We start from the raw sequence: 243,020 nt of genomic DNA, 5'->3' as shown, positions 1-243,020 counted from the left end.
TATTCCAACAGAATTTTACAAACTGACAAAAACATCAGCCACACGCTGTTGAACTTGTCCCTATTGTGGGTCCCATAGTACAATGGAGGCGAGGCAGTGGGGGCACTAGTGCCCTTTTGGTATGTTTTTGTTATTTGGATAGTTCTAAAAACAAAACTGAAAATGTGAGAAAAGCCTGCGGAAATTTTTTTTTTTTCTGGATATTTTCTGTATATTATTTATAAAATGTCTTGCTATTTTTCCTACCCTGTGTAAAATTAGAGAGTGGATAGCTGGAATTCTGTAAATAAAATTCTTTACTCTGGGAGTGTGACCTCATGTAAAAGTGTATGTGTATTTCACCTGGTAAATGTGGATTTGTTTCATTAGTGACTGCTTAGTGTTCTGCAAGATGCTTATGGGACCCTCTCGTGTAGATGATCTTGAACCGGTTAGGGTATGTTCACACGCAGTGAGCAAAAATGTCTGAAAATACGCAGCTGTTTTCAGGCGAAAACAACTCCTGATTTTAAGACGTTTTTTTTTAACAACTCGTGTCTTTCGCTGCGTTTTTTACGGCCGTTTTTGGAGCTGTTTTTCAATAGTCAATGAAAAACGCCTCCAAAGACGTCCCAAGAAGTGTCCTGCACTTATTTTGACGAGCCGTCATTTTACGCGCCGTATTTTGACAGCGGCGCATAAAATAAAGGCTCGTGGGAACAGAACATCGTAATTCCCATTGAAAGCAATGGGCAGATGTTTGTAGGCGTATTAGGGGCGTTTTTTCAGGTGTAATTCGAGGCGTAAAATGCCCGAATTACGTCTGAAAACACTGCGTGTGAACATACCCTTAGGACCAGGCTGTTTTACAGCTGAAGGACCAGGGAAAATGTCACAATTCTGCTCTGCGCTACTTCAGATGAATATAACTTTGCAGGTGAATGAAGTATGTCTTTGAATTTTACATTCTTTTTAAAAGGATAGATAGGGCTTTGTTTTTATGGTTTATGTCCATATACATCATTTTAATATATGCTCTTTTTTTTTTTTCTAAGGTGGGCAAATTGGATAAAATGCAAAAAAATAAAATAATTTTATGCAAACCGTGATCGCACACAGTATGGACCACGGTTAAAATAATCTTATTTCACATTGAGCTACTTCTCCCATGTATGAGGATACCCAATATGTGTTCTTTATTTACTGTACAGCACGTGCCAGAGCCTGGCATAAAAGGAGGTTATTTTGGCCTTTTGGGTCCACCATTTCTGCAGCTGATTTTATAGCAAGCATACTATTTTCTGGGGTTCCTGAAACATTACAAACACCCCATTACATTTACAAAAGTAGACCCCCTCAAGGTCTTTGTCAAAGGGTTTAGCATCTTTTTTTTTTTAGAAAAGTACAGTTTTCTTCTGAAATTTTCTTGAACATGGGAAAAAATATTTTACATGTTTTTTTTTCTTTTGGCAAATGCATCATATTACCAAACCTCTTTTTTTACACGGTATGGGCCACAAGTAAAATTCATCTAATTTCACATTCTGCTACTTCTGTGTATGAGGATACCCAATACGTGTGCTTTATTTTCCTTACAGGCATGTGCCAGGGCCTGGTGGACAGGGAGGCTATTTTGCCTTTTGCGGCGCATCAATTCCACAGTTGATTTTCTAGCAGCATACTGTATTTCAGAGGCTCTGGGGCACCAGAATATTGCAAACACCCCACAAATCATGTCACCTACAAATGTAGACACCCTAAAGTAATCATCAAAGGTTTTAGTGTCTCTTAGACAGTCCTGTACCTTTCTACCTCAAGAAAACATAAAAATCTTAAGTATCGGGAATCTTTGCATTGCTTATGTTTGCTGTAGATGCGGCACCTTTTCTGGGGGTTACTCCTTGTTGATGTTCGGGGAATGGACCTGATAAGCTGTCTTACAGTTAATTGTGTGACATTCCCACACTGGGAAATTCTTTGGTGTCCTTATCTTCAAATAAGAGGCTTTCAATGATTTCCTCTTAAAAATTTAAATGTGTCTCTACCTCCTTTTTTTAAGTAAACGGATTATATATTGATTTGCATTTATATATAAATACATACACACTAACTGATAAATAGAATTGAGATGCATATATTTTTTTTAACAAATATGGAAATACTTCTTAGGGGTTCTTGGCTTCAAATTGTGCCCTGATGTACACCACCAAACGATTTAGATATAAAGAAAAAAAAGGGGAAAAGGGAATTGTGGGGAAAAGAAGGGCAAGAAGCATTAGGATCAAAGGATCTCTAGATAAAAAAGATATTGGACCAGCTTTGAACGGTATGTTGTACCTAACAGGGATAGGGTGAACGGTCCTTCATTAAGTGCACCCTATTATATTTTCAAATCCCACTTGGCGTGTGTCACCAAATTGGTAGTAAAGTGGGAATAGAGAGGGAAGGTGCATGGATCAAGTTGCTGCAGTACGGTGCTTACAGTGGCAATACCAGATTGTGAGGTTTATCTCCCTGGAGTGCAACGCCACATTAGTTAATGGATTGCTCCAGAATTAAGCTATTATTCGATTATGTTCCTCAGACCTGCACTTGTTATCTGATAAATTCATACCATACGTTAAGTCCTTGGGCAATTGACTGCATAGCCCAGTATTGCTCTTATGATTGAGCAATGAGTCTATTGTTTTAAGTTACTAGTAATGAATACATTTGAGTGCCTCTTTACTTTACGTATTTATTTTATACTTTATTTGTAACAATAGCAGTATTTATTATAGAGATCTGGCGAAATAGACCACTATAAGATGGAAACAGCCTGGGGAACACCACTCTTCCTCCAATTTTTGCCATTACCTGTGAGTGAAAGAAGCTGGGCACCAGAATGCTCATAGCCCATGTGACCGCTAAGTGAGAGAGCAGTAGCGGTGATTCATTACTGCTTTTACTCACCGTCTGATTCGCGGTGTGTGTATCAGATGTTAGAGATCACAGCTGGACTTTGGAATGAGGACGGAGCTTTGTACTCTCGGCACGCAATGCACAGTGAGCCGAGAGCTCGGAGCGCTCGCGCTACTGAGTGTGTGGATGGAGCAATGTGTTGTGCTCTAGGGAGATAAATGTCACAATCTGGTTCTGCCACTGTAAGCGCCGTACTGCAGCAACTTGATCCATGCACCTTCCCTCTCTATTCCCACTTTACTATCAATTTGGTGACATGCCAAGTGTGATTTGAAAATATAATAGGGTGCTCTTAATGAAGGACCGTTCACCCTATCCCTGTTGGGTACAACATACCGTTCTAAGCTGGTCCAATATCTTTTTTTTTATCTAGAGATCCTTTGATCCTAATGCTTCTTGCCCATTTCCTCCCAATTCCCTTTTCCCCTTTTTTTTTTTTTTTTTCTTTTATATATATTTTTTTTATATACACACATACAAGAGTTAAAAAAAATTAGCAGTGAGTTTAAAAAAAGCAAAGCGCAAAATCATTATAATAACTTTTAATTGACTAAGCACAAACGCACTGGAAATACTACACATTCAATTCCAATACAATAACAACATTTATCCAGTTTGTGTTAATCCTTTACAGAAAGTAAAGGGAATATTAGGCTGTTCAAAAAAAAAAGAAGAGCACTGCCAGCAATTTTCTTTAAAAACTCTAATGTATAAATTGAAAAAATATTTCAGATTTCACTTTACTGAAGTAATATTTAGTGGCATAACCATTATTTCTGAGAACTGTTTGATTCCGGTGTTGCATGGAGTCCAACTTCTGGCACCTCTGAACCGGTATTCCAGTCCAGGAAGATTGGACGACATTCCACAGTTCTGTATTTTTGGGTTTTGCCTCATGAACCGAATTTTTTATGTCACAAATTCTCTGGGATTGAGATCAGGGGATTGGGCTGGCCACTCCATTACCTCAATCCTGTTTGTCTGCAACCAAGATTTTCCCCAGTATTTCAGAAGGAAATGCACTATAACCAACATGTGCAACATTTGTCACCCTCCTACCTTAAAGGGTAACTAAATGTTCAAAACACTTCTGACATGTCATAGTTACATGTCAGAAGTTTTGATTGGTGGGGGTCTGAGCAATAAGAACCCCACCAATGGCTAAAACGAAGCAGCAGAATCATTCGTGTGAGTGCTCAGCCGCTTAGTTCCTGTTCGGCTTTTTCCGGAAATCAATCTATCGGAGTATGGGCTCAATAGAAAGTCTATGAGCCCGTACTCCGCTATATCGGCTTTCCGGAAAAAGCCGAACAGGAACTAAGCGGCTGAGCACTCACACGAATGATTCTGCTGCTTCGTTTTAGCCATTGGTGGGGTTCTTATTGCTCAGACCCCCACCATTCAAAACTTTTGACATATCAGAAGTTTGTTGAACGTTTAGTTACCCTTTAAAGTAGGGCCAAAATTGAGACCTGTTATTCCACAGAATGAATGACTTCACCAATTTAACTCCTCACTGCTATTATTTGGAACAAGCCCCTTTCAATTAATGATTGAATTACTCAGAATGAGCGGCATGCATGTCCTAATTGTTGGCTGTTTTTTTTTTCTACTACTCTACTACACTTAGGGCACGTTCAGACGTGGCAGAATTGCTGTGGAATTCTCCAGCGCCCGTTTTTTACATTTGTTTCAATACATTTTTAGGCAAGTTACTTTAGACGTTGCTGAAAACTCAGCTGCGGACCATAGGCTGTGGTGCGGAATTTTCCCTCTGCAGCATGCACTGTCTGTTGCGGAGAAGAACCGGAATTTCACTGCGGATTTCAGCCTTTGCAATACGAAAACTAAAATCTGTAGCAAGTCCGCTGTGTTTTCTGCAATGTCTGAATTACCTGTCAAATATGCAAATGTTGGTGCAGATTCGTTGCGCAATTGCCCCAAATCTACACCAACATTTGCAGCGGAAAAACTCAGATACATATTTGCTATGTAGAAATATCACTTCTACCAGAAACATTGGTTTATCAGGTTGATGATGTTGGACTGTTATTTTGTTTAAGAATAAATACGCTTAAAGTAAAAGACACTACTGTATAATTGACATATATGCTGCCTGCCTATTCTAGGTGCTCTAGTAGATTGAAAACCTCTGCAGTGCTGCGATTTCTTAATTTTTTATCAAAGTATAAAAAGTTACTTATTCATCTATGTCTGTGCTGCAATATTTCAGCCTCATCACATTTTCTAAAGCCATGTGATGGGGTTGAAACGTTGCAGCATAAACATTGATGAATAAATTACTTTTTATACTTTGAAGACCTCAGCACTGCGATTTCTTTGTTTTTTTACTTAGATGGTGGACCCTGGAATGAGGTAAAGTTTTCATAGCACCCTATTTTTTTAACTTGAAGTGCTACTGTTTCTACCTATTCTAGTAGATGGATAAATCTATAGAAGGGTAGATAAATTATCTATACTGTAAGTGTAGTGGAGTGAAACACTGTATTTTGTGAATCTTTTTCTTGCAGCAAATCTTTCTCCCCACAAAAAAACTAAGTGTGAGGAGAAGAGAGGCATGAGATTAACTGCTGACGATTCATAAACAAATTCTGATGTGATCGCTGTGATAAGTTCTCACAGCGATCACATGATCAGGGACCACACAGATTTGTAACAGATTTCTGCCCAGTGCCCAATGAGGAACATAGGAAATATTACCAATTCTAGGCCTTTAAATATGTACAAGTTATGCCCCGTTTAAACTTTCTGCATTCTCTACAGAAGTCAGTTTAGCTCTAAAAACATTAAAAAGGTTGGCCACTTTCTAATGCAATTTCTGAAATGCCCTAACTTGCTGTGTCCTGACACCAGGAACTGTAAATACCCCCATCACTCACCCCTGCACTTCATTTCTGGGTCCCCTTCTCCCTTAGGAAGAACTGCAGTAATCAGGTAAATTTGCCAAAAGGGGGCTCCCGGCTGCCTTTTCTTCTGCGTCAGTGCTATATGTTTTGCCCAGATACACAAGAGTCTGCTCCTGTATCTGCGCATATGCTGAACGTGTTAAGCCATGGTTAAGCACCGACGCAAAGAGCAGGGAGGTGAACATGTGGCCAAGACACCTGACTGCCGCCATCTTTGATATCTATGGATGGGATAATCATACTGTCCTCTGACTAAGCCCTTCCAGGGGGTGAAGGGGACTCTGAAATGAAGCACAGAGGTAAGATTTTGGGGGTATTTACAGTTGCTTGTGTTAGAACACAGAAACTTATATTATAGTTTTATATATTATAAACTTATATAGTTTTATAAATTGAATCAAAAAGTGGCCGAACTCTTTAAGGGGGAGATTTACTTACACTGATATTTCATACACCAGTCTAAAACCAAAATACTTTGGAGTATGATGTGCTCAATTTATTAAGGCACATTTTTTGTTATTTATTTTTTTAATTCCGGCGCACTCTTGGCTGTCCGTCCACCAGCAATTAAAGACCAGGTTTCTTGATAGAAAAATATCTGATCTTGATAAGAGGAAAATGCAGCCTTTATGATCTTTCTGCAGAGAGACTGCGCATGTTTACTTAAAGGGCTTAGAATAACGTGGTTGCTTTTTCCCATAAGGGTATGTTCACACGCTAGCTGGCTTTTACGGCTGAAATGACAGCCTGTTTTCAGAAGAAAACAGCTGCGTCGTTTCAGCTGTAAATGCTCCTCCTCGTAATATACGAGGCGTCTGTGACGCTCGTAAATCTTGAGCTGCTCTTCATTGAGTTCAATGAAGAACGGCTCAAATTACGTTGCAAAGAAGTGCCCTGCACTTCTTTGCCGAGGCAGTCAATTTACGCGTCGTCGTTTGACAGCTGTCAGACGACGCGTAAATTACAGGTCGTCTGCACAATACGTCGGCAAACCCATTCAAATGAATGGGCAGATGTTTGCCAACGTATTGTACCCCTATTTTCAGACGTAAAACGAGGCATAATACGCCTCGTTTACGTCTGAAAATAGGTTGTGTGAACCCAGCCTAACAGTGCCAAACTTGTCCGCTGGTTGTGTGTGGCATTGCAGCTCAGCCCCATTCACTTCAATACCAGGCACAACAAATAGAAAGGTGTAGCACTGTTTTTGAAAGTAAGGAACTGTTTTTCTAATTCTGTTACAACCCCCTATATTTTTTAAACAACTGAGGCCCCATGCACACGTCCGTGCCCGGGATTATGGCTGGGGACAGTCATCTAGATTTTCGTAAAATAAAAAAAAGACGTCCTATTTTTTACGGAAGGTTTCTAAGGCACGGACACCTTCCCATAAATATACAGGTGGTCTAAGGCTGAGTTCCCACAATGCAGATTTTGCATGCATTATTTATTTTTTTTTGCCAAAACCAGGAATCAAACCTAAACAGAAAAAATATATAAAGAAAAGCCTTATAGGTCTCCTCTCCTGGATCCAATTCTGTTTTTGGCTAAAAAAAACACATGCAAAATCAAACAAATCCGCACCGTGGGAACCTAGCCTTAGGCTCAGTTCCAGGGCCGGTGTCAGCACCCGGCGAACACGGGCAAGTGCCGGGGCCCACTACCCTTGGGGAGGGCCCACTTGGCTGCCGGGTTCCGTCCCTGTCGGCGTCACGCCATCACTGTCCATATATGGACAGTGATGTTAGAGGGAGAGGAGGAGTCCCAGGCAGTGCTACAAGCGGCTCTACTTCGGGACTCCGTCTCTAGGGAAGCCCCTGACATCACTGTCCATATATGGACAGTGTTGTCAGCGGCAGAGCAGTGTCCCAAGCTGAGTGCTCGTAGCGGGACTTTGGCTCTGGGGTTGCCCTGACATCAGTAGCTGTATATGGCTGTGTGGCGCTACCTGGGAGGGGGGGGGGGTCTGTCTGTGGAGCGCTACCTGGGAGGGGGGGGTGTCTGTGTGGCACTACCTGGGAGGGGTCTGTGTGGACCACCTGGGATGTGGGGTCTAGTGTGGCACCACCTGGGAGAGGGGTGCTGTGTGGCACTATCTATAGAGGGCACTAAATTTATGGGGGTACAAACTGTGGGCCTAACTTCTATATTGGGGCATAAATAGGGCCTGACGTCTATATGGGGGCACAAAGTGACATTTTCTGCCATTTTACTGCCGCCGTGAGTTCCCCCGCAAAGGGGCCTAGTTAGTCTGTGTCGACCAAGGGCCCACATAAACCAGGAGCCGGCACTGGTCAGTTCACATGTTGCGTAAATATTGCAGATTTTCCGCAACGGAATTAGTTGCGTAAAATCCGCAGCATAATACAGTAATGTGGATGAGCTAGAACAAATGTCATCCGCACGCTGCGTAAATACTGAGCGGAAAAAACGCTCAGAAATTGACGTGGTGCAGAGTTTTATTCCGCAGTATGTCAATTCTATTTGCGTAAACGCTGCTTATTTGTTGCAGGTTTTCCCCATTGAATTAAATGGAGAGGTGAAACCCGGAACAAATAGCAGTTGTTGCGATTATTGCGGCGGAATCGCGATTCCGCCGCAAAGAACACAACTCAGAAAAAAAATCTTATACTTACCCAGAAGTCTGTGTTTCTTTCTCCAGGCCGGCCTCCTGGGATGTTGTTTCAACCCATGTGACCGCTGCAGCCAATCACTGGCTGTGGCCACATGGGATGAAACGTCATCCCAGGAGGCTGGCTTGGATGACGTCAGAGGGCCGGCCTCCTTGGATGACAATTCATCCCATGTGACCACCGCTGCAGCGGTCTCCTGGGATGAAATGTCATCCCAGGAGGCGGGCCTGCTAGCAGAACGAATAAGTGCTGCAGTTTTTCGCAGCGGACATTCCGGGCGAAAAAGTGCACCAGATTGGCGAGGATTTACACCCGGAATTCCCTGTGGCCACTGTGGCGGATACGCTGTGTAACTTTACATAGCATAACTTTATAGTCGCCTGCACTATTGATTCCGTCCAAAAAACTGAAACCTTACAGAACAGAGACAAACGAAAACCATTTGCAACGGAAACATTACCATTGAAATCAATGGTAATGCAAACAGAAACTATGGTTCCATCAGTAACCGTTCCCCCTTTACGTTCACACAGCAGTAATGCCCCCTGTAGATAGCGCCAGACAGCCCCCCTGTAGATAGCCCCACAGTCCTCCCCTCGTATATAGTGCCACACAGCCCCCCATTGTATATACTGCCACACAGCCCCCCCTTGTATATAGTGCCACAAAGCCCCCCTTGTATATAGTGCCACACAGCCCCCTCCCTTGTATAGTGCCACACATTTTTCTCCCTTGTATAGTGCCACACATTCCCCTCCCTTGTATAGTGCCACACAGCCCCCTTCCTTGTATATAGTGGCACAAGCCTCCCTCTCGTATATAGTGCCACACAGCCCCTCGTATATAGTGCCACAAGCCCCCCTCTCGTATATAGTGCCACACAGCCCCCTCCCTTGTATATAGTGCCACACAATCCCCCTGTATATTGTCACAGCCCCCCTTGTATATAGTGCCACAAAGAACTCCCCCCTTGTATATGGTGCCACAATGCCCTCCCCTTGTATGTAGTGCTACACAGCAATCCCCCTCTTCCACACAGCCCTCTCTTGTAGATAGTGCCACACAAAACCCCCCTTGTATATAGTACTACACAGCGCCCCCCTTTGTATATAGTGCTACACAGCAATCCCCCCCTGTATATTGCCAGAGAGCCACCCAAAAAAATAAAATCTAAAAATGTTGTACTTACCTTGCTCCGCCATGTTCCTGTTCAAGGCCTGACTGCAGAAGGGTCAGAAACCTAGGTGTGGAGCATTTCATAGGATGGAATTTGTGTCCACACCAACAGATATAAGCCTTCCACGTATGATGGTACACCTTGGCTGACTGAGGTTTTCTGGCCTTCAACATGGTCTGGATAACAGGCTCGGGGAGACCCTGGGCCCTCAGAACTTCAACAGCCACGCAGTTAAACACATCTGAGGTAAAGTGGGGTGGAATAGCGGACCTTGGGAAAGGAGGTGTGGTAGAAGTGGAAGACGCCAAGGTTCATTAGGTCTGCGTATCAGGCCCAGTCTGGTGCCACAAGAATCGCTGGGGTACCTTCCCTCTTACGTCTCATAAGTACACTGGGCAAGAGTGGAAATGGAGGGAAGAAATACAAGAGAGAGAACTCTCTCCATGGAGTGACCAGTTTGTTGACCATGGGATACTGTGCCCTGGCCATGTAGGTTAGAACCTTGTGGTTGAGATGGGACACAAAGAGATTCACATCTGGGTATCCCTCCTCTGGCACAATTGACTAAACACCTTTGAGGGAAGCGACACCCCGGATCTAATCTGTGGCCCATTTCTCATTTGTGGACCACTTACAACGCTGGAATATGCCTCTCCATCCACAGCAGGATCCAAGAGTATTCCAACAGGGTCATCAGACTTCTGGTGCTACCCTGGTGGTTTAGATGAGAAACCGACGTGGAGTAGTCGGTCTGGAGCCTAACCGACCAACCCTGAAGAAGAGTCCAGTGAGCTATGAAGATTGCCCTCAATTTCAGCAGGTTGAGCTGTAAAAACATCTCCCCCTGTGACCAAGTATCCTGAATTGTGGGGAGACCAAAACCTACATCCCACCCAGACAGACTAATTACAGTGGAGATAACTAACCACTGGAGGGCCAGAAAAAGACCGACCCATCATGATGTCCGGTGAGGTCTCCCACCATTAAAACTACTGCCAGACTCGAGTGGAACAGTGAGTCATGAGACTTGTCTCAGCATGAGAGGATTGCCCAATAGAGGGACCTGGAGTAGAATAGCGCATATAGAACTGTCTCGATTGTCAACACCATCCTGCCCAACACTCGCATGCAAAAACTAATAAAGGAGTGTCCCTGCAAAGAAGCACCACCTTGGTTCGAATGGAGGCTACCTTGTCCACCGGGAGAAGTACTCTTGCTGTCCTGGTGTTGAGTATCATTCCCAAAATCTCCATGCTATGAGTTGGGACCAATGATAATTGATCTCCTCGCTGATGATCCACCCAAATCTTTTCAAAGTGTCCAGAGTGATGTCAAGACTGTGAAAATTCGGATTTGAGTGCAGTACAAACATCCAAAATGGTTTCCAGGGCGGACAGCCTGCTATAAGGTTTTATATTTCCCACACAAAATGCCTGGACCCATTCCTTGAGGATCTACTGGCCAAGTAGACTGCTTCACCCACAGTGGACCTTTCAGTCTACTGCCTGGCCAAGGCTACCACCGTTCCCGTGGCCGACACTACTTTTTTCCGTGATCCCTTGAATTGTTGTTTAGAAGCCTTTGCCAAGTCCTACTTTAAGGCAGCAGGAACGGAGCTTAGACCCGTCTTCATCCGCCTGAGTCAGCAAGGTCATCACGGAATAGGCTCGTCCCTCTTCACCAGGGTGTCTAGGGCTCCCCAGTATGAATTGGTGGACCTGGTTTACTTGCTTCCCTATGCAGTAAAGTACCTCTGTGAAGCTTCTCTAGATGCATCTAAACTGATGGCACATTCTACACCGCTCTCTTTGGCTTAAAACTTGGGCAGCCGATCCACTAGTACCTGAAAGTAGTTTTTGCACTGGGGTGAGGAGTGGCATCTTCCTCCACTTCTTTTTTTACATCTAGGGTCTTGTCTTTTCTCTTAAAAAGGCTTGGACCTCAACTTGGCCTTAGCTCTCTCAAGGGGCAGTTTTCTGCCCTCTCCATTATTTTTTAAAGACCTTTGGCTTCTAAACCAGATCAGCAGACTTTTCTCCAGGGGATTGCTTATGCATTTGCTCCTTATCGACATCCTTTAACTCCTTGGGACCTGAACTTTGTCATCGAGGCCATGCAATTGTCTCCTTTTGAACCGCCACTTGAAGTTTCCCTTAGTCTTCTTTTTCGGAAGGTAGTCTTTTTGGTCAGCATTGTGGGAAACTAGACATGGACTGCACATCCACAATATATATGTTGATCTTAGCCGCTAGGCATAATTTATAAACATGAACATAAGGATGTTAACATTTTGATCAAACTGTATAAGCCCGCTTTCCACTTCACGGCGACCTCTTTCAAAGTGGGGCCCTACTCTATCGGTTGCAGAACCACATGGTGGCCACTGCTACCGCAGCACCACTCCTGCAGAGGGATCAACCCAGGGGCCTAAAGCACACATGAGATCAGGCTGTGCCAAGCCCCCCTCAAGTGAAGCACTACAGCAACAGACGCTGTTAACATTGATCAAAAACATAACAAAGAACCTCATGTTCATAAATTATGCGTAGCAGCTCAGATCAACGTATATATTGTGGATGTGCAGTCCATGTCTAGTTTCTCACAATGCTGATAAGTCTTTTTGTTGGCGGTTGAAGGGTTCTTGAACTGGCAGCTCTTTTCTATAGCTCTCTTTTACTCCTGATGCACCAGGATAAGGCTATACTCCATCCAGTCCCTTCTTTCCATCTGAACAAAGTTATTGTGCTTCCCTCCCTCTCTCATCTCAGGGAACGCTCATTCCACAACGTGGACGTGGTAAGAGCTCTTTGGACCTACCTGTCTCGGACGGCTACTTTCCCTCGTTCAGACGCTCTTTTTATCATCTCATAAGGGGCTGATGGTATCTTAGGCTACTATAGCTTATTTGATTAGGTTGGCCGTTGGCGAGGCATATCATGCAAAGGGCAAGGTTCCGCCTTTCCAAGTCACAGTACATTTCACCAGAGCTGGGGGCACCACTTGGGCGGTGCGCTATAGTGCGCCTGCTCTACAGGTGTGTAAGGCCGGTTCTTGGTATTCTCTTCACACCTTTACTAAGTTTTATAATGTGCACAGTTTTGCATCCTCGGTCAGCATGCAGCAGTGGAGTAGACAACTGTCCATCCTTGCCTTATTTTTTTCTGCCTTTTGTTCCTTCCCCTGGGGACTGATTTTGTATGTCCCACGGTCTTCTATGTCCAGCACTGACAAGTGAGAAAAGGTTTTTTGTTTTTTTTTGTTTCTCACCCTAAAATACCTTTCTTGCCGAGTTCATTGGAGGACAGAGCTACCACCCAATTGCCTTTTTTAATCTTCATGGGCCTTTACTGGACAGCTTGTTACCTTTTGGTATTGACCAAATCATTGAGTTTTTACTAGATATACAGATTCCTTGTTCATCTACTGCTTGTGTACAAGCTGGTTAGGTCAGTATCTGCAGTGGGGGTTTAGGTGTGTAGTAGACGCTAACACTATTAGCTTAGCGTCCACTTCCTAGTGGCAGCAGGATAGAACCAGTCTTCCCCAAATGAACTCGGCGAGAAAGGGATTTTATGGTCCGTAACAAAAAAAGTCCCCTTATTTTTGCGGTTATCATCCTGGAAAATAACCATAGTCTTACTTTCCCCTGCAGCGATGGGAACCATTCCTGTAGTCTAGGGCAGTGAATAGGTTAATGACAACATACCAGTCAGAAGTGTCCCCTGTCCCCTCATTGAAATAAGCAAGCATGGTCGGCTGATCCCATCAGGTTTATAGTTATCAGTCAAAAGTGCGTTTAATGTACGGTTATACGTGTGGCCAGCTGTACAACCAACATCCCTATGCTAGAAAGACAAGACTCAACTATTGCATTTTTTTTCCCCACTGGGACAGTTATAGAATAAGTTTCTTGGAAACTGAATTGTGGTATCACATGTAAAAACTGATTTTTGCAGCATGAATGAATCCTATAAAGAGTAGGAGAATACTATGAAAAAAGCAGTAATAACAGCAAAGTCTGAGCTTCAAAGTCTGATAAATCAAAGATAGTTTGTAGGACACTTTACTACTATTTTATAGAAACAATACACTGATACATCCACCTGGTTTATCGCATTATAGTAGATATAAATAAAAAGAAACTAATAGCAGTTTAATTAGTATTTACATTAGACATATGTAGAGCCTACATATACATTCATGTAGATGACCTTACACAAAAGTCAGTAGGGTATGGTGAATCAGGACCATGTTCAAAGGTGTGAGAATATTCCTGACCCCAAAAGAAGATAGGTTAAGGGGATGTTCACATCTCTGTTGGAGGCTCCATTAGAGGCCTCCGTCGCAGATCCGTCAAATTACCAGAAACAATAGCGCCATTGTTTCCAGTAAAACGTACACCCGGACGAAACCCATTAAAGTCAATGGGTTCTGTCGGCCACCGGCAGTGTTTGTATTAAACGGAACCGTTGCATCCGGCATTCCCTTGTTCTGCTCCTCTAACGGAGCAGAACAACGTAACACCCTGACACATGTGACTAGGGCCTTAGCTGTAAGTAACATGCAATTGGACTTGATCCTTTGAGGACACCGAGTCTGAATGGAAGTAAAGCCCAAAAGGTCTGGATAGAGTCTGCTTCACAAGTGCTCTCTGACAATAAGCCTGCTTTTTACTGTCAATATACAGCTCTCTTAGTGCATAGTATAGAGATGCTATCAAACGCAATAGCTGAAAGTGATGATTGTCAATGCCCAGCTCAGTCTGTGGTATGTGTTCCTTAAGGTCAAAAATATCTGTTGGACCCAGTGTTGACAGTACATGGTGCTCCAGCATCAGAGCAGATATACTGCGTTTACATCTTCTGTATTTCAGCAGATGACACAATTTCTTCTGTGCAGTTTGCACAGTTCGGAGTATTCCATTTGATGGCACAAAATGAGCAATACCGCCATTAACTTGCAATAAGTGATAGGCGCTTGTAAAATCTTGTGGGGGATTGTTGCTCACTAGAGCCCATCTGCACTTATTACAGGAGAGCTGTTTAAAGGCCTCTCTTACAACCCAGCCTGCAATGTACATTTCAGAATTCTGAAGAGTCACATCCAACAAACAGGACTGGTAGACATGACAGGAACGTTTAATACTTGTTTCTTCGAATGGATAAGGAATGTGCTGAAGGGAACCAGTCAAACTCTGTCCTATACTTGTACATACAAAGCTGAGGTCATTCTCCATATTCGTATCAACAAATCCACATTGAGAAAACCGCTTTTCTATTGTATGCATTACATCAAGTGCTGTAGGCCTGACATCTGAACCACCTAAAATGAGAATGGGGATAAAAAAAGAAAGTGATAGAACAGTTGATTCCAAAGTTAAATATTTCTTAGGCCTCTGGCTGTCAATTTATGCTCTAAGTGACCTCTAACTGTACACCCACGTAATAAAGTGTAAAGCATCCCACAGAGGTCATGTGTGGGGTGTTTTTTTCTTAACCCCATCCCGCCCGGCCATTTTTCAGATTTTCACTTTTGTTTTTTCCTCCCAGCCTTCTAAAAGCCATAACTTTTTTATTTATACAATCGATATAGCTATATAAGGGCTTGTTTTTTTGCAGGATGATGTGTAGTTTTTTACGGCACCATTTATTGTACTGTATAATGTAGTGGAAACAATTTATTTTCTTTTGTGGGGTGGAATAGGGAAAAGAAAAACAATGATTCCTACATTTTTTTTTTTGGGGGGGCTACTTAGTTTTCACAGCGTTCACGTGCGGTAAAAATGGCATGCTAACTTTATTATGCGCGCCAATACAATTATGGCAATACCAAATTTAAATAGTTTTTTTGTTTCACTATGGAATGGTAAAAATAAAATGTGTGTTTTGTCGCCATATCTTTTTTTTATCCATTGATTGAGCGGTAAGAGGGCTTATTTTTTCCGAGGCATGCTGTAGTTTCTATTGGTACCATTTTGGGGTACTTGAGACTTTTTGATAAATGTTTATTCCATATTTTTGTGGGGGGATGTCGTGACCAAAAAAACAGCGACACTGGCGGGTTTTTTGTTTTTTTTTACGGCGTTCACCATGCTGGTTAAACAATGTTATATTCTAATAGTTAATTTTTTTAAATTTAACTGTATTTAACATTTTTTTTTTACTATTCCCCCTGGTGGACTTGAACCAGTGATCGTTGGATCGCTTACATGATATACTGCAATACTAATGTATTGCAGTATATCGCTCCGTACTCCCCCACCCAACTTGCACGCTCTATCTATATACATATACACGCACGCACGCGGTAGATATCAGGAAGGGGTTAATAGTCAAAGCTAGGAGTGGATCCTAAACAGAGAAATATAACGAAAAAAGACTACTTTTTTTTTTAATGAATTAGCTTTGACTGAAAGAAAATGCACGATAAAACGGTACTATGTGAATAAAGCCTTAACCCCTTAATGACCAGCCTATTTTAAACCTTAAAGTGTAGCTAAACGTTCGGCAAACTTCTGCCATGTCATAGTGACCTTTCAGAAGTTTGGATGGGTGGGGGTCCGAGCACGGAGACCCCCACCAATTGCTAGAACGAAGCAGCTGAAGCGTTCGTGTGAGCACTCAGCTGCTTAGTTTCTGTTCGGCTTTTTCCGGAAAGCCGATGTATCGGAGTACGGGCTCATAGACTTTCTATTGAGTCCGTACACCGATACATTTATTTCCGGAAAAAGCTGAACAGACACGAAACAGCTGAGCGCTCACACGAGAGCTTCAACTGCTTCATTCTAGCGATTGGTGGGGGTCTCAGTGCTCGGACTCCCACCAAATCAAAACTTCTGACATGTCACTATGACATGTCAGAAGTTTGCCGAAAGGTCTTGTTTTTTGCGGGACAAGTTGTAATTTTTAATAGCACCATTTTGGGGTACATAGAATTTGTTGATTAACTTTTATTAACTTTTTTTTTTAGGGGGAATAGAAAAAAAACTGAAATTTTGCCACTCTTTTTTGAGTCCTAAATCTACGCCATTTACCGTGTGGTATAAATAACACAATAACTTTATTCAGTGGGTTGTTGTAATTGCAACGATACCAAATTTTTATAGATTTTGTATGTTTTACTACTTTTACATAGTAAAAACGATTTTTTTTTTCAAAATGATTTGTTTTTGTGTCTCCATATTTGGAGAGCCATAACTTTTTTATTGTTCCGCCGATGCAGTTGTAGGAGGGCTTTTTTTCTTGCGGGACGACTTGCAGTTTTTATTGGTATCATTTTGTAGTAGATGCGACTTTTTGATCACTTTTTATCACATTTTTTTTAAGGCAGGATTCACAGAAAACAGCAATTTTTCCATTGTTTTTTTTATTTTATTTTTTACTGGGTTTAAAGGTGCGGGTTAAATAATGTAATAGCATTTTGTAAGGGGGAAAAGTGGGTTTTTCATTTTTTTTTTTTACCTTATTAAAAACTTTTTTTAACAGTCCCTCTGGGGGACTTTAATATGCGATCATCCGATCGCTTTTAGAATACACTGCAATAGTTTTGTATTGCAGTGTATTACTGCCTGTCCATTTAAAACGGACAGGCATCTGCCAGGCCATGCCTCTGGCATGACCTAGCAGGCATACAGTACAGGCAGACCTGGGGGCCTTTATTAGACCCCCTGCTGCTATCGGAGACACAGACACTCCGGGATCTTATCGCCGGGTGTCGGTGGGAGAGAGAGGGAGCTCCCTCCCTCTCTCCAAAACCACTCAGATGCGGCGCTCGCTATTGTGCACCGCATCTGAAGGGTTAAACAGGTGAGATCGACACGAATATCGATCTCACACGGCAGAGCAGGGATGCCCCCAGCTCTCAGCTACATCTGGCAGCTGAGAGCAGGGAGATTTGACGGCTCCCTGCTCTGTTTATTCTGATGCAGCGCCGTGAAAAGGCGTATGCATCAGAATAAAGCCCATTAGTGTCCTCCGTGAAAAGGCGTATTGGCGGTCACTAACAGGTTAAAGAATAGAGTAGTACATATACACATGCATAAACAACATGTGAAAAACGTACTTCAAGACAATATTAACCCCTTGACGTGCCATGACGACATGGTACACTGCAGGTGTCAGCTTTATATTACAGCTACCTCGAGGTGACTCTGATTCTGGCCATTTAACCACCTAGAGGCCCCCTCCGACAGCCCATCACCCCCCCCCCACACACACACGCAACACAATTGCAGGGTGCCGATGGTTGTCATGGAAGCCTAATTAAGGCCCAAAAATTCTGCCATCTTTATGCTCCTGTTAAGCCCTGTCTCCTGCAGGGCTTAAAAGGAGCCAGTGAAAATTACAATACACAGCAACACATTAGTATTGTCCTTAGGGGGACTAATAATGTTTTTTTAAAAATAGTTAAATAATGTTTTATGTAGTGTACAAAAACATTTTTTTTTTTTAAAAGTTTAAAAAAAAAACCTTTTCCTATAATTTCCTCTAAAGCAACGTAAAAAATAAAACAAAATTCGTATTGCTGCATCCGTAAAAGTCCGAACTATTACAATATAAGATTATTTGACTCCCATGCTAAACTGTAAAAAAACAAAATGCCTGAATCTCTTTTTTAGGTCACCTTAGCTCTCACACAAATTATAATAAAAAGTGATCAAAAGTTGGATGTACCGAAAAAATTATACCAATAAAAGTACAGCTTTTCCTGCAAAAAATAATCCTTCACACTGCTCAAACGACAGAGAAAAAAAAAAAGTTATGGCTCTCAGAATATTGCGACACAAAATATATATATTTCTTTAACAAATCGTTTATTTATAATAGAAGTAAAATATTTAAAAAATTGTATCACTGTAATCTTATTGTCCAGCAGAATAAAAGTTAAGCTGTAGTTTTTTTCCGCATGGTCAAATCCATAAAAACAAAACCCAAAAAACATTGGAGGAATCAGTTTTTTCCGATTCCACCCAACAAATAATTTTGTTTTCAGTTTCCCATTAAATTCTATGGTACTTTAACTCCTTAATGACCGGGCATGTTTGTACCTTAATGACCAAGCCAGATTTGTCAAATCTGGTATGTCTGACTTTATCAGAGAATAACTCTGTGAAAGTTTTGAATATCCAAGTAATTCTGACATTGTTTTTTCGTCACATGTACTTTATTTTAGTGGTAAAAGTAGACTGATACGATTTGCGGAAATTAATTAAAAAATAGAAAAATGGAAGAAATTTTGTAAAAATTACCATTTTCCCCTATTTTTAACGGCAATATGTCACATATGTACACACATACTGTACAATTTTTTTAATTAAATATATATTTCCATCTCTTTACTCTATTTTGGCAGCACTTTTGAAAAAAAAATATTTTTTTTTTAGCAATTTGGAAGACTTACAAATTTACTAATCATTTTATACATTTTGAAGTACATTTTGTTTTCCTGCACCAAGCCAGGTTTTCAGAGGCTCAGAGGCTCATAGGTGTCAGAATGGTGGAAACCCCCACAAGTGACCCCATTTTGAAAACTACACCCCTTAAGGTATTTATTAAGGGGTGTTGTAAGTATTTTGACCCTACAGTTTTTTTGTAAGAATTCATGCAAAGCAGGCGTAAAAAAATATAATTTCACTTTTTTCATAAAAGTATCACTTTGAAGACCGATTTCTGTGTAAAGTGACCATGAGAATGAAGAAACACACCCCAAAATATATCACCCTGTTTCTCCTGTTTTCAAAAATGCCCCCATTGTGACCCTAATGCATTTCTTGGACACACGACAGGGCCCAAAAGGGAGGGAGCACCCGGAGGCTTTCAGGACTCATATTTTGCTTGAAAATGTTTTAGGCCCCACTGTAAGGTGTTATGCCAAAGAAAAATAATTCTATGAAATAAAAAACCTCAAGATATTCATCTTGGGGTATAATGAGTATTTTCATTTTAGCGTGTCCAATATGATAATGGGAAATGGGGTGAAAAGGATCAGAAAATCAAATAATGGAAATGTTTGAAGGGACAAAACAGGAGTGCAAATAAAATCTGCAAAAAAAATTAGTAATCTAGTGAGGAATGATATGTTCGGAAACACTCGTGTATGCACAGCCCTGGTTTGTCTGGGCAGGACTCACATTGGTAGCCCGTGTCTTTCCTAATACCATTTTTAAAACACACACGGCACTTTTTTTGTGGACGTGTCTTTTTAGCGGTTGGGGGCACTTGGGAAGGGAAATGCTGTCCCGGAATCACCCTGCTGGCCTCCCTTGAAGTTGTAGCCCTGCCATCCCCACCCTGGTTTCCGAAAATTAGGTTTTTTATTACTTTTTCCTGGTAGTTCAGGTAAGGTCCGTTGTTGCCTGCCTTCCGAAAAATAATAAAAGAATTATAAAGTGCCATTTGCACCAGATGTATTGCCAATTTCTTGTACCAGACCCTTGACTTCCTTACTGCACTATAGGGCTGCAGCATTTGGTCGGCAAGGTCCACCCCTCCCATGTGCTTATTATATTGCTGTATGCAGAGGGGTTTAGAAATGGTGGCATCTCTCCCACATACAGGCACTGCTTTCATCTGCATGAATTGATGTCAAGATAAAGACATCTTTTTTGTCTCAGTATTTAACCACCATTACATTTTCCTTACAAAGGGTTTTCTTTTCACCACGTTTTAATTTTAAATTTACCACGGTCTTTGGAAGGCCTTTTTGGGTTCGTCTAATTGTGCCACAAGCTACGGTTTTTCTGGCCAATAGACATTGGAACAAGGGCACACTTGTATAAAAATTATCTACATACAAGTGATGACCCTTGTCCAACAGCGGGTGAATTAGGTCCCAAACAATTCTGCCACTTACATTGAGCATGGCTGGGCATTCTGGGGGGTTGATCTGGGTGTCCTTTCCCTCGAATACTCTAAAACGATGGGTAAAACCAGTGCTGCTCTCACAAATTTTATATACCTTCATGCCATATTTGGCCCTCTTGGTGGGTATATACTGCCGAAATTTTAGCCTCCCTTTAAATGAAACCAGGGATTCATCCACAGCAAAATTTTAAATTGAAATGCTCTATAAGAGGCCTAATTTTAAATAGCCGATCATGGCTGGGGTCACTTGCTGGGGGGCATTGTGCATTGTCGTTGTAATGGATAAATCTCATTACGGCCTCAAAACGATTGTGCGTCATCACTGCACGCTATAGGGGCGTATCGTACAGGACATCCGTCGACCAGTACGATCTTACGGTTGTTTTTTTACAAGGCCCATGTTCAATAGTAGTCCCCAATATTTAAGCATTTCTGCTTTGTCAACTGGTTTCCAGCTGTTTTCCCTGGCATAAAATGAATCGGGGTGAGTTAAAATAAAATTGTTGGCATATAAATTTGTTTGAGTAATTATTAGATTAATAAAATCTTCTGAAAAGAAGATTTTAAAAAAAATCTCCCTCGCTAAATCCTGTGGTGTTGAAGTTAATTCCTGCGGCAGGTATGAAATCAGGAATTTGGGGAATAAATGTGGCGGCGGACTGCCAATCAGGGTCACTAACACTCGGCTGACTTTCACTAGGCCTGCTCCGCTGTGCTTGGGGCTCATCACTGTCGCTACTAGATGATGAGGATGATAATAAAAACTGCTCCTCATTTTCGCTTGCAGTGTCTGTATCAGAGCACATCATTGCATACGCCTCCCCTGCTGTAAACATCCGCTGAGCCATTATTTTAGATCAAAATCTTATATATATATATATTTAACACGCACTAGATAATGTGTAACGACTAACTATGTACCTTACTAACCCTACACCTATCTAACGCTAATTAACGCCCAATCCCTAACACTAAACAATTCTTTTTTATACAAGACCCTAAAACGCACCTAATTAGCCCTACACCTAATGCAAATTAACGGCAAAACCTATAACACTAAACAAATCCCCCCCAAAAATGATTGATTTTTTTTTTTTAGTTTTTTCTTTATAACAAAAGTACGCTAACTAACGTCCTACACCTGCCGCTACCTGAACGATAAATTATATATTTTTTTACAATTTTTTTTTATGAAAGCAAAAAGAAGCAAAAATGTAACAAGGATAAGGGGAATGGTCACAGGGACATTGGGGAGGCAGTGTAAGGGTTAATTTTCTGTTTTTTAAATTTTTGACGCTGACAGGAGGATCAAGCAGCACAGCTCTGATCTCCTCAACACAACTGACTGGACTGAGGAGATCAGAGCCGAACACCGGCTTTTCCACCTACCCCGATACGTCACGTACTATGATTGGTCAGTAACTGACCAATGATAGCGATCGTGGTGCCAGGACGTCGTGATTGGTCTCTCGACCACTCACAGAACTGATCAGCTGTCTAGGACAGCTGTCAGAACGGGCTTGTCACTGTGTTTACACAGAGTGACAGTTTGAAATTCAGACGAAAATGAACGTCCTGGTGCGGGAACTAGCAGCCGACCAGGACGTTCATTTTCGTCCTTGGTCGTGAAAGGGTTAAATAGTGCCAATAGAAACTATAATTCCCTTTGCAAAAAATAAGCCTTCACACCACTTTATTGAGGAGGCAGGGAGGGAAAAACAAAAAACTAAAAATGGCTTGGACTTCAAGGGGTTAAAGAAATTAAAATATAATTCAATACTGTGCCCACATAAAGTGCTCACACTGCAATATTTATGACATTAAAATATTGCCAAATTAGCGTACTTGTACATGGCCCTCAGGATAAATCCAATTACATTTTCTACAGCACTGCAGAACAGACGCTCAAATCCAAGTGTGCCCCAGTTCTTCAAAACGAAGGGGACATCACAGAATTTCCGCATTATTAGAAGTGATGGTATATCGCTAGGATATCCCTTCACTTCCTGATCGGTGGGGGTCCAACTGTTGGGACCCTCACAAAACAAAGTTAAGTAGCCACAGCAATAGTTAAGCTTTAGTTTTAAAAAGCCACAGGGACATCTGCCCATTCATTCTCAGAATTGACGGGGTCCCAGAGGTCAAGGGCTGTTAAGAATCATGCTTTTTGTTGTTTTTTTTGAACATTTGTTCATACTGCTTATGTAAAGCATTTTTTTTTTATAAAAACAGTTTTCTTCCAGATAAACCAAATATGAATTTCTACCTGTGCTTCTAACACAATTAATGAACTCTTTGAGGTGATGTGTCCTGAACCTATAAGTAGTGATGCAGTCATGGTCCATCAGTAGACGTGGTAACAATTCAGTGAGAGAAGCAATATTCACTAGGAGACCGACAGTACACCAGGCCCTAAAAAGAGAACAGATAAATTCATCACGTGTAAGGGCACATTTACACAACCACACTTGCTGTGTGTTCCCGCTGAATATTTATTTGACAAAATGGGACTAAATCTTATCAGGGGGAAGAAAACCTTTTCTTACGGGAAAAAAACCTCAAAAACCTTCTTTTCCTTGCTGGGAACTTCTCAAATTTGTATAAAAATGCACCAAAAGAACATGAACAGCAAACAATTAACTTCACACAGAATTTGCATGGATGAAACAACTACTTTTAACAGTAAGTAAATTACAAAGTTGTTCTACATCAGCCATTCAATTAGAGCAGCAGAAAGTGTTTGAAAAGTTAGTGTTCATTTGAAGGCTATGAATACCTTTTGCACGGAATTTTATTTTATTGTTTATTTGCTTTTGAAATGCAAAGTGAAGTAAATGTCTAAATAGTCCTTCTATTTTGCTGCAGCTCCTGTTGATAACTGGCTGTGCTGCAGCTTCTAATTCAAAATCTTTCAGTCCACTTCTCCTGATCTGAGTGACTAGACATCGCTTCCAGCCAGGAAGCGAAGTCTATTCACACTCCCGACACTTCGGTAACATTTGTGTGGGACTTAATGACAGCAAGTGTGATCTTGCGAGATCACCCTGTAAATGACAGCACAGCGTGATCTCGATGTAAGTCCCACACAAACGTTACCGCAGTGTCGGGATTGTGAATAAGACATAGTGTCCTGGCTTGTAGTGATATCTATTCACTCTCAAGAAACTTCAGTAACGTTAATGTGTGAGTAAGTGACAGCGTGATCTCGCGAGATCACACTGTGTGTGAGTATATGAATGGAGAGAAGTGTATGACGCCGATTGGTCAGCGTCATACACTTCTTTACAGCACCCACTTGGTCAAAAAGTTAAAAAAACACGTCCAGTTGTCTATTAAGAAAGTCATTAGGATAAATCTCAAATAAGTGTTCGAGATAGGAGAAGGGAAGGGGAAGAGATTGTACACAGCAGATCAGAGAATGGAGAGGGGGAAAGCATCCAAGTGTTCAAGAAGAGCAGCTCACACAGGATATCAGTGTAGAATGAAAACGGTGCTGATACATGAGAGCTAGTGAAGACAGCTAATTTTTACCTCGAGGTTTGGAAGAGGAAGTCATTGTCACAGGTTGTTAGAGTCAATAAGTATTCACGAGTCTCCTGCAGGACTTGGAGTTTTTGATCTAGGTTAGCCTGATTTATGGGGCCTTTGTCACCTTGTAGTCGCACACTGCTGCTATTGCAGATATCAAATAGTCTACCAATAATCTACAAATAAGAACACAAAAGAAGTTTAGGTAACATACATTATAGTAGAATTTCATTTAAAGCAGGTTTCCAACCCTAAATTAGAATGACAGAAAAAAAAAAAAAAAAAATGAAGCTGCTTCAGGCCATATTACCTCAGATGGAAATAATAACCGTCAGATGGCCAAGGATGAAGCCTGCAAGACGGTTTGTATATAATCACACCTGGCCTTTCTTCTCATTCCCTTTTCAGATTACTGGCAACCAATCAATGTGAGACATCTTACACTCCCATTATCTCCCTTCTTAGGGCTTTGTGTTGTCTGAATTTCTGCAAGAATTGAATGTGTTTGGGAGCAGCAGACTGGATTTCAACATGTCCAATCCTTCACTGGGAGATGAACACTGCCGGAGGCACCTGGCAGAAGCTTATCCCACTCTCCCTATGGTGGTAAACATGCCTGATTCAAGCATGCATGTTTATGGGGGTGTTTGAGGAGCCGGTGTACAGTCCTGGCAAAAAGTTTTGAGATGGACACAAATTTTGGTTTTCACAAAGTTTGCTGTTTCAGTGTTTTTAGATCTTTTAGGGCGGATTTACACGAACGTGATTTACGTCCGTGCAACCCGCGTGATTTTCACGCGGGTCACACGGACCTATGCAAGTCTATGGGGCAGTGCAGACTGTCCGTGATTTTTGCGCAGCATGAGTCCGCTGCATAAAACTCATGACAGGTTCTATATTTCGCCGTTTTTCGCGCATCACACACCCACTGAAGTCAATGGGTGCGTGAAAATCACGCGCGCCACACGGAAGCACTTCCGTGGGACGCTCGTTATTCGCGCAACAGCAGTAAAAAAAATTAATGTAAACAGAAAAGCACCACGTGCTTTTCGGTTTACAAACATCCAAATGGAGTGTCATAAATGATGGCGGCTGCACGAAAAGCACGCAGCCGCGCACCATATGAACATGACACATGGAGCTGTCAAGTGCCTTTTGCGCACGCAAAACGCACACGTTCATGTAAATCCGCCCTTAGTCAGATGTTTGTACGGTATTCTGAAGTCAATTATAAGCATTTCATACGTTTTTAAAACTTTCGACAAATACATCAAGTATATGCAAAAACTCCATATTTACAGTGTTGACCCTTCTTTTTCAAGACTTCTGCAATTCGCCTTGGCATGCTGGATATCAGCTTCTGGGCCAAACCCTGACTGATGGTAGACCATTCTTGTCAAATCAGTGCTTGGAGTATCACAATTTCTGTGTTTTTGTTTGTCCACCCGCTTTTTGAGTATTGACCATAGGTTCTCAAATGGCATTGAGATCTGGGGAGTTTCCTGGCCATGGACCCAAAATTTCACGGTTTTGTTCACTGGGCCACTTAGTTATCACTTTTTCCTTGTGATATAGTGCTCCATCATGCTGGAAAAAGCATTGTTCATCACCAAATAGTTGGGAGAAGTTGCTCTTGGAGGATATTTAAGAACCATTGTTTATTACTAGAAGTGTTCTTAGGTAAAATTGGGGTCGAGCCCACTCCCTCGGATGAAAAGCAACCCCACACGTGAATGGTCTCAGGATGCTTTACTGTTGACATGACACAGGACTCATGGTAGCGCTCATCTTTTCCAATCGTTCTTCCAGATGTCTCCATCAGCCTGAAGGGGGCTTCATCTGAGAAAATTACATTACCCCAATCCCTGTACTTCCTGCAGAATGTCAGTCTGTCCTTGATGTTTTTCCTGGACAGAAGTGGCTTCTTTGTTACCCTCCTTGACACCAGGCCAGTCTCCAAAAGCATATATATATGTTCAAATAGCACCAGATACGGGGGGTGGAGAGGGCTTTGCACGGATAGGGGCCCAACCCAATGAGAACTATGAAAAGAGTATCGGGCACAGCAATTAGAGTTAAAGGAATTGTTATTTTGTTTTTAGTGCAACGTTTCGGTCAGGGCGACATTCTTCAGGCACTGAGCCGCACTGGTTAGACTGCATGGACGAGCGAGTGTCAAAATAATGGCGGCTGGTCGCTGTGTGATGGTCTCCAAAAGCATTCACCTCACTGTGCGTGTAGATGCACGGACGCATGCCTGCTGCCATTCCTAAGCAAGCTCTGCACTGGTGTTGAACCGATCCCATAGCATAGGACCAAATCTTCTTCAGGAGACTGTCCTGGCACTTGCTGGGCTTTCTTGGGCGCACTGAAGCAATTTTCAGAGTAATTGAACCTCTCTCCTTAAAGTTCTTGATGATCCAATAGATGGTTGACTTAGGGGCAATCTTACAAGTAGCAATGTCCTTGCCTATAAAGCCCTATTGATGCAAAGCAATGATGACTGCACGTGTTTCCTTGAAGGTAACAGAAGAAGATAATGAGTTCACCAGTCTTCTCTTATAATTCAATCAGCATGACAAAGTGATATCAGCTTCCTTGTCCTCGTTAACACTTTCCCCTGAGCTAACGAGAAGATCACTGAAATTATGTCAGCAAGTCATATTGTGGCAGGGCTGAAATGAAGTGGAAATTGGGTTTTTGTGATTAAAGTAATTTTTATGGCAAGGAATGATTTTTGCAATTAACATCAATTCATCTGATCACTCTTCATAACAATCTAGAGTTAATGCAAATTGCCATAATAAAAAAAAATGAAGCAGAAAACTTTGTGAAAAACAAAATTTGTGTGTCTCAAAACTTTTGGCCAGGACTGCATTTTATGTGTATGGCCACCTCACGCCTTTTTATTTCATCAACAACTGAGAGCCACAGGTTGCAGGCCAAATACATAAATGTATAACGTCAATCCATAAACAGTTAATTACGAAAAAAGCGTGGATAGAGTAAAACTGTTGTGAATTCTGGTTGCACAAAGCCATCCCTATAGTGCCTACATATAGTAAAACTATAGCCATAAAGCAGAAAGCTGATCAGCAAATATGAATTTAAAAAAAAAAGGGGACACGTTAGAGAATACATTAGGTGACACTTCGAAATGTGTGTGTGTGAACTTCTAAGATCTCCTTATTGCACAGCCATTAAGATTTAGTTTTTTTTAAATTACATACTATTGCGAATGAAAATATGTAAGACTCTGATGAGTACTTTGTATTCTATTTTTGTTGCTTGTTTGAAATATGTCTATTTTTATTAAATAAATACCTTTAAAACTAAAAGCCTTGACATTGGGTAAGCAGTGTCTTAAAGGGGTTTTCCACGTTGACAACTGATGACCTATCCATCGGATAGGTCATCAGTATATGATCGGTGCGGGTCCGACACCCGGACCCCGCACCAATCAGCTGATCCGGCTGCCTCCGGGCACCGGATGTTTTGAACAGTATGCAGCAGTTGGAGCCGGAAGCAGATGGCTCAGACCACTGCATAGCGGCCATTCGGCAAAACTGCAGCTCTGTTCCTATTCTTTGAATGGAGCCATCTGCTTCCGGCAATATCGTTCGATGCTCAGAGGCAGCCGCTGATCGGTGCGACGTCCGGGTGTCAGAACGGCACCGATCATATACTGATGATCTATCCAGTGGATAGGTCATCAGAATGTGGAAAACCCCTTTAAGTTGGTATTGTTAATATTCTTTGAATAAAATCAAATGAATGAACTATAAATTAACAGACCTACCTGAATAAAGATGATAATGGCCCGGAAACCATGAGAATTTTCAGAATTTAATTCCTGAATAAACTGCAGTGCATTTGCAACAGTATCACTTATCTTGTTACACAACAATGTCATCTTCACAAGCTTCATCTCCCCCACAAGAGGAAACATTCTGGGCAGGTTCATCAAGTCAGTGATATAATGCCATGTAATTACGCCTTCTGTACTCAGAATGGAACCAAGCTCTTTCATCATGTTGGTGATGGTTTGCAGTTCATTGCCCACATCAAACACAACATAGTATCTGTAATCTCTGTTAGGCAAAGAGAAGTGTGTCTGAAGTTCCCAGGGATCTGTAAATGCACAGCCAAGCATAGTGCACATTTCTTCATTACGTGGATGTCTATCCATTGACACAGCTACTACCTCAAAACTTTTCTCACACAGCTCGTGCAAAACATGAATAAGAAGTTGCTTTTGTGCTTGTGGGGTCAATGTTTTAACATAAAAATAAGCAATAGGGACATTCCAGTGACCAACTGTGCCAACAAGCATGAACATCAGTACTTCATTAGCCACATCTTGGCTTCCACTTCCCTCGCCTAAGTTCACAAAACCAACAAGTCCATTTCTATGCGAGTCAAAAGCAACACTTTGCTGAATAGAAAATGTACCCATAGCAAGTGACACCTGGGTATACAACTGTGGGTGAGTTTGCTTCTTCTGGATCAATGCTTTCAGGACTAAAGAATTAATTCCAGGGCCTCCTCGATCTGACTTCAGCCACCTAAAATTATATTTAAACACATTGTGTTAACGGTCAATCAGGCTAGTAATGGCATAGCAATGTAACAAGTAAAAGTAATCATCATGTTGGATGAACATACAGTACATCATTCTGCACCCCACCTATCCAAGTTGGCTCATGCAGTTATCAATTTTATGTGAAAAGTTACAAAACAGTTAGGATCAGGTCCATCATGTCTCCTGCAATAACAGAAGCCGTGATGCTAGTGTGAAGAATTTCTAATACCGTTTGCCCATCATAAAGGATGTAGAAAGTGCCCTTTTTTCTCTTGTACTTAACTGTCTAAGTCTTCTTGGACCTGGCAGTGGCAGCTTGGTCTCCTTCCTCAGGTACTTGTATGACAACGGGTCATTCAGCTGTAAGGTCAGGGAAAACATTCGTTGCTGGGCAGAGTACTCCGATTCAGGCTTTTTGAAAAGTTCCAGTGGAATATCTGGTGAAGCAAAAAGGGGATTTATTTTTTTTTTTCTTTAGTACTGTAGAATCCTTTTCTCGTCTAGTTCATTGGGGGACACAGACCGTGGTACATGCTGTTGCCACTAGGAGGCTTGACATCAAGAATTAAGTGTTGGCCCCACCCACTGGATATACCCCTCCCACAGACAGTGAGCTAATTCAGTCTGTACATAAGCAGTAGGAGAAGCAGAAAACCCCCAACGGACAACCAAACTATAATGGGAGAGAGCTGTGTCCCCCAAATGAACTGGACGAGAAAAAAAGTTTTTACTGGGAGTACACAAAGAAATCCCCTTTTCTCGTTCATCTCATTGGGGGACACAGACCGTGGGATGTCCAAAAGCAGTCCATATGGGTGGGGTCCAAAGAAGAAAGTACAAAAGTATCTACTCCACAGATGCCTTCAAGACCTTGCGACCGACCAAGCAAAGCATCCACTGAAGCAAAAGTATGCACCGTGTAAAACTTGGTAAACAGGTGCAGAGACCAGGTAGCTGCCCTACACACTTTAAGAGCAGAAGCATAATGGTGCACAGCCCCGGAGGCCCAAACCACCCTAGTGGAATAGGCTGTAATCCAGAATGGGGGTACCCTCCCCTTAACACGGTAGGCCTCGCAAACAGTTAACCGGCAGTAGCCTTAGAGGCTACCAAACTCTCTCAGACCTTCCAAAACAATAATCAGACCTGTGGAAGGAGGAAGTGAGGGAAATGTCCATATAGGAGATCATCCCCACGAGGAACAGCACCTAGGTGAGGAGACGTAAGGAGATCTCCCGTAGAGGTTCAATCAGAGCATCCAGAACCCATTCCAACGTAGGAGTGGGGGATTGGTAAGGAGAAACCACGTGAGCAACACTTTACAAGAAAGTCCTAAACATCAGAACTTGACGCCAGTGGTTTCTTGAAGAGCACAGATAAAACAGACACCTACCCCTAAGGCCTCATGCACACTTCCATCACCGTTTTCACAGCCGTTTTTCACGGATCCGTGTGTCCGTGATTGGAACAGTGTGCTTCCCGTGTGTACTCCGTGTACACCTCCGTGTTTCCGTTTCCGAGAGGAAACTGAAACCCGTTCACACTATGTACACGATATTGTGAGTGCCGCACATGCTATTCCCTGTCCAGCGGTACTCACTGTCCAGGGTGTTAAAAGAAAGAGTTACTGCCGATCAGTACAGCCCTTTAACTCTTTCAGCACCATGGACAGAGACTACCGCTGGACAGTGAGTACCATGTGCGGCGCTCACAATATAGATTAATGGTTCATTAAAAAAAACCTGCAAAAAAAAAAAAGTTACTACTTACCCAGAACTCCCTGCTTCTTCCTCAAGTCCGGCCTCCTGAGATGACGTTTCAGACCATGTGAATGGTGCAGCCAATCCCTGGCTGCAGTGGTCACATGGACTGCCGCGTTATCCAGGGAGGTCGGACTGGATGTCAGAAGGACGCATCACCAAGACAACGGCCGGGGTACGTATGAACTTAATATCGCTGCGTTTCAGCACTGATCAGCAGCCCCTTCTCTGTATCAGTGATGACAGAGAGAAGGGGCTGCCGATTAGTGCAGTATCTGTCTGTATGTGTGTGTACCTCTACCCGCCCGGCCGTTGCTAGGCAACGGCTCCGTCACACACGGACGGCACATGGATGCCTTCGGTGTGCCTTCAGATTTTTTGACGGCCCCATTGACTTGCATGGGCCTCACGGTCACGGAATCTCGGACCAAAGTAGGATATGCTCTACTTTTGTCGGAACGGAGCAACGGGACCGTCCAAAAAACTGAAGTGTGCATGGCCCCATTGAAATTAATGGGTCAGGGTGCTAGCCGTCTGAAAAACGGCTAGCACCCTGAAGAAAAAGACTGAAGTGGGCATGAAGCCTTAGAGGCATTGATAAAATCACATTGGGAAACAGAGGGGGTAATGTTCAGAAAATCCTTGCTCAACGTAAATGCAAATGGATCATGAATTTACAGACTGTTTTCCCTAAGGGGTTAAATCAGTGGTTCTTAACCTTATTGGAGGTACTGAACCCCACCAGTTTCATATGCGCATTCACCGAACCCTTCTTAATTGGAAAAATAAAATGATTTTTTTCAAATTCAAAACACCGGTATATATTTTACTGGTGCACAAAATGAAGCGTGCATCAACATCACTGTGTTCAAAAAACAAAACCATCAAAACATGATTTTCACACAAAAACATAATAATGAATATTTACTGCAAATCAGTGTGACTTCTGCTGTTGCCTTTCAGAGATCAGTTCAGAAATGCGTGGCTTCACCTTGGCAAGTGCCACTCTCATGTCATTTTCGCAACAAAGTCTGTTCCTTTTCTTCGTTTTTATGTCCAGCATCCTCGAAAAGGATTACTCGCAAAGATATGTTGTAACAAACGGTATGAAAATCTCCAGAGCTTTCTTAGCAATAACAGGGTACGTTACCATTTGTTGACACCAAAACATTGAGAGCGTTGTTGTTCTGAAGAGTTGCTGTTGAACCTGGCTCTGCTGAATTTCAATGATTTCATCGAGGTATTCATCATTGACACCTGTTGTCTCACCCATGCTGGATATGACTCTTGTAGGGAAGTATCCGTCGAGTGACTTTGCAAGCTCATGTGCGTGGCAATTGCTTGCTTCAGTTCCGCGGGTACAGAAATGTCTTCGATTCAAGATACATCATCGATCTTACTTACACAGTCATCCAGCAGGGGAAAGTTTGCGAAGTTATCGTTCTCTGTTCGTCATTTCCATAACGGTAGCTTTTTTTTAAAAGCCTTCAGGTTTTCTTCCGCTTCGATGATGTTGACTCCACCGCCCTGCATCTGTTGATTGAGGTGATTAAGAGCTGCGAAGATATCAGCCACGTACGCTAAAATGAGAATGAACTCAGAATTTTTGTAGCAATCTGCATGACAATGTTGGTGCTCTTGCAAAAACAGGGCTAATTCCACACGCACGGCAAAAACACGATTCAGCACCTGTCCCTGGGATAACCACCGAATGTTAGAATGGTACAGAAATACCTCGAATTCAGAGCCCATTTCTTTACACAGCTCACTGAAGATGCGGTGCCTCAGAGCACTATTTCGCACATAGTTCATGCATTCCACTACAATTTTTAATACTTCAGCCAGTTTTGGAGGCAATGTTTTTGTTGCCAACGCATGCCTGTGCAGAACACAATGCGTAACAATGATGTGTGGTGCATTGGCTTCCACTAGCGCACCAAAACCAGACTTTCTTCCCAGCAAGACTGGAGCTCCGTCCGAACAAACTGCAGAAACCATATCCCACGAAAGATTGTTGTCTTTGAAAAAAAGTCATCCACAAGTTTCTTCACATCGGCTGCCTTAGTTGTTATTGTAAGAGGCTTACAAAATAAAAAAATCTTCCTTCATCACGTCGTCGTTCACATAGCGCACGAATACAGCAAGATGGCTTAGATTGGAAACGTCTGTGGTCTCGTCGAGTTGAAGGCTGAATTTTGCCGGGCTTGAAATCAGATATGCAACTACTTGAGTCAAGATATCTTTGCTCATGTCCTCTATTCTGTCGCTGATGGTGTCATTTGAAAGAGGAATTTGGGATAACTTAACTTCAGCCTCTTTTCCCAGCAGGATATTCGCCATCTTCAACACAGCTGGTTTTATGAGTGTTTCACCAATGGTGTGTGGTTTGCCCTGCTTTGCGATCAGGTAAGCAACTTCGTACGATGCTGTGAGGATCGGTTTGTTGATGGGTACAAAGCCAAGAACAGGCAGAGTAGCCTTTTCATCGACTCTGGCTCTCTTCACATTGAAGTCAGCGAGCGTTGTATTCTTGTATTTTCCATCTCCATGCAGCTTAAAGAGGCTCTGTCACCAGATTTTGCAACCCCTATCTGCTATTGCAGCAGATAGGCGCTGCAATGTAGATTACAGTAACGTTTTTATTTTTAAAAAACGAGCATTTTTGGCCAAGTTATGACCATTTTTGTAGTTATGCAAATGAGGCTTGCACAAGTCCAAGTGGGTGTGTTTAAAAGTAAAAGTCCAAGTGGGCGTGTATTATGTGCGTACATCGGGGCGTTTTTAATACTTTTACTAGCTGGGCGCTCTGATGAGAAGTAACATCCTCTTCTCTTCAGAACGCCCAGCTTGTGACAGTGCAGATCTGTGACGTCACTCACAGGTCCTGCATCGTGACGGCCACATCGGCACCAGAGGCTACAGTTGATTCTGCAGCAGCATCAGCGTTTGCAGGTAAGTCGATCTTACCTGCAAACGCTGATGCTGCTGCAGAATCAACTGTAGCCTCTGGTGCCGATGTGGCCGTCACGATGCAGGACCTGTGAGTGACGTCACAGATCTGCACTGTCACAAGCTGGGCGTTCTGAAGAGAAGAGGATGTTACTTCTCTTCAAAGCGCCCAGCTAGTAAAAGTATTAAAAACGCCCCGATGTACGCACCTAATACACGCCCACTTGGACTTTTACTTTTAAACACACCCACTTGGACTTTTGCAAGCCTCATTTGCATAACTACAAAAATGGTCATAACTTGGCCAAAAATGCTCGTTTTTTAAAAATAAAAACGTTACTGTAATCTACATTGCAGCGCCTATCTGCTGCAATAGCAGATAGGGGTTGCAAAATCTGGTGACAGAGCCTCTTTAAGGAAGTGTTCTATTAGTTTTGCCGGTGCTAGACTAGAATTGCTCAACTTGGCATTGCAAATCATGCAGTTAGGACGCTGACTCCCATCACGTTCCGTTATACATGTGAATCCATATTGTACATATTCGTCAGACCGCTATTTTTTTGCATGACATGGTTAGTATGAAGGGATTAAAATATTAAGAAAGAAATCACACGACGTACCATCACGACAGTCGCAAGTCGACTACTGAGCGCACCAAATTCCCCGCAGCACAGATAGGCCAAGCGATGTAGCGTTATCACCTGCAGCCAATGATGGCCAAGCGGGGTGTGTCATCACAAATCATATGAGTCGGATGTGTGTCTTGACCTCCACCGAACCCCTGAAGCGGACTCACCGAACCCTTGGGGTTCGATCGAACCCAGGTTAAGAACCACTGGGTTAAATGAAATGGTCAGTTTTTTGAAGAAAAGACAGAATACTGGACTTAGAAAGTCCAATCCTCACACAAGATTATGTAGGTCTAACAAGTACGGTGAGAAATGCAGGCCAAAGAAGACTTCCTGGCTGTCAACATTGTGTGAATCACCCGCTCCAACAAGCCCCATGCTCCCAAAACTGCGGCTTCAACAGCCAAGGGTTAAACAGAACTGTAAACTTGGGTGGAAAAAGAGATCCCTGAGAGAGCAGATCGGCCAGGAGGGGCAATGGGCAGGGAACATTAGTCAACAGAGCCACCGTGTCAGCGTACCAACGAGAGGATGAGAGCCACAAGTTGAGGGACCAGGGGAAAGAGGATTTGTTGGTCCAAGGATTCTGGAGAGCGGTTCCCCCAGGAAAGCGACTTGGAGTGGTTGACTATCCAGCCAAATCAAGTCAGGGTATCCTGAATGATCTGGATACTGGTTATCCTCCCTGGAAGGAGATTTTATCAGAATGTCCTCCAAGCAGGGGATGATAAACACTCCTGGAGCGAAGAAGCGCCATCGCCACAGAGAGGATTTTGGTGAAGACCTGTGTGTCTGGTGCCAGGCCGAACGAGAGCGCCACGAATTGGGTGTGGGGGGACGGGGACGACTGCAAAACAAAGGAGCGCTGATGGGACGGGCAAATGAGTGGGTGGAGGTACATGTCCTTTATGATCTTCACAGACTCAATCAGCCCAATCGGAGTGACTCCATGTGGAAGTAAAGATCCAAACGTTAGAGGTTCAAAATGGGGCAAATGGACCAATGCTTTTTTTGGAATGACAAATAAATTGGGAGTAAAAACCTCAATAGCTGTAATGGATCTGCCAGACACAGCTTCTGTGTCGACGCCCGTGGTTAGTCAGTCTGCACCTGCTCCTAAGTCTGATAGAGTGACTCCTTCTACCAGTCAGGCTGGGAGGCTGAGGAGTGGGAGAGCCTATCACAGCCTGGCCAGACGGAGCTAGCTCCCGCCCTCTGTCTATTTATACCTTCATTTCCTGCTCCTCCTTTGCCTGTGATTCTGCTGGTTTCCTGGCTCTGCTGCTGCTGCTTGTACTATTTGTCCTCTGCTTCATATTGACCCTGGCTTTACTGACTACTCTCCTGCTCTGCGTTTGGTACCTCGTACACTCCTGGTTTGACTCGGCTTGTTCACTACTCTTGTAGCTCACGGTGTTGCCGTGGGCTTCTGCCCCATTTCCCTTAGCTTCTTTGTACCCTTGACTGTTTGTTTGTCATGCACATAGTGCGAGTAGGGACCATCGCCCAGTTGTACGCCGTCGCCTAGGACGGGCCGTTGCAAGTAGGCAGGGACTGAGTGGCGGGTAGATTAGGGCTCACCTGTCTGTCTCCCTACCCAGTCTTTACAATAGCTCTGATCAGGAAGAACGGAGGCGATTAGCCCTTGACTAAAGGGAGATTCCATTGCCTGAATATAGGTAGCTGCACCAAAAGGTGACGAAATCGGCGTGGACTGAAAGATTCGGTCGAGTGGCAGATTGACAAATTATTTTGAACCTGGAGGATATGACTGCCCGCACCCAGACATCCGAGATCTGAGAAAGCCAGACATCCTTGAAGCCTGACCCCACCCGAGATTCGAGTGAGGGCCTAGCTGGTTTTAGCAGATCCGGCTTTTGCGGCCTGCAGTCAGGGGCGCCAGGAGGGACGGGGCTTAAAGGAGGGCTTGTTCTTGGAGTTCTAATAGGACGGTTGAAAGAACTGGACTGCTGAGAGCCCTGCCCACGATACGCAGGAGGAAAAGAGACTAAGAAAAAGACAGCCGGAAAAAGGATGCTGTCGTGGGGTGAGAGCGGTTCACGGCCGAGTTTACGGTCTGCAATGTCCAGTGGGAAATGACCAGTAATGTGACTGGCGCGTGCAAGAGATGGAGGGTCCGTTGCATAGTGGAATGGGGAGAAGGGCCAATATATAAGGGACCAGAAAGGACACTCCTTCGTGTGCCATCTTCTGACAATGTGGGAAACCGATGTGGAGAAGTAAGGGTGGGTGACAGAAGACAGCCTGCTGTTGAGCATCTGCCTCCTACGGATAGTTAGCTAGGACTGAATTAGCTAGCGGTCTGTAGGACAGGTATATCCTGTGGGAGGGGACAACACTTTTACATTTTTAGTGTCAAGCCTCCTAGTGGCAACAACATACATCACAGTCTGTGTTCCCGAATGAGAGTGACAACAAATTAGAATTTTACAGGTGACTAATTTTATGATAATTTAGTATAATGTGGTTTATCTAAGTCACTAATCATTCATTCATAAGAACACACAACTGGAGTAAGAAATCTAAGCTTCTAGCAGTTTTTGCAATTTTTAAAATTCCTGTGCTGTTCTGCATTAAGAGCAGTTCTTTGTTCTAAAAAGTATGCTAAATCTTTTAAACAAGACTTGTACTTACAAACGGATGACGACAAGAATGAAGTTCAATTGAAAATAGCTGTTGACTGTCAAATACGAAGTAAAAATAGTTGTGATATTCAAAGCGATTCCAAAGATATTATCGTTTAAAGAAGTGCATATCGGTGGGCGTGGCCTGGACCTTGATGTGAGCAGTCGCACGGAGTAGGAGTTCCTGCTCGGCGATTTGTTTGGTCACATTTATCCTGCACATAACAGCCAGTTGATGCACGCAGATTTCACCCGCAGTGCCAGCAAGGTATAGCGACTGCAGGGGTAACTCTGGAAAGTTGGCTTGATGACTCGCACCAAGAAATCCCTTACTGAAGGGGGAGACCGCATGGCTCAAAATGGCGCTGGCGCAGGCTCTAACACTCCCAGGCAGCGGAGGCAAAATGAAAGAGCTGCGGATGTGGCGGCGAGGCTGGAGCGGTATGCTAGAACCTCTGCAGCATGCAGGGATAGAGATGTGCTGGCAGTGGCTGACATGTTGGTGGATGAAGCAGACGACACTGGTGAGGAGGAGAAGGAGGCAGGTTGTGACAAGGATATACTGGGGTCCGGGACGGCCATGTTGGAGCATGAGGGCGCGGCTATCAAAAGGCCTGCAGCACAGACCCTATTGACTTCTGCCCCAGAACCGACTCTAAGGGACATTATGCTGGCGGTCACAACTTGCAACACTAATGTCTCTATGCTGGTCTTACAGATGGGGAAAGTGAATGCTGATATTACATTTCTAAGACATGATGTTAAAAAAATCTCTGACCGGACGGCAGAGGTGGAAGGCATGGTGAGTGATATGGAGGATGCCCTATCGCCTGCATTACAGGACATACGCCGCCATGACCATACTATTGCAGGATTGGTAGCGAAGGCCGATGACCTTGAAAATAGAATAACCTTGAAAAGCAGGAATAATGTGCGCATAGTGGGAATGCCAGAGAAGTTGGAGGGACCGAATCCCACTACTTATTTTGAAGCCTGGCTTTTGACTACCTTTGGCAAGGAGACTTTGTCACTATTATATGCAGTGGAACGTGCACACAGGGTGCAGACAAGGCCGTTGCCTGAAGGAGCTCCGCCCAGGACAGTACTAGCCAAGCTGTTGCATTACAGAGAATGTGATGTTATTCTGAGAAAGGCAAGAGAAATGCCTAATATATCTGTTAATGGCTGCAAGATTGCATTCTATCCTGATTATAGATGGGAGCAAAGGTTACGGCGAGAAGGCCGTGGAGTCAACGGGAATGATGGATGAAGCTGATCACTCATCGCTGGCTTTTGCAGACTGTTTATGTGCATTGAAACGGTTGTGCTGAAAGTTCACTACTAGTTGATACGTTTTGCCAAGTGGGGATGGATTTCCATCTTCTGTTACGTGGACACCTTGCCGACGTTGCTCTATTGGAGGTTGTAAGGTGGACTCGTGCTCCAGCCTGAGATTTTATCTCAGGTGGTTTCATATTATTATATATATTTTTCTTGATGGTATTGCTGATACTATTTGTTGGGGAAGGGAAGGGAAGGGAAGGGAGGGGAGGGGAGGGTACACCTGGGATGGATTCATGCTTTATTGTGTTCTTATGTTTGCATATCTTGAGCGTATGTTTCTCCTAGGATGTATAGATATGTGCATTATTTTTCATTATGTTTCCTATATTGTTGATGGCTGATCAAATAACGATTATATCGTGGAATATCAGGGGTATGGGTGATCCGGTTAAGAGACGGGCCATTTTTGAATATGTCAAGAATCATAAACCATCTATTGTCAGTTTTCAGGAAACGTATTTAACCAAATACGATACAAGTGGTAAAAAGAGCGCGGATGGGGCATGCCTATCATACTACTCACACTGGGTCGTCCCGAGGGGTTTGTATTCTTATACATAAACGGATTCCTTTTAGCTGTATGGAGGATGACAGATACTGAAGGTAGATACATATGTCTACATTGTATTATGTACGGTGTTGAGTGTATTATAGCTGCGGTGTATGTGCCACCTCCATATTCCAGAGTGGTTCTCAGTGAAGTTCTGGCCTTTACTAGTAGGTTTACAGGAATCCCGATAATTCTGATGGGAGATTTTAACAACTTGATTAATGAATGTTGGGACAAATTGCAGATGTGCGGTTGCTGAGGGATGAACTAACGCGGTTCGGGCATAGGATAATGGAATCCTCGTTAATAGATATTTGTCATAATAAACATCCACAGATTAGGGCATTTTCCTGTCATTCTGCTACATTTAACTCTATGTCTAGGATTGATTATATGTTCATTAATGACATATTTTTGTCTAGGATCCGGTCTGTAGAATATTTAACTAGAACGTTGTCGGATCATTCACCTATCCTTAGGAGAGCGGATTTCTCGCGTTCAGCTAGACAGGGTATTCAGATGTGGAAAGTAAATGCATTTTGGCTCCCGTTGTTGAATAAAGAAGATATCAATAAACATATTACGGAGTATTTCCAATTTAATAGTGGTACGGGATGCCATGAAAGCCTCAGTTAGGGGGATCCGTATTAAACTTATTAGTCTGAGGAAACTAAAAACTAGTCAGCTGGGGGTAGTTCTGCGACGCAGGGTGGATGAAACTGAAACAGCTTTTATTCAATGCCCGAGCGTAGGGACAGAAACACCGTGGAGGAAACTAGGGAGGCTCTGCAGTCACATCTTTTGACAGAGGCAGAAAATAAAAGATACTTTCTAGACCGTTTCATTTTGAGGAAGGGCTGGCCATATGCTGGCTAATATTATTATAACACAGGAAGTGGGCTTCATATGTGGCATCTATCTCTACCTCTCAGGGAGCTTTGGTGTCCAAGACGTCACAGATACTTGAGGTATTTCACCTGTTTTATCAGAATTTTTATAAATCTAGACTTACTGTCACGAATGAAGAGATTCAGCACTTTCTATCTGGCACGTGTCTCTGTGTACTGTCAGATGTGCATAGGGATTTCTTAGAGACCCCGTTCACTCTGGAGGAGTTACAAAATGCTGCTGCATCTTTGGCCAATAACAAGGCGCCGGGATTAGACGGATTGCCAGTGGAATTGTATAAACAATTTGTGGATGTATTGCTTCCGGAACTCTTGACGGTGTTTGGAGAGGCCTTGACATCAGGATTCTTACCGGACATATTGCAAGAAGCTATAATAGTCGTACTGCTGACACCTGGAAAAGATCTGCTTATGCCGGATTCGTATAGGCCAATCTCCCTACTACCGGTGGATGTTAAAATTATTGCAAAGGCCTTGACTGTGCGTCTTTTTAGGGTTATCACTAGTCTGATACATCCGGATCAGACTGGCTTTACGCCTGCGAAGTCTACGGCCATTAAACTTAGACGCTTGTATTTAAACATGCAGATTCCAGTGGATAATCCAGGGAAACTACGGTAGCTGTCTGCTCCTTAGATGCGGCCAAGGCCTTTGATTGTATAGAGTGGGAGTTTCTTTGGAGAGTTCTGGAGAAGATGGGGTTTGGGGAGAAGTTCATTGCTTCTGTTCGTCTCTTATATAAGGCTCCTATGGCTCGAGTACGGGTGAATGGTGCTTTAACTGAACCGTTTGGGCTGGGTAGGGGTACTCGACAGGGATGTCCTTTATCACTGTTACTATATGCGATTGCCATAGAGCCCCTGGCGGCCAATATCCGTCAACATCCGGGGATTGTGGGTTTTCGTCGTGGTAGGATACGCTGACGACATGCTTCTCTTTTTGGGAGACACGGGTCATACTTTGGATAATGCAATTGGTGTCATCAGATGATTTGGCTCATATTCTGGGTTAACCATCAATTGGACCAAATCGGATTTGCTCCCGATCGATAAACCTCTGGTGGAGTTGGATAGGGAATGTGCTAGTTATCAAATATTTGGGAATAAGGATATCAACAGTGCTGACTGATTTTGAACGCCTCAATTTGGACCCCGATTACTAAATTTAGGCATAAACTGGTGGCCTGGTGTGGGTTACCTATCTCATTGATAGGGCGTACTAATCTCATTAAGATGGTGTGGATGCCTCAGCTGTAATACTTTCTGCATAATTCACCTGTTTGGATATCCCAAAGATTCTTTTTGATGGTTAATCGGCTGTTTAGGGATCTTATATGGAAGAAAGGGCATGTACGTATAAAATTAGACAGATTGCAGAGAGGAAAGTTGGATGGTGGTTTGGTGGCCCCTAATCCGGGGATATATTATGTGGCGGCACAGGTACAACGCCTTAGTGGGTGGGGGTTGGAAGAGTCAGACTCTGTGCAGGGTATAGTAAGACATTTCACGCAGTGTGAGAGGTTGTTTGAATCTTTAGAGGTTGGTAAAGTTAAAACACATACTAAGAGGCTGCCCACGTTATATCAAATAAATAGAGAATTCGGGAAGGTAAAATATATTTTGGGAATTCAAGGATATACAGATCACTCCTCTATGGAATAACCCTTGTTTACCTGAGGTTGCGAGCCTGGAAGGCTTTGGGAGATGGAAATATAAGGGAATATTATGGTTGGCGCAGGTTTATAAGGAGGGAGCTTTGAAACTGTTCTCTGATTTGAAATCTGAATTTGCTTTGTCTAATGATTCCTTTTTTGAATACTTACAACTAAGACATGCATTGGGCACAGAAGCCAATATAGGAGATACAATCACGTTCACTACGAATCCAGGTTACTCTTGTTGGTGATACCGTAAAATCTAAGGGACTTCTCTCACTGGTATATAAATATCTCATGGATAAAGAGTACTCTAAAAGACCTCTTGGGGTTTAAGAAAAATGGTAAAGAGATATTGGTCCTATAGAGCAGGGGCAATGGCAGGAGATAGTGGAGTACATCCCTAGATCCCTAGATTGTCTCTGAGTGAGGCACATAGGTTGTCGCATCTGTATCTTATACACCGGGTATATAAAACGCCTCAGTTCTTATTGGACATTGGACTGAGGGATAATCCTTTGTGTAATCGGTGCAAGGTTCATAATGCGGATCTCTTACATATGATGTGGTCATGCCCACATCTGGAAACATTCTGGAGGGAGGTGGTGGAGATAGTTAATGGGAGTGTATTCTGCTAATCTTACAATGACGCCATGTGTGTATGTTGGGTTATGTGAACGATCTAATGGGTTCTGAGGTATTTAAAACTGCTGTAGCTCGTTTGCTATATATGGCAAGGAAATTAATTGCTCAGAAATGGTTGCAGGAGCTTCCTCCTACAAGGGTAGAATATGTTGCCAAAGTGAGTTGGCTTGTATCCATGGAAAAACCTATATATTCGAAAAGGGGTACCTTAAGTTTTTTTTAGGAGATGTGGGCGTTATGGCTGGATGGCTCGGGCCTAGCGTCTGTGGAGCTAATAAGAGATAGGGGGATATTCAGAAACGTTGTTGGAGACATATAGGGATATAATGAGAAGGTATGAATACGTTATGGTTTATCACAAGGATGATGGACGTCACTACGCATATGACTGCAGGGTGGTGTATATTGCTGGATGATATGACATGCCATTCTTGTGGATTGGGTGGATTCTTTCCCAGGTGTACTAGGCTGGAGGGGACGAGGTGGGAGGGTGTTATCTGTTAATATGTATTTCTTTTGTACTGCTTGTGCTTTTTTGTACTTGTGTGTGCATGTAGTGTGAAAAAAACATGTGAAAACTTTTGTGTTCTAATAAAAAGTTACTTGATTTAAAAAAAAAAAAAAGAAAAGAAGTGTATATCAAAAATGGAAAATTTTACCTGGACACAGGGGCATCAATGACCCTTGGTCATGAAAGAGTTAATCAGAACAGGAGTTTCAGAAAGAGTGGTCTCCAAGTCCTACCTTGGAGCAACTAGAAATGGTTTTTCCCATAATTCATATTGATCACCTCTCCATAGGATACATATCTGAAAGGTGGGGCTCCAACCGCTGGGACCCCCACCAATCCTGAGAACGGGCTTACCTGGCGTGCCCCATATGAATGGCGAAGTACTCCGAATGCTCGGCCACCGCTTCATTCATTTTCTTTGGTGCTGATGGAGATAGCAGAGCGCCATTTCCGGCAGCCCCATAATGTGTAAAACAAAAAGATTATGATTTTTTCCCTCCAGGCCAGTATAGACGGCAACATATTGACAAGTGACAACACTATAAATCAGGGTGTCTGTAACTACTTTATGTTTCCCCCCCAGATACGGCAACATAAACCTGGTGACAGATTCCCCTTAAGTGTCAGCTGTTACCTTCATAGGGCTGGAGTATATTTAGAAGATGAGAGCTCAGCAAGTTTCTCTTGATAAGCTCACGATAAATACTAAGGCAAGTCTGTCGTAATCGCTTCTCTCTGTCTTTTGCATTCCGAAGTTCCTTCTCTTTTTGTGCTCTTGAATCTTCAGATGCTTGGAGCTTCTTTTTTAGGGTGTCAATATCTGGAATGAAATATGGGTGATCCTAGAAAACAGAATAATTATTTAAAGATGGAAAGAAAAAAAAATGTCTATGAAAATAATTCTTATGGGCAGGCAATACAACACAAGAAATATATTACTATAAAGCATGCTAGGGAAATTATTAAAGCGTACCTCCATTAGGGTTGTACGATGCATCGAAATTTAGATACGGTTTCAATACCGTGCACCCTCAAATGGTTCATGTCCGTTTATTCATGTAATTCGATACCAAGTAGTGTGGCCGCACAGCTAAGTATAGTAACACATGAATGTTGTGTGATGCAGCCATTGCCCCGCTCCTGAGTATGCGCTCGCGGTCAGCATGATGTGATACGACCATCGCTGCACTAATGATTGCCGGCACTGAAGAGAGAACATGACGGGCGCACTACAAAACACCCTCATGTTCTGTCTTCAGTGACGGGGCCGCCGCTCATTAGTGCAGCGCTGGCCGCATCACCTCATGCTGATCGCGCGTGTGCTTATTGTCAGGAGCAGGGCAATGACTGTATTACGCAGCCCCGCTCTAATGGCGGAGATCAGAGAAACCTCTCATCTCCGCCGCTATTTTATTGAATGCAGTGATCAAAGCGGACTGCGGCATTCAAGGGGTAAATGAGAAGGGGGAATCCCTGTGACTCAATCGAGGGACATACCATATATGGGCAGATAGCCCAGGGTCCAGAGGGACCCCAGGGCTGTCTCACCATATTTCCTGTTAGGGCATATTTAGGTATGTCCTAACAACTGCCTGTGTACTATAAGTACACAGGCTAATGTACTGGCATATAGATAGATATATGCCAGTACATTCATGTTTAAAAATAAAAAAGTAAAAAAAAAATAACAGCAATGTTAAATAAAAAACAATATACACATTTTTTACAATAAACATTAAAACAAGTCTCAATACATAAAATATACACATTCGGTATCGTCTCGACCGTAATGAAACATTTATAGCGTCATTTATGATGCTTACGCTGTTATAAAATAAAAACAGCTTTCTTTCACTTATTAATGTGAGTAATTAACCCCATTATGTATTTCAGACATTAACCCAATGTTGTCCATTATGACTGAGGAACATGATGGGGTTAATTACTATTTATGTGAGACACATGGAGGTTCAAAATTCATCACACCACGTGCCTCACATCAGAAAATGGAAGAACTTTTTTTAAAATTATTATTATTGTTGTTGGCAAAGTATCGTTTTTGTATCGAGTATCACAATACTACACAAAGTATTGGTATCAAAGTCCAAATTCTGGTATCGTGACAAGCCAAACCTCCACTTGAAAAACAATTATAGTGCAGGAGTGTGCAATATAAACGTTTTTCTAAATCACTTGTATTAGCAGCAGCACGGACTGTGTAAAGTCTGTGCAGTAGGCTGCTCATAACTATGCAGTAGGCTACTGAGCGTCCTCGTCTCCATGGCTCCAGTATCCAGAATGGCCGTTAGCGCTATAGGATTTTATACATGTAATGAGGTATAAAGTAAATGCTGCAACGGTGTCCTTGGCCCTTAACATACAGCACATGGTCTCTTATAGCACTCCAATTGGGATTCATGGGACCGTTCAGTGGGTGTAATCGTACCAATCCTTTTACTGTTATTATGGCATCCAACAGTTGCCCTAATTAAAAGATCTCTCTCGTGACACATTCTGTTTAACCCCAAAAAGCTAATTTATTGACTCCCCAAATAAAAAAAATATGAAGGTCTACCAGTTAACACACCTGTAATTGTACTTGATAGTACACACTAGCATCTGCGTTAGTAAGTACATTGACCACTTCTGGTACTCCATTTTCTATTTCAGTTACCACAAGAATGTCATTGCTAGGTGGCGTAGATATCTCTAAAACTCTGCATTCAGATTCTTCACTCTTCTGCTGAAACAGTAATTCAATTTAAAATGTAAATATTATGTCCGTTTAAAGTAAAGCATTTGTAGAAATCTGATACATTAGGGGATTGCATTGTTATAGCAAGTTTCAAATATACTTTTGTTGCACAAATTGCTCCTTTTATGGTAGGGAGCATTTAAATAATACAGAAGAACTGTATGGAACTCAAATGCACTATGAATTTGGACTTGGCAAAAGCGCCATCTATTCCCCCTATATTAAAGAGGTTGTCCGGTTTTAGCAAATTAATGTTATTTTTTTGTATAATTAATATAATTTTTGCATTAATTGCTCATAGTTTTCAAGATCTCTGCTTCCTGTTTTTCAGTAGGGAAATTAATGGTTTACTTCCAGTGGATAAAATTCTGCCCTGGTCATGTGTGGACACACAGATGCTGCGATCATTAGAAGACACGGCTGATACATACACTGAAACAAGCCATGCACCTGTGTGTCCATCACATGACCATGGACACAATTGTATCCACTGCAATGAAATAATTTTCCTACTGAAAACAAGCAGATTTTGAAAACCTTTAGGAACACAGATACATTAATTAACAACTAATTTAAAGAGGCTCTGTCACCAGATTATAAGTGCCCTATCTCCTACATAATCTGACCGGCGCTGTAATGTAGATAACAACAGTGGTTTTTATTTTGAAAAACGATCATTTTTTAGCAACTTATGAGCAATTTTAGATTTAGTTTCTTTTACTTTTGACCAAGTGGGTGTTGTAAAGAAGTGTATGAGGCTGACCAATCAGTGACTAGTCAGTGTCCTACACTTCTCATTGTTCCAGCCCAGCTTCTTTCACTGCACAATCTCACTGTGCTGTGGATCATGCTGGGCTGGAACAATGAGAAGTGTATGACGCTGATTGGTCACTGATTGGTCAGCCTCATACACTTCTTTACAACACCCACTTGGTCAAAAGTAAAAACACGCCCAGTTGGGCATTAAGAAACTAAATCTAAAATTGCTCATAAGTTGCTAAAAAATGATCGTTTTTCAAAATAAAAACCACTGCTGTTATCTACATTCCAGCGCCGATCAGATTATGTAGGAGATAGGGCACTTATAATCTGGTGACAGAGCCTCTTGAAGGGTTCTTGAACTGGCAGCTCTTTTCTATAGCTCTGTTTTACTCCTGATGCACCAGGATAAGGCTATACTCCATCCAGTCCCTTCTTTCCATCCTCTTTAAAGGAACAGTGTCATCACAAATTATTTTTTTATATGTTAAAGATGTTAGTGCTTTATTAAAAACGTTTATATTTATTTGTGTGTTTGTGTTTTACTTTTTCTTATTTTTACACTTTTTCTTCCCTATGGGGGCTGCCATTTTTTGTTCCATTTCTGTCTGTGTCGATTAACGACACATACAGACATGGAATACGGCAGCCACAGTCCCATAGGGACTGCGAACGGCTCCCGTCCCATTGACTTCAGTGTACGGCGTCTGTGTGGGAACTGCACATGCGCCGCTCCCACACAGTCCAATTCGAAATTGGCGCCGTCCGGCGCCATTTTCCTGTGGACCGGAAGTCGCGGCCGGACAGTAATATTACTACTTCCGGTCGCGGCTTCCGGATTTGTGCACTTGGACCAGCGGCAGCAAACGGAGCGGACGGGCCGGAGGGAGCCGCGGCGGCAGGAGCAGGTAAGAGATTTCAATGTATGTTCGTGTTTGTGTGTGTTTACTACTGTATGTAAACCTACTACACTGTGTGTTAGCGCAAAAAATGGCGACACACAGTGTAGGAGGTTACACCGTTCAAACCCCTCGTTTATCCCGGCACTAGCCAGGATAAAGGAGGGGGGGATGCTGAGAGCTCACTAGAGCGAGGGCTTTTAACCCAATGTTGCAATGCTGCAATTTTGGGAATAGCTCCATCTAGTGACCAAAAATGGGTAGTATTATAAATTAGAATTAATTTATAATATTTCCTGACTCGTGAAAAAAATAAAAAAAATTTGAACAATGTTTAATCACCCACACACTAAATGTTTAATTTTTTTTAAAAAAAACATGTTTTTCTGGCAACACATTCCCTTTAAGTGAATGGTGAGAGGGTAGAGGCTGATTGAATGCCCTAGCTCTGTTTCCTGTCTAACGGAAATTGCTGCTGCTCATAAAGGGAATGGTTTTGTTAATAGAAGAATATCAGGATGGTGTTGATAATGTGTAAAAAGAAAGAATGGGGAATTTACCTGTGTATTTTGTGGAAAATTGAAAATGCTGGGTATGACATCATCTCGTAACCGCTTTGTCTGCCCAGTTGTGTCAAAGCAACTTTGCTGAAAGTGGAGGCTGCACAGTCGCTGGTATCTGGAAGGCATCCATAACTCACCCGTGCTTGTTGCTCTTTTCATAGCACGACACCATTTATCCAACAGGGCAGGATTTGACCTTGGAAACCTTCAATAAAACACCAAAAATAATTGGCCATAACAAAGAAAATGTTTTTTAGTCAAAATGTTGGTGTTGATAATACCCTTAAAAAATAATTTTAAATATTAGAAAAATATAGAAGTGTAGCCTCTTCAGGCATTTATTAGCCTCTTCGGGCTTTCCCCTCTTCACCACCTCAGGCTTTACCCCCTCCCGCTCTTGTCCACCACTCGATCCCCCCTACTCGAATATCCACCACTCGACCAATCCGACCCGAAAATCCTACGCTCCAACTCGATTGTCCAGCACTCCCGCTCGAAAATCCTACGCTCCAACTCGATTGTCCAGCACTCCCGCTCGAAAATCCTACGCTCCAACTCGATTCTCTATCACTCCCGCTCGAAAATCCTACGCTTCAACTCGATTGTCCACCGTGTCAAGTAACCCTTACCTGTTGTTGCTTCTATCGGCGAAATGAAATAATAAGGAATTGGAAAGTAGGAGAGAAATTAGGTTTGGCGCGTGTCATAGAGTTTGGTTGTATTTGGTAAGAGAGAAAAAGGAAGCGGAGTAAAAAAAAAATCCCAAAAACTCAACCGTGCCTCGCACACCACGTCCTCACCCAATATATATTATATATTTTTTTTTAGGCAGCTGCAGGTGTGCGTGTCGGATGTAATGCAGCCATAAATGTAGTCTCTAACCTGCAGGTTTTATACTATTTTTCTCCAATCTGAGTAATTTCTGTAAATATTCATTTTCTCTGTGTGGAGCTGAAGAGCGGTGTTCTGTGCTTTGACAACCAATCAGATGCCTTTCCCAGAGGCTGAGTGACTTCAACGTATGGAGCTGGTGCCTTACATTGACATACAGTAGAAGCTGCTATAATGTGTTGCTATATGATATAATGTGTAGGGCACATGTTGTAGACGTTATCACAGCACACTACACTACATAGGACACTCATGGGACCTAAATTGGTTCAAGTCATATAGACATAGTCATATACATATAGATGGACTGCCTATTTGAAAAATATACCTTGAACTAAAACAAACATTAAAAGGGGTTTTCCACCTTTTGACAACTGATGAGCTATCCACTGGATAGGTCATCAGTACATGATCTGTGTGGGTCCGACACACAGACCCCTGCACAGACCAGCTTGTCCGGTGCCTCCGTGCACCAGACGTACATGCCAGAAGCAGATGGCTCCGACCACGGAATAGCGGCAGAGCTGCAGTACTGCTCCTATTTAAGTGAATAGGAACGGACCTGCAGTTCTGCACCATGGCCGCTATGCTATGTATGGAGCCAACTGCTTCCGGGCTCCGTACATAGCATTATGTGCCATAACATCAGGTGCCCGCATGCCACCGGAGCGGCTTAACAGTGCTGGGGGGGGGGGGGATAGGCCATTAGTTGGCAGATGGATAGGCCATTAGTTGTCAGAAGGTGGAAAACTATTTTAATAATTAAAAGTAATAAAACTTACGATAATAACAAAGGATGCACCTTTACTCCCCGCATAGCCAAATGTGAACGAACAAAGGACATAACGATCAGGCATAGCAGACGTGACATTTGCTATGGGGTCCAGCTGACAAGGGGTTTAACCTCCACTTAGAGGTGATATGCAGTTACTGGTCATTGTAGAAGATAGAAGGGATGGGGAAAAATGAATGCAGATCACGGACCACAGAAAGAAGGACACAGTGAACGGTCACATTCACATTACAGTATATTGGCGAGTGTTGTGTAAGCTAAACTAATAGTGGCTCCGTAACACAGAAGAGATATAAATCTTTCCATCATACTTTTTCTGTGTGTAGGTTCCACTCCTGGTTTTGGCCTTGAAATACTAATACAAAGTACTGAATAAAACGTGTGTGAAAGTGGTCAAAGAAGACACACCAGAATAATCCTATACATTTTGTGACTGAAGATCACTTTCTGCTGGAAGCGGTCATGGTGGGATGGGGCCCCCACTCAAAATGTTACACGAGGGCCCCATGATTACTATGGTGCGTCATTGCCACATTGCAGAGAAATCGGTTACCTGTGAAATGTGATCCCTTTCTCCCGCGCCTCCAGAGTGTACCTGGATTTGCACCCCGAGGCAGCACATGACACCGGCATCTTAGCGGGGTCCCCTGAAATAAATTGTCAGATGGGAAAAGATGAACAGCGAAAACGACAGTAATTATTATACATGAACAATGACCTTGACCATAGAAAGAAGCCAGCGACAAAGACACATTGATGTTACATTGAGTAAAATGTGCCCTCACCTCATTTCTTGTGTGATCTTTTATGCTTCCTATAGCAGCAAAGATGTTGGGAAGAGTGCAGTGCACTACATATGTAATATGAGGTGTTCACAGACAGACCACACTACGGACTGGTAATGCCAGCAGCCGGGATAACAGCAATAATACGCCCGGGAAACGCATTCTAAAACACAGTAATCTCAGGTACATAACGGATACAAACTTCACCACAAACCTTGCCGGAGAGGCTCCACCGTTTACCAACCAAAAGATGGCCGCCATACAACACATACAAGGAGGGCAATTTGCCCTAAACGTAGATGCCGCTGCCACTCCTTCCAGTATTAAATATGGCGTCCGTGACGTTTCCTTCTTTAACCAATAGGAAGCGGAGGAATGATGACACTTTACCATAGAGCGCATTCAGAGCGCTGGTCTCTAGTCCCCTCGTACAGTGGTCTGGTATGTATGCGGCTTTCGAGAACTGGCGCCAAACGCAATGACGTTCTGTACAGGGGGTGGGATTTTGGTTGAACACTTGGCGCGGTTTCTCTGTACGCACCGTCAGTGTGTTGTCCGCCCGGAGACTGCTCTGAGTACAGGGAGTCGCACACGCTCAGCCGCCGCCTGATATCCGACCCCAGATCTCCTCTATACAGGTATATTCCTTCACATGTAAGAATATTAGAACTTGTATGGACAGAGCTCGTATATCTGAAGGGGGTTTTATTTTTCCGTCTCGTATTGTATCTGTTGCTTTTTTTTTTTTTTTTAGCAATAGGTGTAGATTGTGTTAGTGTAGATATATAATTATTAGGCTGTGTTCACATTCACGTCTGGGTTTCTGATACATGCGTTCTGTACTCCTCTCTCGTACAACTGATGCCACCAGCGCCTGATGATACCCATTGAACACTAATTTCTCCCATAAAATAACTAATAAGCTCAAACCTAAGGATCACACTGGCGCACGTAGTGGATTTTCCAGGTGGAAAATCTGCAGCGGAAGACATTTTCTGCATGGAATTTAGCGCATGCTACAAATCCTCAGTTCTGGATGTTCGCTACAGAATTCACCCTCCACGTAATGTGAGGATTTTGTTGCAGAAAATCCGCTGTGGGTGCCAAGTGTCAATGGGACCTGTGGAGCGCCAGGGATTTGGCAGTCATGGTTTGCGTTATAAATGGTAACCATGACGCAAGTGTGAACAGAAGCTTAATACTGCTCAGCTGATCACGGCCTCCTATGAGTTCAGCTTTCAGAGGATATGCCCTGTCTGATGGCAGCATCAAGTAGTGACAGATGTTGAGATATCAGCGCTCTGTTTATTGGTTAATGTGCAGTGGTTTCTGGGTACTTATACCTATGTTTGTGGAGCGCGGCCAGCGCTGCCGACCTGATCAGTTATATTCATATATAGTCCCTCTCCTCTAGCTGCTGATTGACATTTTTGTCCCTATTCACAGTATACGAGAGAAATGTGTCAATCAGCAGCTGGGGAGGGTGAATATCATTGGACTCCAGGCCTGCAGCGATGACCGCACTGCGAGTATGAGATACAAGTTCTCCGAAACGACTTCACGTTGACATATAAGTGATAGACCACTGCAATGATCGGCAGGGTTCTGGTAGTTGGACCACGACTGATCAGCTATTGATGGCCTCTCCTGAGGATTTTTAGGGACTGGAAAACACCTTTAAAGGGTTATTCCCAACATAAAGTAAAATGTAAAAATAAACCTCTTTCTAAATACCTTCTGTTTCCTGTAGTGCAGCGTCTGTAAGATCTGCCCTCTGAGTCGCATATGATTTATTTTGTTGTGCTGGTCATTTCTATGGAAACGACCACGGCTGGCGTTTCCTTCATTTTGGTGCGCCTGTGCGGCTTCATACGGCTCCTATTTAAACTGTCTCGGCTCTAGTATTTTTTACATTGCTCATAATTAGCTTTGTTAACATCTGCGTTGTGGCTTCCGTCATACGATATATCCGAAAGGCACCCAACAGACTTCAATGACTTTTAATCAATCGTTGTCCAATCTGACAGAGCTGCTGATGGAACCCCAACAGTGCAGATGTGAACAGATCTTTAGGGTATGTTCACACAGAGTTTTTGCAGGCAGAAAATTCTGCCTCGAAATTCCAGACGGAATTTTGAGGCAGATTTTGATCTGTCTGCCGCGATATTCGCAGCGTTTTCCGCCCCGCGGGCAAAAACGCAGCGACACAGACTTTCTCTGCCTCCCATTGATGTCAATGGGAGGTCAACGCCCGAAGATAGGGCATGTTGCTTCTTTTTCCCACGAGACGGTTTTTCCGCTTGGCGTGGTTTGTGTAAAAAAAAAAACATGTCAAGACTCTATGTGAACATGGCCTTAGACTTTCTGCTTATACAGTTTTATTTTTGATGTTTTCTTTCCTGGTTATTGCAGATACAAGTGGGTTACCCTTAAAAACACTGCCATTCGATATGGAGGGTAAGTCCGCTTCAAAATAGTGTGTGTATGTTTAAAGCGCACCTGTCACTAGGATAGACCTCTTTAACATAAGGACATCATGACGTTTGATACCTTAATAATGTAGCTCCCCGCTGCAAAGTGCCAAACATGGGGATGCAATGGAAGCACTTGCCAGTTTTGGTGTCGCATAATCTTTCAGCCAATCAGAAACTCTGAAAAGGATCATGTGGCTCAATCTGTTTCTTTCGTTGATTTTGAAAATCTCATGATCCTTATTATAGCTTCTATTGATCTGAAACGGATGTCCGCTAATTTTTGGTAGGCTGTGATCACTCTTGAAAATGACAGGTGGTGTTGAGCCACGCTAAATATGACGTGCTTACACAAGAGTTCCATCGTGCTTGATGTTGCTGGCAGCAGCTTTTTCCAGGTATTTGGACGCAGGCAGAAGAACAGAGGCACTTGGTCACTGCCACAGCGAAACTTGTGACATCTGTAGGCTAAGCAACCTGGACTCCAGACTGATACGCAAACCCACGTGACAGATGAGAGATTAGTGCTGATGTGTATAGCTCACAGAAATTGTCTTTAAAAGTACATTAAAGGGGTATTCCCAGAATTGACCATTCTCACCTATCCACAGTATAGGTGATAATTGTCTAATCGTTTTGGGCCCCACCAGTAGGACCCCCATCGATCACGCGAACAGGGATCTGAGCCCTCAGATCCTCCTCACTGCAGCCCCCACAGTGAGGAGTTTGAATGAAGTTGCAGTGGAGCAGGCACCCACCACTTCATTCAGGCACCCACCGCTTCATTCAATGTCTATGGGACTGATGGGACCAGCTTTGCGCTGTACTCCTGTTTCCCTAATTCCCAAAGACTTTGAATGGAGCGGCAGCGTTCATTCTGGACCACCACTCTATTAAGTGTCCACCTCCCTGTGGCCCAGCAGTGAGGAGGGATAAGGGCTTTTCGGCACCCCCTTTCTCACGATTGATGGGGCCCCCAGCGATCAAACAATTGTCTATCCTGGAAATATGTGATAATTGTCGATTCTGAAAGTACCCCTTTGAGATTCTAAATGTAAGCAAAAGTGTTCTACTTAATTGACTGTGAACAGATCTTAACAAATGGTGAAAGACTGTTTTATAAAACAATGATAAAGCTTTATGTAAATCTGGAAAAGCTTGTGTGTGTGTGTATATATATATATATATATATATATATATATATATATATATAATGTTTTTTCTAATGTGACTGTCCATATAATAGTTGTCTGCTTCACCAGGTGATGCTGATTTGGAGCTTCTGACTTCCCTGCTTGAAGAAAATGAAGGCGCTGAGAGGAACTGTAAAGGTTACCCTGACACAAGTGAGGCTGACACATATGATGAGCTTTTTGATGGCGATGAAGCAGGGTCTTACCATGAAAGTGACAGTGCAGCTGAAGGCCTGGATGCTGAAGGGCTGCAAGAAGACCTCACAACTTTGTTTGGAGATGTTGATGATCTTGAAGATAATACACCTGTACTTGAGTCCGAAAAGCAGTTACCATCCTCTAGCCAGGATAAATCCAAAAGAGATTTGGAAGGTAATGTGTGGTACACCTGTATAAATTACGTGTGGCTTTTTCGCTATTGTACATATGCCAGGTTCTCAGACTCGAAGCACAAACGGGTTTGTATAAAAGAATACAATATAAAACTGCAAAATAACAATTTTAATTAGGAAAAATTGTGTCTTGTATTAAAACAATTAGGCCTTTGTGCGGTCTGAGCTCACATACTTGTGTACTCTGAGATGTATCTATGATGCGCCCGATTATTTTGACATGGTTTCCATTTCAAAGATTGAGGCTATTACTTATATGGCATAGTAGGAGGTTACATTTTCATTGGTTTCCTTATTAAAATGACCGCTATAAAATAGCTGATAAGAGACTAGAAGAGCAGTAAAAGCAATATCTAATGTCTATACAAATGAAGAAAGTCTGCAAAAATAACACATGATCAAGCGGTGGCGCAGTGGCTTGGGTTAACATCCTTTTTATTTCTTAGTTGCGAATGGTGCATTAGAATAGAGATTCCTCCCAAGAATTGTTCTGGGTGCTTGTCCTATTCTTATAATGTAGCTCATGTAATTTTTGCCAAATGTCATGGGTACTAAGCCAGATTTCTCATATGGTTCATATAAAGCTATAAGTGGAAAAGGTGTTTTAGTAGAAATATATGGTGCTTTCCTGATGTGGTAGAATCTTCTGTGACTGGTCAAGGTTCCACTATATTTTTTCTTTTGGTTTTTCTTTTGGCTCTGGTTTGGATGCATGCTATTTTTTTTTTTCTTAGAGGGGTTTGCTAAGTCAACACAGTGTCTTGGATCTGAACCTTCCTTGTGTGGACCATTTAAAGGAAGGATAAATGTGTCTATTTAGATGCACAGTGTTTGTTTGACAGATCCCTTACTCTCTATGATTAATTACTAGATGAACTGAGAAAAATGCAGGAGCAAATGAAGAAGCTGCAAGAAAAGCTACAGCAAACTGATATTGCCCAGTCCCCAAAAAATGTATCAAAGCGGAAATCGCCAAACCTAATTAAGACATCAGGTAAGTTGTTTTGCATGCATTTACTAGGGGAAGGTTCTCCACACTTTCTGGAATTCCCTCTACAATTTTATTGTACATCTCCAAAAGTTGATTTTAAAGTAGAAGAAAAAAAATCTTTGTAACACAGAGACTAAGTCTTTGTTCACATCTGCGTCGGGGTCCTGTTCATGGGTTCCGTCAGACGTTTCCGTCGGGAACCCATGAACGGAAGCCAAATGGAAATCATAGCTTTCCGTTTACATTACAATTGATTTCAATGGTAACACTTCCGTTGCTAGTGGTTTCCGTTTGTCTCTGTTTTGTAAGGTTTCAGTTTTTTTGGTGGAATCAATAGCGCAGTCGACTACACTATTGATTCCACCAAAAAAACGGAAGCCTTACGTACCAGAAACAATTAAAGACGGAAGCGTTACAACTGAAATCAACGGTAATGCAAATGGAAAGCTATGGTTTCCATTCATGGGTTCCCCTGATGGAAAGCTCTGACAGAACCCATGGACGAAATACTGACGCAGATGTGAACGAAGCCTTAAACACTATTTGTAACTGCTTTTTCTATCTTTCTACTGTACAGTTCCCTCCCAATTTACTATTAAAGTGTTTGTCATCAGACTACCTGTGGACACTTGGTTCCCAGCAGTGGGATAACCTGTGATCAGCTTATTTTTGGGGAACCCTTTTAATAAAAATAAAATGTAAAAAAAGCAGACAACCCCTTTTTTAAATAGTTTTCTGCATCTTCTCTTTGCCTTTAGCAATAAAGTCACAATACAGTCCTTTAAAGGAGAGGAACGTCCCACTATTGCATGAATCCAGTGCTTTTGCAGCTCAGCTGGAGAGCCCACAGACGTCAAATGGAAAACTCCAGGAAGCTGCTAAGAGAAAGCTGCACATGTCGGGTAAAGCAAAAAACATCTGATAAAGGCTGGTTTATTAACAAAACTCGGTACATAATTGTTTAAAGGGTTGCTAAACATCCGACAAACTTCTGACATGTCAGAAGTTTGAGCCCGTACTCCGATGCATTGATTTCCAGGAAAAACCGAACAGAAACTAAGTGGCTGAGTGCTCACCCGTGTTCTTTTGCCGCTTCATTTTAGCGATTGGTTGGGGTCCGAGCACGAAGACCCCCACCCATCAAAACTTCTGACATGTCACCATGACATGTCAGAAGTTTGTCAAACATTTAGTTACATTTTAAAAGCTGATTTGCCTACAAACCTGTAAATGTTAAACCTGGTCAGTAACTTTATCTAATAGTCTAATAGCAAAAGTCTCCTTTCGAATGCAGTCTCGGTCCAGAGCAGCAGTGTGTTGTCTGATGAGCACACGCTTTAATTTTGTGTGAATGTACTTTCTATAAAAATAGGATAAAAAGATTCTGCTAGTTCTCACTAACTTTTTTTTTTATTTTTTTTTATTTTTTTTGTTCTTTTTCAGAAAATAAAAGTCCACCTCTAAAACAAATTCCCAGTATTTCATCCCAGGCAGTAAAACGGTCAAAGCCAAGCCCAGTCTCTACATCACTGGTGAATTCCGGTGCATTCCCGCCTGATCAGCAAGGTTCTGTTGAGAGGTTCTCTGGTCTACGGCTCAGGTATCGTTTGTTTGGATATTGACGCAAGGTTTCTTTCTTGGGGATTACATGTTACTTTATGTTACATATTGTCATATGGGCCAAAAAAGAAACTTTTGCTTTAGAGTGGATGAATTAATATTTATTTTATTTCTTTGCTTTGATTTAAAGAAAACCGAGGGTTTCATCCTCTGAAATGGAAAGGAAAATGGGCGGGAGGAAGCTGATTCGACTGTTTCAGCTGAAGAACAAAATTGCTACAGAAAAGCTTGAGGATCAAGATTGGGTGACCTTTGGTGTAATTGTAAAGAAGATGACTCCACAAAGCTCCAATAATGTAAGTGTGGTTGGTTTACTTAGATTTGAAATGGAATGTCTGCTTCCTCTTTACTTGATAGTGTTAATGTTTTAGATAAAATTGTATATAACTTATTCCACTGTGGTGGTGGTACATATTTGGTGCCCTATATTAATATTTTGTTTCCCCTAGGGCAAAACGTTTAGTATTTGGAGACTGAATGACTTAAAGAATCTGGATGCATGTGTGTCTTTGTTTTTGTTTGGTGATGTACACACAGAACACTGGAAAACAGACCAAGGAACTGTTATTGGTATCCTAAATGCCAACCCAATGAAGCCAAAAGAGGGTTCTGATGATGTGAGTTACAATTTCTGCAACTATTTCCCATTGAATGCTCATAATTTCCTATGACTTTAATAATCTTAAAGGGGTTGGACATTTTATGACTATTTTCCCAAATTTACAGGAAATAGAATAAAAGCCACTTACTAATATACTGTTAGCAGATCAGCACCAATATTTCCATTTGTAAAGTGCTGCCCCCTCGTTTATTACAGTCTACTCAATAGACTGAGCGATTCTCCTGTCTTAAACGTGGCCGCTGATGGATGTGTCGGGTCAAATACCTCTCCATTAGCAGCCTCCATTAAAAAACACTGTACAACACGGCGTATTCGCTAGTTTACCATGCACAGTGATTTTCTTTTAGACCGCTTAAACTTGTTGGGACACATGCGCCCCCATCTTTGGCCATGTTTCTTTAGTCACGCAGTCTATGGGAGAAGGCTGTACTAAATGTCTATGTGGCACTTTACAAGTAAAAACAGTGACGCTGATCCATTGACCGTATAAAAGTGGCTAATTGTAAGGTGGGGGCCTAGATGGTGTAAACGTCAACAACATCTAGAGAGATCAGAAAATCCAAGCAGCAGCCCCATATAATAACGTGGTCCTCGTGACCATATTTTATAAATCAACACAGAAAAGATCACGACCAAGTATTGAAAAAATACTTTTATTAATGTACCATAAAAACACACACAGACATGAATAAAAGAAGGAATGCAAAAACCCTCGCAGGTTTGAAATGGAGTCAGAAGCAGTGGAAGATCAGATGTTTACAGAGTCGGTGCTACATCAAATAGAATAATGAGTAGACTGAACAGGATGTATACAGTTTACATGCACAGGTTAATGGTGAGCAGTAATTAATACATGCACAATGCAATTGCTATAGTATAAACATGGAACGTATACATACACCTATAGATAGAGGTAACGAATGCGAGACAAAGACCGGACCACCACTGCTGACCTGACGCGCGTTTTACCGAGGCTTTGTGACGGGGGCTTCATCACTGCTTCCGCGTTCTCACTCCATTTCAAACCTGCGAGGGTTTTTGCATTCCTTGTTTTATTCATGTCCATGTGGGTTTTTATGGTACATTATTAAAGTATTTTTTTTCAATACAAATGTGCGCTGCTTAATAAATGCATTTAAATGTACGCAAAACAATAAGGATATGTGCTAGAGCCACAGAGGAAGGGACAGCGTGTCTAATCCGTCATGTTGTTTTTATACCCACTATCGGTTGTATATGATCCACCTATATCTAGTTACAACATTTCCATTCATAACGTTATTTATTTGTCAAACCATAAATTTATATTTACCCTCAAATGATGCAAAAAAAAAACTACAAGCTCACAGAAAAACTAGTATCTTTTTCTAGAAGACTTCCTTTTTTCAGCAATAAAACTAAAACCTAAAACAAAAAATAGAAATTTGGTGTTCATGTCATCTTACCAACCCAACAATGAAGTTAACATATTTAGAGCGCACGCCAAAAACCGTTGGCAGAATTGCAGGGTTCGGTAGAACTGTTTGTGGAACGTTGGTTGGCTAGGTGGCCCAGAAGGCCCAATGTGGACTGGGAGACCTAGGTCGATCAGTCACAGCCAGACAATGAGTGTGCCTATTCCTGCTCAGAAAGTTCAGGCGTTGGAAGGTAGGGCTTTGAATGACTGCTTCAGAGCCAGGCATCATGGCAGAGGGGGTCAGAATAACTGCTCAATATCAGTGTTGCACCTAGTGCAAGCAAAAAATGTGGCTACTTAGACTCGCCTCTAGGTTCTGACATATCTAGTAGTTACATGTCTAGGATGAAAAGTGTAATCTGCAATGGCACATGTGCCCTACCTATAGAAGGGGGTAAAGTGGCTCCCTGGAATTCTTAGCAGCCTGTAAAGACACAAGAACATGTCTGTAAAAGAGGCTACTGTGGCTCCCTGGTCATGTTACTCTGCGATGACACAAGTACTCCCCCTATAGAAGGGGGTAGTATGTCTCCTTTGTGTCCATAGTACTCAGTGATCGCACAGGAACTTCTGCTGCAGACTTCTACTGGACTAAGTAAAAGAGTAAGGAGAGTAGGGACAGTGGAGTGCCTGGCGAGGAGGGAGGGTGCCACGGGAGGCAAGATGAAGGGGCAGAGGACCCAGCGATATATAGAATAGTGGAGGACAAACCACAGAAGAAAGAGAGTGCTAAAGGCAAGCTGACCAGAAAATAGTGGTGGAGACTGAACCTGGAGCTTTTGAGTTACTAGGCTGTAGAAGTGAACACTAAGCCACGTGTGAGAGGTCGATGAAGAGGGGGGCCTGCCTTATAAGAAGACTCTGGAAAAATTCTGAGGGCAGGGAAAGGGATATGTTTGCCTCCTTCCATTATACTCACACATTCATCCTTTTTAGTTTTGGCTCCACTTGGAATCAGGAGAACATTCTGGATAGATTGGAGCAGGCCGGAACTCTGGGTGACCCCGTGGCTGGCGCTGGGCTGCTCTTTCCTTTTGTCTTATTGGTACAATAAAAAAAGAGTTCAAAGGTGTCAATAGCCTTTTAGGACCCCAGTCGTGTCTCTACCTAAATTTCACATCCTAGTGTAATATGTACACGTCTTGGTCCTTTACATAGACATAAATATCTCTCTTACTGCATTATTAGAAGGGTTTTCCAGTTTAATCGCTATATAATGAAGTTCTGAAATGTTTTTTTATATATACTGTTTCAGTTGCCAAGAGTTTCCACCTCCTATATAGAAGCAAGAATATTTTTATTCAACGATACTAAGCAGAGATCTAGAAAGTTATAAATGTTAAAAATAAAATCCCTTGTGTTTTATCTACAATTTCTGTTAATCTTCATCCACTCATTGAATAGGTGTGCCTGTCAGTCGACAATGCACAAAAGATTTTACTAATGGGAGAAGCAATGGATTTGGGAACATGTAAAGCTCGCAAGAAAAATGGAGATCCATGCACTCAAATGGTTAACTTGGTCAGTGAACTATTTTCACGTATTGAACACCTCTCTTGAATAAAATGTTAAACTGCGTATTTGTATCTGCCATGGGGTAGATTTTACTTCTGTATGTTTTAAGACGGTTATTAAAGGAACAGTGTCACCAATTTTTTTTTTTTTATATATCAGTTTTATGTTAGGGTTTTATTAAAAACGTTTATATTTATTTGTGTGTTACTTTTTTCTATTTTTACACTTTTTCTTCCCTATGAGGGCTGCCATTTATTTTTTTCCATTTCTGTGTGTGTCGATTAACGACACATACAGACATGGAATACGGCAGCTCCAGTCCCATAGGGAATGCGAACGGGGCCCATTCCATCCACTATGGTGTACGCCGTGTGTGTGGGAACGGCGCATGCGCCGCTCCCACACAGTCCAATTTGAAATGCGCGCCGTCCGGCGCCATTTTCCTGTGGACCGGAAGTCGCGGCCGGACAGTAAGATTACTACTTCCGGTCGCGGCTTCCGGACTTGTGCACATGGAGCAGCGGACGGACCGGAGGGAGCGGCGGCGACTGGAGCAGGTAAGTGATTTCTATGTATGTTCGTGTTTCAGTGTGTGTTTACTAGTGTATGTAAACCTACTACACTGTGTGTTAGCTCAAAAAATGGCGACACACAGTGTAGGAGGTTAGACCGTTCAAACCCCTCGTTTCTCCCGGCAATAGCCAGGATAAAGGAGGGGGGATTCTGAGAGCTCACTAGAGCGAGGGATTTTTTCCCCAATTTTGCAGCATAAAGCAATGTGGTTGCTTTACCACATGCAATGCTGCAATTTTGGGAATTGCTCCATCTAGTGACCAGTGCTGGGAAATATTATAAATTGAATCCAATTTATAATATTTCCTGACAAGTGAAAAAAATAAAAAAATTAGAACAATGTTTAATCCCCTACACACTAAATGTTTAACAAAAAAAAACAAAACATGTTTTGCTAGAACACATTCCCTTTAAAGGTTTGACTTTTTTTTTTTTTTGTAAAAGAGTGATTGTGAATACTGTCAGTATCACGTACAAGCCCAGTACAAGAAGGTGAGCGCCAAACGAGCAGATCTGCAGTCCAGCTATTCTGGTCATGTTCCTAAGAAGATGGCAAGGGGGGGAAGCGGCTTGAAAGAGAGACTGTGCCAGGATGGTTTCCACTATGGAGGTGTATCCTCTATGGCATATGCCGCGACCATGTAAGTACAGCGTTTCTTATCTGAACACCCATGACTTCTATATGCTAAAAGGTCAACTATTTTTGCTTGTAAAGCATGTCATGAGAAGGAGGATAGTTCTTTACCTAAGGATTATGTTTTGTCGCTGCGGTATTTGGTATTTCTGTCACTTCTGAAGATTTGTCAAACATGTTGTTTTGTTTAACCCTTTCCTGCCACAGCCATTTTTCAGATTTTCAGTTTTTCGTTTTTTTTCCTCCCCACTTTCCAAAAGCCATAATTAAAATTTTTTTATTTTTCCATCAATCTTGCCGTATGAGGGCTTGTTCTTTGCAGGAAGAGTTGTAGATTTTCACGACACCATTTATTATACCATATAATGTAGTGGGAAACTGAAAAAAAATATATTTTGTGGAATGGGGAAAAAAGACATTGATTCCTCAATCTTTTGGGGGGTTTTGTTTTTATGGCGTTCACTGTGCAGTAAAAACTGCATGTTAACTTTTATTCTGCGGGTCAATACGATTACAGTAATACCAAACTTGTGTAGTGTTATGGTTTGTTTTTTTTTTTTTTTTGCAAAAACTGATTGTTAATGTTCCGTTTTTGTCGCCATATTCTAAGAACCATAACTTTTTTTATGGTATGAGGGCTTATTTTTTGCAGGACGAGCTGTAGTTTCTATTGATACCAGTTTGGGATACATGAGACCTTCTTTTTTTTTTTTTTTTTTTTTTTTTTTTTAATGGGAGGCGAAGTGACCAAAACAGCAATTCTGGCGTTTTATTTTTCACGTTGTTCCTCGTCCGGACTAAATAGTTATATATTTTAATATCTCAGAGTATTACGGACGCGTCGATACCAGTTATGTCACTCTTTTTTTTTTTTTTTTTTTTTTTTTTTTTTTCTTTTTTTTTTTTTCCAATTTGTTTTTCTATAGTCTCATTCAAAGAGCTATAACTTTTTATTTTTTTATTTTTCCGTCGACATAGCTGTATGAGGATTTGTTTTTTGCGGGATTCGTTGTACTTTTTAATAGCACCATTTTAGGGTACATATTTTTTTTTTATTAACTTTTTTGGGGGGGATTATAAAAAAAAAACCTGAAATTCCACCATTGTTCTATGCGTTTTAAATTGACGCCGTTCACTGTGTCGCATAAATAACATGTTACCTTTGTTCTATGGGTCGGTACGATTACGACGATACCAAATATGTATTTTGTAGGTTTTTTATGTTTTACGACTTTTGCACAATAAAAACACTTTTGAACTAAAATTATTTGTTTTTGCATCGTTGCTTTCCAAGAGCAGTAATTTTTATTATTTTTCCATCAATGTAGTGATTTTTTTGGGCTTTTTTTTTGCGGGACGAGATGTAGTTTTGATTGGTTCTGTTTTGGGGTGCATGAGACTTATTGATTTTTATTATGACTTTTTTGGGGGGCAATGGGAAAAAATTGCAATTTCGCCATGTTTTTTTTGCAGGTTTTTTTTTACGGTGTTCACCTTGCAGTTTAAATTGCATATTAACTTTTAACCCCTTAATGACCAGCCTATTTTAGACGTTAATGACCAAGCTATTAAGTTTTTCCATCGTCGCATTCCAAGAGCTATAACTTTTTTTATTTTTGCGTCGACATAGCTGTATAAGGTCTTGTTTTTTGCGGGACAAGTTGTATTTTTTTTAATAGCACCATTTTGAGGTACATATTATCGATTAACTTTTTTTGGGGGGGAATAGAAAAAAATCTGACATTTCGCCACTCTTTTTTTTTGCGTCCTAAATCTACGCCGTTTACCGTGTACTATAAATAACACTAACTTTATTCAGCGGGTTATGATTGCAACGATACCAAATTTGTATAGTTTTTGTATGTTTTACTACTTTTACACAGTAAACACTTTTTTTTTCAAAATTAGTTGTTTTTGTGTCTCCATATTTGAAGAGCCGTAACGTTTTTATTTTTTCGCCGATACGGTTGTGTTAGGGCTTTTTTTTTGCGGGAAGACTTGTCGTTTTTATTGGTACCATTTTTGAATAGATGCGACATTTTTTTTTTTTTTTTATTAACTTTATTAAACTTTTTTTTTTTTTTTACTAGTCCCACTAGGGGACTTTAATATGCGATTCTGCGATCGCTATTATAATACACTGCAATACTTCTGTATTGCAGTGTATTAGTGCCTGTCTGTGTAAAATGGACCGGCATCTGCTAGGCCATGCCTCTGGCATTAACTAGGGCAGACCTGGGGGCCTTTATTAGGCCCCACGGCTGCCATAGGCACAGACACCCTGCGATCACACACACGGTGCTGGTGGGATGAGAGGGAGCTCCCTCCCTCTCTCCAAAGCCACTTTGATGCAGCGCTTGCTATTGAGCGCCGCATCTGAAGGGTTAAGCGAGACTGATCGATCCGGATATTGATCTCGCCCGTTAGAGCAGGGCCCTCACTAGGGGACTTTAATATGCGATTCTGCGATCGCTATTATAATACACTGCAATACTTCTGTATTGCAGTGTATTATGCCTGTCCGTTTTAAACGGACAGGCATCTGCTAGGTCATGCCTCTGGCATGACCTAGCAGGCATTTGCTACAAGCAGACCTGGGGGCCTTTATTAGGCCCCCGGCTGCCATCGGAGAAACAGACACTCGGCGATCTTATCAAACATTTTTTTTTTTAAATCAAACCAGTTTTTATTGATAGTACAACATACATTATAAATCTCATGTATATCTAGTCAATTCCAACAATCAATACATTTTCAGTTTTGTACAGAATATTCAGTTACATTTAACATAACTCCCCCTTCCCTGCAACCAAACTCCCCCCCCCCCCCCCGCAGTATCTCCTTTCCCTGGCTCGTACATTTTCTCTCCCGCATCATACTAATATATTCATAAGCGATCTCCTGATCATGTCCCCTCAATCTGCCTCCTACCTCCCTGCCGTACCATAGTTATGTATCCACTTTCCCCATTGTTTATCATATTTGTGCATTGCCCCACGTTTCAGATATATCCGATGTTCTAACGACACCGTGTGATTAACATATCCTACCAGTTCAGACACCTCCGGGGGATCCGTGTTCAGCCAATATTTTGCTATCAGCTTCCTAGCATGGTATAAAACTTTTTTAATAGCCAGTAATTCAGCCCCATTTCCTCCCTCCTCCCCCATGCAACCCAACATAAAGATCTTAGGTTCCAACGGGAAATCCCTCCCATATACTCTCGCTACCATGCCTCCAACCTCCTTCCAGTAGTCATTCAGCATCGGACAGTCCCAGAACATATGCTTTATGTCTGCCCCATCAAACGAACACCTGGGACACTCCTTCGTTGGCCTAAGCCGCATTTGCCATAACACCTTAGGTGTCCTATACACCCTATGCAGGAGAAAAAGTTGTGACCGCCTATGTGCTACATTAATGGACAGCATTTTGGGCGATTCGAGTATCTCCTCCCACTCTTCATCTGTTATAGTCCCCACATCTTCTTCCCATTTGCGTCTGATCTCCCCCATCGGATCTCCAAGGAATTTGGAAAGTAATGTACTATATATCACAGAGATAATCCCCTTAGTGTCCTTTGCCCCCAATACCTGTTCCATCGCTCCCATAGTGGAGCAGCTCAAGTCCACCGACCTACCCTGGGCCTGTGCTGCATGACGCAACTGGAGATACTGATAGAACATCCGATGTGGGAGCCCAAACTCCTCCTGCAATTGTGAGAACAATTTGAGACTTCCTCCCTCATACAACTGGTATACATATCTGACCCCTGCTTGTTCCCATTCCTGGAAGCCAGCCAAGATACTAAATTCCCATAGGTATGGATTGTCCCATAGAGGCATATAGTTGGAGCACCCTGTAACGCCCAATATTTTCTTGCATTCCCACCAGATCCTATGTATCAATAGCAAGGTTGGTTTCCCTTTCGCCTCCCTCCGCAATTTATGAGACTCCATGGCCTCTAGTATATCCGTGCATTGACTCAAATAATACACCAGTTTCCCACTAGAGTCCCACTCTTCCCTATTCTTCCAACCTTTAAAGTGTTGCACTTGGGCTGCTAGATAATATATCCACGCATTTGGAATAGCCAATCCTCCCTGGTCTGTTGGTAATTGTAGTTTTTCCAATTTAATCCTGGGGATCCCCCTTTTCCACACCAAGTCCCTAAACAGATTATGTATTCTCCTGAACCAGTACTTAGGCAACCACACTGGGGCATTATGCACAACATAAAGAACCTGAGGCATCAGAATCATTTTAATCAGGTTTGCTCTTCCTAGCGCTGAAAGTGGTAGTCCTAGCCATATTCTAGTCTTTTCTTTTAGTTTGTCCAGTAATGGTTTTACATTCAGTGCGACAAAATCCTGCACCCTCGCCGAGACCTTAATCCCCAGATATTTAAATTCCTTAACACAAGGTATATCAATTCCCCCCCCCCTGCAGTGGCCCCTCTAATGACTTGAGTGGCAATAATGCCGACTTACTCCAATTAATTTGCAACCCTGAAAATTTACCAAACCGTTCCAATACGGTCATTATCATAGGCAGTGATCGATCTATCTCTCCCAGGAATAGCAAAATATCATCCGCATATAGTGCAATGCGTTCCTCCAGGTCCCCACATCGAAACCCTTCTATACCCGGATGTTGCCTTACTATGTTTGCCAGAGGTTCGATCGCTATAGCGAATAGTAACGGGGAAAGTGGACATCCCTGACGTGTCCCCCTCCCTAATCTAAAAGAGTCTGACATCCTTCCATTGGCTCTGATTCTAGCCACCGGTTCCTTATACAACAATTTTACCCATGTTATAAAATTTCTCCCAAAACCAAACCGCTCCAAAACAGCCCACAGATACCCCCATTCCACGCTGTCAAATGCCTTGGCAGCGTCTAAGGACAGCACTGCTCTACACTGCGTATCTGCAGCATCTGTCTGCAAATTCAAGAATAATCTCCGTATATTAATCGCTGTAGATCTTGATGGCATGAATCCCGACTGATCCGGGCCCACTACTTTAGTTACCACTCTTGTCACCCTGTTAGCCAGAGCCTTTGCCAGAATTTTAACATCAGCGGGCAGCAGGGATATTGGTCTATAGGAATCTGGCTTTGTTCGATCTTTCCCCTCCTTGGGAATGACCACTATTGCTGCTTCGTACATAGTCTGCGGTAATCGCCCCCTGGTAAAACTATCTTGGAACACCTCCAACAACTCTGGCAGAAGCTCCCCCCCATATGTTTTGTACAGCTCAGTGGGTATTCCATCCATCCCTGGAGCCTTTTCATTTGCCATAGAACTCACCGCTTCCTGCAGTTCCTCCAAAGTAATTGGCTCCTCAAGCCACTCTCTCTCCTCCTCCCCCAGAGTAACCCACGTCATTTCCGCCAAATAGTCTGTCAGAAGATCTTCTGGATAATCTACCCTCGTGCGATACAGCTCAGTATAAAAGGACTTCAACACTCCCAGTATATCCCCTGTTTCTCCCACCAGTGTCCCGTCTTTATCCTGCAATTGGTGGATGAACGCACCCTCCCTCTGAGGCCTAGCCATATTTGCCAACAATCTACCCGTCATTTCTCCCTCCTCATAGTATTTTTGTTGCAAAAACAACCTTTTATTAGCTGCTTGTTCCAGCTGATGTTCCTTTAGTAGTTTTTGGGCGACCTTCCACTGGGCCAAAGTTTCTACTGTACTATTAGCAATATGATTCTCCTCAGTTAACGTCACCCTTTCCCTCAGATGTTCTCCCACCTGTCTTGATTTATTCTTTATGATCGTGATCTCCCGAATATACACCCCCCTTATATTTGCTTTCATAGCGTCCCATAGGATATCTATAGGAACCGTACCTTTATTAAACTCAAAGTACTCCTGCAGGCTCGTATTTATTATCTCCTCCCCCACTAGGTGTATCCAGAACGGATTTAGCCTCCAGTGCAGTCTTAGCCCCCCCATCTGTGGGCTGGTTCGAACCTTCAGTATCATCGGGGAGTGATCAGACAATGACCTTGGTAGATATTCCACCCCTTCCACCCCCTCAATCCCTAACCCGTTACTAAACATCAGATCTATTCTGGATAATGACCCATAAGTAGATGACACACGAATATTGCGTAGTAGAGGGCCATTTTGCCCGCCAAATATCTGTATATCCAACCTCCGTCATGTATTTCCCAAACCGCGTCAGAGCAGCCTCTCCTACCCCCCCCCCCCTTTTGGAAATTTATCACACCTTTTATCCATTACGTTGTTGAAATCTCCCATTAGTATAGTCGGAACCATAGGCCAACTAGCCAACCTCTCCAACACTTCTCTTATTGGAACCACAGAATATGGGGGAGGTACATACAGTACCACAATTATACATTCCCAATTAAACAGTTTACAATGTACCCCTACATATCTGCCCTCTCCATCTCTAAAGGAAGCCAAACAGCAAAAAGGTACATCCCTATGAACCAGGAGACTAACCCCCCTCGAGTATGTGGAGTGAAAGGAGAGGAAGCTGTGCCTAATCCAAGCCCTATGTGCCTGTTGCACAGTATCAGCGGTAAGATGCGTTTCCTGTAGTCCCATCACTCCAGCAGACTGTCCTTTCAGGAAATCGAATATAGCTCGCCGTTTTGTTGCCTCCCCCATACCTCTCACATTCCATGACAAAAGATTTACCCTACCCCCCATCTAGCCATTTCTTTTAACTGACAGTGGCAATTACCGTTGAATCCAGTGTTAATCAGAGCATACTGCATTTCAAACTCCCTTTCCCTCCAAAACATTTTCCCCCCTCCACCCACTTCCCTAACCCACCCAACTTTACATAAACTTACCCTCCAAAGAGGGCCCGGGCTGGCGAAGAAACCTCCACCAATGTGACTATTCAGCTTCCCATTCACATTGCAGAAATACATCTCTTCCCGCAATATAAACTTAAGAACCTCAAAACTCCCGCCACCTTACCACAATAGACATATAGCATTTCTGTGACTCAAATACCTGATGCTTCAATTAAACTGACATCTCTGTCTCCTCCTCTCACCATTATAGACATATAAACTGCAGACCCACATTAGAACAACAAATAAATGCAGAAAACAGTGCCTTATTCCTCTGCGCAGCTCATCCTTCTGTTTTTTTTCATAAAAATCAGAGTCCCCCTTTCAGCCCTCCACCTGATGATCACGCCGCATCTTCCCCTCGATCTTGACGAAGGCGATCTTCGTGACTATCCAGCCATCTCAGCGCATCTTTTGAGTTCTCAAAAAATTGTACGGATCCCAGCGCCGCAACCCGAAGCTTCGCCGGGTACAGCATTGAATATTGAACACGCAGATTCCTCAGTCGTCGTTTAATATCCATAAATTGCATCCTTCTTTTCTGAACCTCTGCAGAAAAATCTTGGTAAAATGACACTTTCACACCATTCACCCGTATATCTTGCTTTTCCCGGGCTTGCCGAAGAATTAAATCTCTGTCTTTATAATGAAGCAACTTTACCAACACAGGCCTTGGCGGCCGTCCAGGTGGGCCAGGGCGAGTTGGTACTCTATGGGCTCTTTCCACCGCAAACAGTGGGGTCAGCGACTCCTTACCAAACACCTCCAATAGCCATTTTTCAAAAAATGAATCCGGGTTGGACCCTTCTACTTTTTCAGGAATCCCCACCATCCTCACATTGTTTCGACGTAGGCGATTTTCCAGATCATCAGCTTTAGATAACAGGTAATTAACATCCACAGCTACCGCATTTACATCCCTCCTCATGGGCAGCATTCTGTCTTCCAATTCGCTGACCCTGCCTTCCACCGCTGTTGTTCGTTCCGAAACTTTCTGTAAATCGTGACGTATGATGGAGATATCCTCCTTAATTCCGCCCACCTGGCAGGTAAGTTTAGCTAGCGTGGAATTACACAGGCTCACCGCCGAAAAAACATCCGCCAGCGTGGGTCCCGGCTTATTCAAGCTATGCGAGCCTCGATCCAGCCCTCCTCCTGAGCTGCCTGCAGCATCTTCTCCATTCTCTTCCTCCTCTGACTCCATCTGTGCCCTCAGCGGTTCATACCTAGACCCTGAGTGGCCTGTCTGCTTTTTCCCTCCGTCTGACATCTCTCCATCAGCAGCTGCCTTCATGGGCATCTTTCTGGCAAAACGCTCCAGCCGGGATGCCGCCGCCCCTCTCAAGTCCCTGCTCTCTGCCATCATGCACGTGTCGGCGCCATCTTGTAAGCGCAGCTCACCTTCCTCTGCCGCCTTAGACTTTCTGGAACGGGTCATTACAGCCTCCAACAGCTCCAAAGTCGTGTCCACAGATTCTCCTCCTTCTCCCCTCTCCGCACAGGTATGTCTCCGTTAGGATAATTCAGCCACAGGATATGTACCAGGATATCGGCAGCGGGAGCTCCGGTTCCTGCGTCCGCTCACATATGCCGCTAAGCCACGCCCCTCTTATCAAACATTTTAGTGGAAACATTTTTTGATATTCATTTTTACGGCCTAATTCTAATAAACTCTACAAAAGACCTGTGGAATCTAAATTCTCACTATACACCTAGATAGATTCCCCAAGGGGTGTACTTTTGGGGAGTTTACATTGTTTTCATCCCTCTGGGGCTGTGCAAATACGACATGACACACAAAAGCCATTGCAGCTAAATTTGAGCTCTAAAAGCTAAATAGCGATCCTTCCCCTTTAAGCCCTAACTATTCCCCCTGGAACAATTCTTTGAGAGCTGTAGTTTCCAAAATAGGGTAACTTTCGGAGGACTTCCACTGTTTTGGTCCCTACAGGGCATTGCAAACACGACATGGCACCAAAAATCATTCCAGTAAAATCTGCGTTTCAAAATCCAAATGGCGCTCCTACCCCTTCTGAGCCCTGCCTTTGGTCTAAACAGCAGTTTACCACATATGGGGGTATTGACATAATCGGGAGAATTTGCTTTACACACTTTAGGGTGCTTTTTTATTCTTCCTTGTAAAATTTTAAAATACGTTTTTTCAGAAAAGAGGTATATTTTTATTTTCAGACATTCCAATAAATTTGGTAAAAAAACCTGCGGGGTCAAGATGCTAACTATACCACTAGATACTTTCCTTGGGGGTTTAGTTTCCAAAATGGGGTCACTTTTGGACGGTTTCCACTGTTTTAGCACCACAAACCTCTTCAAACTTGACATGGTGCCTAAAATATATTCTAAAAAAAGGAGGCCCCAAAATCCACTAGGTGCTCCTTTGCGTCTGAGGCCGGTGTTTCAGTCCATTACCGCACTAGGGCCACATATTTCTATTTAAATATTGAGTTGCGTTTCTCTGGTAAAACCTTCTATGCTACCGAAAAATTGTATTACAAATTAATTTCGGCAAAATTTTTTTGTCAATTTCACCTCCTACTTTGCTTTAATTCCTGTGGAATGCTTAAAGGGTTAAGAAACTTTCTGAATGCTGTTTTGAATACTTGGAGGGGTGATTTATGGGGTCTTTCTAATATTAAGGCCCTCAGTCACTCTCGAACTGAACTGGTCCCTAAAAAAATAAAAAAAATAGCCTTTTGACATTTTTTTGAACATGTGAGAAATTGCTGCTAAGTTGTAAGGTCCTAGAAAAATAAAAGGACATTAAAAAAATGATGGAAACATAAAGTAGACGTATGGGAAATGTTAACTAGTAAGTATTTTGTGTGGTATTACTATATGTTTTACAAGCAGATGCAGTTAAATGTAGAAAACCGCAAATGTTCTCAATCTTGGTGTTTTTCACAAATAAATACTGAATTTATCGACCACATTCCCAAGTTACTACCACATAAAGTAACACATCTGATTTACAAAAAATCCTTAAGGTCAAAACCGGCTCAGTCCTCAAGAGATTAATATAATTCATTGCAGTGATGCAATGTAAACGGTTCTCAACGGTTGTGTATTTATACAGTGCAGCAGCTTCAGTACCAAAGAAAACTGTCCAGACAACACTTTCCAATATGGTGGTAAGAGGAGCAGACGCCATTGCACTGGAAGCAAGAAAGAAAATAGGTATTTACCGCCTTAAGGAAGCAGCAGTTCTTTGATTCATCAATGCGTTTCGAAACACATTATTTTTGGGGGTTTTTTTCGTAGCATTTTGAGGACTTGTTGGTTTGCAGGGTGAATTGTATTTTTTAATGGCAACCATTTTGTTGGGGTACATATGATGTATAAAATAACCCTTCTAAAAAAAATGTTTGTGGGTAGGGGAAAAAAACAGACTTATTTTGCACAATAAAAACACTTACATTTTTATTTATATAGATAGTTTGGTACCGTTTGGGAATACATAGGAGTTACTGATTTAACTTTTTATTTTATAGAGAGATATAGATATTTATATATTTGTAATATTTTTTTTGTTTTTACAACGTTCACCGTGTGGGATAAATATAGTATGGGTCCTTATGGTTGCTGCCACAACTGCTTTTTTATTTTATTTATTCCATCACTAAACCTCTTCTATGGAGACTATCTGCTTGTGTCATTGGGGTACACAGAAGCATGTACCCACAATCTTCTGTCACTAGGAGGTGGACACAGACAAATCTTCTCCTACACAGCCTATGCCGACACTGACAGTAACTGATTATCTCAGTGTTGTCCGCTAGTGAGGAATGCAACCACTGTTGATTTATCACACGATTTTCCCTTTCTGCTTTGTTTTCTTGGAGGAACAGCACACCCTAGCTCCTTTGTTGCCATCCAGCCATGGGGTAACTTGACTTTCCGGTCTGCTCCCCCTTCTCCCAGGTTTTCCCATGAACAACCTGAATGGATGACCTTGCTGCTTCTCCATGGGAGCTGAGTTGAAAAGGAGCAAGTCGGGTATTTCCTCTTACTCGTCCTCCACTCCCCTCCATCTTGTTTCTGTGTTCTCTAAGGTTTCTCTCCCCTATTCCTCCTATTAGTGCAGGCTTTCTCTGGCTCTCATCAGTAGCACTATAGTCACTGGGAGAGGGGCTTTATTCTCCACATTGGGAGCCATCTTCTTACTCTTCCAGTTCCTCCATAATGGGACGCACCACTTCAGCCTCCTGGTCACCAGTTTCTGCATGTTGCTAAAGGACTTTGCAGCTTGGGCCTAGATTCTTCTTTTTCTCCTATATTCCTCTATATATTGCGAGCTCAGTTGTACTACTTCTGCCATTTATTTTTTCTAAAGGCGTTTAGGAACCTCATATTCACCCCTTTTATTTTTTTTTTATTTTTTTTTAATAGGTGATATATTTTGGTTGCTTGCAGTTTACCCTTTTTTCTTCCAACAGATCATCTTGATATGTCAGTCCACTCCGTCTCAGTAGCCATTGTTTATACTTGCTCTAAGTGCAGCACTAAATTTCAATTCGGCCGATCTAATCCCCTCTGTCCTGCTTTTCTGGCCCCATGACGACTATCCGTGGCCCCACCTCCTACTGAACCGGCAACTGCGATTTGACCACGCTGTGTCAGACTAGGCACGCGGTCTCTAGCTGTACCTGATCTTTAGTAAAGGGAACCTGTCACCAGCATTTCACCTATTGAACTTTACTTATATCTCACTGGCCGCTGCTGTCAAAAGTTCATTGCCGTTATCCCCTTTCCTAAACTCCTCCGACTAAATAACTGTCTACAAACATTTTGCGCTTTTTATAGTAATAATCCGGTGTCCCTTTGTGCGCACACACCAGAAGAGGACATCAATACACAACCGCAGGATTTTGTGTGCGGAGTTAAGGCGAGGAGCTGTCAATCAAAAGTAAGGAGGCGGGGTAAACTGAAAGACTTGAGGAATGAAGATATGACTCTTTTTTTCAAACGAAGATATGACTCTCTTATGCTCATTAGCATACGGTGTGGGAACACTAAACTGAATACTAAAGCTACTGAGCCGACGAAGACTATTATAGGTTTTATTGAAATGATTTTTCACCCACTACCACCAGGTATTGCTGATTTAATAGGTGAAATGCTGGTGACCGGTTCCCTTTAAGTGCTTTCAATCCATGATGGGCATCCTGGGCCGCCTAGCTAACCAATATTTCCCTGCAATTTGGGAACCTCGCTGCAGGCCGTCCAAAAAGTGTAGAACAGATACTCCCTATGTCCACTGTGTCGTCTGCATCTTCACTTTGCCTCCTCCAGAGTTCTGCTTGGATGCCTTTCCCCCACAGGGCGAGGACCTTTCTGATGGGGAAGTCTCTGATTTAGACCTTTTATCCAGAACCTATCTGCAAAATGACTTCCATTGTGGGCCAACTCATTATAGCGTTCCAGGAATCACTCCACATCGAGGATCCAGGAACCTCCACTAGATAGGAAGGTTTCTCCTTTAGGACTAAACGATCCCCCAAAGTCTTCCCTAAGCATTCTGATTTTGGTGACGTGACCTATGGAGAATGGAAGCACCCTGACAGGCATTTCTTCTACTCCAAATGTATCTCCTGTCCAAATGGTATGCTTCTCCCAAGGTAGAACGCCTGGTCTCTCGTCTGGCCAAAGCTACCACTACCCCTATGGCAGACGCCAATTTTTCGTGACCCTATGGATCGTCGCCTAGTATCTGCCAAGTCTGCCTTTGGGGCAAGGGGTTCAGCCATCAGGCCTGTCTTCGCAACTGCCTGGGTCAGCGAGGTTGTCACGGAATGGGCATGCTGCCTCTGTCAGGGTAAATCTGGAGCTTCTCAGGAGGACTTGGGAAAGCTGGCTCATTAACGTTCTTATGCAGTAAAAGGATCAGAGGCCTACTTTCTCTGGCTCCCACCTCTGATCCACGCTTGGACTAAATTGTTGGTAAAAGCACTCATTTGCCTCCACGTCCTCAGCCCTTCAAAGCCAGTTCAGACAGGTACAGCTTTTCCCGACAGGCTTCCTCTGCTCAGGTGGGGGGCAGGCTTCTTCTCTTCCAGGACACTTCCACGACTCGGATGCATGTGTTTCTGAAGTTGTTTCTTCCGGCTGCAAAATAATTTATTTTCATACCCCCTGTTTTTTTGTTTTGTTTTTATATTTAGGTATGGAGTAATCATCCCCATTCCTCAGGAGTACAGGTTTCAAGGCTTTTACTCCAATATCTGCTTCTCAAAAAGGACACGTCTTTCCGTTCCATCCTGGGCAGGACAGTGATGGCTTCTATGTAACAAGGCACATTTTTTTTTTTTCTCGGTGGACATCAGATGCCTACCTCCATATCTGTATCCCTGGCCCATTGGTGCTTCTCCAGTTTCGTGTTCCATTCCCGCCACTACCCGTTTCTGGCTGTCCCTTCTGCCTGGCGACTGCTCCTCGGTGGTCCCATCCTCTGTCATTCCCTTCCTGGACGACATAGGGAAGGCCGCCTCCTACTCAGGCAATCAACGTACTGGAATTATTATTAGTGGTTTACCTGTCTCTTATGCACTGGACTCCCTTGATAGTGGGGCGACAGATTCGGATCCAGTCGGACAATTCCATGGTAGTTTCCTACTTGAATCATCAGGGCGCGACACACAGTACAGCAGTGATGGTGGAGTCAGTCTGGATCCCACCTGCCCTTTCAGCGGTCCACCTATTGAGTAGAAAACTGGATGGCGGATTTCCTACAGAATACTTTTATATCCAGAGGAGTGGTCTCTTCATCTGAACAATTTCGACCAGCAGTGTGTACAGTGGGGAACTCCAGATGTAGATCTAATGGCTCCCAGATTCAACAGCAAGTTTCCTCCGTTAGTGGCTTGGACGCATGACCCTCAGTGTGCTCAGGCAAATCAAAGCATAAGGCGTACCGACCATCCTGGTGCCACCTGCCTAGTCTGCTGCGGTACGCCAGTGTAATTTCCTTTCTGGCCAACATCCTGTGGCTTTTGCCTCTCAATTGTGTTCTCTATCAGGGTCCAGTTTTCCACCGGTATTTAGAGTCGCTAAGTTTGATGGCGTGGCTGTTGCAACCGCGATCTTTAAAGTCTTGTGGTTTCTCTGACTGGATTATCAGGACTGTGCTGATAGCCAGGAAACAATCCTTAGCTAGGATTTATCACAGCACCTGGAAGTCCTTTTTCCGTTGGTGCGAGGATTGGCACCTCCCCCCTCTTCGGGTTTCTCTATCCAGGCTCTGAAGTTTGGTCTTGGCTCCCCAAAAGAGCAGTTGTCCGCCCTCTCCATACCCTTTCGGCTCCCTTTTTAGCCTAAAAGCCTGATTTTCGCACCTCCCCTCTGGAAGTTGTCCATGCGGTGACTCTTTACCTTCTCCCTACTACCCTGTGGGTTTTCTTCTTGGTTCTTGATGCCATGCAATCACCTCCTTTTTAGCCTCTACATGAAGTGTCGTCGTCACCACCCCCCTCTATCTTCTTTCTGAAAAGGTGGCTTCTGTGGTGGCTATCACCTCCATCAGAAAGAGTTTGAATTGGCAGCTGTATTTTTCCGTTCTTCTTTTGTGGTGCCTCACTAGGATATGACTGTCCTTCGTCCCGTTCCCTACTTCCTGCCGAAGGTTCTATCCTCTTTCTACGGGAATGGGGATATTGTTCTCCCTTCTATTTGCCTTCTTAACCTAGAGAATGCTCTTATCTGACTCGGTCATCCTGGACGGTCCCGATAAGGGATTGACGACATCAAAGACTACAATCACCCGTTCGCCATTGGTGAGGCATATTGAAGTCTTCTTCTTTCCGAGTTACTTCTCACTCCAACAGAGCAGTGGTGGCTCCGTGGGTGGTTTGCCATCAGGTCTCTGTTACACAGGTGTGGAAAGCTGTTACCTGGTGTTCTCGTCACACCTTTACCAGGTTCTATAGGGAGTACATTTTTGCATCCTCGGATGCTGCGCTCAGTCGCAAGGTTCTGCACTGGTTGTGTTCTGTGTTTTGCCCTCCCTTGTAGACTGCTTTTGGATTTCCCATGGTTTTCTGTGTCCCCAATGACATAAGCGAGAAAAGAGGACGTGTGCCTCCTAGTGGCAGCAGATTATGCCCATGGTCCTCAGTGTCCCCAAACTCAATGAGAGACGTTTGACAGGTTAGTGGCAATGTTTTTTTGTTTTCTTGTTTGTTTTTTATAATCTATATGGTAAACTGCACTACTTCTGTATTAGGCACTACCTCGGGTCCTTGTTAGCAATCGCATTGCAGGGGCACCGATTTTACAGCAGAAGCCCATTCGCACCGTAAAGCCACTTAGGTGCTCTGGTCGCTATTGACTTCTCCTGAGCCTGCACCATACATCTAGGGCGCTGTGTGGGAAGTACATTCTGCCAGTGCCGTATAGGGTTGTCCCGATACCAGAATGTAGACTTCGATACCGATACTTTGTGTAGTATTGCGATTTTTCGATACCAAAACGATACTTTGCCAACCGTACTAAAAAAAACTTAAGTTCTTCCATTTTCTGTTGAGGCACGTGGTGTGATGGATTTTGAATGTGCCTCACATCAATAGTAATTAACCCCATCGTGTTTCCCAGTCATTGACAACATTGGGTTAATGTGTAAGGTGCATTTAATTACTACTAATGTGAGGCACATGGAGGTTAAATGCATCACACCTCGTGCCTTGCGTTAATAAAAGAAAAGCCCTTTTTTTTTTTTCTTTTTTTTTTAGCGTACATATTATAAATGATGCAAAAAAAAATGTGTTCAGATTATTACGGGTGCGCAGATACCGAATGTGTATATTTTATGTATTGAGACTTATTTGAATGTTTATTGTAAAAAAATTGTAATATTACTTTTTTGTTTTTACTTTTTTTATTTTTAAACTTCAATGTACTTGCTTATATCTATATGCCAGTACATTAGCCTGTGTACTGATAGTACACAGGCAGTTGTTAGGACATCCCGAAGTATGCCGTAACAGGAAATCTGGTAAGACCCCCCTGGGCTGTCTGTCCATATATGATATGTCCCTCAATCGCGTCACAGGGATTCACTGTGACTCGATCTAAGGGGCATCCCCCTTCTCATTTTCCCCTTGAATGCTGCTGTCAGTTTTGATCGCAGCATTCAGGGGTATAGCGGTGGAGATGAGGGGGTTTCACTCATCTCCGCCGTTAGAGCAGGGCTGCAGCTGTGTAATACAGCCATTGCCCCGCTGCTGACAACAATTGCGCACGTGGTCAGCTTGAGGTGATGCGGCAGACACTGCACTAATGAGCGCAGGCACTGAAGACAGGACATGGGGGTTTTTTTGCAGTGCGCCCGCCATGTTCTGTCTTCAGTGCCGCCGCTCATTAGTGCAGCGCTGGACGCGTCAACTCATGCAGACGGCGCGCACTGGTCAGGACTCAGGAGCGGGGCAATGGATGTGTCACACAGCCGCAGCCCCCCCTCTTATATATTCATGTGTTACAATGCTAATCTGTGCGGCGCCACAGCTTAGTATCGAAACACAAGAAAACACGGTATCGACACGTTTGAGGGTGCACGGCATTGCAACAGTATCGAAGTTTCGATGCATCGTGCATCCCTAGTGCCATAAATGTGTGGTATGGGAAGGGGTTAAGCATTTAGTGATTGCGATGAAATATGGTTTAGGCGGTTGACCATGCAACCTTCTAAATTCACCCCCTTCCCATCTGCAGTCAGTAGTGAATGGTCAATTTCTTATTTTGCAGCTGCTGCTAGGAAAGCCACTGTACAGTGTTCAGACGAGTTTAAAGAGCTGTTAACTGTGCCAACTCCAGGGGCACTTAATTTAAAGAAACATTTGTCTGGTGCAAGTGCACAAGGTACGTTTTCATGTAAACCATTTTTGTTTATCCTTCTATAGTTCTTTTCCTTTTCAATTGGAAATTAAATTGTCCAGCCTTAAAGGGAACCTGTCATCTACATTTATGCTGCCCTTACTGAGGGCAGTATTAATGCAGTGACAGACACACTTTCAGCTTTCACTTATGTGCTAATGTTAACCTTTTTATGAGAACATTCAAAGCCTAGGCAGCGCCGTCAGAAAGGAGTCCAGCATATTAATGAGCTGCCAATAGCTCTGCCCACTGTCCATTAACTCTGTCCAAATTCTGATAATTGACAAGTCTCTATTACTGTGCATAGGGAGCCCAGACACTGAATATAAGTTCTCATAAAAGGGTTCACATAAGTGACAGACCGTTGAAATCGTCGTGTATGAAACGACATTTTGCTGCTCTCAGTGGAGGCAGCATAAGGCAGATGACCGATTCCCTTTAATATATCTTGTTATATTTCAGCTAAGGCTGGTTCGCCTTTTCAATCTATATCTGCGTCCGAACTCTTGAAACAGCAGAAACAACAGATGTTAGATGCAAGAAAGAAAAGGACAGAGGCAAACCAAAAAAGGTATTCCTTTCCACAACCACGCTTGTTATTGCTTTACTTAACATACGCACACACCGACATTGGAACACATGCATTAAAAAAGTGAATCGGATTACAAACCAGATTAGAATATTAAATTGTTATGAAATGATGTACAGATCTTTGCAGTATGGTCTTACCTGAAATGATCACCTCAAGCCACTTTCCTGCAATATCTTCAAAAATCTCCTTTAGTTGTATAGGTTTAATATTTGGTCAGCTTTTTGAAGATATGTAAGCACAAGTTCTTAATGCTTTAATTTTGCATAGTGGGTGTAGCATTGGTAGCAGGACATTTAATTTATCAGGACTCTGCAATAATATTACTGTATTTGAGTTGTTCTACTGGATGAAAATTATGAATTGGCAGCGTACATGCGCACTGTAATGTATTGCTGATAGAGTTCTGTACATTATCATTTTATGATGTTTAAAGGGTATTCAGGATATGCCATAAATGTGCTGGTCACAGAGGTGGGATTCATTCATCAGTCTCTAGAATGGGGCCCGCTGATCCACTTCCTAGCTTCTGCAATTATTAATGGGTTTACGGCCACAGTGTGACTAGGAGGCCGGGTTTTCCGCAAACAGCCGAGCATGTTTTGCTCGGAGCTTCCAAAAATGTGAATCGGAGTTACAGAAACAATGTAGCACAGCAAGCTGCGCTGTCTCTGGTACTCGAGAGCTATGGAATTGGCATAGCTCGCTGTGTTACGCGGTTTCCAGAACTCCCATTCACTTTTATGGGAGTTCCGGAAACAGCTTGGCAAAACGCGCTCAGCTATTTCTGGAAAACCCAGCCACCTTTTATAAGGCCTTATTCACACGAATGTGTATTACATCCGTGCTACGCGCGTGGAAATCGGCATGTCGCATGGACTTGTGTAAGTCAATGGGGCCATTCTGACAGGTCGTGATTTTCACGCAGCGTATGTCTGCTGCGTAAAACTCACGACATGTCCTATACTTGCCCGTGTTTCGCGCAGCACACACCCATTGAAGTCAATGGGTGCATGCAAATCGCGCGCGGCACACGGAAGCACTTCAGGGTGACGCGTTTGATTTGCGCTACAGTTAAAGAAGGGAAACCTAAAAGCCCTTCCTTCATTACTGTTTCGTATCATAAAAACAGAGTGTCATAATGATGCAGACTGCGCGAAAATCACGCAGCCGCGCACCATATACAGATGCCACACTGAACTTTTGCAAAACGCTGCATTTTGCGTGCGCAAAACGGACACGTTCGTGTGAATAAGGCCTAACTCAGAGTTCGGAGCCCAACTGCAGAAGGAATGTATTCAAGAGATAGGTGTAGAGATATCTTGTGTATATGCCATAAAAGTCCAAGATGGGAATACACTTTAATGGGGTATCTGTCACCTCCTGACATGTCTGTTTTAGTAAAATAGTTATTCCATGGGGAAAAACAATTTGGAGCATCTTTTCTTAGAAATCTGCTTTGTGCCATTCCTCTGTGATTCCTCCTAGGAATTTATGAATAAATTGACTGCGTGTTACCATATAAGGCTGAGTAGCTACACAGACGGGCCATGTCCAATCAGTGCAAACAAGGGGAATGGTAACTCCCAGTTGTCAATTTATTCATAAATTTCTAGGAGGAATCACAGAACAATGGCACAAACTAGAGGCCGATGCCAGGTCTACATGACTGACTTAGGTTTTTCCTGTTTCTCCTGCTTCACCTCTCTCTCCCCTGCCCAGAGGCACAGTCTGATGCTTCATCTCCTCCCAGGGAGGCTTTGTCAGAAGGAGAGCTCTCTGACTCAATCGGATCTGGATGACAAAAACTCCTCAGTTATCAAAGGATGGATCTGTTTAAGGAATTTGTCACTCCATTAGATCAGGTGGCAAAAGTCGAAGGCCGGGTCGAAGATCTGGAGCTCCAGAGTTGTCTAATACGTGTTGTAGAAGATGACGCCGGCCGTGGTGATTTCCTCGGCAGAGGCATATGCCATCTTTTGAAAGAAGACCCAGACGTTCCATAATGGTCTCACCTTCCTGGAGAGAAGCAAAACTGTATGGCCGATTGCGATACGAAAATGTGAGCTGAAAGGGGAAGGTCAATCTGTATCTAATCTCTTGGCGAATCAAAATTTTAAGGACCGACGCCGCTGGATGGTGCGAAGATCTGTATGTCGCAGCTGCGGAATCGCAGCTGATCTGCAGATCTAGAAGCTTTCATGACCTTTTCTTTCACAGAGTAAGGCCGGGTTTACACGAGCGTGTGCGTTTTGCGCACGCAAAAAACACGGCATTTTGCGTGTGCAAAAGGCACTTAACATCTCCGTGTCATCAGCGTATGATGCGTGGCTGCGTGATTTTCGCACAGCCGCCATCATTGACACTCCGTTTGGATATTTGTAAACAAAAGCACGTGTTGCTTTTCTGTTTTCATTCATCCTTTACAGTGCTGTTGCACGAGTCACGCTTGTCCCACGGAAGTGCTTCAATGGGTGCGTGATGCGCGAACAGCGCACAAGTATAGGACGTCGTGCGTTTCACGCAGCGTACATACGCTGCGTGAAAATCACGCACCTGTCTGCACGGCCCCATAGACTAATATAGGTCCCTATATTACACTCGTGTAAATGAGCCCTAATAATGCGGTTTCACAAACACCTCTCTGAGCTAACCATCGGAGCGGGGAGCAGTAAGCGCCCTATGTACTTTGTCAACATCAAAATAGCGGTCAGGTAGATCAGGAAGGAGCTGTTTAAAAAATTCATGTACTGCAGTTTCCAAGTCCAGGATATTTTCTGACTGCCCTCTGATACGGAAATTTTCCCGCCTGGATCTATTTTTCATATCTTCCAGTTTAGGTTGGGCTACCTCAAGCTGCTGGTAAATGTCGTCAATACAGTCAGAGTGCTGATTAACGGTCGTCACTGTTATCAATTTTGGTCTCCATTGCTTCCATTCTAAACCCTAAAGCATGAAAATCAGCTTTATGTTCAGATGTGATCTTTACACACGTTTTTCTCAAGTTCTTGCTGTAAAAGTTGTGAAAAGTGTGCAATGAGAACCTTGTCCCCCGAGTATGTACCAGTGTCGGCTTGTAGCTGCGGGGAGGAAGATTGAGAGTCGCCATCTTGCCCAGCCTGGCTAAATGAGAACACCTGTACCGCAGGCTCTGCGGAGGAGGCATTGGACCCTTCATCCCCCAATAAATCTGAGGCAGGGCTCAGGCTTCGAAAAGGACGGGGTACCTCCATCCATATTGAGCATCCGGTCCGGCGAGGATGCCTGCAGCTGAGGAGAGTGAGGCGGGTCCGGCGCCATCACAGCTTGCTCCGCATGTGTACTCTGTAATGGAGGCTCCGACACAACAGACGAAGATTTGGTCACGATCCCGGACTTTTTGGCGTTCCCTTTCGCCATCAAAAGATCCCTGAATAGGAGCAGGAGGAATTAGTGTAGAATGAGCAGCTAAAAATACACTGGATACTCCTGCTGTGGTGCGGAGCTCTAGGGAAACAAGTCCACTATTAGCCCCGCGTACATGTGCCTCTCGTTGCCTGCCTTTGAACCCTCTTCAGTTAAGTCTCCTATGTCCTTTTTACAATGTGGAGCCCAAAACGAAATTCCATATTCTAGATGTGGCCTTCCAAGGGATTTATAGAGCGATTTTATATTACATTTGAATCCTGGGTTTTCATCTTCAATATACACCCTATTTGCTTTTGCAGCTGCTGCCTGACATTGAGTGCTGCTGCTTAGATTATTTGTTACCAGAATATCTTTGAAGCTGCCTTTGACGCTTCCCGCCTAGTGGCATGGGCTTCTGCTTCCTCTGTCACTATTCGCAGGACCATCTGGCTCAACGCTTGGTTTTCTGATTCACCCTCCAAGCACTCTGACTGCTCTACCCTTTTCAGGGTCTAGTCTCTGGGCCTAGATTGGATGAGATTCTCAGAAGCCACGGGTGGCAAAAGCACCCATCTTCCTGAGAATAGACCTAAGTTCACTACCTTCCAAAACGGCGGGTCCACGTTTTTGTTCCTTTTTGTGTTTTCTCCAACACCACTTCTTCCAGGCTGCAGACTCAACAGGATCAGAAGGCCAAACCTTCCTTCACATCCCAACTCTCCTGGTGTCCACTACCTCCACCTGCAAAGGTTGGAACCGGCAAGGCCACTTCTACCTGAAGGTGCACCCTTACTCGACTGGCCTCTGGTGGGGGGCAGGCTTCTGCGCTTAAAAAGACGTCTGGCTCTCTCCCATTTCAGCCACCTGGATTCAAGGGGTAGTATGTTTAGGATACAAAATCGAATTTGTCAGCCTCCCTCCAGAGCGTTTTTCAGTCCGCTGTTCCACACTTTTTTTGGGCAATAGAGACTCTGCTTCTTCAGGGGGTCATCATTCCAGTACCCCTGAATTCAAGGTTTCGGAGATTATACTTCAACCTTTTTGTCCCCAAAAAAAGGACTGTTTTTGGCCCATCCTAGATCTCAAGCGCCTCAACACGCATGTTTGGATCCGTCGTTTTCGGATGGAATCTCTCAGCTGTCACATCCATGCAAGGTTTTCCTTCATCCAGCGCGTGTCTCCATTATTCAAGAGGGGATTCTTTCCTTACAGACAGCTGTGCAGACCTTAATCCGCCACTACATGCGGGTTCTTGGGACCATGGTGGCCTCAATCATGGAGGCAGTTCCACACGCGCCCTCTGCAGCGTGCGATCCTCTCCCAGTTTACCCTTGCAGTTGCTGGATCTGAAGTTCATTCATTCCCCGCTCAGTCAGTTGCTCACTTTAGTGGTGAATCACTTCTATTCTCCGGCTGTACCCTGGAGCGCTCTGTCCCCCCCCCCCCCCCCCCCCCCCTCTGAACTGGCTGATCCCCTCCGGATGCCAGCCTCAAGGGCTGGGGGCACTTTTCAGAACCTCATGGTTTAGGGACTATGGTCTCCCAAGTGTCTTCCTTTTCAATTTTCTGGAGTTGAGAGCCATTTTCCTGTGTCTCCTGCACTGGAATCCGTCTCTGTCCAGACACCTGTTGGGAGTTCAGACCGACAATGCCATGGCCTTGGTTTATCTGAATCGCCACGGCAGCTCTGCAGTGATGGCTGAGGCTTCCAGGATCCTGGTCTAGGCGGAAGGTCATGTTCCGGCTCTCAGTGGTTAAAGTTCCCAGGGTTGACAATTGGATCTCCTACTTTCTCTGTCACAAAACGGTGGATCCCTGGGAGTGGTCTCTTCATCAAGGTGCAGGTTCAAACTCCCGTGTTTGGGATACGGAGGACTGTGTCATGGACACTCTTGTGGCGTCATGGTCCGACTTCAGTCTCCTGTACGACTTCCCTCTCCTGCCGCGGCTCCTCCGATGGCTCAACGAGGAAGGGATTCGTTCCATTCTGGTAGCCCTGAATCGGCCACGCTGCTGTTGGTATGTGGACCTAGAGTCTTTGTTGGCCAACCTCCCGTGGCCTTTACCTCTCCGTCCCAACCTTCTCTCACAGGGACCTCTCACCCCAGAATTTAAGGTCACTATTTTTAACAGCGTGGCTATTGAAGCTGCTGTTCTGAGGGCTCGTTGCTTTTCGGAGAGTGTTTTCCTCACTATGCTTAAGGCCAGAATGTCCTCTTTAGCCCACGTTTATTACATGGAAGGCTTACCTTGGTTAGTGTGAGGATCGCAAGCTTCCCCCCCTTGCGTTTTTCCTTTTCCAGGTTTTTATCCTTTTTAGGACTTTGGATCAGCGTTTAGCTCTCCGCTCCCTGAAGGGGCACTGGTCTGCCCTTTCCATCTTGTTTTGGTTGCCCGTTGACATCTAAAGCTGACATTAAGCCTTTTTTGCAGTTCTCCCTTATCGCCCTTCGATTCCCTCTTGTGACCTCAATGTCTTACAGTCGGCTCCCCTTTAACTCTTGCGAAACAGCTCCCTTAATCTTCTGTACTGGAAAGTTGGGTTTTCTGGTCGCAGTGACCTTCACCCTCCTTTTGATTCTTCATTAGGGCAAGGCGGTGCTCTGCATGGTTCCTTTTTCTTCCTAAGGTTATTTCGGCTTTTCACATTGTTCCGCCTTTCCAGGTCACCGCTCTCTACCAGAGCGGTTGGGGCTTCCTGGGCTATGCGCCATCGGGTCTCTGCCCTTTTACTTGTGTAAGGCGGCCACGTGGTCTTCTATGCACACGTTTGTCAAATTCTACTAGGTGCGTACCTTCACCTGCCTCTGCAGATGTTCCTCTTGGTCGCAAAGTATTGCAGGCATCTGTGAAAGAACGATGTTCTGTTCCTGGCACTGCGGACTGCTCTAGGACGTGCCACGGTCTGTGTGCCCCAATGTAACGAACAAGAAAGCAGGATTTTTTTTGAGTACTCTACGTAAAAAATAAAAATAAATATTGTCCGGTTCATTGGGGACACAGCCCACAGACAACAAAGCCTTATAACAGCCGCGTGTGTAAAAAAAAAAAAAAAATGACAAACCGGGAAGGTAAAAATAAAGGAATTGTTTAAAAAAATATATATCTGGTTAACAGGGCAGTCTTTCCTGGATTGCTGCGGAACAGTGGAAGATGTTCAAGATTGAACGTGTATTTTCGTTTTTTAACCATACTTGAACATGGTATATAAAGTGGTATTGCATACATTATTGCTTTGTTGTGCAAAAGTTTAATCTCCTGTTTACTTTTTTTAGATTTCTTGAGAGTACTGGTAACTCAGAAGTATCAAGCACGACGGCTTGTGTAAGACAAGCGACATTTCAATCTCCAAAGCAAGCTTCCGAGTTCCCAGCGACTCAGAAGTTAACTCCTAAGTTGGCTCGTGGTTTTTCTGAAGGAGAAGATGTTCTGTTTTTTGATTCTTCTGTACCTCTTGTCAGCAAGTTAAGCCCCCCTTCTGAAGCAAAAAAGGTAGAGGGAACCTCACTTAATCATTATAAAAAAAAAATGTATTTAGCTTTTCTCTACTGTGTAATTGCAGAAGTAGCATATTTTTGTCTAATTGTGTATCATACTAGATCATAGCTCTTTTTCGTTAACAGATGGCTGCTATTCGGAAGCTGCAAGCCAAAGGGCAGATTCTCACAAAAGCAGATCCTAACAGTATTAAGAGGAAACGCTCGAGCTCCACAGATATTGATCAGGTGGTTCAGAGAGCAGAGAGAGAGGTGTTGTCTCCTGAAGGTACTACTCTGCATTGATTTGAACCTAAACTCAGATCTGTTTGTCCAGTGCAAGTCCATATGCAGTCTAGTAAATTAATTAAGGCTCACAAATCTTTCTGTTAAGGGCAATCATATGCGAGCAGATATCTTGCTAGTGCTTGGACCTTGTTTGCTCCACCTCATTCCTACCATAAAATGGAAGAACCAGGTAGTCACAACATTTTGGATATTCTCTTGGCAAGTGATCAAACTCTAGTCCACCCCCTATGTGGCAGCTGTTTTTTTGTTTTTTTTCCTCTGTTCAGTAGGATGATGGTATTGTTTCCAGCTTAGGCCTGGTTAACATCAAGTTATTTTCCTTCCGTCGGAGGTATACGTCGGGAGGAGCATCGGAAGCGCTCTGGCTGGGGATTACGCTCCTGGAGGGAGCCTCTGACATCCCTGTGCATATCTGACATCTGCATAGTCTACTACGCTATTCCATCTTCAAAACTGACATTCCACTGTAACGGCCAATATCAGACTTAATTCTGATCACTGTTTAACCCCTTAGATGCCAGGGTCAATAGCAGCCACAGCACCTAAGGCGTTAGGCTCATTTTCCTCTGTCAAACAAAAGCCCCGTAGTTCTTGTGTGCCTATTAAACCATGCCTAAGGAAGGGCCTCCGTAGGTTGCCTGTCAGGGTGTCAAGTCCCATAGTGGGAATGTATAAAAACAAAGCTTTTCAATTACAAATACTTATTGTGCAAAAGTTGTAAATCGGAAAAAATAATAAATCTGGTATCGACCTGCATAATAAACATACAATGTTATGTATACTTCAGTGAACGACACAAACAAAATCCCGGAAAACAATGGCAGAATTTTTTAAACACCTTAAAAAAACAAAAACAAGCTAATCCATGAGTTCTACATACCCCAAAATGGCACAATTGAAAAACATGCCTATTCCTGCAACAACAAAAAACCTCATAGGGCTACATAAAAATTATGGCATTTGGAATGTGGCGACAAAACTATTTTTTTCTATGAAAGTGCTTTTATTGGGATAAAGTGTAAAAATAAAATGGAATAACGGCCAGTGAAATAAATGTAAGTGTTTATACCACATGAGAAGAGCATGAATTGCTGTTTTTTCTTTGCCCTTTTAAAAAAAAAATAATAATTATGTACCCCAAAATGGTACCATTAAGAAAAAAAATAATATACAGCTCTTCCCTGAAGAAAAAACGCCATATAATTCATAGTGATTCTGATAGCCCTTTTTTTTTTTCCCCCGTTTTGTTAGCGTTTACTTGCTTATGGCTAAAAAATCTACTGTGTTTTCAGATCGTAGTTTATTGTAATCTGAAGTTCACTCTGAATGGTCAGACTGTTAAAGGGGTTTTCCGGAGAGAGAAAATTGGTGGCTCAAGATAGGCCATCAATATCTGATCGGTGGGGGTCCGAAAGTTTGCACCCCTGCCGATGAGCTGTTTTGAAGGGGCTGCGGCGCTCGTGCAAAATATGCTTCCCCTTCATTCCCTTTACTGCTGAATACCGTGAAAAGCCTCGCTCACACTAGCGCCGCAGCCCCTTCAAAACAGCTGATCCGGCAGGTATGCCGGGAGTCTGACCACCCCCCCCCCCCCCCCCCCACACCGGTCAGATAATGATGGCGTGTCCAGAGGTGCCATCAATTTTTTTTTCTCCGGAAAACCCCTTTAATATTAATCTGTGTAGGGATGCTACTATTTGTAATACTGGTCTGCCAAATTTACTGTAGATCGGGTGTCTTCTTTACAGCCATGTTTCCTTTTCATGTCTGGTGCTATATTAACCCTAGACATGAGTTATTGTTCAAGGAAATAAGAATTAAAGCACAAGCGAATGTGAACTGTCTGGCAATATTGCATTGGATTAGACATTTTGTAACATGACAAGTGGGGAGAAAAACAAGCGGAGGACTTTATTAACCCCTTCCCGACATTTGACGTACATGTACGTCATGGAAAGCATTGACTTCCCGCAAAATGCCGTACATGTACGTCAAACGTTTGGCACCGGCTCAGAAGCTGAGTCGGTGCCATCATCGTCGGATCTCAGCTGTATCTTACAGCTGACATCCGACTGTAACGGCGGGGACCGAAATTAGCTTCGATCCCCGCCATTAACCCCTTAAGTGCAGCGCTCAAACGCGATCGCTGCACTTAAGGTGTTTGCAGCTCATCGGAGCCCCAGCAATGAAATTGCCGGGGTTCCGGTGGCTGCAATGGCAACCGGAGGCCTAATACTGGCCTCCCGGTCTGCCTAGCACCGAAGCCGGTCAAGATCCGCCCGGCGGCGGAGCCTGATCGGCTTCCGTAGCTGCCGGCGAGATGGCGCCGGGTCAGGAGCTGATCCGGCGTCATCAGCGGTGGAGGTCAGCTGTACTGTACAGCTGACATCCACCTGTAACGGCAGGAACCGGAGCTAGCTCCGATCCCTGCCATTAACCCCTTCGATGCAGCAATCGAAAGCGATTGCTGCATCGTAGCGGTTACTAGCAGATCGCCAGCCCTGATAGGCAATCGGGACTGGCGACTGCTGTTATGGCAACAGGAGACACAATGGTCTCCTGCTCTGCCATTACGGAAGCCGATCTAGGCCCCGCCGGGAGGCGAAGCCTAAACGGCTTGCTGTCGGTGAATGACTGACAGATCTAATACATTGCACTACATAGGTAGTGCAATGTATTAGAAAAAAAAAAATCTGACCGTTGGACCTTCAAGTCCCCTAGTGGGACTTGAGAAAAAGTGTAAAAAAAAGTATAAAAAAGTGTAAAAAAAAGTGCAAAAAATAAAAGTTTGAAAACAATAAAAGTTTCAAGTAATCAAATAACACACAATCCCCCTTTTACTCTTATCAAGTCCTTTATTATTGAAAAATAATAATAAACCATATGTATTTGGTATCGCCACGACCGTAACGACCTGAGGTATCAAAATATTATATTATTTATTGCACGCGGTGAACAGCGTAAAAAAAACCCGTAAAAAACTTTACCAGAGTTTCTGTTTTTTGGTCACTTTGCCCTACAAATATTACAATAAAAAGTGATCAAAAAGTCGCGCGTATCCAAAAATAGTACCTATAAAAACTATAGCTCGTCCCGCAAAAAACAAGCCCTCATACAACTCCGTCGACAAAAAAATTAAAAAGTTATGGTTCTCACAACTTGGCGACAGAAAAAATACATTCTTTTTACAAAAGTAATTTTATTGTGCAAAAAGTTGTAAAACATAAAGTGCTATAAATTAGGTATCGCTGGAATCGTACTGACCCGCAGAGTAAAGGTAACATGTAGTTTATAATACATGGTGAACGCTGTATAAAAAAAACTAAAGAAGCTGTGCCAGAATTGCGTTTTTTTTTGTTTACCTAGCATCCCAAAAAATAGGATAAAAGGTGATCAAAAAGTTGCATGTACCCCAAAATGGTACCAATAATAACTACAGCTCGTCCCGCAACAAACCAGCCCTCATACCGCTACGTCTATGAAAAATAAAATTAGTTATGGCTCCAATAAGTCAGGAAATAAAAAAATATGCAGTTGTGCCCGAGGGGAACATTTCTTCTGTTTCAAGAGGCGATTTTATCAAGGACCTAAAATTAGGGAACCAGGAAGGGAGGGCCCAAACATATCCGCTGGAAGCGACGGTGCCCGTATTATACCAGGACAACACTTCCCAGCAAAATTCCCCAAACTACAAAGGCGCGGAGTGTGGACCAAAAGGGGGATAAGAAATGACACCATTTATCAGTGCGACACCGGCCTGTGCAGAAAGGATTGCTTCACAGCGTAACACACATCTATGGATCATTTTATTGTTTTATACCACCTGACTATGCCCCTTATATACTCCGCCCCGCTTACATGTACCCCCACATTATAAAACACCAGCAATACTCAAACAAATATAGTACCAAGCAAAATCCGCTCTCCAAAAGCCAAATGGTGCTCCCTCGGCCCTGAACCCTACAGCGTCCCCAAACAGCAATTTCCTTCAACATATATGGCATCGTCATACCCGGGAGAACCCTTTTAACAATTTTTGGGGTGTGTGTCTCCAGCGTCATAAGCTGGGCATGACATATTTGCCACTGAATGGCATATCTAGGGAACAATATAAATTTTTAACTTGCACCATCCGCAGCGCATTCATTTATGGAAAAGACCTGTGGGGTGAAAATGCTCACTACACCCCTTAATTAATGCCTTGAGGGGTGCAGTTCCATAGTGGGGGTCACTTATCAGGGGTTTCTTTTTATTATTTCACATCTGAGCCTCTGCAGTTGTGAACCAATACTTTGTAAATCGCCAAATTAGGCCTCCACTCCGCATGGTACTCTTCACTTCTGAGCCCTGTCATATGTCCAGACAAAAGATTAGGGCCACATGTAGGGTGTTTCTAAAACCGGGAAACACCGCATAATAATTAGAGAGCTGTCTTGTTATGGTGGCACAAGCCGGGCACCACATATTGGCATATCTATGGAAAAAATCCCATTTTCACTCTGCAACATTGAGCGCACACTAATTTCTACAAAACACCTGCAGGGTTAAAAGGCTTACTACACCCCTTGGTAAATGCATTGAGGGGTGTAGTTTCCAAAATGGGGTCACTTCTGGGGGGTTTCCACTGTTTTGGGCCCACAGGTGCCCAGAAACCAATCCAGCAACAACTGCACTCCAAATGGCGGTCCTTCCCATCTGAGCCCTGCGGTTTGCCCAAACAGCAGTTTATGACCACATATGGGGTATTGCCGTACTCGGGAGAAATGGCTTTACAAATGTTGGGTTCTTTTTTTCCTTTATTTGTTGAGAAAATGAAAAAATTTGCGCTAAAGCTACGTCTTATTGAAGAAAAAGGACTGTTTTTATTTTCACTGCCTAATTCTAATAAATTCTATGAAACATCTGTGGGGTCAAAATGCTTACTACACCCCTAGATGAATTCCTCAAGAGGTGTAGTTTCCTAAATGGAGTCCCTTTTTGGGCGTTTTCATTGTTTTGTCCCCTCAGGGGCTTTGCAAATGTGACCTGGCCTCCGCAAATCATTCCTGCTTAATGTGATCTCAAAAAGCCAAATAGCGCTCTTTCCCTTCTAAGCCCTGCCGTGTGTGCAAACAGCCGTTTATTACCACACGTGGGGTATTGTTTTACTCGGGAGAAATTTCTTTACAAATTTTATGGTGCTTTTTCTCCTTTAGTCCTTGTGGAAATGAAAAAAAATTAGCTAAACCTACATTTTATTTGAAAAAATGTAGATTTTCATTTTCACAGCCTACTTGCAAAAATTTCTGCAAAAAACCTGTGGGGTCAAAATGCTCACTATACCCCTAGATAATTTCCTCAAGGGGTATAGTTTCCAAAATGGGGTCACTTGTTTGGGGTTTCCACTGTTTTATCCCCTCAGGGGCTTTGTAAATGTGACATGGCCTCCGCAAACCATTCCTGCTAAATGTGAACTCCAAAAGCCAAATAGCGCTCTTTCCCTTCTCAGCCACGCCGTGTCTCCAAACAACCGTTTATTACCACATGTGAGGTATTGTTTTACTCGGGAGAAATTGCTTTACAAATTTTGCGGTGCTTTTTCTCCTTTAGTCCTTGTGGAAATGAGAAAAAAAATCGCTAAACCTACATTTTCTTTGAAGAAATGTTGATTTTCATTTTCACGGCCTACTTCCAATAATTTCTGTAAAAAACCTGTGCGGTCAAAATGCTCACTACACCCCTAGATAATTTCCTTGAGGTGTCTAGTTTCCCAGATGGGGTCACTTTTGGGGGATTTTGACTGTTTTGGCACCGCAAGAGCCCTTCAAACCTGACATGGTGCCTAAAATATATTCTAACAAAAATAAGGCCCCAAAATCCACTAGGTGCTCCTTTGCTTCTGAGGCCGGTGCTTCAGTCCAGTAGCTCGCTACGGCCACATGTGGGATATTTCCTAAAACTGCAGAAACTGGGCAACAAATATTGAGTTGCATTTCTCTGGTAAAACCTTCTGTGTTATAAAAAAAATTGTATTAAAAATGTATTTCTGCAGAAAAATATGAAATTTGTAAATTTCACCTCTACTTTGCTTTAATTCCTGTGAAATGTGTAAAGGGTTAAGACATTTTCTAAATGCTGTTTTGAATACTTTGAGGGGTGAAGTTTTTAAAATGGGGTGACTTTTTTTGGGGTTTCTAATATATAAGGCCCTCAAAGCCACTTCACAACTGAACTGGCCCCTGTAAAAATAGCCTTTTGAAATTTTCTTGAAAATGTGAGAAATTGCTGCTAAAGTTCTAAGACTTGTGAGGTCATAGAAAAATAAAAGGATGTTCAAAAAACGATGCCAATCTAAAGTAGACATATGGGAGATGTTAATTAGCAACAATTTTGTGTGGTATAACTGCCTGTCTTACAAGCAGATACATTTAAATTGAGAAAAATGCTAATTTTTGCAATTTTTCGCTAATTTTTGGTGTTTTTCACAATTAAATACTGAACATATCGAGCAAATTTTGCCAGTAACATAAAGTCCAATGTGTCACGAGAAAACAATCTCAATCGCTTGGATAGGTGAAAGCATTCCGGAGTTATTACCACATAAAGTGACACATGTCAGATTTGCAAAATGAGGCTCTGTCAGGAAGGTCAAAAGTGGCTAAAGAGGGAAGGGGTTAAGACTGGCATTTCATACACCAGGCTTAAACTAAATTATGTTGACGTGAAATGCGCCAAATTTATTTAGAAGTGCATGCCTCTTAATGAATTTGGCGCATCTAGGACTCTCCTAACGCCAGAAATTGTAATCTACGCTTGCAGTGAGAAGGTGTAGATTTAGGCTATAATTTGTGCCAATTTCCGGCATCCTTAATAATATGCCAATCCCCTGCCGAAAATGTAAGTGCAAATACAGCGTGTTCCAAAATTTGCAACTGTTGACGACGTAGATTTACAAAAGTAATGACGACAATGTACAGCTTACAACCTTGTCGGTTTCTATAGCTGCAGATGAGGGTGAACCATCACTGAAACGACATAAAGAACAACTTGCTTACATGCAGTCTGAAGAGTTCCAGAAGATTCTGAAAGCGAAGTCTAAGCACACTGGTGTTCTCAAGGAGGTATAGCACTTATTGATGTATGTCATGTCTTTACATGCGTTTTGAAGCATTGGGAATAATTATGTATGGTGATGACTAAAACAATTGTGGTGTGCCTCATAAATTACATTTGAACTACTGTTTTATCCAGTATAGGGTGTTAATTCTTTACAATCATGGAAATGTCGTGGGGAAAAAATGTGGACAAAGTTCTCCTACATTTACTAAGCACAACATGCTGCAGCGCAAAAGTGCTAATCACTGAGCTACCACGCTGCCGTTTCATGTTATAAGACTTCCATTCCATGTATTTTTAGGTTCCCTTCTAAGAATTCTATTTTGTTTGCAATTTTATAGTATGTCCGCTATGTCCCTTCAAGACCGCACGCATGTAGGTTGACTTTTTTTGTATGGACCGGAACACAGAAGTTAAATTTCCCCCCCCTTGCCTTAATGAGTGCGGTGTATAGAATAAAGGCAGCAGCGCTTGGTCTTGGTGATCATATGACTGTTCACATGATCGCCGGGATGCAGACAGTGGGAGGCTGCTGGGTCTAACACCCAGTACAGCCCTATCCTTGACAATAATGACTATAAGGGCTAGTTCACACTGAGTTTTTTTTTTGGGCTCTGTTTTTGACGCAGAAACGGTGCCAAAAAAACGGCTGGAATAGCTTCCCATTGATTTCAATGGGAGGCGGAAGTGTATTTTTGCTCACAGGGGGGGGGGGGGAGACATTCCTGTCTCTGACCTCCCATTGAAATTAATGGGAGGCAGAGAAAGCGTTTTTCCCCGCGACTCTCAATGGCTATGGCCGAAAAACGCGGCACAAAGTGCAGGCAGGTAAAAATCTGCCTCAAAATGTTTCTGCCTGCAAAGAACTCTGTGTGGACATATCCTAACAGGGCTGATCTCCCTGTAACTTGGACTTCTGTGCAGCCCCTGTTACAGTGGGGTAAAAAAAAAAAAAAATCCTCTACAGGTCCTTTCTGACTTTTTGAGAGACCAGCCATAATAAAAAATAAAATAAAGTGCAAATAAACGAAATAGTAAATACACCTTAAAATAGCCACCTAAAAAAAAAAAGTAGTCGTTGATTCCCCCCCCAAATCATTGTTGTAACAATCTAAAGGGGTACTATCTACATGGGAACTGAGGGTTTTTGTCCCATCCCCCTGAAAACACCAAACGAATAAAAAAATATATATATAAAAAATTAACAGCCATGAAAAATGGATGGCAAATGGCGGTTAAAAATGTTCAGATGGCTGGGGTTCAAATATTGAGATACGCTGATGCAAAACGGCTATGAAAAACTGACAATTGATACGTTTTTAACTGCCTTTTTTACGCTCCCCTCACAGCGATCCAGGCTGGCAGAAGGAGAGCAGACTACGGACCTGTTCACCTCACCGTTCTGGGGTTCCGTCGGAGGTTTCCGTCGGGTGAACCCCGCAACGGAAAGTGAAACCACAGCTTCCGTTTCAGTCACCATTGATCTCAATGGTGACGGAAACATCGCTAATGGTTTCCGATCGTCACCATCGCGGCATGTTTCCTTTTTAACGACGGAATCAATAGCGGAGTCGACTGTGCTATTGATTCTGTCGGAAAACCGGAAACCTGCCGGAATGGTCACGAACAGAAACCATTAGCAATGTTTCCGTCACCATTGATATCAATGGTGACTGAAACAGAAGCTGTGGTTTCAGTTTCACTTTCCGTTGTGGTGTTCACCCGACGGAAATCTCAGACGGAGCACCGGAACTAAGCAAAATTTTTGGTAGCTATCCCTGCTGCTCAGAGGTGGGGAGATCCAGGCTTTTTATTAAGACTTTTTAATTACTTGGCACATGAAGGGTGTACACCGAAACGCATTGTCCCTGAGACTGAAATTTACATGTTTTTGTTCACCCCACGAGTGACCTGGATTACTAGTAAGGTTTGCACCAGACAAGTGCCGCCTTTCTATCTTGGATCAGAAGTCCCGTTTGGATCACTGTTGTACGAGTTTAAAATACTTGAAGATCAGATAGTATTAAATTATTAGATTCCTTTTTTTTCTTCAAAGCTGTTTACTAGTTACCACAATAATCAGGACATCATCATTCTCCCTTTTTGCAAAAAATTTGTGCAATCTAAAATGTTTCATTTCATCAATGTGAGAACTTTAATCCAATATTTGGAATTGACTATACCCTGACGAAGAGAGAATAATCTATTCATCCAATTTCAAGGCAAAAAACAGAGGCGAGAAGCATCAAAGAGCACCGTAGCCCAATGGTGAAAATCCGCAACCATGAAATCCTATAAATCACAAGGGAACTTGCTTCCTCAAGGAATTCCATAAGGGCCATCGTCTCCTGGGGTGAAAAAGCAAACCTGTTGAGCAAATTTACAGAGCAGCACATTAGTGTAAAATAGGAATGTGTCTACCGGTAATTCGGTTTCCGCAAGTCCTTCATGACCGCACCATATATTCCCTTGTTTCTTGTAATATTATTGTGATTCTAAATACCCCATGTTGCAGCAAGTCATGAAGTAACTATTTGGAAAGCATTGGCGATTCATGTCTCTACAGAGGTCAAGGGGCAAATTCTATGTGCGTTGTCAGGAAGGACTTGTGGAATTACTAGTAGGGACTAATTCCTATTTTTACATTTAGACTGGCAGCCCTACTTTTGGATGCATGCCAAAACTGCACTATGGTTACAAAATAATCTGGCTGAGTTTGTATTTTTATTTCCTCTTATAGAGTTCACTATTATAAACCTGTATGTAATCCTTGGTTGTCATTGGTAATTTAGGCTGAAGCAGAGATTCAAGAACAATATTTTGATCCCCTTGTGAAAAAAGAACAAATGGAGGAGAAGATGAAAAGTATACGGGAACAAAAATGCCGTGTGGTGACCTGTAAAACGGTGAGTGACTATTTAATAGGCGCTGCCAAATAGTGTCCCCAAACGTTTAGTAAAAAAACTCATAACTTTTAAAATAATAAATATGTAAATGATGCTATACTTCACAAATGGGCATCAACAGCAGCGATTCTTCTGAGCTGGAGCTACCGCACAGCCTCTGAGGGTCCAATCGGCATGAAGCTGCTCCACACAGTGTGAGAGACTGAAGGGATCCCCCTTCCCTCCAGCCTCAAACAGCCATATCTCGGGCTGTGGACCACCTAGAACAGCGGTTCATATAAAAGAGGAGATCCTAAACTTTCATATGACACCAGGTTCGTAGTTCTTTTTCAAATGGCGATATCTCCAGTTGTGTTAGTTAGCAGTCAGGAATGAAAGCTGTATGCTATATGATCACACTGTGTTGCTGGGCAGGGAAGGGGGAGAAGCTGTCCAATCGGCATACAGCGTCATACAGAAAACATTACACGCCCAGAGTGAAAATAAATATTTGGCTTTTAGGCCTTGTTCACACGGCTCTCTAAAAAAATAGCTAGCTAGCGTTTTTTGCAACGCGTTTTCGCCACGTTTTTTGGGCACTTAATTAGAACTTCCATTGACTATGGGAATTGGGCGGTTTTTTCGGCACGTTTTATGTGCCAGGAATTGACTTTTTTTTTTTCCACTAATGTTTTTTGTTTTTTTTTAACACTCGCGTATAAAAAACAAAAAAAAAGTAAAAGCATCTTATGCACTACAATGCGATTTCCCATTGATCTGAATAGGCCGCTTAACCCCTTCCCGCCACAGCCATTTTTCTGATTATTCACTTCAGTTTTTTCCTCCCTACCTTCCAAAAGCCATAACTTTTTTCGTTTTCCATCAGTATTGCCGTAATGAGGGCTTTTTTTTTTTTTGCGAGACGAGTTGTAGATTTTCACGGCACCATTTATTGAACTTTATAATGTAGTGGGAAACGCAAAAAAAAATATTTGTGGAATAGGAAAAAAACATCGATTTTCCCCAAACTTTTGGGTGGTTTTGTTATTACGGCGTTCAGTGTGCTAAAAACTGCATGTTAACTTTATTCTGTGGGTCAATACGATTACAGCAATACCAAATGTATATTTTTATTTTTTTTATTTTTTACTACTTTTACAAGGAAAAAAATTGATAGTTAAAAATAAAATGTGACTTGTTGCCATATTCCGAGAGCCATAACTTTTTTTTTTTTTCTCTTGATGTAGCGGTATAAGAGCTTATTTTTTGCGGGGCGAGCTGTAGTTTATATTGGTACCATGTGACTTTTTGATCACTTTCTATTTCATTATTTGTGGGAGATGAAGTGACCACAAAATAGCAATTCTGACGGTTTTCATTTATTTAAATTTTTTATTTATTAAAAAAAAACCTGTAAAATAGTGTTTTGTTTTTTAAATTATTATTTTTTTTACTTGTCGCCTTAGGGGACTTGAACCAGCGATTGTTGGATCGCTTGCACGATGTACTGCAATACTAATGTATTGCAGTATATCGTGGTTCTGACAGTCTACTATGAAGCCCTGCCGGATGCTTCATAGGAGTATAAATATGGCGGACCTGGGGGCCTTCATCAGGCTGCCATGCCAACCAACGGCACCCCCCAATCTCACCGCGGGGAGGGGGGCGTTGGGACGTTACAAGGGGTCGCTCTCCTGTTTTTAGTCATTTAAATGCCACGGTATTTAACGGTTATACAAGCGGGATCTTGCTCGTTACCCGGAAGTGTCGGTTGTAACATACATACATACATACATACATACATGTGTGTGTGTGTGTATATGTATGTATGTGTGTGTGTATATATGTGTATATATATATATATATATATATATATATATATATATATATATATATATATATATATAATGTGTGTGTCACTTAGAAATGTCCTTATTTTTGAAAGAAAAGCACAGTTTCTTTCAATGAAGATAACATTAAATTAATCAGAAATACACTCTATACATAATGTGCTAAATGACGATTCTAGCTGCAAACGTCTGGTTTTTAATGCAATATCTACATAGGTGTATAGAGGCCCATTTCCAGCAACCATCACTCCAATGTTCTATTGGTACATTGTGTTTGCTAACTGTGTTAGAAGGCTAATGGATGGCTAGAAAACACTTGAAAACCCTTGTGCAATTATGTTAGCACCGCTGTAAACCGTTTTGCTGTTTAGAGGAGCTATAAAACGGACCTTCCTTTGAGCTAGTTGAGAATCTGGAGCATTACATTTGTGGGTTCGATTAAACTCTCAAAATGGCTAGAAAAAGAGAGCTTTCATGTGAAACTCGACAGTCTATTCTTGTTCTTAGAAATGAAGGGTATTCCATGCGAGAAATTGCCAAGAAACTGAAGATTTCCTACAACTGTGTGTACTACTCCCTTCAGAGGACAGCACAAACCGGCTCTAACCAGAGTAGAAAGAGAAGTGGGAGGCCCCGCTGCACAACTGAGCAACAAGAAAAGTACATTAGAGTCTCTAGTTTGAGAAATAGACGCCTCACAGGTCCTCAACTGGCAGCTTCATTAAATAGTACCCGCAAAACGCCAGTGTCAACGTCTACAGAGAAGAGGCGACTCCGGGATGCTGGCCTTCAGGGCAGAGTGGCAAAGAAAAAGCCATATCTGAGACTGGCTAATAAAAGGAAAAGATTAATATGGGCAAAAGCACACAGACATTGGACAGAGGAAGATTGGAAAAAAGTGATATGGACAAACGAATCGAAGTTTGAGAAGAACATTTGTGAGACACAGAACAACTGAAAAGATGCTGGAAGAGTGCCTGACGCCATCTGTCAAGCATGGTGGAGGTAATGTGATGGTCTGGGGTTGCTTTGGTGCTGGTAAAGTGGGAGATTTGTACAAGGTAAAAGGGATTTTGAATAAGGAAGGCTATCACTCCATTTTGCAACGCCATGCCATACCCTGTGGACAGCGCTTGATTGGAGCCAATTTCATCCTACAACAGGACAATGACCCAAAGCACACCTCCAAATTATGCAAGAACTATTTAGGGAAGAAGCAGGCAGCTGGTATTCTATCTGTAATGGAGTGGAGAGCGAAGTCACCAGATCTCAACCCCATAGAGCTGTTGTGGGAGCAGCTTGACCGTATGGTACGCAAGAAGTGCCCATCAAGCCAATCCAACTTGTGGGAGGGCCTTCTGGAAGCATGGGGTGAAATTTCTCCCGATTACCTCAGCAAATTAACAGCTAGAATGTCAAAGGTCTGCAATGCTGTAATTGCTGCAAATGGAGCATTCTTTGACCAAAGCAAAGTTTGAAGGAGAAAATTATTATTTCAAATAAAAATCATTATTTCTAACCTTGTCAATGTCTTGACTATATTTTCTAGTCCTTTTGCAACTCATTTGAGATATATATATATATATATATATATATATATATATATATATATATATATATATATACATATATACATACATGTACGGCGGATGCCGGGAAGGGTTTAACGCATGCATTTTTTCAGTGCGCAAAACGCATCGAATATACTGTGAACAAGGCCTTATAGCCACATTAGCCTATTTAGAAAAACGCACAACTTTGCAAATAAAAAGTTTTAGAAAACAAATCACACTGTAGTTATCAGCATCATAGCGTCTATTAGATTAGTTAGGAGATAGGGAATTAATAAACTAGTGACGGATCCTCTTTAAATCCATCATATTGAAGGCCAAGAGCTATAAAGAAAACCAAATGTGGTACTCCGGCATCAGCTTTCCTCTGTTTCAAGGATCTGTGCTTACTGCCAGTGAATGAAAAGATGCTTGCTTATGTCTAGAGGCTGAAAACCTATATCCTGTTCATGTCTTTTTTTTTTTTGTTTTTTTTATGTCTGACCTGTTGTATTTTTTTTGTCTTGTCTTAACAGTGTAAGTACACACATTACAAGCCACTGGACACGTGTGTTGGTGAAAACCATGACTTCCATTGGCATGATGGTGTGAAACGCTTTTTCAAGTGTCCATGTGGTAATCGGACGATTGCACTAGACCGACTCCCTAAGAAGACCTGCAGGTAGAACATCCGATTAATGTGGTATTATAAGATACATAGTTAGTCTGCGCCTCCTAATGAAACGAATGTGCTAGTGCATTGAATATTTTAAACCGTTTTACATAATTTTTGGCCCTGCTGATCACTAGAATAAAGTGGCAATGGTGCTAGTAAAGCTCTTGTTGTCTCCACTCTGCTTTCTCCAGAAGCCACAGGGTCGGCGACTATAAAGGACCAACTAAGCAGTCTCTGGAGAACGTCGATTGCTTATCCTGAGACCATCTTGCACAATATGAACATATTATAAATTGGATTGACTAAGAAGCAAAACTATTAGAAGAAAAAATTAACTTTTCGTCTAGGGCTTCATGAAGACTTTTTGCAGCATGACTTTTCAATTTTAACTGTTGAGCTGCAGTCCACAGGAGTTGTCACTCCAAGTATTTTACTGTACTGCAGCTCGAAAGTTAAAATGCAAGTCTTCTTACGTAGAGATGCCGTAGAGCTCTAGCCTTAGAATACAATAGTCCATTCATCTTTGGACATTAAAACCCAGAATATAGGAGATGGCTTTTAATTTCCTGTTTTTATTTTTTCTATTTAGTACATGTGGACTGTTCAAATGGGAACGCGATGGCATGCTTAAGGTACGCTTAGAACAGTAGTATTGAAGATTTTGATTTCTGTGGAGGGGTTTCTTGACTATGTTAGGATTAAACAGGGTCAAACAACATATCTACGTACCCTCTAGACTTTGTGGTACCTGGTTAACATTTTTATGACTAGATTAGTTAGAATTGTGTACACAACTAGCCCACTTCATCAATCCTTACATTGTCCGCCTCTATTAGTAACAGCATTGCCTTGATTTATGGGCGGTGAGGGGTGGGAGCCTTCACTCGACTAGCCACATCAATAGAGGGGGGGGGGTGCATGTCTCCAAATATTGAAGACATTTTTTGGTTGCCGTAGTGCCCCATAATTTACTGTTGCAGGCCAGCTCGGATGAAGCAGCATGACCTAGTTACAAGTACTAACTGTATGTGTGACAAAAAAACAGGGTGTACGTGGCAATCTGTATCCAACTTGGAATGGCAACCAAAATCTATTCTGAAAATTACCATGTTAACATATTCTCTACTACTTGCTGCACACACGGATGTTAACTGGTATTAATTGTAATGAGGGGCTGTGAATGATATTTGCTTGGACAGCACTTTGTTAAACTAGAGATTTGTTAAATGGTTATTCCCATCTTTATAAAGTGATGGCACATTGCCAGAATATACCTACTGATATGCCAAATGCCGTGGGGTTCCGACATCTGGGACCCCCACCGATCCTGATAATGAAGGTGCTGATTCCATGCTGCATTCCTTTCACATTTTTTTTTTTTCCTGGCACAGCTGTGCACCTGGAACCCACTGTGCAGGGAACAGCCAGGGGCGCTGCTGGGCATTGAAAACTTAGAAGGGAACACGGTGCTAAATCAGTGCATAGGTTGGACCTCCACCGATCTTACTCTGATGGCATATCCTAGTGATATGCCATCACTTTATAAAATAGGAATAACACTTTATTGTTATTTGTGCACTTTTTCTGTGGTCAAATTTTTAATTTTTTTTTGTTAACTATACAGGAAAAAAGTGGACCGAAAATTGGAGGTGAAACATTGCTGCCAAGAGGAGAGGAGCATGGCAAATTTCTTAAGTCTTAGATAATAAAGTACTCTACAACATTACACAGAGTTAAACCAAAGTCCACTTTATTGCCCAAATGCAACTGGATGACTGGAACACTAGTACTCAATGTCTCTTTACACTCACTGGCAAATATTTTGTGAGTGTTTCCTGAGTGTCTTTGAGTAGTATTTTCCATCTTGTTTCTTTCCAATCTTCCTATGGATGGGCAGTATTTTACCGAACTGAAATAATGATCTACTTTCATATACGGGACACAAACTGCATACCTCATTGTCCGTGCCACAAAAATGACATTGATCACTTTCCAATTTAGGATGCAGTGTGCATAAATGAACTATGAGTGCAAGCTAGCAAAAATGACCCTTGCGAGGGCGCTGCTCCCTATGTTGCGCAATTGTGCGCTTTTTATCTTTAAAGTGAATTGATCACTTTTCGACTTAGACATTTTATTTTTAAAATGTTTTATAATCTTTTTTTTGTCCCAGAATGGGCATCTCTGATACCTGTTTGACACTGGGACCGTGCACTCAAGATCAAGTGTCATATGTGCGCAATATACCATTAGTCTACACAGCATGTACAAAATGGTCTGTAAATATGTATATGTTACACGAAGTCACAATGTTTTACTGATTTATGTCTTTTATGCAGATTTATAATCGATATAGAGAAGAGTTGTAAGTGCATTTGTATGTATTTGTAATAAATCATTATAAATGGTATGGTGGTCTGTGTATCTGTGAGACTGTACAGATAGGGCTAGGAGCTGTATCCTTTATTTCTATTCTACTGCTCAACCAGTATATGTTGTATGCTATCTTAAACCAAGGATCAATATTGATAGATTTTTAGTACAAGAATGTAGTGACCCCCCCCCCCCCCCCCCCCCCAACTACATCCTTGGATTTAAAATAAATCCAGTGTTCATTATTACCCAATAGAAGCCCGGATGGACCTGTAATAGAGAGTATTATGTGCCATAACATAGTAAAAGCTAGCTGTAACTGGAGGCACGCTTTAAGATTAATTTGAGCTAATAAAAAATCAAAAAAAAATCTGTGTTAATATGTCACAATCTTCTTTCTTTCCTTTCTTTTTTTCCTTTCTTTCCTTTCTTTTTTTTTTTTTTTTTGGTTTCTTTTTTTCTTTCTCCCGTTCTTTCTTTCTCCCATTTCTTTCTCCATCTGTTAGTGACCCTTTTCCCAAATGCTAGCATGTACTACAGCAGCCAGCGCTGGTGTCTTCTTCTGTAGGATCCAGTCTGGTAGCTACGGTGATGGGGACCACTGGACTCTGGTTCACAGCAGTTGCCATTAATATGCGAAAGGGGCTGTACAAACAATTTAGTCTTCTACATTTGCCATGTCATTCTAAGTATATTCCCAGTGAGAAATGCTTGTAATTGCAAACCACGCATTAACCCCTTCGTGACCAGCCTATTTTAGGCCTTAATGACCGTATCATTCAAAGAGCTATAACTTTTTTCGTTTTTCCGTCGGACTTGTTTCTTCCAGGACAAGTTGTATTTTTTTTTAATAGTATTTTGGAGCTTCGGCGATACGAAATTAATAGTTTTTTGTTGTTTTTTTTAGTACTTTTACACAGTAAACACTTCTTTTTTTTTTTTTTCCTTTTTAATTATTTGTTCTTGCTTCGCCATATTTTAAGAGCCATAACTTTTTTTTTTTTTTTTCTGCTGACAGCTGTGTGAGGGATATTTTTGCGGGATGACTTGTAGTTTTTATGGGTACTATCTTGTAGTACATGCGACTTTTTGATCACTTTTCAACATGTTTTTTTAAAGGCAGGATAAAAAGAAAACCGCAATTCTGGCATAGGCTTTTTTTTTTTTTTTTTCTTACGTCGTTCACCATGCAGGTTAAATGTGTGGTTTTATAGTTGGGGTGGTTACGGACGCAGCGATACCAAATATGTGTAACTTTTTTTTTTCTCATTGTATTTTGTAAGGGGAAAAGTGAATTTTAAATTAATTCAATTTTTTTTTTTCTTTTAGTCCGACTAGGGGTCTTTACCATTCGATCATTTGATCGCTTTTATAATACACTGCAATATTTCTGTATTGCAGTGTATTATTGCATGTAAGTGGTCTAATAGGCATTCACTACAGACCTTTTGTAAGGCCCCCGGCTGCCATAAAATCCATCGGCACCCCGAGAACGCATCGCGGGTGTGTCAATGGGGTAACAGGGAGCCCCCTCCCTCTAAAACCACTGAGTCGCTAATGACCACCGCATCTGAGGGGTGGGATTGGTGCCTATGCAGGTCTGCTCTCGGATACCTCCAGCTACTGCTCCTGGCGCCGTAAAAAAGCTACTGCATCAGAATAAGGCCTGTTAGTGACCTCCGTAAAAACACCTATTGGCGGTCACTAACTGGTTAATAGCCCTATTCTTTTTTTTTTTTTTTTTTTTTTTTTTTTTTTTTTTTCCCTGGGTTACTGTAGATGATTTATCAGAATATCGCAGATATTTATTTATTTAGTTTTTTAACAATGTTTATATAAAACAGCTAAAATTTGATGTACAACTTTTTCCTAAAGCAACTGCCAGTGGTTTCGTTTATTCTGCTCCATCATAGGAGCTGTTCTATTTTGTCTGTCACAGATCTGGTGAGAAATGACAGACACCTAAAAAGCCTTCAACGTGGATGTGAACAGAACCTAATGCTGAAGGCCTTAACGGGGTTGTCCACTACCAGACAACGAATGACCTATCCCCTGGATAGGTCATCAGACATGATCTGTGAGGGTCCAACACCTGGACTCCGAACTGTTAATCCGCTCCGGCTGCCTCCGGGCACCGGATGTCCATGCCGGAAGCAGATGACTCCGGTCATGGAATAGCAGCTGAGCTGCAGCACGGCCTCTGTGTACTGTATGGAGCCAACTGCTTCCGGCTCCGTACATTTTATAATGTGCCGTAACATCCGGTGCCAGCAGGCCACCGGAGCAGCTGATCGGTTCTGGTGTCGGACCCACTCCGATAATATACTGATGACCTATCCAGTGGATAGGTCATCAGTTGTCCGGTAGTAGACCACCCCTTTTAAAGACAAGTGTGGTTTTACCCCATTTCTGGCATCACCATAACAAGGTTGTGTATAGCCTCATGTTAACAGGTCACTTGGAAAGGTGAGCGGTTTTCTAATTCTATTATATTGAAGATTCTACTGACAATAATAACAATTATATCCGTGATATCACTTGTATTTGACATTTATTGGGGTTGAAACCTTTGTGAACTGTTTACATTTAGACATTTGCTTCTAAACTCCCACCCACCCACGCACAAATACTATGTCTTCCCCTACTATGTTCCATTATGATACGCCAGAAAGCTTTTAACACTTACTAAAAGTTTTCTTACAAGAGCGCGTTGGAGAACGAACAAATTTTACAACCAGACAATCTGCATGTAAGCAACAAATGGTCTGCAAATAAACCAGTAAAGATTATACAACCTATGGTCTTTGGCTACTAGTAATGCTGAGCTACAGCAGAACTTTATTAGTGAGTTATTGATGGAAAACTCTTCTATATACAATTATTCTATAGGTCTTAAATGTTTTGACGTTGGTAAAGGTAGGAAGGAGACAGTCCATCATAATGCCACTGGCGCCACTGTTCCACTTGTTCACGGGTGCGCTCTTCTTGTTCTGTAGGAAAACGGGAAAAGGTTATTGAGCCTGTATTTTCAGCTGTATTAGCAAAGATGTCTTTTACATTTCACAAGTTCCCCCTCGCAACTTAACTGTGGTCGGGTAAAAGGAGGCAGAGGATTTGGAGTTCTAACATAAAAAGGAGCTCCAACCATTATAAGGATAAACTATAAAATTAATCTCTACAGTATTTTTGAAAAATGTATGTGTATATATATATATAAAAATGAAGTGACACACTTCTTGCATGCTTTGTGTTTTAATTCCTCACCAGTTTCAACATCTCTGCTTGAAGTCAGTGAATGGAGCCTTTGTTTACATTTTGAGGCTGAAAACCTGTACAGACCTAATATTTCTCAAAGCTGATGGGTTTCTAATCTTTTTTCAGTCTATATAAACCTCTATTAACTGCCAGACAAAATACCTGTTTCAATTTAGCCTTAAAGACTTCTACCAAAAACACATTCCATGACGCTTTAACATGCATTTTTAAAGTGTCGTTTTGTACATGAGGTTTCCTGGCGTATTTTAAGTTGTATTCAAAAGACTATAGCGAAAAACACCATACCTAGAACATGCCGTGTTTTCATAAAAACACCAGTTACCACAAAAACAACCCCAAAAAAATGCTGTATATGTAGACTAATATTTTACTATAGAACACCACAGTGCGCCACAGTGTTTTTTTGCACAAACACTGAAAAGTTGGGAAACCGGCTAAACATAGGTGCACACATTTCTATCATATATTGTAGAAAACGCTCAAGACGAGTGTATTTAAGAGCTATCAGCCTGAAGTGCAAAATCTCAACCGTATGAAGTATTAGGTCTGTATGTGTTCCAGCCTCTGAATGGAAGGCTCTGTTAAAATATATATTTTTTCGTTTAGCGCATATGCTGAGGAAATTTGGGTGTGATAAATGTAAACCTCCAATTTAAGCAACTGTATGGCATATATTTGCTTACATCACCCTTAGACTCAGATGTAAAGTTTCTTTGTGGGATCCCTCTGTATTGAAAAGCATAGTCTATTACGTTTTTCAGTACAGCTGAAAAAGCTATGCCAGAAGGACACTCTTGGCATATGTTGGGTCTAGAGAGCCCTATGGATGTGTTCAGCATATACCAAACATAAATTAAAAAAAACACTGTGAACATAGCTAATCAAAAATGGTTCCCATTCACTAATGGCAAGCGGAGATCCGAAATGTTATGGTAATGAAACACAAACTATATTAGAAGTTTTCGTTATGCAGCAATAACCACTTGCAAGGATATATTTACACGGGGTAGATTGTGCCATTCGCCTGAATGGGGTTTGCAGAAATCCATGCACCTGCTGCAGAAACAACTTTTTTATTTCCACATATAAGAAAGAAAATTCAGTCTAGAAATTTCCCCACCAAACTTCCCTGTGTGAACATACCGCTAGTCAGCTAAGTTTAGGATTATTCAAAAATATATCTGGTCCATATACACTATATATTACCAAAACTGTAATGTATCCCAGTAGAGGGGGAAAAAGAAAACCTTTCTTTAATTTAAAAAAAAAAAAAAAAGTTTTCCTTTTGCTAGTGTCTGGTCTAGGTTTTTTGTAATAACCTACTGAAGGGTAAGGGGACCAGAAATGGTCTCGTGAACAATCGTATGTGTGCAGGCTTCCGCACATGCCGAATTGCCGGTACCGAGGTTGCTACCTTTAGCTAAAGTTCAGTTATAATTCCATTGTAACTGATTCACAAACAAAATATTTTCCTTATACTCGAATATTAATCTTGACCCCCCCCCAGTGAGAAACTCTTTAAAAAAAATTGAGCTCTAAATTGCCATGGAATGTTTTGAAGGCCACAAGTTTACCACTAGGTTAGAACAAAATTCAGAACTGATCTTACAACCCCTTGCAAAAATTATGGAATTGCCACAATAACCATATTCTACATTATGCTGGTTCATACTTTCTGGAAGAGTGGTTGACCGACTGGCTTTGAAGGATGGAGTCTGGTCGTGGACCAATTTTATTTATTTTTGTTTCCACCATAAATTTTCATTTAGATTGAGTTTCGAACTGTGTTCGGAGCATGTCATTGAGTTGCTATGCCTTTTATTCTGAAGAAAAGCTATATTCTGACATTGAGGTGCAATGTAATGCATTTTTCTATGTGGTTGTGGTTTTTACCGGCAAAACATTTATTTGTTATGTTTAAGAAGGAACGGTTAGAATAAAAAACAAACGAAAACCAGTACTATTTTCAGTTTTCTATCCTGACTCTTTGACGTCTTCCTTGGTCTACCAGTATGTCTTCCTTTTTATAACCTTCCCATTTTGTTTATACTTTTGTTTATGCACCAACCGACCTCTTGCCACACTCCGTGTTGGATTAAAGGAGTTTATAATCCTTGGTTCTATTTAGTGAAAGTGTAAAAAATAAAATAAAAACTACACATATATGGTATCCCCGCAATCGTAAGCACCCAAAAAATAAAGTTTAGGATATTATTTAAAGCCGTAAAAACAAACGGCAAAATTGCTAATTTTTTTCCCCATTCCGACTCCAAAAAATAATGAAAGGTTAATCAATTAGTACCATGTACTCCAAATTGGTAGCAATGAAGTCCTGCAAAAAACAAGCCCTCATATGGCGACATTGACGGATAAATAAAAACGTTATGACTCTTGGAAAGCAGCGATAATTTTAGTTCAAATGTGTTTTTTATTCTGAAAAAGTAGTAAAAAAAAAAAACTTATACGTATTTGGTATCGCCGTAATCGTACCGACCCATAGAATAAAGGTAGCATGTTATTTACCACGTAAATATAAAACGCATAGAACAATGGCTAAATTGCTGGGGGTTTTTTTATATCCTCCCCCCAAATAAAAGTTAATTAAAAAAAATTCTATATACCCCAAAACGGTGCCATTGAAAAATACAACTCATCCCGCAGAAAACAAGTCCTCATACAGCCGTGTCCACGTGAAAATAAAAAAGTTATAGCTCTTTGGATGTGACGATGGAAAAACTAAAAAAAAATTACTTGGTCATTAGGGACCAGAATGCAAGCAGGGGGAAGGGGGTAATTTAAAAATTTTTCATTTGTTTGAGGTACAGTGAAGGAAATAAGTATTTGATCCCTTGCTGATTTTGTAAGTTTGCCCACTGTCAAAGACATGAACAGTCTAGACTTTTTAGGCTAGATTAATTTTACCAGTGAGATAGATTATATAAAAAAAAAACAAAAAAAAAAACCTGAAAATCACATTGTCAAAATTATATATATTTATTTGCATTGTGCACAGAGAAATAAGTATTTGATCCCTTTGGTAAACCAGACTTAATACTTGGTGGCAAAACCCTTGTTTGCAAGCACAGCAGTCAGATGTTTTTTGTAGTTGATGATGAGGTTTGCACACATGTTAGATGGAATTTTGGCCCACTCCTCTTTGCAGATTATCTGTAAATCATTAAAATTTTGAGGCTGTCGCTTGGCAACTCGGATCTTCAGCTCCCTCCATAAGTTTTTGATGGGATTAAGGTCTGGAGACTGGCTAGGCCACTCCATGACCTTAATGTGCTTCTTTTTGAGCCACTCCTTTGTTGCCTTGGCTGTATGTTTCGGGTCATTGTCGTGCTGGAAGACCCAGCCACGAGCCATTTTTAATGTCCTGGTGGAGGGAAGGAGGTTGTCACTCAGGATTTGACGGTACATGGCTCCATCCATTCTCCCATTGATGCGGTGAAGTAGTCCTGTGCCCTTAGCAGAGACATACCCCCAAAACATAATGTTTCCACCTCCATGCTTGACAGTGGGGACGGTGTTCTTTGGGTCATAGGCAGCATTTCTCTTCCTCCAAACACGGCGAGTTGAGTTAATGCCAAAGAGCTCAATTTTAGTCTTATCTGACCACAGCACCTTCTCCCAATCACTCTCAGAATCATCCAGATGTTCATTTGCAAACTTCAGACGTGCCTGTACATGTGCCTTCTTAAGCAGGGGGACCTTGCGGGCCCTCATGGATTTTAATCCATTACGGTGTAATGTGTTACCAATGGTTTTCTTGGTGACTGTGGTCCCAGCTGCCTTGAGATCATTAACAAGTTCCCCCTGTGTAGTTTTCGGCTGAGCTCTCACCTTCCTCAGGATCAAGGATACCCCACGAGGTGAGTTTTTGCATGGAGCCCCAGATCGATGTCGATTGACAGTCATTTTGTATGTCTTCTATTTTCTTACTATTGCACCAACAGTTGTCTCCTTCTCACCCAGCGTCTTACTTATGGTTTTGTAGCCCATTTCAGCCTTGTGCAGGTCTATGATCTTGTCCCTGACATCCTTAGAAAGCTCTTTGGTCTTGCCAATGTTGTAGAGGTTAGAGTCAGACTGATTCATTGAGTCTGTGGACAGGAGTCTTTTATACAGGTCACCATTTAAGACAGATGTCTTTAATGCAGGCACCAAGTTGATTTGGAGCGTGTAACTGGTCTGGAGGAGGCTGAACTCTTAATGGTTGGTAGGGGATCAAATACTTATTTCTCTGTGCACAATGCAAATAAATATATATCATTTTGACAATGTGATTTTCTTTTTTTTTTTTAATTTTATATAATCTACCTCTCACTGTTAAAATTAAGCTAGCCTAAAAATTCTAGACTGTTCATGTCTTTGACAGTGGTCAAACTTACAAAATCAGCAAGGGATCAAATACTTATTTCCTTCACTGTATGTTTCATGAAGCCAGAATATTCAGCTGTAAAATATATATATATATATATATATATATATATATATATAGTGTGTGTGTGTTATATATCGTGAATTTGTTAAGTAAAAAACGCTGGGCGAATATCCTCTTGGTGGGGTGATTCCATAAATTGTGCCAGGGGTTGTATGAATCTTTTCTTAAGTGAAATGTAAATATTCCAGCAAGAAGCAATTTATTCATGTTTATTTTTCTTCAATGAACATCCACAGGCGTCATGTATTTGCTTATGACTTGACTGTAGTCACATTGCGCCCTAAATCACTGATTTTAATGGGTCAGATGTTACACCTGTAACTGAAATATTTTCCATGTAACAACAACACAGATTTCGTAAAAATATAGCAAGCATAAACATATCCATGTAGACCTGCAAAATGCTGGTCGAAACAAAAATAAGTACAATGCTTTTTAGGTACATGATTAAAAGGTTTGTTTTGTTTTTGAAACACTACCATTTCACCTTAACCCCTTAATGACCGGGCCTGTTTGGACCTTAATGACCAAGCCAGATTTGTCAAATCTGGTATGTCTGACTTTATCAGAGAATAACTCTGTGAAAGTTTTGAATATCCAAGTAATTCTGACATTGTTTTCTCGTCACGTTGTACTTTATTTTAGTGGCAAAAGTAGACTGACACAATTTGTGGAAATTAATAAAAAATTGAAAAATGGAAGAAATTTTGTAAAAATTAACATTTTTCCCTATTTTTAACTGCAATATGTCACATGTACACACATACTGTACAATGTTTTAAATTAAATATATTTCCATCGCTTTACTCTATATTTTGGCAGCACTTTTGAAAAAATAAAATTTTCAGCAATTTAGAAGACTTCAAAATTTATAAAATTATTATTCAATTTGTAAGTACATTTTGTTTTCCTGCACCAAGCAAGGTTTTCAGAGGCTCATTGGTCTCAGAATGCTGGAAACACCCACAAATGACCCCATTTAGAAAACTAGACCCCTTAAGGTATTTATCTAGGGGTATAGTAAGTATTTTGACCCCACAGTTTTTTGCAAAATTTAATACATAGCAGGAGGAAAAAAAATATAATTTCACTTTTTTCATAAAAGTATCAGTTTTGAAGACAGATTTCTTTGTAAAGTGAACATGAAAATGAAGAAACACACCATAAAATCTATCGCCCTGTTTTCAAAAATACCCACCTTGTGGCCCTAATACATTGCCTGGACACACGGCAGGGTCCAAAAGAAAGGGAGCACGCGGAGGCTTTCAGGACTCATATTTTGCTTGAAAATGTTTTAGGCCCCACTGTACATTTGGAGAAGCTTTGAGCTGCCAGAACGATAGAAACTCCCCATAAACGACCCCATTTAGAAAACTAGACCCATTAAGGTATTTATCTAGGGGTATAGTTAGCATTTTTACCACACAGGGTTTTCACTAAATATATTGGAATTAGTCTGTAAAAATTAAAATCTACTTTTTTCTCTGAAACATAGAAATTTTTAATATTTACAAGGAATAACGAAGAAAATGCACCTCAACATTTGTAAAGCAATGTCTCTCGATTACAACAATACCCCCTTATGTGGTAATAAACTGCTGTTTGGACGCACAGCAGGGCTCAGAAGGGAAGGAGCGCCATTTGTATTTCTGATTTTGCTGGAATGGTTTTCAGTGCAATGTCGCATTTGCAATGCACTGGAGGGACCAAAACAGTGGAAACCCACCAAAAGTTACCCCATTTTGGAAAAACCTTCAATGAATTTTTCTAGGGGTATAGTGAGCATTTAGACCCCACGGGTCTTTTGCAGAGTTTATTAGAATTAGGGCGTGAAATTTAATATAAAGGGATAAAGGAGGGAAAAAACAAAATTTTTATTATTTTTTATAAAGCAATTTCTCCCGAGTACGGAAAGACCCCATATGTGGTCATACGTTTTTTTTTTTCATTAGAAATAAATTAACCCTTTCAGGACTGATCCATTTTTTGCTTTCTTATTTTAGATTTTCATACCCCGCCTTCCAAGAGCCATAACTTTTATTTTTATTTTTCCATCAATACAGTGGTGTGAGGGATTATTTCTTGTGGGAGGAGCTGTAGTTTTTATTGGTACCATTTTTTGGTATTTAAAAAGTGATTAAAAAGTTGTATTAGATTTTTTTTTTTAGAGCTAAGGTGACAATTGAAACCGCCAAAATCGCTGTTTTTTTTTTTTTTTATTACATATTTTTAAGGTGTTCGCCGTGCGAATTAAATAATGGTATATTGTAATAGTTCGGACTTTTACGGACATGGCGATACCAATTTTGTTCATTTTTTTACATTACTTTAGAAGAAAAATGGGAGAAGGTTTTTTTTTTTTTTAACTTTAAAAAAAAATTCTCACTACTAAACTTTAATTCTTCTACATGTTTTATTAACCCCCTTAGCGGACTTGATCCAGCGATCATTGGATCGCTGGTACAATACACTGCAATACTAATGTATTGCAGTATATTGTTATTCTTACAAGCTTCTGTGACAGAGCGATCGCTGTACCTGTCCATTAATTCCGGATGTCAGCTGTAATACACAGCTGACACCCGCAGCGTATGGAGCGGGCTCAGCACGTGAGCCGGCTCCATACATCAACCCCCGCACCATGACGGGCAATTAAGTCAGTGCGCAAAGGGGTTAATGCACAGCGGATGGTGCAGAGTGAAAATTGCAATTTTCCACTGATATGCCATTTTAGTGCATATGTTGTGCCCAGTTTGTGCCACAGAATACAAATACCTCATAAAACGTTAAGCGGGTTCTGACGGGTATGGCGATGCCATATATGTGGGCGCAAACTGCTGCTTGGGCACGCTGCAGGGCTCAGAAGAAAGGGAGTGTCATTTTGCTTGGTAGTAGTTTTTGTTTGGGGTTTCGCTGGTATTTCAGTTTATACTGTGTGGGCATATGTAATCTGTGCGGGGTGCATCAGGGCATAATAAGAGGGTATAATGGGTAAATAAATAATATTTCATAGATATGTGGCCGATGTCGCACTGATAAATGGCACCCGATCTTATCCGCTTTTGGACACTCTGCACATTTTGCATCGCCATATTCTGAAAGCCAGAACTTTTTTTTATTTTTTCACCACCGGAGCCGTGCGAGGGCTTATTTGTTGCGGGACAATCTGTAGTTTTCATTGGTACCATTTTGGGGTACATGCAGTTTTTTTTTTTTTTTTTTATTTTTTTATTTTTTATTACATTTTTTTGCAATCCTGACCAAAAACCAGGAATTCTGCCAACGTTTTTAGTTTTTTTTTGCGGCGTTCACCGTACGCGATAAATGAAATTTTTACTTTATTCTGCGAGTAGTTACGATTATGGCGATACCATATGTATATAGGTTTTATTGTGCAAATGCTAAAAAAAGGAAAAAAATTCTGTCACCATATTCTGAGAGGCATAATTTTTTTTCTTAGTCAAAAAAAGCTGTGTAAGGGCTTGTTTTTATGCAGGACAGAAGTTTTTATTGGTACTATTTTTGGGTACATGTGACTTTTTGATCACTTTTTATTTATTTTGGGAGGGGTGGTGACAAAAAAAATTTGATTCTGTCGTAGTTTTTTATTGATTTTTTTTTTGGGGTGTTCATCGTGCGGGAAAAATAACATTATAGTTGGGGTTGTTACGAACGCGGTGATACCAAATATGTGTACTTTTTTAACGTGTTCATTTTTTTCCTATAATAAGTCTTATTATAGGAAAAAAAAGCATTTTGTGTTCATATAACTCTTGACTCATTTTTACACATGTTTTAAAAAAAAAAAAAAAATCATTATTATTTTTACTTGTCCCACTAGGGGACTACGAGACTTGCAGCTTTGATCGCTGCTAGAGTACATTACACTACACACGTAATGTAATGTACTCTAACTGTCATTGTGACGTAACTGTCATTCTGACAGGAAGCCGAGGATCCATAACCCTTTTTTCCAATCTTCCTCTGTCCAATGTCTGTGTGCCCATATTAATCTTTTGCTTTTATTAGCCAGTCTCAGATATGGCTTTTTCTTTGCCACTCTGCCCTGAAGGCCAGCATCCCGGAGTCGCCTCTTCACTGTAGTGTGGACACTGGCGTTTTGCGGGTACTATTTAATGAAGCTGCTAGTTGAGGACCTGTGAGGCGTCTATTTCTCAAACTAGAGACTCTAATGTACTTGTCTTGTTGCTCAGTTGTGCAGCGGGGCCTCCCACTTCTCTTTCTAATCTGGTTAGAGCCTGTTTGTGCTGTCCTCTGAAGGGAGTAGTACACACCGTTGTAGGAAATCTTCAGTTTCTTGGCAATTTCTCGCATGGAATAGCCTTCATTTCTAAGAACAAGAATAGACTGTCGAGTTTCACATGAAAGCTCTCTTTTTCTAGCCATTTGGAGAGTTTAATTGAACCCACAAATGTAATGCTCCAGATTCTCAACTAGCTCAAAGGAAGGTCAGTTTTATAGCTCCTCTAAACAGCAAAACTGTTTACAGCGGTTCTAACATAATTGCACAAGGGTTTTCAAGTGTTTTCTAATCATCCATTAGCCTTCTAACACCGTTAGCAAACACAATGTACCATTAGAACACTGGAGTGATGGTTGCTGGAAATGGGCCTCTATACACCTATGTAGATATTGCATTAAAAACCAGACGTTTGCAGCTAGAATAGTCATTTAGCACATTAACAATGTATAGAGTGTATTTCTGATTAATTTAATGTTATCTTCATTAAAAAAAATTGTGATTTTCTTTCAAAAATAAGGAAAATTTGTAAGTGACCCTAAACTTTTGAACGATATATATAAAATTACCTGCCAAAAACATAACCCTAACGTTCCAATTCAATGGATAATTCAGTGGAAGTGTTGCCGGTAACCCTTCAGTCAGAAATTCAGAATTAGCATTTTGGGGTTTTTCGTATTGGCCCACACGCACCAATGTATTTGTATATTGGGGCATTTTACTCCAAATTAGTGTCTAATCTAGCAGATGCAGTCATAAAATAGTCACCACAATAAAAAAAAGACTAGCTTTAACTTAGACATAGGCTAGAATAAGCCCACTTTTGAAAAAAATGTGGCCCAGTGTTTCTAGTGCTCCTTCATGATAGACACTAACTTCGACGGTTCCTCAGACGTAAGTTCGGCCGTGCAGAATCAGATTTGTGACCATTTTGCTACATCTATCTGATTTTTAGCAGTCATCTGAGAATAATGGTCTCCTCAACAAACAAACTGGGCCTCCAATGACTTGGTGTTCAGAATAATCTTCTTGGCATATCCCTTTTCTCTTGCACCAAAAACATAAGCTTTCCAGACCCAATCATAAATGTGAGGGGAAGAGCGGTTTCATTATAATACCGTATTTTTCGGACTATAAGACGCCCCTGACCATAAGACGCTCCCAGGTTTTAGACAACAGAAAATAGGGAAAAAATTATTTGTTCAAAAATAATTTATTCTGTTTCACCACATTCGGAGAGCCAAAACTTTTTTTTAATAATTTTTTTTTTTTTTATGGATTGAGCGGTGTGTGAGCTTATTTTTTTGCAGGACGAAATTATTTTATTTTTTACATCGTGCTTGGGGAAAAATGGGAAAAGGTGTGTTTTTTTTTTTTTTTTTATACATTTTTAGTTTCCCCTAGGGGACTTGAACCAGAGGCCACTTGGTTACATGTGGAGTTACTGAAACTGCATAACTACGCTGTTTCCCTAACTCCCATAGTAGTGAATGCCAGTTACGGAAGCAGCGTAGCATGCGAGCTATGCTGTTTCCGTAACTACTGTTCAGTTCTATAGGAGTTAGGGCGGATTTACACGAGCGTGTGCGTTTTGCATGCGCAAAAGGCACTTGACAGCTCCGTGTGTCCTGTTCGTATGGATGCGCGGCTGCGTGCTTTTCACGCAGCTGCCATCATTATGACACTCCGTTTAGATGTTTGTAAACAGAAAAGCACATGGTGCTTTTCTGTTTACATTCATTCTTTTACTGCTGTTGTGCGAATAACGCACGTCCCACGGAAGTGCTTCCGTGAGGTGCGCGTGATTTTCATGCACCCATTGACTTCAAACGCCGAAATATAGAACATGTCGTGAGTTTTACGCAGCGGACTCATGCTGCGCAAAACTCACGGACAGTCTGAACTGCCTCTTAGACTTGCATAGGTCCGTGCGACCCGCGTAAAAACCACACGGGTTGCACGGACGTATATCGCATTCGTGTAAATCCGCCCTTAAGGAAACAGCGTAGCTCCGCGAGTTACGCTGTTTCAGTAACTCCACATGTAATCAAGTGGCCGGGGGAGCACAGAAAGCTAGAATGGGGTTTAGGGGGCACCGTTCTAGAGATAGGTGCGGGTCCCAGAGGTGGGACCCGTATCTACCTGACGTTTATGACATATCCTGTGGATATCCTCAGAAAAAGCATGGTTGAACAGCAGCACACGTCTCCCAAGTTTCAATCAATATGTTCTTTTATTGGTCATACATCCAGTAAAAAATGGCAACGTTTCGACCCGTGACAAGTGGAGGGTCTTTCTCAAGCCTTGAGAGACCCTCCACTTGTCACTGGTCGAAACGTTGCCATTTTTTACTGGATGTTTGACCAATAAAAGAACATATTGATTGAAATTTGGGAGACGTGTGCTGCTGTTCAACCATGCTTTTTCTGAGGATTACATTACATCAGACTGGGTTTGTCTGATCTTACAGCGTGTCACCGCTCCTGATATCGGGCTTTGTGCTGCTTCAAACACTTTATTTTTTGGATATCCTGTTTATATGTCATAAATGTCCTTCATAGAAAAACCCCTATAAATGCCGTGGTCGCTATTGACCACGGCATTTAACTAGTTAAAGGGGTTTGCCATAAAACACATGTATCCCCTATCCACAGAATAGGGGCTACATGTGAGATCGCTGGGGGCCCGACCGCTGGGACCCCCAGCAATAAGGAGAACAAGGGAGCGAAAGTCACCCAGAGCGCTACATGAGAAGCCTGGACATCCGGGTTCTGTGTCCAGCTTATCTGTTCCGCAGCTCCATAGAGATCAATGGAGAGCCGCTCGTGCATGCGCAGAAGAATCCAGTTGATCTCTATGAAGCTGCCGGACACAAAACGCGGAAGTCACAGCTTCTCATGCAGCGCTCCTGGTAACTTTCGGTCCCCGTTCTCCTTATTGATCACACATGTATCCCTATCCTGTGAATAGGGGATACGTGTGTTTTATGGCACAACCCCTTTAAACTGCCAGGAACAGTGAAATTGCTGTTCCTGGCCGTTATAGCAGCGTGTCAGAAGCTGACACCTGCAGTATATGGAGCGGGCTCAGTGCGTGAGCCTGTGCCATACATCAGCCCCCTCCAGCTCCATGATGTGCCGGCATGTCATGGGTCGGGAAGGGGTTAAGTAATGAAGCGGTCATGGCGCCCGGCGAGGCTGGGTCCCTTGACTGCGGACTATAAGACGCAGGGACTTTTTAGCAAGATTTATTCTTGCTAAAAACTTTCTTATAGTCCGAAAAATACGTTACTTTGATAATTGTGCTTACCACCAAGTTATAAACATCAATACCTCAAACTAGCTTTAACAATCCATCTTTGGGGTACGAACGCACACAGCGTGTTCAGGGTGGATACGCTGCTTTAAGCTGTTCAGCGTATCCGCTCTGAACACCGCAGGGATTGCCGTCCGAAATCCCGCACCACACTGTGGTTATTTTGGGCGTACATTCCACTGCGTAAGGATGTAGCCATTTTTAACTTGAGTCTGATAACTTGCTGCAGCGTGATACCACACAACAAAAGCCATTGAAAAAGTAAAGATAAGAGATCTAGCCATTGTTTATTTAATGCGTTAATAGTCCAGGTAAAAAAAGTCAAGGTAAAGACCGCTACATCTGTAAATGATCGCACATACTTACCCCTGTCTGCGCCGGCCTCCATGGATGACGTTGCAGGCCCATGTAACGCTGTAGCCTGTGATTGGCCTGCAACGTCATCCAGGTAGACCGGACTGGAGAAGAAGCAGGAAACTGGGTAAGTATAACTTTATTTTTTTTTCTTGCTTGCGGTTTTTGCGGCGCACTCGCTGTGATTCTGCCACAAATATCGCAACACTCACTGCTTTGTTGCGGATTTAAGCACCCCATTGAATTCAATGGGTAAACCCGCAACAGAAAAGTTGCGTATCCACAGAATTAACTGACATGCTGTGGTTGAACCGCACCGCAGGTCAATTTGTGCGGTTTTTCCGGTGAAGATTTACCGCAGTGCGGGGGCGAGATTTGTTGAAATCTCACCCACATTGCTGCTACTGTAGGGAAGATTGAAACTAAGAGGGAGTTGATTTGATCTACCACCATGTTCATCTGGACACTCAGGAAAATAACTCATACTCTTTGTTAACCTATTGAGATCTACACCGTGTTCCAAATTATTATGCACATTGGATTTAAGTGTCATAAACATTTAATTATTAGTTTTTCAATGAAACTCATGGATGGTATTGTGTCTTAGGGCTCTTTGGATCATTGTAATGAATCTCAGACACCTGTGATAATTTGCCAGGTGTGCCCAATCAAAGCAAAACTACTTAAGAAGGACGTTCCACATTATTAAGCAGGCCACAGGTTTCAAGCAATATGGGAAAGAAAAAGGATCTCTCGCTCTCTCTCTCTGCCGAAAAGCGTGAAATAGTGCAATACCTTGGACAAGGTATGAAAACATTGGATATTTCAAGAAAACGTACGTGTGATCATCGTACTGTGAAAAGATTTGTGGCTGATTCAGAGCACAGACTGGTTCGTTCAGATAAAGGCATAATGAGGAAGGTTTCTGCCAGACAAATTAATAGGATTAGGAGAGCAGCTGCTAAAATGCCATCGCAAAGCAGCAAACAGGTATTTGAAGCCGCTGGTGCCTCTGGAGTCCCGCGAACCTCAAGGTGTAGGATCCTCCAGAGGTTTGCAAGTGTGCATAAATCTATTATTCGGCCACCCCTAAACAATGCTCACAAGCAGAAACGGTTGCAGTGGGCTCAGAAATACATGAAGACTAATTTTCAAACCGTGTTGTTTACTGATGAGGGCCGTGCAATCCTGGATGGTCCAGATGGATGGAGTAGTGGATGGTTGGTGAATGGCCACCATGTCCCAACAAGGCTGCGACGTCAGCAAGGAGGTGGCGGAGTCATGTTTTGGGTTGGAATCATGGGGTCCCTGACGGTGTGAAAATGACCTGCAAAGTACGTAGAGTTTATGACTGACCACTTCCGTGGTACAAAAAGAAGAACCGTGCCTTCTGTAGCAGAATTATCTTCATGCATGACAATGCACCATCTCATGCTGCAAAGAATACCTCTGTGTGATTGGCTGCTATGGGCATAAAGGGCGAGAAACTCATGGTGTGGCCCCCATGTTCCCCTGACCTCAACCCTATTGAGAACCTTTGGAGCATCCTCAAGCAAAATATCTGAGGGTGGGAGGCAGTTCACATCAAAACAGAAGCTCTGGGAGGTTATTCTGACAGCCTGCAAAGATATTCAAGCAGAAACTGTCCAAATACTCACAAATTCAATGGATGCAAGAATTGTGAAGGTGATATCAAAGAAGGGGTCCTATGTTAACATGTAACTTGGCCTGTTACGCTTTTTGTATTGAAAGAACTTTTGATTTCTGTAAATATGACCTCCTGATGCTGCAAATTCAACAAATTACCATTTTAAAATGTTTTGATCTCTGTTGTGCATAATTATTTGAAACCGTGCATTTTGAGTTTTTTTACTTCTAAAAAAAAAATCTATTATCATTAGGAGATTTGTTCAATAAAATTCGCATTATACGCCAACGGTTGTATAAATAAATAAATAGACCCATTCCTCCCAAGGTCGGACATAAAATTACTCACCTCTCCTCTTCTTTTGTCCACAGGGTGCCCGTCCTGGATCCCAGAGTCCACAGACTGACACAAAGTGATGGCACAGACAATTTCTTGACTGGCGTTGCCAGGACATTGTATATCACGCAGCTCACATTCTTATTGTGTGCTGCATCGCATACATGTCCTGAGGCTGTTCGTCGTCAGGAACTTGTGTGGACCATGGGCAGACATTTGCCGAGGCTTGATGTGGAAGCCCGAGGGCACCCGGGGTGGCCCCGCTTCCCCTTGTGTCGCAGTCTCGCACCCCTGTGACTGTTACACCACTGTTGGCAATTGTGATTCTTGGGAGATGCCAGCAGACTCTAGGTAATGAAAGTTTCAACGCGTGTACACCATTGAAAACGCGGGTTGTTTTGGTTTTTTTTAAATAAAAATGTCTATCAGTGTGTTTGGTGTAACTTTAGAATTACTTTTTATTAAAAATTATTTTTACTTTTATTGAGATACAGCTGCTCTGTATTCTGTATACAGAGCAGCTGTATCTAGCACTGAAACCTGTATCTGTCAGGTTAGCGGCACTGACGTGCTCACAACTTACATGTGATCGCTAACCGGTGGATCCTGCGTGTCAGAACCTGCTGACACTGAACCTGTCAGTGCCGCTGACCTGATGGATATCTCAAAAAGTAAAAATAATTAATAGAAAGTTGCACCAAATACACTGATACATTTTTATTTAAAAAAATCAACAAAGATTTTCAAATTTGTATATAGCATTTACGGTTGGGTTTGCATGTTGGACACTTTTGAACTATTGGAAAGAAAAATGCATCTAAAAAATGCATACGTTTTTATTTATACATGCGTTTTACAAAGTGTTTCAGTTGTAAGCATGTGACTTGTAAATTTAAAACCAGATTACAGCTGAAACACTTTCTAAAACACAAGGGTAATGGAAACCATATGCGTTTTTAGATGCGGGTTTTCACCGAACAGTTCAAAAGCGCAACATAAACGCAACATGCAAACCTAGCCTAAATTAGCATGATGTGGCCATATGGTTTTCTCTGTGGTGGGTGCACCATCCTGTACTATATAATATGGACCACTGGTTTTGAGAACTAACTCATGGTGGCTCACTTCATCCTTTGTTTGTTTAGGCATTCCTTATCGATAGGAGACAAAAAAACAGCCCACACAGGGTAGACCTACAGTTTTTGCTCAGCTTTCTGGTTGGTCTTCTTCCTGTTGTGTTGGAAAAGTGGTTTGTAAAATGATTTACTTTGGGAAAAAAAGTGGTAGTTTTCTAGGAATCTAGCTGTGTACAAAGTATAACATATTGTTTGTTCCCATATGAATTCAGTGACCAGAACATTTTTAAGGGTTAACCTCAGTTTACATGGAAACTCACCATCATGTTCCTCTTCAACAAAGTTCTCATACTCATTCCTCTGCTCCTCATAGTACTCTCTCCTGCGTTCATCTGCTGACAGTCTTTGGCGGTTCTCAGCTGCAACACAAGAGGAATATTAAGAAAGTTATTGTAACGTAAGACAAAACCGCATGTTTGGATAATGTGGTATTTCCACCCCTTTGAACTAGTAGGATAGATAGAATTAGTAGGGATTTATTACATTTATTTTTTCGATTTGTTTAATTAAAGATACTATAAGGTTAAGGCCCCACCTAACTCCATTTACGCGGCTGCGATGTGGGTAATGAGCAATAAGCAATTTGACAACCGCATCAAACAGTGTGCTGGCGCAACTGTGGTCCACATTGCGGCCGTGTCAGTGCCGTTCTGTGTGGTCTTACCTAGGCTAACTTAGCCCCTACCACCATCTGGTTTGTTTTTTTTTCCTGTCCTGTGGGACTAAGGACGGATGGTGCTACAGTACCTTCTTAGTGCACTTCTTAATTTCTATTCTCTTTCTGCTGGCAGTCAGCAGCTTGTTCCCTTCTGATGGCATGTGGGGAAGCAACTATGAATAGTGTTTTGAATTTACCTCTCTGTCAGGGCTGGAGGAAAGGTGGCGCTGCTATCGCTCTCTCTACTTTCGGCTCCTGCCCTCTCTTACATGCGTCCGTTTCCCCCTCTAGTTTGGGTAAAAGTGGCGTCATTATGTCACTTCTGCCCATAGTGTTGTAAGGTGGAAGGTAATTCATGATCCAAAGATTCTTTTTATGTTTCTTTTTTTGTCCTCTCGACTGCGGCATCTAACTCCTGGTTGTTGTTGAGTCAGAGTCTATTGTGTATATCTTATTTGTTTCTCTAAGGTATTATTAATATTAGAAAGTCTACCTTTAGGACCGCTATGAATTCTCTGATGTCAAAGTTGTCAACCCCAGAAACCTGTGGGGTAACAGTCTTTACAGGATGTGGTCATTTGGGTCAAGGATTTTGTCCAAGACTCAAGTAAAACGATAGAAGAGTGCATTGGTTTTTCTCTCAAAAAAAAAAAAATTAAAGGTCACTTCCAGAGTCCCAGATCCATTCATCTATCAGATTTCGAATTTCGGATAATGGATGAAGTCTATTGCACTTCCGGAAAGGAGGTTGAGAAGCACTGTTGTATTGAGAGAAGATGGGTCAAATCGACAGGCCCCATGTACAGTGGCACCGACTGCACTCAGGAGAGCGTATTCTGCAGCTTCGGCTCAGTCTGCAGTGGCAACTGCCTCATCTAAAATCTCTAAAAAGAGATACCAATAAGGCAACCCACTGTCCTATATTGGGGGGACAATATGCAGCTGAATAAACTAAATGTAAAAACCCCTGACAGGAATAATAGTAACAGCTGTGCTCGGCAATGCAATATATAACCTACAAAAATGATTAGCACAAAAGGCTACAATATACAAAATGACAATTTTATTATATACAAAAATCGCAAATCTTTTAAAATTTCTAGACTAAAAGGAAAGTCGTAAGAGGCAGCAAAAGCGCCAAGTCAAATCAGGCAGAAACACAGAATCCATAAAAGGGTGACACTATTACATACCAGTACCTAAATAGTTAATAGCAATACATTAAAATACAACTGTATATGTGCCCACCAACATTTTTAAGTGCTCAGTAGATTAAGGTGACGGCGGACAACAAGGAGTGTGGCCATTCGCCGCCGCATGTGGGCGTGTTTTTTTCCGCAGGCGGATGACTCTTTGCGGGACCGTACCCTAATAGAGTAGGGACGGATTAATTAAAGATTCTACCTGTCCAACCAGTTCATAGGGGCAGAAATGCCCCATTATTGTGCTGCTGTTAGGCTATGTTCACACAGAGTATTTTGCAGGAGGAATATCTGCCTCAAATTTCCGTTTGGAAGTTTGAGGCAGATTTTCCTCTCCCTGCACGCCGATTTTCGTGGCGTTTTTCGCCCACGGCTATTGAGCGCCGCGGGCATAAAACACAGCGAAATACGCTTTCTCTGCCTCCCATTGAAGTCAATGGGAGGTCAGAGGCGGAAACGCCCGAAGATAGGGCATGTCGCTTCTTTTTCCCGCGAGGCAGTTTTACTGCTCGCGGGAAAAAGACGCCGACGCCTCCCATTGAAATCAATGGGCGGCATTTTCGGGCCGTTTTTGCAGAGTTTTGCAACGCGGTTTCCGCGTCAAAAAACTCGTCGAAATACTCTGTGTGAACATAGCCTTAGGAGTAAGGGAAAACAGATTAATGTTAGAAATCAACGCATATATCTTTCTAGGTGTCGGACCTCCATTTTTCTGATTCAGAGCTGAAAATGCAGATTGAAGCCTTATTCAGATGAGCGTATTATACATCCGTTAAAAAAAACGGACAGCACACGGACCCATGCAATTCAATGGGGCTGTTCACATGGCCGGTGTTTTAACAGACTGTGAAGCGCCCGTGACCAAATAGAACATGTCCTATTTTCGTCCGTTTTTACGGATCCCTCAATAGACAAGTCTATGGGAGATCCGTGAAAACGTGTCCCGCACGGGTGCGACTCGGACATGAAAAACTGCGGGTTTTATCCCTTCTGAGTTTACACCCGTTCGTCTGAATAAGCCTTTAAATTATACAATTTTGACTGCTGCAGTTCTGACTCTCATTGAATGCATTAAAGAGGCTCTGTCACCAGTTTATAACTGCCCTATATCCTACCTAATCTAATAGGCGTTTTAATGTAGATAACAACTGTTGTTTATTTTTGACCAAGTTATAATTTTTAGTTTTATGCTAATTTGTTTTTAATGCCCAACCGGGCGTTTTTTTTGCTTTTCACCAAGTGGGCGTTGTATGACAGTGACCAATCAGCGGCATAAAGTGGACCCACATTCATGCCCAGCTTGTTTCACAGCACAGTGTGATCTCGCGAGCTGAGAAACAAGCTGGGCATGAATGAAGATAAGTGTATGACGCTGATTGGTCAGCATCATACACTTTTCTTTAAAACGCCCACTTGGTGAAAAGTAAAAAAAAAACTGTTGGGCATTAAGGCCAAATTAGCATAAAACTAAAAATCATCATAACTTGGTCAAAAATAAATATTGTTTTAAAAAAAACAAAAACTGTTCTCTACATTAAAGCGCCTATTAGATTAGGTAGATAGGGCAGTTAGAAACTGGTGACAGAGCCTCTTTAACCCCTTCAGGACTGAGCCTGTTTTGGCCTTCAGGACAAAGCCGATTTTTAAAATCTAACGTGCCACTTTATGTGGTAATAACTTTGGAATGCTTTTACCTATCCAAGCGATTCTGAGATTGTTTTCTCGTGACATATTGTACTTTGTTAGTGAAAAAATGTGGTCGATAAATTCAATATTTATTTGTAAAAAAAACACCAAGATTTGGAGAAAATGTGCAAAAATTAGCATTTTTCTAAATTTAAATGTATCTGCTTGTAAAACAGATAGTAATACTACACAAAATAGTATCTAGTTTACATTACCCATATGTCTACTTTGTTTGCATCGTTTTTTGAACATTCTTTTATTTTTCTAGGAAGTTACAAGGCTTAGAACTTTAGCAGCTATTTCTCATATTTTCAAGAAAATTTCAAAAGGCTATTTTTTCAGGGACCAGTTTAGTTCTGAAGTGGCTTTGAGGGCCCTATATATTAGAAAGTCACCATAAACCACCCCATTTTGAAAACTGCACCCCTCAAAGTATATATTAGAAAGTCACCATAAACCACCCCATTTTGAAAACTGCACCCCTCAAAGTATTCAAAATTGCATTCAGAAAGTGTTTTAACCCTTTAGGCATTTCACAGGAATTAAAGCAAAGTAGAGGTGAAATTTACAAATTTCATTTTTTTTGTGCCAAAATTCATTTGTAATACATGTTTTAGTAATAGATCGCGTCAGTTACTGACAAACGTTCAGTTTTTTTCTAGCTGACGATCGGACAGTAAATTCTAGTTTTTTTTGTTTCGTTTTCTTCTCTTTTTTTTTTGTTAATTTCTTATCTTTTATCCCCGTGTAAAAATAAAAGTTGATTACACGTGTTAAAACACCACACAACGCCCTGTAATAAATCAAAATGTTTCAATCGTCCAGAAGGATGTGTGCAATCGAGGAGGCAAACGCCATCATTGCCTCTGACACTGCTTCGGCCAGCGAGGGAGATGAGGAATATGCCCTACTCCTTTTAGTTTCCTCCTCTTCCGCCTCCTCCAGTGATGAGGAACCCCCTCAAAGGTGATCCAGGAGAGCAGCTGAGGCAACCCCAATGATTGATCCCGTGTGGACTCCCTGAAAATTATGAGCCGCAAATTCCTGATTTTATAGGCAGCTCAGGAATACAGTTTGAGACTAAAGGCCTCACAGAAATGGACTTTTTCAAGGTCTTTTTCTCTGAGGAGTTTGTTAATTTAATGGTGGCCCAGACGAATCTGTACGCCCAACAATTTTTAATCCAAAACCCCACTTCATCATTTGTTAGGTGGACCCCAGTAGATGCAGCGGAGATGATGACCGTTTGGGGCCTTGTGCTGCATATGGGGCTAGTGAGGAAGCCAGAGGTTAGGCAATAATGGAGTGCAGATATTTTGTACAACACCCCAATATACCGCATGGCCATGACCCGGTCTCGCTTTGAAGCGATTTTAAAATTCTTGCATTATAATGATAATGCACAGTGCCCGCCCCAGGACGACCCCACATTTAACCGTCTATTTAAAATCAGGCCAGTCACTGATCATTTCAGCACCAAATTTTCACAAGTGTACACCCCCGATAAATATATTTCCATAGACTAGTCCCTTGTTCATTTTAAGGGGAGGCTTAAATTCTGCCAATACCTGCCCAGTAAGAGGGCAAGGTATGGAATTAAATTGTACAAACTGTGTGAGAGTACATCTGGGTATACACACAGGTTTAGGGTTTACGAAGGGAAGGACTCTATTATTGAACCCCAAGAATGCCCCCCACCCATCCTGGGAGTTAGTGGGAAAATAGTGTGGGATTTAATACACCTATTGCTGGACAAGGGTTATCACCTTTACGTGGATAACTTCTATACTAGCATCCCACTATTTAGGTGCCTTTCTGCCAGAAGTATTGTAGCATGCGGTACTGTGCGCAAAAATCAGAGAGGCCTCCCTAAAACACTGCTTAGCCAATGCCTCAGAAGGGGTGAGAAGAGGGAACTATGCAGTGAGAAAATGCTGTTCGTCAAATATAAGGACAAGAGGGATGTCCTTATATTGACCACAATTGATGGCAGCGGCAGCACCCCTGTACCTGAACGAGGTACCACCACAGTGACCCAGAAGCCAAATTGCATCCTGGGCTACAATAAGTACATGGGCGGGGTTGATCTCTCTGATCAAGTACTAAAGCCTTATAGTACCCTATGGAAAACAAAGACATGGTACAAAAAGCTGGCCGTGCACATTATACAGGTGGCATTGTATAATGCTTACGTGCTATCCCGGTGTGCAGGCCGGACAGGGACATTCCTTAACTTTCAAGAGGTGGTGATCAAGGCACTTCTATTTGGGAATCAGGCAGAGGAGGGCCCAAGCACATCTGATGGTAGCGATAGTCCACGTACTAAACCAGGGCAACATTTCCCCAATGAAGTGCCCCAAATTGCAAAGAAGGGAAGGATACAAAAAAGGTGCAGTGTGTTCCAAAAGGGGAATTAGAAAATACACTATTTACCACTGTGAAACCTGCCCCGAAAAACCAGGCCTGTGTATCAAGGATTGCTTCAAAGAGTACCATACATCCATAAATAAGTAAATTCATGCTTCCTTAACCCCTTTATTATACCAAAAGCAACATTGCGTCCACATACACATCCAGCTAAATCCTAGTTCCAAAAGTCAAATGGTGCTTCTGAGCCGTGTTGTGTGTCCAAACAGCCATTTATGACCACATGTGGGGAATTGTTTTACTCAGGAGAAATTGCTTTACAAATTTTGCAGTGCTTTTTCTCCTTTAGTCCTTGTGGGAATGAAAAAAAATGAGCTAAAACTACATTTTCTTTGAAAAAATTGAGATTTTCATTTTCACTGGCTACTTCCAAAAATTTCTACAAAAAACCTGTGGGGTCAAAATGCTCACTATACCCCTAGATAATTTCCTCAAGGGGTGTAGTTTCCAAAATAGGGTCACTTGTGGGGGGTTTCCAATGTTTTGGCACCGCAAGAGCCCTGCAAACTTGACATGGTGCCTAAAATATTTTCTAATAAAAAGGAGGCCGCAAAATCCATTAGTTGCTCCTTTGCTTCTGAGGCCGGTGCTTCAGTCCATAAGCACACTGGGGCCACATGTGGGATATTTCCTAAAACTGCAGAATCTGGGCAATAAATACTGTGTTGCATGTATCTGGTAAAACCTTCTGTGTTACAAAAAAATGGATTAAAAAGGAATTTCGTCAAAAACAAATCAAATCTGTAAATTTCACCTGTACTTTGCTTTAATTCCTGTGAAACGTCTAAAGGGTTAATAAGCTTTCAAAATGCTGTTTTAAATACTTTGGGGGTTTCTAATATATAAGGCCCTCAAAACCACTTCACATCTGAACTGGTCCCTGTAAAAATAGCCTTTTGAAATTTTCTACAAAATGTGACAAATTGCTGCTAAAGTTCAAAGCCTTGTAACGTCCTAGAAAAATAAAAGGATATTCAAAAAACTATGCCAATCTAAAGTAGACATATGGGGGATGTTAATTAGCAACAATTTTGTGTGGTATAACTATCTGTCTTACAAGCAGATACATTTAAATTGATAAAAATGCTAATTTTTGCAATTTTTTGCTAAATTTTGGTGTTTGTCACAATTAAATACTGAATGTATCGACCAAATTTTACCACTATCTTAAAGTCCAATGTGTCACGAGAAAACAATCTCAGAATCACTTGGATAGGTAAAAGTATTCCGAAGTTATTACCACATAAAGGGGAACTTGTCAGATTTGAAAAATGAGGCTCTGTCAGGAAGGTCAAAAGTGGCCAAAGAGGGAAGGCGTTAAAAACATTTTCATTATCTTTTTTTTTTTTTTTACTTGTCCCACTAGGGGACATTTAGACTTGCAGCTTTGATCGCTGCTAGAATACATTACACTACCTACGTAGTGTAATGTGTTCTAACTGTCATTGTGACGTGACAGTCACTCTGACAGGAAGCCTATGAGCCCGGAGGCCATTGTCTGGCCTCCGGTTGCCGTGACCAAGATCGCCAGCCCCTGCAAATGCATGTGGGGGGCTGCCGATCTGCTCTAAACCTCTTCAATGCGGGAATCGCAATCGACTGCCGCATCCAAGGGATTAATTTACGATTTCAGCGGTGATGGGCCGCTGATCGGCAACAAAGAGAGCAGGGCAAACACCCTGCACAGTTAACCGCCGCTGTAGTGTAGCGCCACGCAGCGGTTAACTGTTAAAGCGCGGATGTAACTGTACGCCCAGATGCGCAAAGTTACTGCACACCTGGACGTGCAATTCTATAATTTCACTCTGTCTATGCAGGGGATTTGGAACTCTGTATCAGAAAATAGATATTTTATGAAATTAACAGCACAGAATCCTGAACCTAAAAAACATTTCTAAGTTCATTCACGGCAGCTATATTTAGTATACTTCAGGTTAATACGCTGTGCTGCTAAATATGACCGTATCGTGATTTCATTTATTCACAGGAATCTGTTTTGAGGTGCGTCATATGTACAACACTGAATGGTAACTTGTACAAGAAGTCTGTCTTTGCTGTAAAACAGGATGAAAGACCAAGCAATTAAAGCTTATGCAGAAAAATATTTATAACATAATTTAAAGAAATAAATTTATTAATGGAAGAGATGAATTTGTATTATGAATATTAGTCAGCTAATAGCCATCATTTATACAGAATCCTATAGTAATTTAAGAGCTTGTGTAATAATAGGTTTGGAAATGTCACAGAGATATTTTATAAAAAAAAATGTATGTCCTATTTATGATGTATAATCTATTCTACCCATAACTGTGTAATCGCAAGTGTATATAAATAAGCCAAACCTGACTGTATAGCATTCTACATTTAATACACATATAATACACTGGTGAACTGTATTCAGTCCCTTGTACAATTGATGCGACAGTCATGATTGAATAATTATAGCTATTTCTCAGGCTCTTACAAGAACTCGATACCTCAAGATGATAGACATATGAAAAGGTATTTACTTTTCCCATAATTATGTGGACACTGTATTCCGCTATGTTTAATGGTTGGTTGTGTCACATCTAGCAGCAATTTGAAAAGCCACATTTCAGTATCCCAACCCTGAATAGGGATGTAGCAGGCTAATGGCCTGGCTACAATATTATATGTATGGTCATTCAGACACTTCCGATCATAGGCAAGTTTTCTAGGTCCCTTGGCAAGCGATCCAATAGAAGAGAGTATCAGGAAAGCAAATTATATATATATTTTTTTTTTACATCCTAAGGCCATGTTCAGGCACGGCGATTTGTTAAAGAATTGTAGTGCAGATTCTACACTGAAAATATGCAACAATATTCATGCCATATAATGTAAATGGGGTTTTCAATTCTGCAGCATGTCTGTTGTGTTGCCGGTGCGATCCAATGCAGATTTGCTGTGAATTTATGGCAAAAGCCGCACCTGATTTTTACTGCTGCATCTGAACTCATCGACTCTGTACACAATAGCGTCAAGGGTTGCATTTTTATTTTGGATCAAAACAGGCCTGCCAATGACTGGTAAAAGTGACACTCAGGTTTCGTTTTATATTTTTCTTAAGGCGTAGAATAGCATCGTAGACTACACTATACACACAACCTGAAACAATGGAAACCTGACGGAACATAGGCTAGCTGGAGCCAACTAATGGCATTTAGTTTCCCATTGAAATCAACATTTATGTATATGTTTCTCATGAAAAAATGGTGTCATAGAATAACATAGAGAAAAACGCTAGAGCCTTACATACTTTTATTTGCTATGGGTGGAAGCATTTTTTTTTTTAAAAGTGAATATAAACCAATGTGGAGATTGGAAAATAGTCTGTTCCAGCCCAAAATAATTATAATGACATATACAGGTAGAAGAAGGTTTGGGAACATAATGGGGAAATTATGGATAAGTTGGTCCAATCAGATTCCAGTTCTCATTTCTAAGTAGCTCTTTGGACAATGAAAGCAGCAACCTGATTGGCTACTATGGGAATCTCCCCCACATCACTTTTACATTACATTTGACAAATCTCATCAGCTATATGTTTTTGAACGTATGCAATATATGCCCAGTCCTCTGTTCTGCAGACATCTAGTGAATTTTCACATCAGAATTTTTTTAAACTGAGCAGAACGGGGTTCTGTTGTGGGAGAAGAGCATCCATTATTAAAATGTACATTCTCCTGAGGGCTGATTCAGACGACCGTGGCGTTTTTGCGCACGCAAAACACGCGGCAATTTGCCTGCGCAAAAGCCACTTACCTGCTCCGTGAGGCAGCATCATATGATGCGCGGCTGCGTGCTTTTCGCGCAGCCGCCATCATTATGACACGCCATTCGGATGTTTGTAAACAGAAAAGCACGTGGTGCTTTTCTGTTTCCATTCATCCTTTTGACAGCTGTTGCGCGAAACAGGCAGTTCGCACGGAAGTGCTTTCTGCGTGGTTTTCACGCACCCATTGACTTCAATGGGTGCGTGATGCGTGAAATACTCGGAGATATTGAACGTGCCGCGCTTTTTACACAGCGGACAAACGCTGCGCAAAAAGCACGGACTGTCTGTACTGGCCCATAGACTTCTATTGGTCCATGCGTGCCGCGTGAAAACCACGCGACCTGCACGGACGCAATTCACGGCCTTCTGAATCAGCCCTGATACTGTGATGCTCTTGTTACTGCCTCCAATACCTGACCCAATATAAAGAAAATTATCTCCAAACTATTGTCACGCTGTATGGAAATGGGCAACTCCTGTAAATGCCCCATTCTTTTGCCATGCGGCATGTGTAATGAGAAGGGAGCAGAGCCTCCTGAGACAATGGACTACACAGTTTATTATTATTAAGTGGTTCTGTCACAGTCAGTGGCGTAACTTAAAGCTTCTGGGACCACAATGCAAAAACAGGTGTCTTATTTGGAGTTCCTCATGCACCAGGTCCTGGGTACAACTGCCAGCTCCACACCCCCCTACAGCTACACCCCTGGGCACAGTGAACAAGGGTACCCATAGTTTCTGCTCAATCATAGTACCAGCTGGCTAATATAATATCCTGAAAAGAGAATGAGGAGCCAGATGATAGGGCGTTGGTTGAGTACCAAGGGTAGCGTGCGTCCACTCTGCCATAAAATAGATCTTCCTCTGATCACACAATTGAACAAGCACGTTCCACATAATAATACCAATATCCATCTTTTTTTCAATATCACTAGGTGGTGGAGGCAACAGGGTTAAGGGCACTGGAAGGGCCATTCATTTTCTGCTGTTCTCTAGTACACTCTACCACTAAATTCTTATTACCACCAGCATTTAGAAGTTGACTTGCTTTGGTACTACCATACTGCTCCACTACATCTGTTCATACTGGATGACAAAAGCAACTTTCTAGAAAGGTTGACATGTGTCCTAGGTTTTTCAGAAAATATTACAAAATGAACAATGCATTCATGTTAAAAAGACATGAAGCGTACGGGATGCAAAGTACAACTCATTTCACATAAAGGCTCCTCTACTAAGCCCGGTGGAGAAGGATAAAAATGCAGCCAGCCATCTCCAGTCAGATGTCCCTATGAGACGTGTAACGTGAGCTGATGGTGAGAATACTAGGAGCCTCAGTCTTTTCTCCATGCTGCCCTGCACCTCCTGCAGCTGCTTGGTGCTGCCCAGCACATACCAGACGCTCTCCGCGACTCTGTCTAGTACACACATACTGCATAAGTAAAAAGAATCCTTCATTGTACAGAGTAATGAAAACAGCTCCGGAGGTGGAATACCTGACGGTTAAGGGAAAAAGCCTGTATGCTTATTGGACCATTCACAACATGTCTAAATAAACTATGAGCAGCGTCAATATTTTCTGAATAATCCCTAATGAAAGTTATAAATTCAATAGATGTATGTGTGTTAATCCTGAAGTTAACGTGATGGTTTTTCTAGCAATAACTCATGATGGAAATTATGCCTTTGATTTTTACACATAGACGTACAGTTGTTTTTTTCTGGGTGATTCCCTAAAAATGAAATAAAAAAGGGTACCCTCTGATGCAGTAGATATTCGCCTACAGAGATATTCGCCCTTAGGAGCATCTATCCTGATGCCTCCGTGTGCATGGAGACACCATACAGTAACTGTCGGAGTGTCTCACCCCCTAAGTATGGAATAGCAGGGACTCCGTGCGACTGTACAGCCTCCATGCACATAGATCTGCTGGGTTAATAAAGCTTATGGAGAAAAAGAAATGAATCTCAAAGACTGTGATATCTCTGGAGGTAACTGGAACAGTGCAATGCACTAAATGTTAAACACATTAATGAACAGAAAGCTATTACAGCTAAACTTGTGATGCTTTATGTAGTTAATATTTAGTGGTGGACAATTTAAGTTATCAGAATTAGAATAAACTTTGCAGGTACTTTGGTCCTAAACCAGGTTCAGTTAGACCCATCTTGATATTCAAAGACAACAAATAAATTCAGTCCAACAATATATACTATTATGGTAACCGCAGGAATCCTGAACAATTTCAAGGGAAGCGTGGAGCAGAAAAATAAACATGTATCCACAAAGCAAACACCCTCACCGTTTATTTCATCCTGGGATTTAGTTGATCTCTTGCCACGTCTCTTGAAGAAGTTTGAGGCCTCAGATTCCTGCATGAAAATCTTCTTCAAGCCTGTGGACGGAGTGCCGTTAGTGGGTTTTAAGACTTCCAATCGGTCTTACTAATATTATCAATTACTTGTATGGTCAAAAACTCATGTATAGTCATTTTCCTTATCATAATTAATATTATATCTGATTCACTATCCTCCAATATAAAGATTTGAAACCATGCATATAATCTTAGATGTGCGAGTGCTATAAAACAATATTTTGTTCATAAGCAACTTCATACATGTAATATAATAGTAAAATATAGCCGAAGAATTATGCGGAAATGTACCTGTGTCTAATAGTTTTAATGAGGCGGCAGGATGTTTCCTCTTTTTCATCTAATCTTTGGTGCATGTTCTCCTTCAGTGTTGTTTTTTTTTTACAAACAGCCGCTTAAAAAAAGCCAGTCGGAACGAAACGCTGTTTTTCTCATTGAAATGAATGGGCACAAGTTTGGAGGCGTTCAGCCTCCGTATTCTTAGCCATCTTTCGGCCCATTTACGGCCCAAAAAACAGCTGAAAATAGGCCGTGTGAACATACCCTTATTGTCTGAAAAGTGTGTGTTTTTTCACGTTACTTACTTTCTTTCCTGTCTGCTGCTCCATCATCACTCTTTCTTACTGAGGCACCTTCACTCACCTGGAAAACTAGAGGTGAGAGAGATCAAACATGAGAAATGAGCAACTGAACTTTTTATATGAAGCAGATTAATAAGGACAAGTATATAGCAACCAGTTACTATAATCTTGTACTTTATAAAGATATGCCCAGCTGTAAGACTATAACGTTTTAGAAATTAAGTCAGAATTCAAGACCACCATATTTATGTATAATGTGTACATGTAGCAGAGCTGAGTTTGGCACTCAGTGTTCTTATGCATCATGAGTCAAAGAAGAAATCTGTCGTTTTACATGGGACGACACATTATCTTTGTTAATAATAGTGGTGATAAATTGTTCCATAATCCTAAAAAATTTAGTGTCACATTTGTAATATAATGCATACACCTTATTAGCGATAAGCATACTTGACTAAAGGTCACATAAACTAATATTCATCACACCCTGTATCAGATATAACCCTCATACGCAGAAAAAAAATATCATACAATGTATCGAATAGACCCGTCATAGACAGGAACATCACAAAATGTATGAGATGGATACCAATATATTGTAATACATCAGATAAACTAAACCCCTCATATGCAGGAACAGTATGCCATGTATCACATAGAGCCCAACATTACAAAATAGATCAGATAGACTCTTATATGCAGGAACATCATACATTATATTAAACAGGCCCCCCAATATCTGGGAATAACATACAATGTATCAGATAGACACTTTAATATGCAGGAACACCACAAAATGTATCAGATTGACTCGTCATATGTGGGAATACTACAAAATGTATCAGGCAGAGCCCTCATATATGGGGGGACATTACATATTGCATCAGACAGACCCCCAACATTGCATAATATATCAGATAAGCTGTTATATGCGGGAAAACCACACAATGTATCAGCCCTATTATATACAACAAAATACATTCAATTTATCCCAGATTTTAGATTAAGAAGATGGTTTTTACCTGCAAGAAGTACCAGTGTAGTTGCAGCTGACAAAAATAATACTTGTTTCCAGTTCATCTTTGCAGAGATTTCTTGTCCTGACTATGGGCTGCAAGGGACTGAGGAAAAGTTACAAATTCCTCATGTGTCAGATAGAAAGGTGAGGCAGGCAGCTGGAATCTAGGGAGGGGGAGGGGCATGGTCACCGGATACCTATGGACCCTGTTAGTCAACTGTAATAAACATACAACCAGCAAATGGGGTACACGCAGGCTGATATTGAAGGAAAAGAAGGACAAATATTCTTTCTTCATTTTGTTAACGATTTCCATTGTAAATGGTGTAATAATTGAAAAACAAATATATAGTAGTTGTGTTATTCTAATATTTGTGATGCCATAGAACCCATAATGCTGCAGGTGATTGGTTCCATCATATCCTGGTATGTGAACGACGAGGCCTATCCTATGTTAAAACACAGCACGAGTTGTGAGCTAAAAAATTAAAAAAATGTTTATATACCATATATATAATTTGTATGGCCATACAAATTCCTTTTGTGGTGACAGTGGCAACATTAGAGACACCTTGATGCTTAAAATTAGCACCCAGTGGGTTCGCTTACACACCATCTGTGAACATACCTCTCTCATATCTGTGGGTAAGGTGTTCTAACACCCCCATATTTACTGTGGTCATGAGGTGAGTTTTGGTGGACACAATATAGCGCCTCGGTGCCATATTTGGTTCCCAGGGTGCCCTGTGCCCCCATTGGTGACTTCTGCCTTCCATACAATTAGTAGTCCAGCTGTTCACCACCCCACATCCACTCCTCTCTAACCAGGCTGGCTGCCTTGCTACCTTCTTAACCAACGGAGGTTTTCTATGATGTGCTAACCCACTACCTATCTTACTCCTCAGCCCGTCCTTTCCCTTCATTATGATGCTTGCGGTCTATCAGCTTGGTCACAGGTTTGATCATTATTTTACGTCACTAGTACTATGCTTTATCCATCTTTGAACCATTCATCCACCGACACTCATTTTTGGACCTATAAGATGTGCTTCCCCCGTTACCAGGGTTACGCTAAATATCTCCTATGTATATGCGATTACATCACCATCACTTTTCCAAAATGGTTGTGTTATTATTTCTGGCTCTTTGTGCGCATGCGTGGACATGCGCAGTAGCACTGCGGTGACGCTGACCACAGCCATTGAGCACACATACACACCAGCTGGATCCCTAAAAGTTTTTTATATTACAGGTGTCACATATGTTTAATTATGAACCTATTATGTATTGTTTTATATATATATATCTTGTAATGCATAATGCATTGACACTTTATATTTTACACTATATTGACACATACACCGCTATTACCATATAATCACATGTATGCTGTAACATACCTTATTCACGTGGTACTATTTTTATATAACTTTTTTAACAATGTTGTTGATTGCTGATGGTCACTGCCTTAGTACAGGCAGTGTGTAATGACGGGGGAAGGAAACAGACAAGTGAGCCCTAATCTACCCGCCACTCAGTCCCTGCCTACTTGCAACGACCCGCCCTAGGCAACGGGGTACAACTGGGCGACGGTCCCTACGCTCAATAAGTGCATGACAGACAAACAGACAAGGGTACATTGAAGCAAGGGAAAAGGGGCAGTTGCCCACGGCAACACCGTGAGCAACAAGAGTGGTGAACGAGTCGAGTCAAACCAGGAGTGTACGAGGTACCAAACGCAGAGCAGGAGAGTAGTGAACAAGCCGAGTCAAACCAGGAGTGTACAAGGTACCAAACGCAGAGCAGGAGAGTAGTCAGTAAGCCAGGGTCAATATGAAGCAGGGTCAAATGGTGCAAGAAGCTGCAGCAGGGCCAGGAAACAAAACGAGAAGAATCACAAGCAAGGAGGAACAGGAAAGGCAGATATAAATAGACAGAGGGCGGGAGCTAGCTCCGTCTGGCCAGGCTGTGATAGGCTCTCGCACTCCTAAGCCTGCCATCCTGAGTGCTGGAAGATGGAGTCAGTCTCACAGACATAGAAGCAGGTGCAGACTGATTACCTATGGGCGTGGATACAGAAGCTGTGCCTGGCAGATCCTTAACACAGTGGTATATATGTTTGAACATTGCTTGAGAAAGGCTCCAGCGTGTGGAGCCGAATTGTCGCACCAGGGCTTATAAAAGCTCTTAATTTTTTCACCCTAACCGAGAGTACTGTGTTTTTCTGGTATTGTATATAGAGTTGGGGACAATGGTCAAGTCCCTGGGACGTGCACCCGCCTTCATTACCTGTGCTGCTAGAGTGTGGACTTTATGTATACTGTATGTATGTATACATTATATATATATATATATATATATATATATATATATATAGCAGAAAAAGAATGGCGACAGCACACTGCGACACTAATGCCACCTAAACCACTAAATATAAATAAATATGCACTAAAGCTAAATCTACTTATTAATAGGGAGGTTCTTAGTGCACATTTTGATCAAAAAGTGTTTGCCCACCTGCCACGACAAGGCAACCTCTGTAAGGTGGGAATATATATATATTAGTCCTTTTCAATGAATTAGAATATCATTAAAAAGTTAATTTATTTCAGTAATTCAATTCAAAAAGTGAAACTAATATATTATATAGATTCATTACACACAGAGGGATATTTTTCCTGCATTTTTTTATTTTAATGTTGAAGATTATGGCGAATAGTTAATGAAAACCCAAAATTTTGCGTCTCAGAAAATTTGGTTTCAACTGTATTTTTATTGAAGATTTTTCAAAATATACACATGACATTAGGACGCATAGGCAGGCCATACAATCCATTTGAAATAGCAGTAAATTCCAACAGACAAAACAAGACACCAGGGAAAAGACAAAAGGGGGAAGGGATAGTCAGAGATCAATCTACGGCCTAATCCCGAGATATCTGTAGCCAATACTTATCCCACGGATCCCACACCACTTTGAACCTGTCCAGCTCATTGTCAAGAGAAGCCGTCATATGCTCCATAGTGCGAATTTCCCTAATTCTAGTCAGTAAGTCGATGTGATTGGGAGGGACAGTCTGTCTCCATTTCCAAGCTATCAACGTCTTAGCAGCTGTGAGAAAGTGTCGAAAAAGTCGGGCTAGTGGCTTCCCCAAGGACCTGGGAGGGACATTCAGGAGATAATGAAGAGGGTCTAGAGGAATATCCTGCTGTAACACCGCCATCGCCAACTTCCCAACCTCCAACCAAAACTGTTGGACCAGTGAGCAGCTCCAAAAAATATGGAACAGGTCTCCTCTCTGATCTCCACATCGCCAACAATCCGAAGGAATACCCGGATTGAAGCTATGCAGAAAGGCAGGGGTATGGTACCAAAACATAAGAATTTTGTATAGATTTTCTTTATATGCAGTGCAGATGGAAGTTTTAGCTGCTTGTGACCAGATAATCTGCCACAATGAGAGAGGGATAGATTTATTCAACAGGGTCTCCCATTTCAACATATATCTATGCCCAGGCGGAGGGGAGTCATCCGGGGATAGCAGTATCGCATAAATAGCGGATATAAGCCCTTTAGTGGTGGTAGTATGCCGACACAAGACACAACCTTTCGAAGCTTGTAGGTGTAGTGAACCGCGTGGATCCGAAAGTTTGTTGCATGTAATGTCTGATCTGAAGATAGTGGAAAAATGTAGAAGAGGGGACGTTATGATGTCGTTGGAAATATGAAAACGGGTGGAGCTCTAGCGTGTGGGGATCAACCATGTCGGCCAGATGAAATACCTCTATTCCCATCCACAATTGGACTACTCGGGAGGTAGTACCGCCCGGAATAGTGGGAGTGTAGAGTACCGAAGTCAAGGGCGGGCAACCCGACGCCAAATGAAAGCGTTTCTTACAGGTTTCCCACACCTCCCGCTGAAAGCGCATGGGACCCAACAGAGATGAAGACGGCAATACCAGCGGATCGCCCCATAACAAAGAGTTTGGGTGAACCGGAGCCATCCATAGCTTCTCTATTTCAGTCCACTTGTTGTATGCCCGTAAGGACACCCAGCAGGGTAAGCGGCGGAGGTGGGTCACCCAGTAGTATTTCACCACATCAAGAACTGACAACCCTCCTGCAGATCGACCGGACAATAAAACCGATTTCGGGATTCGATGTCTGCCGGAGTGCCATATGAACCTGAGGATGGAAGACTGCATAGCCCGCAATTCCTTCATAGGTACCGCCACTGGCAGGGTCTCAAAGAAGTACAGTAATTTAGGGAGCAAGGTCATTTTGACCGCAGCTATGCGTCCAAAAAATGACATGGGAAGAGGATCCCACCTGGCCATAAGTCGACGTAGTTCCACAAACAGAGAGGGGAAATTAGCCTTGTAGACCGATGCATAAGAGGGAGTGAGCTGGACTCCCAGATAAATCAGGGAGGTTTCCTTCCAGTTGTAGGTTTAGTTTTGTTTGAGGCGCATGAGCTCCCGGTGTGGGACATTGAGTGAGAGCGCTTCTGTTTTAGATGTATTAGTTTTATACCCTGAGAGCCGCCCATTCCTACGGAGAACAGTAGTAAGGGTAGGAAGGGAGATATGAGGTTTAGTGATTGTCAAGAGGACGTCATCCGCAAACAGGGAAACCTTAAACTCTTTATCTTGTATCTTGACCCCCGCTATATCGATGGATTGCCGTATTTGAGCTGCTAGGGGTTCAATGCAGAGCACAAACAGGAGAGGGGACAGGGGGCACCCCTGAGGCGTACCATTCCAAATTTGAAACGGGGGAGAGGTGGAGTGCGGAAGTTTAATTGCCGCTGTTGGGGTGGAGTAAAGACCACGCAGCACCGTCAAGAAAGGACCCGAAATCCCAAATGATTTTAGAGTTTCAAACATAAATGGCCATCCCAAGCGATCAAACGGCTTCTCCGCGTCCAGGCTAAGAAGGATCGCTGATTCCTTTTGCTTGTGGAGGGCAACAATGAGATCAAGGGTCCTTTGTGTGTTATCTCCCCCTTGTCTAAGAGGCACAAAGCCCACCTGATCTTTTTGGATCAAAGATGGGAGCCAAACATTAAGTCTATTTGCAAGAAGACGAGTGAAAATTTTGAGATCGGAGTTCAAAAGAGCTATGGGTCTGTAATTGGAGCAATCTGCGTGGTCTTTACCCGGTTTAGGGATCAGCGTAATATGGGAATGCAGAAACGTTTGTGGGATGGGAGAACCCTGCAGGAAGTTGTTAAATAACGAAACCATTTTTGGAACCAGGATCTCTGCAAATGTTTTATAATACTCATACATGAAGCCGTCTGGCCCAGGGGCTTTACCACCAGGGAGGTCCTTCAGTATATCAGACAATTCATCTGCAGAGATCGGGGCATTCAAAGATGAAAGCTCCTCATCTTTTAATCTAGGGAGAGTACAGGAAGAAAGATAAGCTTGAAGCGTTTCCTGCCGGCTGGCTGGATCAGGTGGTAAGGTAGTCGGTAAATGATATAGGGATTTATAATAGTCGTGGAAGAGTGCGGCTATCGTGTCTCGATGATGCTGGAGGATGCCCGCGTTATCCCGAACCGCCTGTGGAGTATGAGCAGTCGCCTGATCCCGCAATAGACGGGCTAGAAGCGAATGCGCCTTATTGCCTTTGTCATAATATTTCCGTTTCATATATAGGAGAGACTTTTCTACCCCCTTCATAGCTAAATCCTTGAGTTGTGCTCTAGCCTCTATCAATTTCCGTAATGTCGGCACCGCCGGTGTAGTCCCCATTTCCCTATCCAGCTTAGCAATTTTCAGAAGGAGAGCCACCCGCTTGGCCCTAGAATCTCTTTTCAGCCTAGAACCCATAACGATGCATTGCCCCCTCATCACCGCCTTATGCGCCTCCCAGAGAGTGGATATGGAAGGAACCGAACCCTCATTAAGTGCATAAAATTCACGCATGTGCACGGCCAGGCTATCCCTTAGAGCAGGAGACTTAATTAAAGTTTTGTTTAGACGCCAATGACATATTCTCGTGGAAGGTTTCTCTATTTGCAAAGTCACAGAAACTGGCACGTGATCTGACCAGGAAATGGGGTCTATAACCGCCATTTGAAGCAAATGGAGGGCGGGGACATTACCAAAGAAGTAATCTAAGCGCATGTGAGTGTTATGCGTATGAGAGAAGAAAGTATAGGACCTATCACCCGGATGATCCACCCGCCACAGGTCATAGAGATGATGTTCCCTAATCAATTGCCTGAAGCGAGTAGAAAGTCCTGCAAGAGTGGGGGACGGAGTAGCGTGTGTAAGAGTAGCCCTGTCCATGGTCTTGGAGAACAGGATATTGAAATCTCCCCCCACCAACCATGCACCCCTAGGGAGCTTTTGGAGCTTGGAGAGGAGTTTGCGTAGGAATGGAATCTGCGCAGTATTAGGGGAGTAGATGTTACATAACACAATGGGCTGGCCCAACAGAGTCCCCTCCAAGATAACATACCTACACTTCGGATCTAAATGTGAGGTGTTAACCTGTATGGGACAGGCTGTGGCTATCAGAATGGCCACCCCTTCCCTCTTACGACCTGACGAGGCAGAATACACAGCAGGATACTCCCCTCGAGCAAATTGGAAAGATCCAGAGGAATCTAAGTGTGTTTCTTGTAGAAAAACTACCTCCGCTCCAAGCGATTTCAGCTCCCTAAGAAGCAAGCGTCTCTTAACATTGGAGTTGAGGCCCTTGACATTAAGTGTGACAAATTTAACCATGATCTAAGGTGTGTGAGAGAGCAAAGAAGGATATGGAAAGTGCGGATGTGTACAGCTCACAGTTACGTCGGGGCCGGTCCCAGTCCAGTCTCAGAGCAAGCAGTGTTCTACGATGCCCTTCCACCGTGGAGGTTCGTGGAGGACGCAAAGTCGTCTCAGTTGTTATCTCGGACAAAAGTAGAAGGGAAGGGAGAGACACTGGAATAGAGACGTACCAGGGAAACAAAACACATATCTGCATTAAGAACAAAGAAAAATGCATGAAATCAGTGTACTTCAAACAAAAACAGAAAGTACTACCAGAGAGAGTACTATACCCTGGGGCGGGTGGTATTAAAGCAAGTAAAAGCTGGCAATACAATATTACCCTTTGCAACTCTCTCTAAAAACAGAGGGAGAACTGCAAAAAATATTACCCGTATCAAAAGAGGAGGTCGGGTCTCAGCAGTCAAAGAACCTGAAACAAAAGTACATATAAATACGTACAAGCCAGTAAAAAAAAAAAAAGGAAGAAAAAAGGAAAAGGGTGAATGAGCTAAGTGAACCCAGGTTAATCGCACCCTGCCACAATTGACATTAACGGAATAAAGAGAAGCAATGTAAAACAAGAAAATGCATTTTAGCCTAAAACAGTGCAACTGGTGAAGAGAGCATCCGGTATAGGTGACCAGACTCCTCCACAGAAATCACAAAAGTGCCGTGTAACAGCGCAGCGTCCATCAATTCTGATCAGGTCTCGAGGAACTTCGGCTTGGCGGTCGTCTTGGGGAGTGCCTCCGCTTGTTTCTGACGGATTGCCAAACTGGGGGTGGAGAAGAAGGCGGCAATGGAGTCTCTCAATTCTGCATCTTGGGCGTTGGTATACCAAGGGTGTCACAAAAGTGAGGCAAATCTCCCGGGTATCTCAGGGTTGCAGAGGCGCCATCTCTTCGAGCTGTAAGGGAGAACGGGAACCCCCATCGGTAAATAATATTGTGGTCTCGCAAGGTGGCGAGTAGCGGACGAAGCAGGCGTCGTTTCTGTAACGTAATCCAGGAGAGATCCGGAAATAGCTGAATCGGAGCACCGCCATACTCCAAATTTTTACGCTGTCTGGCCTTAAGCATAATGTCCTCTTTAGTACGGAAATCTTGGATGCAGCAGATGATATCTCTAGGTTGAGACGTGATATATTTCGGTTTCAGTGCCCGATGTGCTCTGTCAAGCAGTATCCGATTAGACGGGGGTGCACTCAGTAGGTCGTTAAAGATAGTCTCTAACACGATGGGAAGGTCTTCCGACACCAAGGGCTCTGGTATACCCCTTATCCGTATATTGTGACGGCGTCCCCAGTTATCCAAATCCTCCAGATGCAGTTGCATATCTCTAATGGACGCCAGCTGAGAGGACACCGAGGATTGTATCACAGAAACATGGCGTCTATTGGCATTGTGGTCGTCTTCCAGGGCCTCCACCCTAGTAGCAATTTGATGTATATGTTGAGAAACCACCGCCAATTCTGAGCGGAAAGCTGCCTTCACCTCCTGTATCATACTCTTAAAGTCCTCTTTAGTGGGCAATTGTGAGAAGCATTCCCTCCACATAGGAGGCATATCTGGAGGTGGTGAAAAAGGGTCCTCCAGGTCTGAATCTGAGGCATACACAGGGACCTGAGCATATGGGGTCAAGAATGGTGTGTCCCCCAGGTCGTCTCCCATCCCCGACTGCTTGATTGCGGACCTTTGGGGTTTAGGTGCAGGCCAAAATTGAAGGGCCGTTTGTGTGGAAGGCTGTGAGTGTGCACCACGTGGCATGGCCGCCGCCATCCCATTCAAAGGGGGTCCAGCTCTCTGCTGTTCACAAGATGGGGCAGAGGGCAGTATGGGGGAGCTGGGAGGGTGTATTCTAGCCATCTGGCTATTCTGCTTACCCTGCGAGTGGAGAGCTGCGCCATCCCCCTGCAAGGACATCTCTGCTGTCTGCCGGCACGAGGCTGATAAACATGGCCGCCGCTGGAGCTGAGGGAGCGGTGTGGCCTGCCACCGAAGAAAATAGCCGTCCAACGTTGGTGGAGCAGGAGCGACCTGATGCAACGCTGCGGGGGTAAGTCCAGACCCTTGGGGTCTTCTTTTCCCCATATGTGGGCACCTGTTACTGCGGTAGGCTGCGGGTGATGTGTGGCAGGGCACAGAGCTCTTCTCTTATGCGACCGGCGCCATCGACTGCTGGCCACGCCCCCTCTCTCAGAAAATTTGAATATTATATAAGCCCAATTTAAAAAATGATTTTTAATACTGAAACGTTGGCCTACTGAAAAGTATGTACAGTATATGCACTCAATACTTGGTCGGGGCTCCAACTCTGCATGAATTACTGCATCAATGCGGCGTGGCATGGAGGCGATCAGCCTGTGGCACTGCTGAGGTGTTATGGAAGCCCAGGTGCTTTGATAGCGGCCTTCAGCTCGTCTGCATTGTTGGGTCTGGTGTCTCTCATCTCCTCTTGACAATACCCTATAGATTCTCTATAGGATTTAGGTCAGACGAGTTTGCTGGCCAATCAAGCACATTGATACTGCGGTTATTAAACCCGGTATTGGAACTTTTGGCATTGTGGACAGGTGCCAAGTCCTGCTGGAAAATGAAATCAGGTCAATTCAAGGACCTGTCCCCTTCCCAAGCCATGCAAGCGGACCTGCAGGACCTGCGAACACGACAGGATCCCTTGCTTCCCCCTCTGCTCCTGTTACAGCTTCTCCGACTGATCCTCCTGCTACACCTCCTGTCAGCACCGGTCCTGATCCTCGGTCCTCGCTACCATTACAACCTCGTTTCTATGGAGACGCAAGCACGTGCAGGGGATTTCTCAACCATTGTCATATCCACTTCACCCTGCACGCCAGAGCATTTCCCTCAGACGGCGCCAAGATTGCCTTCATTGTTTTGCTGCTTGCCAGCAAGGCCCTGGCGTGGGCGAACCAAATCTGGGAACGACAAGTACTCGAGATCCGTGACTTCCAGGGGTTCCTGCAGGTATTTCGTACTGTGTTCGAGGAGCCTGGACGAGTTTCATCGGCAGCTACTTCTATACTGAACCTTCGCCAGGAGGACACCTCCGTGAGCGAGTACACCATCTAGTTCCAGACCCTGGCAGGAGAGCTGTCCTGGAACAACGAGGCATTAGTAGCCTCATTCTGGTATGGTCTGTCATCCGAGATCAAGGACGACCTAGCTGCTCGTGATCTACCATCAACCTTCGACGATCTAATTTTACTTGCCACCCGGGTTGACATGAGGTTTGTCGAGTGAGAAGGCTCCCAAGGTTGGCTCCCAACTTCCAGCAACCCCTCTCCTCATCTGTTGCTCCACCGAGGTCCCGATGCAAGTAGATCGGCTTACACTATGTGTCAAGGAGAAATAGCGCAGGCGCACTTCTGGACTCAGTCTATATTGCGGCCTCGCTGGCCATGTTGTGCGTCTGTGTCCCCAGAAGCCAAAAAACTCCAACGCCTAGGATTGGTTGGAGAGACACCCCTGGGCGACAGAGCATTTGACAAAGAACTCTCCTCCAAGCTAACCATCCCTGTGACTATTGTCGCTGGCGAGAGGTCCCAACTGGTCTCTGCCTATATGGACTCAGGCTCTGCGGCCAATTTTACACACGGAGACCTTGTGGATCTTCTTCACTTGCCCACTACCCTTCTGGAGAAATCATTGATCGTTGCCTCAGTAGATGGACTGCCGCTGCCTGACCCAATATTGTCTGTGACCAAGCCGCTGAGGCTTCAAGTGGGAGCCCTTAATTCTGATCTCCCTGTTTGTCCTGCCCAAGGCCGTCAACCCCGTGTTGCTGGGTTTGCCTTGGCTCTGTCCGCATGCCCCAGTCCTAAATTGGAACTCCGAAGAGGTTTTCCAGTGGGGCCCCAAGTGCCGCAACTGCTGTCTGGGGCATATCCATCCGCTTCAGTCTCCTCCGCATCGGTCATCGGCAGGGTTGCCCTCTTGCTACTCTCAGTTCTAGGATGTCTTCGACAAGAAGGAGGCAGAGACGTTGCCACCAAATCGAGCGTATGATTGTCCTATTGACTTGGTCCCTAACTCGTGTCCTCCTTACCTGAAACCCAGTCGATGTCTGCCTATATTAAGGAGAATTTAGAGAGGGGCTTCATACGCAAATCCTCATCCCCGGCCAGGGCCGGGTTTTTCTTTGTCAAAAAGAAAGACGGATCCCTCCGACCCTGCATTGACTACCGGGGTCTCAACCAGATCACGGTAAAGAACAGATAACCATTGCCTTTAATCTCTGAACTGTTTGATCGCATACGGGGGGCAATTTTTTTTCCAAACTAGACCTGCGGGGCGCCTACAATCTAATCCAGATTCGTCAGGGTGACGAGTGGAAGACGGCATTTAATACACGATGGGCGCTACAAATACATGGTTATGCCGTTATGCCCTTCGGCCTGTGTAATGCCCCCGCGGTTTTTCAAGAATTCGTCAATGAGATTTTCCATGATCTCCTCTATGTCTGTGTTGTGGTGTATCTCGATGACATTTTGATTTTCTCCCCAGATCCAGTAACTCATCAGAGACATGATGTTTTGCTTCGATTAAGGGAGAATCACCCATATGCCAAGCTGGAGAATTGTGTGTTCGAGAGAAAGTCTCTACCCTTCCTGGGCTATATCATCTCCGATCAGGGCCTCAAAATGGATCCCGAAAAGGTAAAGGCTGTCTTGGAATGGCCACGCCCTCAAGGCTTAAGGGCCATACAGCGCTTCCTGGGATTCGCCAACTTCTACCGGTGGTTAATTCCCAACTTCTCCTCACTGACATCTCCCATCCCTACCCTCACCAAAAGGGCATGAATGCCAAGGTGTGGACTCCAGAAGTAGAGGCCGTGTTCAAGAGCTTGAAGAAGGCCTTCACGTCAGCCTCAATCCTTCATCATCCTAATGTTTCCCTACAGTTTTGGTTGGAGGTGGACGCCTCGTCTGTTGGTGCTGGTGCACTTCTGTTCCAGGGAGGTTCCAAAGGCAAGACTGTGGTATGTGGCTACTACTCTAAGCTTTTTTCTCTCGCAGAGCGCAACTACTCGATTGGGGATCGGGAGTTACTGGCCATCAAGCTGGCTCTGCAGGAGTGGAGACACCTACTAGAGGGCGGAGCTCATCCAATCCTGGTCTTCACAGACCACAAGAACCTCACCTATCTCCAGATGGCCCAACGGATGAACCCTCGTCAGGCCAGGTGGTCGCTGTTCTTCGATCGGTTCCAGTTTGAGCTCCACTACCGACAAGAATGTGAGGGCCGATGCCTTGTCTAGGTCATTCGAGACAGAGAACACTGTGGAGTCCCCACAGTATATCATTGATTCTTCCTGCATCATCTCTGTCAACCCTCTGCAAGTTAGAGACATTCCTCCAGGAAGGACCTTTGTACGTCTGGCAGACAGAGGAAGAATCATTTGCTGGGGACACAGTTCCAAGCTGGCAGGTCACGTGGGTGCCCATAAGACCCGAGACCTAATTGCCCATCAGTTCTGGTGGCCCACGCTGCCCAAAGACGTCATGGATTTTGTCTCCTCCTGTACGGTGTGCGCAGCAAATAAAGTTGCCCCCTCAAGACCAGCTGGTCTGCTCCAACCACTGCCTGTGCCCGATGCCCCCTGGCGACATATTGCAATGGACTTTGTCAAAGATCTGCCTCTCTCTGCTGGATGCAGTGTGGTCTGGGGGGTGGTGGATCGATTTTCCAAGATGGCTCATTTTGTTGCACTGACTGGTCTGCCTTCTGCTTCCCGACTGGCCGGCCTCTTCATCCAACACATCTTCGGTCTGCATGGCTTGCCTCTGCATATTGCCTTGGATTAAGGGGTTCAGTTCACCTCAAAGTTCTGGAGAGCACTCTGCGGTCTCCTCGGTGTAAAGTAGGACTTCTCCTCGGCCTACCATCCCCAGTCCAACGGTCAAGTTGAGAAGGTTAATCATATTTTGGAGAACTATCTGCGGCACTTTATCTCTAAGCAGCATTATGACTGTGTACAGCTGCTTCCTTGGGCTAAGTTCTCTTATAATAACCATACTAGTGAGTCCACCACCTCCAGCCCGTTCTTCATAGCCTACGGCCAACATCCACGAATACCTCTTCCTGTTTCCACTATGTCCCAGGTGCCTGCAGCTGACTCTACTTTCAGGGACTTTCTGCAGCTATGGCAGCAGACCCGATATTCTATTCTGCTGGCGGTTGACTGCATGACGAAAAAGACAGACACTAGAAGACGAGAACCTCCCCAGTTTCGTCCGGGTACTAAGGTCTGGCTGTCTTCCAAGAATATCCGGCTAAGGGTGCCATCTTGAAAGTTTGCTCCCAGGTTCCTCGGATAATTCGAGATTCTGCTGCAGATAAATCCTGTCTCTTACAAACTTCGGCTGCCTCCCACCCTCAAGATCCCGAACTCCTTCCATGTCTCCCTGCTGAAGCCTGTGGTTCTGAACCGCTACTCCAGGATTCCTTGTTCCGCAGTGGCTCCTGGCGGCTCGTCTGGGACATTCGAGGTGAGGAAGATCTTGGACACCAAGAGAGTAGGAGGAAGAACATTTTATTTAGTGGATTGGAGGGGATTTGGTCCATAGGAGAGGTCTTCGGAGCCAGAGGAGAACATCATTGCTCCTGCCCTCGTGAAGAAGTTTCTCTCCCACTCTGGTCCGAAGAAGAGGGGGCGTAAGAGGGGGGATACTGTAACATCTATGGCCGCGGACCGTCGTCCTGACTTACTCTCTGACGGCCGTGGCCATGGACGAGCGAGTTCCCGGCGGCATCTCCCTCCTGAGAGATGCCGACACTCACTTCCTGGTCTGGACACTGTTTCCCGCAGGCCTTAAAGGGCCAGTATGTGCACAGTTGCAGAATACTGCAATTAGCCCAGAATACTTCGGGACTATAAAAGGGCCTCTCGATTCTTGCCTGAGCGTTGTTGTGCTACCTTAAGTTTGTCATTGCAAATGGTCTCCTAGTGTTTTCCAGTTCCCAGTGTTACCAGTTCCTGCTGCCTGTACCCTGTATCCCGTGCTACCGTGCCTCTGTGCCTTCAAGAGTTGGAGTCGTGTTGTGCCCTCCGCTGCATCTATTGTGTCGCACCCCGCCGGGTATCTGTCTACTGTCGGAGCCTCATCTTAGCCTGAATCCACCGCTACTGCCTACATTGCCTCAGGTACTCTTTCTGAACTATAGACATTGCATTGTACCTGTTTGGCCAGCTGCTATCAGGCTACGCGGTACGGCCAAGTGGGTCCACACCCCGCGCCGTGACAGTGGCCAAGTATTGAGTGCATATACTGTACATATTTTTCAGTAGGCCAACATTTCAGTATTAAAAATCATTTTTGATACTGGGCTTATATCATATTCTAATTTTCTGAGACACTAAATTTGGGGTTTTCATTAACGGTTAACCATAATCATCAACATTAATATATAATTATATATATATATATATATATATATATATATATAATCAGCTCAGATTTTATCCCAAGCTTATTAGAATACAATGTTTTGTCCAATAACATTACATATTTGTTATACTGAATGGTTTCTGATGTTTAAAGAACATTTCCAGTGATCTGGACAAAGAACATTTGGGAATGTGCCATTGAGTCTAAAATAAAATGTCTGTTGTTGTGTTTTAAAAATCCTTTGCCACTCATTTTCTTCAAGTTCTATAGCACCAGGCTGCAAATGAGCTGCACATTCCATTGAGTTATGTGTAAGGAGGAGTGTAAATCCCCTGCATGCCATAACCTCCTCCTTTGATAGCATGCATCACTGTGTCGCTTGTCTATAGATTATTCAATGTGAACCTTAGTTAACCCTCACCTGGTCGCAGAGTTGGTAAGTATACATATTGTTTACATATTGTCAACCTTACTGGGCATAGACATCTGTATTGTCTTGGATCGCAAGTGCTCTGCAGTGAATGTGAGTGACACAGATATTTCCACAAGAATGTGGAGCTCAAGAAGTGTCACCCACGTGCAATAACAGAGTTTTTTTTAGGAGCGTCCTGAAACCTAATGCTTATTTTCATGCTTAAATAAAAATAGTTTCCAATTTGGTCAATACCAGGGTTGCCAACCTCCACTTCAGTAATTTTTGGACAACTGAGCTAAAAATTACGGACAGACCAAAATCAAGTGTTAGTGATAAACCTGATGTGCCATAGAATTTGAATGACTGTCACTGAGTGAGCACTAGTCTGCTGCTGCTAGGAGCCTGCCCGTCTGTCTGTGCCTGGGACTCACCAATCACAGCCCCCCTTGTAGCTTTCCCTTGCTAAGGTAGCTAGTGCCTGAAAGCTACAAGCGGGGCTGTGATTGGTGAGTCTGACTGTCCTCAATGCCACAATGAATGGACCATACCCACAGTGTTGATGGGGTGAAATACAGGGACAATGGGGATTAAATACGGGGATGATGGCTTGTATATACATGGATGTTGAGAGTTATATACGTGGATGATGGCCGGTATATACAGGGATGATGAGGGTTATATGCAGGAAGGATGGCGGTTATATACAGGGATGATCATCATCATCCCTGTGTATTACCCTATCAACACTGTATTTAAGTCTCCAGCATCCCTCCATATAACCCCTATCATCCATGTATATGCCATTGGGGCAGGCACTATCCTTTTGCCGTGACACGCGGGCATTGAAGCTAAACAAGGAATAAATAGGGTGTGCATTGTGGTGGAAATAAAGAGTAAATTGGGCGGACATTGAGGACACCGTGGACCAACAAAATGGTCAAAGGATCAGCGGAATCTGAAATTATGCCTCTCCACCTCGTCCGCATGTGACACCACTACACTAGAAGGCAGAGCACGGTCTTAGCGGTGGTGGAGTTGGAGTCCGGCGGGCTCCACCCACATCACTGCTAAGACTGTGCTCTGCCTTCTAGTGTAGTGGCATCACGTGCGACATCACTGACGTAAGTCACTTCACGTCTCATGTGATTGGTCCCCGTGAGTCCCGGCCGTAACCTGTCCCCCTCTGCGTGCCGTAGCCGCTGCTTGTTTTGTTTGCACTGCGCATATTAATCTAGCGCATGTGCAGTGCAAACTTGCTGGGAAAGAAAATAGTTCACAGACAATGTGAAAGCGGAAATGCGTTTTCATAGCTACAACCACTGGCCATTAGCATCTGTCAGAATATTATATATAGATTTATTTTTTTCCACCTTCTATTGGGTTATTGTGATTTGAAGTTTTCTTCGATGGATACTGAAAGCCAAATATAATGATCATTGATTTTGAAAATGTATTTCAGATAGTTGATTTCTTTCACACATCTTCAGGACATGCTCAAAAAGCACTACGGAGACACAGGCAATACTTCTCAGTAATATGAAAAGTTGGCAGTTATATAGAGCCATAAATTGGTTGTGTGTATGAGGCCTTAGGCCCCATGCACATGAACGTGCTTTTGCGGCCGCAATTCCCTCGAAAATCCATGGGAGAATTGCGGCCCCATTCATTCCTATGGGGCTATGCACACGACCGTGGTTTCCACAGTCTGTGCATGGCCCAGGAGCCCGGACCACAGAAAGAACGGGCATGCCTTATTACGGCCGTGTTCTGCGGTACGGGCTCATTGAAAATAATTGCAGGCGGCTTGCGGCTGACATTCCGTGGCCGGCCGACCTGAAAATCACGGCTGTGCACATGGCTACCCAAGGTTTAGGACTGTGCTATTGAATCCTGAGGCCACTTTTCACACAGCAGTATTTTGGCCAGTATTTTGCATTAGTATTTGAAAGCTAAAACTTGGAGGGGGTCCAAAACACAGAAGTGGTACAAATCTTTCTATTATACTTTATCTGTTTATTTTCCACTACTGGATTTTGCTTACAAATACGATGTAAAATGCTGACCAAAATACTGTCGTGGGAAAGAGGCCTTATGTGCAGTTACTAAAGGGAGAGGTCTATAAAATAAGCATGCACACAGTTTCTGATGAAATAAGTGTCTAATAGCCACCACTGTCAGCCATATTAGATGTCATGTCGCTAGATTCTCTGTGACCTGTTCAGTCAGTCACATTGAAAAAAAACCTTCCCACTCTCACTAAACTGATAAACGCTGTCGAGTGGGGAATAAGGTCAATGACCAAATATTTGTTCGTAATCAGACAAGTAGATCAGATATTGCACTCTAATTTATAGCTTTTAAAATGTTCTATAAAAAGAAATGATGCTGGGAAATTTTGTTCAATGCTGACATCAGAGAGAACTCCTCAATATAACTGGCAGGCTGGGCAGAATGTAGGATTTATAACAAATGTCTTATTTTAAGAACAAAAATAAATACATAAAACAAAAAAAATATTATTTGACAACAAAACATCCAATAATAAACCATAAAAAGTGTAAAATCACAATATAGTTGCTGTAATTCTATGACTGTAATTATACCTCATGTAAGTTTTCCATCGTGGCTGTCTCTAAAAAATGAACCTATGATTGCAGCAATCATGGATCCCCAGTGAATGGAACAAACAGAAGATTTGGATTTTCTTTTCAAATGATACGGATATTTTTATTTTCAATAAAGTGGCATTCTGTCCATTAAAATGTATAACATGTCCATGGTATAGGTGATAAATATAAGATCATGAAAGTCTGACTGCTGGGACCCACACTAATCAGTATAATATGTGATTCCAGTCCTTCCCTACAAGGATAGACGCAGAAAGGTGATAAATGTTGATTATTGAAATACCACTTAGGCCTCATTTACACGAGCGTGTGCGTTTTGCGCGCGCAAAAAACGCAGCGTTTTGCGTGCGCAAAAGGCACTTGACGGCTCCGTGTGTCATCCGTGTATGATGCGCGGCTGCGTGATTTTCGCGCAGCCGCCATCATAGAGATGAGGCTAGTCGACGTCAGTCACTGTCCATGGTGCTGAAAGAGTTAACTGATCGGCAGTAACTCTTTCAGCACCCTCGATAGTGCATTCAGATCACCATATCGAGTAACCTGTTGAAAAAAGAAAGAGGTTCGTGCTTACCGAGAACTTCCCGGCCGTTGCCTTGGTGACGCGTCCTTGGTGATGCGTCCTTGGTGACGCGCCTCTCTTGACATCTGGCCCCACCTCCCTGGATGACACGGCAGTCCATGTGACTGCTGCAGCCTGTGCTTGGCTTGTGATTGGCTGCAGCTGTCACTTGGACTGAATTGTCATCTCGGGAGGTCAGACTGGAGGAAGAAGCCGGGAGTTATCGGTAAGTCAGAACTTTTTTTTTTTTACACGTTCACGTATATTGGAATCGGAAGTCACTGTCCAGGGTGCTGAACCAGTTTAACTCTTTCAGCACCCTGCACAGTGACTGTCTCCTGCCGACTTCGGTCAAAACGAGTTCGGCCGAACCCGGTAAAGTTCGGTTCGCTCATGTCTAAGACACTCCGTTCGGATGTTTGTAAACAGAAAAGCACGTGGTGCTTTTCCGTTTACATTCAGTTTGACAGCTCTTGCGCGAATCACGCAGTTCGCACGGAAGTGCTTCCGTGCGACCTTCGTGGTTTTCACGCACCCATTGACTTCAATGGGTGCGTGATGCGCGAAAAACGCACGATTATAGAACATGTCGTGAGTTTTACGCAACGCACTCGCGCTGCGCAAAATTCACGCATCGTCTGCACTGCCCCATAGAGTAATATAGGTGCGTACGACACGCGTGAAAAGCACGCGCGTATATTACGCTCGTGTAAATGAGGCCTTAAAACTATGAAGCTCTTGTGCTACTTTGTTTTTTTACATGTGTGGCTTTTTTAAGAGTAGACAGGCCTTCACAATCGCGCTCCATGTGACATGTTTACTAATTGAACCTGGCATTGTTAATACCTGGCATGTCCTGTATTTCTCATCATGTGCTATGGTGAGAAATACATTGCATGTTGTACTACTTTCAGACTAGCGCACCACTCTACATTCTAGTTTTAATCCAAGTCCAAACTATAAAATATATTTTCGAAGAAGAAAATTGCTCAGTTTCACAAGGTCGAGAGATTGGAATATCAATGAGTGTATTTATACGAATAGACTTAATGCTTCGTTTGTGCGTGTACCTCTCCTCCCAGGCAGGCGTTCACTGCCCTGAATGTATGGTCTGTGTTCCAAATGTTGGCAGAACTGTTGAGCAAAGAACATGAGACTGAGGAATCACTCATCCATCTGAAAACGGCTATATCCTCTTAGGATATATCATCCCTGTGCTCGGACCTTCCTCTCATTAGCGTTTATAAACATTCATTATTATCTGTCAGGAGCTCCACTTCCCAAACTTCGCAGGAGTTTCCAACGCATTCTAAACACATACATTTAGGGGTATATCAAAATAGACACAGCATAATACTGTACCAACCAATATTTGTGAGGTTACATACAAAAAAACCTACAGTATTACTAAGCACAAGGCAAATAAGAAAACTAAAAATCTAAAGTTACATCACAAAGTTTCTGCAATAAATGGCCCTGACTACTGCATGTATTTTGTTTGAAAAGACACATTCTTAGGCCTCATTTACACTTTGGTAATTTAGTCAGTATTTTGCCTCTATATTTGTAAGCCAAAGTCAGTAGTGGAGCATGAATAGAGGAAAAGTATCATAGAAAGATATGCGTATACAAATATTGATGACAAATTCTGACCTAAATATGCAAATGTCCATAAGGCCTTAAAAGTGGTTGTCACATCAGGACCACCTCTTTTTCATTTGGAAGCTACCGCATGCTTAGCCGAGTCAGAGGTTTGGCTTTTTGTGATAGTTGTCCACCTGGGTACCAGATGTGCAGATGGATGAATTAGGCTCTGTTCACATCTGCGCCAGAAGCTGCATTAGGGGCTTTCGTAGCAGATTTCATCATTTTTGCCGGACAAAGTAGCGCATCAAAACAACGGAGACCATGGCGGAAATGTGACATAACTGATTGTAGTCAATGATTTCCATTATTCAAGGGATCCAGCGGCTCTGGATTTTCGTTGTTCTGCTCTTATTATGGAGCAGAACAACAGAAGAGCCAAACACAGAAGTGAACGAAGCCATAAAAGGGGTTGTCCTATCAGGAGTGCGCCTCCTCAGCAAACAGCTAATCCGCTTAGATCCTGCTGCTAAAACCTACGGCTATAAGCGCATATCACCAGGGAAGCTTCGGTGCTGTAGGGAATGTGTAGTTTTACATGGCATCCATCCATATCAATGAGTAACCATGTAAATACATAAAGGCATATGGAAAGGGTTTAACCCGTGAGTGACAGCCAATTCCCCTTTTAACCAAGGTCACTATTGGACCATAGGCTAGGCCAGGGCCGCCATCAGGAATTTCAGGGCCCCATACTGCTACATTTTCTGGGCCCCCCTACCGTGGCACCGCCTGTTAACGGTACTCCGTCCAGCACTATATTGTGCTACCCAGGGCCGCCATCAGGGGGGTGTTAGGGGTACTGATGTGAGGGGCCCAGCCAAACCTAATTGAAAGGGGGGCCCGGCAACTACCGCGACTTGCCTTTGGTAGAAAAAAAACAGGCCCCTGCAATGGGGCTCGTTTTATTCACCAAAAGAATGTCGTGAGCTGCGGGGCCCCCCCTCTCGTCATGGGGGCCGTCAAATAAGGCACCTGCGACCGCCCGCGCATGCGTCCACGAGCGCGCACCAGCGACCGCACACCAGCGACCGCACGTACCCGCGACCGCCCGCCCGCGCACCCGCGACCGCCTAGAACCGCGCACAGAATTTTGAGGCAGATTTTGACCTGCCCACACTATCTTGCCGCGTTTTTTGCCCGCGGCGATTGAGGACAGCAGACAAAAAATGCCGCGAAAAATGCATTTTCTGCCTCCCATTGATTTCGAGTGTCCGAGTCAATAACAAGGCCCAAAAACTCTGTGAACTGGGCCTTATTGCTAGGGCTTATTCAGACGATCGTGTAATACATCCGTGCAACGTGTGTGATTTTCACGCGCCTCGCACGAACCTATGTTAGTCTATGGGGCCGTGCAGACTGTCAGTGATTTTCACGTAGCGTGTGTCCGTGTGTCCGCTGTGTAAAACTCACGACATGTCCTATATTTGTGCATTGTTCGCGCATCACGCACCCATTGAAGTCAATGGGTGCGTGAAAATCACGCCCAGCACTTCCGCAGCAGTATAAACTATGAATGAAAACAGAAAAGCACCACGTGCTACAAACATACAAACAGAGTGTCATAATGAAACTCACGCAGCCACGCATCATATGCTGCTGACACGCGGAGCTGTTATGGACCTTTTGCATGCGCAAAATGCCACGTTTTTTTCGCGCGCAAAAAGCACACGCTTGTGTAAATCCGGCCTTAGGGTAGGAACACACTAGGCATGAACGCTGCGGATTTTATGCAACACATTTTATTGTGGAAAATCTGCAGCGTATTACAGTCGCAGCAGAGTGGATGAGATTTAAACAAATCTCATCCAGACGCTGCAAAAAAAATTTGACCTGCAGTGTGGCTTTTTAAGCCGCAGCATGTCAATTTATGCTGTGGGATCGCTGCTCCTCTGTTGCGGAAATGCTGCGGTTCTGCCGCAAAAATCACAAAATGAGAAAAAAAAAAAGGTACTTTTTTAAATTTATAAAAAAGTTTATACTTGCCCCGGCCGTAGTCCTGGTGACGCGATCCTCTATTCTTAGCGCAGCCCGGCCTCCTGTCATGACGTTTCATCCCATGTGACTGCTGCAGCGGTCACATGGTCTACAGCGTCATCCCAGGAGGCGGGGCTATGTTCAGAAGAGAGAGATGCGTCACCTAAACTACGGCCGGGGCAAGTCTAAACTTTTTTTCCCCTGCAGGATTCCCCCAGCGGACATGCCTCACGAAACCTGCGCCGCTATTTGGTGCGGTTTTGCTGGCAGAATTCCCTGCGGCTACCGGGGCGGATAAGCTGTGTAGTTTTACTCAGCATATCCGCCTAGTGTGTCCCTTATGATGTCACTCCTGGAGCTGCTGCCTGTCTCTAAATAGGCAGTTGGTCCACTAGAATTTGGAATTATTTTTTTTTGTGAACTAGCTTAGAAAAATACAAAACTTTTGTGTTAGGGCCTGTTCACATCACCGTTCGCTTCCGTTCTGGGGTTCCGTCTGAGGTTTCCGTCGGGTGAACCCCGCAACGGAAAGTGAAAGTGACAGCACAGCTTCCGTTTCCGTCACCATTAGCGCAGTCGACTACGCTATTGGATTCCGTCCGAAAACCAGCCGGAATGGTGACGAACGGAAACCATTAGCGATGTTTCCGTCACCATCGAGATCAATGGTGACTGAAACGGAAGCTGTGCTGCCACTTTCACTTTCCGTTGCGGGGTTCACCCGACGGAAACCTCAGACGGAACCCCGGAACGGAAGCGAACGGTGATGTGAACAGGCCCTAACACAAAAGTTTTGTATTTTTTAAAGCTGGTTCACAAAAAAAAAATAATTCCAAATTCTACTGGACCAACTGCCTATTTAGAGACAGGCAGCAGCTCCAGGAGCGACATCATAAGGGTAGGAACACACTAGGCGGATATGCTGAGTAAAACTACACAGCTTATCCGCCCCGGTAGCCGCAGGGAATTCTGCCAGCAAAACCGCACCAAATAGCGGCGCAGGTTTCGTGAGGCATGTCCGCTGCGGGAATCCTGCAGGGGAAAAAAAGTTTAGACTTGCCCCAGCCGTAGTTTAGGTGACGCATCTCTCTCTTCTGAACGTAGCCCCGACTCCTGGGATGATGCTGTAGACCATGTGACTGCTGCAGCAGTCACATGGGATGAAACGTCATGACAGGAGGCCGGGCTGCGCTAAGAATAGAGGATCGCGTCACCAGGACTACGGCCGGGGTAAGTATAAACTTCTAAAAGTACCTCTTTTTTTCTCATTTTGTGATTTTTGCGGCAGAACCGCAGCATTTCCGCAACAGAGGATCGGCGATTGCACAGAATAAATTGACATGCTGCGGCTTAAAAAGCCACACTGCAGGTCAATTCTTTTTGCAGCGTGTGGTTGAGATTTGTTCAAATCTCATCCACTCTGCTGCGACTGTAATACGCTGCGGATTTTCCACAATAAAATGTGTTGCATAAAATCCACAGTGTTCATGCCTAGTGTGTTCCTACCCTAAGGCCGGATTTACACAAGCGTGTGCTTTTTGCGCACGCAAAAAACGTGGCATTTTGCGCATGCAAAAGGTCCATAACAGCTCCGCGTGTCAGCAGCGTATGATGCGTGGCTGCGTGAGTTTCGCGCAGCCGCCATCATTATGACACTGTTTGTATGTTTGTAGCACGTGGTGCTTTTCTGTTTTCATTCATAGTTTATACTGCTGCGGAAGTGCTGGGCGTGATTTTCACGCACCCATTGACTTCAATGGGTGCGTGATGCGCGAACAGCGCACAAATATAGGACATGTCGTGACTTTTTTACGCAGCGGACACACGCTGCATGAAACTCACGGACAGTCTGCACGGCCCCATAGAGCAACATAGGTCCGTGCGAGGCGCGTGAAAATCACGCGCGTTGCACGGATGTATTACACGTTCGTCTGAATAAGCGCTAACAATAAGGCCCAGTTCACAGAGTTTTTGGGTTTTGATATTGACTAGGACACTGCGTCAGAATCAGCACCAAACAACTTCCAAAACCGCCTCCCATTGATTTAATCTGAAATCAATAGGAGCCAGTCGTGGAAAAAAGAAAAAACAGCACGTCCTTTCTTGCCGCGGTTCCGCCTCTGACCTCCCATCTAAATCAATGGCAGGCAGAAAATGCATTTTTCGCTGCGTTTTTTGTCGGCTGTGCTCAATCGCCGCAGGCAAAAAACGCAGCAAAAAAACGCGGCAAGATAGTGTGGGCAGGTCAAAGTCTGCCTCAAAATTCTTTAAGGAATTTTGAGACAGATTTTTTTTTTGCCTGCAAAATACTCTGTGTGAACAGGGCCATACATAAACAGCACTTTGAGATACTTTACTCACTGTGTCAGAAGAGCTGCTGGCTGCCACTCCAGTCCTCTTCAGGCGATATCTTCGGTCCAGACGTCCAGTCCTTCACCTCCAGCCAGGCTCCAGGTAAGTTGTGTCCGCGGCTGCGCGCGCTTCGTTCGTGGGTGCGCGCGCGCGTGCGATTGCGGGTGCGCGCGCGGGTGGGCGATTGCGGCTGCGAGCCCACGGAACTATTGCCGGTGCGCGCTTCCGGGCTTTCGCGGGTGGTCTAGAGTGCGGGCGTTCGTGGGTGCGCGCTCGCGAGTGCGCACGCGCGGGAGTTTCCTTGTGCGCGCGATCGGTCGCGCGCGCGGGTGGGCGGTTTGACGGCCCCCATGACGAGAGGAGAGGGGGGACTCCGCAGCTCACTACATTCTTTTGGTGAAAAAAACGGGCCCTATTGCAGGGGCCCATTTTTTCCTACCAAAGGCAAGTCGCGGCAGTTGCCGGGCCCCCCTTTCAATTAGGTTTTGCCGGGCCCCTCACACCAGTACCCCTAATACCCCCCTGATGGCGGGCCTGGGCTAGGCTGCTGCCTTTTTACAGCAACGTAGTCTAATTCTACCACGGGTGTCCAATGCAGACTAGAGCGTGTGCTCAGCTGTCTGATGACAGCCGTGCTCCTCCTCTAACGGCTGGGAATAGAGTTACCACCGGGACTGGTCGTTTAACCCCTTATTCACCGCAGTCAATAGCGACCATGGCATCTAAGAGGATGACAGAGGGAGGGGGCTCCTTCAGTCGTTCCTTGGCAGCCTGCAAAAGCGATTGCAGTATGCTGGTGAGTTGCCAAAGGCATAGCCTAATAAATTTCCTGTCAGTTTTTGACTGACAGGAAATAATGCTTTAGCATACTTAGTATACCAAAGAAGAACATAGTGGTACTAAAAAAATAATGACTGTGAAATTAATATTATTTAAAAAGATGAACAGTAAAAAAGAAAATTCCATACAAAGTGGTTTTAATTTGTAAAAGCATAAAAAACAACAACATATATTGGTATCGCCACGATTGTAACAACCCGAACAATAAAGCTAACGCGATACTTAAACCTCAAAATGAATGGCATCAATTTTTATTAAAAAGGCGGAATTTATATTTTTCGTTAATAAGTCCTATATTTTCCAAAATGGTACCAATGAAAGCTATATCTCATCTCGCAAAAATAAAACAAAAAAAATATTGGCTCTTGAAATGCTGCAATGCAAAAACAAAATATTTTTGTTTAAAAGTGTAAAGCAGTAACACATAAAATAACCGATATACATCTGCTATTGACATAATCGTACCGACCCATAGAATAAAGTTAACATGTTATTTATGCCACACAGGGAATGGCGTAAATTTGAAATGCAAAGAACTATGGCAGAATTGCTGTCTCTTTTAATTTCTCCACCCAAAAAATGTAATTAAAAAATTATATGTACCCCAAAATAATGTCATTGAAAAATACACCTACGTCGATGAAAAAAAAAAAGTAATAGCTCTTTGAATGAGACAATGAAAAAACTAAATATTGCTTGGTCATTAAGGGGTCAAGCTGCTTGGACAAACATTTACATATTGTTATAATGCCAAGGTGGAAACGATGCGTCAGCATAATAGGTTGTGCAAAGAAGACCACGTGGCCGCCTTGCACAATTGAAGGGTAGAGGCCTGATGGCGCATAGACCAGAAAGCCCCAACTACTTTGGTAGAGTGGTTTGTGACCAGTAAAGGGGAAACCTTTCCCGAACATGATAAGCCTCACTGTCACGGCTGTGGGGAATGTGGACCCACTGGGCCACTCCGCCACAACCGAGTAGCAACTGGCCAAACAAATGTCAGTAACAGTCACAGGGACGAGAGTAGCTGGATATCTGGCTTGTGCCGGTTTATCGGAAGCTGGTTTGTGCTGGATTATCGGAAGCTGGCATGTGCCAGATTATCGGAAGCTGGCATGTGCCAGATTATCGGAAGCTGTCTATGATACAGGACACGGGAACTTTAGTCGTCTTGGACACTGGACTTGACACGGACACCGGACACAGATACTGAAGTCGTCACGGACACTGGACTTGACACGGATACTGGATACAACATACTGGATACAGGATGAAACCTTTGCATACTAACACAGTGTTTTAGACACAACATTGCTCAGGCAATGAGGAAGTGGGCAGAGTTCCTTAAAATGTCCAGGGTGGTCTAGGAGCGATATTCCTGGTGCGCACTCTTTCGTCACCATTCTTAAAGGGCCAGCGCACGCACCAGGAATATCACTTTTAGCCAATCCCAGCACACCCTGGAACTTTTAAGAAACTCTGCCCACTTACTCATTGCCTGAGCAATGTTGTGTCTAAAACCCTGTGTTAGTCTGCAAAGGCCGGGGGAGAGAGCAGTACGCGCTGGCATCCCTAGGGATGGAGCCACCGGCTGAAGTTCAGAGTAATGCTGTCGCGGCTGCCGGTAAGATGCTTGTGGTCAGTGACCGTGGACCTTACAGTACCCCCCGCTTATGTTCCCTCTTCTTAGGTCCAGAGCGTAGAAGGAACTTCTTGATGAGAGCTGGGGCATCAACAGTTTCCTCAGGCTCCCAAGACCTCTCCTCAGGATCAAAACCCTTCCAATTGTAATGCTGACGGCCGATGACCACCGCCATCTCCCCTCCCCCGGCGGCCATCAGCTGCCCTTCTCTCAATGCCGGCATCTCCCCCCTCCTTCCTGGGGACGCCGGCGTGTATGGCTTCCTGGCCCCAGTTCCAGTAAGGTACGCATGCGCTGGCCCTTTAACCCCACCAGAGCACACCCACACCACTAAAAGTTTCCCAAGCCTATCCCTGTACACACTAGGCTATATAGTCTACCTGTCCTCTACCTCAGTGCCTGAGCAATGTTGTGTCTTCCCAGTGTTTGTCTTGCAAATGGTTTCGAGCTGTATCCCGTATTCTGAATCCTGTATCCAATATCTGTGTCCAGTGCCTGTGCCAAGTCGAGTGTCCGTGACGACTTCACCATCTGTGTCCGGTGCCTGTGCCAAGGCGAGTGTCCGTGACAACTGCACTACTCCTGCCTGGTGTCCTAGCGAAGTTTAGTGTCCGAGGCGACTGTACTACTCCTGTCCGGTGTCGGTGCCAAGTCCACAACATCTTTGAGCAGCGTTGGCCACCAGTAGTTGCGAGAAATAAAGTCCAGAATCTTACAAATGCCAGAGTGCCCTGCCAGCTTGGAATTATGGCCCCAGGTGAGAATTTTATTCCTGTCCATCGGACGAACAAAATTTTTCCAGGAGGAATGTCTTTAATCTGCAGAGGGTTAACAGGAATAATCCTGGAAGGGTCAATGATATGCTGAGTATCCTCTGCAGCATCATCTGTCTCAAATGATCAAGACAGTGCATCAGCCTTTATATTTTTTATCAGAAGGACAGAAATGGAGTAAGAGTTTGAATCTGGCAAAGAATAGCAACCATCTGGCTTGACGAGGGTTCAAGCATTGTGCAGACTGTAAATAAGTGAGGTTCTTGTCTTCAGGGTAGATGATAATAGGATGAGTACCTCCTTCTAGCAAACGCCTCCATACCCCTAAGGCCAACTTGAAGGCAAGTCCCCAATGGAGTAGTTTCTTTCTGCAGCAGAAAATAATTTTGAGAAGAAGCCAGAGGAAAACGCCTTACACTTGGAGTTTCTTTGAAAGAGAAGTGCTCCAGCACCAATGGAGGAAGCGTCAACCTCCAACGAGAACTGCCGAGAAACATCAGGATGGTGAAAATCTGAGGCAGAAGGCATAAGTGAAGGCTCTCTTGAGGTTAGTGAATGCCGACTCTGCCTCAGGGATCCAGACTTTAGCGTTCACGCGCTTCTTGGTGAGAGCAGAGGTAGGGCGGTAAGCGAAGAGAAGTTTAGTATGAACTGGCGATAGAAATTTGTGAAGCCAAGAAATCTTTGTATGGCACGGAACCATTGAGGGTAAGGCCACTCTAAGATGGATTTCACTATTTACGGATCCATCTGGAGTCCATGATTGGAAATTATATAACCCAGAAAGGGCAAGGATTTACTTTCAAATACACAATTTTCAAGTTTAGCGTAGAAGTTATTCCCCCTTAACCACGACAGGACTTGGCGGACATGCTTCCGGTGAGTCGTCAGATTTGGTGAACAGATCAAGATATCATCCAGATATAACACCAAACAGACATACAGCAAATCTCGTAATATGTCGTTCACTAATTCCTGGAACACATCTGGAGCGTTACATAATCCAAAGGGCATCACCAGATATTCGTAGTGACCGTCTCTGGTGTTGAATGTGGTTTTCCATTCATTACCTTTGCGGATACTGATCAAGTTATAAGTCCTGCGTAGATCCAGCTGTGTGAAAATCTTGGCCCCACGTACTCTGTAGAAAAGCTCTGAGATCAGTGGTAAGGGGTACTTGTTTTTGACAGTGATTTGGTTTAAACCAGGATAATCGATACAAGGCCGGAGAGATCCATCTTTCTTTTCCACAAAGAAGAATCCGGCACTGGCTGGAGAAGTAGATTTCAATAATAAACCCCCTCTCGAGGTTCACCTTGACATACGCCGACATGGCTTGGGATTCAGGCAGGGAATGGGGATAAACCCGTCCACGAGGGTGTGAAGTTTCAGGATACAATTCAATCAGACAGACAGTCATAAGGACAATGGGGAAGCAGGACCTCAGTCTCCTTCTTGCTGAAGACATCCGCATGACAGACATAATGTGGAGGCAGACCAGAGAGTGAATGAGGCATCAGGGTTTGGACAGGACAAATCTAAGGCAAAGCCATGGTAGTCGCAGCATGATTGGGTTCATAGCCATAGGCAGAACATAAGGCTATTTGTTCCGAGTGTAGAACACCCACTTGTAACCTCAAAGGTTCTGTAATGGAGAGGATTGGTTAACCATCCACAGAAGCTACTGCTAGAGGTTTCTCCAGAGGAGTCATAGGCAAATGGAGACTAAGGCCTGATGGATGAAGTTCGCAGCTGTTCCAGAGTCCAGTTAAGAGGGAACAGAGTGTGATTCTTCACCTGAGGATATTGTCACAGGGATCGAGAGTTTGGTAGAAAATTTTGCAGCAGGCGCCGGTCCACCTAGGGCAGTCTCTCCTATCAACCCTAGGTACTGGAGTTTCTTGGCTTCTGGGGACATTGGCGCACAATTGACCTTTGCCGCCACAGTACAAACATAGACTAGCGGAACATCTGCACTGCCGCTCCTGGTCGGACAATCTTACTCGGTCCACCTGCATAGGCTCTTCAGGGACGACAACCGAAGGAGGTAGCAGAGGTCTCTGGAACTAAGGCGCCAGTCTGTAGGATCTTTTTTTCTCTATGAACTTCCTGGGCGCGTTCTTGGAACCTCCATGTTGATACGCGTAGCCAGAAGAATCAGAGCATTCAAGGTAGAAGGGAGATCACGACCCGCTAGCTAATCTTTGATTCTGCTGGCTAATCCCTGCCAGAAGTTTGCCACCAAGGCCTCGTTGTACCAGGCAAGCTCCGCTGCCAAAGTACGGAACTGGATGGCGTACTCTCCTAGCAAAGATTCCCCTTGACAGAGAGTCAGAAGCGAAACAGTGGCAGAAGAAGTTCGGCCTGGTTCCTCGAAAACAGTGCGAAAAGAACAACTGGAGGTTGGAAGATTCCGGCCCCTCACATTCCCAGATAGGATTCGCCCATGCCAAAGCTTTGCAGGCAACTTTGGTCAGATCGGAAGGGAACAGATGTGTATGCAGCTGGAAATGGTTCTTGCACTGGTTGAGGAAGCCTCAAAAGGTTCCTGCATCTCCATCGTAATGAGGTGGAAGTGGCAAAGGAATTCTGGCCTGAGAGCTGACTGGAGTGATGACGGACTGTGGAGTAGGTGAAGCAGCAACTTGAGAGGTAGTTGAGGGGGCAACAGAAGCAAGATCCAAGCGTGTAGATAGCAATAGAAATGACCGCTTGTCGAAGCTGATCCTGGTGTGCTCAGAGATCTTGCATGTCCGCTTCCATTGCTTGGACCGGCGTCTTGGGCTGACCAGCGGGATCCATGGCCTGGGCAAACTGTCACAGCTGTGGGGAATATGGACCCACTGGGCCACTACGGAGTAGCAGCTGGCCAAACAAATGTCAGTAACAGTCACGAAGGCAAGAGTACTTGGATAGCTGGCTTGTGCCGTTTTATCGAAAGCTAGCTTGTGCTGGATAATCGTAAGCTGGCTTGTGCTGGATAATCGTAAACTGGCTTGTCCTGGATAATCGGAAGCTGGCTTGTCCTGGATAATCGGAAGCAGGCTTGTGCTGGATAAAAAGAAGCAGTCTTGTGCCGGATAATGGGAAGCAGGCTTGTGTCTAACTATCGTAAGCTGGCTTGTGCCGGACTATCGGAAGCTGGCTTGTGCCGGACTATCGGAAGCTGGCTTGTGCCGGACTATCGGAAGCTGGCTTGTGCCGGACTATCGGAAGCTGGCTTGTGCCGGACTATCGGAAGCTGACTTGTGCCGGACTATCGGAAGCTGGCTTGTGCCGGACTATCGGAAGCTGACTTGTGCAGGACTATCGGAAGCTGGCTTGTGCCGGACTATCGGAAGCTGGCTTGTGCCGGACTATCGGAAGCTGGCTTGTGCCGGACTATCGGAAGTTGGCTTGTGCCGGACAATCGGAAGTTTGGCTTCTGTCGGACAATCGTAAGTTGGCTTCTGCCGGACAATCGGACTTGTATCGGATACAGGGCATGGAAACTGTAGTCGTCACGGACACTGGAATTGACACGAACATGGATACTCAAGTAATTATGGACACTGGACTTGACACGGACACTGAACTTGACACGGACATGGATAATGAAGTCATCATGGACACTGGCCACGGATATTGAAGTCATTATGGACACTGGACTTGACATGGATACTGGATACAGGATACGGGATACAGGATAACGCTATGGAATTTTTGCAGACTAACACAGGGTTAGGCCCCATGCTCACGAACATAAAAACGCCCTTAATTACGGGCCCATAGACTTCTATTGGCCACGGGTACCTCCCCGTAGGCTTAAAAATATAGAACATGTCCTATTTTAGGCCGTAATTACGGCACGGGCAGGCCCATAGAAGTCTATGGGTCTCCCGTAATTACGGGTGACTACGTGTGTGCACCCGTAATTACGGGAGCGTTGCTAGGCGACGTCAATAAATAGTCACTATCCAGGGTGCTTAAAGAGTTATCTGATCGGCAGTAACTCTTTCAGCACCCTTGACAGTGACTTCCGATCACAATATAGATCAACCTGTAAAAAAAAAAAAGAAGTCCATACTTACCCAGAACTCCCTGCTTCTTCCTCCAGTCCGGGCTCCCGGGATGACGTTTCAGCCCATGTGACTGCTGCAGCCAATCACATGCCAATCACAGGCTGCAGCGGTCACATGGACTGCCGCATCATCCAGGGATGTCGGGCTGGATGTCAAGAGAGGGACGCGTCACCAAGGCAGCGGCCGGGTAGGTATGAATTTCTTTTACTTTTACCTCAGAAAGGGCTGCCCCTTCTCTCTATCCTGCACTGATAGAGAGAAGGGGCTGCCGATTAGTGCAGTGCAATTTTGCAAAGAAAACGTGCCCGTAATTACGGGTGGAATACTGATGACACCGGACCCGTATTTACAGGCACGGGTCCATAAATACTGGTGCAATACGGGTTGAATACGTGTGACACCGGACCCGTATTTACGCCAGTATTTACGGGAGGGAAAAAATACGTTAGTGTGCATGAGGCCTTAGACACAACATTGCTCAGGCAATGAGTTAGTGGGAAGAGTCTAGATCTAGGGTGTGCTGGGATTGGCTAGGAGCGATATTCCTGGTGCACGCGCTGGCACTAGGCCGGAGGAGAGAGCAGTGCGCGCTGGCTTCCCTGGGGAAGGAGATGCCGGCTGAAGTTCAGAGCCTTGCGGTCGCGGCTACCTGTAAGTGGGGGATGCCAGCGGTCAGCGACTGCAGACCTTACCATTGCAAACGATCATTCGAATCCACCGAGCAATGGTAGCCTTGGAGGCCGCCAAACCCTTCCTGAGCCCCTACGGGGGGATGAACAGGGAATCCGACCGCCAGAAGGAAGCAGTGATAGAAAGGTAAGTCTGCAGGGCACAGACGACATCCAGGTTGTGGAGGGAACACTCCCTCGAATGACTGGTAGAAAAACAAAAAGATGTCAAGACAATATCCTCATTCATGTGGAATACCAAAACAACTTTAGGCAAAAAAAACTTTAGGCGGAGCACCGCCTTGTCTTGGTCAAGAGTCAGAAACAGAGAACGACAAGAGAGAGCCGCAAACTCTGAGACCTCCGGATGTAGGTCACCGCAAAAAAGCACCTTCCAGAACAGAAAACAAAGAGAGACTTCCCTCAAGGTTTCATTAGAAATTGATTGTAAGACATCCAAGACCAAATTCAGACCCCAAGAGGAGATTGGACGACAATAAGGGGGAACCGCATGAGCCATCCGCCGCAAAAAAGTGTTAATGTCAGCTTTAGACTCCAACACGGCGACCGAACAAGATGGAAAGAGAAGACACTTGCCCCTTCAGGGAGCTGAGTGCCAAACCGTGATCCAGACCACTCTGCAAAAAGGAGAGATTTCTGGACAAAGAAAGATGCAAGGGCTGGGGGGAGGAGCCTTCGATCCTCACACCCACAAAGGTAGGCCTACCATGTACGATGGTAAATGCAGGCTTAAAAAGGATTTCTAGCCTTAAGCATAGTGAGGATAACCCTCTGAGAGAGACAGGGGCGTAACTAGGAAAGACTGGGCCCCATAGCAAACTCTTGACTGGGGCTCCCCAGGTGCCACAAGCAGCCCCCCTTATAGATAGTGCCCCCTGTAGAATGTGCCATACAGCCCCCTGTAGATAGTGCTATACAGCCCCGCCTATAGACAGTGTCACACCCCCTTGTAGATAGCGCCCACCACCTCCCCCTTGTAGATAGTGCAATACAGCCCCCCTGCAGATATCGCCATAAAGCCCCCCTGTATATAGCGCTATACAGCTCTCACTGTATATAGTGCCACACAGCCCTCCTCACTTGTAGATAGTGCCTCACAACCCCCTTAGTTAATAGTGCTACACACAGACCCCTGTAGATTGCGCTACACACAGACCTCTGTAGATGGAGCCACAGCCCTCCCCCTTGTAAATAGTGCCATACAGCCCCCCAGTAGATAGTGCCACACAGCCCCCCCCTTAGTAGTGCCACACAGCCCCTTGTATATAGTGCCACACAGCTCTCCTATGTGTATAGTGCCACACAGCTCCCCCTTGTGTATAGTGCCACAGCCCCCACTTATGTATACACACGCCCCCCTTGTGTATAGTGCCACAAAGTAATGGCGCAACCGAGAAAGTTGTATCCGCCAGGGGGATGTCAATGAGACATGGAAAGGTGGGTTTGGAGGCAGGACTATGTGACTCTTCAGGATAGCGGCACCGCCCCATGACCCTTTAATGAGTAATTAGCATATAGTGTGCACCATTTTAAAAGTGGATTTTAAAGATTTTGCTGCATCGGAAAAAAACATATACGTGGAAATATTGTCAGGTCATGTATTACCTCATGGTAGCGGTTCAATGGGTTAAAACTACCAGATAGATTCCCATGAAATATACAATGAATTGAGAACAATTCCATCTTCCTTGCAATTTTGTTATTATAAATATATCCTATATAATTACAGCTCCAGAACCAAGCTCATACATATATGGCTCCAGAACCAAGCCCTGACATATTCTGCACCAGAACCAAGCTCATACATATATACAGTACCAGAACCAAGCTCAGTACATAAATACAGCACTAGAACCAAGCTCATGACGTATATACAGCACCAGAACAAATCTCATTACATATATACAGCCCCACAACCAAGCTCAGTACATATATACAGCACCAGAACGAAGCTCAGTACATATATACATCCCCAGAACAAAGCTCAGTACATAAATACAGCACCAGAACAAAGCTCAGTACATATATACAGCCCCAGAACCAAGTTTATACATATATACATCCCCAGAACCAAGCTCATACATATATACATCCCCAGAACCAAGCTCAGTACTTAAATACAGCATCAGAACCAAGATCAGTACATAAATACAGCAACTAAACCAAGCACAGCACATATATACAGCCCCAGAACCAAGCTCAGTCCATATATACAGTACCAGAACAAATACAGCTCAATTTAGTGCAACCCCTGCCGTATAGATTTGTACGGCGTAAAACTACAGCTCCCAGCATGGCCCGAACAATGGTAAGGATATACTGGGAGATGCTGTTTCACAAAAAAAAATAATCATACCACCCATCATATTGCTGCAGATCATATAGTGACTACATTACTGATTTGAGACAGAATAAACATTTACATTGAGTGTCTCAGATTCTAGTTATTTTCTTCTCCCTCCGGTCCGGACCTCTATGATGGATTTCTCCCGGCCACAACACATTTATGCAGTTTTCCGCTCAGATGTCTTCAGATTCTCAGTTTTAAAACATTTCTGCCCTATAAACAAAGTTACAATTCTCAACACCTCTAAATATAATAAAGCGCCATACACTGCACCTCTAACTTTAATAGCGCCATACACTGTGTCCCTGATTATAATAGTACCATACACTGTGTCCCACACACACCGTGCCCCCTGTAGATAGTGCCCCCATAGCCCCCTGTTGACAGTGACCCCCATAGAGCCTCTGTACATAGTGCCCTACATAGAAGCCCCTGTAGATAGGGCCCCACATACAGCCCTCTGTAGATAGTGCCCACATATGGACTTCAGAGCTGCAAGGCAATAGTGCTAACCACTGAGCCACAGTGCTGCCCTTCATATAGCTTCCCCTATAGATAGTGCTCCACAAATAGCCCACCTCTGTAGATAGTGGCTCACATATAGCCCACCGCTGTAGACAATGCCCTAAATATAGCCCCCTGTAGATAGTGCCCCACAGGTAACACAGCCACATATAGCTCACCCCTGTAGATAGTGCCCTACAAATAGCTCCCCCTATAGATAGTGCTCCACATATAGCCCACCTCGGTAGATAGTAACTCACATGTAGCTCCCCCTGTATATAGTGTCCAAACTATAGCCCATCCCTGTTGACAGTGCCCTACATATAGCCCCATGTAGCTAGTGCCCCACAGGTAAGCTACCCATGTATATAGTGTCCCATATGTAGCCCACCCCTATAGATAGTGCCCTTCAAATAGCTCCCCTATAGATAGTGCTCTACATATAGCACACCCTTGTAGTGTCCCACATATAGACCCACCTATATATAGTGGTCCACATGCCCACATATAGATCCCCCTGTAGATAGTGGCCCACATCCCTACATATAGACCCCCCCAGTAGATAGTGGCCCACATCCCCACATATAGACCCCCCTGTAGATAGTGGCCCACATCCCCACATATAGACCCCCCTGTATATAGTGGCCCACATATAGACCATCCTGCAGATAGTGGCCCACATCCCCACATATAGACCCCCTGTAGATAGTTGCCCATATCCCCACATATAGACCCCCCTGTATATAGTGGCCAACATCTCCACATATAGACCCCCCCCAGTAGATAGTGGCCCACATCCCCACATATAGACCCCGTGTATATAATGGCCCACATCCCCAAATATAGACCCCCCTGTATATAATGGCCTACATCCCCACATATAGACATCCCTGTATATAGTGGCCCACATCCCCACATATAGACCCCCCTGTATATAGTGGCCCACATATAGACACCCCTGTATATAGTGGCCCACATCCGCACATATAGACCCCCCTGTAGATGGAGCCCCCACTGTAGATAACGCCACTCACAGTTTTAGTAGATTTTTTTTTAGATTACATACTCACCCTGATCCCGTGCCGTCCGGTGGAAATGCAGATCTGCTCTCTTCTGAGCAGGTCTGCTGGAGCTGAATGACGCAAGCGGCACGTCGTTCAAACTCGCTGATTGGCAGGGAAGAATGACTTGCCCTGTCAATCAGCGCCTTTCAAGCACGGAAGCGTCGTTGTAAGGCGCTGCCCGGCTATCTGGCGGTAATGCATGTATTTGTACCTGCGTGCTATAGACGCAGGCACAATTACAGCAAGAGGGGTTGGTTGTCGCTAGCATCGGGGCCCCCTCCGGTGCTAGCGACGCCCCCGGGCATGAGAGGGTCTGTGTCGCCCGGCCCATACATGTGAGAGGCTCGCCGGCGCGGGCCGTGTAGTAGCGTTGGTAACGCTGCAGCAGCCATAACGGCTGCTAACGGCGCCACCGGGGCATATGGGGCGGGGGCGTGTCGGCCTGCCGCATGGGCCCCTTCAAGCCACGGGCCCCATAGTAGCCGCTACAGCGGTAGTTACCCCACTGCCGAGAGACCATCAGCACTCAGAATGGCGGCCTTAACAACCAAGCCGTTAAACGTAGCAACCTTAAATTCTGGTCGAAAAGAGGTCTCTGAGAGAGAAAGTCGGGACAGAGATGTAAGGGCCACGGGACGTCAATCAACAGGGACACGAGGTCTGCATACCAACAGTGGCGCAGCCAATGTGGGACTACAATAATGGCTGGGATCCCTTCTGCCTTGAGCTGCCGGACGACCCACGGCAGGTGAGGCAGAGGAAGAAAGACGTACAGGAAACTGAAGGTGGACATTGGCGCCACGAGTGCGTCCACGACGCATGCCTCTGGGTCCCAGTCTCGGGAGATGAAGAAGGGGACCTGTCGATTGAACCTGGAGGCCATCAGGTACACATTCGGATAACCCCACCGGAGACAAATTTAGACAAAGAAATCCTTGTGAACAGACCACTCCCTGGGATTCACCGTTTCGCGACCTAGTTGTAAACCCCGGGAATGTGAACTGCTGTCAGAGCCGGAACATGAGCTTCCGCCCAGACCAGGATCCTGGAAGCCTCGGCTACCACTGCAGCACTGCCCTGGTGATTTAGGAAAGCAAAGGCCATGGCATGGTCTACTTGAACCCGCATCGGGTGTCTGGACAGAGGCGAGGTCCAGTGCAGGAGGCACAGAAAAATGGCTCTCATTTGATCGGAAGGGAGGCCTTCCTCTGGAGACCAAAACCACTGAGCCGTTAGGTTCCGAAAAGAGCCCCCCATCCCCTGACATGGTCCGATGCGTGTGCTGCCCCTTTAAGAGCGGGCACAAGCGTGCGCACGCACCATACGGGATCCAGCTGAGGTGAGTGGACGTGAGCGCTTGCGTCTCCTGAGGAGGAGGCTGGGGCCAGCACTGGCCAACTCGAGGGAGAGGTTAGAGCTGACAGCCCACAGCCACGGACATTACAGTATCCCCCCTTTTACGCCCCCTCTTCTTGGGACCAGAGCGAGAGAGAAACTTCTTCAGAAGAGTAGGGGCATTGAGGTTCTTCTCTGGCTCTTAGGACCTCTCTTCAGGGCCAAACCCCCTCCAATCCACCAAATAAAAAGTATTTTCACTCACTCTCTTGGTGTCCAAGATCTCCTTGACCTCAAAGATATCCGTAGGGCCGCTGGAGGCAACCGCAGGGCTGGGAGTCTTGGAATAGCGGTTCAGAATCACTGGTTTCAGGAGGGAGACATGGAAGGAGTTGGGAATCCTGAGGGTAGGAGGCAGCCAAAGCTTATAGGTGACAGGGTTGAACTGCTGCAGGACCTCGAATGGTCCAAGGAACCTGGGGCAAATTTACATGATGGCACCCTCAGTCAGATATTACTGGACGACAGCCAGACCTTAGTGCCAGGAAGAAACCGAGGAGGCTCTCTTCTCCTTGTGTCAGCCTTCCGTTTTTATGCGGTCCACTGCCATTAGGATGGAGGATCGAGTCTGCTGCCAGATCTGCAAAGTCTCTAAAGGTGGAGTCAGCTGCAGGCACCTCGGAAGTATCAGGCACAGAGAGAGGAATTCATGGGTGCTGGCCGTAGACAATGCAGAACGGTGTATTCCTAGTAGACTCGCTGGTGTGATTATTGTAGGAGAACTCCGCCCATGGGAGCAGCTGCACCCAGTCTTCATGCTGCTTGGAGATGAAGTGGCGTAGGTAGTTCTCCTAAATCTGGTTGATCCTCTACACCTGACCATTAGACTGAGGATGGTAGGCAGAGGAAACGTTTAACTTCACGCCAAGAAGTCCACAGAGGGCTCTCCAGAACCTTGAGGTAAACTGAACCCCCCGATCAGACACAATATGCTGCGGCAAGCCGTGCAGGCGGAAGATGTGTTGAATAAATAACTTGGCCAACTGAGGAGCAGAAGGAAGACCAGTCAGAGGAACGAAGTGGGTCATCTTCGAAAATCGGTCCACCACCACCCAGACAGCACTGCATCCAGCAGAGAGAGGCAGGTCCGTGATAAAGTCCATAGCTATATGCTGCCAGGGAGCATTGGGCACAGGCAATGGCTGGAGCAGACCAGCAGGTCTGGAGTGGGTGGCCTTGTTGGCTGCACATACAGCACAGGAAGAAACAAAGTCCACAATATCCTTGGGCAGTGTGGGCCACCAGAAATGACGAGCAATCAAATCCCAGGTCTTACATAACCCCGCGTGACCTGCCAGTCTAGAGGAGTGTCCCCAGCGGAGGATTCTTCCACAATCAGCCAGGCGCACAAAAGTTTTCCCTGGAGGAATGTCCCCAATTTGCAGGGGATTGACCGAGACAATGCAAGATGGATCAATAATGTTCTGTGGACTCTCTACGGTGTCTTCTGTCTCAAAAGACCTGGACAAGGCATCGGCCCTCACATTCTGGTCGGCTGAGCGATAATGAAGCTCAAACTGAAACCTTGGAAAGAACAGTGACCACCTGGCCTGACGAGGGTTCAGCCTTTGGGCCGTCTGGAGGTAGGTCAGATTCTTGTGGTCTGTAAAAATCAAGATCGGATGAGCTGCGCCCTCCAGCAGATGTCTCCACACCTCCAGAGCCAATTTGATGGCCAGCAACTCCCGATCCCCAATCGAGTAGTTGCGTTCCGCGGAAGATAAGAGCTTGAAAAAGTATCCACATACCCTTGACTTGCCCTTGGGACCTCTTTGGAACAGGAGTGCACCAGCACCGACAGAGGACGCGTCCACCTCCAACGAGAACTGCAGAGACATCCAGATGATGGAGGATAGAGGCTGACGTGAAGGCACTCTTCAGGCTATTGAATGCGGACTCTGCCTCGGGAGTCCACACCTTGGCGTTCATACCCTTCTTAGTAAGGTTAGAGATAGGAGAAGTCAGTGAGAAGTTCGGAATAAACTGCCTGTAAAAATTAGCAAATCCCAAAAAGTGCTGTATGGCCCTCAAGAATGTCTATAGTTCTATAGGTACCTGTGGCAACGCAGACAGCAGCAGGGCAGGCTCAGCTGGGACTAGGCAGCAGGTAGGCTTCAGGCGAGGTGAAGCAGGTCAGACTTGGATGCAGCACGGCACGACTTTGGCACAGCTCAGTGCTAGACCGGGAATGTATGAAATGCTAGGAACAGGAACAGGGACAGGAACTGGAGCAGGGACTGGAACAGGTAACACGCTAGGAGGCCATCACATAGACAAACTATGGAAAACAACAATGCTCAGGCATAGAACTAGGGGGCTGGATCCCTCTTATAGTCCAGGGTACTCACGGGTCAAAGTTCATCAACGAGGTCTGGTGTGCGTGCTGGCCCTATAAGAGCGGGCACGAGAGTGCGCGCGCACCATACGGTATCAGGCTGAGGTGAGCGTCTCCTGAGGAGGAGGTTGGGGCCAGCGCTTGCCGACTCGTGGCTGCGGCTGTCAGGGGGAGGTTGGAGCTGACGGCCTGCAGCCACGAACATTATAGGTATAAACTTGGGAAAAACTTTGGGAGTAGTGGGCAATTAATGGTCTTATTTTATAGAGCCTATCAAAATTTGGGTCCTGTGGGGGTGGGCAGTGACTATTGTCATTGTAATGCAGGAACTTTAGGATGGCTTTGAATCGCATCCTTGTCATTACTGTGTGGTAAAGGGGGGTGTTATATAAAATATCAGGGAACCAATAGTCTCTAATACTGGGCTTTTTTACGAGACCAAAGCTTAAAAATAAGCCCCAAAACTTCCGCAATTCCACTGCGTTTGTGGGGGTCCAATTTTGGCCTCTCCCATAAAAATAGTCGGGGTTCTGGGAAATAAACTGTTTCAGATAGATGTTGGTCTGCTGGACCATTAAATCTAAAAGGGCGTCCGAAAAAAAAACTTTTAAATAATCAATGGGACTGAAACCCGTAGTGTCAATTTGAATGCCTGAGGGGGCTGTAAATTCAGGCACCTGGGGGGTATAATTATCCGCAGCTTCCCATGTCAGCTCAGGCAGAGCAGGACCTACGGCTCTTCTGCGCTGACGGGGGGATGCAGACTCAGAGTCACTGGATATAGATGAAGATGAAAGCACGAACTGCGCTTCATCTTCACTTGCAGTGTCCGTATCGGAACACATCATTTTATATGCTTCCTCGGCTGTGAAGACTCTTTTGGCCATATTGAATAATTTCGTTCAGCTACGAACAGATTTTTTTGTATCTTTTTTTTAAACAAAAAATAAACAGCGCTACAGCCAACTGGGGAATGAGAACAGACCGGCTACCAGCGACCCTGCTGTATTCAATGAGTAAGGGTACCCTACCTACCAGGGGAAAAACTAAATGAGATGTGCCATTGCTACATAAAAGGGAACTCGGGCAGTGGGCAATCCAGGGACACAGCAGGGTGATGGCGACCGGGTACTGCGACAGGTGATAGCTGGGCAAAGATCACAGCACGGCAGAGGGACACTGTGGGTGACTGAAATTATATATTTGATAACCAGTGGGCACCAAAGGGGGTGATCACTGGCCAGAGGGCACAAAAGGGGCAGATCGCTGTGATTTGGGTTTTTTATAACTCTTTTATACTGTCTTTTCACTGGCTTCTGACTCTGACAAGCTCTCTGACAGAAATGAGCTTGTCAGAGCCGGAGATGCCGGCAAAACAAGCCTCCTGCGCTGTGATTGGCCAGTCAGTACTGACTGGCCAATCACAGAGCTTGCCGGCATGGGACCATTCTGATTGATCCTGTGCCGCGAGTCCTGCTCGGCAACGGTCTATGACAGTTGCGATCAGGACGCTGTCACCGAGTCTATTGACATGGCGACAGTTTAAAGCTTGGGCGTAACTGTACGTCCTATTGCGGGAAATCACTTTGATTCTGGAATGGTAATGATCCCCACTTACCTGTTGAAGAAACTCCCACATTGAACTTCAACCCTGACAGTTTAACCCGGGTGTGAACCGAATGATACGGCTATTTAAGATGCACTATGTCTAAAATTTATATGCCTGACGAAGATCTCAGCACGAGGTTGAAACGCGTTGCAGCAGTCATTTTTTTATTGTTTTTTATCATGTTGTCCAATAAAGTGTTTAATATATACGATGGGTCCGTGGTAATCACCGCACCAGCTACACAGGAGCGCCCGACACGAGGAGCATTTTTGTCCAGTTTCCCAATCTTGATTCTGGACGCACAGTCACACCCAATCGCGGGAAGGTGTTAATAGAGCTTGCTGATGTGCTTGACTGTTGCTCCCTTAATTTAACTCTTTGAGGGAAAAATATCTACCTTGGAGGTACAAAATTGCAAAAATGGTGACATATATATGGTTTAACCCCTTCCCGACATTTGACGTATCCATACGCCAAAGTAGGGTAGGGGGGAAGTATGGAACGGGCTCTCAGAGGGAACTCGCTCCATACGATGTGGGTGTCGGCTGTATGTTACACCCGACAATTCAGAGTAACGAGCGGGATCCCGCTCGAGCGCGATCCTGTTCGTTTAACTCGTTAAATGCAACTGTCAGTAGCGACCGTAGCATTTAAATTGTTAGAAAGAGGGGGCAACCCCCTCTAGCAGCTCGTCGCGCCCCCCGCAACGCAATTGCGGGATGGCGATGGTTGCCTGGGGGCCTAATGAAGGCTCCCAGGTTCGCCATCTTTGGATCACGATATACTGCAATACATTAGTATTGCAGTATATAGTGCAAGCGATCTAACGATCGCTGGTTGTAGTCCCCTAGGGGGACTAATAAAAAAAAACAAAAAACTAAAAATTAGTAAAATAAAGTTGTTTTTTTTATGAGCATAGTAAACAAATAAATAAAAAAACATAATTGGTATCGCCACATCCGTAAAAGTCTGAACTATTACAATATATCATTATTTAACCCGCACGGTGTACGCCGTAAAAAAAAGTAAACCGCCAGAATAAATTTTTTGGTCACCTCATCTACACCTAAAAAATTAAATAATAGTGACCAAAACGTCGCATGTACACCAAGATGGTAGCATTAAAAACTACAGCTTATCCCACAAAAAATAAACCCTCATACCACTTAAATCGACGGAAAAATAAAAAAGTTACGGCTCTCAGATTTTGGCGACACAAAATAAATTTTCTTTTTTACACTTATGCTGGATTCACACGAGGTCATTACGTACGTAATTGACGGACGTATTTCGGCTGCAAGTCCCGGACCGAACACAGTGCAGGGAGCCGGGCTCCTAGCATCATACTTATGTACGATGCTAGGAGTCCCTGCCTCGCTGCCGGACAACTGTCCCGTACTGAAAACATGATTACAGTACGGGACAGTTGTCCTGCAGCCAGGCAGGAACTCCTAGCATCATACATAACTGATGCTAGGAGCCCACTCCCTGCACTGTGTTCGGTCCGGGACTTGCGGCCAAAATACGTCCGTCAATTACGGATGTAATGACCTCATGTGAATCCAGCCTTGGGTTTTTACTTGTAAAAGTAGCAAAATATAGAAAAAACTATATATATTTGGTATCACCATAATCGTATTGACCCACAGAATAAAGGTAACATGTTTTAATTGCACAGTGAAATCCGTAAAAACGAAGCGCAAAAAACAATGGAGGAATCGCTGTTTTTTTTCATTTTCTACCTCACAATTTTTTTTCCCGTTTCCCAGTACATTATGTGGCACAATAAATGGTGCTACGAAAAACTACAACTCGTCCCGCAAAAATCATGGCTTTTGGAAGGTGGGGAGGAAAAAACGAAAATGAAAATCTGAAAAATGGCTGCGGCGGGATGGGGTTAAACACAAAATATTTTCTTATATGATTAAGTCCCCATAATCATAAGGGGGGAAAAAAGGGAACAATAAAATTCTAGGCCAAATACTTTAAAGGAATTTGTTCCCTCAAAACAGCCGATTGGCAGCTATGAAGGATAAGCGGTACACGAGCGCCGCTGATCCTTCACAGCTTAATTTTTTTTTAATTAACTTTTGTTTTTATTTAATAAAATTGTATAATGTACTTTATTTTTCACATCATTTTTTTATTTTATTAACACTAATTCACTGGGGGCTGCCATGTTTTATTTAATCTCTGTATGTGTCTCTTAACAACACATACACAGATGGAATATGGCAGCTACAGGGCATAGGACATAACGAACGGGTGCCGTTCGTTAAATCCTCTGCCATCAAGCTCTGCACTGCGCAGGCACAGTTCAGAGCGACCCAGCATAGGAGTAGGCGGAAAGCCGGCGCCATATTGGAGAAGACCAGCTGCAGGTAAGGCATGTATATGAGTGCGCGTGCGGGGGGAGGGGGTGTGTGTGTGTGTGTGTGTGTCACAGCTGCATGTTTGGGGGGGGGGGGTTGTGTGTGGGGGAGGTGCTCGCCGCTGTTCCTTCAAAGCAGCTGATTGGCGGTTGACATGTGTGCCGCGGATCCTTCACAGCCGCTTAGCGGTTTAAAAGGATCAAAAACAGACAACTGCCATTACTAAGGTAATAAAGTATTAAAAAACATAGATATAACTCTCGTTTTAATTGCAGTGAATTCCGTAAAAACGACATGCAAAAAACAATGGAGGAATTGTTTTTTTTCATTTTCTACCCCACAAATAATTTTTTCCCTGTTTCCTAGTAAATTATATGGCACAATAAATGGTGCTACGAAAAACTACAACTCTTCCCTCAAAAATCAAGCCCTCATAGTACTATATCGATGGAAAAATAAAGACGTTATGGCTTTTGGAAGGTGGGGAGGATAAAACGAAAATGAAAATCTGAAAAAAGGCTGCGGCGGGAAGGGGTTAAGGAATCATTGAAGGCTTTGTTGATAATGGAGTTGAGATCTTTGGTAATGTTGGGAGTCGGGTTTGAACAAAGGGCCTTGTAGTAATTGGAGTCGGAAGCAATATTATGGGCTTTCCGTAATCCTCAATATTTTGGATTACAGTTCCCCCACCCTTAGCAGCTCGGGTGATTTCTTTAATTTTCTTTGAGAGATTTAATAGCTTCTTTTTTCTTTAAGTTGTCCTACGTTTATACAAGCATTTTTCCACTGTTATAAAATCATTGGCCACAAGATGATGAAATGTGGCTATCAACCGGATAAAATTTGGAGGGCATCCTGAGTTCAGTATGTGTGTATGTCAGTGTTGTTTACAATGTAGGGGCTTGCCGATGTAGGAGGTTTTGTTTTGGTGCTAGAAATTCTAAAATGTCTGTCAAGGGTTAATTTTCTGGTGAACCGGTGGCGATCCAGAAAAAGATTGAACCCATTCGGTCCTGTTGTGGGGCAAAAAGAAAGCCCTTTTTGTAGGAGAGATAATTTGAAGGGGGTTAATTTGTAGTGGGACAAATTAAAGATCTGTATGGGTGGGTCACTGGTTGGGATGGACATTATTCTTTTTGCCTCCTCGGCATCCTCTGCGAAGTTTTTCCTTTTTTTGTCGTTGTTGGGTTTCAATACTGGGAATAATTCTTCATAGTTTTAGGTGCTGGAGGGTGGTGGTCTAAGGGTGCCTCTAAAAATGGAACCGCAGGGGTAAAAAATGGTACTGAGGCAGTGTGTCCTGCTGCAGTGTTATCAATGATGAGAGGAGAAATGGGTGGGAGATGTTGAAATGATGGAATTGGGGAATTATTAGTAGCTACAAACAAACTCATGTGTAGTAAAGATGGATAGGTTAGATGGGGAGGGTGCGGAGGTGGGATCTGGTAGGTGGCAATCAGACTTGATATTAGTTTTTTTTTTCATAGTTTGGGTGATGTGTAATTCTGATCTTGAACCGTGTGTTCTGGGATGGCTATTGTCATGGCCTGGGGATTTGGCTTTGTTTATATTTGCTATTGAGGTAACTTAATTTTTTATTTTTATTTGCAACACATACCCTTTAAGGATTAATGCACTGTGTAATCTAATGTAAGGCCTAAGCACCTGACACAGGTTCTCTCTTTTGTGTCCTTTGAATTCCTGTGTCATGCAAAGGGTATATGTTATGCCAGGAGAGTTTCTTTAAGTGAAAGGTAAGAATCTTATTAATTAAGGCTAATAAAAGTTCATCTATCCTTTTATAAGCTTGCCGGTTTTTTTTCTGCAAGGGAAAAATAAAACGCACAACATGAAATTTTTTTCGGAAAAAAAATCATGTGTTACAGAGAGGAATCTTTGAAAACACATGATTTCGATGAGAAAAACACCACAGATAGTAAAATACACTTGAAAAATAAATTATATATATATATATATATATATAAAATAAAAAAAATAAAATCTAGATTTTTTTCTTGCCAAAAAAGGACCACACAAAAGTGTGTGAAGATAGCCTATTACAGTCTGTTGAGATACAAAACCTGAGCACAGCTCAATGGAACATTTCTTGCACTCTGTTAACCCGTTATTGTTTCATAATAAATTATGAACGCTCTTCAGATAGATGTGCATTTTATGAAAAAAAAAAATAATATATATATATATATATATATATAGGTAAATATATATATATATTCCTTTTTTTACAGAGATCTGGCAAAGCTCCATCCAACTTTCAAGCAAGTTCAAAATAAAAACGCAATAAAAAAAAAACCAGATTGAAAATGTTGGTAGTAATATGCCAAGATATTCTGTTTTAATTAAGTCAAACAGAAACAGGTCAAAAACATTAACAATTCCAACATTGGTTGAAACATGAAAATAATAGAATAGTGGTTATAAAATTATGAGAGATCTTAAGTATTAAGTTTCTTGTAATTTTTTTTTTTAATTTACATATGTAGAGAATTGGAATGAGTTAAACTATTATGCCTGGAAAGAGTAGTTAGGGCAAATGAGAAAGTGTAATAGCAGTAGATTTACTTAATTAGCGTTTTATATGCCTGTAATAGAATGAAAGCCGATGGTGTAAGATCGAATACATTTTTGCACACCTCTTAATTCTTTTGTCGCATCTTCGGCTATTCCAGGAAGGGAAATCTACGGCAGCTATGAGCTATAACGTATACCAGTTTCTGGTGTAAATGATAGTAAATGTGTGAACCCCCTTCAGCTAAGTCCTGACCAATTTTATAAAAAATATGGCGGCGACAGCAAGACAAAGCTGCAAAATATTTGTGCAAAAAGCTAGTTTTTACGCAAATTGTGACTTTTCTATTTAATTTCCCCTTAAGTGTTTGATTTTACACCTATACCTTGTATAATTAGGTCCCATTTATAATAAGTTCTTAAAATACATTGAAAATGCCAATAGGTCTTCGTTATTTACTATGATGTGATTCTAAACGTTAATGTAGTAAATGACCATCCTGGCAGAGATTCTTTCACATGAAGTTGTATTGCACATTAATACAATAAATGTTACGCTGATTTTATTCCCTTTAACAAATGCATTCACTTCACGATCAGAAATCAGTCCACATCTTATTTCCTTCCATTGAGTACTAGTCAATGTAATTAAACAATAAACAATTTCTGTTCTTAAACAATTGAAGAGCATAAGAATAATGAAGGACTTGTGTTCTTCTCCAAGGAACAAGGAAATCAGGACATCAGTTACAGGTTGAGTCTCCCTCCTTGTACAACACGTCCTTTTGCCTTCCATATATCCTGAGGTAGAGAGAAAATGTAATTCAAAAAAATCCTGGCGTGACAAATTACAGCAACACAGAAGAACGAAGTAAGAGAATTAGAATGTGTTTTGATGGATGGAAGCAGTGAACTGTAGAAATTTGGGGTAAGTTCACATATGGCAGGTTCCGTTAGCATTGCCATTTATTACAATGGCAATTCTTTGGTTTCAGTTGCTTTCCGTTTGTCTCCGTACAATAGGTTACCGTTTTTTTGAACGGAAACAAAAGTGCAGTCCGCAGAACTTTTTTTTCCCATTCAAAAAAACGGAAATCTATTGAACAGAGACAAAAAAGAAATCAACTAAAACCAAAGAATTACCATTGAAATCAATGCTTTCCGTTTAATCCTTTCGATCCCACCCTATATTTACAGTAGTGTGAACTTCGTTTTAGTTGCAAAATGGATCCACCACGGCTCCAGTAAAAACCGGAAGCTGGGACACCGGTGTGAACAAATTGCTGTGAAATATCAAGATCATATACAATGGAATAAATGAAGCATTTATACACATTTTTGTGCTATGCTAAAAGAAGAAGATGGTTGCATTACAATGACACTGCAGTCCAAAAGAAATAAACAAATACATAGTGTATGACAAACGAGAAAAGCTCGTGCTCATATATCAGAAACCAATTCTATGCAGCGCTTCCATAGTGGCAGCTGCAGTCTTGTGAAAATATTCTGTCACAGTGTAGTCCCGAGCAAACAGTTGAGTTTTTTTGTGCTACATTACACTTAGAAAAGTATAAACTCCTTTTAATTAACCCCTTCCCACTTTGGCCACTTTTGACCTTCCTGACAGAGCCTCATTTTTCAAATCTGACATGTTTCACTTTATGTGGTATTAACTTCGGAATGCTTTCATCTATCCAAGCGATTCTGAGATCGTTTTCTCGTGACACATTGGACTTTAAGTTACTGCCAAAATTTGCTCGATATGTTCAGTATTTAATTGTGGAAAAACACCAAAAATGATCGAAAAATTTCCAAAATTTGCATTTTTCTCAATTTAAATGTATCTGCTTGTAAGACAGGCAGTTATACCACACAAAATTTTTGCTAATTAACATCCCCGATATGTCTACTTTAGATTGGCATCGTTTTTTTGAACATCCTTTTATTTTTCTAGGACGTTACAAGGCTTAGAACTTTAGCAGCAATTTCTCACATTTTCAATAAAATTTCAAAAGGTTATTTTTACAGGGGAAATTGGTAGAGTAGACCTCCAATTTATATTATAAGTTGTTAAATTTATCCCTCCATGCTCTGGTGTACACCACCTATTAAATCATGAAAAATGTAGGTATAGGGAGAGAGGAGGAAAGGTAGAGCATGGTGGACAATGTCGCCTTAAATTTTTTATTGATACCGACTAGTGTAGTAGGAGAAGGATTATACTGTGCAATGTCCCCTTTATTGCCACATTGTGTGGTATTTTGATTAAATTATTGCACAGTGTGATTACAGCTTTAAACAAATTCCACTGGGTAGGGAGCTTGTTGGCCCTACTACTCAGGTGGAAATAAACGAGGTGGTGCTGCAAGGGTTATTTTTGTATCTGTAAGATACCTTGCATATGCACACTACAGGAGGTTGTGTTCAAACTCTATGAGCAACTGCTTGATCATTGACTACCTTTTAAGCGTTGCCGCTCCAAACTTTTGGTGAGTAGCAGCGCAAAAGGATTAAAATTTTTGTGTCAATGAACAGTTAATTAGTCTTCAGATTGTGTTGTATTTGTTCTGTTACCAGCGTTGCTGTTCCATTCCTGGCTCAAGCAGCAGCTCTGCCAGCAACGCGGACAGAAAGCAATCTCTCAGTGAGCAGCTAGCTGGTCACAGAGTGCGTTTTGTGTTCTCAGCGTTGCCGCTGCGGTTCTTAATTATGCGGCAATGCAGAGAGACAAACTGCCTGTTGTGTTTTGTTTAGTGTTCTCAGCGTTGCCGTTGCGATACACAATTCGGCGGCAATACAGAGACAACAGCGTACGCTGTGTTTAGGCAAACAGACAGCCTGCCTGTTAGCAGTGAAAACTACTGGTTCGTGCAGTTGTAAGGATTGCTGTCTGTTTCAGAGTATTGGCTGTGAGTGCCCCGACCTCATGGGCACTCAGCAACACACTGGTCAAGTGTCACCACTACGTCCGTTCCCTCAAGTTGTCTGGAGCGGACTTGAATTCGGCAGGATTAGTTAATTATTATTCATGGCTCCAATCTTGCCCTGTGTAATCTGTAATCTTTCCCTACTGTCAGGGTCGGTATGTCCCGACGTACGTTTCACTGAACTGAGTCAGCTTCTTCCGGGGGCTTCAGTTGTGAAGTGGCTTTGAGGGCCTTATATATTAGAAACCCCCAAAAAGTCACCCCATTTTAAAAACGTCACCCCTCAAAGTATTCAAAACAGCATTTAGAAAATGTCTTAATCCTTTAGACATTTCACAGAAATTAAACCAAAGTAGAGGTGAAATGTACAAATTTCAGATTTTTTTGCAGAAATAAATGTTTAATACATTTTTTTTTTTTATAACACAGAAGGTTTTACCAGAGAAACGCCACACCAGCAGTGACTAGCAAGGAGGGAGGTTGTGTGTTTGGGAGCTGCTGAGTGTGTGCTGTGAGTGTGCTGTGTGGACCACACCCGGAATCCAGGGAGTTTCCTTTCTTTCACCAGCCCAGGTTTCTATCACCTGCCTGGGCTAAGGAAGCTTCCCTGAAGGAGGCTCCATTCATACATGGAGCCTCAGACCTCTACCCCCTGGAGCATGCAGGCGGGGGGTAGGGGGTCTTCCCAACCTGCTGGGAGCGTGCAGCCAGCATCAGGGGTGAGAAGGTCATCCCGTGGAAAGATCTGTGCGGCCCCCCCTGATGCTGGGGCTCTGGAAGGAGCCAGGAGGAGAGACATGGCGGATCATCCAGGTGGAGGACCAGAAGGCCCAGCAAGGCAAGTCACCCGACCTGAGGACCAGAGCACGGTAGAGGAATGGGGGCTACTGCGGTCGGGAGAGTCGGTGGAAACCTTCAGCTCCCGCCTAGCTGCCCGGCTAGAAGAATACCGGGACCTCGGTAAGTCCCTGCGGCGGCTGCGGGAAGATCTGGCGGTCGCCAGGGGACGAGCAGCAAAAACATCAGGCTCCAAGAGGTCCCGGTATAGTCTCCAGGTAAAAGAAATCCTGGAGGAAGTCAAGGCGGTGGAGGAAAGGCGATCGGAGATCGTGGCTGGTGGGGGAGCCTTCGGGGAGAAGCTGGAAAATGATGAGAGGTTTTCCCTGATGGCGTCCCCCACACAAGGTAACAAAACCCCCTGGAAAGGGGAAGGAAAAACCAAAAATAGAGAGACTGATAAAAATGCAGTGATGGTGGAGGATTTGAAAACGGAGGCCGCAGCAAAGGCCACAGGAATGGAGGCCAGGGAAGTGGAGGCTGGAGAGGTCGTGGAGATGGAGGAAAGTGTGGAGGCCCCGGAGGCGGGCTCAGACGCCCCCTGGGAAAGCAGCAATGGAGAGGCAAATGTGGAACTTTCCTGTAACCAATCTGTGGAGAACTTTGAATCTAACAGTGAGCACCCCCCGGGGTTGCTCACACAAATACGGCAGCAGGAGTCCCCAGTGTCTATGCAGAATTTTTCGTTTGGAGCAGATTTGCCGCCAGAGGAGGAAAAAAGGAAGAAAAAGTTATGGAAGATGAGGAAGAAGGCAAAGGCGAAGACAGGTGGAGTAACCTATAAGTATTCCTACCTGTCTTCCTTGCGTTCCGGACCGGGTGAGAGCTCAGTTCGGGATGCAAACCCCGCAAATCCCCCAGCTCCGGCCTCTGCAGTGGGGTCGTGGCGGGTATGTGGGCAGAAAGACATGGTGCTGGTTTTGAGCAATGTGGCCAAGGTGGCACCAGACGCCGTCTCCTGCAAAGGAGGTGGTGTCGATGGCCACGTGGCGCTAGGGGGCGTGTCCCCGTGTCCGGCGGATGGGGAACCTCAGAAGCCGGTCTCTGGCGCAAGCCGGAGGCCGGGGGACGGGGGGAACCGGAAACCGGATGTGGCGCCGGAAAACCGGAAGTCCGCTGGTCATGTGACTCGGCCGGCGGACGCACCAGAAAGTGTTGCGGAAGCGAGTGGTGGCGGTAGGAGAGGCTCCGGCACTGCTGGCCATCCCCCGACGGGAGGGGGGGTTGGTTTGGTGCCGGGAGCGGCTCTAGCGGTGCCTGCGGCCCCTCCATCTGCATCGCCGCAAGGCGGTGGGAGGGGTTTAGCGGGCACGGGGGGTGACAGCACCCCTCCTCCCGAACATTGTATTGGTGGCGCAGCAGATATGGAGGTCGGTGAAGCGGAGGGTGCTGAGGGATTGCCGCCTGAGATATCCGGCGGCACCCCAGAAGTAGCGGCACCTGATGATGTGGAGACCCCAAAAACGACAAAAACAACTTATAAAAAGCCCATCGACAAGAGGAAGAACTCTGTAACCAGCCTGGCCGGTATGAAAGTTGTGGAGAGGAATGTAAGTGAAAATGTAAATATTAATGGTAATGTTAGTAGTGTTGGTAATATTGTTGGTGGTGGTAATGTTGTGGATGTTAATGTGGGTTGTAATATTGTGGGGGGAGTGTCAACCAGTGGCGGGCCGGTTGCTCCTTCTGCCAGAGCGCCCGGCAGGTCGTATGCGGGCGTTGTGGTGGGGGGACCGTCGGCCCACCCATCCTCATCTTCTGGGCCCGGGGACGGCAGTTTGCAACAGCGCCTCCTAGAAGCCTTAAGGGAGGGGAAGCAGACGATAACAGTAGGGGGAGTGCAGAAGGACCTATCCTTTTGGATAAATAGGTATGGTCTGGATGCCTTCCGAGAGAGACGGGGAGATCAGTGGTCGCTCCCAACAACCGGGCCGGCCGTGGCCAGGAGGAATGTGGTCCGTCTCCAGTGGCGTGGCAATGATGCGTGCCCTCCTCGTAAGAGGGTGGTGGAGCTGCTGCTGGAGATGGGCTTCAAGGCGAGTGACATCTACGCCTTGATACATCCTCATGGTACGGCTGAGTTTGACATCAGCTTTGTTCAGCCGGGGGGCCTTGAGGTCTTCTGGGGGAACTATGAGCTGGTGAAAAGCGAGCCCGGCTGGCGAGGGTTTGCTGCGCAAGCAATCTCTCGCCAGAATGGTCTCAGGAAAGTGACCGTTCTTACCCGTAACGAGACGCTTTCCTGTGTGGACATCATGACCTGGTTGGGAAGATACGGTGAGGTAGCAGAGATGCCACGGAAGAACTGCGATGAGTTTGGCATCTGGTCGGGAGCCTGGACGTTTATGGTCAAACTTAAGCGTCTGGGGCAGACGGTGTCCCACATACCATCATCTGCTTTCTTGGGAAGAGATCGAATCCTTGTCTTCTACCAGGGGCAGCCGAAGCTGTGTCACCGGTGTGGCGACCCCTCACACTTGAGCGCAAGCTGCACTGTGCAGAAGTGCGCTCATTGTGGGGGGGTAGGCCATCTGGCCGCATCGTGTGAGCAGATTAGGTGTAACCTGTGTGGTGACCTAGGTCACCCTTTCAGTCGGTGTCCGCGCTCAGTCGTCAATGTCTGTTCCAACCCTATGGAGAATGTAAGGAGGGAGGTCTCCGTGGGCGAGGGGGCGGACAGAGACGATAGAGCCCAAGAGCAAAGGACGAACGCCAGGAGGGGACCCCCTTCTCGTCAGAGAAGGGCGGAAAAACGCAGAAGGGAACGAGAGCTGAGGAGGACCCAGGAAACTGGGGACTCCTCTGGCTCGGACCTGGATGCCCCCCAGGATACTGATGCTCTTGGGGGGGCCGTACTGGACGAGGAGATAAGGAGGATAGAGAGAGAGCAGAGGGCTGAGGACTCCCAGTCCTCCCACTATGAAAGTGTGGAAGAGGAAGGGAGGTCACAGCCTAAAACAAAACAGGGGACACCGGGTAACATCAAAACAGGGCTAAAAACATCTGGCCCTGCCCCGGCCAAGGAAGGCAAAACCTGCACCCCCCTGGTGTGCTCCCCCAACCGATACCGTGTTCTCATGGATATTCCAGACCCCCAGGCCGGGGGGGAGAGCACGGTAGGGAGTCTAGGAGTCGTTGAGCCTCCTCTTCTGCGGGGGCCACTGTCCCCGGGGGAGGGGGTCGGCCCGGACCCAGGAGATGAGAATGGGAGGGGGGTGGTGGAGGTTATGGACTCCTCAAAAACAAAAAAAAGAGGTAAAGAGGGTGAGGGGTCCTCCTCAGAGGAGAAAGCAAGGGGTGGGAAGAAGAAAACCGTCTAACTCAATCATTTATGATGGCGGCACCCACTCCGTTGACGCTGGCATCGATTAACGTTGCCAGCATTAAGTCGAATATGGCTAGATTTGCAGCCTTTGATTTTCTCGGCCGGGTTGAAGCTGACATTTTGTTTTTGCAGGAGACCAGACTGTCACTTTTGGCAGAGGTCGTGAAAGCTAGGAGGGAGTGGCGACGTGGGCCCTCCTACTGGTCTCTTGCGGCTGAGCCATATAGCGGGGTGGCGGTATTTTTTACCGCACCGGTCACATGCCGGCGGATGATCGAGTTAGAAATGGGGCGGTGCTTGATCTTAGATGTTCTCATGAGGGGACAAGAACTAAGACTCATTAACATCTACGGTCCCCAGACAAAGTGGGACCGGAAAAGTCTCTTCATGAGGATTAAGCCCTTCCTTTTTACAGGCCGACAAGTCATTTTTGGAGGGGACTTTAACACTGTCGTTAGGCCCCAAGACAGAGGAGGTTCCAGAAAGGTACTGGCCTATGATAGTGTCGAGTTGAATAGAATAGCTAGTGATGCTCGCCTGGAGGACATCCACATTCGGTATACCCCAGGCCACTCGGGGTTCACCTATCATAGTGGTAGTCGTAGGTCCAGGATAGACAGGTTTTTTTTAAAGGAGGACGCCATCTCTTCGGCAGTGTCCGTCGTTGAGGTGGAGTTCTCCGATCACTGTATGATTATTTTTTCTTTGAATGTTGCAGAGTCCCTCCAGATGGGAAGAGGTATATGGAGGCTGAATTCTACTCTCCTGGAAGAAGCAGAGATAAGACAGGCCTTCGAGGATTTTCTTCAGAGCCAGGTACCTTTATTGGATCTAGGTGGTACTAAGTCTGAGTGGTGGGAGGTGTTCAAAGAACGGGTGGCTGAGTTTTTCCGTCAGATCTCGTGCCTCAGGTCTATGAGCAGGTATCGCCTGTATCAAGACATGAGGAGGAAACTCGAACATCTAGTCTCAACCGGAGGTAGCCGTGAGGAAATCTCCGTGGTGAAAGCTCTGCTCAAAAGATGCCAATATGATAGGCACACGTCTTTGGTTCTTGAACGGGATTTCGGGAGGTACCGCTCGCCCGACCCTTACAAGAACTGCAAGATGTCAGTGAGTCGTAAGGTGGTGACAGGACTGGTAGATAGTACAGGCTCCCTGATGAGATCCAAATCAGGGATCCTGGAGGTCATCAGATCCTTTTATTCGCAGCTTTTGGGTGAGCAGGATCTAAACCGAGACGAAATGTCGGCTTTCCTGGCTGAAACCATCCCTGAGCCAGGAGCAGACCCCTCGCTTGGTGTTTTGACAGAGTCGATCAAGGAAGAGGAAGTGATGCTGGCGATTGATGGGTTGGCCATCAAAAAGTCGCCAGGCCCAGATGGCTTAACATCTGAGTTTTATAAGGCTTTTAAGGGAACCTTAGTTCCCCTCTTGACTGCGGTTTTTAATGAGTGCCTCTCCTCGGGCGCTCTGCCAAAGTCAATGGGCAAGTCGGCCTTGATCATTCTGTCAAAGGGTAAGGATTCGACCCGTATTGAGAACTGGCGTCCCATAGCGCTCCTCAATACGGACAGAAAGGTTCTCGCAAAAGTACTGTTTAATCGGCTGGTGAAGTTTGCACCCCGGCTCCTTTCGTCGGCCCAGCATTGCTCTGTTCCAGGCCGCAGCACCTTTAGTGCTGTCCTCAGTGTCAGAGAGGCAGTGGAGCAGGGACATTCTGGCCGATGGGAGGGGTACATGCTGTCCTTGGATCAGGCCAAAGCTTTTGACCGGGTGAATCACAAGTACCTATGGTCAGTCCTTCTGAGGTATGGCCTACCGGGTGAGTTCGTTAATTGGCTCCAGACCCTGTACGCTGGGGCTGAGTCTTTTGCACTGGTGAACGGTTGGACTGGAACCCCCTTTGAGGTTGGGTCTGGTGTCCGCCAGGGTTGTCCCTTAAGCCCCTTGCTGTATGTTTTCGCGATCGACCCCTTTCTTAGGCGGCTCGATCGTGGGCCATTGGCGGGGGTGGGGATGGACTTGGAGGAGCCGGAAGCCACTCAGAGGGTGGTTGCGTACGCTGATGACGTCACTATCTTTGTCTCCTCGAGAGGGGAGGCAGAGTGGGTGATGTCAGAAGTTGAGCGCTACTCACGGGCATCTGGGTCCAGGATCAACCGGGACAAGTGTGAAAGTCTCTGGCTGGGGGGAGGGGATCCTAGTTTTGATCTCCCGGACACCCTCCCAGAGCCCAAAGGGTCTGCTAAAATCTTAGGCATTGAATTTGGCCCGGGTGATTACCCCAAGAAAAACTGGGAAGGTAGGCTATCAATAGCTGCCCAGAAGGTTGGCCAATGGAAGGGATGGTCTTTGTCCCTTAGGGAAAGGGTTCACCTGGCCAAGGCTTACCTGATGCCCATGTTGCTCTACCTTGGCAGCGTGTGCATGTTGCCAGAGCCTCTCTGGACTCGGGTCTATAGCCTGTTCTTCCAACTGTTATGGGGAAACAGGCTTAACCTAATCAAGAGGGAGGTTACTTACCTACCGAGGAAACTAGGTGGGTTAGGTATGGTTAACCCAGTGGTGTTTCTAGTAAACACCTTCATTAAAATTAATTTGGCGAACCTCTTTGAAAGAGAAAGGGCTCCTCTGTGGATATCCTCCTGCAGGGGATGGTTTCGGCCTTTCTTCCAGGAATGGGAGACAGGAGGCCAAGCGAAAGACCTGCGTGTACCCCATGGGCACCTCCCGGCTTATGCCGCCCCGGTTCTGAAGGTTGTTCGTCGGTGGGGTCTGGAGGCGAGGGAGATCAAGACCATGTCGAGAAAATTTCTTGACAGAAAGGTCTTGTTGACCTGCTTCCAGAAGCCCCTGGCGCTCAGGGACTGCCCAAGTAGCGACCTCGGGGTGGGATTAAAACTTTTAAACTCTGTGAGGATTCCCCAGAAGTTTTGGGATCTGGCTTGGCGCTGCTTCCATGGGAGGCTGTATGTAAGGGGCAATCTGAAGTTTAGAAACTCCGATGAAAGAGGTTGTCCTCGGGAGGAGTGCGATGACACGCTGGAAAGCATGGACCATTTCTTGCTTCAGTGTCCCTTCAATGCAGAGGTTTACAAACGGGTGGGTGCCTCCATCGGTTGGCCCGGTCTGACCAACCTCTCCTACGCTGGTTGGGCCTATGGGGCATTCGGAGACCTGGGTGGAAGGGATCATTGCACTTCTTTTTTAGTTAGTTTAGTGATCAGGTATTTCACGTGGAACGCACGGTGCTTAGTATCGACTCAGTGTAAAATCCTCCTGGAGGACGAGGTGTGTAGGAATATCATGGGTGACCTGGTGAAGGTCCGGTCTCTGGAGGTTGAGAAACTGGGTGCATCCAAGGCCTCTCGACTTTGGAGGGGCTTTAAAGGTTGAACCAACCTTCAGGGGGAGGGGAGGGGGTGCCCCTGGGTATTAGACTGGAGGTGGGGGGTCTACACCTGGCCATGACACCGGGAAATAGCGATAGGGACAGAATGAGAGACAGCAGGAGGGACAGATTAGTTTATAAAGTAATAAGGGATAGAGATAGGGCAAGCAGGATAGGTTTAGCGATAGGGACCGGGGTGGTGGTTGGGGGTGGCTTTGGCCTCTGGGCTGGTGCTCTAGGGGGCCTTTCCTCTCTCTCCCCTCTGGTGATGGGCTGAGTAAGCACAAGTAGGTTTCTGTTTTGAGCTTTTTGGAGACAGAAAAAGGGCTTACAAGCAGCCAAACTTAGGTTTTCGGGTTTATGTATATAGTATGATATTTTGTTATAGTTATGTGTCGGTATCATTATATGGTGTATAGGTTTATGCATGGGTTTGTGTGAATGTTTAGGTAAGATGGGCAGTAGATAGGTGGGGTGGGGGGCTTGGGGGTGTGCCCAGCCGGATTCTGGACTATGTGGACATGAGGACATGAGACGTGGGATCGGGCTGGTTGGGTGATTTGTTGGGTGGTGGGGGCCAGCATCTGAACTATGCGGACATGGAAGGACATGAGGCGTGATGCTGGTTGGGGGAGGTGATGGGTGGTGATGGATAAGTTAGTGTGTACAAGGTTAGGTATGAATGTGGATAAGTTAATTAAAAAAAATAAAAAAACATTTGAAAAAAAACATTCAAAAAAAAATAAAAAATATTATATTTTGGTTTTTTGGGGTGTTTTGTTGTTTTTTGTTCTTTTCATTTACATGGTGCACTGAAGTAAGTGCACCATGGGATGGTAACTTTATTTTATTTTTAGAGTTTATTATTATTATTATTTTGATGTTCTATTATTATTGTGATGATTATTTATTTTGTTTTATATATGTGTTTTTTTTAGGGGGCCATTGGTTGGCATATTTTTAAGACTGTGTTATAATAAGTATGTTGTATATAGTGTTATAGTTATGTTTTCTTGGGGTTGGGGGGTATAGGTGTGTGTATGAATGAGTATGGGATTATCGTTATGTATGCATGGGGATGTATGTAAGACGGACCAGGCTGGGTAAACTGTGATGTACAGAAATGTACATATGTTTTGTATGTACCTTTTATTTTGTAATGTTTTATATTTTTCTATTAAAAGAGTACCAGAGAAATGCAACTCAATATTTATTGCCCAGGTTCTGCAGTTTTTGGAAATATCCCACATGTGGCCGTAGCGTGCTACTGGACTGAAGCACCGGCCTCAGACGCAAAGGAGCACCTAGAGGATTTTGGGGCCTTATTTTTATTACAATATATTTTAGGCACCATGTCAGGTTTGAAGGGCTCTTGCCGTGCCAAAACAGTGAAAAGCCCCCAAAAGTGACCCCATTTGGGAAACTACACACCTCAAGAAAATTATCTAGAGGTATAGTGAGCATTTTGACCGCACAGGTTTTTTACAGAAATTATTGGAAGTAGGCCGTGAAAATGAAATTCTACATTTTTTTCAAAGAAAAATGTAGGTTTAGCTAATTTTTTCTCATTTCCACAAGGACTTAAGGAGAAAAAGCACCGTAAAATTTGTAAAGCAATTTCTCCCGAGTAAAACAATACCCCACATGTGGTCAAACGGCTGTTTGGACACACGGCAGGGCTTAAAAGGGAAAGAGCGCTATTTGGCTTTTGGAGATCACATTTAGCAGGAATGGTTTGCGGAGGCCATGTCACATTTGCAAAGCCCCTGAGGGGACAAAACAATGAAAACGCCCAAAAAGTGACTCCATTTAGGAAACTACTCCTCTTGAGGAATTTATCTAGGGGTGTAGTAAGCATTTTGACCCCATAGATGTTTCATAGATTTTATTAGAATTGGGAAGTGAAAATAAAAACAATCCTTTTTCTTCAATAAGACGTAGCTTTAGCGCAAAATTTTTAATTTTCTCAACAAAGGGAAAAAAGAACCCAACATTTGTAAAGCAATTTCTCCCGAGTACGGCAATACCCCATATGTGGACATAAACTGCTGTTTAGGCAAACGGCAGGGCTCAGAAGGGAAGGACCGCCATTTGGAGTGCAGATGTTTCTGGGTGCCTGTGGGCCCAAAACAGTTGAAACCGCCCAGAAGTGACCCCATTTTGGAAACTACACCCCTCAATGCATTTACCTAGGGGTGTAGTAAGCATTTTATCCCTGCAGGTGTTTTGTAGAAATTAGTGTGCACTCGATGTTGCAGAGTGAAAATGGGATTTTTTTTCCATAGATATGCCAATATGGGGTGCCCAACTTGTGCCACCATAACAAGACAGCTCTCTAATTATTATGCTGTGTTTCCCGGTTTTAGATACACCCTACATGGGGCACTAATCTTTTGCCTGGACATTCGACCAGGTTCAGGAGTGAAAGCGTACCATGTAAAATTGAGGTCTAATTTGGCGATTTACAAAGTATTGGATCACAATTGCAGACGCTCAGATGTGAAATAATAACAACAAGAAACCCCTGAGAAGTGACCCCATTTGGAAACGACACTCCTCAAGGCATTTATTAAGGGGTGTAGTGAGCATTTTCACCCCACAGGTCTTTTCCATATATGAATGCGCTGCGGATGGCGCAAATGAAAAATTTATATTTTTCCCTAGATATGCCATTTCAGAGACAAATGTCATGCCCAGCTTATGCCACTGGAGACACACACCCCAAAAATTGTTAAAAGGGTTCTCCTGGGTATGACGATGTCATATATGTGGAAGGAAACTGCTGTTTGGGCACATTGTAGGGTTCAGAGCGGAGGGAGCGCCATTTGGCTTTCTGAGAGCGGATTTTGCTTGGTAGTAGTTTTGTTTGAGTATTGCTGGTGTTTCCGTTTATAATGTGGGGGTACATGTAAGCTAGGCAGAGTACATCAGGGGCATAGTCAGGTGGTATAATAATGGGGTAAAAAAAAACAATAAAATGATCCATAGATGTGTGCTACGCTGTGAAGCAATCCTTTCTGCACAGGCCGGTGTCGCACTGATATATGGCATCCTTTCTTATACCCCATTTGGTCCACACTCCGCACCTTTGCAGTTTGGAGAATTTAGCTGGGTAAGTGTTGTCCTGGTATAATACGGGCACCGTCGCTTCCAGCAGATATGTTTGGGCCCTCCCCTTCCTGGTTCCCCAATTTTAGGTCCTTGATAAATCGCCTCTTGAAACAGAAGAAATGTTCCCGTCAGGCTGCACAACTGCATATTTTTTATATCCTGACTTATTGCAGCTTTAACTAATTTTATTTTTCATAGACGTAGTGGTATGAGGGCTTTTTTATGTGGGACGAGCTGTAGTTATTATTGGTACCATTTTGGGGTACATGCAACTTTTTGATCACCTTTTATCTTATTTTTTGGGAGGCCAGTTAAACAAAAAAAACGCAATTCTGGCATAGTTATTTTTATACAGCGTTCACTAAGCGTTATAAATTACATGTTAACTTTATTCTGCGGGTCAGTACGATTCCGGCGATACCTAATTTATAGCACTTTTTTGTTTTACAACTTTTTGCACAATAAAATTACTTTTGTAAAAAGAATGTATTTTTACTGTCGCCAAGTTGTGAGAATCATAACATTTTAATTTTTTTGTCGACGGAGTTGTATGAGGGCTTGTTTTTTTGCGAGACGAAATATAGTTTTTATAGGTACCATTTTTGGATACATGCAACTTTTTGATCACTTTTTATTCCAATATTTGTAGGTCAAAGTGACCAAAAAACAGAAACTCTGGTAAAAATGTTTACGTTTTTTTTTTACGCTGTTCACCGCGTGCAATAAATAATATAATATTTTGATACCTCAGGTCGTTACGGTCGCGGCAATACCAAATACATATGGTTTATTATTTTTCAATAATAAAGGACATGATAAAAGAAAAAGGGCGATTGTGTTTTATTTTATTACTTGAAACTTTTATTGTTTATTTTTTTTCACTTTTTTGTTACTCTTTTTCTCAAGTCACACTAGGGGACTTGACGGTCCAACTGTCAGATTTATTTTTTTTCTAATACATTCACTGACAGCAAGCCGACTAGGCTTCGCCTCCCGGCGGGGCCTGATCGGCTTCCGTAATGGCAGAGCAGGAGGCCATTGTGTCTCCTGTTGCCATAGCAGCAGTCGCCAGTCCTGATTGCCTGTCAGGGCTGGCGATCTGCTAGTAACCGCTACGATGCACCAATCGCTTTCGATTGATGCATCAAAGGGGTTAATGGCAGAGATCGGAGCTATCTCCGGTTCCTGCCATTACAGGTGGATGTCAGCTGTAACATACAGCTGACTTCCACCGCTGAGGACGCCGGATCAGCTCCTGAGCCGGCGCCATCTTGCCGGCGGCTACGGAAGCCGATCAGCCTCCGCCGCCGGGCGGATCTTGACCGCCTTCCGTGCTAGGCAGACCGGGAGGCTAGTATTAGGCCTCCGGTTGCCATTGCAGCCACCGGAACCCCGGCAATTGTCAGATACAGCTGACATCCGGGGATGATGGCATCGGCTCAGCTTCTGAGCCGGTGCCAAACATTTGGCGTAAGTATACGACATTTTGCGGGAAGCACTGGCTTTCCATGTTGTACACTTACGACAAATGTCGGGAAGGGGTTAAATATGTTTTTCTAAATTATGTAACATGTAGTAGTGTCATACCTTTAAGGAAATCTCAGTATCTGCTCCATGGCGTTTCAGTGCAATTTCTACAAGCTCTTTTTCAATGTTCTCCTGAGTTGTTCCTTTGACATCTATATAGTAGCAATCTGAGCTGGCATAATGGCAGGAGATTGCCTATGATAAGAAACAAACACAAACCAGTGATTTAATTTCACATAGACCATATAAAATAGTTATAAAAGGGGTAGTCTTGGATTAGACAAAATATGTTGCTTTCTTCCCCAAATAATCTCACTGCTGTCAACAGGTTTTGTGTGGTATTGCAGCTCAGCCACATTATCCTTAAAGTGAACCTGTCACCAGCATTTCATCTATTGAACTTTACTTACCCCTCACTGGCCGCTGCTATCAAAAGTTCATTGCCGTTATCCCCTCTCCTAAACTCCTCCTCCGACTGTAAATTAAAAGAGAGGAAAGGAGACACGGCGCCACATAGTGCAAGTAATCGAGAGATTAAAGGAGAGCATCTAAATTAATAGAAAGTGCTCACCCTAATTTTAGATACTGGCAGGTATCACAATGGGGAGAAGTGTAAGGGCTAAAAGCTGCTGCCGGGTCCACAAATACAACAAAGCTGAGTTTGTTGTCAAAAAGATGAAAAAAGAAGAACCAAAAAATGGAACCAAAGTGGCGCTGCTAATGATAGACAAAGAGGCTAAGCAAAGTTCATAATTTAATGTGGGTATGCAGGGTTGACAAGCTACGCGTTTCAACGCTGGACCGGCATCTTCATCAGGCTAATACAAACAGTGCAACTTACAGCTGTTTAAACACAGAAAAAATTTATTACAATTAACTGCAACGGCGGGTCAAAAGTCAAACGTCAATCAGTACGTCACAAATAGCGCACATCCACAGAATCAAATGATTATACCAAGTTTAAAAGTTAAAAATATAAAAACACTATACACATACCAAATACGATAATGGAAAAATGTAGGAAATAAGTGACTAAAAATAAGTAAATAAAATATAATGATGATGATGATGTTGTTACATAGAAAACAGCAGATACGTAAACAAAATTTACAAGAAATGGACCATTATAATAATACAGATGTATCACTCACCCACATGATGATTGGCGAGACTCTATGTAGATGATAGTATGACAGAAGCAGCCGTGATGCATGATCCAGAAGAAATGGATAAAACACAGGAGGCGCTGAGACAGCGTCCCTGGCGTCTAGGCAACCAAGAGTACGGTGGCCGAGGAAGACCAAAAAGGATCATGACACGCAAAAGTGGTACGCAGGGAAAACAGGAGCGAGAATTAAACTCGCATCGACAGAATGAAGATCTAGATGGGTATCAAGACAAAGGTACACAGAGTCCAAACCATAATAGGTAAGTAATTAGAATTATTTAGTATAATAGGTAATGGGGAAAGTAAAAATAATATCAAATGAAAACTAGGTGAAATTAGAAATAAAATGAAAGGAATAAAATGGACACAAAGATGAAAATTGCTTGAAAAAGAATAATACCAACAATAAGAAAATTAAAATGAAATTCTATGCATATGTATATGTATAAGAAATATATAAAGGAGTAAAACAGAAGAGAAGTTCCAAGAATCTGAACCAATAGAACGTTGTATAAAGGATAATTGACCATATATAATAAAAAATACATAAATATCATTCCAGAGTAGATTCTGTCAGGTCATTTAGACCATTGGGTTGCAAGGTCACAAGCTTATATATCCAATAATTTTCCCTCTGCTGGAGTCTCATAAATCTATTGGATATATCTAAAGGAATCTGTTCTATTGGGGTAACTGTTATGCTATATATAATCATGCTTAAATGTACAATGGCGAGAGACACTTTGCTTTAGAAAACCTTTTTTAACATTGGATCTATGTTTGTTGATTCTGTTCCTAAGTATTTGGGTTGTACGTCCCACGTATTGCAAATCGCACGAACAGTGTAGCAAATAAATTACAAAATCGCTACCACAATTCAAAGAGCTCTTCATAGGAAAGATTTCACGCGTTACTGTAGAACAATAGTCTGTACTTTTGTTTGAAATACTTAAACAGAGACATCTAGTATGTCCACAGCAGAAAGAACCGTATTTAACAAAGAGCTCTTAAAGGGAATGAGTCGATAGAAATTTTTTTATTTTTTTTTAGTTAATTAGTATTTGAGTGATTACACATTGTTTTAATTTTTTCACAAGTCAGGAAATATTATAAATTAGATTCTAATTTATAACATTTCCATGTGCTGGGCACTACTAGAGGGAGCACTTCCTAAAATTGCAGCATGGTCAATGTGGTAAAGCAACCTCATTGCTTTATGCTGCAAATTTGGGGTAGACACACTCGCTCTAGTGTCCTCACACAATCCCCCCTCCCTTATCCTGGCTAGTGCCAGGAGGAGGTGGTTTAATCTTAAAACCTACTACACTGCTGTCCGCCATTTTCTGAGCGAATGCACAGTGTAGGAGGATTAGATACAGTGCTAAGCAGACAGTATAACACGAACATACACAAACATAACTTACCTGCTCCTGCCGCCGCTGCCGCCTCCGCTCCTATTCCTTGCGCCTTCGCATATGGCCGGAAAGCCGCAGCCGGAAGTAGTCATCTTACTGTCCGGTTTCGGCTTCCGGTCCACATGAAAATGGCGCCGGATTTCGCTCTGCTAACGAGCTTCGTTTTGGTCTGTGTGGGAGCGGCGCATGCGTCGTTCCCACACAGACGGCGTACGCTGCAGTGAATGGAACAGCTCCCGTTCCCATTCTCTATGGGGATGTATGTGCCGTATTCCATCTCAGTATGTGTCGTTAATCGACACATACAGAGATGAAAAAAAAAATGGCAGCCCCCATAGTGAAGTAAAAATTAAAAAAAAAAAAGTGAAACGTAGAACACAAATAAATGTTATCTTTTATCATACTAAAAGCAATGATAAAAAAAAAAAAAAATCCATGACACCTTCCCTTAAAGAGGCTCTGTCACCAGATTTTGAAGCCCCTATCTGCTATTGCAGCAGATAGGCGCTGCAATGTAGATTACAGTAACGTTTTTATTTTTAAAAAACGAGCATTTTTGGCCAAGTTATGACCATTTTCGTATTTATGCAAATGAGGCTTGCAAAAGTACAACTGGGCGTGTTGAAAAGTAAAAGTACAACTGGGCGTGTATTATGTGCGTACATCGGGGCGTGTTTACTACTATTACTAGCTGGGCGTTGTGTATAGAAGTATCATCCACTTCTCTTCACAACGCCCAGCTTCTGGCAGTGCAGCACTGTGACGTCACTCACAGGTCCTGCATCGTGTCGGCACCAGAGGCTACACTTGATTCTGCAGCAGCATCAGCATTTGCAGGTAAGTAGCTACATCGACTTACCTGCAAACGCCGATGCTGCTGCAGAATCATCTGTAGCCTCTGGTGCCGACACGATGCAGGACCTGTGAGTGACGTCACAGTGCTGCACTGCCAGAAGCTGGGCGTTGTGAAGAGAAGTGGATGATACTTCTCATCAGAACGCCCAGCTAGTAAAAGTAGTAAACACGCCCCGATGTACGCACATAATACACGCCCAGTTGTACTTTTACTTTTCAACACGCCCAGTTGTACTTTTGCAAGCCTCATTTGCATAAATACGAAAATGGTCATAACTTGGCCAAAAATGCTCGTTTTTTAAAAATAAAAACGTTACTGTAATCTACATTGCAGCGCCGATCTGCTGCAATAGCAGATAGGGGTTGCAAAATCTGGTGACAGAGCCTCTTTAAATAGGAAAGATTTCACGCGTTACTATAGAACAATAGTCTGTACTTTTGTTTGCAATACTTAAACAACAGAGACATCTAGTATGTCTACAGCAGAACGAACAGTTTTTAACTGTAAACATTTTTGGGACATTATGTTTAATACTGTGTAGTTTGCTTGGTGAAATCAGATTTCTTAAAGTTTTAGCTCTTCCATATGTGATTTTTGGTTTAGCCGGAAGTATTGTTTTTAAAAAAGGGTCATTGGTAAGAATATACCAGTGTCTTTTAACCCCTTCACGACCACCCCACGTAGATTAACGGGCTACAAAGCTGGTCGTTGTGCCTGCAGCCCGTTAATCCACGTGTGCTCCTAACAGAGCACACAGACGCTCCCCGCAGCCCGGCATCTCCCAGTACAGGCTGCTACTAGCAGCCTTAGTACTGGGGGAAAACATCGGGTTGGATCACAGCGGTGATCCGAACCGATTAACCCCTTAATTGCGGCAGTCAATAGTGACCGCCGCATTTAAGTTATATCAACATCGGCACCCGCTAAGCGATTGCGGGGGCCGATTGTTGCGGGGGGGGAGGGGGCGATTGCTATGGCAACCGGAAGCCTTACAAAGGCTTCCTATCTGCCATTACGTTAGCCGATTAGGCCCCGCCCGGAGGCGGAGCCTGATCGGCTTGCTGTCAGTGAACAACTGACAGTTCTAATACATAAAAAGTGTAGGTATGGGTAAAGAGGGAAAAGTAGAGCACGGTGGGTTTAATGTCGCCTTCAATGCTTTTATTGATACCGACTAATGTAGTAGGGAAAAGATTTGTCCTGTGCAATGTCCCCTTTTATTGCCACAATTTATTATATTTTTATTATTAATAAAGTCTTTCAACCTTATTTTATTATATTATGTATTTCTTGGTTTTCAAATTCCACTGATAAGGAAGCTATTGGAAGCTTTTCTCCTTCAGTGGAAATAGAAGAGGTGGTGCTGCAAGGGTCTGTATTGGATTTATTATAAACCCTGCGTATGCACACCGCAAGGAATCGTGCTCTGTCTCAGTGAACAGCTGACTGGTCACTGAGTATATTGTTATATATATATATTCTCTCCCAGCGTGGCCACTCGGGTCTTTAAATGATTAGCAGCCCAGGATTACCAGCTGCATCTGTAATTTAGTAGCAGCGCAGGGTTAACAGCTATCGTTGCGTTTAGACAGGCAGACAGTCTGAGTGAGCAGCTGATTGATCACCAATGCGTTTTAATTGTGTGATTTTCTCCCAGCGTTGCCACTCCAATCTATTGTTGAACAGCAGCGCTGGGATGACGGCTATCACTGTGTTTAAACAGACGTAAAGTCTCAGTGAGCAGCTAACTGCTCCCCGAGTACGTTTTCTCCCAGTGTTACTGCTCCAATCTGTGTTGAGCAGAGGTGCTGGGATGACAACTATCGCTGCGTTTAAACAGGCAGACAGCCTAGTGAGCAGCTGACTGATCACCAATGCGTTGTTATTGTAATTTTCTCCCAGCGTTGCCACTCTGATTTATTGTTGAGCAGCAGCGCAGGGATGACGGCTATCACTGTGTTTATACAGACGTAAAGTCTCAGTGAGCAGCTGACTGCTCACCGAGTATGTTTTCTCCCTGCGTTACTGCTCCAATCTGTGTTAAGCAGAGGTGCTGGGATAACAGCTTTCGCTGCATTCGGATAGACCGACAAGAATGCCCGTTAGCAGTCAACACTCTTAGGTAGTGAGACTGGAAAATTGCTAGCTGGATTATGTCTGCAATATTCAGAGTCTCAGCCGTGAGAACGGCTAAGTGGTGTGCAGTGTAATCGCCACTACACTCATTCGTTCCCGCTCTGTCATGAGCGATTCTCTAGATGCGGTAGGATTAGTTTATGTTATATTTTCATTATGCCCCCGGAAGAAGCTGACTTAGTTCAGTGAAACGTACGTCGGGACTATACCGACTCTGATAGTAGGGAAAGATTACATAGAGGGAGAGATTAGCATAATGAAAATATAACATAAACTAATCCTACCGCATCTAGAGAATCGCTCATGACAGAGCGGGAACGAATGAGTGTAGTGGCGATTACACTGCACACCACTTAGCCGTTCTCACGGCTGAGACTCTGAATATTGCAGACATAATCCAGCTAGCAATTTTCCAGTCTCACTACCTAAGAGTGTTGACTGCTAACGGGCATTCTTGTCGGTCTATCCGAATGCAGCGAAAGCTGTTATCCCAGCACCTCTGCTTAACACAGATTGGAGCAGTAACGCAGGGAGAAAACATACTCGGTGAGCAGTCAGCTGCTCACTGAGACTTTACGTCTGTATAAACACAGTGATAGCCGTCATCCCTGCGCTGCTGCTCAACAATAAATCAGAGTGGCAACGCTGGGAGAAAATTACAATAACAACGCATTGGTGATCAGTCAGCTGCTCACTAGGCTGTCTGCCTGTTTAAACGCAGCGATAGTTGTCATCCCAGCACCTCTGCTCAACACAGATTGGAGCAGTAACACTGGGAGAAAACGTACTCGGGGAGCAGTTAGCTGCTCACTGAGACTTTACGTCTGTTTAAACACAGTGATAGCCGTCATCCCAGCGCTGCTGTTCAACAATAGATTGGAGTGGCAACGCTGGGAGAAAATCACACAATTAAAACGCATTGGTGATCAATCAGCTGCTCACTCAGACTGTCTGCCTGTCTAAACGCAACGATAGCTGTTAACCCTGCGCTGCTACTAAATTACAGATGCAGCTGGTAATCCTGGGCTGCTAATCATTTAAAGACCCGAGTGGCCACGCTGGGAGAGAATATATATATATATAACAATATACTCAGTGACCAGTCAGCTGTTCACTGAGACAGAGCACGATTCCTTGCGGTGTGCATACGCAGGGTTTATAATAAATCCAATACAGACCCTTGCAGCACCACCTCTTCTATTTCCACTGAAGGAGAAAAGCTTCCAATAGCTTCCTTATCAGTGGAATTTGAAAACCAAGAAATACATAATATAATAAAATAAGGTTGAAAGACTTTATTAATAATAAAAATATAATAAATTGTGGCAATAAAAGGGGACATTGCACAGGACAAATCTTTTCCCTACTACATTAGTCGGTATCAATAAAACCATTGAAGGCGACATTAAACCCACCGTGCTCTACTTTTCCCTCTTTACCCATACCTACACTTTTTATTATTCAATAGGTGGTGTACACCAGAGCACGGAGGGACAATAAAAAATAAAAAATATCAACAAAATTGGAGGCTCTTCTTCAACAATTCCAGTTCTAATACATTGCACTACATGGGTAGTGCAATGTATTAGAACATCAAACAAACAGTTGGACCTTCAAGTCCCCTAGTGGGACTAAAGAAAAGTGTAAAAAAAAAAGTGTAAAAAAAGTACAAATAAAAGTTGTAAAAATACAATAAAAGTTTCAAATAATAACACAAAACAAAATCGCCCTTTTTCCTTTATCAAGTCATTTATTATTGAAAAAAATAATAAAGCCATACATATTTGGTATCGCTGCGACCGTAACGACCTTAACTATAAAAATATTATGTTATTTATTCCGCACAGTGAACACCGTAAAAAAAAACCAACTAAAAAATACTGACATAATTGCTATTTTTTGGTCACTTTGTCTCCCGAAAATTGAAATAAAAAGTGATCAAAAAGTCGCATGTATCCAAAAATGGTACCTATAAAAACTATAACTCGTCTCGCTAAAAATAAGCCCTCATACAGCTCCGTCAACGGAAAAATTAAAACCGTTATGGCTCTCACAACATGGCGACAGAAAAAATCCATTCTCTTTTCAAAAGTTATTTTATTGTGCAAAAAGTTGTAAAACATAAAAAAGTTCTATAAATTATGTATCGTCGGAATCGGACTGACCCGCAGAATAAAGGTAACATGTAATTTATAACGATTGGTGAACGCTGTATAAAAAGAATTAAAAAAAATATTGTCAGAATTGCTGTTTTTTGGTCACCTTGCCTCCCAAAAAAAAAATGATAAGTGATCAAAAAGTCGCATGTACCCCAAAATGGTACCAATAAAAACTACAGCTCGTCCCGCAAAAAAAACAGCCTTCATACCACTACGTCTATGAAAAAATAAAATTAGTTAAGGCTCCAATAAGCCAGGAAATAAAAATATGCAGTTGTGCCGGCCCGAGGGGAACATTTCTTCTGTTTCAAGTGGCGAATTATCAAGGCCCCTAAAATTAGGGAACCAGGAAGGGGAGGGTCCAAACATATCTGCTGGAAGCGACGGTGCCCGTATTATACCAGGAAAACACTTCTCAGCAAAATTCCTCAAACTGCAAAGGTGCGGAGTGTGGACCAAAAGGGGCATAAGAAAGGACGCCATATATCAGTGCGACACCGGCCTGTGCAGAAAGGATTGCTTCACAGCGTAACACACATCTATGGATTATTTTATTGTTTTTGTTTACCCTATTATTATACCACCTGACTATGCCCCTTATATACTCCGCCCGGCTTACATGTACCCGCACATTATAAACGGAAACACCAGTAAGACTCAATACAAAACTACTACAAGCAAAATCCACGCTCCAAAAGCCAAATGGCGCTACCTCCCTTCTGAACCCTACAGTGTGCCCAAACAGCAGTTTACTTCCACATATATGGCATCGCCATACCCGGGAGAACCCTTTTAACAATTTTTGGGGTGTGTGTCTCCAGTGGCACATGCTGGGCGCCACATATTGGCATATCTATAGAAAAAAATCCCATTTTCAGTCTGCAACATCGAGTGCACACCAATTTCTGCCAATCACCTGTGGTGTTAATATGCTCACTACACCCCTAAGTGAATACCTTGAGGGGTGTAGTTTCCAAAATGGGGTCACTTCTGGGGGGGATCCACTGTTTTGGTCCCACAGGGACTTTGCAAATGCGACATAGCGCCCAGAAACCAATCCAGCAAAATCTGTGCCAAATGGCGCTCCTTCCCTTCTGAGCCCTACTCTGTGCCCAAACAGCCGTTTATGACCACATATGTGGTATTGCCATACACAGGAAAAGTTGCTTTACAAGTGTTGTGATGCTTTTTTTCATTTATTTGTTGAGAAAATGAAACATTTTTAGCTAAAACTACGTCTTATTGAAGAAAAAGGATTTTTTTTAATTTTCACTGCCCAATTCTAATAAAATCTATGAAACCCCTGTGGGTTCAAAATGCTCACTACACCCCTAGATGGATTCTTCAAGGGGTGTCATTTCCTAAATGGAGTCACTTTTTTGGTGTTTTCACTGTTTTGGTCCCTTAGGGGCTTTGCAAATGCGACGTGGTCTCCGCAAACCATTCCTGCTAAATTTGAGCTGCAGAAGCCAAATGGCGCTCTTTCCCTTCTAAGCCCTGCCGTGTGTCCAAACAGCCGTTTATTACCACATGTGGGGTATTGCTTTACTCGGGAGAAAATGCTTTACAAATGTAGTCGTGCATTTTCTCCTTTTAGTCCTTGTGGAAATTAGAAAAAAAATAGCTAAACCTACATTTTCTTTGAAAGAATGTAGATTTTCATTTTCACGGCCTACTTCCAATAATTTCTCCAAAAAACCTGCGGGGTCAAAATGCTCACTATACCCCTAGATAATTTCCTCAAGGGGTATAGTTTCCGAAATGGGGTCAATTTTGGGGGATTTCCACTGTTTTGGCGCCGCAAAAGCCTTTCAGACCCGACATGGTGCCTAAAATATTTTCTAATAAAAAAAGGAGGCCCCAAAATCCTCTAGGTGTTCCTTTGTTTCTGAGGCCTGTGCTTCAGTCAATAAGTGCACTAGGGCCACATGTGGGGTATTTCTAAAAACGGCAGAATCTGGGCAATAGATATTGAGTTGCGTTTCTCTGGTAAAACTTTCTGCATTACAAAAAAAATAGATGAAAAATGAATTTCTGCAAAAAAGAAAAGAAATTTGAAAATGTCACATCTACATTGCCTTAATTCCTGTGAAACATCTAAAGGGTTAAGAAACTTTCTAAATGCTGTTTTGAATACTTTGAGGGGTGAAGTTTTTATAATGGGGTGACTTATTGAGGGTTTCTAATATAGAAGGCCCTAAATTCCACTTCACAACTGAACTGGTCCCTGTAAAAATAGCCTTTTGAAATTTTCTTGAAAATGTGAGAAATTGCTGCTAAAGTTCTAAGCCTTGTGATGTCATAGAAAAATAAAAGGATGTTCAAAAAACAATGCCAATCTAAAGTAGACATATGGGTGATGTTAATTAGCAACAATTTTGAGTGGTATTACCATCTTTCTTACAAGCAGATACATATAAATTTAGAAAAATGCAAATTTTTGCAATTTTTCGCTAAATTTGTGTTTTTCACAATTAAATACTTAATGTATCGAGCAAATTTTGCCAGTAACATAAAGTCCAATGTGTCGCGAGAAAACAAATCTCAGAATCGCTTGGATAGGTAAAAGCATTCCGAAGTTATTACCACATAAAGTGAAACATGTCAGATTTAAAAAAATTGGCTGTGTCCTGAAGGCCAAAATAGGCTGTGTCCTGAAGGGGTTAAGGATTGATGTAACGTGTTTACTGCCATTGTTAAAAGAAGTAATAAAATTGCATTTAGTTTTTTGTTATTTAGGAGGATACGGAAAAATTGTTCAGATGATACAGCTTTCTCTGAAGAGTGTGACATTTTAAGCAAAAGATTCAAAGAATTTTTTTTTCCTAAGAGTCTTAAGGGTGCAGAATAAAAAGCAAGGAATAAAACACAAATGGAGTGTATTAAAGCAGCAGCATTGAGTAACAAAAAAACAAATCAGTTTGGCGGTTTTTTTCTCATCTTGCAGTTAATTGTCATTTATTTTTTCTGTATTTAAACCGCTGTAAGTTGCACGGTCTGTATTAGCCTGATGAAGACGCCGGTCCGGTGTTGAAACGCGTAGCTTGTCGACCCTGCATACCCACATTGAATTATGAACTTTGCTTAGCCTCTTTGCCTATTAGCAGCGCCACATTGGTTAAATTTTTTGGTCTTTTTTCATCTGACTGTAAATAACGGTCTGCAAACATTTTGCACCTTATATCGTAATAATCCCGTGTGCGCACACAGCAGACGAGTACATCCGTGCACAAGCGCAGGATTTAGCGTGCTGGGCGAAGGAGAGGAGCTCTCAATCAAAAGTAAGGAGGCGGGGTAAAATCGGAAAGACTCGAGGAACGAAGATTTGACTCTTTTCAAACGAAGATATGACTCTTATGCTCATTAGCATAGGGTGTGGGAACACTAAAAAACGGAATACTAAAGCTACAGAGCCGACTAAGAAGACAATTATAAGTTATATAGAAATGATCTTTCACCCATTACCACCAGGTATTGCTGGTTTAATAGGTGAAATGCTGGTTACAGGTTCCCTTTAATACCAGACAACCCATGGCCGGGAGTGGTGCTGTTTCTGGGAGAGTGTAGCCATGTTTTTTAATCCTGAACAACCCCCTTTACATATAACGCACCATACGTTACAATTGCCTTAGGCCCCATGCACACGACCGCGCCCGCAATCACGGCCCGCGATTGCGGGCACGGCCGGCCGCTGACTGACAGCCACATTTTCGGGCCGTGCTCCCATACAAAGTATGGGAGCACGGCCCGCAAAATGCGAAAGAATGGACATGTTCCATAATTCCCGGAACATTTCCACGGCACTGACACCCTTCCGTAGTGCTATGGAAAGGTGTCAGTGTTCAATGAAAGGGAATGGCTCAGTTTTTGCGGACCGCAATTGCGGTCCGCAAAAACGGAGGTTTTTTGCTGTCGTGTGCAGGTAAAGCTAAAATCAGTGTCATATTTTCATTTCCTTGTTTGCTGTATTAAATGGTCACTGTGGCTTCAACAAACTTTGTATTTATCAATAGTACAAGCGAATAGAAGAAACTTTGTTTATAATATTATATATACACATTTCTTATTAGAGAACTCCACTTAAAGAGGATCGGTCACCAGATTATAAATGCCCTATCTCCTACATAATGTGATCGGAGCTGTAATGTAGATAACAGCAGTGGTTTTTATTTTGAAAAACTATCATTTTTGAGCAAGTTCTGAGCAATTTTAGATTTATGCTAATGAGTTTCTTAAAGACTTTTACTTTTGACCAAGTGGGTGTTGTAAAGAAGTGTATGAGGCTGACCAATCAGCATCATACACTTCTCATTGTTCCAACCCAGCATGATCCACAGCACCCGCGTGATTGTGCAGTGAAAGAAGCTGGGCTGGAACAATGAGAAGTGTATGAGGCTGATTGGTCACCTATTGGTCAGCCTCATACACTTCTTTACAACACCCACTCGGTCAAAAGTAAAAAAACACACCCAGTTGGTCTTTAACCTCTTCACGCGCTGCTCCGCAATAGTACGTCCTGCAGAGGGGTTAGTTCCCGCATCCAGACGTACTATTGCGGAGTAGTTCCCGGCGCACACTGTCCTAACAGACAGTGTCCGGGAATCGGGAGGTCAGCTGTCCCTGACAGCTGACACTCCAGCCTTGCCGGTCAGCGGACCATCGCCGCTGATTTCAGCAATTAACCCCATAAATGCGGCGACGGATTGCCGTCGCCGCATTTAAGGGGTTTGAAGCACATCGGCAGCCCCCACGAAGTGATCGTGGGGGCTACCGATGCTTGTCACGGCAATCGGAGGTCAGACAATGACCTCCGGGTTGCCATGTACGGAAGCCTCGGAGGAGCAGCCTCCGGCCGGTCCTCCGAGGCTTCCTGTCAGTGTGACAGTTACGTCACAATGACAGTTAGAATACATTACACTACGTAGGTAGTGTAATATATTCCAGCAGCGATCAGAGCTGCAAGTCTAAGTGTCCCCTAGTGGGACAAGTGAAAAAAGTAAAAAAATATAATAAAAATGTTTTAAAAAAAGTGTAAAAATAAGTTATAAGTTATATAAACAAACACTTCATTTTTTTCCTATAATAAGTCTTTCATTATAGGAAAAAAATGAACACGTTAAATAAAGTTCACATATTTGGTATCACCGCGCTCGTAACGACCCCAACTATAAAACAATAATGTTATTTTTCCCACACGATGAACACCCCAAAAAAAAAAAAAAAATCAATAAAAAAACTACACCAGAATCGCTATTTTTTGGTCACCACCCCTCGCAAAATAGAGAATAAAAAGTGATCAAAAAGTCGCATGTACCCGAAAATAATACCAATAAAAACTACAACCCGTCCCGCAAAAAACAAGCCCTTACACCGCTTGACTGAAAAATAAAAAAGTTACGGCTCTCAGAATATGGTGACACAGAAAATAAATTATTTTATAAAAAAGTGATTTTATTGCGCAAACGCTGCAAAACATAAAAAAACTATATTCATATGGTATCGCCGTAATCGTATCGACCCGCAGAATAAAATAAAATTGTCATTTATAGTGCAGGGTGAACGCTGCAAAAAAACTAAAAAAACATTGTCAGAATTGCTTGTTTTTGGTCACCCGGCTTGCAAAAAAATGTAATAAAAAGTGATTAAAAAAAAAAAAAAAAAAATAAAAAAAATCGCATGTATCCCAAAATGGTACCAATGAAAAGTACAGATTGTCCCGCAACAAATAAGCCCTCACGCAGCTCCGGTGGTGAAAAAATAAAGAAGTTCTGGCTCCAAGGTATATGGCGATGCAAAATGTGCAGTGTTTTCTAAAAGCGGATAAGATCCGACACCATTTATCAGTGCGACACCGGCCACACATCTATGAATTATTATTTATTTACCGCATTTTTATACCCTCTTATTATGCCCTGATGTTCTCCGCACAGATTACATATGCCCCCACATTATAAACTGAAATACCAGCAAAACGCCAAACAGAAAAACTACCAAGCAAAATCTGCGCTCCAAAAGCAAAATGGCATCCCTCCCTTCTGAGTCCTGCAGCGTGCCCAAACAGCAGTTTGTGCCCACATATATGGCATCGCCATACCCGGGAGAACCCGCTTAACGCTTTATGAGGTATTTGTCTTATGGGGCACAAACTGGGCATGACATATGCACTAAAATGGCATATCAGTGGAAAATTGCAATATTCACACCATTCGCACTATGACACACCATTCGCACTATTCGCACCTTTGAGCACTATGACTTAATAGCACGTCATGGTGCGGGGGTTGATGTATGGAGCGGACTCACGTGCTGAGCCCGCTCCATACACTGCGGGTGTCGGCTGTGTATTACAGCTGACACCCGGGACTAACGGACAGGAACAGCGATCGCGCTGTTACAGGAGTCTGTAAAAATAACAATATAATGCAATACATTAGTATTGCAGCATATTGTACCTGCGGATCCAATGATCGCTGGTACAAGTCCCCTAAGGGGACTAATAAAATGTGTAGAAGAATTAAAAGTTATTAGTAGTGAGAAAGAAAAAAGTTTAAAGAGGCTCTGTTACCAGATTTTCAAATCCCTATCTCCTATTGCAGCAGATCGGCGCTGCAATGTAGCTAACAGTAACGTTTTTTTTTTTTTTAAAAAACAAGCAAGTTATGACCATTTTTATATTTATGCAAATGAGCCTTTCTTATGTACAACTGGGCGTGTATTGTGTTCGTTACATCTGGGCGCTTTTACTTGTTTTACTAGCTGGGCGTTGTGAATGGAAGTGTATGATGCTGACGAATCAGCATCATCCACTTCTCTTCGTTACCACCCAGTTTCTGGCAGTTCACAGACACACAGCGTGTCCTCGCTCATCCGACGCGATGAAGTTCCTGTGGGAGGAAGTGAGTGACGTCACAGCGTGATCTCGCGAGGACACGCTGTGTGTCTGGTGCACTGCCAGAAGCTGGCTGGTAACGAAGAGAAGTGGATGATGCTGATTCGTCAGCATCATACACTTCTATTCACAACGCCCAGCTAGTAAAACAAGTAAACACACCCAGATGTAACAAACACAATACACGCCCAGTTGTACATAACTTTAAACACGCCCAGTTGTACGTAAGCAAGGCTCATTTGCATAAATATAAAAATGGTCATAACTTGCCCAAAAATGCTCGTTTTTGAAAAATACAAAACGTTACTGTTATCTACATTGCAGCGCCGATCTGCTGCAATAGGAGATAGGGGTTTGAAAATCTGGTGACAGAGCCTCTTTAAAGTTAACAAAAAAAAAACCTTTTCCCATTTTTCTTCAAACGTAATGTAAAAAAATAAACAGAATTGATATCGCTACGTCCGTAAAAGGCCGAACTATTACAATATACCATTATTTAACTCGCACGGTGAACACCGTAAAAAACTTAAATAATTTAAACCGCCAAAATCGCTGTAGTTTTCGTTTTTACCGCACGGCAAAAGCTGTAAAAGCGAAAACCCCAAAAAATGGAATCAGATTTTTTTCCTATATTTTCCTATTTTTTTTCAGTTTCCCAGTACTTTTTATGGCTCTTTAAATGGTATCAATAGAAACTACAATTCCTCCCGCAAGAAATAAGCTCTCACATCACTCTACTGACGGAAAAAGAAAAAAAAGTTATGGCTCTTGGAAGGCGGGTAGGGAAAAACGAAAATAAGAAAGCAAAAAATGGATCAGTCTTGAAAGGGTTAATTCATTTCTAAATGAAAAAAATTTATGACCCCATGTGGGGTATTTCCATACCCGGGAGAAATAGCTTTACAAAAATTGGTTGTTTATTTCTCCTTTATCCCTTGTGAAAATGAGAAAATGCAACATTTTAGTGGAAAAAAATTGTGATATTAATTCTCTCCGCCTAATTCTAATAAATTCTGCAAAAGACCCGTGGAGTCTAAATGCTCACTATACCCCTAAAAAAAATTCCTTGAGGGGTGTTTCCAAAATGGGGTAACTTGGTGGGCTTCCACTGTTTTGGTCCCTCCAGGGCGTTGCAAAGGCGGAATGGCACCGAAAAACAATCCAGCAAAATCCGTGCTCCAAAATCCCAATGGTGCTACTTCCCTTCTGAGCGCTGCCATGGGTCCAATCAGCAGTTTATTACCACATATGGGGTATTGCCGTAATCAGGAGAAAATGCTTTACAAATGTTGTGGTTCTTTTTTCCTTTATTCATTGTAAAAATTTAAAATATCTATTCTTTTTCAGAAAAAAAAGTTGATTTTCATTTTCACTGCCTAATTCTAATAAATTCTGCAAAAGACCCGTGGAGTCTAAATGCTCACTATACCCCTAGATAAATTCCTTGAGAGGTGTAGTTTCCAAAATGGGGTCACTTTTGGGGGGTTTCCCCTGTTTTGGTCTCTCCAGGGCGTTGCAAACGCGACATGGCACCGAAAACCAATCCAGCAAAATCCGTGCTCCAAAATCCAAATGGCACTCCTTCCCTTCGGAGCCCTGCTGTGGGTCCAATCAGCAGTTTATTACCACATATGGGATATTGCTGTAATCAGGAGACATTGCTTTACAAATGTTGGGGTTGTTTTCCTCATTATTCCTCGTAAATATTACAAATTTCTATGTTTTTTCAGAAAAAAGTAGATTTTCATTTTTACAGACTAATTCTGATAAATTTAGCGAAAAACCTGTGCAGTCAAAATGCTAACTATACACCTAGATAAATTCCTTGAGGGGTGTAGTTTCCAAAATGTGGTAACTTTTGGGGTGTTTCCACTGTTTTGGCACCACAAGACCTCTTCAAACCTGACAAGGTGCCTAAAATATATTCTAAAAACAAGGAGGCCCAAAAGCCACTGGGTGCTCCTTTGCTTCGGAGGCCTGTGCTTCAGTCCATTACCACATGTGGGATATTTCTAAAAACTGCAGAATCTGGGCAATAACATATTGAGTTGCATTTCTCTGATAAAACCTTCTGTGTTACAAAAAAAAAAATGTATTAGAAATGAATTTCGGCAAAAAAAATTTAATTTGTAAATTTCACCTCTACATTGCTTTAATTCCTGTGAAACGCCTAAAGGGTTAAAACACTTTGTGAATGCTGATTCGAATACCTTGAGGGGTGCAGTTTTCAAAATGGGGTGACTTCTGGGGATTTTCTAATATATAAGGCCCTCAAAGCCACCTCAGAACTGAACTGGTCCCTGAAAAAAAAGCCTTTTGAAATTTTCTTTAAAATATGAGAAATTGCTGCTAAAGTTCTAAGCCTTGTAACGTCCTAGAAAAATAAAAGGACGTTCAAAAAATGATGCAAACAAAGTAGACATATGGGAAATGTTAACTAGTAACTATTTTGTGTGGTATTACTATCTGTTTTACAAGCAGATACGTTTAAATTTAGAAAAATGCAAATTTTTTCTAAATTGTGGTGTTTTTCAGAAATAAATACCAAAATTATCGACAAATTTTTTTCACTAACATAAAGTACAACATGTCACGAGAAAACAATCTCAGAATCGCTTGGATAGGTAAAAGCATTACAACGTTATTACCACATAAAAGTAACACACGTCAGATTTGAAAAAATTGGCTGGGTCCTGAAGGCCAAAACAGGTTGGGTCCTGAAGGGGTTAAGAAACTCATTAGCAAAAATCTAAAATTGCTCATAACTTGCTAAAAAATGATCTTTTTTCAAAATAAAAACCACTGCTGTTATCTACATTACAGCGCTGATCACATTATGTAGGGCACAGGGCATTTATAATCTGGTGACAGAGCCTCTTTAACCCCTTTTTCTACGCCCCACGCCCCCTGCACTGTTCACTCCCAATTCATTGCTAACATTCAAGGGATTATCAGCTCACTGAGGGATCAGGTTACATGCTGCCCATAAAAGTCTATGGTGAGGGAAGGGGAGGAGGGAGCTGCTGGAGGGAGACAGAGTGAGAGAGACACACAGATGCTGCTGATGCTTTAAGCAATATGTCACCCTAGCGCTGGATTCACAGCTACACTGCTCAGTACTGTTCTATAATGTCCTGCATGCTGTGGCTGCTGTTTCTAATAGTGTGTTCGAGAGATAGAAGAGCATTTTTTTCTCTTTTCTCTGTGTGCTGTTTATGGGAGACATTATAGCAGCTAGTCTCCACCAACTAAGGGACAATAAGAGACAAAGCATAGAGAGGTGGAAAACTAGTGATGATGCCATATACAAGATTGAATGGTCAGAAATAGTATTATTCCTCATCTACACACAAGCTTATTTTAATAAAGTCACTTGAAACCGGTACGATTTAACTTATTTTTCCAGTTCATTTTGACTTCATGCAGTGTAAGAAATGTGTTACATAAGATCTGTCAGCAGTACCTATCCTACTAGAACTCCATATTCTACTTGTGAATTCTGAACCCAAATACACCCTGCAACTTTCCATTTTAATACATGAACATCTATATAGTCCCATTACCATATGGATACCTACTACTTGCACTTGATACTCATGTGCATATGATCAAAGCAGCAGCGTTTTTAAATTGGCTACCTAGGAATAAAATGTTTTCAATGGATCTGAAACTATAAACTACTACAATTCTTAATATACAATGCATTCAGAAAGTCTTCAGACCCTTTAAATTTTTCACGTTTTGTTATGTTGAGGCTTTGTGCTAAAACAAAATAAAGTTTTTGTACATCATTTTGCACTCAATACCCCATAACGACAGTGTGACATCAGAATGCTAGTAATCTTTGCTAATTTATTAAAAAAGGAAAAACTAAAATATTGCGTTGACATAAGTATTCAGACCCTTTACTCAGTACTTAGTTGAATCACCTTTGGCAGCGATAGCAGCCGCCAGTGTTCTTGGGTATGATGCCACAATGTTTGCACACCTGGATTTGGGGACTTTCTACCACTCTTCTCAAGCGGTCAGGTTGGATGGGGACCGTCGGTGGATAGCCATTTTAAGGTCTTTCCAGAGATGTTCGATTGGGCTCAAGTCAGGGTTCTGGCTGGGCCAGTAAAGGACATTCACAGAGGTCTCCCTAAGCCACACCTGTGTTGTCATGGCTGTGTGGTTAGGGTCATGGTCTTATTGGAAAGTGAACCTTCGGCCCAGTCTGAGGTCCAGAGCACTTTGAATCAGGTTTTCATTAAGAATATCTCTGTACTTTGCTCCATTATTCTTTCCCTCAACCCTGACAAGTCTCCCTGCCCGAGCCGCTGAAAAACACCCCACAACATGATGATGCTGCCACCACCATGCTTCACTGTAGGGAAGGTATTGGGCAGGTGATGAGCAGCGTCTGGTTTCCTCCAGACATGACGCTTCGATTAAGGCCAAAAAGTTTAATCTTGGTTTCATCAGCCAACAGAATCTTGTCCTTTATATGCTTTTTTTTTTGCAACCTCTAGGCAGGCTTTCATGTGTCTTTTAAGGATTGGTGGCCATAAAGCCCAGATTGGTGGCGTGCTGCAGTGATGGCTGACCTGATGGCCCTTCTCTCCCGAGTACTAAGTTTGGTGGGGAGGCCAGCTCCAGGAAGAGTCCTGTTGTTCCAAACTTCTTCCATTTAAGAGTTATGGAGGCCACTGTGCTCTTGGGAACTTTCAGTGCAGCAGAAATTTTTTTTGTACCCTTCTTCAGATCTGTGCCTCTAAGAAATCCTGTGTCTGAGTTCTACAGGCAGTTCTTTCCACCTTATGGCTTGGTTTATGTGCTGATATGCATTGTCAGATGTGAGATCCAAATCATGTCCAATCAAATGAATTTACCACCGGTGGACTCCAATCAAGGTGTAGAAACATTTCAAAGATGATCTAGAGAAATGGGAGGCTGCCAGAGCTAAATTTCAAGTGTCATAGCAAAGGTCCGAATGCTTCTGTCCATGCAAAATTAGTTCCGCATTAATAAATTTGAAAAAAAAATAAAAATCTAAAATTCTGTTTTCACTTTGTCATTATGGGGTATTGAGTGCAGAATGATGGGAAAAAATTAGATTTTTTTTTTATTTGAGCACAAGGCCTCAACATAAAATGTTAAAAAAAGGGAAAGGGTCTGAAGACGTTCCGAATGCACCCTACCTTAGTGTTTACACACTATGCCCACAGTTGGTGGTCTGTTCGGTCCCGTACTGCCATAAGAGGGACAAAATATCACATGACTTCCTTATAGATAGATCACGGCAGGGGACCAAGTAGTGCAATATGTGCTCTAAGTACCAACGAGTGATACAGTAAAGACAACGATATATAAAACTAAGATGTTAGATTTGTAGAGCCATTGTCAATGTCACTGACCGTTAACTGATCACAATACTAGTCCAAAGAAAAGGCCAAATATAAGCTATCAGTTTTACAATGTAGGACAGAACATGCTCCATTTTTCTCCTAAAGTTATTTTGCAGTTATTGTTTATCTGGTGACGTTTTGGTTTACCTTCCTGAACCCAGCTGTCCTGTTCATTCCAGATCCATGAATAAGAATGGGGTGAAAGAATACGGTGTCTCCCTTTTCCATGGTCAAGTGCACTCTGGGAATGCTTGGATCATAATCACGGACTCCATGGTACATCTTATTAACCCCACCCTAAAAACAAAAAAATTCACTCATTACTGCACGCAGGACCGTTTAAAACCACACATATATGGCGATAACCCGTTTGAACGGAATAAAAATCTTAAAGTGCTTTGGTCATGAGATAGAAAAAGCTGGTTAAACATGGGAAATCTCTAAATGTCCATAGAACATGCCACTGGCTCCCATTATATAGCATCTAGAACCAGAGCATGGAAAGGGCTGAAAACTGAAATAGGGCATCTAGCTCAAAAAAATATTAAAAGGAAAAAATAATGCGACAAGAACGTTGTCTATCAGATTTTCCCCTGGCAGTGGTTTCCAGCTGACAGACATACGGCAGGTCACAAGGCTTTCCCAAATGTCCTATTCAGCTGAATATTAACCTTTTATGGACATATTATAAACACCGTAGCTTAACAGGACCTCTGCCTCATGACAGACGCTTTAAATATCATGAAAATGTAAAAACTGATAGTAAGTTCGTTAGAAGGGTGCTCATTCCTCCGGTTTCATATAGTTTTATCACTATATTATATCTGTTTTTGTCTGAAAATATAACCTCACAACCCAAAGGTAAAGTGGCTCTGAATTTTTTGAAATGTGAAGATTATACTTAAAGGGGCTCTGTCATCACATTATAAGTGCCCTATCTCCTACATAATGTGATAGGCGCTGTAATGTAGGTAACAGCAGTGTTTTTTATTTAGAAAAACTATCAATTTTCAGCAAGTTATGAGCGATTTTAGCTTTATGCTAATTACTTTCTTAATGCCCAACTGGGCGTGTTTTTACTTTTGACCAAGTGGGCGTTGTAAAGAAGAGCATGATGCTGACCAATCAGCGTCATACACTTCTCTCCATTCATGTAATCAGCACATAGTGATCTTGCATTGTTCACTATGTGCTATCACATACTCACACATTAACGTTACTGAAGTGTCCTGACAGTGAATAGACCTCACCTCCAGCCAGGACGGGATGTTTATTCACAACCCCGACACTTTGGTAACGTTTGTGGGGGACTTACAGCACAGCAAGTGTAATCTCGCGAGATCAAGCTGTAAATGACAGCTTACAGCGACATTACGCTTGCTGTGCTGTAAGTCCCACACAAACGTTACCGAAGTGTCGGGATTGTGAATAGACATCCCGTCCTGGCTGGAGGTGAGGTCTATTCACTGTCAGGACACTTCAGTAACGTTAATGTGTGAGTATGTGATAGCACATAGTGAACAACGCAGGATCGCTATGTGCTGATTACATGAATGGAGAAAAGTGCATGACGCTGATTGGTCAGCGTCATACACTTCTCTCCACAACGTCCACTTGCTCAAAAGTAAAAACACGCCCAGTTGGGCATTAAGAAAGTAATTAGCATAAAGCTAAAATCGCTCATAACTTGGTGAAAATAGATAGTTTTTCTAAATAAAAAAAAAAGACTGCTGTTACCTAAATTACAGTGCCAATCTTATTATGTAGGAGATAGGGAACTTATAATGTGGTGACAGAGCCTCTTTAATAAAAAGTCAAACCACTAATCCAAAATGGCAGATAGAGGAAAAAAATATCGCAGTTACTGCTGGTAGTGGAAATGTGAAATAATAATACTCTTTACCTCCCACTCTGGATAATCATGCTGTTTGAGTACCCCTGTATGAGTTCCTGGAAGAACCACAAGGCATCCATTGCTTCGGTCAATATGCTCCATCGCTGTCCAAGCACAAACAATGTGGTCTGCGGGCCTGAATGGGAAGTAGTGCAGATCCTGATGCATTGGATGCCGAGAGGATTTTTTACCTAGAATAAAAGCGAAGTACAGAAGAACGGAAACTAAAATCATGTTCCTTCTTTCCCCACTTTGGAGACTATAAACGTAAAAAGTAGTAATAAAAAACACAAACAGTAGTTGATGTCCAGATCTCTGGCGAGAGCCATCGCTAGTCAATGGTGATGCTTTTCGTCTGATAGAGAGAACTCCCTCCCCACTTGCTGCGAGGGTCGCCCTGATAGAGATATTTAGCAGATCTTCAGGAACGACTTTATAATCCACTGATCGTGCGCTCGTCTGTATTTTAAAAAGTTGTATTTGTTTTTAAGAAGCCACTTACCTGCGTCTGGAGGCTTATTGATTAGCATGGTGTGCATGGACATTATGTTCGGGCCAATGAAACACTCCACATACTGCAGAATCTAAGAAACAAGAAGATGCTTTCAATAAACGCAAATTATATAAATATATAAAATATAAGTCTCTTAACCTTTTAGTCGACCATTCAACTTTGGGAGTTAATGACCAAGCAATTTGTATTTTTTTTCATCGCATTTAAAGTGCTATAACTTTTTTTATTCTTCAGTTGACATCCTTATTAGGGCTTGTTTTTTGTGGGACGAGTTGTATCATTTAATGTAACCATTTTGGGGTAGATATAACTTATTGATGAACTTTTATTACCTTTTTTTGGGGGTGGGGGCAATAGAAAATACACAGCAATTTCACCGTTTTTTTTGCGTTTTAAATTTATGCCATTTACTGTGCGGTATAAATAACGGCTATTATTCTCGATGTCAGGACGATTACCGCAATACTAAATGTATATTAGTTCTTATTTATGTCGGATTACATTTGCACAGTAAAAATACTTTAAAAGTGTGTGTCAACGCATTCAGAGCCATAACATTTTTATTTTTCTGCCGACATGGCTTTTTATTTTGCGTGAGGAGTTGTAGCTTTCATTGGTACTATTTTGGGGTACTTTATATTTCTTTTATCTTTGAACTCTCTGGGGGACACAGTACCATGGGTATAGGCCGCTGTCACTAAGAGGCTGTCACTAGGTAAATATAAAAAAAAATATATTGTGGCTCCGCCCAGTGGGCTATTCCCCCTCCTGAGCACTTAGGTTCTCAGTTTGTACCAAGAGCAGTAGGAGAGCAGAGAAGGTTTAACACAATATGTTTCCAATGGGAAAAGCAACCTCAAGAAGCCCAAAAACATAAAATTGATAAAGAAATAGGATGGGACCTGTGTCCCCAGTGAATTTAATGAGAAAGGGATTTTACTGGTAAGTACAAAAATCCTATTTTCTTGTTAAAGTATTCACTGGGGGACACAGTACCATGGGAATGTCCTAAAGCAGTCCCTTAAGGTGGGTAAAAATAATTATAGCTATGTGAGCAGCCCAAACCTTGCTTGCAACACCATCCGACGCAAACTGGCATAGTCAGAAGCCAAAGAATGGATTAAGAAAAAAAAAAAAAGTATGTAACGTGGACCAGGTGGAGGCTTTACAGACCTAAAGGTCAGAAGCCTGATGCTGCACCGTCCAGGAGGGCCCAAGTAGAATGAGCAGTGACTCGGAAGGGATGTTCCGTACCCTTAGCAGAGTAGGCTTTTTTAACGGTCAAAACGTATCCAGCTAGCAATGGTGGTCTTTGAAGCCGGGCCACCCTTATGAGGGCACTCGGGAACAACAAATAGGAAGTCAGTTTTCTGTAAAGGACTTTGTAGCTGCAATGTAGACCCAAAGGGCTCTAATGACATTTAAACCCAATGTAAGGCGTGTTCTCGTGGATGAGAAGGTCTAGGACAAAACGAACGAAGGACAATGTCTTCATTAAGATGGAACGTGGAAACCATCATAGAAAGGAAGGATGGCACTGGTCGTAGAACCACCTTGTCCCTATGAAAAAACATAAATGGGGGTTTGCAGGACAAAGCTGCCAGCTCAGAAACTCTACGGATAGAGGTGATCGCCAAAAGAAAAACTACCTTCCAGTAGAATTTCCTGAGAGAAACCTCCCGCAAAGGTTAGAATGGTGAAACCTGGATAGCATCAAGGACCAGATTGAGGTCCCAAGATTCCAGAGGAGACCGATAATGTGCGACTGCCTGCAAAAAAGTCTTACTTGGAGGGTGGAAATCCAAAATGCGTTGGAAAATAATAGATAGGGCTGAAACCTGCCCCTTTAGAGTAGCCAATCAGAACCAACCTGGAGGAAGGCCAGAATACACGGTATGGAAAAGCGGAGGAGGTATATCTGATGTGATTCACACCACCTAAAACTAAGCCAACCAAGTATGATGGTAAATCCTTTGGGATGGAGTCTTCCAGGCCTTAATCATGGTCTGAATGACTGGTTCACAGAAATCTTTGAACTTCAAAACTGCGGTTTCAACTGCCAAGCTGTCAAATGCAGCCGAGGTAAAGCAGAGTGGAACACTGGACCTTGGGAAAGAAGGTTTTGCCACAGGGCGTCTGCGAACAGGAGCATGAGACCCATGTACCAAGTACTGCAAGGTCAGTCTGGAGCCACCAGAATGGCTGGGATTCCTGCGTCTTTGACCCATTTCAGTACTATAGGCAGGAGTGGTATGGTAAGAAAGATAATGGTGGTTGAATGACGACCAGGGGAGAACCAGAGCGTCGGCTCCTATGGCCCTGGGATCCCTGGTTCTGGTGACGTAGTCTGGGCACTTGTGATTGAGGTGAGAGACAAAAGACATCCACGTCCAGGAACCCCTACCGAACGCAAATGAGGTGAAAAATCTCTGAATAAAGACACCATTCTCCGGGATCCAGGCGTTCCCGGCTCAGGTAATCTGCCTCTCAGTTGTCCACTCCTGGGATGTGCACTGCTGAGATTGCTGCGACATTTTGTTACACCCAGCGAAGTAACTTGGCAGTTTCCTTCCATGCAGTCCTGCCTCTTGTACATCCCTGATGATTTAGGTACGCCACTGCTGTAGAGATGTCCGTCTGTATCCGCACTGGAATACCCTGGAAATGAGACATCAAGTGAGACAGGGCCAGGAAGATGGCCCTCAGCTCCAAGATGTTGATCTGGAGCGGAGCTTTCAGTCGGAAACCGAAGACAGTCCCCCTAGACGGACAAACTTGCATCCGTTGTGATGACTTGCCAGTGGAGAGTTGTGAAGGCTTTTCCCTGAGATGTTGGGGAAAGACAGCCACCACAGCAGCTCCCTCTTGACTGAAGGGGGCAGACAGATCATCAGATCTAAGGAATCCGGGGACTTGTCCTAATGAGATAGGTTTGCCAGCTGTAGAGATCGGGAGTGAAATTGAGCAAATGGGACTGCCTCGAAGGTTGAGACTATCATCCCCAGGACTTTCATGGAAAAGCGGATATAGCAAGGAGCATTCATGCGGAGTACTGTCACTCCCTTTCTGAGAGTGGTGATCTTGTCCCTGGACAAGAATACCCTGGCTGCTTGTGTATCCATGACCCATCCCTAGAAACTCCATTCTCCGAGGAGTGAGAGATGACTTGGTGCTCTTGATCAGCAATTCGAATCTGTGAAGACAATCCCGTGTAATGTTGAGACTGTCCAAGTTGTCCTGTTTGGAAGGTGCCTTCACCAGAAGATTGTCTAAGTATGGGATAACTGCTATCCCCTTGGATCTGAGGGCGCCACCACGACCTTGGTGAAGCGCTCAGAGCCTACTGCAAAGTGCAGGAAACGCTGATGTACTTGAGCAATAGGAACATGAAGATAAGCATCATTGATGTCCATTGAGGACAGGAACTCGTCGTCCTCCAAGGAAGCGACCACCGATCACAGAGACTCTGTGTAAAACCTTTGAATCTCCACGTCAATTGAAACATTTTAGATCCAAAATGGGCTGAAGAGATCGGTTCTTCCTTTGCACTGTGAAAATGTTTGAATAAAGACCTTTGAACAGTTCTGGAATTGGTACTGGGACAATTACTCCTTGATGGAGGAGGCTTCGAATGGCTTGAGAATAAGCCTGGGACCTGAGGGGGCATTGACAGGAAAGACCGCCCAGGAGGGCAAGAAGAGAACTATATTTTGTAACCTGTCAACACAAACTCCCGCACCCAGGAATCTTCGATGGTTGAGCCATGTCTCCTGGAAGGAGGGCAGTCGTCCCCCCATCCGAGGGAGCAGCTCGGATGAGAACAATTTTTCAGGCTGTGGAAGCCCGCTGTGCTGGAGCAGGTCTAGCGGGTCCGCCAGGAATTTCTAGACCAGAAGGAAGGTCTCTGTGCTCGGTAGGGTCAGGACTCGCGTGAGTTCTGCCTCGGACGTGGAGCAGAGTACCAAAATTAACAAAACCATCTTTGTCTTCTGACTGAGTGAACTGGGCGTCTCCAGAAGCCGGAGCCGCGCTGAAAGTGGACTCCACTTTGGCATCAACTGGATCCTTTAAAGGCAGAAGCATCTGCAACCGGTAAGGTAGTAATTTTCATAAAGCAGGGCCATGGGAGCATTTACCTTTGGGTGAGCTGACCATTTGTTCATACACATCAGTGAAAGGAAACATATAGTTGGCACCCTTCGACGCGTGCATAGAGCAGTCAGGATGTTTCCATGCATCAGAAAAAAAAACTGGTCAAAACCCTTATGATCTGGAAAGACCAGAGGGTGTACCCCACGTCGATGCAATAATAACTCATTCTGAGGAGATTCAGCAGGATCATCCGCAATCTTAAAGAGGCTCTGTCACCAGATTATCAAATCCCTATCTCCTATTGCATGTGATCGGCGCTGCAATGTAGATAACAGTAACGTAGTTTCTTTTAAAAAACGATCATTTTTGGCCAAGTTATGAGCAATTTTATATTTATGCAAATGAGCCTTTCTAATGGACAACTGGGCGTGTTTTTTCTTATTTCCAACTGGGCGTGTATTGTGTTTGTAACATCTGGGCGTGTTTACTTGTTTTACTAGCTGGGCGTTGTGAATAGAAGTGTATGATGCTGACTGTGGTGCCTGAGAGGCGTCAGACAATTGGGATTCTAACTTTGCAAGGCATCCGCCATCACCTGAGAGAGGCAGGCGGGATTATCTACCGCCTGAGGCCTCATGCACACGAACGTATTTTTTTCCTCCCGTAAATACGGGTCCTGTGTCACACGTATTCCACCAGTATTTACAGACCCGTGCCCGTAAATACGGGTCCGGTGTCACCAGTATTCCACCCGTATTTACGAACCCGTTTTCTCTGCACTAATGGCAGCCCCTTATCTCTATCAGTGCTGGAAAGGGAGAAGGGGTAGCCCTTTCGGGCAGAGTTTCCGCAGCGATTTAAAGTAAAAGAAGTTCATACGTACCGTTGTCTTGGTGACGCGTCCCTCTTTTGACACCCAGTCCGACCTCCCTGGATGACGCGGCAGTCCATGTGACCGCTGCAGCCTGTGATTGGCTGCAGTGGTCACATGAGATGAAAAGTCATCCTGGGAGGCCGGACTGGAGGAAGAAGCAGGGTAAGTTAAATTTTAATACTTTAACTCCAGCGGTAGTCACTGTCCCGGGTGCTGAAAGAGTTACTGCCAATCAGTTAACTCTTTCAGCACCCTGGACAGTGACTATCGCCTAACGTCGCCTAGCAACGCTCCCGTAATTACGGGTGCACACACATAGCCATCCGTAATTACGGGAGCCCCATAGACTTCTATGGGCCTGCCCGTGCCATTATTACGGCCTGAAATAGGACATGTTCCATATTTTTCAACAGCCCGGGCACCTTCCCATAAGCATATATTTACCTAGCGATAGCGGCCTATACCCATGGTACTGTGTCCCCCAGTGAATATTTTAACGAGAACTTTTTTTCTTATAATTTATGTCGTTACGAACGAGGTGAAACCAATTATGTGTATTTGTTTCTAATTTTTTTTTAATCATAATTAAGCATTTTTGTAAGAAAAAAAACAACACTTTTTTAAAATATTCTTTGCTATAAACTGTACAGACTTTTTTTAGTCTCACTATGGGACTTCTCTATGCGATCATGTATATAGGTGATAATTCTCATTTGAGGGGTTTAAAAAATGAAAAGGAGATTTTACATAAACAAAGCTAATTCACTATGTGTGTGTTGCTGTATATTTTGTTGTAACAGCTGAGTGAGCAGGACTTCAGCTCTGAATCTAAACAATGTTTTTATTTACTGCCAACAAGCAGATGTCTTGAAAGTGATGTGGAATTGAAAACATATAAATTACAAAGCTTTATTTAATTAAGGCCGGATTCACACGAGCGTGTGTATTTTGCGCACGCAAAAGGTCCGTGTGTCATCATCATATGGTGCGCGGCTGCGTGATTTTCGCGCAGCCGGCATCATGATGACACTCTGTTTTTATGTTTGTAAACAGAAAAGCACTTGGTGCTTTTCTGTATTCATTCATTCATTCATTCAACTAATGTTGACCGAACCACGCTCAGCAACCGGAAGTGCTTCCGTGTGTCGAGCGCGATTTGCACGCGCCCATTGACTTCAATGCGTGCGTGCAGCGTGAAATACGGCCATATATAGGACAAGTCATGAGTTTCACGCAGCGGACATATGCTGCGTGAAATTCACTGACAGTCTGAACGGCCCCATTCATTAACATAGGTCTGTGCGACGCGCGTGAAAATCGCGCGCGTAGCACGGACGTATATCACGTTCGTCTGAATAAGCCCTAAGACTGTACAACCTTTTGACAACAATGTTGTTTCATTCATCTTATTGAGTTTTTGAAGAGGTAGCATAATGGGGTAATTATTATAAGCAAAACTATACACTTGCCACGTGGCTGTACCGGCTTTCACCAATCCCTTTCATCTTTTCTTAATGGCAGCCTGTAGTATTTGAATAGGGGACAGACAACTGACTGTCATAAACCATCCTTGTCTCGTGACTGATCTGCAAGTGTGGGGAATGTTTGCATATTACGGCCCTTTTACACAGGCCAACGCTGGGGCAAATGAGCGTACATACGAACGCTTGTGCCTGATCATTGCCTGTGTAAACAGGTCAACGATGAGACGATGAACGAGCAAACGCTCGTTTATCAGTTGATCATATTGTTTATGCAGCAGAAACTATTACGTTGTCGGTAGCACATTGCCCTGTGTGAACAGGGAGATGAGCTGCCGACATGATGGTAATGCACGGGGATGAGATACCGTAGTAAGGATCGTTTGGCCTCATTCATTACGGATCATAGCTCCTTGTGAAAAGAGCGCCAATCACAAGCTGTCTCGGTCATCACTCTCTGATACAGCAAAAATTGGCTGGTGTAAAAGGACTCTCACTAACATAAGGCTACCGAGAGGGAGAGATTTTGATATGCATTATATTATGCAATCCCCTAATAAAATTATTTTAAGTAAGGTTTTAACTTTACAGCATGTAATGTGCATTTACAAGTTAAATTTGTGTCTTCAATGTGTGGAAATAACCTCAACAAACTTATATAGAGTATCTAATTCACATCTCTATATACCTGTGGTAGGCTGCAATATCCGAATAGCCCAGGAAGCTCCTCGAAGTTTTGAACTTTTGTAATGGCTTTTTGGTCTGGAACATATTCTGATTTAGCAATGGCCACATCTCGCATTACAACCATTCCAGGTGCTGTCAATTCTTTCTTACAAACTCTCTCAAAGACTTCCCTGGAAAGCATAGTGATCTCCATTCAATAATTCAAGAATAGATGTAAAAGCTGTATAAATTGTTTCAAAGTATTGCTGCCTACAGGGGAAATCTACTAAACAGTAAAAGTTTGTACCTAAAGTCATCTATGTCCTTGTGTGACACCAGGTTTTTTATAACAAGGAATCCATTCTCCTCATAGAACTGTCTTTGCTCTGTGGTCAGGAGATCACTGTCCAAGGTAAATCTGTTGGGAATAACCAAAGTAACAAAATGAAAATCAGGTGTTTTCAAAAATGCAGAACGCAATAAAAGGAGATAGGTAACAGGTTATTTATGATTATCTTTGTACTTTGGTACTTATGTAAGTGTTTAGAAAAAGGAGAATATGTCTGCTCTGTGCTTAACCCCTTAACAACCGCCAATACGCCTTTTCACGGCGGCCGTTAAGGGTACTTATGCCAAATCGCCGGCTTTCCACGGCGCTCTGACATAAGCCCAGCATGGGTGTCATGTGCCAGCTAAAGCGGGTGTCGGGCTGTCTAAAGACAGCCGGACACCTGCACTAACGGGCAGGATCGATTTCAACATCAATCTCATCCGTTTAACCCTTTGGATGTGGCGCTCAATATCGAGCGCCGCATCCAAGTGATTTTGGAGGGAGGGTGCTTCCTCTCTCACCCCATCAGCACCCTGCAATTGCAGTCGCAGGGTGCCAATGGCTTCTATGGCAGCCGGGGGACTAACATAGGCCCCCAGGTCTGCCTGTGGTGGATACCTTCTAAGCCATGCCTGAGGCATGACCTAGCACAGGGGTCTCAAGCATACAGCCCCTGGGGCTGTCATCTGCGGCCCACGGGACACAGAGCCGATAGCACAGACTCTGCAATTCCCTGACATGTCTGTCCACATATGGACACACAATATCTTGGGCTTCCCCAGAGCCCGAGTCCCGGATAGAGCGCTAGTATAGGCTCTGCTCCGGGACTCTGTGGAATTCCCTGACATCGCTGTCCATATATAGACAGTGTTGTCAGGGTCTTCCCCAAAGCTGAGTCCCGGGCAAACCGCTAGTATAGGCTCTGCTCCGGGACTCTGTCGAATATTCTGACATCGCTGTCCACATATGGACAGCGATGTCTGGAGCTTCCCCAGAGCTAGAGTCCCAGGCCGAGCACTAGTAAAGGCTCTGCTCTGGGACTCTGGGGAAGCCTCTGACATCACTGTCCATACATCAACAGTGATGTCAGGGGCTTCCTCAGAGCAGGAGCACAGATAGAGTCCCAGGAAGTGCCTACTAGCTCTCTGCCCGGGACTCCAGCTCTGGAGTTGCCCCTGACATCGATGTCCATATATGGACAGTGATCTCAGGAGCAGAGCTTGAATCCCAGACAGAGTGCTAGAAGCGGCTCTGCTCCGGGACTCCAGCTCTGGGCAAGCCGCTGACATCACTGTCCATATATGGACACGGTTGTCAGTGGCTTCCCCAGAGTTCTGGAGCAGAGCATATAGGCAGCACCTGCGAAGGGCACTGTGGCAGCATCTGCGGAGGGAACTGTGGCAGCATCTGCGTAGACATTGCTGTATAAGGTCTTTTTTTTTTGCGCGACAAGTTGTATTTTTTAATAGCGCCGTTTTGGGGTACATATAAATTTATTGATTAACTTTTATTAACTTTTTTGGGGGGGTAAGGGGAAAAAACCCCATAAATTTCGCCACACTTTTTTGCGTCTTAGATTTACGCCGTTTACTCTAAACAACATAATAACTTTATTCAGTGGGTCATTACGATTGTGGCGATACCAAATTTATATAGATTTTCTATGTTTTACTACTTTTACACAGTAAAAACACTTTTTTCAAAATTATTTGTTTTTGTGTCGCCATGTTTTAAGAGCCATAATTGTTTTAATTTTATGCCAATAGAGCTGAACTAGGGCTTGTTTTTTGCGGGACGCCTTCTAGTTTTTATTGGTACCATCTTGAAGTACATGCGACTTTTTGATCACTTTTTACCCAATTTTTTTGAAGGCAGGATGAACAGAAAACAGTAATTCTGGCATTGTTTTTTATTTTATTTTTTACAGCGTTCACAATGCGGGTCAAATAACGTAATCACTTTATAGGTGGGGTTGTTACGGACGCTATGATACCAAATACGTGTAATGTTTTGTTTTTTTAAATATTCGTTTTATCATATTAAAGTATTATATAAGAGAAAAAGTGTTTTTTTTATTATTTTTTTGGTGGATTTTTATTTATTATTAATTTTATTTTTTGTTGACTTTATTTTTAGTCCCAATAGGGGACTTCACTATGCGATCTTCCGATCGCTTTTATAATACACTGCAATACTTCTTTATTGCAGTGTATTATTGCCTGTCAGTGTAAAACGGACAGGCTCCTGCTAGGTCATGCCTCAGGCATGGCCTAGCAGGTACCCACTACAGGCAGACCTAGGGGCCTTTGTTAGGACCCCGGCTGCCATAGAAGCCATTGGCACCCTGCGATTGCAGGGTGCCGATGGGGTGAGAGAGGGAGATCCCTCCCTCCAAAACCACTTTTATGCGGCGCTCGCTACTGAGCGCCGCATCTAAGGGGATAAACGGGTGAGATCGATGTTGAAATCGATCCCACCCGTTAGAGAAGGTGTCCGGTTGTCATCAGACTACTTCACACCCGCTCTAGCCAGCACAGGACACCTGTGCCGGGCTTATGTCAGAGCGCCGTGAAAAGGCTCTCTGGCATAAGTACCCTTAACGGCCACTGTGAAAAGGCGTATTGGCGGACGTTAAAGGAGTTAAAGGTTGCATGACTGCAATTCATCATATGTGGTGTACTTACTTTAAATGTAACTAAACATTATAAAAAATAAAAAATTATTGACATGTAAGAAGTTTTGATTTGTGGGGGTCAGAGTACCGAGACCCCTACTCATCGCTAAAACAAAACTGCAGAAGCGGTCGGGAGATCGCTGTGCCGCTTTATTTCTGCTTGGCTTTTCTTGAAAAGATGAGAAAGCGGTGTACAGACTCATACTTTCTATTGAGACCGTACACTACTCCAAGCGCTTCTACAGCTTTGCTTTAGCGATCGGTGGGGGGGTCTCATTGCTCGGACCCCCACCAATCAAATCTTCTGGCATGACACTACGACATGTCAAAAGGTTTTAAATAAGTTTAATTACCCTCTAAGTGCAGACTGTTATGTGGGGGAGACATCCCAAACATTTTATAGAACATTGTCAGTCTCCAAGTCAGGTCAGGGTTCAGATTATAGAACACATCCTTACTCTGAAAAGAGGGGCTGATCGTGATAAAGAATATAAACAGGGAGTGTTCTTTATTCTGGAAGTCTACATGGCCCGCACTATGATTTTAGTTGCTTACATTATATGTAGTACAGTAAAAAAGTGTAGTATTCTTGATACATTATATGTACATTTTTTCATTGTTTCTCTAGCGTTTCCGTTTTTAATAGGCGCTGTGACAGCTGAGAAATGATTCACTTACTGTAGATGAGTTGATTTGAAGAGCAATGTGTATGGGTGCAACCTGTTTACCTTATTTCCTTACTAATCATGCTAAATGGTGAAAACGCTGAGAAAATGTTTAGCATTGGGCTTCCGCTTGGCTTTCCGTTTATCTGTTCCGTCAGAGGAACAGACAAACGGAAATACAAATGCAAAGGATAGTTTCCGTTGGCAGTTACCAATGATTTCAATGTTATTTTTGTTTTGGTTTCAGTTTGAGTCACTATGGCTCCATTCCATTAGGTTTCTTGTTTTTTTTTTTTGACGGAAAGAATAATGGAACGGAGCCAAACTGAAACAAGATAAATATCATTGAAGTCAATGGCAAACGTAAACTGAAACCATGCTTTCCTTTTGTGTGTTTCTCTGACGGAACAGATAAATGGAAAGCCAATACGGATGCCCAACGCTCATGTGAACAGGTCCTTACAGATTAGAGAATAGCTCTATCAGAAAAGTGAGGGAATCGAATATCTATAAATAAAAACGCAGCAAACAGTCAAAATTAAAGCAAAATTAACTTACTGAAAGTTTGGTGAACAGCTGGCTGCTGAAACCTGTCCGGATACTGGAACTGCGGTCTGAAACTCTATGTAAGGTGAATACAATTTTATCTATTCACTTGAAAAAACACACACACACACACACACACACACACACACACACACACTAATATATATATATATATTACACACACACACACACACACACACACACACACACACACCCGATTCCTTTATGACGATATTAACAGGACTCAACAGGTGCAGGATTAACAGATGGTAAAGAAAAAGTACTGGCTTTACACGCTTCAATATTGGAGGCGATTCGACATTCAACCCCTAGCCAGGATAAAGGAGGGGGGATTGTTTGAGAACACTAGAGCGAGTGTGTCTTCTCCAATTTTGCAGCATAAAGCAATGAGGTTGCTTTACCACATGCCAATGCTGCAATTTTGGGAATTGCTCCCTCTAGTGACCAGCACATGGAAATGTTATAAATTAGAATCTAATTTATATTTCCTGACTTGTGAAAAAATTAAAAAAATTATAACAATGTGTAATCATTTATATACCAACTGTTTAAGTAAAAAAAAATAAATAATAATTTCTAGCGACACATTTCCTTTAAGGCGATCACAATAGTCTATCAATAAGCTAATGTCGAATCTTGCACATCATCAACATGTGTAAAGCCAACCTACGAGCAGAAAACGCACCTACAGAAAGACACAGTGACCAGAGGTAAGAGTGAGCTACTACTGGGTGTTTATAAGGCGACGCACGGTTTCTTATCAAGAATAAAAATCAGGTTCTTTCTCTACATGAACATTTCAAGCCGCAGCCTTTGCTGTGTAAAGTGCAAATGAACATTTAGCGACTGAAGTTCATTGTTATTATCTTTAGTAACATAACACTGATAAAATAGGAGGGTTACAAGAGGCCTACTAAAGAGTAGTATACTAATAAGTTTACATAAAGACGCTATTGACATTATCCATGTGTATCTGCCTTCTGTATATTCGATTCTATTTACTTGGTTTTAGGGTAATTCCAGCCTCGAGAGAGAACAGAAATGATCCCTAAAAACCAGTAAAGTGAAGGTAGTCTGCCATTTTAACCAAAGTCCGCAACAGTGAGTGAAGTTCACAATGCCAATGGTTGAGTACAGTTATAACTGGCTCAGGAATGATAAAAAGGTAAGCTGGCCATAGACAGATCTAATGTCTATGAGGACAGACAGACTCCTGAGGCTTCCTGTAAGGGAAGGGGGCTACAAAGATCCAACAGTCTGCTACTTATCCGGCGTGATCCCCTGTTACCGAGAGAATGTTTGGCAGCTGCGTATCAATCCTGCACTATAGAAATAGAAGTCTAATCCAAATGTGCATGTTTTTGGGGTGTCAGTGGTCAGCTAATGTCTGTGTTTATCTTTAGAAAGCAGAAACGCTCCACGTTCTTCAACCGAAACGAATCTTCGGACCTGTTCACATCAGCGTTGGCTTTCCGTTGAGGGGCTCCGTCGGAGGTTTCCATCGTGGAACCCCGCAACGGAAAGTCAAACGGCAACTACAGCTTCCGTTTGCATCACCATTGATATAAATGGTGACGGAAACATTGCTAATGGTTTCCGTTCGTCACTGTTCCGGCAGGTTTCCGTTTTTTCATAGAAAATTATGGACGCGACCAAGTGCACAGCCCGCGATTTTCGAGTGGCTCGCGGGTGACACTCCGCGGCCGACCGACCCAAAAATCTCGGCCGTGCACATGGCTAAGGTTGTGTGCATGAGGCCTAAGAGAATGCCGTTGCCATGAAGCAGTGTACTTGGTATACAACAATGTTTAGGTAGATTCCATGTGTCTGAGTAACATCCATATGAATGCCAGTACCCACAGTTTCCCAGCAGAACATTGCCCAGCGTATCACACCACCTTCACCAGCTTGACTTCTTCCCATAGTGCATCCAGGTGCTCCCAGGTAAGGTGTGGCTGTCCACATGATGTAAAAGAAACAGTAATTCATCAGACCAGGCCATCTTCTTCAATGCCTACATGGTCCAGTTCTGATGCTCACGTGCCCATTGGTTTTCGGCGGTGGACAGTGTTCAGCATGGGCACTCTGACTGATTTGCTGCTACGTAAGGCTGGGTTCACACACCCTATTTACGGACGTAATTCGGGCATTTTAGCCTCGAATTCCGCCCGAAAATACGGCTCCAAAGCGTTGGCAAACATCTGGCCATTCATTTGAATGGGTTTTATGATGTACTGTGCCGACGGTCATTTTTTTTTACGCACCGCTGTCAAAAGACGGCGCGTAAAAAGACGCCCACGTCAAAGAAGTGCATGTCACTTCTTGAGACGTAATTGGAGCCGTTTTTGATTGACTTTATAGAAAAAGAGCTCCACTTACGTCCGTAATGGACGCAGCGAAAAACGCCTGCACATGCCATTACGGCTGAAATTCAGGAGCTGTTTTCTCCTGAAAACAGCTCCGTAATTTCAGCCGTAACGGAGGTGCACGTGTGAACATACCCTAATACTAAACGAAGCAAGCTGTGATGCACTGTGTTTTCTGACACCGTTATATCAAAGTTAGCAATAACTTTTATAAGCAATTTGTGCTGCAGTAGCTCTTCTATGGGATCCAACCAGATGGGCTAGCCATCGCTCATCAATAAGCCTGTGGCTAGTTCACTGGTTGGCCTTCCTTGCACCACTTTTGTTAGGTACTAACCACTGCGTAACAGAAAACCCCACAAGATCTGATGTTTTGGAGACACTGACCCAATCATCTAGTCATCACAATTTGGGTCTCAGTCGCTCAGTAGTAGCCCATTGCTTCTGCTTTAAACACATCAACCTCAAGAACGGCGGATGAGAAATTACGGTACCAGCCTTGTGGATGAGATATGAACAAATCGCATTCGCGTGCTTCAAAACATTTTCTGCACAGAAATCACAGCATGCTGCAGATTTCCAAGTCCACTGTACGCCCATTCTGTTGTGTTGAGGTAAAACCCACTGCCAAGCAACTTACACACAATGCATATCACATGTAGATTTAGTAAATTCCAATGGTAACAGGATAATTAGTATACGTTTAATATTGAAATATATGAAGTCCTGCCTAAATAAACGTTTAAAATGTCTTTATTAATTAGTATTTAAAATATGGCACTCATGCCAATTTATACTGTGAATAGGCGTTTGGCAAAACAGAGACACAGTTCCCCGATTAGGTGTAAAAATAAGATGACGATTGGTACACCTTAGTGTCGATACAACACCCGACAGGAGTAGTGATACACACCACTCGTCCGTTTGCCGCAACGATACAAAGTAGCTCAGTCCAATATGAATGTTCCACAGGCACCGATGCTGGGTGCACCAATTGAAACATGAACAGAGAACTTAGCAAAAATAAATGTGGTCTGTTTGCCACAAGTTAGCCATTTTGAGCAATCTCCCAACGCGTTTCTGAAACCCTCTGAACCAGAGGGGAACGTCCTCAGGGATATTTGTAAATTGCGTATATTAGTTTGAGCAGCTACCATACAGCACATATTATGCTGCTGAATTCGTGTATTCTCAGGAGCGCAATGAGACACTAATGCCTGGTCCAGGACGTTCCCCGAAAAGCGCCTGCACATGCCATTACGTCTGAAATTCCGGAGCTGTTTTCAGCCGTAACGGAGGCTGCCGTGTGAACGTACCCTAAGGGAGACAAGTTTAGGCATACCTATCTTGGTGTTATGGCTGAAATCCTCATCCTAGAAAAAGACAGCTCTTGGATCACAATGCCAATGAGGACCAGTAGAGCGGTCAGTCAAGATTAGAGTAGAGGGGTTGAGGAGGAGTTACAGTGGGGTACCAGACACTTTCTATTCAGTGTGTGAAGATTAAAACTTATTTTCCAGGGTGAGGATTTTAGCCACAACACCCACACAGGTAGTCCTAAACCTATCTGGTGTTAGCCATGTGGGGTGAAAGAGAGTCCTGATAGAATCCCTTTCGGGTAGAGACACACAGTGTAAACACAGAATTTTTGGCAACGGATTTCATTGTGTAAAATCCGCAGCATAGTACTGTAGTAGCAGTGTGGATGAGATCTTAAAGGGAAATGTGTCACAAATTATACCTTTTTCTTTTAAGTAAGTTTCTATTATATTTGTTACTGTATTTTTTTTTTCTTCCACATGGTGAAAGGTATTAAAAATTAAATAATAATTTGGCATTTTTTCCCATGTTGGCCACCAGAGGGAGCACTTCCCAGAATTACAGCAAGGTGAATAAGTCAAAGCGACTTCACTCGCAGCTGCCGTAAATGTGGGAGGGAATCTCACCCCCCCCCCCTCCTACAAGCCAGGCAAAGGTGTCTTCAAATTGCTAAGCAGTGTCCGGCTGCAATTTTGGGTGTAATTGTTGAAATGCAGCCTGCAGAAGCTATAGGACACACCAAAGGCCGTTCATAAATCGGCCGGCACTCGGCTGCATTAGGAATAATAGACCCCTAATGGGGCTATTCACACGACCGATTTTTTGACGGCCGGGAAATCCGGCCGTCAAAAAATAGGACATGCTCTATCTTCGCCCGGGTACCCGGCCCCCATAGAAGTCTATGGGGCCGGGTAATACACGGCCATCACCGGGATGTGTCCCGAGTGATGGCCGGGTTTTCCGGAGCTTGCGCTCTATCTCCTCCTCCTCACAGCGCAGAGTGCATGTGAGGAGGAGGAGTTGATGCTGTGGCATCAATGTACACTGTGTTGCAGGGCCGGGGTGTACAGCAGGTGGAGGGAGCGCTGCGCAGGCTCCCTTCTCCTGCTTGTTTTAAAAGCACCCTGGCTCGGCGACACCTTCGATGGCGCCGCTAGCAGCTGCTGCGGCTGCTACTACTGTAGCGACGCCACTATAGCAGAGCGGGGAGGTATCTCCCCACTCTGCTATGTGCTAGCCGCACTTTAGCTCCTTGAAGGAGCGGAATCCCCGTGTTTTCGGGGATTCCGCTCCTGGACAGAGCGCTTGATGTCTCTGTCCATATCTGGGCAGTGACATCAGGGGAAACTCCTGAAGCGGAATCCCCGAACACATGGGGATTCCCCTTCAGGAGCTGTCGCTGATGTCACTGTCCGGATCTGCCTGGCCCGGATGCATAACTTTATGCAAACCGGCCGGGCAAAATGGCCGATTTTACCGGCCGACACTCGGGCTCGGGAACGACCCGGTCGTGTGAATCCCGCCTAAGGGTATGTTCACACTCTTACTAAACAAAGGGAAAACGGCTCCTGATTTTCAGCCATTTTTTAATCAGACTCGCGTTTTTGGCGACTTTTTTTCTGGTCGTATTTGGAGTTGTGTTTCTATAGTCATGAAAAACTGTTCCAAAAACGTCCCAAGAAGTGACATGCACTTCTTTTTGGCGTGTGTCTTTATGTGCCGTTTTTGTAAAATGGCCACCCAATGAAGCACCACCCAATACTGCTGACAGTCTCCTCCAGCGTCACCATACAATCCTGCTGACAGTCTCCTCCAGCATCACCATACAATCCTGTTGACAGTCTCCTCCAGCATCAGTGTCAGCAAGATTGGGTGGTGAAGATGGAGGAGACTGTGAGCAGGATTGTATGGTGACGCTGGAGGAGACTGTGAGCAGGATTGTATGGTGACGCTGGAGGAGACTGTCAGCAAGATTGGGTGGTGATGATGGATGAGACTGTCAGCAAGATTGGGTGGGGACACATCACCATACAATCTTGCTGACCGTCTCCTCCATCATCACCACCCAATACTGCTGACAGTCTCCTCCAGCATCCCCATACAATCTTGCTGACAGCCTAATCCGCAGTAGAGGAGACTGTCACACCACTCTGTGATAGGAATAACCATCTGCTGCTGACAGTCTCCTCCCCGACCTCCTGCTGACGGATACATCACCTCCTCACCCGATCACAGTCCGCACACCGTCCACACTGACAATACATCTCACGCTCAGCACTGCTACATACATACATACACACTCAGCTATACTACACAGACACACACAGTCAGCACTGCTACATACAGACACTGGCAGGGATTTTACAAGGAACACAAAGAAGCAATGGCCCTTAGAAGATCAGAACAAGCACAATATGTTATCAGCAGGAGCTGCACTGATAATAAACCGTCAGGGGATGACAGACTCCACGGTTGCACTGCAGGTATCGTCAGCAGAATACAAGGGCCGTTTATATCAGCTTGTAGTCTGCAATGCATGGGCGGCCCGTCGGGGGTCACGAGAGCGGGGGTCACACACACCTTACCTGCAGTGCAGCCGGTCTTCATAATGGCACCTGCTATCTCCCTACAAACAGCTTCTCTGCTGTGTGACTCTGCGTCTGCGCAGTACAGAGCCAGAGGCAATGGACGGCTGCCGTTCATTGTGCCCTATGCATTGTAGCTGCCGTATTCCATCTGTGTATGTGTCATTAATCGACACATACAGAGATGGAAAAATAAAATGGCAGCCCCCATGACAAGTAAAAGTATGAATACATTAAAAAGTAGAAAGTGACAACACAAATACAATTTTTATTTGCATTATATTAAATGCAATATAATAAAAAATAAATAAAAATCATGACACCTTCCCTTTAACAAATCTCATCCACACACAGCGGAAAAAAAAAATTATCCGATTGACGAGCGATGCGTCTTTTTAATCCACAGCATGTCAATTTATGCTGCGGAATCGCTGCACTTCTGTTTCAGGTTTTCTCCATTGAATGCAACAAATAAGCAATTGTTATGATTTTTGAGTTGGAAAAGCTGCGATTCTGCAGCAAAAAAATGTTGCCATAGCGACATGATCCGCTGTTCTGAGCGCAGCCCAGCCTCCTAGGATGACGTTTTATCCCCTGTGACTGCTGCAGCAAATCAAAGGCAGTTACATGGACTACAGCGTCATCCTAGGAGGCCGGGCTGTACTCCAAGAGGTACGCTTCGCCATGACAACACCCGGGAGGTAAGTATAAACGATATTTTTTCTTTCCTGAGGTATTTTCGCAGCAGACATTCCTCCTGAAAAACTGCACAACAATTTGGCGCGGTTTTTCAGGCGGAAGTCCATGCGGCTTCCAGGACAGATACGCTGTGTAATTTTACCACAGATATCAGCATCTAACTTTGGGTCTTTATTATATATGCCTATGTCCCAATACCATTTCATGTATCCTGTATGGGCTGACGCCTTTTTTACATTGTATGACTCATTTTTAATTGTTTGTGTCTCTGTTTGTCAATAAAGAAGTTTGTTTCTATTACACATTATGTGAGTGTACTTGACCTCTTCCTCTATAGGTTTTTCAGTATATTTATGGTCAGAGTACCAGGTTATATTGGGGTTATGGCTATGATCTTCCATTTCTATATAGTTGTGGTTACTTATATGTCAATTGACTGCTATTTATATAAAAAAAGATATTTACATTGTCTTTATTGAATTGGAGTTCGTACTATTGCTGCTCGTGTACAAATTGGTTATCTACACGTTTTATTAACGTAAAGGTACACTTTAGTGCGTAAGTAACACCCCAACCCTCTATTCTATTGAACCAAACTCAAAATACCAGAGAACCCCATAGTGATCTAGGTTTATTCAGTAAAACTGCACAGGCTCTGGGTGTTGCGGCCGCATTACAGCTGTGTAAAATAGACTCTAACCCCTTGACGCATTATCACGTACATGTACATGATAAGCTTTAAAAGGGAAGTATGGAGCGCGCTCCATACTCAGCAGGTGTCAGCTCTGTTTTACAGCTAACACACGGGACTAATGGCCAGGAACAGAGATCACACCGTTCCTGGCCATTTAACCCCTCAAATGCATCGGTCAATTGCGACTGCGGCATCGGAGGCATTGAAAGGAGGGGGCAGCCCCCTCCGATAGCTCATCGGGCCCACCCGCGACGAGATCATAGGGTGCCAATGGTAATCAAGGCAGACTGGGCGCCTAATGAAGGCCCCCAGTGCTGCATTCACACTGTCTCTGTTAATCCCTGCATGTGGATCGTTGCTTCAAGTCCCCTAAGGCTATGTTCACACGGGGTATTTTGCCGAGTTTTTTGATGCGGAAACCGCGTCGCAAAACTCGGCAGAAACGGCCCGAGAACGCCTCCCATTGATTTCAATGGGAGGCGTCGGCGTCTTTTCCCCGCGAGCAGTAAAACTGCCTCGCGGGAAAAAGAAGCGACATGCCCTATCTTCGGGCGCTTCCGCCTCCGACCTCCCATTGACTTCAATGGGAGGCAGGAGAAAGCGTATATCTCGCTGTTTTATGCCCGCGGCGCTCAACGGCCGCGGGCGAAAAACGGCGCGATAATTGCCGCGAAAATCGGCGTGCAGGGAGAGGAATATCTGCCTCAAAGTTCCAAACTGAATTTTGAGGCAGATATTCCTCCCCCAAAATACTCCGTGTGAACATAGCCTAAGGGAGCTAATAAAATGTGTAAAAAAAACACAAAAAACTTTAAAGAGGCTCTGTCACCAGATTTAGCAACCCCTATCTGCTATTGCAGCAGATCGGCGCTGCAATGTAGATTACAGTAACGTTTTTATTTTTAAAAAACGAGCATTTTTGGTCAAGTTATGACCATTTTTGTAGTTATGCAAATGAGGCTTGCAAAAGTCCAAGTGGGTGTGTTTAAATGTAAAAGTCCAAGTGGGCGTGTATTATGTGCGTACATCGGGGCGTTTTTAATACTTTTACTAGCTGGGCGCTCTGAAGAGAAGTATCATCCACTTCTCTTCACAACGCCCAGCTTCTGGCAGTGCAGACACAGCGTGTTCTCGAGAGATCACGCTGTGTCGTCACTCACAGGTCCTGCATCGTGTCAGACGAGCGAGGACACCGGCACCAGAGGCTACAGTTGATTCTGCAGCAGCATCGGCGTTTGCAGGTAAGTCGATGTAGCTACTTACCTGCAAACGCCGATGCTGCTGCAGAATCATCTGTAGCCTCTGGTGCCGATGTGTCCTCGCTCGTCTGACACGATGCAGGACCTGTGAGTGACGACACAGCGTGATCTCTCGAGAACACGGCTGTGTCTGCACTGCCAGAAGCTGGGCGTTCTGAAGAGAAGTGGATGATACTTCTCATCAGAGCACCCAGCTAGTAAAAGTAGTAAAAACGCCCCGATGTACGCACATAATACACGCCCACTTGGACTTTTACTTTTAAACACGCCCACTTGGACTTTTGCAAGCCTCATTTGCATAACTACAAAAATGGTCATAACTTGGCCAAAAATGCTCGTTTTTTAAAATAAAACGTTACTGTAATCTACATTGCAGCGCCCCTCTGCTGCAATATAGCAGATAGGGTTGCAAAATCTGGTGACAGAGACTCTTTAATACAGTAGTGGAAAAAAAAAAGTTGAAAAAAAACCCCCCAGAAAACACTTTCCAATTTTTCCTCTAGAGTAATGTGAAAAATAAAACAAACAAAATTGGTATCGCTGCGTCCGTAAAAGTCTGAACTATTACAATATACCATTATTTAACTCGCACAATGAACACCGTAAAGAACTAAAAAACTTAACGGCCAAAAATCACTGTATTTTGGTCATCTTAGCGCTCAAAAAAATATATAATATAAAGTGATCAAAAAGTTGTATGTACCAAAAAAACTTTACTAATAAAAACTACAGCTTGTCCTGCAAAAAAAAATAAGCCCTTATCATGCTCAATCCACGGAAAAAGATAAAAAAAAGTTATTGCTTGTGGTGAAACAAAACCATTTTTTTTTTTTAACAAAATCGTTTTTTCTTTGTAGAAGTAGTAAAATACAAAGAAACATATAAATTTGGTATCACCGTGATCGTATTGAGCTGCAGAATAAAGTTAATTTGTCGTTTTTACCGCACTGTGAAAGCTGTAGAAACGAAATCCAAAGAACAATGGAGGAATCGCAGGTTTTTCCAATTTCAGCCCGCAAAGATTTTTTTTGCCGTTTCCCAGTACATTATATGGTACTTTAAATGTCAATAGAAACTACAACTCCTCCAGCAAAATATAAGCCCTACATCACTTCATATCATATTGACGGAAAAAGAAAAAAAAAAAAAAAAAAAAAAGTTATAGCTCTTGGAAGGCGGGGAGTGAAAAACGAAAAATAAAAAAATGGCTCAGTCCTTAAGGGGTTAAGATATAGATGTAATGAGTTTCCCTTGTCAGACATTCTACACCTTTCCTTAGCACAACGTGTGAAAAATGTTTTTCTGCAATTACAGGGTAACTAAACTTTTGAAAAACTTCTGACATGTCAGAAGTTCTGATTGGTTAGGGCTATGGGTGGTGTGCAGAGGTTACAGTCTTCCTATAGAAGGACGTGGAAGGACTTATTATTGACTAGGATTATTTGTAAAGGTTTTTACTACTATATGGACGTGTACATTATATAGGACAATATAAGAATTTTTTAAAAATTATTTGTTTGAGAAAATCCTTCTTAAATAACGTCCACATAGTAGTTAATACCTTTACTAATAATCATAGTCAATAAAAAGTCCTTCCACATATATAAGAAGAATGTAACATCTGAAGGCTCTATAGCTAAACACAGAACTCTCTGTAGGTCTCCCTTACTGTCAGTGTCACCAGCCATCTTGTCAGGCCTGTGATCGTATATGTTAGAAGGATACAAGGTGTCGCTGGAGGACGGACAGGCGGCCTCCTCCTCCTCCTGCAGCCATAGCTCCCCGGGCTTGCATGCTTCTAGTGGAGTCCTCGTCAACACCCGCGCGTCCCTCCCCGGACCCGCCTCCACCCCCGGACACGCCCCTCCCAACCAGAGCCTGCGCCGCCCCCACCTCCTCCCAACCAGAGCCTGCGCCGCCCCCACCTCCTCCCAACCAGAGCCTGCGCCGCCCCCACCTCCTCCCAACCAGAGCCTGCGCCGCCCCCAGCTCCTCCCAACCAGAGCCTGCGCCGCCCCCACCTCCTCCCAACCAGAGCCTGCGCCGCCCCCACCTCCTCCCAACCAGAGCCTGCGCCGCCCCCACCCCCTCCCAACCAGAGCCTACGCCGCCCCCACCCCCTCCCAACCAGAGCCTTCGCCGCCCCAGCCAAAGTGCACGGAGCGCACCACATCAACAAGGCGGCCGGTGATATGAGATGGTAGGAGCGCGGCCTGGCATTAAACCGTTACCACCTTATAGACGACTGAGACTACGTGCAATGATACAGTTCCAATATTGTTCCAGTCTGTGGTCTTAATATATATCACCTCAGACCATGTCCTACATCCTGAAATTAAAAATTGCCACAACATATTGAGTTTGAGGCTGGTACATGGAAAGGCTTTACTGTTGTGTAAATAGAGCTTAATTATGAAAAACTGCAACTTTCTAATATACTTTGTTCTTAAATTCCTCACAGTTTTCAAGAGCTCTACTTGCAGTCAGTGAATGAAACTTTTTCCCCATGCTTTTGTAACGCAATCAAAGAGGGGTCCCCCCTGCTCGTTTTCCCTTTGAATGCCACAAGCAGCTTTGGAGGTTAATGCCATAGACCAGTGGTTGCTCTAATCTCTGCGTTAGGGTATGTGCACACACACTATTTATGTCCGTAATTGACGGACGTATTTCGGCCGCAAGTACCGGACCGAACACAGTGCAGGGAGCCGGGCTCCTAGCATCATACTTATGTACGACGCTAGGAGTCCCTGCCTCGCTGCGGGACAACTGTCACGTACTGTAATCATGTTTTCAGTATGGGACTGTTGTCCTGCAGCGAGGCAGGGACTCCTAGCATCGTACATAAGTATGATGCTAGGAGCCCGGCTCCCTGCACTGTGTTCGGTCCGGTACTTGCGGCCGAAATACGTCCGTCAATTACGGACGTAAATAGTGTGTGTGCACATACCCTTAGAGCGCGGCTGCGGCTCTCTATTACAGCCGTTGCACTGCTCCTGATCGCGCAGGACACTTGTGCCCACTCGATCAGCATGATGTCTATGCTCATCAAGATGCGGTAACATCTAGCCGCTCATGACAAGCATAGACGTCATGCAGTTAGGCCCCGTGCACACGACCGTGCCTGTAATTACGGGTAGTTTTTATTTTAGCTAAAGCCAGAAGTGGATCCAAAAGGAATAATAATTAACCCCTTCAGGATGCAGCCACTTTTGGACCTTATGACACAGCCTCATTTTTTAAATCTGACGTGTCACTTTATGTGGTAATAACTCTGGAATGCTTTTACCTATCCAAGCGATTCTGAGATTGTTTTCTCGTGACACATTGTACTTTATGTTAGTGAAAAAATTTGCTCGATATATTCAATATTTTTGTGTGAAATTTAGAGAAAATTTGCAAAAAATTAGCATTTTCTAAATTCAAATGTATCTGCTTGTAAGACAGATAGTTATACCACACAAAATAGTTACTAGCCAACATTTCCCATAAGTCTACTTTAGATTGGCATCGTTTTTTGAACATCCTTTTATTTTTTTTAGGACGTTACAAGGCTTATAAGTTTAGCAGCAATTCTCAAATTTTCAAGAAAATTTCAAAAGCCTATTTTTTGGGGGACCAGTTCAGTTCTGAAGTGGCTTTGAGGGCCTTATATATTAGGAACCCCCACAAATTACCCCATTTAAAAAACTGCACTCCTTAAAGTACTCAAAACAGCATTTAGAAAGTTTCTTAACCCTTTATGCGTTTCACAGGAATTAAAGCAAAGTGGAAGGGAAATTTGCAATTTCATTTTTTTTTTGCAGAAATTCAATTTTAATCCATTTTTCCTGTAATACTGAAGGTTTTTACCAGAGAAACACAACTGAATATTTATTGACCTGATTCTGACGTTTTTAGAAACATCCCACATGTGGCCCTAGTGCGCTACTGGACTGAAACAAAAGCCCCAGAAGCAAAGGAGTACCTAGAGGATTTTTGGGCCTTCCTTTTCTTAAATTATATTTCAGGCACCATGTCAGGTTAGAAGAGGTCTTGTGGTTCCGAAACAAAGGAAACCCCACAAAAGTGACTCCATTTGGGAAACTATACCCTTTGAGGAATTCATCTAGGGGTGTCGTGAGCATTTTTACCCCACAGGTGTTTCACAGATTTCATTATAATTGGGCAGTGAAAATTAAAAATTACATTATTTTCCAATAAGATGTAGTTTTACCTCAAAATTTTTATTTTTTTCAACAAATAAATGAGGAAAAGCACCCCAACATTTGTAAAGCAACTTCTCCAGAGTACGGAAATACCCAACATGTGGTCATAAACTGCTGTTTGGGCAAGCGACAGGACTCGGAAGGGAAGGCATGCCATTTAGCTTTTGGAGCGCTGATTTTGCTGGATTCATTTCTCAGCACCATGTCGCATTTGTAAAGCTCCTAAGGTACCAGTACAGTGGAAACCCCCCAAAAGTGACTCCATTTAGGAAACTACACCCCTTGAGGAATTCATCTAGGGGTGTAGTGAGCATTTTGACCCCACAGGTGTTTCATAGATTTCATTAGAATTGGGCAGTGAAAATGAAAAATTACATTATTTTCCACTAAGATGTAGTTTTACCTCAAATTTTTTATTTTTTTCAACAAATAAATGAGGAAAAGTACCCCAAAATTTGTAAAGCAACTTCTCCAGAGTACGGAAATACCCAACATGCGGTCATA

At 43.4% G+C, this 243,020-nt stretch overlaps 4 protein-coding genes across 9 annotated transcripts; 1 reads left to right on the top strand and 3 right to left on the bottom strand.

The window, feature by feature from the left end:
• Positions 1 to 13,447: 13,447 nt before the first annotated feature.
• Positions 13,448 to 50,085, bottom strand: THAP9 (THAP domain containing 9). 4 transcript variants are annotated; one of them, XM_075857404.1, is made up of 10 exons: positions 49,904 to 50,084; positions 49,458 to 49,551; positions 47,218 to 47,425; positions 44,832 to 44,987; positions 42,879 to 43,086; positions 28,933 to 29,086; positions 27,867 to 28,632; positions 24,071 to 24,243; positions 22,806 to 22,951; positions 13,448 to 14,999 (listed from the first exon to the last, which is right to left on the bottom strand). In XM_075857404.1, exons 2-10 carry the CDS (start codon positions 49,535 to 49,537, stop codon positions 14,224 to 14,226), a joined length of 2,667 nt encoding a protein of 888 aa, XP_075713519.1. In that variant the 5' UTR covers positions 49,538 to 49,551; positions 49,904 to 50,084; the 3' UTR covers positions 13,448 to 14,223. The 4 variants fall into 4 exon arrangements, with proteins under 4 accessions (XP_075713519.1, XP_075713521.1, XP_075713520.1 ...); XM_075857406.1 differs by having other exon boundaries at positions 44,832 to 44,984; XM_075857405.1 differs by lacking the exon at positions 49,904 to 50,084 and adding an exon at positions 49,690 to 49,893.
• MCM10 (minichromosome maintenance 10 replication initiation factor) lies at positions 50,078 to 102,096 on the top strand. 2 transcript variants are annotated; one of them, XM_075857410.1, is made up of 20 exons: positions 50,078 to 50,130; positions 52,102 to 52,146; positions 53,423 to 53,725; positions 54,617 to 54,739; positions 55,495 to 55,638; positions 56,180 to 56,336; positions 56,487 to 56,652; positions 56,806 to 56,973; positions 59,839 to 59,955; positions 60,967 to 61,163; positions 71,090 to 71,190; positions 77,749 to 77,862; positions 78,340 to 78,448; positions 85,129 to 85,345; positions 85,477 to 85,618; positions 92,620 to 92,738; positions 95,526 to 95,639; positions 99,555 to 99,700; positions 100,284 to 100,326; positions 101,319 to 102,096. In XM_075857410.1, exons 2-20 carry the CDS (start codon positions 52,140 to 52,142, stop codon positions 101,394 to 101,396), a joined length of 2,565 nt encoding a protein of 854 aa, XP_075713525.1. In that variant the 5' UTR covers positions 50,078 to 50,130; positions 52,102 to 52,139; the 3' UTR covers positions 101,397 to 102,096. The 2 variants fall into 2 exon arrangements, with proteins under 2 accessions (XP_075713525.1, XP_075713524.1); XM_075857409.1 differs by lacking the exon at positions 50,078 to 50,130 and adding an exon at positions 50,145 to 50,327.
• Positions 102,097 to 104,688: 2,592 nt separating this feature from the next.
• On the bottom strand, positions 104,689 to 134,737 carry UCMA (upper zone of growth plate and cartilage matrix associated). The gene is made up of 5 exons (XM_075855077.1): positions 134,594 to 134,737; positions 133,575 to 133,640; positions 132,919 to 133,011; positions 121,101 to 121,199; positions 104,689 to 105,057 (listed from the first exon to the last, which is right to left on the bottom strand). Exons 1-5 carry the CDS (start codon positions 134,649 to 134,651, stop codon positions 104,960 to 104,962), a joined length of 414 nt encoding a protein of 137 aa, XP_075711192.1. The 5' UTR covers positions 134,652 to 134,737; the 3' UTR covers positions 104,689 to 104,959.
• A 46,272-nt stretch (positions 134,738 to 181,009) lies between these two features.
• Positions 181,010 to 240,157, bottom strand: LOC142749413 (phytanoyl-CoA dioxygenase, peroxisomal-like). 2 transcript variants are annotated; one of them, XM_075857402.1, is made up of 9 exons: positions 240,037 to 240,157; positions 229,380 to 229,435; positions 225,459 to 225,569; positions 225,174 to 225,342; positions 218,027 to 218,108; positions 217,534 to 217,715; positions 215,778 to 215,927; positions 195,681 to 195,815; positions 181,010 to 181,300 (listed from the first exon to the last, which is right to left on the bottom strand). In XM_075857402.1, exons 1-9 carry the CDS (start codon positions 240,103 to 240,105, stop codon positions 181,247 to 181,249), a joined length of 1,008 nt encoding a protein of 335 aa, XP_075713517.1. In that variant the 5' UTR covers positions 240,106 to 240,157; the 3' UTR covers positions 181,010 to 181,246. The 2 variants fall into 2 exon arrangements, with proteins under 2 accessions (XP_075713517.1, XP_075713518.1); XM_075857403.1 differs by lacking the exon at positions 229,380 to 229,435 and having other exon boundaries at positions 239,981 to 240,157.
• Positions 240,158 to 243,020: the final 2,863 nt, after the last annotated feature.

This window comes from Rhinoderma darwinii, chromosome 3, assembly GCF_050947455.1.
Source record: "Rhinoderma darwinii isolate aRhiDar2 chromosome 3, aRhiDar2.hap1, whole genome shotgun sequence".
Taxonomy (NCBI): Eukaryota; Metazoa; Chordata; class Amphibia; order Anura; family Rhinodermatidae; genus Rhinoderma; species Rhinoderma darwinii.
Note: the sequence above shows the minus strand (reverse complement) of the source record. Positions and strands in the feature narration are given on the sequence as shown.

Coding starts and splice junctions, on each gene's coding strand:
- THAP9 (XM_075857404.1), bottom strand. CDS start 49,537: ATGCCGGTGTCATGTGCTGCCTCGGGGTGCAAATCCAGGTACACTCTG. Junction 28,633..28,932: donor GGTCCAAGAAGACTTAGACA/GTTAAGTACAAG, acceptor ATATAATTTTAG/GTGGCTGAAGTCAGATCGAG. Junction 22,952..24,070: donor TTCCTCTTCCAAACCTCGAG/GTAAAAATTAGC, acceptor TTCTCTTTTTAG/GGCCTGGTGTACTGTCGGTC.
- LOC142749413 (XM_075857402.1), bottom strand. CDS start 240,105: ATGCAAGCCCGGGGAGCTATGGCTGCAGGAGGAGGAGGAGGCCGCCTG. Junction 225,343..225,458: donor AAGGACATAGATGACTTTAG/GTACAAACTTTT, acceptor TATGCTTTCCAG/GGAAGTCTTTGAGAGAGTTT. Junction 218,109..225,173: donor GATATTGCAGCCTACCACAG/GTATATAGAGAT, acceptor CTTGTTTCTTAG/ATTCTGCAGTATGTGGAGTG.
- MCM10 (XM_075857410.1), top strand. Junction 56,974..59,838: donor CAAAAGAGGGTTCTGATGAT/GTGAGTTACAAT, acceptor CTCATTGAATAG/GTGTGCCTGTCAGTCGACAA. Junction 99,701..100,283: donor CTCCCTAAGAAGACCTGCAG/GTAGAACATCCG, acceptor TTTTCTATTTAG/TACATGTGGACTGTTCAAAT.
- UCMA (XM_075855077.1), bottom strand. CDS start 134,651: ATGAACTGGAAACAAGTATTATTTTTGTCAGCTGCAACTACACTGGTA. Junction 133,641..134,593: donor TACACTGGTACTTCTTGCAG/GTAAAAACCATC, acceptor TCTCACCTCTAG/TTTTCCAGGTGAGTGAAGGT. Junction 121,200..132,918: donor ATCCCAGGATGAAATAAACG/GTGAGGGTGTTT, acceptor CTTGTGTTGCAG/CTGAGAACCGCCAAAGACTG.